This window comes from Myodes glareolus, chromosome 16 (assembly GCF_982192425.1).
Source record: "Myodes glareolus chromosome 16, mMyoGla1.1, whole genome shotgun sequence".
Lineage (NCBI taxonomy): Eukaryota > Metazoa > Chordata > Mammalia > Rodentia > Cricetidae > Myodes > Myodes glareolus.
In genome coordinates, this window is record NC_142041.1 from 44,590,393 (window position 1) to 44,878,750 (window position 288,358).

The following is a 288,358-nucleotide window of genomic DNA, read 5'->3' on the forward strand; positions in this document are numbered from 1 at the left end:
GCAAATGGATGGAAATAGAAAACACTATCCTGAGTGACATAACACAGACCCAAAAAAAATGAATACGGTATATACTCACTCATTTGTCAACTCAAAGTCATTAAGCCTAAAGTTCACAAGCCTAGAGAAGCCAAATAACAAGGTGAACCCAAAGAAAAAAACATATATTTCCTCATGGAAATTGGAAGCAAACAAGATTGCAGGGCAAAAGTTGTGAGCATGGGGGTGGGGACAGGGGTGGGTGTGAGGTTGGGGGAAGGGGAGAAGGGGAGAGGGAAATGAGAAGGGAAGGACTGGCAAGAGCTTGGGGTAGTGGGAGAGTAGAGATGGAGAAAGGGTGGTACAGGAGCAGGGAAGAAGATACCTACATTAAGGGATCCATTTTAGGGTTGGCAAGAGACTTGGCTCTAGAGGGGATCCCAGGTGTCCACGGGGATGTCCCCAGCTAGGTCCTTGGTCAGCAGAGGAGAGGGTGCTTAAATGTGTTTCTTAAATAAATTTATACAAATAAAAAATATCCATACAGTTCACTATTATTAATATTTATCAGAAACTATTAGGACTGCCAGAAGGAATATGGAGTGTGTAATGAGAAAAATTAATCAGTTTAATAAAAAACACATAATTGAAACTGACGTAAGAAGGCCAGACAAGCACTTTACAAAGCTAATACCACTGTAGTCCATGTGTTAAAGATAAAACAGACACAAAGACAGTTTTCAAAGTCAACCAAAATTCTAGTTGTGAAAATCTGTGAAATGAAAAATTCATTGAATGAGATTAATGGAAAATTAGGCATCACAGAAAAATATCAATGAACTGAACATACATAAATACGACTCACAAAAAGAAGCAGAGAGGAGTCAAATCAGATTTATTTTTTCTAAAGGACTGCAACAAAGGGTAAAGTGTGGGCATCGTTAAGCCTACTGCTACATGGGAGAATGTTGAAGATGGGGACAAAAATGCTTCAAGAAATAATAGTCACATTTTTTTCCGAATTTGATAGAAATAATAAGTGGCTCAAAAATACAGTCTCTCACTTGAAATGGTTTCATAATGACCATAATCAAATCACTTAAAATAAGTGATACAATAAAACTGAAAGAATCCAGTGGAGAAGAAATTACATGTCATGGAGTAACAAAGATTGTAGGGGTATTTCAATTGTATTTTAATAAATAAAGCCTGCCTGAAGATCAGAGAGTTAAACAGCCCTACTGGTCAGCCTTACAGACCAGGCAGTGTTAACACACACCTTTAATCCCAGTAGCCACACCAGTTGCAATAGAAACCGGGCAGTGCCTGCCTTTAATCACAGTGGTGCATGTATTTAATCCCTGCCCTAGAGAGGATTATAAAACGGGAGGAGACAGCTCTCAGTCCCAGTCTCATTCTGAGATTCCTGGAGGCAGGATGATTATTTCAGACTAAGGTCGAGGTAAGAGCCAGTGACTGACTGCTTTGCTTTTCAGGTCTTCAGGTTGAATCTCACTATCAGTCTCTGAGCTTTTATTAATCATACTTCAAAAGATGACTTAAAAAATGATGCAGGTGTGAAAAATGAATACCTAAAATAATATAAAGTAATATAAGAATACAGCCCTAAAGTAGCATAAGAAAAGGGGCTGCTAGCTTATAATTCAGTGTCCATTCTAACATTATGACAAAATTAAAGCATTGTCTGCCTTATAAAAGCTACAGGCTTCAGCCCTAATAAACCTAGAAGGTAAATGAAACCAGGGAAAATGTGATTCTTCATATGCAATGAAAACCATTTGATGATACTTAAATATATTTAAATGGAAACTTAGTCAAAAATAATACTATAGCACATCTAAAAATTGAGATAGGCAAGAACTTCCTAATTAGAGCATCAACAGCAAAGGAAGTAGCCTTAAATATCAGAAGATGGGAAAATACAAAGTTTCTGCACACTGCAGGAAGCTATCATTAGAGCACACAGATACCCCACAGAATGGGGTACACACACACACACACACACACACACACACACACACACCTAAACACGCATATAGTTATATATCTGTAAAGATATATATATATACATATATACATACATGCATATATGTTTATAGACATATTTTAGATAAGGAGCTGACAATCAGAATTTAGAAAGAATTGCAGAAATTAAATACATAGTAATGAAAATTGCCAATCAACAAAAGAGCTAGTAAAATGATAGTTTTCAAAAGGCAAATGCAAATGGTCAATAATCATTTTACAAAGTGTTCAATATCTCTAACCAGTAGGGAAATGAAAATTCAAATGGCTTTGATGCATCATCTCATCCCAGTCAGAATGGTTGTCTTCAGGAGCCCTGACAACAAATATTGGAGGCGACGTGGAGCAAGTGACTTAGTCACTGTTGCATTACTGTAAAAGACAACTCTTATTAAAGAAAGTATTTAAATGGAAGTTTGCTTAAAGTTTCAGAGGTTCAGTCTATTATCATTATGGTAGAGTGTGCTGCAGCATGGAACAGGTGGTGGAGCAGTAGCTGAGAGCTTTACATCTTGATAAACATGCACAGAAAGACGGGATCAGGTGTGGAATTTTGAAACTTCAAGGCCTACCCCTCCCCAAGTGAAATACTTTCGCCATACCTTCAAAATATTACAAACAGTTCTACTCTTTGGTGACCAAGTATTCAGATATATGAATGAGTCTCTTAGGGCCATTCGTATTCAAATTACCACAGAAATAAACTCTTAGTCACTGTGGGTAGGAGTGTAAATTAAAACAGTCATTACTGTAATCAGTTTAGAGATGCCTCAAAAATTAAAAAAATAATAGAACTTCTATGTGACCCAGGTATTTTACTCTTGAGGAACTCAATACCCTCTTCCAAAGATATTTACACCCCTATGCCTTTGCTGCTTTATTCACTACAGCAAGGAAATGGAAACAACCTAGTTGTCCATCAACAGGTGAATATATAATGAAAATTTGAAAAACAATTCTATCTTGATTACTAATATCTCTTAATATATAAGTATTATATTAATATATGATCACTATTCAGTTCTAAAGAAAAATCACACAGTTTCAAGGAAATAAGATGGATTTAGAATGTGATTTAATAAATGAGACCATAAAATCTCAGAAAGAAAAAAAAGCTGCCTATTCTTCCTTATATGCTAATTTTGCCTATCATACATAGGATACAGCCTATAACATACACATATATGTGAGCAGATAAATGTCCTTGTGGGTATAGCATAGTATGTAGAAAGAAGAGCAACAATGGGTAGGTATTAGGTGATGAGAAGGACCAAGTTCAGGTAATAGACACTTGAGAGAAGATACTAAGATAACTGCCATGGATTTATTTATCTTTGGTTATGGATAATACATGAAAATATACTTACTATTGAACGTGCAAAATCCAATGTGAAGGTCCGCAGCTTCAGAATCGTTATTCTATCTAGAAGTTCACTGAGCTGTGTAGACTTTGGGATTGGCTAATTTCACTGTGATGTTGTTCTACTTGTATATTCTCTATAATAAATTTTAATAAAAATATTTAAACATCTGCAGCAATAGCACAAAGCTAGAGGAAATCAGTGCAGCACCATGATAAAACTCTCATGTTGTGGTCAGGCAGAAATCGACAAGCTGACGTTAAAAGCCACTTAGAAGTGTAAATGATCAAGATTATCCAGATCAACTTCAAAATCAAGCAACAAAGTTGGAATATCAAGACGACCTGATTTTCTTTAGATATCATTGAAAAGAAGTTTGCAAAAGAAGCTGGCCCCCAAACTATGGCAGGTTATAGAAGTAACCAGTATAAAGTAAGGAAAACGACACAGGCTGTTCAGTGTTGGGCTAGTAGAAATAGATCCTAGTTAATTGATTTAGAAGAAAAATATTGGAAAAGTTCTTTCTTGTTTTGATTTCTATCAAATATGATAAAACAGTACACATTAAACACAGAGAAATGGTAATTTATTTGTGTATCCCTCATTCATAACATATGCTTTAAGACCCAAGTTGTGCTTTGTTTTTGACAGATTTATAACACTGTTTAAGGAATTCATATTTAAACTCCTAAATTAGGAGAGAAAAGAACATGGAAAAAATACAGTAACCTCTGTAGATACCAGCTGAACATATCATTTTTCTCCTTTCTTGGAAACCTGATGATTGTTAACTTTTCTTTACGTCTGAGACAGGGATTAGCAGCTCGGAGCACTGATTTCTCTTCCAAAGGACCCAGGTTTGATTCCCAGCACCTATACAGCAGCTCCCAATCATCTGTAACTCCAAACTTAGTGAGTCTGATGTCCTCTTTTGGTCTCTGCAGGCACTAGCTACACATGTGGTACACAGGCATGCAGGCAGGCAAAACTCCACTCCACTAAAAAATAAAAATTTTAAAAAGTAAGCACCTAATGTTTCTTTAGAAGTACATGTACATGTCTACGTTACATTAAAAAGTATGTGCACTATCTTTTCGTAGGTTCTTTCGAACATCTCCTCAATCTAAAAGAACATTGTAGATCATATTAAGTAAAGGAAAGACTGAACTTGTCACATTTGACTTGAAGATTTTCATACTTTCCTAATGTATCTGATGTAAAAAAGAATCACAAACAACAATGCTTTTACAGGGTTGTTCAGTTCGAATATAAGCCTTTTCATAAAAATAAGACTGTAAGTATTAAAAGTATCCATTTGAAATTCAAAGATGATTTTGTGTTCTCCAGAACTGGAGGCCATCGGTAGCAGACATAATGTTGAATGGATGGAAGGTATTATAGGGTGCTCTATGGTGAAAGTCTTGACAGGACCATTGAAGACACGTTTTTAGGCTGTGCCTCTCCTGTGCTACCAATTGGCCTCCTACATCTCCTGCTGTAAAGTGACAACAGGGAATCTAGTCATCACAAGCGGGAAGTTGGATTCTGCACTCCACTGGCAATAGTAAACCATGTGACCACTTTAATGGTATGCATATGATAACACTGAGACATGGCCAAAGATTGTCTCCATCTGGCATGGAAGCTTCTATTTGCACTCTCTTGGAAGCTGCGTGCCATGTAGGAAATGGTACTACTGATACATACCATGCTAGGAAATGCCTTCAAGGTTGGAAAGAACAAAGGCCAAGAAACTTTGGGCGAGCCAGATATGTGAGTGAGGAGGTCCTCTTGGCCTTCTAGAACTGTTGCTCCACAAAATCACACACAGATTGATAATAAACTTCCCACCCAAGCTTATTCCAAGTTCATCAAACACCAAGTTGTGAGAAAAGAGTCACTAAGCTCTCCAGCAATAAATTGCTAAAAGTAAAATTGTGTCTTCAAAGGAAGCGCTGCTAAAAAAAAAAAAAAGGCTGAAGCAGCATTTGCTTGCAGGAGGAAGGTAGACAGAAAAGAGGAGGGCCGTGAGAGGATTATTAATGAAAGAACATCGCTAAGAGCTAAGGAAGAGACACCATCTGTTGTGTAATGACGAAAGTTTGGCAACACTGTCTTCCATGATAATATGAGGGGAAAAAAAAAAACCTAACTACTGTGTTTGGCCAAGACCACAACATAGACTCATTTCTGGTTTGAATGAAGAAAGTATCTTTTTTTAAGTAGCAAATGAAAAACAGGGAGCGGCTTTTCACAGGGAACTGCAGAGGGCCAGACAGCTTTTACAGACACAGACTTTTTTTTTACGAGAAATAAACTGCCTTAGGATAAAGATTAAGGGTGCTAAATTCTAATAACTTTACTGAGAAGTCATATGTAAGGACACTTGCTTATCACACACACCTCAACCAAATAACCCACAGACTTCTAAGCATCTTACAGAAAATAAACCCTTCCCAGAACCTATTAGACAAAGGTGATGACCAGAAAGGTGTGTTCCAAAGAAACTGGACTAAGAGGGACTTGTATATGACTTTTCTAATACAGTGAGCTGCCTCTGATTTGCATGAAACTCATGAAACTGACAAAGGAGTTTAACATAATAATAGCTTAGAGTTTTAAAAAAAGGAGAACACTTCAAAAATGCAAATGATTTCAAATTTGAAAAAAAAATTCCCAGGGCAAGAAGCAAGCTGAGAAAAATGCAAAAGTAAAACTATTAAAAATGAACAGAAACACACACAGAAGGTAGAGTTGGAATCATAGCATAACTCCCAGGGAGAGAGTCAGGACCAGAGTCAAGGAAAAGGCAATGTAGGTCCGTCTCCCGGACCATTTATTGTACTTATTTTGACACCAGCATTTGTCAAAGTGTGGTCAAACAGATATCATGTCATTTGCTTGGTGGTCTGAGAGAAGCACACCTACGAATCCTTACTCTACCTAAACCTGATTTAGAGGAACACCTCAGCGATGGTCCAATGCCAAACACAGATGACGACACAGGATTCTTGAGAGATGCAGTGGAATTAAGCATCTTAAGAGTGAACTTACCGGTAAGTCATCTTGTTCCCTGAACACCTGCTGCATCTCCCATGAAGAGTTATACTCTAGGCAAGCAGTGACTTACCTGACTTGTTGTGGATCATAGTGGAAATGAAACTTGGGGATGTGGAAGTTAGATCATGATGTCTTCAGTTTTACTGCAGCTTTTGAGACACTTTGCCCTTGCGGCAGTACCTCTTTAAAGGCCGTGGTCATGCTGTTTATGTTAGTTACATTACTGTTGCTGCGATGAACACCACAACCAAAAGCAAACTGGGAAGGAAGGCATTTACGGGACTTACACTTCCATATCACAGTTCATCACTGAAAGCAGTCAAGACAGGAACTCAAACAGGACCGGAACCTAGAGGCCGGAGCTGACACTGAAGGTCTGGGGGAGTGTTGCTCACTGGCTTGCTTTTCATGGCTTTTTTTCAGTCTGCTTTCTTATACCACCGAGGACTGCCAGTCAGGCATGTCAGGACACACAGTGGTCTGGGTCGTCTTGCATCAATTACTAAGAAAAAGCCCTTCACCTTGCCTACAGTCTGACATTATGGAGGCATTTCCTCAAGTAAGTTTCCTTCTTTTCAGATGACTCTAGCTTAAGTCAAGTTGACATAAAGCTAGCCAGGATACTGTCTAAAGCTCAAGGACATACACAGAGCCCAACGGGCTCATTCTGGGTTTCTTAGCGAAGTGCTCCACCGAAAGCCAGGCTAATCCAAGTCAGGTGAGTGAGTTTCCCCATATGTGTGCCCCAGCTGAGGCTTCTGCTGACGGCCACCTCAGCCACCATCTGCTTCCCAAACTCCCAGCCAACACAGAAAGAAGCCTCTACAGGTTGGTATTATGTTTTGTACAACAGTAGAGGAGTCATAAACAAGTCTTGTCTTTTGTAGCAAAGAAAGCATTGTTATTGCAGAGATATGGCTGCTGAAGTGTGTCTGTGTCACAAGTACGAACAGATACTGGAGGTGCCTAGTAATTATCCTCTCATTTTGTTAAGCGCCATTACTAAGGAGCCTTTCATTCTTTGAAATTTGGAGATCAGCATTCTCAAATTACGAAAACAGTGAAGCACAGTGAGTTATTCAAGCAACCAGTGGTGCGCCTTATGCCAATATTTGCACATTCCAAAACTCCTAAAAACAACAGAATATACTTTAAGGTCACTGAATTAGTCAGGGTTCTCTAGAGGAGCAGAACAAATAAACATATATTACAAAGGGGACTTAATAGATTGGATTACAGAATGTGAGCTAGGTAGTCACAAAGTGGCAATCTGCATGTTGTAGAGACCAAAAAGCTGGACAAATTCTTCAATCCACAATGGTGGGCACTCGAGCAAACCCAATCTGGCAATGAAGGTCATGGAGAGCCACATATCCATAGTTCACACTGGGACCTGGAAAGCTGGACTCTGGCGGCAGCAGTATTGTCAGGGACAATGCAGCAAATGCATTGGTCAGCACAAAGTGCAGGTATGCAGGCAGAGCATCTCACTTTCCCCAACGGGCCACTTTACTATGGTGATGCTGCTGGAAAGTGCTACCCAGTGTGAGGGAGACTCACCCAGAGGGGAGCTTCTGAGTTGTTTCCAGGTCCAATATAGCTTGCAACCTTATTACTATCACAGTCACCTTGTTGACTTTTAGGTAGCATGAGATTCTCTTAGAGCCATAAGGAGAAATATTTGCTTGGATTCTAAGGAGCACCTTTAAACAGAAACCCTTTCGCCATCTCCTTTTGAAGCATGAAAGATTGAAGATTTTAGGGGTTGTACGTGGAGTTTCTGGTAAGGAAAGCAGATCTTTGAGAATAATTCCAAGCCAACCTGAGGTATCAGGTCAGGTCTTGGGGATTCTTTCTGTGCTACAGGCCCTGATCCCTCTGCGATGTTGCCTGTGCTCCTATATACTTGTGCTTCACTGTCTTTCCCTGAGTAAGCCTGGCTTGCCTATTAGCATTCACTTTTCTTGTATTTTGCCAAGTGAGGAAGGTTTGCTTCTGCATTGCATGCAGATGCTGGCCTATTGTGCACCCAGAACAGCTGCTGAGGGGGCTGCTGAATGACAAGGTATCTTTGAATACAAAGAGTGGAAAGCTGCATCGTTTGCATTGGCAGTGCTCAGGGTTCTCTACCTACCGGTGCTCTTCCCAGAGGAACAGTTCATATCAGCAAACATCATTCCTCTCAATGAAATCCCCAGCCAAAATATCACAAAAGGAGGTTATTGAAGCAGAATTGACTAGAAGGTGATTGTGTCACAGAAGATCTTTTGGTCATTCAGCTGAAAGTTAAAACTTACAGTAGAAATTCTGACAGGGTCTGGGAACTGAAGGTTCTGGAAGCAGAGAGCAGAATGTTAAGAAACAGGAAGGAGTGAGGGTAAGAAAGATCCACAAGCATGAGCCTGCAGGATCAAGCAGAACCACCCAAGACATAAGCAGGGGCTGGGAAGAACCAGCAGGAATATAAAGCAGAGGGTTTAAAGGAAATCACTTCACTCCCTGCATGGGCATAACTACACAGGAAACCCCATGTCTGTATGTGATTATAGTGGTTATGCAATTCAAATTAAATGGATATTCAAAAGACAAAAATCCGAACCAACAAAATCCCAGTCAGTGGTGAGAAATGTCACATGCATCTGCAGGAATGCCCCCTAACAGGTCTTGATTCAGTGTTTCATGTGAGTGATCCCAACCAAGCGAAAGGCACACCCGCAGCAATTCCTTTTTTCTCATTTATTCCTTTAGACACATACCTGTGAAAGCCACTGGTGAACTCAGTGCCAGAGTGCTGAGGCCATAACAAATGTGAGTCAGTTAGGTCTCAGTTCTTTCATTCTGAATGAAGCAGAGAGATATCACATTATATTCCACACAGATGGATTCTCTTTGTAAAATGAACCAAGAAAGCCCATCTGAGGAGGTACCTTGTTTTTCCATACTATATACTATGGCCTGTCCAAAGATGATTATCTAGGAGAGTCCCACTTGGTTGGACTGTATGGCTCATTGGTTGAGAGACCAGTACACTTGGGTTCAAGGCAATCAAAGTTGTTTGGTTGAGGACCTTCATTACTTAATATAGGAAATCACATGCCTCTCCTAAAATCACCAACAATACCATATACTGGCACAGGCTGAGATAGGTATCTCTTGTCAATGTACTTAGCAGAGCTCTCTCCATACTTGGATCCCAAACATGACTATATAGCAATGGTAAGTGATATGGAAAGAAAGAAAAGGGCAGGGTTGTTGTCCTCTAGAAGTAATTAATGTCCACCAATTAAGTGGGAGACTCTATGTGTGAATCTGGTATGCCCCTCAAATCTCCTTTAAGTTCTGTTTTGGTATCACCCAAACCAGATACTACCGTGATCCTCAGCATACTACCATGCAGGCAGAGGCTGCTTCTGGTAAAAAACTTCCCTTTTCGAAAAAAGAAATAAATAGAAGAGAAAGAAGGGAGAGATGGTGGAAGAAATGGAGAGACAGACGAAGGGAGGGAGAGAGAGAGGAAGAGAGGGAGGAAGGAGGAAAAGGGAAGAAGGGAGGAAGGAAATGGCTGTGTGCAATCATCTACTGCTATTTTTTATAGTCTCCGTTTACAAGATAGACTTACCTCCTGCATGTGCATTGTTTAAGAGTTGCTACTTGCTGTCACCTGAATATTAATGAGAAACCTATCTTTAGCATCACAACCTCAATAAAAAAGTTGTTGAAATATAGGTACAGTATTCGTCCAGTGCAAGGAATACGTAAACTCATGAGATAACAATGAAATTCACGCAAAACTATTTTCACACATCCCTCATAACTATGTCTATGTATAGACATAAAGTATTACTCTTTTCTTTCTTATTATTTGTATTTGTGAAAAACCATCCAGCAAACCAAATAATTTCTCATTTTGAGAAATAATTAAAGCTTGAAATTTGAAACGTGGAATCGAATGTAGAGTTGAATCTCATACCTGACATATGCCAACTTTGTGATTTGATCTCTTTGTAATTTTCAATGTTACCATACACAAAGGGAGAAAGCCATACTGCCATTCATAGTACAAAAATAATACAAGAAGAGAATGTATCACATATTGAACCTGCAACAAATAATTCTTACATTGCTGTGCTGAGAATGCCCGGTTTCCATTGTTAGGACAATACAAGCGACCCAGTAATGAGGTGGGGACACACGTATGGTATTTGACACGTGCAGCTTTCATAGCAGATTTGTCATTATACACCCTGCTGAAAACTTGAATTTTAAAGAACAAAATTTGAATTAATAGCAAAACAAAAATGTGACTCTGGAGATGAAAATGAAGGTAACACCATCTGAAAAGCGAGGGTTCTGCTGATGGTGGCACTGGCAGATGCAGGGTGCAAAGTCCTCACAGAGGGTTGCCTTCCCAACTTGTGCAGGTGTTTATGCTCCTTCACATCTCCTAATTACATGTCACAATTAATTCTTTTTGATTAGGCACCATGCAAGAACTATTAGAATTCCCAACTGTATATGCACAGGAATTCATAAATACAGCAAAAGCAAAAGAATTGCCTTGTGTTGTTTTATTAGAGACTTCCAACTAGTGCTAGTGGGAAACTGTGTTGTGAAGGTTTGGTGATACCTTTGAGGAGTGGATAAGAGGAACAGGGCAGTCTCCTGGCTGCATTTACTTTAAGCAGTGTTTTCAGCAGCGCAGGGTCAATCACATAGAGTTTTGACTTATTCAATACTTTAAATAAAATCAACATTGACCCACTAGCAAAGCTCTTAAAATATTTTCTGACATATGGGTGATTGTTGGAAAAAATAAAAAACACTGTCACGGAGAAGACTACAGCTCAGGGAGCAGATGTCAAATGTGAGTCCTACACAAGGCCAAGAAGATGCATTGTGGACCTGAGAGGAGGAAAAGCTCAGTGGGCTGCTTTCCAGACTCTGGGTGTCTAGGCAGCAAGCAGCACTGAGCAAGTCGAACCTCTTCTATGCAGTGGACCTTGTCAAAGAGCTGTCATGGCTTTAGAGTTCTCTTGGTTTTGTGTGCTACAACATCTGCAGAAGAACATCTCAACTTAAGAAATTTTCCTCTTGGATCCATTTCTCATTTTCCCCATGCCCCTCCTCATTCTTCCTCTCAGGTGTGTCCCCAAAGCACCACATTGTTGCGTTCATGACTGAAGTCTTCTTAGCTCATATTCTTCATTTTTTCCCTTCCACTGCCATTTTTAGCCCTAAGGAAACTCTTCAACTCCCCGTTCTCTCTCAGCACCTATTCACAGCGAACCCAAACGACACGAGACTCTCCAAAAGGAATTGTATGGTATTTATAAAATGTATAGTAATTGAATCAAACTAATGGCATGATCTTTATTTTTTTCATTGTTTCTGTTTTAAATCATTGCATTGTTTGATCAACATCTCTGTTCTTCTTACAGTCATCCGATTGGTAAGAGACATTCTACCTTCTGCTTCTGGGACTGCCTTCTTTTGTAAGATTCCACACGTACAAAGTAGTAATATAGGGTGCCTTTGCTTACTCTCAGGATCCAGCTTCCATGGTGTGCACATGTTCCAGATAGGGGGTGTATGGATTAGAAATATTAGATAGGACGAACGGATGTACGAAAGAAAAGGAATAGAGATGCAGAGTAGAATTCAACTAATATTGAATTCGCTCATATTTGATTTCCATATGCTTACATACCCCAATCCAAAAGGGAAGTAAGAAAGCAAAATACTGCTCTAACACGACACAAAGAACAAACAGAGCAGTTATCTACTTCAACCTGAAACATCAAACAACTCTATCCCGAGTTAAGTATTCTGTTGTTTAGGCAAGACGTGCAGCAACCACACCTGAGGTCAAGCATCCTGTAGGCAATCACTCCTGGGTCAAACCTTGAAGGAAGGTCAAACTTGTCATATCCTTGAAGGAGCAGGAATAAGCTTGATTTCTGTGACTTTTGGTCAAGGTGGAACAGATTCTTTTTTGTGGTCCATCTCAATTCCCCAAACACCAAGTAACCACACCCGAGGTCAAGATATCTTGTTTGTAGCCACACCTTAAGTCAGACCTCTTGTCTTTACCTTTAAAAAAGCAAGAGTAGGAGTCAACTCTGTGACCTTCAGTCCAAGTGGAGCAGACCCACTTCTGTGGGCCCTTAAAGCTTGCCTTTCATTTCAGTTGACATGGTGCCCTGCCAGTGGCAGAAGTGCCCCTTTTGGACACAGCTGACTTCCTTGCATATGTGCCATAGTTGTTTCATGTACTCGTTGTTTGACATGAATTATCCTAAGTCGTCTGATATGATGGAGGAGCTATGGACCGCATTTTCTCCTATAAACATGGTATATTGAAGTCCTGGCCCCTATTTTTATATAATAGCATAATAGTAACTATATTAAAGTCAAATTAATTAATTAATCAATTGCACAACCACTTATTTAGGAAAAGGCCCCATTGTCTGTCACTGTTGTTATTTTAAGCTGAGAAATTCTGGATACAAACACAGAAGAAAGGTCTTGTTGAACTGAAGAAGAAGATCAAAGTTTCCAGTCCTGCTAGCACCCTGATCTAGGACTTGTTGCCTCCACAAGTATGAAAACAAAAATATTTTCTATATAAGCCACCTGGTTTGTGATATTTATTGTGACAATAGAGAGTATACAGACTCATGCAGAATTAATCATGAATTGGTTTTCAATCTTCCTATTTCTATTCAATAACTTTTTGTTTCTATATTCTTCTTATAAGTTATAATATTACGATCAGATATAATAAATTATTATAATAATTTTATATTCACTTAGATTGTATGTTAAAAAAGAATGAAGTTACCAAGTAGTTTAGAGTTACAGGATATTTACATTTTGAATAATTTGTGCGAAAATTATAATCTATGTGTCACATTTACCAAGTAATTACTTTAAGTAAAGTAAACAAAAAAAAATCAGTGCTTAAATAAGTATGGGGAAAAAATGGATGTTTTACATATTTGTCATTGACATCTATCTGTACTGAAATTGAAACAATCAAGTCAGTTGTTAGAGCGCTAGAATACCCTAGAAAAAAGAAAAAATAGGCAATCTTCATTTGCCTGTCTGGTGATAAGCTGGACTGAGGTTGACTAACATATGTCACCCAAACTGATGAACAATGACTCAGCCTTAGCCATCCCTCAGTATGGGACATCTTGAATTCTGGTGAAACAGAATTATTACTAAAGGAAACTGATATCTTGAAACAAAGTAAAAAATTGAATTTTGCCCAATTTTCTCTGACAAACCAGTCAGGAGATCTGTAAAACAATGAAGCTCCAGTACTAGTCGATTCTGGCCAGAATTTAAGACACAAAAATATGCCTATCCTGCTAAATGACTTGCAATTCCTGGGTGGAAAGCAATTTGCTAGAGGCAGGGATGAGCCAAGTTAGCTCTAGTACTGAAGAAAAATAAACCAACTAAGGAATATTCATTACACACAAATATCCTTAGGACCCAGTCCAAAGTATTGGATGACATTTTGGCTCAGAGAATAAGAGGTTATTTGATGTTGTGAATCAAAAAGGAGACTGGAATTCCAAAGGACAACATTATTAATAATTTTACAGTATGCTATATATCTCAATCATCTCAATGTACTAAATGGTCCAGATGTTTTATTAGATGTTAAGAAGGAATTTATTAAATTAATTGCCATGTAAGTTATACATTTAGTAAATGTCTCATAGCAAGTAAATCTTTCCAAAAGAATAAGATATGAATTTCAATGGTGAAAGATTAACCTTCGTACTTGGTATTTCCAATTTCTTTCCATTCTCTCTTAAACCTACTTCCATAAAGTGATACCTCCTCATTCTGAAACAGAACAAACACCAACAAAGCAAAGCAAAATCAAAAATAAAAGCAAAATCCTGCTGCCCTTGATGACTGGGCCTCCTCTCATTTGACTCAGAAGTGATATTTGATAGTTTGTCACTCCTTCTACATGCCATACCTTTGCTCTTGCATTCAGGCATAACATTCTGCTATGATTTTCTTCTCATTTCAACAATTGCTCTTCTTCACTCCATCTTGGTGTCTTTTTTTCCACTCTGGATTCTGGAGCCTTTCTGATTTGTTGTTGGCCCATTTTATTTCTCTTGCCGTGTATATATACTGTTTTATTTCAAAGTAATTATGCACCCTCATATTTGTCTTTAACTACAGACATAATCCTATGTTTGTCTGCCACTTGGTTGGTTAATGTCTCCCAGAAGTTTTCACCTATAAATATAAACCCATTGCCCGATGAACACTGCATAGTGCAGTTAAGGCAAAGTGGCATTTAGTAAACACAGACTGAGACCTGAATTAAGGTTTCTATAAAGAGCATATATGTCAGGATTAAGAGCTACAGCAGGTTTTATTTGTTTGTTTGGTTTCTCAAGACACTGTTTTGCAGCATAGCCGTGGCTGTCCTGGCACTATCTCTATAAACCAAACTGTCCTCAAACTCATTGAGATCTGCCTGCTTCCGCCTTCTGAGCGCTAGCATTAAAGACATGGGCTGCCACCACCTGGCTGTAATATTTACCAATAGCAAAAGGACAGATAGACCTCCAGAGATCAAACCAATTGCAATGAATAGTTCCATAAGTGGATCTATAGACATGACTGACAATAGGACTGCAGAAATCTCATTTTTTTTTCTGCAATGAAAGAATGCTGGTCTTGACACCTAATGTGTGAAATATAAAAAAACATAGAACACTTAAGAGATCGACACCCAAATGATCCTGAAGGAGTGAATGTAAAAAGAGAGATATGACAAGGACATGCTGAAAGTACTGTGAATTATCTATGTGAAATGTGGTTGGAGGAATCAGGCTGTGCTATAGTTTTCCCAAGAAAACTCTTCAGTTGCTCCTCTTCTGGCCTTAAGATGTCTACACTGACCAGCTTGAGTAACTCAACTCTGTGTTCAGATGCAGATCATCTTTGTTCCAAAATGCTACTACATTGCCTTTCCATTCAAAACTCAAGTCATAGCTGCTGCAGTAGACCAGAAATCCCTACTTAAATTGTCCCTCCTGATATTTTTCAGAAAGACTCTTATCTACTCCTTACTATTTCTAAAATTTCTCTAGGTGCCCCACCTCAGAGCTATGATCTCCCTCTGCCTGGGACACTTCTGCACCAATATGCTTGTCCTTCACCTCAACAAGGGGATTGCTTAATTACTACCATTGTGCTGAGGTCTTCTCCATCCACCCTATTTTATAGTGACATCCATGCCCAGGTCCTTCAGTAAAACCTACAATACTCTATGCTTTTCTCCTGCATTATATTACAAACCTTTGTCAAAATATAACAAATGACAGGTTATACTGAATCGTTTTGATTGATCCCTCCATCATCCCAATAAAATATAAAATATGAAATCTAATGAAAGTTTTTCATTAATTTCTGCATTGCATCATAGAACTGCACCCTCTTGCAAGTCAGCTTCCAATCAATAGCTGTTATACAAATGCAGACATTTCCTAAGAATATGTGATGGTAATTGTTATTGCACTCAGTTCGGTTGTGGGGAAACATGAGTTATACCAAAAAAAATTTATAATTACATATAGAAGGGAGGAATGAGTAGTGATATATATTGATTATTAAACATGTTCTGAGCTTATTCTAAGTTTACTATAAAAATAACTTACATTATGCTTAAAATCATCGTACCTGAATGAGCAAATTCTTTGAACTATATAAGACATATATGAGCTAGAAATCCAAATAGCTTCATTATAGGCAGAGCTTAAAACACTGAGGAACTTTACCCTTCCGCTACTAAAGATTAAAAACTCATAAGGATTATTTTCATTTTCTAACAGAAAAAAACATTACACCATAATAAAAGTTACATGACATTTATAAACAAATCAAAGGAATTCACTGTCAAATTTAACAAGGAAGAAAGTTTCAACTTGAGCCAAGGACTTTAGATCTGTCCTCTCTTAACCTTGATCTCCTGTTTCTTTAGGATGTGTTTGCAAATCCTGTTTTTATCTGAGTAGACTTTATGCACACAAATCTGGAGAAGTTGAGAAAGACTTCAAAATGTTTGCATTTTCTGGTAACAACTCCAAGGAGGAAGAATATTCTACCCTTTATTTCAGTTTCAGTCCTGTGGTCAAGATTCCATGCTTAACTTAATAACAGTGAGAGGGCAATTGGCTTGCAAGTCAAGGGATGTACAAAAGAGTCCCGCAAATGGCTGACTGTGGTGACTTCTGGAAGTGGGTTCCAGAAGATCCTTGTCTGCACCTTCAAGTCAGAATATGGCCTACGGCCTATGGCCTCTTGCTCTCAGATTCTAGACTCCAGTACCAAGACATAAAAGATTTCTATGGTTTTATTGTTCTGGCATGTGGTAATTTGTTACAGCAGCCTGAGCCAAGTCACAGTCAGCACCAGCAGAAATAATTTATTTTGATCCTGTGTGACTTTTATATGATAGAACGAGGATGCCCTTTTGTCTCTACTGTCTTCATTTGCACTCAGTGATAGAAAGAGCAAGGCAAATTCCGGTAGCACACAGCACGGCATAACTGACCAGAACTGATAGTTACATGACACTATTGCGTCATGAAAACTGTGAAAGAATATGAGAAGCAATCACAGCATAGAGGAGCCAGGAAGACTCAACAGTTAATGGAATGTGGAATCACATTAGCCAGAGTGCACATCAAACACAGACTACATCTGCATTAAACCATCATCTGTAACTTCTGCTTCATTAATTACAACCACTGTCTGGCATGAAAATAAGTAGCAATGGTAGAAATTAAAAAGAAGGAATATGGAAACTCTTATCTGTAGTAGGAAGCCACTTGTTTGTTACCAGCTGCTCAGACCCGAAATAATCACACAGAAACTATATTATTTGCAATAATGTTTGGCCAATAGCTGAAGCATTTTTCTGGCTAAATCCTATATCCTAAACTAACCCATCTCTATTAATCTGTGTATCACTACATGGTTGTGGCTTATAGGCAAAGTTTCAGCATGTCTGTCTCTGGTGGTGGCTCCATGGCTTCCCCTTGACTCTGCCTTCCTTTTCCCAGCATTCAGTTTAGTTTTTCCTGCCTACCTCTATTCTGACCTCTACAGGTTCAAGGCAGTCCTTTATTAACCAGTGGTATTCACAGCATACAGAGGAGAATCCCTCATTACATTTCTTTGCATTTTCTATAATGCTGAAACTATTCAAAAGAAATGAAACTTTATTTGAAATATTTAAGGCATGTGTTGACTGACTTTGACATTATTTTATCCAGACATAGATCCTGTATACAGTCACATTTTTTTTTATCTGACCCACAAAACTAGTACTTAACCAAGTCGAGGTTAATATGTATAGGTACTTATGCTTACTTGTTCCTCTGATCCTTCCTTATTTCTGCTTCCTGGCTACAGAAAGTGGCCTCATAGGCCTTGTCACACCACAAAGCTTCTGTGCAACACTCCTGGCAACACCGACCTATTCCCGAGAGATAGTTGAGCACCAAAGACACTCCACTTGGAGCTTGTCTTCTTGACAAAACCGGCCTCTGGGCAAGGAACTGTACATACCTCAACGACTGACAATACATGGTATCCGGAAATGGATAAACAGAACTGTCAAATCTTGCCAAGACAGGGTAAGACAGTTTTGAAAAAATCTCTTGCCTGTTAAAATCCGGAAATGGGTAAAATCCAGAAATGGATAAACAGAACTGTTAAATCTTGCCAAGACAGGGTAAGATGGTTTTGAAAAATCTCTTGCCTGTTAAAAATAATCTATCCGTTATTCTAGGCCTTAGTCAAAGTTGGTTGCTTCAACGCTGTGAACAGGTCTTTGTTGATTGCCCAGGTAGCCAGTTGTCTCTGTGATTTGTTGCATGTTTTGGAAGTTCTTTGATTGCACTTCCTAATTACTCAGGTAACATTATTTCCCTTCTCGAATCTTCTATGGGGTTGAAGACTAGATAAAGGTAGCTACTTTCCTTTCATGACTTGGCCAAGTTATTTATTATACAAGACTTAAGCTAGTTAGAATAGGATATTTGTACTTACTGTATATAATTTTGTAGGTTTGTACTTACTATATATAATTTCGTAGTAGGCTTAGAACTCTCTTACTTAAACAAAAGGGGGAGGTGCTGCAGGAATACCTTCTGCTCCTTCAGCCAATAGCCATTGAAATACCAGCCCACTGGGGTGTGGTGATCCTAGAGAAGATAAATAAGAAGGTGAACCTGAAGAAAATCATGTAGTGATCCTCCTGGAGATTGGAAGTAGACAAGAGTGCCAGGCAACCTCGGGTGCATGGGGGGGTGGAGGGGTTGTTGAAAGGGGAGAGGGTTAGAGAGAAGGGAGTAGGGCAGGAATGGGGAAAGCTTGGGGGATTGGGATGGGGGGGAGGGAGGAAGGATGGATATGGGAGCAGGGAAGTATGTATCTCAACTAAGGGAGTCATTTTAGGGTTTACAAGAGACTTGATTATAAAGGAGATTCCAGGTCCAAGGAGAGATCCACAGATTGTTCTCTGGACAGAGGAGAGGGTGCCTGAACCGGCCTTGGCCCATAACCATACTGATGAATATTTTGTATATCACCGTAGAACCTTCATCTGGCGATGGATAGAGATAGAGACAGAGATCCACATTGGAACACTGGACTTAACTCCCTAGGTCCAAACGAGAAGCAGAAGGAAAGAGAACATGAACAAAGAACGCAAGACCAGAGGGAACCTTCACCCCTTGATGGATGGAGATTGAGACAGAGACCCACACTGGAGCACTGGACTGAGCCCCCAAGGTCTAAATGAGGAGCAGAAGAAGGGAGAACATGAACAAGAAAGACAGGACCATGAGGAGTGCGTGTACCCACTGATACAAGGGGACTGATCTAATGAGAGTTCACCAAGGCCAGCTGGACTGGGTCTGAACGAGCACGTGATCCAACCAGATTCTCTGAATGTGGCCGGATTCTCCGAATGTGGCTGGCACGGGGTCTTTCTGAAAAGCCATTGACAATGACTCTGGGACTTGTTTCCTCTGCATATACTGGATTTTTGGGATCCAGTCTGTTTGGAGGCTCACCTTCCTGGACCTGGAGGGAGGGGGTAGGAACTTGAACTTCCCACAGGGCAGGAGACCCTGACTGCTCTTAGGGATGGAGAGGGAGGAGGAGAGGGAGTGGGGAGAGTGGGAGGGAGTTGGGAGGAGGGGCGGAAATGGAAAGTTTTATAAATTAATAAACTTTTAAAAAAAAAAAAAGAGCAGCAAGTCTTGGTTTGGCCTCTTGGTTCCGGCGCTTGGTTCAGGCTCTTGCTCCAGCGACTAGGCTCCTTTCCTGATGGTTTGTGTGTATGTAAGTTTTACCCCCCAAAATAAATACACCCTTTAAAACCTAACTGGTGTGAGATTGATTCGCCATAAATGATTATCTTCACTCAGAGCCACAACAATGGGACCAAAGGACTTGGGCTAAGGCCTTGGAACCTAAGACAAAAAAAAAAAAAATCAGTAGCCCTCCTATACACAAAGGATAAAAAAGCAGAGAGAGAAATCAGAGAAACATCACCTTTCATGATAGCCACAAAGAGCATAAAGTATCTTGGGGTAACAACAACCAAATAAGTGAAAGAGCTATTTAACAAGAACTTTAAGGCTTTGAAGAAAAAAACTGAAGAGGATACCAGAAAATGGAAGGATCTCCCATGCTCTTGGATTGGCAGGATCAACATAGTAAAAATGGCAATTCTACCAAAGGCATCTATAGATTCAATACAATCCACATCAAAATCTCAACAAAATTTCTTCACAGACCTTGAGAGAACAATAAACAACTTTATATGAAAAAACAAAATCCCAGGATAGCCAAAACAATTCTATATAATAAAGGAACTTCCAGAGGCATTATCATCCCTTTCCCCCTTTGTCTGAATTCTGGGATGTTGCAAACTCTCTATGAAAAGCTGTTGAGAAGACCTTGCATGAGAAGTCTCTTTCATATTTACACCTATTATTTAAATTTTGTGCCTTCCAAAAAGGTCTTTGAAACACACATACTACAAGAAGTTTCAGAATAAAGACCTCTACCCTTTTAAATTAGATAAATGGATACTCACATCGGTATAGGTGACTTAGTTACTGTTCCTGTTGCAATGATAACTTTAACATGACAAAGGAACTTAAGGGAGAAAAAGTTTATTTTGACTAACTCACATTTTGAGGGTATAAATCCATCATTTCTGGGGAGCTCTGGTGGCAGGAGCTTGCAGTAGAGGTCACGTGGCATTCTCAAGAAGTAAAGTAGCCAGTGCAGAAACTCAGCTAATCCTGTCCAGGTTAAGTAGTCCAAGACTCAAGGTCATTCTTTCTTCTCACAGTTCTAATGAGGATACCACCTTGCAGTTCAGACAGAGGCTAGCCTAATGTAGATCACACTCTTACGGGGGTTTCCAGAGACTTGTAAGTTTGATCACCAATATCAGCCATTACATAGGGAAGAGGTAAATATTAAAACACAGGCTGTTTTCAGAGCATTGTAGAAACTGCAAGTAGCACATGCATTGTACTCACATACACACAGCTAGATTTTCCTTTTTATATACAGGTATTAACTTGCATGTAGAACAATGTCTTAAAAACCTCATGCAAACATTAGGAGAAATTTGTAGGGGATTTGAGTGAGAAAGTTTACTTACTGGATTCTCTGCCTTTTTTTTAGTTTAAGTACACTTTTTATTAGCATTTATAAAAAAAATCAATGAAGCAAAAGAGTGCTTCTCACATGTCACATACGGTAGGGGGCTTGATAGGAAAATATTGTGATAGGAAACTGGAGGAAAACTGTTATTGTGATGACGGCAGAGACCAGAACCATTGGACACTGGGAAGCTTACAACATTTTCTCCCTAACCCTACATTAGTGCCTGAAGTCATCAGGAGAAATCAGTTCTTACTTTTTTCATAACTCAACATACCACTAGTAATAAGAAGGAACTGCTAATTGCCTATAAGACAACATTTTTTTTTTGTTAAAGTAATGTCACGCATAAAGATAACCAACTGTTAGAATGAAGACGTCAGCCAGTACTTAGCAGCCAGAGCAGAATACTGAATTGTCAATCAAGGACAACATAAAAATCTTGTTACAGGAAGGTTTTCTTTCTCTCTGCCTTCCCCGGAGAGTATAACACTCACTATCCAGTTTTGCTTTGCTGGCATGGGCTGCCCAGAATTTGACCAGTGCCAGGTCTATTCTCTCAGGATAAACTCAGGATACCAGAAAAGAGTAATAAACACTTTCCATGATACAGGGCATCTCAAAATTGTTCCTCTGCTCTAGATACAGGAATCAAAAATACATTCTAATTCACACTGAAACTTTGTGTTCATTGAATAGAAAAATGGGGAAGTATAGGCAACATTTTCCTACTGATCTTCACATATAGAAAGTCTTATTTATGACTGCCAATAGAAAAAACTGATGAGAATATCTTGAGTCCCGTAGATATTGGGAAAGAATGACCCTTTTATGCATGTCTGCCCTTGGATTCTTCCTCTGGCTCTTTGCTGACAATTGTTAGCTAAGAATTGCAGGGAGAGCTAGTTGACAGGAGAGCACCCGAGATATCCTGCTACTATATAACCTTGTCCCAGCCTCATGACTGTTAAAGAGCTCTTGTTGAACTTGTCTCTTTGAAAGGAAAAAAAAAAGCATTGTAAAACTGATAAATACACCCAGAACTCCTATCAAAGCTGACACATCAGATACACATTCAAACTGCTGTGTGGGGCTATGATCATAATTATTCTGACGGTTGGTATCATTCTGTTCACACTATTACCCAGAAAAATTGCACCTTGAGATTGTTGTGATGATTCAGATCTGAATCTATTCATGTCTAGAGCAGACACAGATGCTAAAATGATTCTAAAATACTTCTCTATAAGATACAATATCAGGCTCATTTCTAACATGAGATTGATCTAAAGGATAATTTTGTGGTCCAAGAAAAGGACTTGATCTAAGTCTGAATTTTTTTCTTCATCAATAAGCTCTGGGGAGAAGTTGTTTAATTTTGACGTTTCTGTTTTGATTACTGTGAATAACAAAACAATAAACAAAACAATAGTAAAATCAGTAGGCAATAGACAGTAGGTTAGGCACTGGGTTTATTCTTCTGAAGAAAATTATCTGCCTATCTCTGGGTTTCTTTGTTCTCTAATGATAGAAGTAGATGTTTATTCTAATACTCATGCAGTAGAAAAACATAAAGATGTCCTTAGTGGTTATAATAGAGTAGGACACATTGGGCAGTTACTTTGAAATCTCTACTTATAAGATACCGAATGCTCGATACAGTTGTGAGCGTCTGTTTCATCCTAATCAGTGTTTCCCAGACAGTGGCCCCACACCAACTTAGAACATTCCTTGGGAGCTTGTCAGAGACAGGAATTCCTGTTCCCTGCCTCAAGTCTCCTAAAGCAGAGCTCTAGGGCTGGTGCCTGACTTCAGCAAACTCTTGGCTGTTTGAAAGCCTCAGATTGAATTCCAGTCTTCTCTAGAAGTATGCAGAAACTAACACACAGGTGAGTTCATTAGGTATATTTTTATATTTTCCAGACCAATGAGCCTCTTTGCCTATGCAATAATTCAAATCAGACCTAATGAAATCAATTTTTTTTTTTTAAAAAAAGGCCCAGGTGTAATGGATTCCAGTGTGCCCTGTTGGCCCTTCAGGACCCCCAGGGAGGAAGATCAGGAAACCACAAAGAGGAAAAAGAAGAACCAGAAAGATCACGTGTTCATTCTCTGGGAGGGGGCAGTTTAAATAGCCTGTGAGAGTATCTTAACCCTCCCTGGAAAGGGGGCCACCATTTGGTGGGCTTTCTTGGAGGTGGAGTCTGAACTGCGGCAATTCCCAGGGGAAGCACCTTTAAATGGAACTTTCCACCCAACATTCCAAAATGGATGCCAGGAGCTGGGGTAAAGCCCCCAAACATTCCAAACTTTTTTGGATAAAGATGTTAGGGAGCTGAGGTGACGATTCCAACCAAACAATCTCCTGAGCTGATATTAGAACCCCTATTTTCTTATTTTTTGGCTAGTACTGATTTTGTGGTTAGATACTTAACCGACTCTTTAAAACATGAACCTGGCAATAATTTTCCTTAAAAGCTAGAAAATGGAGTCTAAGTCTGCAAGATGACGTGATGGCAGAGTCGCCAGCTTTGGGACCCTGCAGGGCATCCAGCCTTTGCAGTAACTGTCAGGAGAAGGTATGGAGCCAGGTGTTATGACTTGAAAGCAATCAAAAAATTAACTGTGTATGTTGGTAATTCAGGACTGTAAAATTAATGTAGTTTTCTATTGTCAATGTTCATTGTAAATAATTCTCAATTTTCTCTGGGTTGGTGAAATTTGTGCTCTATATTAAACAGTATTTATTAAGTGGCAGTACTTGAAAACTATGTTTAGGAAAAAAATTAATATTTTTATTGTATTTATTTCTTATTTGTGTGTGGAGGAGAAGAAGATATGTGCATTCTGGTACACAAGAAGAGGTCAGTAAACAACTTGAAGAAATTATTTCTTTCCTTTCAGCCTTGATCTTGGGATCCAAATCAGGTCATCAGCCTTGGATACAGGCATCTTCGTCTACTGAGTTATCATTTTGGCCTGAAAACTTTATGATATATATAAAGAAAATAATTATTTTATTGATAATTTACATTTCAAAAATCTTCCCATGTGATTTAGTGGATTTTATCGAAGTATTCCTTTAGAATCTTTATTTACTTATCTATTTGTTTACTTTTTTTATTAAGATAGGTTCTTATATGACCCAAATTTTGCCTAGAACTTTCTATCTATCTATCTATCTTGAACTTACAACAAGAGAGAGAGAGAGAGGGCACGAAGTGTTAAGAGTAGAGAAATATTGCTTTCTACATGGCTTTTTAAAAATGTTTAGCTATTTTTCTTTTGTAGGAATGGAAATACACTAATATTACGAAATTGCTTTCTTAATTGGAAATAGTTTAAAAAGCAAAATTATCACAAACAACTCTGAACTAAGAGTCTGAATGAAATTGCCGTGTCACTTGCTGATTTTATTTTTTAACAAAAGGAGGTAGGACATTCACCCTTTACAGTTATGGAAAACATAAAACGTGAGGAAAAGATATCCTGATTTCTCTGCTGCTCAGAAAGATCGTGTAGAGTCAGGCATAAAGGCAAAAAGTAATCTTAGTGTGGAATGTCAGAGACCGTGTGACAATTTCGGAGTCAGTTGTAGCCACAAGGCTGTATGACCTTCAAAGTACCACTTAAGTTCTCTAGAACTTGACTTTCCTATCCCAGGGCTGAAGATGATAATATCTACCTCAAAGAATTATCATAATAAATAAAATGAAGCCATATATTTAGTGTAGCAATTAACCTCTGCTGCAAATGATTATGACGTAATGTCTCTACTTGTTCTCTGTTCGCTTACGTTTAGCTTTAATAGGTACATGTTCTTTCACTTTATCATTAAAGGGCTACCTGGTCAGTGTTGTGTACTCATAACAAGTATATGTGCTTCATTTTTCTCTATCATCTCCTTGCCCAGCATCGTTTCTGAGTTTCCTGCAGTTTTTATCCTTGTCATTCATGTCTGCTTATCTATACTCATGATTCAATTTTTCAAGCTCTATTGAGAATATAGTGTGGTTTTTGAAGGATAAATCTTGTTTGAATATATAGACAGTTGGCTTGTTAAAATTCCACCTAAGAAGAATGCTAATTTCTTTCTGCAATTGTAGAATGTTAATAAGCTTTGAAAGACCATGCTGATTTTGTAGTCATTGTCTTACTTAGATCACCAAAATGCATATCACTATGTGAAAGAAACTACTAGAAAAACTGTAGGATTATTGAAGAGTATGATTGTAGTACCTGAAAAGAGACAGATATGAGTTGATATATTTGATCTACTGTGATTCTCAGATAATAGCAAGGAATAATAGGCATGTGAAGATTAAAGTTCTCAACTTGGCCATAAATGCTACACATTTGGAAAGTGTAGGATCATATATTTTTCAAATTTTTTTATTAAATTTGTGTCCCTACGGTTAAGTGAAATGGAGTCTCTATTATTTGAAAACCATATTAATGTGTCCTGTTTAAAAGTTACGCTCTGTTTATTTCCAAGCGAACTTATGCACATGAGTGATACAAATTAAATCAAATCAATATGCATTAATGTTATGAAATGTCTGATAACATATCACACTGGATTCCAAACTTCAATGTCAGGGAACTTTTGTTATAGTATATCTGACACAGATTCTGAAAATAGTCTACTGTGACTAAGATCTTGGCTTTCATTCCCTATTCTCTGTGTAAGTTAGGCAAGCCATACAATCATTCTAACGGTATTTTTCCAACTTCAAACGTGGGTAACAAAAGTTGTCATTTTGCTGAGCTTTAGAAGACATTGTTACAATCCCTAATTTATTTTGGCATTTTCCTTGCAAAAATATTGTGATTTTGTTTGTATTATTATTAGTAGTATCTTTTACCATTAGATATTTAAATGTATCTCTAAAGGTTGTTAATTAAAACTCAGTAAAAGAGAAAAACATATCCACAATCGCTTACACCTAGTTGATTACATAGCTAAAGACAAGTTCTAATGTTTAAAAAGTTCAAATCTAAAACCAATTTTAGAACTGAGAAATAATTAAATCTTTAATCTATTTTTTAGGTCATGGAAAATGAATCTCAATATATTCATTTACCTCACAAATCTTCAATAGAAAACAATAATTCACAATCACTTTCCTTATTTACTCTTAAAAGATGTGGCAAAGCATTTAACAATGTATCTACAGTGACCATTTATTTTAAATCTCATTGAAGATCTATAACTAAATATATTTTCTGTGAACAGCCAATAACTATTAATGTTAAAGTGGTACATTTATATAGACTTCTTTGAAAATTTGGAAATAATACCACTTGAAATGTTTTCTTATTTTGGTCTTACTCTTTAGTATTCTACATAGTTATGGACTGATCCACTGGGAAATGCCGTGTCTTTTCATGAATTTTTACAAGCCTAAAGGATGTATTCAGATTACCCTGAGCAGTTTTGTGGCAATGATAAACATATCTCTGTTGATCCAGAGGGATGATCTCAACTTCCCATTTCTTGCTGAGCAGGATTAGCATAATCAAGATGAATATCCTTCCTAGAACATTCCCCCACTGTAGATATGTCTAAAGTTATATGAAAAATCACGAGATAGAAGAAACTCTTCTATTTTTCTAAGGTTTTGTGGGTGGAGATAGAAAGGAGATTTGCAAGAAATCATCATTTATGAACTGATTGAGGAAGAACTAGGAGAGTATTTGGGGAGTTTCCCGAAAGTCTGTAAATCTGTCATCTAAGTCAGTGTTCTTAGGTTTGACTGCTTTATAAAACTTCCCGAATTAAAAAATAAAATAAAATCCCACTGCTGTGCCTATTTCCCAGATCCAGGAAATCAATATGCCATGAAAAAAGGAAGGCATCACTATTTTTGTTTTAACAAATTCTTAGTTGATTCAAAGGTGTGCCAAATTTGGGGTTCATTATTTTAAGTATTAACTTGAGATCATAGCCATAGACTCCTTATAAATGGTATCAATTTGACAGCAGAAGATTTTTAACAACAGCATTGACATTTAGAAGACAAATGAGATTTGACTTTTTTCCAAAAAGTGCAGATTTTAGAGTAGCAATATGAAGCCAAGGAGGAAACTATAATAGTAAAATAAGATACTAGCATTGACAAGATTCCAGACTTTGTGAGGGGCCTTCATCATTTCTAGGATAAAGTCTACAGGTGGAATTGAGTCCATCAACTTTCTGCAGCCAATAGCAAAACTGTCGGCCCTGGAAAGGGAGGAGCTCATACATAGGGCAAGATACACAGGACTGGAGTATCCTCCTACAATTTGCAGAACTAAACAGGAAGCCCTGTATGTCTGAGGCAGTATCTGACCCTGAGAATAAGACTGAGGCGTAGACTTGGGCCCTAAATACCAGTTCCATAGAGCAAAATGACATCTTGACCCTACTCCAACTTCATCTTCTCCTGAACACTGTGAAAAGTTCTGCTGAAAGAAGAAAGAAAAATGAAAAAAGAGGAAGAAGGTGTGGCTTTAGAGAAAGTAGTAACAGGGTAAATGTTATATGAAGGGGGAATATGAAAAGGTTTGATTAGGGAAGTGGGAAGGAGGATAGTATAGAAGAAGGCAGAGGGAGAGGGGAATGATAACACAAGACTGTCAGAAAAAGATGTAAAAATATATCATTGTATATAGTATATATTTACCTACATTTAGTGCTGACATATAAACATGTATAATTATAGGTAGTATATAATATATGCATACACATACACATATGTGTACATATACATATATGTACATGCACATATGTTATGCCACTTGCCACTTGGGTAGAAAATCCTCCCCACAATAGCTATAAGAATAAAAAAAAACCCTCCAGGAGTATGTATGTATAATGAGTCTTCTATTGAGTTGTTAATCAAAGAAGTTCAAGAGACTACTCCAAATCAATATAAGTCGTAACTTATGCACCTGGTTGTATCCTAGAAGGTGATGGTAAGTCCCTACTACAGAACAGACCACATATTTAGAAGCTGAGAGCCTCCCTGAGGCCTAGCTTTCATAGAGATGAAAAACACTAGGAAAGCTGCCAATGGAGGAAGTAAAACACTAGTTATTCCCAACTGTGGAACCCATGGTACACAACAATGACAACACAACAAGATGCTACTTCTAAAGGTACATTAGAGGCACACGTTTCATGGTGGGAGCCAATAGCTGTCTATTTGATCTTAAGGCCCATTCAGTGAGAAGAAAATTATGCCTAGCCAACTACCTATGAACAGGATGGTTGGCGGTCTTGCCCATGGCATTCCCTATGCAGGTAGAAGCATTTCTCCCAGGGGAGGGAGCAAGGTTCAGACAGGCATTCAGTGCAGGGATGTACATATGTGTGTGTGTATGTGTGTGTGTAAATATATATGTGTGTACACACACACACACACACACACAAGCTACACTATCCCAAAACAGAGTTATGAAAAGCTATATGGAAGCCGAATACATCTCACATCTTAATTAAAAATAATGTTGACGGGAGAATATAATACATGTGATATGAAAGAATAGTGGCTGGTGGATACTAGGCATTGAATGATTAAGTGGGAATAAGATTGTGAGAAGATGGGAGAGATAACGGAGTGGTGGGATGGGTTATTTAAGACTAAGGATACATGAAAATTCTCCATTGAAATCTCCTAGTTAGTAAGTTATTTAAAAAATATAAAGCAAAAACATACAGCATTTGAACATAATTACTGTACATCGATAAACAGTGTTCCTAGGGTTACTTGATAAAAATCAGAGTGCAAGACATTAGAGCTATTAGTTAGAGGTGACCTCAGAAATCTCTAAAACAACAAAGACTATTGTCTTGCCCTTGGTTATGCACCATATCTAGACTGCAAAACCTTATTGCTGAAAATGCGCCTATTTTGGATAGGGGGCATTGAATAAAGTAAAACAAATAAGCGAGCAAAAGCAATTGAAAATCTAAACAGGAAACTTCACAAATGGATAGCTTTCTTAAAAAACAGAAGAGTTATGTAGGCTGCTGGGAAGAAAGTGTATTAATGGTCTTACTTGGAGTTAGACCCTGTATTCTGCCACAGTGACTTTCTGGGTAAGATGTGCCCACTGCTGCAGTAGTGGCATTACTCCTATAGGATAACAGCTTTCTGGTTATATTCATTTCCTGTTTTTCAGAAGGGAATATTATTCCCAAAATTGAGGTCCTGGTGGGAAAAAAGCCCATGAGTAGGGCGGTCATAAAGCCTACAGTAGAACCCGCTCTTCTTATTTAACTCAGGGTGCATGCTGTCAAATTACCTTTTCATATGCCCGTAGACCTCAGATCCTCTTATCCTTGGTTGAAGAAAGGTCTTTTTATAATGAGAAGCAGTCAATGCTGAGAAGCTTAACTGGTTAAAATGCTGAGGAAAGAAGACTGAATGCTAAGCCCTAAGTGGTAGAGTTCTCTAAACTCCTTTACTGGTGTGGGAGAATTGTCTGTATTCTGTCAATCATATTTTAGTAAAACGCTGATTGGCCAGGCAGGCAGTATAGGCGGGAAAGCCAGACAGGAAGTAGAGGTGGAGCAAAGAGACTGGGAGTATTCTCGAAAGCAAGAAGCTCCCTCCGCAGTTCTGCCCAGACCACCGGAGTGGAGAGATGTAAGCTGCCCCGCTTACATTAGTCATGTGCTAATGTACATAAGGATAATGGGGTAACATAAGTTATAAGAACTAATAAGTAGCCTGACTTAATGGGCCAATCAGTTTATTATCTTATGGAGTCCTGTGTGTAATTTCCTTTGGGGCTTGCGGGCTGTGGGGTACCAGGCGGGACAGAAGCCCCAACAAGCCAGCCCCTCAAACTACACTTTACCTGGGTCACCATTACAATCAAGGCTCAGGAAACATCACGAAAGACAAAGTAGACAGAATGTCGCAGTCTACAGATAGGGAACAATGCTATGGAATGCTAGGTTCTGGACATTAGCTGGCTATTGCACACATGAATTCACATTGGTTATGTTTTCATGCAAAAGAATTGCAGGCAATCACTCCAGACAAATTTTTGTCACAGGTAGGGGAGTTTCTCTTCAGACCCTATCTCTTTCCAAGGAGCTATTTACAACTGATTACAGCTTGGAAGGAGTTTTGTTTTTTTTTAAATAAGACCACAACCACAAGGTGACTTCTCATGATCTTGGGTATGACCCACATCCCGTATTAATTGAACTTAGTTATCAAAAACAAACAAGAACAACCAGAAGCAGGACACGAGGTTGGAAGGATGTAACATGTGGAGTGCATGGAAGGTGGATATGGAAGGTGGATATGATCATGTTTTGTTTCATATATGTATCAAATTCTCAAGAACAAAGTAAAATTAATATTAAAAACAAGATTTTGGATTTTGTGAGCAGCAGGAAAGTGTTTAATACAGGAGTCTTGGGCCCTAGTGCTTGATGGCTGACAAGAGAATTAGAAAGAGCATGTTTAGATTGTTTCTGAGAAAAGTAGACTTTGCATTGATAGTTATATAAAATATTTAATATAGCCTATTAAGCAAAGAGACTACAGCAGATTTCAAGGAGTTTCAAAGATGCCAGACAGGTAGAAATTGGGGAGCTAAGAGCGATGTAAAAATAGCCTGGGATGAGGTGGAGACCTGTAATTGACCCTGATGCAGAGTCAAACTACGGGATAAGAGCTGAGCCAACCCTGAGGGTCAAGCTTGGCTGCAAAAGCCTATGATAAACCGTAGAGACTATATTGGTAGAGGACAATTCAGCATCCACACAGACAAATGCATAGACCAAGAGACAATTCTAGCACTCCTTGTCGGAAGTAGGCACAGAGCTGAGGAGTAGTTCTCTGTTGGTCCCCTGATGCACACTCTGAGTGGACAGGTGAAGTGTCTCTGGGTCCCATCAGTGTTCATAATCCTCCTTCTTATGGGGTTCAGGTGAGGCTGCTGAGGATTTCCTCTGTATGCTCTCAGGCCTTGTTTTCCTGATATCTTTTTAATACACAAATATGCCCCTACTGTCTCAATGTTCTCTGACACATTGACAGGGTGGCAACCTTCACCTGCCTATGCCTTCTGGGTGGTGCTGACCAGATGATGTCTCTCACATACCCATCAAGGAATAGAGTCATCTTACTGCATTTCTGCTCACAATAGAGTCAAAAGCTGCTTGTGAAAGGAGTTTCTCAATGACAAGCCACATCCCAAGAAGCCATAGTCTGTACACTATGAAGAAAAAGAAAAGGGCACAGCCTTCTTTCAACAATGACAAAATTCTTTTCAAGTTCCTTATTAAAACAGGAGAAGGCCAGCTACTAAGAATAAAAGTCAGCTTTGAAATATTTTTTAATGATATTTCAAGTGTGGATTTTCCCCAGCACACATCAACTTGACAGGGATTTCGAGGCCGGTGACTGCAAGGTAGCCTATCAAAAGTCTCCGTGTTGCCATTTAAAAAGCATTTATGTAAGAATGAGGCTTATAGACTTTCTGTCCCCTCCCCACCTTCTCTCTCTCATGTTAAAGAGGAGCAAGAATGTGTTTTCTATAATTTCAATGATTTTTACCTATAGCTATTTATAATATAGGTAGACTTAATAAGCCAGTTCAGCTTTATAAAGACAGGTTGCTGGTACAGTTTCTTGAAAATTAATTGCTAGTAAGTCCTCATTGAAAAAAGAAAGTGAATCTGGACAAAAAATAAAATTAAATTATAAAAATAGGATTTTTGGCTTATATTTTCACTATTAAATATAAATTACACCGAGTTTTGAGAAAGGATTAAATTATTGCCTTCTTTTTTTCCTTTTTTTTTTATTAAATTATAAAAGTTTCCATTTCAGCCCCTCCTCCCAACACCCTCCCACTCCCACCACTCCCTCTCCTCCTCCCTCTCCATCCCCTAGAGCAGTCAGGGTTTCCTGCCCTGTGGGAAGTTCAAGTTCCTCCCCCCTCCCTCCAGGTCCAGGGAAGATGAGAGTCCAAACAGACTGGAGCGCCAAAATCCAGTATATGCAGAGGAAGCAAGTCCCAGTGTCATTGTCAATGGCTTTTCAAAAAGGCTCCGGGCCAGCCACATTCAGAGAATCTGGTTGGATCACGTCCTCGTTCAGTCCCAGTCCAACAGGCCTTGGTGAACTCTCATTAAATTATTGTCTTTTAAACACTATTTGCCTGCTGTTGGGTTATGGATGATTGCAAGGATAAGGCTTTCCTAATACTATTTCCTCAATTAGGTACTTGATTGAGTACATCGATATGTGTGTGTTATATGCAAATGTTTTGTTGTATGTGATATTGGCATTTGTTTGTGTGTTTGTGATGCGTATTCATTTAGTTGCCATGTGTATATGTAGAATATTTATAAATATATGATTGTATATGTTTTGTGTGAACACACTTGGCATGTCTAAGTTTATATACATGCACATGTTCATGTGTCTGTTTTTGATGTGTTGTGTTTGTAGTGTATGTGAATATCTGTAGTATGTAAGGATAAATATATGTGTGCATTTTTGTACATAAACATGTGTACATGTAGATATTAGTCCATATATGCATGTATGTAGTCTATATAAGTATTGTTGCATTAACTCTTAGCTCAATTCATTCTTCTATTAACTACGTCTCTGTTTAATGAGCCAAATGGCTTTTCATCTCTTTTACTTTTTTCTTTTTCTATTTTGATTCTGTACATTTGTGATGTCAGTTGGATTTTAGAACGTGCTTACTGTTGATTTCAGTGATTCTAAAGTTTTTGTTATATCTTCAAAACTGCTGACATCCTAATGATAACCTGTTATTCGCTGGGAAGGCAAAGCTGGGGAGTATGTAGAATGGAAATGTCACTCCCAGCTTCTTGGGAACAGATTAGCTGGCTTCTTGTGTGCTGTTGAGGTGCCGCTATTATGGCACCTGCATCTACGACCAGGATATATTTTTATTTTTATCATCGGTGACAGACCTTGATAGAACAAGAAAAGGACATTCTTTGCACTCTGTGCATCTTATCAAGACTTGGCTTCGATGAAAGGAAGTAAATGACTTGTTGTATTAGCAGACATGGTGCTGGGGTGGCTCTGGTTTTACGGTCACTCCCCCACACACACTTAAAATAGCACTTTCAGACAATACACTTAAACTATTTGCCAGATGATGAGTGAGGTCCAGAAAGTTTGAAGTTTTCCTCAAAGTGATATTTTGAAAATGACAGATTCTTTACCTGAGCCGAATGTATCTCTCTCTTGTATCTGTACAGCTAGATAATCTTGCTTACAGGTGGGCCCAAAGGCAATAGCAAAGGAGTTTACGGCTTTGTTCGGAAGCCACTCTTGACTCTGGAAGCCTCTCATTTGTAGCCAGTCTCAGCTCCTCTTTCAAAAGTTCTCTGAAACATTTTCTAACTCTGGACGTTGTGTCGCACACTTTCATACTCACAGAGTATTGCCACTGAGGCAAGATTTCACTTGGCATCTACTGGCAGTGAATCATTTGAGTGTTTGCAGTGGAACGCGAAACACATAATTTTTAATATTCCTGTTGTGCAATTCGCAATTCCTTTTTTTTGTTTTTTGTTTTTTTGGTTTTTTGAGACAGGGTTTCTTTGTAGGAGCCTGTCCTGGAACTAGCTCTTGTAGTAGACTGGGCTGGCCTCAAACTCACAGAGATCCACCTGCCTCTGCCTCCTGAGTGGTAGGATTAAAGGTGTGTGCCACCATCTGCCGGCTAGCAATTTCTAATTGAACTTAATAGGAATGTGGAGTCAGATATCAGGGAATGAAAGCTGAAAGATAAGAGAAACAGAGCAGCCCACCACTATTTCTTACTTCTACAAAATCCTCAGATCGAATGGGGTATCCTGTCTCCACAAGTCCTCAGACTGAATGCCCTGATGTAGACAGATGTTTCTACATGAGACTCTTAATCCCATAGTCATGGGTACATACCCCAAAAGTTGGTTTCCACCCGGGGTTCCTCTCTCCTTCTGCCTCATATTCCTCTCTCCACCTCCCTAGTGCTAGGATTAAAGGTGAAAGCTTTCTCTTTTAGACTGATTCAATCTCCTGTAGCCCAGGGTGACCTTGAACTCACAGAGATCCATCTGCCTCTGTCTCCTGAGTGCTAGAAATAAAGGTGTGTTCCTCTACTGTCTGACCTCTGTGGCTAACTAGTGTGGCCATCTTCCCACTCTGATCTTCAGGCAAGATGTATTTGTTAAAGCACGAACAAAATATAACCACATATTCCTTCCCTCTAAACGTGTGTGTCATAGGAGCTCAACAATTACTGTAGCAGTAGTCATACATTTTTCTAGTATAAACAAATGTCTATATATACAAGTTAGAAACAAATATTCATACATGTACATATGCACATATGTATTATATATTTAAATACACATATATTTGATCCTAACAGTAACCTTAGGAAGTACATTTCATTCATTCATTCATTCTCATTTGCAACATAATACCTGCGTGCTTTTGTGTCCAGTTCATGATTACAGTGCTAGCGTCCAGTAGCATCATAATACAAACAAATTAGATTTTTCTGATACTAATAAACATTGCTATCCCATACATAGAGTTCAAGTAATTATGCATACAAAACTTGTTCTTCTCAACTAGGATATAAGAGGCTTAAGTCTTCTGTCTTGGACTCCCTCAAGGGGGGAAAAAGGTTGCATATAAACTTTTGAAATGAGTGATTTGCCTCACTTTTTGCCATAGGATTTTGTGAAATAAAATTAAGAATAAAAAATGCTGTGTATATGATAAACCCAACTGAGAGCTTTGGGATCATAAGCAGAACCTGTTACACAAAGTAGCTTGCATTGTGTGAATCAAGACAAAAAGTCATATATAGAAACTGGCATGGATCTGTGCATGACAAGGGGTGTGAATTATAATCAAGAATGGAGAAACTATAAGTCAAAGAGTTTATTTCGATAAAACCTCAATGAATCCTTCTTTAATCCCCAAAGCATTTATAAATTTACTTATTTGTCCACCAGTAACTTTGTAGTGATTGGTTTTAAGGTATTGCTATTTGAACAAATGCATCTACATGTTCATTTAGTATTTAAAACCAATGCCATGGCAGTGCTGTGTACCTTTTGAAATGAATGTGCCATTTGGTTGTTCTAGAAACAACCATATTCTCAGTCAAAAGTACAAAAATGGCAAGTATCCTACATGATGATCTTCCAATAACTAATGAAACAGTGAGAAGAGAAAACTGGAGCCTGTCATGGTAGTATAAAGATATGAATGTCCAAATTCAAATTTTAAACCAGAAAACTTTACAAACCCTCAAAGCAATACTGGAAGCCTCAGCCATTCTGTTTCCATATGAGTGTTCTTCTCCAGACCTGTCGATGATATTTCAAGATGATTGTTCCTTTTCATACAGTGCCATCACACAAGTTTTTTCCCTTTTTCTATCTCATATAATACATCTCAACCACAGCAACTTGTCTCTCTATTCCTCTCAGATTCCCCCAGCACCTTTCCTCTCCTCCAGATCCACTCTTCTTTAGTTTGCCTTCAGAAAAGAGCCGGCCTTCCAGGCTTAACAATCAAGCAGAGCGGTAGGACTACATACAAAACCTCATATCAAGTCTAGATGAGGCAACCCAGTAGGAGAATGAGAGTCTCAAGAGCAGGCAAAAGAATCAGTGACCCCCCCCACACACTACCACTGTTACAAGTTCCACAAAATCCCAAGCTAAATAACCACAGCATGTGAGCAGAGGACCTAATGCAGACCCAGGCAGGCTCAGCAGTTGCTGTTTCAATCTCTGTGAACCCCTTTGTGCCCTCCGTAGTTGGTGTTGTGGACAATGTTCTTGTGGTGTCCTTGAATCCTCTCATTCCTACAATCCTTCCTCTTGTCTTCTGCTGGGTTCCCCAAGCTTCACCTAATGTTTGGCTATAGGTCTGTGCACCTGCTTCCATGAGATGGCAGAAGAAGTCTCTCTGATGGTGATTCGGCTAGAATATATTCTACCCGAATATATATAGAAGAATATCATTACAAATCATTTCATTGATCTTTTTTATAAAGTAGTGTTGGTTCTACTCTAGGTCTCTGGAACATCCGGCTTCCGATTCCTGACCATTCAGGCAGTGTTGGGCATAGACTTGCTTCCGTAGCTTGGTCCTCAAGTTAAAGCTCTCATCAGAAATGTTTTTAAACAAAATTGAAACAGAGAGACTTACATTTACCTGCTTTGGAGGAACCATAGAGCCTCCGTAATAAAGCAAGCATAATTTATTTGTAAAGAAGTTACATTTGTTAAAATCAGGAACATTCTTTTTAAACGAGTTAGATTATACTTCTTTGTCATAGGCTAGGGATCTGCACAGAGAATAATAAGATGGGAAAGCAACTGCAGATTGGGCTATGAAGCAGGTAAATGATCTGCCGGTTGGGAACTAGAAATTATGATGTAGAATTATGAGTTTAAGAGCCAGCAAAAGTCACCAGCTGCACGATCTCTGCAAGCTTCAGTAGCTAAGAAATAAAAACTGTGAATTTGAACCTGTGCTTAATTAGAAGCTATCAAAACAAAATCAAAGCAAAAGTTCTGGGGAGATCTTTGGACTTTTAGCATCCAAGTCATTATGCTTCAAAAGCCACAGTGAAGATGAAAATCCTTACAAAATGCCAAGAAGACATACTAGAGCCATTAACAGGTAATTTTTTATAGCTTCCTAATACTTTGTAATTTAGGAGGCTGAGCTGATGCCTATGAGATGCAATTTGAAAGCAGATAACACATTCTTTTTAAAGTGATAATCATCATGTTATTTTAAATTTGCTTTATAATATTTAAAGCTTATGCATCTTTTTAATTTCATGTATTTGTCATAAGGAAAAAGCAAAGTAGTTATCTCCAGTCTGATGAATAAGGAAATTATATTTAATGGAGTTAAATTGTTTGGTCAAATGTCAGGGAATCAGTGAATGTTGGAACCTGACCACTATTTGCAGAAGTAGCAGAAAGAGAGTTTGAAAATTTCTCTTTGCCTTTGATCCTTTTTGTTCTGTCAACATATGAAGTTTCCACCTTGATAGCAATTTATACAGATCTACACATGAGAATTTTAGTTCATTAATCAAAACTGGGATCCTACCATAAAGTGACTGACTATATTTGTTATATGTAAGATGCATTTGGTTAGCCACAAAGGCAACTATAAAATGCTCATTTGACTAAAATTATTGATAATGTATATGGATATGCAGACTGTGTTCAGCTCCTGCAGTGTTTGATGAATATATGTAACTGAACATGCATAAAAGTCATACCATGGTTATAAGATATGAAGATAATATTCGCATTACTATAATGGAAATATATATACTTCCATATATATGCATAAATACACATACACATATATTTTATTATAATTACACTTATGTACACATATATAGACTTACATATATACAGTATACACATATATACATATGTGTGTATGTATGTATGTATGTACACATGAAACATGGAGATAGAGTTAATACCGACTGTCAAAAGCATCATGAAATCCATGCTTTTAGAGGATGATTTGAGTTTTAACACTGGTACACTGAATATGTAAGACTCTTCTTACGTCTCTACTAGAAAGGCAGACAGCACGTTTGCTGCCTGTTGAAGAACACAGACCAGAGGTGCAGAATTATAGTGGCACATTTTTCTAAATCACTTTAATCTACAAAAATAAATAAAAAGAATCAATTTAAACATACATTTTAAGAGTGCTAAATAGAAGAATGAAGCTTTAATACCGTATGTGATGATGACTTAGGTTGAGCTACATGGATGTCTTGTGAAAGGAGAGAAGTAGTCACAAGATGGAGTCATGGTTAGTACAAATATTTGAAGAAGAGAAAAGAAGACATGTAAAGAGTAAGAATGAATTATGCATGTGCAGTTTTAATAATATGTGATATATCTTTATTTCATGTATTATATGAACTATGCTTTATACTATGAAATATGTTGTATATTATATGAACTATGATTCATATATAAGTATATATTGCATACATTCTATATGCATATATTATATATATTTTCTTATTTATTTATTTATTAAAAATTTCTACCTCCTCCCTGCCTCCCTTTTCCCTCCCCCTCCCCACATCCCCCTCCCTCTCTAGTGCTAAGAGCAGTCAGGGTTCCCTGTCCTTTGGGAAGTCCAAGGTCCTCCCCCCTCCATCCAGGTCTATAAAGGTGAGCATCCAAACAAACCAGGCTTCCACAAAGTCAGTCCATGCAGTAGAATCAAGACTCAGGGCCATTGTCCTTGGCTTCTCAGTCATCCTTCATTGCCAGCCACATTCAGAGTGTCCATTTTGATCACATGCTCCATCACTCCCAGTCCAGCTGGCCTTGGTGAGCTCCCATTAGATCAGTCCCACCGTCTCAGTGGGTGTACGCACCCCTCGTGATCCTGACTTCCTTGCTCATGTTCTCCCTTCTTCTGCTCCTCATTTGGACCTTGGGAGCTAAGTCCAGTGTTCCAATGTGGGTCTCTGTCTCTATCTCCATTCATTGCCAGATGAAGATTCTATGGTGATATGTAAGATATTCATCAGTGCATATATGCATATATTTTATATGCATATATTATATATATTCTCAACCTAAAAGTTTGTGGACAGTTGTTTGGATAAGACTACAATGTTTACACAGAAATTAACATGTCACTCTTGAATGCTTAGTTTATCTGGAGTGTGTATTCTTAGTAAATAGGTTAAGCATTGTGATATTATTGTCTAGAGTTTCAAGTCAATTGAAATGAGGAATCATTGAAAACAGGCACACTGTAGCTACTGGGAGAATTCTGTGACATGGAATCAACGTAGGCTTCAGGAGTATGAGTAGCTGAATCCACTGCAGAGAACAATCTATGCATAGTTAGCACATACTTCTGGAGTCGGAGTGCTTTGGACCTGGAGATTCACAAATCATACAACCTTCAGAAGTCTGCTAGGTGTCTGGCACTGTGTTAAGATTTCAAAACATAAAGATAATTAGGAAAACTGAATCTTATCTATGAGGGAACACAGTTGACTACTAGAGGAAGAAATAAAATTTGAGATATGATTGGCTAATGGGAAATAAGACTATTTCCTAGCTTCTTTGCAAGATTGATGTGTGATTTCCCCTCTGTATGCTGTGAAAACCATTGGTTCATAAAAATCAGTCTTGAGCCCATGATAGGGCAGAAAAGAACTAGGCAGGGAAAGCTAGCGTGAATGTTGGGAGAAGGAAGGCGGAGTCAGAGAGAAGACAGGGAGCTCCCACCAGATACAGATGTGCTGAAACTTTACTGGTTGGCTATGACTGCGTGGTGATGCACAGATTAATGGAGATGGGTTAAATTAAGTTGAAAGAGTTAGCAAATAAGAAACTAGAGTTAATGGGCCAAACAGTGATTTAAATAATATAGTTTCTGTGTGATTATTTTGGGTCTAAACTGCCCAGCGGCTGGGAAACAACAAGCAGCCTCTGACAACACAAGATCACAACATGCGGAGGGAAAATTGCCCTATTCCTTCTACAAAGGCAACAACAGACAAAAGTTAAAGCATGTGTTCATATGAATGAAAATGTAAATGAAACTTGTTTACCTATAAGTAAACAGCATATTATACTAAAGAAAATGGTATAATCTTAATAAAATGATGTGCTTGGTGTTAGCTCCCATTACCAGAGAGATACATCAGAAGAGAAAAAAGTGAGTAAGAATTTTGGTCTTTTCATTAAATTAAAATTTTCTTTTCAGTAGAAATTTATAAAAATTAATTGAAAAATCTTAAATATTATTGCATAAGAAGACACACCATACATATATAGCCTTTAATTTGTGGGATTCTAAGATACATTGTACGTTCTTATTCCCTAAAAAAGATTGTAGTTCAAAGTATATGAAACAGTTTTGAATGCTAAAATCGATGTGCTTAGTTAATCAATAGCATGGAGAAAGGAATAGAAAAGGTCCCAACTGTGGATGTCTTATTAAAAATTAAGTAAGTTTTATGCTCAGTGACTAGTATAACTTTTTTGTGCTGGGAAATGGTATGATCCCTTATGTGTGAGAGAAATTACTGAGGAAGTTGTATGTTAAAGCAAGTAGAAACAGGACTGGGCAGGTGATGTAAATAGAATTTAGGGAAATGGTTCTGAGAATGGCACTAGGCGTGAAACAGCAAAATGTTAAAGCCAATTGTATATACCAGGCAATTGTTTGAAAAACAAATGAGAAAATTCTTGCTTTTTTTTTGGTAATTATTTGACAAATGTGTTTAGTGGTACTGGGAAAAAAGGAGTAAAGATAAATAGGAGGTGGGGAGCAAGCATGATTTGAATCCTAAAACTCATTTCTGTGGAAATTGAGTGTTAAGGATGTGTTTGATACCATATTTCCTGGGCTAGCAAAATGCTTCAGCAGTTAAAACTGTTTTCTATCTTAGTTAAGGTTTCTATTACTGTGAAGAGACACTATGACCATGGCAACTCTTACAAAGGAAAACATTTACTTGGGTTTTCTACAGTTTCAGAGATTTATTTCATTATCTTCATGATAGGACATGGTGACATGCAGGCAGACATGGTGCTGGTGAAGGAGCTGAGAGTTCTGTATCTTACAGGCAACAGGATGTAAGCTGACTCACCAAGCATGGGTTAATCACATGTAAAAACCTCAAAGCCCACCTACACAGTGACACTCTTTCCCTAATAAGACCACACCTACCCCCTCCAAGGCCACACCTGTTAATAGTGCCAATCCCCTGGGACCCTATACCCTTAAACCACCACTTTTCATTTTTTGGTCTCCACAAGCTTGTAGCCATATCATAATGCAAATATGTATTTAATCCAACTTCAAAAGTCCCATAGACTTTAACAGTCTCAAAAATGGCTAAAAGCCCAATGTTCAAAGTGTCTTCTGGGATTCATGCATTCTTTTAACTGAAATACCCTATCAAACCAAAAAAAAAAAAAAAACCACATACTTCCAAGCAATATATATACATTATATATACATTATCATCCTAAAATGTAGGAAAGGGAGCATAGCAAGGAAATATTGGACTAAAGCAAGACCAAAAATAACCAGGGCAAACTCCCAACAATTCATTTCCATGTCTAATGTCAAAACACTCTTTAGATCTCCAACTCCTTTCAGCTTTGTTGACTACAACATCCTTCTCTTGGTCTGGTTCCACTCCCTGTAATCAGCTTTTTTTGGGCAAGTATCACAGGACTCTGGCATCTCCAACATATTGGGGTCTCCAAGGAAACCCAGGCTTCAACTTCACAGCTTCACACAATGGCCTCTGTAGGCCTCCATTCAAGAACACATCTGATAATTGTCTGGCGTTGGTGGTGGCTCTCCTTAATTTTGAAAACAAATTCCATAATACCTTTCTTCTTTCCTTAAATGTAAATTCAGAACCACATGGCTGAAGCTGCCAAGTTATGCCGCTTGCTGTGACTGGAACATGGCTCCCTTGTTCAATCACATATTCACAAGCTTTCTTTTTTTTAATGGTAACCTTCTCTGCCTAAACTGAACTATCCTTGAACTTTTTCGATAGACCAGGCTGAGAGTCACCAGCCTCTGCTTTCCCGATATTGGGATTAAAGGCGTGAACCAACATACCTGTCTATAAATTTTTCTTTAATTCCTTTTGACAACTTACCTGGGTCACCACTCACTTCATTCCATTTTTTAATCTGTTTATCCTTTGGAACACAGGGCTCCTCCATTCCACTAACTCCATTCCACTCACCTCCTTTCCAGGTACTCCTTTCCCCCTCAAATTGTTCTACATCTTGCATTTTTTCTTGCTCAGCTTGCTCCTTTACATTATAAATCTTCACTGGCGTTACCACTCATAACCACATGACAGAGTCTATCCTAGGCTGTTTTGAGATTTCCTCTGCCACTAGAATTAATATAAAACTGTTCAGTTTAGCCTCTGGAAGACTTTTTGGACTAGGGCAAAAAGCAACTGGTTTTGTCATGAAAATATCACAAGAATGATCTATCTGTAGGCATCCTAAAATTCTTCTTCTCTGAAACCTCTTGAGTCATCCACAACAGTTCAAATCATTATCAACATCATTGTCTTCTATGCTGCTATTCGTATGACCTATAAGGCACTGCTTAAAACATGCCACTGCTGTCTTAAACCAAAGTCCAAAGTCCAAATTCTTTGAACCAAAAACAAGGTCAGGTCTATCATAAAAATATCCAAGTCCCTGCTACCATCTTCTCTTTTAAGATTTCTATTGTTGTGAAGAGACACCAAGACCATGACAGCTCTTATAAAATAAAAACCTTTAATTGGATGGCTTATAGTTTTAGAGGTTTAGTCCATCATCATGATGAGACATGGTGGCATGTAGGCAGAAATGTGCTAGAGAAGCAACTGAGAGTTCTAGCTCACTGGGCATGACTTGAGCACACACGAGACCTCAACGTTGGTCTCCATAGTGACACACTTTCTCCAACAAGACCATACCTACTTTAACAAGGCCATGCCTTCTAATAATGCCACTCCGTTTGCAAGTCATTTTCCTTCATACCACCATAGCTGGCAAGAATGGCTACTTTAGTTTCTCCTTGGGATCTACATGGTAAGGAGAGAACCAACTTCTATATCTGTTTTTGGAACTCCATACTCATGCCCCCATGTATGCATACATGCTTGCATACATATAAATGCATAAACATGTACGTATGTACAAACAGATACAATTTTTAAAATGTAAAATATTGTTTCTCATTGTGCATGTGAGAATTAGATAACAACTTTATGGGGTTGTTTTTTTTCCATTTTTACTTGGGTTCAAGGGATCAAAATTGTCTCGTTTGACCACCTGTTGAGAACTTTCTGACTCGCTCTAACAACTTTTAAGATGGCTCCATTACCACTAATTTTATACTCATCACTCTCTCTCTTATATGTGCAAAGCAGGAATGATGCCACATGATCTGGGATTCATTCATTCCAGCTTCTGTAGTAGTTACCTATTGGCTATTGCATTCTTTTATGAAGTAAATGGAGAGTAGGCTTACAAGTATCCTACAGGACTGCACTGTTTTATATTATTTTTTACTTAACTATAAAATTACTTATATGTTTACTTTAAACATTGTATTAAAGCTATTTTTAAAGCTTAAGATAATAAAATATATTCCCTTGCCTCACCCTAAATTTTTAATAATGAAAAATCATACTTTATTAGTCCTTAAAATGAATCTTTGTTTTTGCTTTATCAAATGAGATATTAATAAATAATGAGAGGTTCATGGCTTCTCTCACCAAGTCCAATTTCCTCCTTCTGATTTTATCGCCTTTTAATCTTGCTCAGATGTTTACAACCAATGTTATCTCCTCTTTCTTCTCAACATCTTAAAAGACTGCTATTTAGAGCATCCTGGCCTGTTTGTTAATCAGCTTCTCCACCTTCCACATCTCTGTGCATCTCTTCTCAGTCCCTAAGGGCATGCCTACTGCTTCTGCCACTCACAAATCATCCATCCATGCTCTGAAATTAGTTTCCTCTCTCAACACCCATTGCTGTACCTTACTTTTCCTTCAGAGCACCTGATACGTTCTACCATATATGTATATATACATACACACACATATATAATTTGAACTAATTTGTTCTTCATAAATTTTGAAAGAGTTATAGAATATCTACCGAATGCAAGCAAAGTGATGATATTGAATTCCATTTGGCTTCTGCTTTCTAAGAGCACTTAGTCCATTTAATATAGGAGAGATACACCCAAATAATCTGGAGAACAGGGTTAGGTGTTTACAGTACTGGAAATGAGGCAGAACACAAAAAGGACATTAATAGCTGGTTATCGGTGAAAGCTTAGAGAAGATAATTGTATGAGAAGAGGAACACTACCATTTAATAGTGTGAGGAGGTTGAAGTTGGAGGCTTGTTATGAATTCCAGACCTACTTTCTGTACCTAGCAAAATTAAGAAAAAAAACTGTGAAGGACAGCAGAAGTTAGAAGCTTATAGAGCTTCTAAAAGTTGTTGCCTTGCACAGTTCCCTCACCCCCAAACCTATCTCAATAGTCCTTGGGAACACGAGTGGTAACCATTAGGTCATGTTCACTTCAGGTCCTGCTGAGATTGTTTATATGTAGCGTTCTGCTATTCCTGTCAACTGAGTTCTGGCTCATGCAGGGAGAGGTTGGCATGGACCGTAGAGGAGCTAAGTAAAATAATATCACATTAATGCTGGTCCAGCATATCACCAACATTCTATGAATGTCAGAGCTCAACCAAAGTGTTTCTTTTTCCTAAAAGGTCCATTAGACCCTCACATTCATGCGTTTTCATGTAAATACTGTCTACCTTCCACACGGAAGTCAAGGAAGTGAGATCAGCCTTGCCTTCATAATTTGTGCTGGAGTCTGTGGTTTCCACACGATGTATATGTAAGTTCACATCACATAGAAAAATTGTTTTTAAGCTGTTTGTCTCATTTCAGAAATTGTGAAACTATTTCACAGAGTAACACTTGAATGCCAGCTTTGCACATGTAATTAGTTTTCTTTTTGTTTTTTCCAGTTTGTTGTCTAGACAAGCATTTTATGCAGTTTGGGCTATGTGGTATAACAGGGAGACTTGAACATCTCTTCCCAGTCCTCAACTAGAATGAGCATCACTTCAGGCAAATATACCACTTTCTCCTTAGGAGCATCTTGAAATCAAAACAACTACAGTCACATCTGTTTATAACAACATGCTAAAGATACCTTATGCTTATTTTGGCTACATACAAAGTCTATGGAGATATCTAATTACAGGTGAGAAATTTTAAAAAGAAAGCAAAAATATTCTTCAGAAATCTAGGACATTTGAAGCAATCCAATCTAAGAGCAGATCATGCCCGAAGGAGCTGAGTTATCCATAGAGGCACAAAACAAATCACACTATATTATTTTGCCAAAGTATCAAATTTAGGAGTGCCTATAACTATTTAATACTTTAGGAATTCCTTTGATTGTTACTGACCTATGAAACACTAGACTAGTGTTTCTTATCCTTACCCACTAAACATCTCTGCAATAGGCTCAATTAAATTGAATCAATTAATTATATTTATTTTAACCTCAAGGTCAATCAAAAGAGATCTTTTATTGTTTAATTATAGATTTAATTACATTCAGTCATTGAACTTGAAACAAAAAACCCTACAGCACTTAACTCTAATGAGACTCGCAGAATTTATGCTGCAATGCTGCTAACCTGCCCATATTCCTAAACTGTACTGAGATGCAGACAGACAAGAGAGCACAGAGCAAGGCCTGTGGACAGGACATGGTCTCAGACACACTGCATCTCAACAGTTTTCAAATCCTAGGAGCCGTGTGTTGGTTTTTATCACTCTCCAATATATTTATATATATATATATATATATATATATATATATATATATATATATATATATGTACTTGTGATGCTTGTGTGTTTGTGTTTAGGAACCTGATCACTCTTTTTTTTTTTTTAAATTTTCATGTCTTCTTTCAGACTTTGTCCTCAGAACTGATACTGAGTTTTTATTCAAGTATGAAATACACAGCCAAGGGAAAGAGCAAAGAGAAATGCTCTACCAAAATATATTGATTAGTAGCATAAGTACTGAAATAACTTTTTGCTTCATAGTGGGCACATGATTTTAAGTTATATCTTAATGATTCTGGGGAAAGACATTGTGATGATACTATTATACCACAGATAAAAACAGAACTTTAAGAAATATTTGCTCATTTCTGAACTCAGCAGTCATTCATTATGTACAGTTAGCAATGGCTCTTTTCTCTCTTCATTACTGTCTTACTTCTTTGACCACTATATTATTCATTATCGTTTTGCAGGTATGGGCAGAGCAGACCTAAGTTTCAATATTCTCCTTGCATTTTGGTTCAGACCAGCATAAGTATCATCAGAGACATGATTCCCTTGCATCAGCACTGGGCACTTCAGCACAAGGACCATTTTCTTGGTATGTTTGCTATTCATTGCTCACCTTGAGCTGTTGGTGCCATAAGAGTGCTTGATTTTCTTAGTTTCATTTGCAAGTTAACCATTAAGCCAGGGTCTGTATCAGACAACCCAACCGATGGGGTCCTACTTTCTCTTTGAGCTGTTTCCTGTTTGTGTTACCCAGTAGTACAAATGCAAATTTCCCCAGTGTCATCTGCTGTGTCAGATGTTTAACAAGTCTGTCAAGGGTCAAAGACAAAGTATTTCCTTTCTTATGCAAATATTCTTGTTATTCTCATGTAGTAGCTTCAGGAACAAACAAAAACAGGTTTTAGTTCAACAATCTGGCCTTTTGTAAACTGTCTTGTTATTCCATAATCAATGATTAGAGTGAAATTAGATCAGTATACAAGGGGGAGGGGGAGGAATAAGCAGTTTTATTCATATTCTGATCAGCTCACTGAACTATTTCTACAAAACGTAATCTCTTCCCACGTTATTAGGTAAGAAAGGAAAACATAAGACATGTGAAGGAACCCGCCAATGACTGGAGACAGGATTTTCATTATATTGTCTAATAGACTCGTTTATTATTTTAAGCTGGTAAAAAGAGACTTATGATTCGTGTTGAAGAAAGAGTTATTTGTGCTTGATACATTGAAGACACTGTTCAAAAGCATTTTGTCCTTATAAAAGGATGACCCCTGTAGTAATTCTTAGGCAAGGAGGGACAAAATTCAACCAACAAAAAGCATATCTCGCCCACAGTTCCCCATGATTTCTCCACATATAGCAAAAAAATACACATCAGTAATTCATTGGAACATGCACAGAGACGAGCAGAACAGTTGTAGGCTGCTCAGGAAACAAAAGGGGGTGTAGGGGGAGGAATCAGCATTACCTAAAGAAAAGTCAGGTGACATACACCCTTTCAATTGCCTTAAAAACACCAATAAGAGGAGCAATTAAAATATAGTCCTAAATAGTACTAGCTAATGTAGATTACATAAGTATACAATATGATTCAACTAATAGTGCTCTGCCAAGCATGAGCCACCAGTTCTAGTAAACAAGACCCTGATCCATTGCTGAGAACATATTAGCTCCCACTGTAGCAAGTAACTTGTATGTCAATACTCAACGCAAACCAGGTCAAGTGGGCGGGTGGTATTCTATAAAAGGTGGCTGTATTAAAGCAAGGAGGCCGTTCCTGTTGTGTGTTTCATAATTTTGGAGTTCTCTGTTGGACATTTGCTTTCCCTACTTCTCCTCCCCTGAGCACTAGTTATCAAAAAAGATTTCAAGGTGCAAGTTGTACATTCTCATCGCAACAGCATCTCATCTCCTTCCCGAAGAGAGGGTTACAATCACGTTCACAATGCTAATTCCTTTTCTCTTCGGGTTTGTTTCACATACATGTACTTCAAAATCATAGTGTTGATTAGGAAAAGAAACCTACAAACGAGAGAGCACAATGCAATCATCCACTTCCTATTGTGCTGTGTGTCTTTCCCATCCCTTCTCCCCTTTCCCTGTAAAGAGCTGTAAAAAATTTAAGGCAGATGAGGTATATTGCTGAAGAAAAAAGTTATTTTTGGAAAAAAAAAACTCAAAAGAAAAACTTTTATTCTGCCCTTCTACTTAAGGAAGTCTACTCAACTATAAATCTATTACTAGAAAAAGCAGGAAAGTTTCTGTCTGCATGTACCATACTGTGTCTTCTATTTCTAGAATGGCTTTTTGTTAATTTAATCTTAATAGAAAAAATAAGCACCTTAAGCTATGAACAAGAAAAGAACTTCATTATAAGTGAGTCCAGAATCCAAACGGAATTAGAGAACACTCGCTCAAACTCTCACTCATTCGCACGAAGGCCAAAGCTACTGATTAGAATTGTAAAGTGCTGTACTGAGTATAAACACTTGTATACACTGCAGACACTGAAAAATAACCCTCAAGCACATTGTGTTATAGTTCCAAAAATATATTTACAGTCTATTACAAAGATTACAAATGGAAGTGTCTAGGTGACTGGATTATGCTAATTAAAACTATTTTTACAGATTATTTTTTTTCCTTAGGGACGAAAAACATTTTTGTGAAATTAAAATGAGTTTTCCTACTCAATCAAAAAAAATAACTTAAAATATCAAATAACACTGTACAGTGATTTAAAAAGAAAAACGGGTGGGGAGGGGTTTGGGAAGCAATCCATTTAAGATTTTCTATAGCCATCTTTGGTCCTAAATGTGGGAGAACACATTATGTAGCACTGAAAATACCTGTTTCTTTGTGAAGCTCTGCAAGTAAAATAGAAAAATATATAGTGCATTTTCAATGTACTCAGAGCCACTGCCGAGAAATGTGCATACAAAACAAGACGGTAGAAAGAAAATTTACAAGTTTTACAAAGGAACATTTACAGATTTTGCTTGTTACCTGTTTGTTTGTCTGTTTGTGGATGTCCACATTATCAAACAACACCAATTAGGACCGATCCCTGGGATCCTTCTCTACGAAAATCATTATAAACAGCCCAATTTTCTTTGGAAGTACAACAGTTCGGTTTGGGGTAGTTCATGATTCTTTGTAACTTTTGAAAACATTACTCAACTATGTATACATTCCTGAAATATCTATAAAGACACATTTAATTATTGCTTATGAAATTCTAACACAGTAACCAAAGAATATGGTTTAATAAATAAGTGGAAACGGAAAAGCCAGACCCTTTACTTCTTCCTTCTGTGGTAAAAGAGTTTTGATCTAAAAGAGTTTTGTGTGTTGTGTGTGTTTATGTGTCTGTGTGTTTGTGTGTTCATAGATAAAATACCTGTTTCGCTTTGCTTCTCACTGAAGTTTCTCTGGTAAATTTGTCTTTGAGTGGTGAGAAGTGAACTGTCCCTTTGATCTTGCTTCAGAGTAACAATAGACGATTGAATTCTTTACTTTTGTATTTGGACTGCATTCAACAAGAAAGAATACAAAATATAGGTCAACTCCTAAATTTCTTAATGTCACAAGTCTGAAAACTCTGGACGTGCTCGGACCGGGTTTTCACTAATGCTTGAGAACTCCGGCCTGCAGACCCGCCTTCACCAGCATCTTCAGATGAAGCCTCAGTCTTCTGTCTTATACACATAAACCTAGAATTTGACATTTTTATTAAATTCTTTCTAGTAAATCACTCTATAAACAATGTGTTAAAAGTGCCTTATAGTATTTATGGACAATTATTGCTTTTTTTCTTTCATTGAAAAGTTAGTATGTTTTCTGATTATTTAAAATAAAAATCCTGCTAAAAAATATCAGAGCTCTTGGCAACTTGCAATTTTGAACTACTTGCCAATCAGCAAACAATATCAAAACATCACTGGTTAAACAGAACAAAATGGCACAGCAAGGATACCAAAGCCATGAATGACAAAGTCATATCCTCCACTATGTGCATAATTTTGTTTTTAAGTTTGAGATTCTTTCAAAGGTACCCAGTGTAGTAACGTGTCATAAATTTAACACCAAAAAGGTCCAAAGCTACAAATAACTTTCTAAAACAAAGTCCTTATGCAGAATAAACACAGATGGTTCTGGAAAAGAAGAGCCTGAAATCACATATTTAAGGAAAATATTTCATTGTTTTTAACAATAAGATCATGATTTTTATTTGACAAATATATTCTTTCTTAAATTCTTTATGTACATTTTAAAAAGTCTATACGATAAAAAGGAGGTTCGAGAGCTCAAGGTGTTGGGATGTTTTTCAGGTAGTACTTTGTATATTGTCATTGCTGTGTTCCTGGCCACCAGTGGTGGATCCTAAATTCCCTTTTTTTTTTTTTTTTTGTATATTCTGGTGGCACTTAGGAGTTCAAGTCTGTAGGTGCTTCTAAAATCTTCTCTTTATTGTAGGAAGGACTCAGTATATCAACTGTCTTCTAGCAGCATTCTATGCATATACTGAAGGCCAGAGCAGTTCCCCTGCAGTCCTCAGCTCCACATGAGGAAGAACTGCGGGTCACACTTGGATGCCCGTTCCATGTAAATGCAGCATTTGTGCTCGCATAGTCTGGATGCTGCTCATGATCTTCTTCTGATGGCCAACCAATGTGATCCCTAAACTCATCACATCACTGGAAAAGACAAGTGCATGCTTATTAGACATATTACAAAGAACCGATAATGTCCTAAGGGTTCGTTCAATTATCAATAAAATTTTCTGTATACTTTAGGCTAACAGATACTAACAGTCTTCTTGAACACTACAGTTCTTCCCCAAGATCATACTTTGATCTCTTTGGACAGTCTCCTTTGAAAAATTGTATTAACAAGTCTGTCTTTTAATTTGCCATATTGGTGCTTTTTAACTAACCTGAAATTTTATATAAAAATTGTTTCAACCTTAAGATGCTGTTATCAATGTAAAAGGTAATTAAATGTTGCTGGGAATAGTGAAAGTTTTAAATGATTTTACTGGGAAAAATGGGGTATTCCGGTAATGGAAATATTTTCTGGAATCTCGTCTAAAGCTTAGAAATCAATGTTACACAATAATGTGCAGTGAATGGAACTCTGTAATTCTGAGCATGCATTCCTAGCTGCACAATCACTTCCCTTCAGTTCAACAGTAGGAGTAGAACTGTTATGTACACGTACAATGCTACAGTCACAGTTTAAATGTGCAGTAAGTTCAGCATAACTATGTTTATCCTTTTGTCTTTCGAAAGCACTGATTTAAAGAAATAAGGATTACTTTGGAAATGCAGGCCTAAACATGTCAGCTTTATCGGCATGGCTGTTAGAAAAAAAATGGAAGCAACAGTGTGGTATACTGAAGTTCACATGCATGCCATTTCTGTACTATACAGAAAGAGTATTTGGTTACTAGGCTGTGAGTTCTTCCGGAGAGTTCCGAAGACTGTTTATTCAGTGATAAGCTAGAAGGGAAAACTTAGTTCTTCCGACTTCCAAGTTCATAGCAATTTTAAAGCTGATTGTAGAACTACTCCTCAGTACATAGGGACATGGATGGTATAGTAAGTCCACTGCACAGGGCCCAGAACACTGGCAATGGAGACAGGTCACATGGCAACCTCCTGCTGAGTCACTACAAAGGATATTAAGATTTTCTGATCTTTAGCTCTATCATTTACAAAATTCACATATGACAACTGATTTCACGAAATGATTTAGTATGCCATTTAGAAAAGAATTTATGCTTAAAGCACTATAGAAATATGAGCATTACAATCAAGAGGATAACCTAGTCTATGAATTGGGGACTGCACCTAATCAATTCTTAAATGCAATCTAACAAGTTGAAACTTACTCAATAGTCATCCTGGCCACTGACTCCAGTGAGTTATAGCCGGCTGCAGTGAAGTTATCCTTATACCTTTCCATCTTAATAGCTTGCAGCCATTCTCCAACCGAGCAGAAGGCAGCGAAGTCTGGAGTGCTCTGATCCAGAAGGGGGCTTATGGGCCTAGGTGAGAACAGAACACAGAGGCAAACACTCTCAGAAATTACCAAAGAAACGAAATCCTTGTAATACAAAAACAAACAAATCAAAGTATGTGTGTGTGTGTGGGGGTGTGGGGGTTAGTAGAAAATGAAGCCAGATGGTTGAATTGATCTATATAATAACCCAAACCAAGTAAGTTATCCGGAAACGACAAATACCTGAATTTAAATTTTAATTAGATGCGTGCTCACTGGGCCATGTCTGCCACACGTTCATAAATGCTATCAGTGAAGATTCTTGGAAGGACCACATTTGTTCTCTGGCTTTTTTTTACAAGTGGCTGAGAGTAAAGGAAGTATATCTGGCGTATCCTAACTTAGCCAGGCCACCACGGTGCTATTCAGAGCATTAAAAATTCTCCATTTTGATGACATACTGGGAGTCCCATGGAGATAATAGGCCCCTGCGAACACAGCCCACAGCAGCAAGCTTACCTGAAAGGGAAGCTGGAAATGCCCCATGGTGCCCTGTGCTGTAAGGGAAGGGCTGTTCCTAATGGGCAGCTAGCATAGCATACGCTGAGTTACTTTTAATAATTTCTAATTCTACAGAAGCATTTTATCAAAAAAATGCACAATAATAAATAAGAATATAAGAATATGCCCAAGCAAGAGCAACATGGTAAAAGTTAGAAAACAATACTACAAACTTGAAATCATGCACCCCAGCCTGCTCACAAAACCTAGGAAGCACAGAAGATTTTCTGAGAAAGACAACTGGTGTTATCCTAAGTCCTAAGACAATGGAAATCCAGTAACAATGCATGGATTTCTTTAAATAGTAATTAAAATAAAACATATGAAAATAAAAGCCAATAAAGCTTTGTAACATAACATTTTACTCTGGATTTATGGTTGAACACGGATGTCAGTTTGTGTTGGAGCCAAGCTGAGGAAGCAAACGGTTTATGCAGATATTTTAATTTTATTCAGTTTCATCTCACTGGAGAGTTCTTACCTACTGCAAGTCCCCAGGGGTGTTTTCAGACTACTTGGGTTTCGAATCATTTTGTCTAGAATTCCGACTATCTGTTCAAACTTTGGCCTTTCCGCCCGTTCTTTCTGCCAACAATCCAGCATTAGCTGGTGAAGTCCAGCTGGGCAGTCCATGGGCGCTGGTAAACGATAACCTTCTTCTATTGCTTTTATGACCTGGTAGCCAAAAGGACATGAAAAAATATTACCAACTGAGCTTCAATTACAATGAAATGAACTGCTTGGAAGGCAAAATGATTTATCCAGGTAAGAGCGAGACATATTGCTTACAAAAAAAAAAGAAAAAATCTTTTTTTTTCTTTCCAAAACAGACATGAATATATTAAGCACCCTATTACGGGGTCCATGAGGTGCAGGATATGATGACATTTCCTAGTTAAGTCAGCAACAGGGAACGACAATTAAGTTCACACAGGGTGCAAGAGATGGAAATATTTTTAATGCCACCCCAGAGGTTTTCGAAGGGAACATGTTGTGGAACGCTCTTCGCTGAATATAGTTGGAAGAATACACATGTGCATAGAAGTAAAAGATAATGAAAATGGAAAAAGAAATGGAGTTATTGAGAGGAAACCAAAGAGTTTCCTTTTCTGATGGGAGCAGGTGACACTTTTAGAACAAGAGATCATACCATGTGAATGTGCTGTGTCAGAACATTCTATCAAACACACTAGTCTCTTAACAACGGTGCAGGTTACTCTCCTTAGTAATGAGAAGCAAGAGTTTGTTGGACACAATTTGCTCTGGTGCATACACTGTGGCTGGACTGCTTCCTACCTCCACATTCACCTACCTGGCAGGAGAAGCTGGAAAGTACCAAGCATAGAGAAAGTTTTAAAGCGGAAAACCGAGAAGAGTTTTTAGTCAAGGCTTAATGATTCACTGTGCTAGTTTAAAATTTTTTTACCATGGACAATTTATGTATAAAACATGCAGGGGAATTATTGCTTTAAGTTCGAATATTAATTAAAAACATAAAATAGGTTTGTATAAACATTTCTGTAAAGACAATGGAGAGCTTAAGTTTTGTATTACCAAGATTCTTAGTTATATTAAAAGAAAAACATTCTTAAAATCTAAAGTTATTACTAATTTGAATAACATGGGGAAGATAATAGGAAGGTAAGCAACACCAGTAAGGGCTTTAAAAATAATAATATTACTCAAGAAAAAATACAGATCCTTGACACTGGCTAATATGACAGCATTAAACAGTTAAGAAAAATCTGTGGATGTAAAGACACATGTCTATAGATTGTCTTTAGGGATTATGTTGATTTAGTAAATTAGTGGTTGCAGTTTCTCCTCCAATAACCATAACATATTTTTGCAACAGAGACCACTCTACAAAATTACAACAAATCAAAATGCAGAGTTCTACAGCCTAGTCCCAAAGGATACATCCACAAAACACTCCCATACCTAACACTCAGGGAACATTGTGGGAAAGGGGTAATAAAGCTGTAAAAGACAGATGACCAGGGAATTTTCTGTGAGACTCTCTCTCCTAGAAATGTAGTAGTCACACATATAAAGTTTTTCCAACATTACTTCCCAAGCATGAACTGAATAAGTATGACCCCAATGAACATGCCATCGTAGATGGGCAAAACCATATGAGTCCCCAGACCTACACAAAGAACTATAGGCAAGTGAAGGATGGTAAGAGTGGGAGAGGTGGCTTTCTTCAGGGAAGAGCGCATCAATTGTTTGTCCACTGCTAAAGTGTCAGCCCTGAAAACATTTATACAAGTATAGAGGAATATATGTGTATTTGTTATGAATATATGCATGTAATAACAACTGATGAAAAGAAGCCATATATTTTAAAGAGAGTGTGGGGATGTATACAGAAGGATTTGGAGGAAGAAAAAAAAAGGATAAATGCTGTAAATATATTACAATCCCAAGGTCACTGGAAAAGTGACCTTTAGTTTTTTTTTTTTTTGAAGAAAATAAAGGCAATATAATCAAACAAAGCACCGACTTTATAAATGCTAATGAACTTGACATGTTTAGGGACACTTGTCCACAAGATGTATGTAATCTTTAAGACATGGCACACTAATACAAATGGAAATTAGAAAGTAAAAACAATTGATGTAACTAGAAACAATGCATTTAGGAGAAAAACTTATTATAGACGTGAATTGTAATTGAATTGTAATTGAAGAGATATATGCATGAGTCAATTATAAAGTGAATAGATAAACTTTATAAGTCAATTTTTAAAAAGTGTTAACTAAAAATTTCTAGTGCCAAATCTTTTCAAATTGCAGAACTGTTTGTATTTCAACGGTTTACTACAAATATCTGCCCACAGTTTTCATGTGTATCACAATCTATTAGTTGAAAATCGAACAAGTCACGCCCCCTCAATCTTTTCCTGTCTCATCCAATTTTGAGTTGTCCCAGTCAGAAAGCTGAGCACGACGCTCTAATTTCTTTACTTTGCATAGACAATTAATTAACACATCTTCATGATTCTAAGTCCTGAAACAGCATATGTTAAGTACTAAGAAAATAACTGCTCACTTCCTGTAGTATACGATTATAGTATCAGGGTTAAGTCTTTACAAAGTCTTATTTGTTTCTAAGAGCACTGTTAGTTTCTGAACATCAGTGAGGGGAAAACGTTATGAACCAGTGATTGTGAGCACACAAAGGCTATATGAGAGTTGATGATCCCCATTCCTAAGTACATATCACTGAAAACATTCCTCAAAAGTACATCTCTATCATGCTATTTATCCCACAGGCAAGCACACAGAAATGGTATCTCTACACAGATTGCATCTATGTGTATATATAGCAAACATATGTACATATACACATAGAATCGTATTTTAAAGTTTTATTTCTTTTTTTATTTTAGGCATATGGGTGGTATGCCTGCATGTATGTATGAGTAGCATGTGTGTGCCTCATACCCACAAGGACCAAAAAGGGTGTTGCATCCCCAGAACTGATATACATGTTGTGAGAAATATGTACTTGGAATTGAACCCAGATCCTCTTTAAGAGCAGTAAGTGCAATTAGTGACCGGACTATAACAGAATATTATCTAACATTCAAGTAACAATGTTGTTCTTGGATTCGAGTGTTGTGTGGAAAAGACGAGAGAAAAGTAAACATACTTTTGGAAATCTTGGCTAAGTGATTTAAATAATGACAAAGCTTGTGAAATGTAAATAACTTCCAAAGTTTTATGCATTAAAATGATAATGTAATAAATACTTGGGAAGATATCTTTCCCACTGGAAAGAGTGACTTCCCATATGGCTGAGATTGCTTATACAGAACACATATAATATTTTTCTAATTTGAAAAAAATGTCACTTCAACATCTATAGCATGATGTCAATTCTCATCATTTCCTCTGCTTCCTAATTAGTGCCCCCATATGTACTTTTTTAGGTTGCCTCAGAAGAATACTGTAGAAAGAATTATCTATTTTCCTTATGCTCAAGATCATCTTTTAAAAGAAAATTCTCTTCATGATCCTTCTGGTACCCAACTGTTCAATAGGGCTTCCAACTTTCACGATGCCTTCTAGGATTCTTGAGCTTAGGATCCCATTTACGTTTAGAAGTTTGTGCCAAGGAAGCAAGTACCATTAAATTCCTTACAGGAAGGAAAGAGTTAATGAACTTTTGTATGTGTCCCATTGCATTCTAGAAACTTACAAATTCTACAGTGGCACTAGAGAAAACTAGTGACCTTGGTAGGAAACAGAATAGCTTTGAATGTTTAAAGACATAATGGGTCTTTATATCCAGAACAGTCTATAATGGCTATATATCCAGAACAGTCGTAGCAGAACACAAAATTTCAATATATCCTAGCTTGAGACCTCATTTGGGGCCCAGAAGTTCCCATTGACAATATTGACCACTACTATAGGAGTGCCAGAGGCTCTCTCGGGAATGCCTCTCTATTTAGGGCAGTTGGGCATGATTCAAGTTTTATCTTTTGGCAATGAGCTAGTCCACAAAATCACGCCTTGTTGATACTGATGTTCTGCATTCTGAAGTTTTTATTTCATTAACTTGCCAGTTAAAGACACAGCTAACAATTATAGTGACTATATATCAATTTCTACTGCATGATTTATATGGAATTTTTTATTGTTACAGAAACTATCTTAAGCAAATGCAATTATTGTACTAACTTTAGAAATAAAGAATTTGCAGAACAGAAAGTGTTCAAATCCCATCGTTGTTAGGGAAGACAGAATTGGATGTAGGTGATCTGATCAGAGTTCATGGAGCTACAAAATATTTTACATTTCCAGTGAGAAGACTAAGAGTATTTTTTTTACATGAACATATTCGTGGAAACAATGAAGCATACGGATTAAGTGGCCGATGAGTTCAGTGAATTTACTGAAAACATACTTCCTAAAATTCCCAGAAGCCTGTTGGGTTAGCGTCCACTCATCGGTCCTCACTCCTCAGAGACTCAAACATGAGTTTTCTTTGGAAGGCCATTAAGTAAACCTGCTAAATAACTACATACTTTCTGAAAAATGAAAGTGGGAAATGTCCTGGGAAAGCTTAAGGTTTTGGTTTCATTAACACATGTTAACCTGCTTCCATTGCATTGAAATTCCAGAAAACTACAGGTATCTGGAAATAAAAATTGGTTATTCAAATGTTTATGAAGTGATAAACGGCTCGACTATGTGTAGCCATGTATGGACCTATTTTCTTGTCCCCTATTTTTCCCTTCTCTGTCCAGAGTAAAGACAAGCATCAGACAGCTACCAGAACCACTGACTACTTTGCTGCCAGTCCTCTCTCTATTTCCTTATAGTGAGTTGTTCTTGGTGTTTGATCCCCAAAGCCAATGACATTTGAAGGTGATTTGAAATATGGGCGTGGCTTTCTCTGAGTACTTGACCTGATAAAACTGAGGAAAGCGCCACATGCTCCCTCTTGGGGCATATGTAACTCAATGATAGGGCACTTGAATATATGATAAAATCTGATAAGAACAACCATTTCTGGTAATGTAATATATTTCTGTACACAGAGAAGCCCCTCATGTAGTGGGGAACACACAGATCTATCCATTGACTAAAAACTTTGGCCAGATTCCAGAAGAGAACCTTTTCTGTCAAAAAAGAAATAAAATGGATTTTATTTTAATTTCAATATTGAAAATGAAGCATAATTGCTTAAGTAATATATCAATGTTTAACTGTAAAACAAAGAATGATGATCTAATAAGAATATTAACACTAATTTGTCTTTATAAATTCAGTATGTGGGTAATCTTTTGTACCATAAAAATCCATGCTCAAATTGAACTCAGACCTTCAAGATGAAAAAGATAAAATGCTGGTGCAAAACACTAAAGTCAACACTAAACTCATTCCAGTTATGATGCTATTAGATCAACAAAAATATTTTTTGTTATAACAATTCTTTAACTGTGACGTTTATTTTAAGGAAAAGCAAAAAAGTAAGGTAATTTCTAAACTTAAAATTGAATTTTTTTTCCCATCCAAACCCCTTCTGTTATTTTTGGAAGTTAAGTAAACTTTGAGTTTAAGTCATCTCATATTCCTGTCAATCCTTTTATGTTTGAAACTACTATGAAAGGAAACTGCCAAAAGAGATGAGACTCTATGCAGTGTCTGGGGATGTAAATATTCCCTTTCTCTGCCCCAAGGATTTGCTTGCCACATTTTGACAGTCCATGAAATCTTTGACACTGAAACCTGTCAAATAATAGCAACTCTGCCCCTGCCAAAAGGAAGTATCATTTAGATTTTATCTCTGAAACACTCCAAACAAAACAAAAACAGGAAAAAGCTTATTGCTCAATTCAAAGTGCCAAACACTATAAATGATTAAAAACCTCCATCTTCCCGGGCATACATCCTTCAGTTAATGCAGAGATCTGAAGTCCCACAAGCACCTCCGTGGACAGCCTGTGATTTTAAAAGCCCCAGGAACTTGTTACAGGTGACTCCAAGTTACTGATTAATGAAAACACCCGAATTTTGGCTGTTGCTGATTCTTCATCTTGCCTTTGTCTATATCACCTTAGTAAATAAATACAGGTCTACTTCATTTGCTGGTGACATTCTTTTTCTAAGTGGAAGCTAAGATATTCCTGCTCTGCTGCAGGGCTTTTACTCAACTCTCTAAGAACTTCTATTGGTACCATGATCACGAATAAGGAAGAAATATCATTTTTATATCCCATTGTTCCAATAGAATTACAATAAAAAAATGAGAAAGTAATTATTCTAAATAAAAATAACAAAATAAAACCAAGACAATCTCAAGTTCATAATAATTATTATCATCATTAACACTAATAATGGTGGGAAGCTAGGAGACTATTTCTAAAAATTTATAAACTATTTCTATCAATTTATTGAAATGTATCCCTAACGAGCCATCAACTATGTTTGCTAGAAGCGGATATGAACGTGTGAGTCTTATTTGTACAATGAGTAACCTACATCTTGATTCGACATGTCCCAATATGGTCGTTCTCCATAAGACATTACTTCCCACATGACAATTCCATAGCTCCACACATCACTGGCTGAGGTGAATTTCCGGTATTGAATGGCTTCGGGTGCAGTCCACCTTACCGGAATTTTTCCTCCCTGTTATAAAAAGAGGTTGACACTTTAAATATGCACGGTAGCACATATAGCCATTATGAGCACACCATCAGCTATGTTAAGTATTTCCACATGAGCTGACAGCCCAGCAGCATCGGGTCTGTGAACCTTGAACTTCTCTGTACTCCGAGTTACCAATCTTTCTATTAGGCTCTCATTATGTGCTCATTTCTAAGGCAACTGTACTTAATGGACCTTGCGTGGTGTCACGGCAAGGGTCTAATGAATAGATAATGATGAATTAGACTACGCTGCCAGTAAACTGGAGGGAAAAATGGGGTATTCAAGGAAATTTTCACATAAGCCTTCCTGTCTTATATCATAAAAGCTATGAGTTAGCATACTCATTCTTTTGGAACTTTTATTAAATATGATTATATCTGCTGTTGTGATAACAGGTTAGTAACTAGATATTGCTGGATTTAACTATATAATATTAATATAGTTTAAGTCAGGTGCTGTAAAAGAGCAGTGTGAGATGTGGTACTATCATTACTCTTTTCTGGGTTTAGTGTAGATTGGAATAATAATACCAAATCCCTCACATGAAAAACAATAAAAGCTGAGGTCAATTTGGATGTCCCCTGATATTTCGTTTTACATTAAGTCCTTCTTGCTTGCTTGGGATATCTTAGGTATTCGAAGTACAGTAATTGGTGTTTTCTTACAGTAGTTGTATAGACAGCTTCAGGATCATCCTCTATAACCCGGGACAGGCCAAAATCTGACACTTTACAGACAAGATTGCTGTTGACAAGAATGTTGCGAGCTGCAAGGTCCCTGTGAACATATCCCATATCAGCCAAATATCTCATTCCAGCCGCGATTCCTCTCAGCATTCCTACTAACTGAATGACTGTGAATTGCCCATCATGTTTCTGCAGGAAGACAAAATAAAAAGTCCTTTAAGGAGAACAAAATCACCAGAAAAAAAAGTATGCATGTTTGCAATTTACCATCATATAATAGGAGGTCTTAGTTAATTTACTGTGTAATATAAATAATTCGTGGAGAAAATAGCAGATGTTGGTTGAGATGATAGTCAATAATTTAATAGACTTATGGTGACACCTAGTTATTTCTATGCATTTGTTATTTTCATGATAACTGATTATAATTGGCTATAAGAAATATCCACTTGATTACTTGCAAAAATCTCAGCCAAGGCTAGGAGACAGAATGAACTCAAAAATAAAAACAAAAAATAAACCCTGATAGGTTAAGTGTTCCCTGCATGCGAAAACATGCAAATAAAAAATCTAAGAATGCACAAAGCAAAAGATGCATATGTATTGTGTATTCTCTAAGTAGAAAAAACAAAACAAAACAAAAAAGCTGGTCAAATGGTGAATTAAAATAATAAAAAATTAGGAAAGAAAATGATTAGTAGTGTCTGCTTTTACTTTCTTTCATCATTTTGGCTGTTGCTGGTAGGCACACAACTCTGAACAGCTACCCCACAACAGTGTACTAGCTTGCAGTGTCCAGAAACCTTCCCAGGCAAAGTGGCTACCATTCAATTCTAAACGGATACAGACTTACTACATGGAGGATGTGGGTTTGAAAATGTGGATTTCCCCAGTGATACTTCAGAAAACTGGATACTGTACATATCATGGTGACATGACAATTAGGATTCCTCTAATTCCTCTCCTCTGTGTGGTGTGTATGTATGTGTGTGTGTGTGTGTGTGTGTGTGTGTGTGTGTGTGTACATTCAAATAATACAGCTTTGGAATATCCTCTATACTTTAAGTAACAATATTAACAAGTAATTTTATTAAATATTTTAATTAAGCCCAGTCTAGAATTGTTACTTTTCCAAGATAATTTTCTGATTTCACACAATTTACACATTTACACATCATACTTCATGACAAAGTTCACCAACCTGCACCCCTCTCAAGCCCATCTCTAGGTGCATGGAAAAATGACGGGGTAACTCACCCTGAGAAATGCATCCAGGGCTCCATTTTCCATGAACTCGATCACAATCATGACAGGCTTCCCTAATAATAAAATAAAGAAATGGAGAAAATGGTATTTCACAACCTATGACCTACATTTAAGAATCTCTCATTCTTTCGAGCACGCCCCCAAAACAAAATAAAACAACAACAACAACAAAAACCCCAAAAGATAAAACAAACAAACAAATAAAAAAACCCCAAAACAAAAACAAACCACAAAACGTGGTCCTCTTCGAAGAAGCTGAGGGGGTCAGAAGGGAGTGTTTCTAGTCACAGGACTAAGCTCAGGCAGACATACAGCGTGGAATATGTTCACAATGCACTAAGCCACAGACACACGCTACCCTTTCATGTCTAACTTGTGAGCAACAAAATAAAACAAATAAATAAAAAATGTGAAATGGTATAAAATGTAGAGGAGCCACATCACTTTTTATGGCCTTTGAAGATAAATATAAGCATCAATCAGTCATCCTAGCCCTGAGATTCATTCTTCAAATCTATCCCGTGTATACTTTGATTATATTCTGCTGTAGCAGCAAAAATAATTGCTCTTTATTAATACACACCAATAAAAATCTGTTAGAAATGCAATGTGTTCACAATTTGATATTTAATCAAACGTGCAAGATCACTAATTTCCAGCGCATCTTATATAAAAAAATGAGTATATCACCGGTGTCTACCTCTTGTAACAACCCCTTCCAAGTGGACGACATTTGGGTGGTCAAACTGCCCCATGATGCTGGCTTCGCATAAAAAGTCCCTTCTTTGTTTCTCTGTGTAACCAGCTTTCAGGGTTTTTATGGCCACGGCAACATCTCTTTTCCCTGGAAGTTTCAAACGACCACTGCAAACTTCTCCAAATTCTCCTGGAGTAAAAAGAACAAGCAGACATGTTTTAATTGCGGAAATGGTTCATGCTTTCAAAGACAATGGATTAAAATAAGTTTTAATTAATATAGCATTTTTTAGTGCAAAGAAATGCATTCAAATAGATGGGGAATTTTTATTTTCCATATGCAGTGAAACAGTTTATGAAATGAAGGGAGAAACAAAATTAAAATTGGAGACACACTTTTGTTCAGTCACAGTAGTTAAGCTTCACTAAGTGTGTGTTCCATAGGCTGTCACTTCACAGGTGAACAAACTGCCTTTCAGAGTCAATTTTTAGGTCCTAAATATCGACTCACTAAAACATCAGGGCACGTTACCAAATTGCAACCACTGCTATTGCTTTTAAAGGCTAAGGAACAATACCTATTAGAGATTTTTAAAATGTGGAGTTTATACGCATTACACTTCCTAAATATAAGCACCTTGGGGTGAAAAAAATTAAACTTTATAGTGTTCCATTTAATGAATTTATGTACCATTTTCTACATACATGTAAAGGGTACAATGGTTAATGGCTACAAATAAAAGAGAAAAAAGGCAGTTTTAAAGATAGGAATGCATAATCCATCAAGATTCAAGAAAATTATGATGTTTAAAATTCTAAGCTATTCTTGTCAAACAGCAGGAGTGACTATGAAGTAGCTAATAGCACAGCATCTTAAGAACCCAGTTGAAATCACATATATTCAAACTCTACAACATGCTCCCTTTCCATTTCTGTTTTAAGATTTCATAAACAAGTATAGTCTCATTGCTTCCAATCGTTCAGGTAAATGTAAGAGTTCTACACTTGAAGTATAATTATTTGGCTGTCATTATGATATATGATTTTCGATCTTGGCTAAATAGAACAGCTGAATAAGGAAACCACAACAGCCTTACCTGCACCGATCACACGCTCAATTTTAATACAGGAGGCATCTAGCTCCTTGGCGAATTGATGGACAGCTCTATTTGGGTCCTCATAGGTTTCAGGGTCAATGTAGGTTTTGGTGCCTGGAAATTTAACTGTAATGATGTAAGAAAGCATGACTGTGATGTAGCAAAGCACTTATTGTGCAGTCAGCCCAGGACTGTCATTATGCAGAGTGCTCCTTGGAACAGTGACCTTGCTTCCACATCACCTCATTCACAGCAGTTTTAACAGACTACTCCCGTCTGCTGGCGTCTAGGTATTATCTGCAAGCTTCTATAGGGAGCATAGGATCCAACTCATAGGTTCCTAACTGAATTGCTTTTCCAGTAAATCAACCAAAGACATCCACCGAAATTTCTGACGTGCCTGTGCTTATCGGGTCAGAGATTTGATTAAACTCAGAGCCATCGTAGCCTATTTCAAGCCATGCCGAGGGTTGGAATGGGCTTGAAAACACATTGATTAACCTATCCATCAATCAATCCATCAGATTAATACACCAGGGAAATAAGACATTTTATGTACAGATAGACCACTACACTGACAGCAATATTAAAAAACATTTAGACATATTACTTATTCTTTGATTTATTTTTAAAGACCAACCACTGTTGACATATACATAAAATTAGTACAAGATATGAGGGACTGCTATCACAAAATCAAAGAGAAATATTCAAAAGACATAGTTTAATATTCACCTTGAGGGTAATAGAAGCTGGATATACAAAGTGCAGAGTAAATTAGAAAATTTACAGTATTCCTGGGATCTGTTACCAAGTATGACAGTGATTTGAAAGAGAAATGATTTATATGAACTTTTCATCATAAGGCTTTGGAAGATCTTAGCTAGTACGAAGAGGTAGCCAGTATGCCTCACAAAAGGTAGTCAAAATTCAAACAACATAGTATCATCTTAAAAGTTAAAATCTTTCAATGCACCTCGAAGCATGCAGGTAAAAGATAATGCTAAGTCAACTTTATATCAAATTCAATTACAATAAAGTATTCCAAATCTACTCATTTGGTTCAAGACAAAGATAGGTAGGCATATTTGGTTATATTAATGCAATGAAGAAAATTACACTATATCCTTAAAAAGTCTTTATTATTTTTTAACAAAGCCACCAAACAATCTTTCCATTGAATCTTTCTACTCTCAGAACAACGTCTTTATATATTACACTGCAGCCTAACTGTGCTTTTGTCATAACATTAGATCAAGATCAGATTCAAAAAATGAACATATAACAACGAAATAAGCGGAATGTAGAAAGGGAAATTGGGGTTTAAAAATCTTGATTTATTCTGCTGTAGTTGATTGTTTATCCAAAATTGATTGTCTTAAACAATTATTGTTGCAGTTTATAAAACTGACAGATGCTCATTTGTTACTAAAGCTGAACATGAAGAAAAAAAACACAAGAAGAAAAGAGAGAGAGGGGATAGAAAGAGAAAAAAGAGAAGTACAGGGAAGAGGGGAAAGAGAGAGAGAGAAGGGAAGAAAACAATAGGTTAACCTCCTAGGTTGTCAGGCAGGTGGAGAAAGAGCCATCTTCTCCCTTTTTATTCTCTCTCTCTTTCTTTCAGTTTTTGTTTGTTTTTGTTTTTGATAAGGAAACTAGATTGGAAGTAGCCTTCTGCATCTCAACCGGTCTCTGACGGTTCTTTATTCAAGCTGTCATAAAACATTTTGACAGGCCAAAGCTGTTTTGGCATAAGAACATGAAATACTACCCAGCTTGGATCCTAAGACATTGTAAGAAGAAACGGTAGGAGGAAACAAAATGTAAATGGGAACTGCCTCACTAGACTCCTCCATTGTATTTATATCTTAAAGTGTGAGGCGTGGAGCTCTGGGGAGCCAGGGCACCTGCTACAAATGAATATATTAGATATCCTGTTAAAATCAGGGACAGTTAGTGCTTGCTTCCAACTTCCTGTAAAAATCAAATCTGGTGTTCACTGCACCTGCGAAGACTGCCCATGTGTTAAAGGAGTAAAAGGACACCAGTGTGTAAACGGCTAAGTCTTTTAGATAAAGCCATAATGTGGGATACAGGGCCTGTCTCAAATGGAATGATAGGATACCAAACAAAAAAGAATGTCAAAACTACACACGGTTCACCAGGACAGAGCAGTTAAGCACACTTTACTTTTTCCTTATTCATTTTAAAGTGTATGGTCTAAATTATAGGAAAAATTTGCATAATTTCTGAATATTCCAGTCTATTGCTTGGTCTTGTCTGAGAGTATGGTTGTATGTGTGAATGTTTGTGTATGTGTTCTGATAAATCATTTACATTTCTCATTAACGTTAAATGTCTCAAGACCCCTACAGATATTTTGCCAGAAATGGCATCTGTTTATAGACACCAAGCTCATCTTGTCTACATAAACAATTAAGACACTCAATTCTGAATGCTTCTGATTAAAAACTGGATGCAAAATGTGAAAAAGGTGAATGGCTTCAAAATATTAAAAGAGAATGATGACAATCAAACATAAAGCTTTACAACAAGTTTTGGGTAAGTGGTGTTTCTGTTTAAAGTGGGCATCATGCTGTACGTTAAGAGCAAACAAACTAGCATATATCTGATACTCTGAGAACGTGTTAGATAAATCCAGTAGAAAAGTGAAAAGTGACATATTGGTAGTCAGATGATATTAAGTAACGGCACCAATAAGTTATGCACATGTGGGTATAACCAGAGATTCCAGTAATCTTTTCCAGGTCTTATATTTTCATTTTGTACATGTTTTACAATACAAATAAAATTTTAGAGACATGGATTTCAATGTTTCTTGAAACATGGTTTCTTCCTTGTTTTGGAAGTGTTATCTATTTGCCTATCACAAAGGAGGGGGGAAAACGTACTTTCCCTCTCTTCTACCTATAAACTGACTATGTGATTCTCATTAATGATGCCTTTATACAGGGAACCTACTGGCAAATTAGTCCAAGGACAAGAGTGAGGAAACAGAATCACATGGAGGCAGGTAGACTTAAGGTATGTAAGGTTTGAACTGTATATAGTCTGGGATGTCAACTTAAAGAGAATGCCTATACAATATATATCCAGAAAAAGGCCTGGGACAACCCAGAGCCTAGGAGGGGTTTGATAAAAGTGAGAGAACTTGAAGCTTAAGTCTCGAAATGAAGTCATCTCTCCTTTCATTTTAGTATTTGTGGAGAACATGCCTTCCTGGCTTCTGTGTTAGCATTTTACAGTTTCATATTCTATTTGGATCATTGATATGTAAAGTCACCTCTTTAAAAGAAGTTAAAGCCAAAGTGACTGTTGCTCCAACAAATGCAAAGGACAAATATTTAGTAAAGTGTAATTTCATTTTGAGCCACACAATTCAGATTGAGTATTGCTTTTCTCAAGATATGAGGACATTTAAAAATGATTAAAAATTCCTGAGTGCCATTTGAACACTCTTAAAACTTTACAATAGGTGCATCATAGTATCTTCTTAGACACTATAAGAAAAATGTGACCATTTATATAATAAGCAACTATTACATCATTGTCAGGAATTTTACGTATTGCAGATGTCATAAAAGGTTTATCAAATAAAAAAGGATAAAAATACTTGGTTTCTATGTCTCCAAGTCTTAAAACTAGAAATTATATGCTTAGTTAAGAGTGTTGTTAATTCTAGAATGGAAATAATATGATTCTTAGGCTTTTATTCACCTTTATATAGAACTAACATTCATTCTCAAAGCCCTTATTTCCATTTGCCATTCATTTTGCAACAAAAATAATGTTTTTCCCCTATTTTCCTTAGATTTATAGGCCTCCTTCAGAATTGATTTCTAACATGAGCTTTTAAGAACCAAGTAGTTCACATTCCTAGAAAAGTATCAGAGGATTAGAGCTGGCATTATACTATTTGTTTTCTAGGAAGTATATCTTAGTGATCATTAGTCTCCTGGGCTCTGTGATTCTTGGGAGCATAACTCACTGGATGGAATAAAGGGCCCATCTTACCTTAAAATGACACTCCCAACTAGAAAACATTTGTGCTGCACTTAATGGTTCACTACTGTAGTGATGACAACATCTGGGCAGGGTTTGCTAAAGGCAAAAACTGTGACGTGAAAGAGGCTCAATATTCTAAAAATCTGTGACATTTCTGAATAGGTTTACATTTTGAGCTCATTACGGAATTCTAAGCATGATGCATTAGGGATTCACTCATGCCCGTAGAAACAATCAGATTCCTGCTCAAACTGGGGGTATATTGAAAGAAAGAAAAGCCAAACACTTACAATGAAAGTAGAGTTCTTCATCCCCTTCTTGGTCAGCCTTGCTATAACCACAGTGCCTTGGGGGGAAAAGGAAATGTGTGGCAAGATTATTAGATGATCTTGCTTCATGGATTAGCATGCAGTATCAGGAGCAATGCTATGTAGCAATATGATTGCTAGAGGTATAAACAAACACAAATACACATTTTCTCACAGTGGTGAACCACTTGGTAATAATGTGTCAATCAATACACATGATCAAAATATGCACAGGAAATGGAGTCTTTGTGTAAGACCAGAAGACTTAAAGTTTTGTGGTGTTGAGATATATCAATTAGCATCTGCCTTTATAGTTTTACAGGAACATGTCAAAAATCTTAAATGTTTTTCACAAATGTTGAAAACACAACTAAAAGAAATAACTTCTCCTTAAGGTTCTTCTGCAATTATTATGAAAAGTACCTGAAGGTAACCAATACATATTCACCTAATATTAATTATAACACTCCTTAACCTTAAACTGAGGAAGAGATCAAATTTATAGTGTACTTTGATTTGGGGAGCACAAAAAATGCACAAACTAATATATCAGAAAAGAAGTATTGACATTTGCTAATAAGATTCTAATAGAATAAGTATAAAGGGTTGGTACTTTTGGGTAATCAACATATTTTATGTCAAATGCATGAAGAACATAAGTCAGGCAGTGGTGACAAAAGCCTTTAACACTGGCACTTGGGAGGCAGAGACAAGCATATCTCTGAGTTCAAGGCCAGCCTGGTCTACAGAATGAGTTACAGAACACCCAGGGCTATACAATGATACCTTGTCTTGAAAAAACCGAACAAAACCAAGCAAACAAACAAAACCTAGAATTCTACGCTCTACCTTCTTCCAATGATGAAGCCAAACACCATGAACACCAAGATGATGGTCCCTGCTACAGCCACCACTGCGATTATGATAACCGGATTCTGCTCGCTGGAGACTGCTGTTGCTGAAAGAGAGGATAGATGTTCAGAACCATGTACTGCTTGGAGGACCACGAGAGGCTGAAGATGAAACAATTCAGATCATTTACTGTACTTCTAATTTCAAATAAATTCATTTTAATTAACAGTGCAAATTTAAATTCAAACCAACAGTTATTTGTGCGTTTTAAGGAAGTGGCAGGATTAGAAGGAGATGCTATATTTATGAAAAATAAACTTTTTCAATTTTAAGAATGTCTTACAATTATTGAATTGTAGTCTTCCAGTTACATACTAACAACTCCTCTAAGATCATCAATGGAAGCTCAGTTGTACGTCTTTACAGTATCTACATGGATAAGCCCATGAGTCATATCTTCTATAGCAGTTTGCGATTTAAGAAACCCAAGCCTCAAAAAAGAAGAGCTTATGACTTCCTGTTCTATATCAGTTGGTGTATCTTCTCCACAGGATATTTTCATAATCAGCATAGATGGATAGATTCAATCAGTAAACATGATATACAATGAAAATGTATGCACAAAAATTACCCAGTTGTATGATATATAAAGTCAAACCTATATAGCTTAGCTACTTCTAGAACAATCAACAACTATAGTCTTTAATACCAGGCATGATGGAAAATATCTTTCTTGTTGGTGGCAAGGGACTGAGTCTCCAGAGCATAAAGTTTGACCTACGCAGTACTGCCTTTCCTCTGCCAGCAGTCCCCACCCCTAAATCAAACTGGACTTTGTCAAATTTACCCTTGTCTTTTCCCTTTGAGAACGTCCCCTTACCTTTGTAACCTATACTAAAGAGATGGCTCCTATACTAAACAGAAAAACTATAAAGATATCTATCTAGTCGGGTAGTTTCTGAATGCATGTATTACACACTCTTCCTAATTTGTCACCTGGCAATCGGTCTCTAGAGATAGCTGAATGCAGGAAACATCTTTTTTAAGGTAAATAACCTTTAAATGTTAAATCTGAGTTACAGCCTAATAGACATATGATTAAGAAAGCATGACTTTCATTTTCATTATTATTATTATTATTATTATTATTGTTATGTGTGTGTCTATCTGGCTTTTTACATATACAGAATAATTCTCATGAGAAAGGAAACAATTACACACTCAAGGGTAGAAATGCTTTGCACCGAGCAGTCCCAAGGGGTCAATTCTCTGCTTGTCTAAGACTCAGTTCTTCCCTTAGTTTCAGAGGCCAATGTTCCAGTGGAAACACTGAGCTCAATTGAAAGGTGAATCAACATTCCTGAATGTTTATTTGCATGTGGGTACTTAATGTTAAACTTTAAACTTTCAATAGTTGACTTCTATCAATAAAATTTTCACCTATGTCAAGGGAAGAACAATTGAGAAGTAACGATTGAGGCCATAACCTGAAGATCACCTTTTAAAAACTGCAAAGACAGTAGATGCTCTAAGCAGAAGGGGAGTTGGGGATGCTGGTGATATGGAAGAGTCTGATAATTTCTGTTTATAGTGCCTAAGGGCCCTCTTCTAGGGACAATCTTCCCTCCGGCCTTGCTTCTAAGCACAGTTACATTACCATTTCTTGCATGGTAATGCTGCATCTTGCATTCTTCCATAGTTAACTCTATGGCCAAAATTCAGGAACTTGACACACTTTTTCACTAAGCTTAGACTGAGGACACCTAGAATGCCTCACACATCTTTATGAGTACCTAGTTCTTAGAGCATCATGCGTGCTGAGTTGCAAATCTCAAGGGTGTAGTTTAGGCATCCCTAAGAGTCCTCAAGAACTTTCCAGGGAATCTGGAAGGCCAATATTATTTACTCATATTACAAGCATATTTTTATCTCTTTACACTTTCATTTGTTTAGAAATGCAGTATCAAGTTTTTCAGAAGCTCCAAGACCTAAGACATTACGCTAATGGCTAAAAGAGGTGAGACTATTAAGCTGTGTTTTATCATAAATACAACCTCTGATGTTTTTTTAATATTCTTAAGAGTAAAAATATGTTTCTGGGAGAAAATTGTTGAGTATAGTTTAGTTACATAATAGGACAATTAGAAACTTTTCAAACTATGCACTATCAATAATACTTAGTGTGTATGAGTTTAATTTGGGTACTACTATCCCAGCATTTAAAGAAAGAGGAGTGTACCCAGAATCACACACATGAATATCACAAGGTAAGACTTCTAACACTTGTATCTGATTTGTCCTGATAACCTAGATGGTGTTGGGATGATCTAATCATTTCGTATTCATTATCCTGATAACCTTGCTCAAGTTGCTGTGACCTAGTCATTTCTTATTCATTGAGTGATTTCTATGCACTAACCACTACAGTATGCATTGGCAAGTCAATGGTTGAAGAAATTTAAAAAATATGACTGATTCTTTCATTAATTTTACATCTAAATGGAAGAGGATATTCTAATAATAAAAATTACAATGTGGTTTCTAATACAAAATACCATTTCAACATTAATTTCATGTGATCGCTCAGCATCTGACACTTCACCTTAATTTTGAATTCTACTTCCTTTTGGAATAGTGAAAATATTTACAAAATTCGAACTCATTAAATAAAGAGTTTGTCCCAATTTTCAAAGTCAGAATGAAATAAAGATTCATTTTCAAAGTTTTCAAAACTAAAGACTATATAACGAACCATGAAGTGTTTCATTGCATTAAAAAGTATGAGGTGAAGTTAGGAAAATGTCGCCAGTTGGTAACTATGGAGATACACCTCAATACTAAACCACTCTTTTGATTCAGTGTTGATATATCTACTTCAATTCTTTTAGTAGCTTCTCGGGAGCTGTTAAACATAGATATCCTTATTTTTTGTCATATATATATATATATCACAATTAATGATGCTGATAAAACAAGGGCATTCATCCCATTATAGCACATTGTGGCAACATTTTTCAATTGATATTTTACATGTATAATTCTAGGCAAATGATGGAAACTTCAGATTGATTTTATATGTACTTTTGTTGTTCATTTAAAAAGATAACAATATTTTGAAAGAAGATTTTAGCTAACAAATTGACCAAGCTTTGGTTAATGCCAAGAATATTTGTCAATTTAGTCTAGCATTTAAAAGAACTATAATGCTTTTCTGCATGCAAAATAGTTCTAATAAAAGCTTCATTACTTTAAATATTTTGGAAAAGTGAAAAAAGAAAGTAATATAATGCATCTTTAATTACTTTTACTTAAAATTTTATGTGAACACTACTAGAATGTCAACAGAAGACAGGAAAAGAGCCACTGGGTAAATGTTGAGTCTCTGCAGTACCATCAGGAGGAATCAAAAGTTCTCAAATGTGGAAATATTCTGAGGTCTTAGGCCAGCTGAAGAGTGACCAGAAGCAGTATTTACTGTGCTCTGAGCACAGTCTGCGGGGAAAGAAATCTCATGATGTAACTGTACGTATGTTATATTCAACACAGTCATATATTTTAAATACAAATTTATTTTACATTGCGAAATATAAGCACTTGTTAAAGGGCTTAAAACATATTGATTATGTTCTATTTTCAGGCTGAGTCGTAAGTTCCAGGACATTCATTTATATTTCATATGTATTTAAGATTCTCTGACAAAACTGAACCAATTTAGAACAAAGCAGGGGGCAGAGGGAGAAAAGTCAAAATAAAAGAAACACAGTTGAGGGTTCTTTCAGAATCCTCAATGTTTGAGACCATTGTTAGAAGCACAAAGCTTTGGCTAACTCAAAATCATGAATTGCATAACTATTATCTACCCAATTACACTTTGGGGTCTTTCTGTAAAGAAATCTATTAGGTGCACATAATTTGAGTTAGAATACTCTGAGTTCTACAAAAAACTGTGTCAACACCAGAGAATGACCAACATGCATTTCTGATTTCACTTTTAATATATTAATACAGTACTCATTTAAAAGACTGATACCATAAATTTTAGATATAAAGAGAACATTTAATAATTATTTTCCTGAATGACATTTATATGGACCACTTATATTCATATGTGTCCATTTATAGATATAAAAATTATTTTTTATGTAAAATCACTACCCTCAATACAAAAAAAAGACAAAACAAAAACCAAAAAAGCCAAGTGACAGTTATAAAGTGAAGAATTTGAACTAAAGATGGTAATTACCTTCAAACATTTTACCTGTAGCTTCCTCTAGTGTGGCAACATCAAGTCTGGGGCTGTAATTTCCATAACCTGCAGCAGTGAAAGCCCGGATCTGAAAAACATACACTGTTCCCGGCTTCAGATTATTAATGGAGGCTGAGGTGGACTTGGTTTTCAGTGTTGAGTAGGTCCTTTCTCTTTGATCCTGCAATGATATTTAAGTTGATTTAATAGTTGATTCTGGTAATTAATTTTGATGTCCTGCATTGCTATTGTTTAATTGAGCCTACATTCTACCTTCCACAATACTGTAATACTAACTGTATCTAAGATAACATAAAATGCAATGAAAAACAAGCCTTTGGTGTATACATTTCAAAGAGAAATAACTTCTTTAAAATGAGCACAGTGTTTGGGCTTTTGCTGTGTTGGGACAGGAAACAAGTGTCTATAACTATTTAGTCACATTTCTCTATTGACCAAAATATAAGTACATCTGATCAATGTCTAATTTAGTAGAGACCTTCACATAGCTGTATGGTTCTTAGAACTACTTTCTGAGTAAAGAAAATTTATGTGCCAAAAATCAAGCACGCTATTAAATAAAAAAAAATCAGCTAAATATTGCAACCACACTCATACATAAGTTACTTTTAGTAGAAAAAGAAGAAAACTAATTTCTAATTACAACTTATAGTCTGAGAGTAAAATATGTGAGTTATGGTTGTGGTTTGACATTATTTTAAATTTAACTTTTCTTTCTTTTTAAATATAAATACTAAGGCTTGCAAAGTTCATTAAAACAATAGCTTATATTTTTTCCATTTTGTAAAATTTCACAAATGTTAGGCATATTATATATATATATAATATTATATATATATTACATATGTGGAATTTTACATATATTTGGGATAAGCTTAAAAATTAATTAAATATGAAACTTTAAGCACATAAAAACTTTTCATTGATGTGACTTTCTTAATCCATTTATGAAGTTGAAAATGTTATATTTGTTTAACTATAAATTTTGGGGTAGTGTTTGGTTTTCTTCTGCAAGTACCAGTGTCAAAATTATCTATTGAAATCTGAAAATAACCCCTTGATTTATTTACCTTTACACTGATTCCTTTAAAAGTGGAAATAAAGACTTGGACTCACTTTATGGAGTTGATTCGTGACAGCGATCAGCACAATCATTTATAAAAATGATCGTGGGTATTATAGGTGTAGTCATAGATAGCTGATGAATAGACTGAACAGAACTAGAAAGAATTCACAGTCACTGAGCAACAAACACAGATCTTGTGTCTTCACACTGCAAAGCCCACTGTTCCAGTACAACATTCCAATAACTGCCTATTTTACACATTACCGGCTGTAAATGCATTCTCTTTCTGTCATGCAAATAAAGCCCGGCAATTTGAATGCAGTTATTTCCCAGCAAAGAGTTGCAAAAGATGGTAAATTTCCTGTGAGAAACCCTGCCACCTTGTACTGTAAAATGTGCTTTATTGACTTTAAAATCTGCCAATTTCAAGAAGGCCCATAACAATTAGGGATTACAGCGAAACAGATACTCCAAAAGCAGCATTAAAAACAATGATCCCCTTTAAGCACATTTGATTGGAAAAGAAATGTATTTTTCCACACAAAGCTGAGGCATAAAAATGCAACTGAGGCCAAGAAGAAAGTAAATCTGAATGAAAATAGTAAGCCAAATTATTTCAAATGTGAACACTGACACTTATTTTAAGCTGTCTTTGTTTCTTCTTAGGATGGAGGGGCTTGCCAATGAATTATACTGATTTCAAGGAAGTCAACGCAATCCCAAATTTTGCCAAAATATTAGGACTTTATTTTCATAATCACGTCTAAATAGTGAAGTAGTTCTAAGTGCTGGAGCATTCACCTAACTCAGTTAAAGTGATAAAGTATCATTTATTACAATTTGAATTATAATACCTAATATTGGTATACTGGGTGTTTTAAATTTTGAGAGATTTGTGTGTGTGTGTGTGTGTGTGTGTGTGTGTGTGTGGTGGAACTCAGAGAACTGTTTGTGAATAGGCCTCTTATTTTATTTCCTCTCCAAATAAGCAACTGCTGTACATACTTATATAGACATATTTCTTATTAATAATACTTGGTCATTCTAAGGAGAGACCAGGATCAATACATGAGTTTTAGAGAGAACGTTCTATAGAAAAAGAGCCATGCGATGTAACCATCTTGTACGAATGCTATAACTTTCAGAGAGAATCTAAAAACTGAAATAGCATCTTCCTTATTTTAGTGCTGAAAGGCATTATAAACATGTTATACAAAATATCATTAGCTGTGATGACAGTATTTGAAGACATCGATCCTATCAAAACCTTAACTTAAAGTGTCATTACACCCACAAATACAGTGAAAGGAACAGTTTTCAAAATATATTGGATTGATTAGTTTCTGTGCCATTAGAGCATTCTATATCTAACTATCATATTAAAAAACTGAAAAAATATAATACCAGTATTCTCACTAGTATGACACAGAAAGCTAATAAGTAGAGATCTTGGTTGTAATCGTGAAGCAGAGGTGGTGGAGGTGGTTATTAAGAACAGCGAATGGTAAACAGGAAGTCTGGAATGGCCTCAAACAGTAGCGCAATGACCAGCACCAGCAGACAGTGCCGGGATGGCATCAGGCGCCATTCACACCGCAGTTCTCTCCCACTTACTTTCTCGTAATACTTGATCTCATATTCGGTGATGACTCCATTGGGATGCTCCGGCTCCTGCCAGGAAAGCTCCACACTCCGCTGCAGCACCCGCTCCTTCATTACTCCACTCACTTGCGAGGGAGCTGTTTGGACAAGAGGTGTCAATAAACAATGAGGAAATTCGCTGGGTGCCTCACATCCAGTGTCACAACTGATCAGTCCCATGCGGTGCCAGTTTCATTAAAGGTAAAAGAAAGCACCTTTTCATAGCTCACAATTCAAAAGCTAATGAATATTCAAAGAGGACCTTATTACTGCTCATAAACCTTAATAGAAATTTAAATTAAAGTGCAAACAGCAGAAGATAGCATTGTTCAAGTTAGTGAAAAATGGAAATGATGGGGCTGAGAATGACAATTAAGCAAATGAATGCTAATTAAGGCTAGAAAATATGATTTCTGATTAATCTCCAGTGATAAACTGAGTCCAAATATTTATTTTACACAAAACAGAAATACACTTTTCAAAAGAAATAAAATATCTAAATACTGTAGATAAAAGTTCATGAAATAGATGAACAATTTTCACTTGAAGGGTACACACTTTAAAATGCTGTTTTCACTTGTGTATGTGTTTGCATATATGTGACTGGCCCTGTGTATGCATTCTCAAAGAATGCCAATTAACTTTGGTGAAAAGTTTTACAATTCATTAGGAGATGATTCTAGAAAATGTTTGGGCTTCTCCTTTGCCAAGCTGGGCATGACGTATCCTCAGCTTTACAGTCTGGAATATGTAACGCATACATAGTAACACAGGCCCTAAAGAGCTTCAGTCGGGGCAGTTCAAAGCTAAAGTCTTGCTTTCTCTTTCTATGCTGATCATAGTATGCGTAGAGTTCCTTCATTATAATTAGTGGCATATCCTCTTTCTTGTAGCTGAGGCTTTGGAATTCAGTAAGCTAATTTGCTCTGTCCAATTTGCTTGGTGATGATTAACTAGTCGGCTACTCTGCCTAAGTGAGTAGCTGCACCGACTTGGCTGAGTTTCAGTGGGGTCATTATGTTTCATGTATCATGGTCTATCTCATTCCATAAAAATACTTTCAGGCTGTTAATTTAATTTTCAGATGTCCAAAATTGTTAATAATCCTGCTGACAGAAAAGCAATTATATGGGACCAAAGTCATTTAAACAAATTTCTGATGTTTATCCCTTTGGCTTTATTTTGTTTCTCCTACTTCTTAATACTTTCTTGCATCAAAGTCCAGAAAACTTATTTTTCACAGCTTCCTTGCTTTGCAGTTTTGAAGGAAGGGCAGGGAAGATTCATGATGCCATTGCCTCTCACACTACTAACAAAGAATAACCTAGAAATTCTTTTGAAGGGAATTTCAGGTGAAGTTCTCAGTGTACTGTGTTTACAGGTAAATGCATATCTGGTACATTAGGAATGAAGCAGATTTGCAGGAAGAAATCATTTTCAGCAACTTTTATGCCTTCACAGCAACTGTGCAAACTGATCTCTAGACTCATGAAGACCATGCTTAGCCCAGCTCATAGACAGATATGTTAGGGATCTCCATAGCTTTGGGAAGTGTCAACTCCAAGAAACGATAAGGTGACATTTACTATATTTAACAGTTTCTGTGAGTCTCATTTACTACAAAGTCTAGAGCACAGCCTGAATGTAAATACTGCAAAGGGCAGTACAGTGGCGTGGACACCCGGCTGCAGCTCTCCGCTTAAGGCATGCTATTTAGGTGTGCACTGTGAAAATGATTCAGAAGAAATAGGGAACATGAATGAACACATTTAAGTCTTCTGGCCACTTTCAAGTAACACACATTGTATACTGTAGTTTTGAGGAACTATTCAAGCTTTGCTCAGTTGCCTTCTTAAAATATGAAATAAATAGGAATCCTTGGATTCTCTGAACTATGGTGAAAATGTGGGCTATAAATACAGCTCACTTAGTTTCTGCTACATAGAGCAAACTCTAATGTAAAACAGGACTTGATATTTGAAAGTTACACTAAAATTACGCTCACTATTTGAAACTGTAAAAGAACTTTCACGGATATAATTATGGTAATTGAGGATTTGGGGGAAAAGGGTGCCAAAAGCCTTTGAAATCTGTAATATTTTGAAATTCATCCTGTAGTTCTAATGGTGCACTATGCCACAACATATTTCTCCTCTATGCACAAGAGAAGCTATGCCCATAAGGACACACTGCTCTTTTGGGGGCACTTACTTGACGCTTAAACTCTTGCTGATATTGTATCCAGCCACCCACTTTTAGAGGGCAAAGACAGAAAGTATTATCAACTGACCCTTGAGAATAGTGAGCTATAGAAGAGAAAGGACCTTCAAATACAAGGTTCTGACTTGTTTTTTTTTTTAAAAAAATGATGATATTTTTCCTGAGTTTTAATATTTTAGGCATAGAAGATATGCACCCCAAAAGATTATCATGTATAACACAGCGATCTCTAAACTTTACAGATTTCAAGAAGGTCAGTTTACAAAGAAAAGGAGCTAAGAGAGCGGCATAGGCTTATGCTAAGACACAATGCTCTCTTGGGTTACCTTGTCATAACCTCTCTTACTTTATAAAATCACAGTGTAGCAGTTTCACCAAGACTCCACTCACACCAAATGCTAGGTTAATTATAACCCATCGTTTGTTTCTAAAAATGAAATCTAGCAGCTAAATTATAGAACATTTAACAACCAATTACATGGTATGGCATTAATTTATAATGTCCATACTTATTAAAATGAAACCAATATATAATTCACTTGGAACTGATATGAAGCTAATAAGTAAGTAAGCAATAATATGAACTGGGAAACATTTGGGAAAATTATTAGACATCACGGAATCACTTAAAATAATCTTCTGTAGTATTTCTATTGAATGATTCACATACTTTTCTCACCTATATTTCTAGAAATATTCAAATATGGTGATTTCAACTTGATAAATAGACAAGAATTTCTTGGTTTTTGAAATTTCTTCCATGCCATGAGAGGTACATAAAATGCGCCATGTAAAACCAAGCCATATTATACATGGTTAGGTCGACTGTATTTGTAATGAGTACTAAGTGGTGGTACAATACTATCTTAGGAATGTAAGATATGCTTGCCATGGTTGAAAATGGTTAATGTCAACAGCATGATACCAAAGTTGGTAAGGTTTATGAAACCAGAAATTAAAAGTAAACAATGAGGCATAAAAGTAAATTTGAATAAATTTGGGGTTTTAGTTTGGTAAAATGAAGCTTTGGTCCAGCTGTGGGACGCAGGTCAGACTGCACATCTCATTTGCTGAGAGCTGCACAGCAGAGCTCTTACAGCCGTGATAGCTGAGAGCAGACATTGGATCATGGCAGCTGGATCAAAGGCGCAGAAATGTATAAGGTGGTGGTCGCAAGTAGGGCCATGGCCTGCCTGCCAACTGGTTAGGACGTCTGTACAGAATGAAAGCTTCATTTACTTCCTAGCCATTGCTAAATTGCAAAACAGAGGGTGCAGCTCTGTGTTGAATGCTTTCATAACATGAATAAAGCCCTGGGTTCCACCACCCCCCAACACACACACAAATGAAGCTTTTGGGCTTAAAATCTATAACCAGGATGAATTAAAGCTAAACTGAGGGATATTTTACATAGTTCAAGCATCTATACTGCTATACACAATCTTTTATATTGGTTTCTGATTCCACTTCCAAGTTATATTTAAATAACAGAACAGAATAAGGCCTCAAATTTTCCTTTCTAAAATGTAAAGTATGTCGTGTGTGTGTGCACACGCACACACACATGCACACACACTCACACACACAGGTATGGACATTTTCCTGCATGAAGTAGAAAGGGACTATTTGAAAACACAGTGTAGGAGATACAGTGACCCCACAGAGAATACTGCAGGTGAAAAAGAAACTATAGACTTTAACTTGGGAAGATGCCCCAGATAGGGTCGGAGATGTGCTTTGGAAGAGGGATCTGAATCATAAAGGAGAATCAGTACACTGTTAGTGAAGGATTCTATGGGAAACAGCAAAAGATATGGAGGCTGGCTTTAGGACTAAACACTGACCCTGGCTGACAGCAGAGAAATGAATACTTCAGTCCTTTATGAAGCACCAAAGAACTAAATGAGTCTGGAGGCGTTTCTTCCCTAAAACTCCTAAAATTACAAATACAAGAACATCAAATAAAATGAAAGGGAACTTGGAAGAAAAAAGAAAAGAATGCAGGCTAGCCTGGATCAGCTAACAGACTGATGTAACTTAGTGCCAAGGATTGAACCGAATGACAATGTACTGCCCAAAATTCTGATTCACAAAACTGTGGTTATAACTCAATGTTGTTTTAAGTTATTCTGTTTGAGGGTAATTTCTTATCACACCAAAAAGTTTATACACCTTCAATTTTTTTATTTCTATAATCAAGGTGAGTGATTGCATGTATCATGATGTTATCTGTGAGACCCAGTGTTAAAATGGCATATGGATAATTTTTATCTCAAATCCTAAACACAATACTGTATCAGGAAAAACACTTCTCAACATAAAGAAGAAACTTTGTATGTGTACAGTAGAATTTTAATGAAGCTCTTGAACTTTGTTTTGTTTTTGAATTTTTAAAAGTACTTTATTTATAGAAGTCATCATTTTATCTAAACAGATTTTCTAACTGCATGTCAGAGAACAAAGTGAATATTTATCAGTAATTGTAGCGGGGCAATGAGAAAAGATGGATCAATGAGTATGAAATGTCCTATGAGCATGCATACATATTTGTTAATTATGTTGGCATTTGTAAATTTCCAGAGATGACTGCAAAAGGTAGAAATGAAGATTCTTTAGAACACTATGCAATACATATTCTGCAATAACACAATTTTTCCATCACTAAACACTTCTGTCACTATTTATTATCAATACAGAACTTGTTTGTAAGCATCTTTTGAAGTAAAAGTCTCATGCATTATTAGTACCTTAATATTTCATTATGGTTAGCCTTCTTATTATTCCCAAACAATATTATTATTTCACAATTTAAAATAAGCAAAAATACATATAATTTATTTCAATTACAAGGTAATCATTGTAAGTATTGTTCCATTGTGTTTTTGTGAAATATAGCAATTTGATTGGGGGACAAGTAGAAACATGTATAAAATGTCAACACACAGTTTTATTAAGCTTTAACTTCCTATGAAAAAGAGTCAACAGTATATTATAAATAATAACTAAAATATTTTAGCACATAAAAAAGACTAAAGGAAGTGGAATTGGAAGCAATGAAGAGTGACCTATGTGTCCTTAAAAAAATCTAGTTGGAGAAAAGGGTGCCTTTTAGTTTTTTTGTTTTTTTTTTAAACTGTCATTTTAAACCAAGTAGTTGAACAAAAATAAGTATGAAATAAGTTTATATTTTTTACAGGAGCTGTCATTAAGACATGAAGTTCTATGAAAAAGTGGTCATGATGTTTACCTGACCAAGCATCCTGAGTAGAACCCTCCCCAAGTGCATGCGGAAGTTAAAAAGGCATCTTTTCAACCGTATAATAGACTAAAAAACAGAACTGGTAAAATCCCTGTTCCTTCATTTGAACAGAACTCCACTTCTTTAAAGCAACAATTACAGAAACAATCTGCCAATATATTAACTGGAATAATGTTCTCTTCTCTAGAATCACTAGACAATTGTAAACTACTGTTCAGATGTGAAATTAGAAAGTGTCCAAGCATTTTATCAAAATCTCTCAGTCAAATGTATCAGGGTCAGTGTTGTGTGTTGTTGCAATTCCTGTTGGTGGAGTTCCCAGACACATATAATTCTGCCCAGCTCTCCTGAAGGACTATCTAAACATCCATTCGTAAAAACTAACTTTTCCTTTCTGTCATGTTTAATCTTCAAAACATCCTCTGTATATATACTTCTGAAAATAGCAGGTATAAATCAGGCAACTTTCTTTAGTGAGACTTCTTCCTCACACAGCCCTGTTTACAGAGGAACTTGGAAACAGCTTCACAGAACGGTGGGGAAAGGTTAAGGAGTCCAATGAGAGGAGTCATGTAGCTTTTCAGTCAGCATTTGAGAGCCATTCTTTTCCAAAGGATGCTCAATCACACTACAAGGACATTTGTTCAACTATGTTCATAGTAGCATTATTTGTAATAGCCAGAACCTGGAAACAACCTTGAAGCCCCTCAACCGAAAGATGAGCATGGTATGGACTCACACCTAAGTGGGTACTAGCTGTGGTGCAAAGAATAACAAGCCTGTAGTTCATGACCCCAGAGGAGCGAAGTAACAAGGAGAACCATACCCCTAGGAAGAGGAAATAGACAAGATCTCCTGAGAAATCTGGGAGCATGGAAGTTGGTAGAGAAATGAGGGCAGAAGAGGAGGAGGGGAGAAGGGCAGGGGGGAGAAGAGCTTCAGGGAATGGGATGGTCAAGATGGGGAAGGCCAGAAACAGAGAGCAAGGAAAGAGATATATGGATTGAGGGAGTCATTATGAGGCTAGTTAGAAACCTGGAAATAGAGAAATTATCAGAAATTCACAAAGATGTCCTCAGCTAAGACTCTAAGCAATAGTGCCTGAACTGGCCTTGCCCTTGACTTGATGACCATGTTAAATGTCACCATAGAACCTTCATCTACCAACAGGTGAAAGGAGAGTCAGAGATCCACAGTTGAGTACTGGGTTGAGTTCCCAAAGTCCAGTCGAAGAGTGGGAGAAGTGAGAATACGAGCAAAGAGAGCAAGACCATGATGGGGATACCCACTGAAACAGTTACCTGAGCTAATTAATGGGAGCCTACCAACTGCAGTCTTACAGCAAGGGATCCAGCAAAGAACTAAATTAGGCCCTATGAATATGGCTGACAGTTGTTTGGCTGGGGCAGACTGTGGAGCCACTAGCAGTGAGACCAGGATTTAAGGCTACTCCTTGTACTGGTTTTTGGAATCCACTCTCTTTGAAGGGATACGTTGATCAGCCTAGATATACTGGGGAGGGCCTTAGTTCTGACTCAAAGCAATGTGCTAGACTTTGTTAATTTCCTATTGGAAGCCTTACTATCTCTGAGGAGTAGATTGGGGAGTGGGATGGTGGAGAAGGTGGAGGGAATGGAAGGAGGAGAGGGGGTGGGAACTGGACTTGGCATGTAAAATGAGAAAAGATAGATGTAAAAAAAAGTTAAAAGAAAAGGAACCATTCTTTGCTGGTCTAGCTGGTGTCACCCAGTATTTGTTTGGCACTTATCAGATGCAGAATAGACTTTTCTTCGATCCTTAGGAACTTGGAAAATTCTTTGCTGACATATTATACAATTCATAATTAGTCTTATGGTTTTCATCTTGAATTCTGTTTTCCATACAATAATACTACAAAGTTGATAGTGCTGTTTTTATTTTGTTGTGAAGAAGTAGAATCATATAGCATCATAAAGCATTTTATTAGAAAGAGGAGAAAATCTATGCTCTCAAGTCCCATTTCTTAGTTTTGATTCTACCTGACTAATAATTCCAGATATTTCATCTCCTGAAAGTAGACAGTAGAAACATAATTCAAGCCACTGTTTGTGGTTCAGTTCTGGGAGGTTGTGGAATTTCACAGGGTGAGGCATTTTTGGATGAGGGAGGGCACTGGGGACATTTTCTTCAAGGGTACACCTGGTTCTGGTCTTTTTCTGTTTGCTTCGTGTCCGGAATGGGTTCAGAAACCTCTGCCACATGCTCCAGCGACTTTAATTCTGTGACTCCCCACAGGGCCAGGTTCAGCAGAGATGATCATAATGGGACGGAACCCCAGAAACCATGAGCCAAAATATCCACCTTCTTTTTAAGTCATTAATATCAAAGGTTCTGCCTCAGTGAGGAGAGAGCTAAAGGGGGCTGTGGAAAGACGGTGGAAATCTGCCATACAGGGTATCCAACCTGTCAGCACCTTGAAGAGGTTAGACCAAGAGGAAATTTTTAAAATGGTAAGGAAACACACACACACACACACACACACACACACACACACACACACACACACACTACACAGCTTTAAAAGCACAAAAGGAAAAGTGGAACCCTCTCCCTGACACACTGTGTTTCAAAGACATTTCTCTGAAAGTGACCACTCTATAGTTTCTTTGATATACACCCTGAAACAGTCAAAGGAGGCCCAGATGTATATCCTTTTTGATCCTAACAATATTATTTAACAACTTTCTGGATCTTCATGTTTCTTTCCTGCAGCATGTCAGGAGTTGAGTCGGCTAACACCGGTAGACCTGCCATTCCCTTCTCAGCTGCTATGGCCCATACACGGAGGTGCTGTGTTTATTCGCCCAGGCCCTCACGGATATGCACAGATACTGTCTACCACTCTCTGTGATAGAATAAGATGAATGAACGGCCTGAGCTGTCAAAGTACACATTTTCTAAGGAGACTGAAACATTTTAGAGTGAGCTATTAACAGGAAGGACAATGTAGATACAACCCTACCATCTGGAGCAAAGATGAGCCAAAAGTTTAGAGTCATTTGGAATCACTGTTGTAGAAGAGCACAGAGACTAGCAAGTCATTGCTATTTAAAGCATTCTAGAGCAAGGGTACTATAAAGCAAATAGACTACTCAAGCGCAGTTTCCAGACAATGCTGGAAAGGGGCTTTATCTGTCAAATAGACACCAACCATATCAGAAATATCCTTTTGGTGTGTCGCTTAATTGACCCTTTTCTTAGCAAGATTTGGATGTGGGATGTCTTGCTGCACACTGCCAATATGTGTTGCTTTCATTGGTTGATAAAAAAAAAATAAAAGCTGCTTTGGCCTATGGCAAGGCAGGATAGAGCCAGGCAGGAAATCCAATCAGAGATACAGGAGAAGAAGGGAGGATTCTGGGAAATGTCATCTTGTCACCCAAGTAACAACATGCCAGCTGACTGGTAATGCCAATCATGTGACAAATAAATAAATGGGAATGGGTTAATTTAAATGAAAGCACTATCTAGCAATAAGCCTGAGCCATCACTCAAACAGACTCCGATTACAAGATTTCTTTTGAAAGAGACATTTATTTTCCTATACAACTTCCTTGAATGCTTTCTATCTGAGAAAAGCTACTTATATCTTCTATGCTGACATCCTGCATAGCAGCATCTTTTCAAAGAGCTAGAATACAGGTCAAGCACCCCTCACTATTACAGTAAAATGCCCAGAGAGCAGATCACCATAACATTCCCATTGATTTTTTTTATAAGAGCCTTGCTCATTCAAAACTTCAGCATATAATTTTTCCACAAGGGATTATAGTATAAATACAGAATTCTACAGACTACAGAGATGATGGTTAACAATGTATTACTCCCTGACGTCTAGAAAATAATGTTCTTTTCTTTATGTGTGTGACAGGGTCTGTTGTATCCTAGGTAGGTCTTAAACGTCCAAAGTAGTTAAGAATGACCTTGAACTCCACACTCCCTCAGTCCTGGAGTCACAGGTGCACAACACCCTGTCCAGGTTAAACGGTGCTAGGGAATGAATGCAGGGCTATAAACATGCTAGGCAAACACTCCATCAACTGAGCTATATCCATGCACTAAATTAAGAAACATTAACTTAATAAAAGAAAGAAAGTGGGTCAAAATGGGCAAGTACACACACACAGTTTGAATGTAAAAGTAAATACCCAATACAATGTAGGTCAATTGCTAGCAAATCTTTTAGAGAACAGTAGAGAGGCAAACAATAAAATATTTTAGTCTTAGCTTTATAAATTGTGATGTCATGTTTGACCAGTATAACCAGCATCTACATTAGCTATCATATGTATAATACCTAGAGACAAGTTTTAGTTAGATAATATCAACCCAGGTTAAAGATTGGACTCATAATTTTCTTGTCAGCAGCTTCAGTAACAACTACTTAATATATCATTTTTCTTATCCTCCAGCTAATGCATTATTTTTAAGTCTAGAAAGCACACATCATGTGAGTTTATATTTTATCTCCTCAGTACTTCTAATGTTTCATGAATGTGCAGAGTGCAGAAGGAGGAGCCTACGAAACAACCTGCTGACTTTGCCATGGGCTCCTCTGCTTCTTTGCTGTGTGAACTTGAGTAATAAAGCAAACTGCACTGTGCTTGGGATTCGGACATCCAAAGTGGGAGCAAACATAGTGTACAATTCACAGAAAAGATTGTAATAGGAATGTACATATGTATTAATAATAAATATTGAAAATTAGTTCTGGCATGTGGTTTAAAAAATATTATTTTTTTCCTGAATTAAAATAACTGATGTCTGGGACCCATTCCAGAATACTTCTGTCCTAACATCAGATACTCTAGACTCCAACTCTGGCCTTAGTCCCTTACACATGCGTAGATGAATGTACTGCTGAAGTGGTACATGGTTGGCTTGGAGAATAATTCCTAAGTTTGGTCAGGAACTTACATGGTCATTTTAAGGTGTGAGTCTATCACCTTTCATGATAAATGCTGACCAAGTTAGACATGAAAGTAGTACATTCATAGTTTTATTAAATAGATGACCAAAATATAGAATGTATATTATCTTTTATGAGCAATAGCAAGATAGAGAGCTAAATCCTAAATCTTAAGTCACTGGAAAGGGATACTGCAAAGTAAAAATAAAATTATACTACTAGAACGTGGAGAGGACCATCGAGACACACCCTTCTATAAAATGCCTTACAATTCATGGTGTGGACAAGAAAGACCCAGCAATTTCACTTTTCCATGCTGAAGAAACTTTTGAGCCATTTTCCAATCACTCTTTTTTTTTCTTGGTGTGCCAGGAAACCTGGTTCCATTTTTAACTTTCTGTGAGTCTGTAGCCATACGCTGCTTTATTTATAGGGCTAACCACACGTCTATGCCTTGCTTTAAACATAGAACATTTACAGAATGAATTTTATCAGTAAGTATTTAAAGCCATGCTCCCCCAAAAGGCCCTTTTTAATAACACAAATGGATCCTACACAATTATTTACCTACACTGATAATGATTACTTTACTGCCCAGAGTAACATTCTCAGTGTGGATATTTTCTTTGACTTGAAAGCAAGCTTGATACATGGTAGAGGATTATATATCAATAATAAAATATAACATCTCAATATTGTTCACTTCTGCTTACCAGTTTACTTGACTTCAAAATTCTCACAGAATCTATCTGACTTTAATTTCACATCCTAGTATAGCCAGTTTACTCAATCTGGAGATGATGCTGAGAAAGAAGAAGAAACAGGACTAAAAGGAAGAAGGGAGGAGAAGAATGTCAAGGGATTCAGGTGAGAAAAAGCCTCACCATCTCTATGTCAATTAAAAAGGCAAACTGCATCTCAACCCCTGCAGTGTTTTTTATATATATATAAACTTACCAAACTCATTCTGCTCAGTAGCAAGTTCTTAATAGGAGTCTAGATTTAAGAGTTTAGAATGAAAATTGACTGCAAAATAAACCCTTGGTTTCTGACAGTTTGGGAAATGTATTCTGCTTCTCTTCGGAGTTGGATTTGAAAGCTGTGGTGACGCTGAGAAAGTCAGGAGCGAAAGCTGCAGTAGACTTCCTCACCCACATGAAGCAAACGCTGTGATGTGGCATTAATTTTCTATATAATATTTTAGTTTCCGGAGAGATTAATACAGCTTCCCAGATTGTCCGTTTATATCATTTCTATACACCTGAGAATATACAACTAAAAGTAAATAGGATATAGGTGGGGAAAGTTATCAATTTTGAGTAGGGTTTGTTTCAAAAATTAATTCAGCATTAATTGTTTTTAGCTTGAACTGATCTTCCCTAAAGAAATAACAACTTGTACAGCACATTGCTTGACTAGCTGACAAACTAGTTGATCCTGTTAAATTATCATGCTTACATAAAATGAGCAAAACGATGCTGAAAACTCATGTCTTTATTTATTTATTGATTGATTGATTGATTGATTTTGAGACAGGGTATCTTTGTGTGGCCCTGGCTATCCTGGGACTGCTCTGTAGAGCTGGCCTTGAATTCAACCAAGATCCACCTGCACCTGCCTCTCAATTACTGTGATTAAAGACATGCACCACCACCACCTGGCCGACAACTATGTGTCTTAAAACTACTAATAGTTATGTCAAACAAACAAGAAGACACAATGAACAAAACCTAGTGACTATTAGTGGACACAGATGTACCAAAGAGGAATTTGGATCTCTATAGCTGCTCCTCAGTGGAGCTTCCTCATTGGCTCTTCCTCACTGGTTTCCCCTCAGTAAAGTCTCCTCCCTAACTCCTTCTCTCTGGCTCCGCCCCACAATTCCCTAGTCAGGAGATCCTCCCAACAGTCTTGTGTCTCCAGCCAGAAACCTAGGCAGATCAGCTTCTGCCATTGGCCTGATCTGCTCTATTCCTTCTATTCTATAAAGAGTGTTTTCTTTATTCAAAACTAGTTTCAACCAGCAAGAAGTAGCTAACACCTTAACATCTAGCAATAGATTTAGGGGGAAGTCTCACTGGTAAAAAATACTTGCTTTAGGACCTGAGTTCATATCCACAGAAGCTTGATTAAAAAGGCAGGTATGTTCACACATGCCTGTTCATCCAGGACTGTTAGGGGTGGAACGAGGAGATCACTGGGACTTGATGACCACCCATCTAGCTCTGGGTTCATGAAAGGCTATCTGCCAAAGCTGTAAAGTAGAGAGTGATAGAGTAGGACACCAGGCATCCTCCTCTGACCTCTGCAAGAACTAGCATACACACACAAGTCCATGTAGACACCATACATACATTGCACACACAAACACACAAAAGAAATGAAGGAGATAAACACAAAGATAACATCTCCAGTTCCACCTTCTATTAGGTAGGCAGGATCTGGCCCACGGGCCTACTGTCTATGTCCTTTGCACATCTGGCCTCTAATGCCGTTGTCTTAACACTCGGCGCTGAGGAGCCACAGAAGTCTGGCCTCCTTATTAACTGGATCTAGCATACTTATTAACTGGTTCTCTGTTTAAAACATGTGCCTTTTTATGTTGTAGAATTCATTTGCCTGTAGAAAACCCAAATAACCTGTAGCTGAAGGTTTGGGTTTTCTCATTCGAATATATTAGAATGTAAGGGTCGACATATTTGATAACAGAACAAGGCCATAAATAAAATTGTTATTACTTTTTCCTTGCAGTTGGAATATAGCTCCTAGTAGTAGCCATATCATACATGCTACTTCCACAGAGAAAAAGGCAATGTGGAGTACTTGGTACTCAAGACAGCAAAGCCAATGTTTCTAGCTGACTTTCAAAATCTGTTTATTGCTCATTTTTTTCCTGTCTTTTTTAAAAATTTATTTTAAATTTATCTCTCTCCCCATTCGCTCCTCATAGAGGATAGGGGTTCCCTTGGGGAGTCAACAAAGTCTAGCACATTGCTTTGAGGCAGATCAAGGCCCTCCCCACTATATCTAGGCTGTATTGTTGATTTTTTTTTCATCCAACAGGCTGTTCAAAATATTTTTAACACCATGCTGAATGTACTGCTCCCCAGTGCCAGGAGGGGTGTAAATGAGAAAAGACTAGCATGAAGGAAGCTAGCCTTGCCTGCCACCATTACAGAAAAGGGAAATAATGCACTTTACGTGACAACCTCCCTCCAGTACTCTTAATTTCAAATTTTGTTCCTATGGAAGCAACAGAATTGCCTGAGACTTCTTAGGTAGTTAAGAACCAGACTGGTTCTGTAAATCCAGGACTTGAGGGCAAATTTACAGTCTTCAGTCCCACTGGATGTTACTGTGGATAGAAACAAGTTCTTCTTTTCACTTTTTAGTGTTCATTTTAACCATCCTTTTTCAGAGATACTTTTCCTTAAACTGGTAGACTATTCAAAAGCTATGACCAAGCGTTGGCAGCATCTGTTTCCTGGATGTGAAGCTTTGTGAGTTCTTTGCATACGCACATATAAGACCTCACTCAGTTGGTGCCATTGCTGGCTGGGCTCCTCAAGATGAACAATGTCCTTGCATTTTAAAACTAAATGTTCAGCAGAAAATAACATGAGAGTTTAGGCAATTCATATCATAGATCTGATCTTTATTTCCTTATTACTGGAAAAAAACCATAAACCCACAATGGCACATCATAGCTACAGTCCTGAAAGATCCCGATAACTGATGTTGCAAATATCACTCTGCAGATGTGCACTTAATCTGCTCAGTTGCTGACCAACACATGCTCAATCGCTCTTTCTAATGAGTATATATTCCATTGTGTCCAGCCATAAATATTTTCCAGTGGTACCCCTCTCTGTGAAATCCTGTAATACTTATGAAAACATCTCTCATTTATGTTTTAACATGTCACAGAAGGCAAACAAAAGCAATAGTGTAACATACTTTATTTAGAAAACTGCTCATATCAATGAAAAATGAAAGTTATATTTTCTGTGGTTGGTACTTATTAAGAATTTATTTGGAATAGCATGTTTTTATACTATAATTTAAAGTAAGGACTTCTAAAATTAAGAGACTTCTAGTTCTCTCTCTCTCTCTCTCTCTCTCTCTCTCTCTCTCTATATATATATATATATATATATATATATATATATTGGATGCAAAGGAGAGTTAACATCAATCACATCACATAGGTAAAAATAAATATTTAACAAAAGTTGTAGCATATTATATAATTCAACTACACACACACAGAGACACACACACAAATGCATAAGGAGTACATTTTGGCGCTGGGTTACTGTTTTTAAGGAATAATCACCAAGGTGAATATTGATAATAAGGCACTGAACAGTTCAAAATGGTAAAAGGATTATGAATATGTTTTTTACTAAAAATGGCAACTGTTGAACACAGGAAATTAACAAAACCACACAATGCACAGATAACCTAAAATGTCATATAGTATCCCATATATATATATATATATATATGTGTGTGTGTGTGTGTGTGTGTGTGTGTGTGTGTGTGTATATATTAATGCATCAAATATTTTGTGAACAGCTAGAAATAATTGTTTCCCTTTATTACACTGGCCAGTTTGAAGTATTTTATGATGCACTGCTTCTCACATAGGAATTAATGGAGCAACCAGTGATCCACCACCTCCCACACACATGACTACATACACAAGAACAGCATATATGATTCTTAATTTTACAACACCCCAGAATGAAAAGATCACATTTTAAAGTCAGTGTAGTGTGGCAGAAGATGCTTCCTGCCCATTTCACAAGACCTGTCCAGACGTCATGAACAAAATGTTTAGGCATTGCATTCTCACTTACGAATTACGGCACCTTACCCAAATTACTAAACTTCTTTGAACCAAATATATTCATAGATCAGATGGAAATAAGTCATAAAAATATTGGTTTTTGAAAAATAAGCAAAGTTTAACAACAACCTGAATCATTAAAAGAGGCAGTGATTAATGTGCAAAACTGATTTTATGATATACAACAAAGATTCAAATTCAACCCATTTCTATTATTTCATCCTAATGCAAGCTGTAAGTTTGTAGTGATTCTGATTTCTCTTGAGTCTGTTAATATAGAACATGATTACAATTTTTATATTTATGTCATGCATGTGGTGTGTATGTGGGCATACCTGTGCCATGGCACATGCATGGAGGACAGAGGACAACTCAAAGAATCAGGTTTCTCCTTTCAATGTGTGGGTTCCTGGGATTTTGGAAGGTCATAATGGATTCCACGTACCATTACCTGTTGAGCCAACTCACTGTTCCTAGAACATGATTTTGTGGAAACTATGTAGAATTACAAATCACCCATAAAAACAAATCCCAGATATAACAAATATAATAATATTTACTATCTTATATATTGTATTGTGGATGCTGAATGTTTATTATATTCTGATATTTCCTAAATACAGTGAATTTTCTTTTTTAGAAACATACTTGCTATAAGTAATGAAAAATGTGATTCAAAAAATTTTTTATAATTTCCACAATCACTTTTCCGAAGTATGCCCCATGCTTCATTGCTTGGATGGTTTTCAGTGCTTTAACATTCAGGAATTGCAGTAAGAACCAAGAAAATTTGGAACACTTGGGAGGGAGAGTGATGAGGATCCAAAGTTCAAGAGAGGCTGAATCTTACAGCTGACTTCTGCATCATACTGTTAATATATATTGTTTTATCACTCTCCAAGAAAGTCCTGGGTGTCATTACAGCATCTATACATCAGCTATTTCACAACAACCCCATAGAGAAGCAGCTTAAGTTCTTAGCCCAAATCCTATAACATATCATAAATATAACCGTGCTTAGATTCAGCTAACAGTAGCTAGATCAACAAAGACTCCACTGAGCTACAAGTAATGGGGAAGGGAGTCCTGATGAGGGTGTAAAAAATCAGAAAATCTCCCTATGGTGCTCCATTCCTAACACTTGGCTCTTAGTCTGGAGGAGATGCAAATTTATATTCATGCTGATTGTTAGAAGCAAGAGCGTAAGGGAGATGTTAGACTTCAAGTTAGATATTTATAAATTATAAAAATGACAGTGATATTGAGATGTATTACTCATGGGAATTGAAAAAATTGTTTTCATACAAAATTGAACCTTTTAAAATAAAAAAAAAAGGTGCACTTAAAGACCTGAATTGTTGTGAAGTTGGGTATCGTGTAGAAGAGACTGTAAAATCATGTTGTGTAGCTAAGGATTTGAAACTATAATTAGGCTTGCTAATTTCACTTTCAAACTACTCATTCTGTTGTCATTTAAGCTTATGCACTTCTATTTTATTTTAAATGATTACCATTCTGGTGGTGACATAAAAATAATATTTTTCAGAATCATAAGGTGTTTTGTATCCAGATTATTAAAACTTTCTGAGATATTTTCAGTTTTTTAAAATAGAATGCTTCAAAATTTAAGATAAGCATCAGAAGAAGAGTGAAGTTAAATAAGTTATTTAGGCAAATGAAACCTAAAGGTTTTTCTGTCATGTTTCTGGGGTTTGATCTTGCTCTGAAGATCACCTTTATGAAACCCTGCTTCTTTGACGTTCGAAAGAACATATCATCGTTTTTATGTCTTTTAAAAAACAATCTGTCAACACTGGTATCAAACAACTTTGAGCTGATGCTGAATTGTGTAACAAGTGACAATATCAACTCCCCAGACATCCAAAATGCTTGCTTCACGTATGCATGCTGACAGGTCAAACAGCAACCCAGTGCTCAGGAATGTGCCGCGGCGCTTAGCATCTACAAGCCCCCTTTCCTTGGAAGCAGTGTTTAGATCCTCTGGAAACGGTGTGTGTTAATTGTCATTACCGCATCTTGTCTTCATTATGATTCAGCCCTGGGCTGCATTTGTGACGAGGAAAATGCTTGCCACCTGCTTATGGCTGCACTCTCTGGTCTCTGGGCACCGCTGTTTGTAAATGACTCCCACGGGCAGCAAGACATCGTTTTCCCAGGTGGGCTACTCATTTACTTTCTCTTTTCTTTCTCCCACCATTCATCTGTGTTGACAAGTGTCAATTATGGACAGCAGATTTATGGGATGGGAAAGATAAAGCCCAATTTACAAATCATTTTCCGTGCAAGCCGACAGGTGCAATGACAGAGCTGACTTGCCGTAATTGAATTTCTTGCTGGTATCTACTCAGTCACAAGATGATGTCAACTTCAAGGGTGTCAGCTGAGGAGAGTCTTAATACTCTAAGATTCTGAAAGTGGAGATGAAAATACATAGTCTGGGTTTTAACTCTGACCCTCAGATCATATATGTGTGTGTGTGTGCGTGTGTGTGTGTGTTACACACACATATAAAATATACACGTACTTATACACATAAAAGTTTTATTTGCCACATATATCTGGAAAACTAAAGTAGCTAAATTTTTGTCTATTTATGATTATGGTTAAGTATACATGTTCTGAAGTGATAAATATTAATTTTAATATATGTTCTAACACACTGAAGAATCTTTTTTCCATTATCTATACTTTAAAAACTAATATACATGTATTATATGTAGATAATCTAAACATTTTAACTAGTTTTCTTATGGATATCAGGCTGTTCTTTGGACTGATGCAATATTCTCAAGTATTACAGACATAGAGACAAATATCTAGCTAACCATTAATTTTTGATAGCAACTAAATTGATATTATTAAAGGGATTTCCCCAAAGTATACAGATTTTAACAAAGATACCATCGCAATGATATGAACTTGGTAGTAATATACTATTTCATTTAAAATATATAAAGTTTGTGTAATTGCGGTAAGCTATGATTACATTATTGATCCGTTTCCAGAATTAATTTGTACCTATAAATTATTTCTTTCTATAAGCTTCAATCTACAATATTTAATGTATATTTTAATATGCAATTATAATTCATGGCACAAATTGCTAAAAATCACATTTGATAGCTACAGAATATAAAATATATAGTATATTACTCTATAAGATGCTTTGCTTGCACAAACTTGAACTCATATGGAACAAGAGAACTTTATCTTAAACCAGATGAGATTGTTTACTGGTCATCTCGTAAAAGTTTAAAGGTTATGACCTCACTATTATTCTGTGGAATCTAAAAAAAAAATTACTTCATTCTATAGTGCTGATCACATTCTGAAATTGAGAAGAAGGGAAAGGAAGGAAAGAGGAAAACCCTGGAATGTACAAATGGCAGAGGGCGGAGGGGAGGAAGGAAGATAAGGAATGAGGATAACCTGAAACTCGCTGACTCGGCTAAACTGGGCAGTCACTGAGCTCTAGAAATCTCAGCGGTGGAACTACAAGCATGTGCTGTGATGAGATCCTTGGGCTTGTAGAGGGTTCTAGGGATTCAAACTCAATCCCTCATGTTTGTACAGAAAGTATTTTATTAGCTGGGCTCTCTCACCAGACCCCTAATATGTAATAGGGTCTTTCAACATTGGTTCTTATAAGCCATTCATTCTGCTGGTTCCGATTTTTTAAATTATATTATACCATTTTTATTTTGTGATTTTGTTGCTACTCCTTTAGAATATATAAGGATGCTTTGTAAATATATTTTACATATATTTGATATTTTCTCCAGCAAGTGCCCTTATATTAATATTTTTTTTATTTTTACAGTCACTTATGCCAAAAATTTCCACATAAACTGGGTTTCCTAAAAATTATTTATTGAATTATGTCAGGAAGGTACTGTGATTCTTTCACAATTGTTTCTATCAAATTTATTTTTATGTAGTATGTGTACACTCGTAAGTTCAATGAATACGTTTTCTCTAATGTTTGAAATTTTCCTCCCTTTATGCTCTTTGCCTTTCGCTTTCATCAGAATAAATTTCCTGAATTCTATAACCTTCACTTATATCACATTGTTCCCTTCAAAGTGGTTTTAGCTGTCCCTAGTCATTTTTCTTGTCCATTTTATTCATAAAATTGACAAATTAAGTCATAAACATACGCATCAGAGCAGACATAAACACAACATGCAAATGTATCCTATATATAAGTATTATATGTATGTGTGGATATGTGTGTGTGTGTGTGTGTGTGTGTGTGTGCGTGTGTAAAATACAAGGAAAATGCTGCATTATTACTCTAACTGGTAAAACAAACTAAAGAAAAAGTCAAATAATGTACAAGGAAAATTGACTACCAATCGAAAGGGACAGAGAAGACACGTAGGTCTGTGACAGTGAGGACAGAAAGGATGCAATAAGCCATGATATATAGTGTAGAACACGATGCTAAGAATTAAGAACTTTAGTGCATAGGGTACTTCTCATAAATAAAAAGATTTTATCTTCCTCTGCATAAAACAATGAAAGGAAACCATAAGAACAGGATGTATCAAATTGTTTCACACTATCAATGACTCTATTTTTATATCCCATAACACGTTTTATAAATTCAATACACAAAATTTATTTTAAGACTAAAAATTTATTCCAAAATATGTTCTTATGGATTACTATTTATTTCTCAGCTTCCCTATGCTGCACACTGAAAATGTCCTAAAAAATGTTCTCCTAATTGATGAATCCAGACAGTCTTTAGCAAAGGTGCTTTCACTATTTACTCCTAAGAGATGGGTTAAAATCATTTCTCTCAATGCATGGCATTAAATGCTGGCAGCTACAACACAGCTTCTGCATAGACTAGGCATACATGGTTTTTCGCTGAGACGAATGAACTAGCTTATTTCCAGTTCATTGTGCAGTGATCTTAAACACAGCATTTGAAACCTAACTTCTCTTTGTTCAATATTAGGCAGACAAACCCATGCCTCATTCATGAAAACGTCTCTGGAACTGAGACATACAGAGCCCAAGCCTCCCTTCACGGATATGTTTTGCTCCCTGACTTGGGTATTAGAAAATCCCATTCTCTGATGTCCCATTTGGTCCCTGGTTTAATAACCGGTTTAGGCCTACTCTCCCAGAAGTGATGGCAATTCTCTTCAGTGGTTTAGAACGAAAGAAGTATTTTGGGAAATGAAAGGGTTTTTTTTTATAAGTGCAAGTTGCCACTGGTTATTAAAATAAAAGCTTTCTCATATATAGCCTGTCAGCCATAGCACTTAGCATCCTACAGGGCAGCTATTTACTAAAAACAGGAGCTCAGTAGCTGAAGCTCATATATACTGCATCTCCAAGCCTGCGCCCAGCCACACTACAAAGGCTCAAGCTAATTGCTTTGTAAGCCAGTAAAGTTTCTGCTTCAGCATATATCTCTGTCAAAAATATTTGAGCCATTCCTGTTTCCATATTAATATGTGGAATGCAATTCCCCACTGATTCAGAGAACAGTTGTCGACAGTTTGGGAGGGAATGAACAAAATGACTCCTCAGCTGAACAAAGGTTAGCTTGAGACGTGAGGCACTGAAGACATTATATTCCAAAGAAACATGTGTTAGCTGACTATCCCGTTAGCCAGGTATACCTTCTGTGACTTTCTCTTCTTTGTTTTCAAGCCGTTGTCAGTTTTGTGTTAAGATAAGGATACTGTGATTCCAAGATGAAAAAAAATTCAGGATATAATGAGCAGAGATAAAAATGATCATTTTGAACAAGGTATTTTAGGCTACTATCTAGTTTTTTCTAATATTTGTGTGTGTGTGTGTATACAAATATTGTATATAAAAATACAAATATATACACACACAAATATGAGAAAACTATACACATATGAGCAGGAATACACATATACAGAACAAATACACACATCTGTAGAATATATCTAAAACTTTACACACACACAGACGATTTTTCAGTCATTAAAATAAAACAGTGAAAGAGTCTTTATGCAAGAGTATTTAAAAATCAACAACGAAAAGGTAGTTGGCTCTTGTCACACAGGAGAGGGCTGGGATACAGTTTTCAATGTGCAGGTTATCCACTTTGGTTTAGGAAATATGATGGAGTCACTTGGGACTGATTTCAGGGATGGCAGTACTTTCCATGCTTGTCACTCATGGCTGAGTTACCCCCACCTTTATTACTGAAGTCACAGGAAAGCCTAAGATCTGCTGAGTCTTTATCCAGTAAAGTTTAGTTCAGTTATGGATGGGCAAAGTAAGGAAGAAGCCTACATATGGACACTGGGTCTCCAGAAGGAAAGAGACTGTAAGATTATGTCTCTCCTAGAACCAATATGGGAGCTACGCACAACACCGTAATAGCATGGCTGCCCAAACAATACAATAATAGATAAACCAACGACGGAATGGAGAAATTCCATAGCACTTTGCCTCTAGACAAAAAAACCAAAGACAATTGCTAAGAATGAAGGTAACTAAGGAACGCTGAGAGAGGGAGAATTAGACTTCCCCAGGGATTAGCTCCTTTATTGGTTCTATAACACAAGTAATCACCCTGAAATCACATGTACACATAAAACACAAACTATATTTGGCAGCTTCTACTTATATATCTATGCTTTTATGTCTTTAGCTACAACTGTGCATATGTGTGTGTTTGTGTGTGTGTGTAACAATACTAATAAAAGAAAAAAGGCTGTGGATTTGAGGGAGAATAATGGAGAAGCGACGAGTGGGAAGGGTCGGGTCAGAAAGAGTATAGAGAAGGGGAAATGATATAATTAAATTTTAATTAAAATTAAAAGAATTAATTTTAAAATTAATTCTTTAATTAATTTAAAAAGGCAGATAGAAGTTATGTAAGGGTACCGCAGAACTTAGTTTCTTTTATTTGGGCCAGTGGGTTTTCTAGTGTGTCAAATCGTGATTCCTGCTTAGAATTAAGAAGGTTCTTTTTTGTTGTAGAGTTTAAAAGGCTAAATCACCAGTTAGCGTAGGAAACACTTGATGTGCTGTAAAGACACTCCTAGAGAAACAACTGGCTGGGCTACGCAAGCCTGCGTGACTGCTTATTTATGGCAAAATTTGTAAAGATATTTAAAATAAGACAAATATTTATAGTTTCTGTGAATAGAAAATTTAGCTTTCACATTATATACTTCAGTCTTTACAGCCTTAAAGTTACAAGCTATTTTATTTATCTTTAAACTCTTAATGTCTTAAAGAATATGACAGTAGTTTACTGGGCTAGAGAAACATATGACTAATTAAGCATAGTAATGTCCTGTGTTGTTTGGATGGGAAATTCAGTGTTGGACAGATATCAATTGTACCCAAATTAAGTCATAACTTCAATAAGATGATAAATAAACATAGTCCCTAGTATAAAAAAGTAAATCCTCAACACATAAAAAAGTGAAAATTCAGATGTTAAAAAAATGAACAGTTCATGAAAGTTTATTAAACTAAGATAAGTATAATTAGGTGACACAAATTATAAAATATAAACATCTAAATCTTTGATAAGTAAAACAATGTCATTTGGCAAACAAGACAAATAATGAAGAATTAAATAAGATCAGAAAGTCTAGAAATTGGCTTCATCTCTCTATAGCCTTGGGAAAAAATTAGCATTTCAAAAGACTGTGGGAAGGAGGCATTTTACAGTAAATAGCATCAAAGAGCCTGGAAAGATTAGTGGGAACAGAGTCAGAGACACTTCCACATTATACACATCTTGATAAGTTAAAATTTTAACATAAAACTTAAGCCATTTAAGAAATGAAGAACATATGAGTCAGGATTTCCTAACTTATTTAGGAATAAGGTTTTCCCAGCACATCATAACCATCAACCAGTAAGCCTGAAACAGATTTACACAAATTTAAAAATTGATCCCACCTGAACCTGGTATTCTAGTAGTACATTATGCAAACACGGCAAATTCAAGTAAGTACTGTAGTCAGAAAACATGAGAAAATTCTTAAATTGGGTAACACACCCACTCGGTTTTTCTGATTGTATGAGATGAGCATATTCCCTAGTCAGTGAGGTGGACCTCATAATTTAGACAGCAGGCCAGGAAATTTTAGTCTCAAATATTTTTTCTGACATGAAAATCTATTCTAAAAGAAAAAAAAATACACAGTATTCAAACAGTAAAATTTGTAAGTCAGTGTTTGTTGTTAACACACAATTTCATAATGTTGACTTGCTAAATCAGAGGGATATAAAATGTGTCACTCCAGTGAGGGGTTGGAAGCTCTGCACCTCCACACTGAAAGAAAGTCTGCTTATTTCTCAACGTGCACTGTCTTTAACAGGGCACAGATCCTGAAGGTAGGGTGATCTTGTTCTTTGGGCATCTCAGTCACAACGTCACCATCAGACTTATATTTTACATGCCAGCTACAATAGTCATGACAGTCATACTGAGGTCATGTGACTTGTATCCTAAGTCACATCTACAAACTCCAGTTGTCCTGTATGCCTGCCACAATACACATGGACATTAACGGACAGGAAGGTAACTCTTCAGGAATCATAATCCCTTGTTTTCCTGGTGCCTCGTTCTCTGTCGCTCACTTCTCTAAGTAACAGATGGAACAGCCGAGGGTTCCCCTGTACTTATAACCACAACTTCTGTCTCTTCTCTGATTTTACTTCCTACTATCCCATTCCACTCCCTCTAGTATTTAGACGGGAATGACATGTCATCTGCATTAACATGGAACTTTCTGAGTTAGATTGCTGCCCTTGAAAGCTTTTCTTGTAAACTGTGTAAATCTGGGTCCAAGTTCAAAAAGCTTGTAGTTGAAACATGAGGCTCTAATTCATAGGATCACTTAAAGGTATCAGAAAAGCTTATAAAATGAAGTTATGGTCTTTGCTTTTCTATCCTTACTCCAGTGGTTCTCAACCATACCAATGCTCTCATCTTTTACTACAGTTCCTCGGGTTGCAGAGACAACAAAATAATTTCCATTGCTACTTCATAACTGTAACATTGCTACTGCTATGAAATGTAAAGTAAACATCTGTGTTTTCTGATGGTAATGGTCTTTCTTATGTGACCCCTGTAAAAGGGTTGTTCAACCTTCATAATGGATTGGTGCCAACAGGTTGAGAATCGCAGTCTTAGATTGTAGGGGAAAAAGAAAAAAAAAAACTGGAAGGGAGTTGTAAGAAGAAATTATAGTAACAAAGAGAGACTTGAAGCCATGGAAGAGATGTGGCTGTAATGGAGAGCCCATCTAAAACAGGTAGCAATGGAGAGGTTCCCTGACTGATGCCGTCTCCTGCCAATTAACATCATTGCTATAAGCAGCCAGATGCCAGTGTACAGCCTGGAGAACACTCCCCGCCCAGCATGGCTCCAAGTCTCTCACAGAGCAAAGGAACCATGCAGAATGGAGCAGGGATAATAAGTTAGGAAGCTGCATACACACCAAAAATTTCTCTCAGACTTATCACATTCAAAGCGAACTGCAGATGCCTGAATTCGAGTCTGATTTGCTTCATCAATGCGATTACAGATGAAACCTTGTTTGCAGCGGCACTGATCAGAAATTGGGGGTTTTACTCAACACTGCTCTTTATTATATCTCAAGGAATCCAGTTTTCAGACTCAATCTTCCAAATGCAGGATGTTTATTTTTGTAGTTCTATATATATTCTGGATATGAACCCCGTGCTAGATGGATAGCAGGAAAAGGTTATTTCCTGTTCTGTGGGCTTCTTCTTCACCAGGTTGATCATGTCATTAGCTGTGTAATGTTTTTCAGTTTTATGAATTCCTATCTGTCAATTTTTGGGCTTAATTCTTGGAAAAGGAGAGAACTACTCAGAAAGTTGTTTCTGAATAATATGGATATATATTTGTATGTGATATATGATTATATGTGTATACATATGTAAGACCATCCTGATTACCTTCAAATGCTTACACACAGACGCAAACACATGCACACACACCCACACATGCACACACACACACACGCACACACATCTATACACACACACACACATATATATATACATATATATATATGAAAAAGTTCCAGGAGGGTTATATTGAAAGGTTTAGAGGGAGAAAAGAAAGGGCAAATTATGTAATTATATTATAATCTTAAATCAAAAGGAGACTTTCTTGTCATCTAAGAGGCAGCACAACACCCTTTTATTGCTTACTGTTGTATTGCTGTTAACCATCTCAGCCCAATCACTCTCTTCTCATGAATGCAGACAAGTTTATGAAGTCATAAAACTCAGAGAAGATAATACGAATAAGTAAAGGATTTGCCAATAGTGAGACATACTAATTAGAATAAATAAGGCTAGATAAAGAGATAGGAATTATTTACAATGTCTGCAATTTTAGATCTAGCATATAGATTACATTAAAGCATATAAAACTCACTACCCAATATTCTAAAATGACAGAAAAAATACACCAATGTGATCACATAAACTATTAATATAGATTTTTATCTATTCTGGATTTTTAAAATGAAATAGTGTAGGCTTTTCATAGCCCTTTTAATGTTTCAAGTTCATATATCTGTATACAGGTGATTTATACTTCTGTTGAATTTTTATACTATAACAAGTAAGGAAGAAACCACTCTTTATTCTGTAAATGTCCTCAGGAATGCCAACTGTAAGCCACTCTTTTCCATAAATCGTTCCCCTTGATTTTCTTTGATTGAATTGTCAAGCACTATCTCTGGAAACCTTACTTCTATTACCTGAATCCACTTAATATGCTTCTCACATGCTGCGAGACATAAACGTCTGAGAAGAGAATAGGAGAAAGATGGTTTGCATCTGTTGTTTAAGACAGCCTTCCCAGCATTCAAATGAAGAAGACAATAGGAATGTTCTGATAGAATCAGGGAATCCACTGAATGAGAACACCGAGGAAGCATTTTAATTGACTAGAACAGGCATGTTAGGAAGGAAGAGCTGGTAGTGTCTAAATCCTGAAAAATTGGATGCTTTCTCGATGTTCATATTTTGAAAGACAATAGAGGAAATCTGAAAATTTGAAATTTATTGTCGGTTCTAGATTGAAGAGAGAAGTCAGATTTACTAGATAGTTTGTATTTACTGGCAAACTAACAGATCTGGGTAGAAATATTTCAAGGTATGTCAGCACCGAAAGCAGGTTTATTTTCAATTCCCTGTGGCAAACCAATGATTCTTGACTAATATTGTTATGCAGCTTTCTTCATCCTAGATGCTATAAGAAACTGGGGAGATAGACTAGGATCAATTTTATCTCCTATCCTTGAATAAAAAAAGCCAATAGCCAAGTTACGAATGTTAAGAGACAGAGCCAGAGAACATGATTACAATTATCATAGTGTTTTTGCCCTAGAGTCAGATTATATCAAAGCTCTCTCAAACTCTCCAAAGGCTTTTCAAAGACCTAAGTGAAAAAGCTCAGGTTCCAACTGGAGCTACTAGGCTCCACTGTCTGTTCCTTTCCTCTTGGTTTTTTTCAGCAATGTCTAGTGAGTCAGTCTACTGACTGCTTAAAAAAAAACTCACAAAGCAGCATACAGTGCTCTGTAATTGAAATTCTTTCGGTTAACAGCACTGCCTGCTCTTCCAAACATCCTGAGTTCAATTCCCAGCAATCACATGATGGCTCACAACCATCTGTAATATGATATGGTGCCCTGTGAGGAAGAGACCTGGTCAGTCATCCTCATCAACTTAGACCACAAAACTCAATATGGACAGTTTCAACAGACCCACATTATATGGGCTGACCATTGCTAGGGCATTTAATTTTTTTCATGCATATCTGCCCCACTTCTGTTACTTAAAATTCTCAATGAATTGCTATGCTTCACTGCTTCATTCTGATCCTCATTCCTGTTCATCATTCTCTGAAGAAGAACACAACTTATTAACATATTTAAATGGTTAGATAACTGTGCAATCTTAACAGAATTATCAGTTCCAAGAGGAATGCAGCTTATTTCCCTGACAAACTTATGTCTATAAGTGTGTGGTCAGCGCACTGTAGAAAGATTTCATAGAAGAGAAGTTCTGAAAGAAAGGACAAGTGCAAGGCAAGAGAAGTAGAAGGTGATGGCATTAGAAGAAACCATGCCTAACTAAGCTCAGACGCATGCAATGACACACAGAAGCAACCCTGTGCAGGACATCGCACAGATTTCCAAGATGCCTATGACACAGATCATGCAAATCGTATTCGTAAAGCATCATTCATTCCATTTTTTGTTTTGTATAAACTTTAAGAGACATATGAGTAATTTGAACCTAAAAGTGCCCATGTGAGAAAGAACTTTCTGAACACACAAAAACACACGCCCTGACGAATTCAGTTTTCCTGAAAGCGGCTCTCCTTCCCTCTCTCTTATTTTCTAATAAATTTTAATGTTTTTTAGAGTTACCTGACATGTTTAGGCATTAAAAAAGCACTACGTATTGTATTTCAAAGTAAATGGAAATGTCAGTTAATTAATTTATTCCATTACCCATGAAAATAAAATTTGCTTTCTGTTTGTCCGTAGCGTTAAGTGCCATATTTGTAAACAATTTCAGCAGAAAAATGAAAGATGAAAAATATTTCCTCTTAAAATTATCCTGAATTTTCACACATACATTATAATATTTGATAGAGCTATTATTCTAACAAACTGACACATGTATGATCAATAATCTTATTGCTTTAAAATAGTTAGACATGTATGGTATCACATTAACATAGCAGAACACACTCGATTTTCATCTATCAAAATAGGATACATGTCAATATTTCTATATTAATAGCAAAAAACTTATGCAGTAATCACTATGTGAAAACTGAACCTATTTGAACTAAATGAGTTCAAATATGTCTCTAAAGGAAAAGAACAGAATATGGGGAGGAAGACATAAAACTATAAGTAGCTTCAAGAAAAGACATGAAAACTCACAAATTTAGAAGCATGTGTGTGTGTGTTTTACTTCTTTTGTAGTTGTTGTACAATAAAATCCCATTGATGCCCAAATATTACAGCCTATTACCACTGCCTTTAGTAACTCTGCAGAGCTTGATGGTAATTCCATATTGCTGAAGACACCAACCTACTTGAGTCACTGTACATGATGAAATAAACCTGATATTGACCTGACTAGCTTTTGGGTTATCGGAAGGTGCTATGCAGTCTATCCAAGCAGAAATGTAATCATCAGCTGTAGTCCCTGTGAACAATGTAATATACAACAAAGAAAGTACTGGCAAGACATGTCCACTGTCACAATGGTGGCATGAACACCATGAAAGTAACCAGTCCTGATCCACAGGATGGAAACCATACCTGGCACAATTATCAGACCAAGGACCTATTAGACTGTCTACTGGGCATGGTATTAAACTGACTCCTAATGACTTTTTATTATGACCATAGATAAACTCGTCTGGTGACACCTATCCTGACAACTGGCCATGATACAAAGAGTAAGAGACTATATAATGCTCAGCTCTAAAAGGAAAAGACATATAACACCTTCCTCTCCCAGGCTAAGGGATCATTGCACCTTGTGAAAGAGGAAGTGGATAAGGGACAAGAGCTAGAGAAGATTGATGACATCAAGAAAATAAGAAAACATCTTCTGATCATAACATAAACTCAGAGATTTTGACAGCATGCCCAAAACAAATGCAAACCAAACCAATCAAATTCCAGCATGGAGAGGGAAACTGGACAAATAACCTCATCCTTTAGCCATGGACTGGTGGATAAATGTTAGCAAGTGGAAAAGGAAAGGTCAGGCTTTTTGATTCTTTGTTTTTCTCTAAAATATACACACATCGAAATTATTTGGGTAGAAAAAAATTGGTCTTGAAAGACTTTAAAAAATAATAATAATAAAGAAGAAGAAGTTGAAAGGACAGGGAAAGGATTATTAAGGAAATTTTGGGGGTGAATGTGATTGAAATATGTTTTATAAAACTAAAAATTTATAAAGAACTAATACAAAGTATAAAAATGAAATAGTCAAAAGATGAATATGCTTTAGATGTTGGCTTTTGGAAGAAGCTTATAACTTTTTCTACTATAATAAATTCTCATGAGAATCCAGTCTGAACATTTTCTTTTGTTTATATATGAGATTTTATTGAAAAGTCCACATCTTATTTAATGGGACAAGAGAGCTGTAACATTGAGTGTGGACTTTCTTCCTTAAAAAATTTAAGATAAATACCATGAACAGGTCAAATCAAGCTGTTGAAGAATATGTAAATACATGTCATCTACAAATACTGCAACTCACTTTAGCCCATCTACCAACAGGAACATTTTCATTAGGGTAAATTTGAGTGGAAGTCTATGGCTGATGATAGAAATACTGGGTTTTTATTAGTCTGGTGAGAGAAACAAACTTTTTTCTAGAACTACCACAAAATTTTTTTTAAAATCTTTTGTGAACACACACTAAATAAATTATCAGAAGCATATTACTTTAACAGAAAAATTTCATAATGGATAGACAGATACAATTAGTTACATATTGATTTAATTTTAAAGAAAAAGCTTTTGAATAAATTAATATCATATCTGAATTTAGAACCTAAACATAACACATATTATATTTTTTATTTAACAAAAAATTTAATCAACAAAGTTGCACCTTATTATGATACAAAGTTAAATTATTGCAACATTGCATTGACAAATGTCAGATTTTCTGTTACGAAAACGACTAATCAGTGTAAGAATATATGTTATCGGAAATAACAAATTTCCCATCATGGTGAGCATTATTACAAAGTTCTCATTAATTATATGCTGCCCATTAAACTTAGCATAAATAAAAGATAACATTTAGAGAATGAATTTAAAAATTTTGAGTATGATAAACATAAAAATGTAGTTTTTCGGCTAAAATAACATATTGAATAAAATTTTACAATAATGCCCAGATGTTTCTGAACTAAGTTATCAAATATTTCTATGAAGAAAGTACTCCTCCTCTAGGAAGAGATATCATGAAGACAGCCCCCACTCATTTTTCTTCTCAAAAGAGGTTTCTGAGAGATGACTTCATTTGTTCAATAGTAACAGAATCACGATTCTAACTTTCATATTCTAAAGCACACAGTTCCGAACCACTTATTTGTAGTCAGCACAAGCTGGTTAATAAACGAAATGTCATGGCTTCAAGATCAAGCAGTATGCAGACAATGGCCACAGAAGTGAATGAGAGCATGGGCTATCCATCATTGCAGAGTTCTTGGATTTTGCGTCACCTGGTGACCCTGTGGACATGGTCTGTCCTTTTCACTTGGGGGAAGAGACTTGTCATATATGCTTTGAGTCTGCATGAAACAAGATTTAGCAGTAGCAAAGTCTTGTCTTCACTTAGCAACAGTGACAGCAGCAAACGACCTTTAGTTAGTTTTCAAATGGCAAGACTTTTTCCCAGTGAATTTGAATTGGTGCATTTTTGTTCAGATGCCATCCCCTCCAGAAAAAAGAGAATGGGATCCTGAATTGTCTCATTTAGTAGAGGGAGCGGGGTGGAAGACATGCTTGTCAGCAGAGTGAGTTAACCATATCAGAACAGCAGCATCTGTCAGCAACCTGATGAACCAAACTTAAGGCATAAAAACCTCTAACAGAAGATGTATTCAGAAAGGGAGTTTGAAGGCATGGATGATTACATTTAAGGCGTGAATTTTTAAAGTTTGCTTATTTTATAATTAATCCACAGTTCTTAAAATTCTTGATTGTTTTTTGCTGTATCAGTCATCTATCAAATACATTTTAACAGACTGAAACTAGAAGAAGTATGATTTTTTAACATCCATCAATAAATATGAATTATTTAATTAAATTTAATTTAGATGATGATGATAAATTTGAGAATAAACTGCATGTGTTTTGTCTCAAGTAAAGTTCACATAAATTCAGTTTATGGTCTGTTTCAATGGTGACAGTTGTAATAACTTCTAACTAAAACCAATTTTTCAACTTCATTGTGACAGTTTACAAAAATAATTGATGAGAAAAATCCTCCAAATGGATGGCATTTTTTTTGACAGTGTCTTGCTTTATACTCTCAACTTAAAACAAGAAACAAAAAGCCTTCCAGAAGGTTCTCCCACATACTGTTCACTATAATGGCAGAGAACCACTCTCATTATAAAGACATTTAACACTATGCACCAAGTCTCCAACTGAGCACCTAGCTTCTTAAAGCACCCTGAACAGAAACCAGGTTTATAAAAACTGTGCACTTAAAAGAATGAAGATGTTATCGTCAGTACAGAAAAGTGGAAATCAGCTTACAAAGCTGTTCCAATGCCATAAGAAAATAAGACTACCTAGTATTGAGAAAAACAATGAGTTCAATCAAATATGCAGCCTTGATGAAGCCTTGAGAGTAACTAGCAGATGGCAATTTTCTCTCATGTTTTAACACAGTACATAGTTGAATTTTCTATATTCTATACAAATTAATTTATCTGCACCTTCTAAAACCAGAAATTCTAACAAGAGAATCCCAAACATCCCTATTTTGCATAATCAGACAAGAAATTCAATATGTATAATTAAACAAGAAAATACATTCATCTTAGAAGCAATCACCAAATAAGACATGCTTTCACACTGTTATACTAGATTGAAGACATTTTTCATAGGACTTCTGATCTTAATGAAACAGACAAAAACAAATTGTAAGATCTAATAATCATTAAGGGTAAGTAGTCCTTAAAAAGATAGCACCAGTATATAAAGACAAAAAGACATAGTTAAGAAGCCCAGTGCAGGAAGGAGGTCTCAATTCTGGAAGGTAGGAAGAGAGGCTAGAGGATGCTGGCCTGACACCCACACCCAACCATCCCTACATGGCAGTGAAGGTGAGACTAGAGGATGCTGGCCTGGTACCCACACCCAGCCAGCCCGATGTGGCAGTGAAGGTGTTGAGTGAAGCACAGCATGAGTTCATCGGTTTTTAATTTCAGGTTGTTAACTCCTCACTTTGTTCACTCCTTGGAATATACTCGTTTTGTCTTTTTTCCCATTACAAATTTCTTACTCTTTACTTTATACATTTGATCTTGGCATATTTTTCTTTTACCTATGTATTGCCTAGACACGGAAATTAAAGTAAAACTATGTTACTTTCTTATAAACTGATTATCGAATATTTCAAAGAGACATGCCTACCTTTAGAATAAAAACTTATCATGACAGTATTCGGTGTGTTTTGTGATTTTTCCCAGTCTCAGGGGCCTAGTTCACGCAAATTGAAAACAAACTTAAAGAGAAAATACTAAATCTCTAACAACTCAAAATAGCACATAAAATTTCCTGTCTCCCTTTCACACAAAAGACTATTCTGATATCCTCTGAGTTCTTTGGTTGTTAAAACAAAGGGCAGCCATATTGTTTGTTTGTTTGTTTGTTTGAAAATGTAACTCTTGTTTTCCTCTCATGTACACAGTTGAAGTGACTCCTGCATTCTTTTCACAGTGCCCACCCTTGACCTCCAAATTAACGCATTGATGCCTTTTCCCTTTTCAAGTTCATAGCCTTGAAACATCACGTTTTGTGAGAAAGATTTCAGGATACAAAGATGTTGCACTTTTCCTTGTAATACAAAATGCTAATTCTTCCCTCTCTGTTCCTAGTGCTCTTTAGAGAACTTCACCTCTGGCCCCAAATACACCTGAAATGGTTAGAAAATGTTATAGGTGCTGTTGAAGAAATGAAAATGATTTAAGTGAAATAGATAATGTCAAGATTCTGAAAGTAATAAGGAGGTACAATGAGGACACACGAGTTAAAAGAAAGCAATTGATTTCACTATGCTAACAAGATAAGGCTGAGCAGCCTACAAGCAAGGAAACAATAACCTTTACAAGACACATTAAAGCAAGCAAACTTTACCAAAACTGGTAAGATACCAAAACTGAGGACTACATGTCCTGTCTTTTCCAGCAGGGACCATAGACTGACTGATCCTGCTAACTCCTATCTGACAGGCCTTCCCTCCAGCCTTTCCACTGCCAGTAGGAACCCTAAACTACCATTGCCAGCTCTAATTGCCCCTGCTTCCTCAGAAGTCTGGAGCACACACAGACCACAGAGGAGCACTATGAGAATTGCCCAACTCTACAGAAAGTGTGATTCTGGTCTTATAAATCTCACACAGCATGAGTTTAGCCTAGGCTATCACTACCACTGATGCCCTATTTAAACATCTATATTGAATTGCTGGAAGTTCAAACCCTAAGTGCTATTCAGGTGGTCTAAATCATGACAAGTTTGGGTATAGAAAACAGAGATTCAAAACCCCAGTCAACAGAGCATATATAAGATCTCATACCAAGAGAAACTACAAAACAACATAACTCCAGATGTTTAGGTTTCATCACAATAATAAAAAAATGCACAATATAATAATAGGTCTTTTTCAAGAAACAATATTCCCATAGTAATGTTCCCCAAAGAAATTTAGATGACATACAAGACAAAAATTTAAAATCATAATAAATATGATCAAAGAACTCAAAAGGAATGAATAAATACCAGAATGAAAAGCAGACACACGCATACTCACACAAACACACGTAAAACCAAACCAAAACAATGAAGTAGTTAAATGAAATAATAAAGCAATTCATAATTTGAAAAGAGAATGGAAGAAAGAAGACCTAGGAAGAAAATTCAAAATGAAAGAAAACATACTGAAGAATTCAAAGCCAACATTTGGAGTAAAGCTTAATCAATTGTTGGATAAAATGGAAGACTGATTACTAGGACTTCAAGACAAATTAAAGGAACTGAATTACTCAGTCAAATAGAATATTAACTCCAGAAGGAAAAACATATTAATAGAACATAGATGAACTCTGAGACACTCTGGAGGCTGGAGAGATGGCTCAGCAGTTAAGAGCACTTACTACTCTTCCAGAGGACTCAGGTTCAAATCCCAGAACCGACATGGCACCTCACAACTGTCTGTAACTCCAGGATCTAACACAGACATACATACACGCAAAAACAATAAAACAATAAAAAATAAATAAATTAATTAAATTTAAAAAATATCAAACTTCCAAATAATAGATAGAGAAGAAAGAGAAAAGTCACAGATCAAAGACACAAAAGATATTTTAACAAAATCATAGAAGAAAGCTTTCCCAATCTAAGGAAAGAGGTGCTTATCAAGGCCCAAGAAATAAAGAGGATAACACGTAAACAAAAGCAGAAAAGATGTTCCCAATCCATATTATAGTCAAAACACTGAGCATGCAGAATGAAGAAAGGATACTGAAAGCTTGAGACAGATTAAGTCACTGAAAATGGCAGTTCCATCACAATAATATGGGATTTTTCAATGAAGACCATAAAAGCCAGAAAGCCTGGGGCCAGAGTACTCTACGTTATAAAAGAGAACAGATGCTGTCTAGACTTTTATACCTAGAAAAAGTATCAACAGTACGTGAAGGAGAAAGGAAAATTTCCCATGATTAAAGAATGTAACAGTACTTGTATTAGTTAGGTATTACTTTCATATACTTTCTGGAGTCTCTATCATAATTTCAGGTTAAACAACTACACTTTAGTCTACAGTTTTAAATTCCTTTCCAATAATCTTTATATAAAATAAAAATGAATAAATAATGTGTACATAATATATAAATTGTATAATTATATACTAATAGGTGAAGTTAGATAAGTCAAGGCATATATTCTTACTGTGTAACATCATTTACTTGGCAGATTTGATATTTTCATTATCATCTGATGGTCAGCTGTCTAAACTGATACTATCCATTTGCAGAAGCTCCTGTGCATTTTATGTAGGTGTCCTCTTAGCGTGCAAGAGATATAACTATATACACAATCGCCAAGTGTGCTTAAAAGCTAAGAGAGAATAGTGATTGTTCTTGACCAATAGAACAGTAAGTCACAGTTCCAGGGGATACAGGAGCTTCATTGGATACATTTTTTTAAGCTGCTTCCTATGACCTCGTGGCCATTTTCCCGGGCTACTCTTAATATCCAACAACATGCTAGTCACTGAGGATTTCCCTTCCTTCTCCTCACCAACCATGTTCTAGTGTAAGGGCAGCAACTGCTTTAGATAAGTACATTTAAAGAATTTTTTGGTTAGATATGAGATAATTTTTAGAGAAACTCCCTATTTATTGTCTTGGGAATTTATAATATTTAAGGCAAGCATGTTCACAGCGTAAGTAGTGACAGTAACTAACCAGTCTAAGGGGAAAAAATTCGGTTCATGAAGTAACGGCGCTCATTTGGGGAACACCTTTTATAAGGGTCTAGTATTGTGATGGCCTTAGTCCTTTTTAATGGATGAATTAATTATCTGACAAATATTTCAGGCATTTCCCTTTACTATTAGCTAAGTGATTAATTCAGCCACAAACTTTCTCTTAATGAGGCTTTGCCACAGATTTAGTTTTAAATTCCTTTTAAACTTGGTCACAGGATTATCCATAATCACACATTTCAATATGAACTCCTTGCGTAGATCCATTTTAGCAGAATTAAAGAACAGCTAAATTGCATTCTCCTTCCAGATCAATTCAGCCACCTGGCCTCCTCTTCAAACTCCTCAGCTGTTGCTGGGCAAACATCTTTGACCTTGTCTACCACCTCCATAGCGTGAAGCTGGCTCCTGCTGCCATCACAGCTGCCTAAGGAATCCCTTGGTGAAACACAGGCTACAAAGGGGAAGCTGCTGATCTCAAGTCTCCATCCTTCTGTAAATCCCAGCTCCAGTTCTGACCTCCACGCCTTCTCCATCATCACATTGTATACTTGGAATATACCCTTCTCTTAAGATTGAAGGAGCAGACAGTATTAAGTCAGAACAATAAGGATGTCTGTTAACTTCTTAAAATTGGGCTCAAAAGACTTTCTGCACTTTTCCTGTGTGTTAACATATGACTCCTGCTAATGCAAAAATTTCTTGAAAAAAAAATATATACATGTGTATGAAAACAACTTAGTGCTTGGTTTATAATATGGCTCTTGAAAGTGTTAGTTTCCTTCTCTTGTTTTTATTTTGCCCACAAATTCTAGCACAGTTTCTACTGTGTGGCAGAATAAATTGGCCTGCATGTCTGCATAGCTTGCCATTATGCCGCCATCTGCTTGGGGAGAGACTGAAAGGTGTATACAGAAAGAGGCTCCTTGGAAGGAGGCATTGAGCTAAGAAGCACACTAACTCATAGCATTTCAGTTCGGGATTACACACAAGGATCATTTTTTTTGTTCCACAAGAAAACAGAAAGAGGACAGATGAGTCAGTGTATTAAAATCAGTGCATTCAAAGAAAGATGTATTTAACATAAGACATATCTTTAACTTTATAATTATAACTCCGGTCGTATAGTTTTAAATATGATTGTTTTCAAGAAACCGTGGCAAGTTCAGTCCCCTGTCACCTCTTTTTTTGTTTTGATTTATTGTAGACACCATTACTCTTACTATATGACAGTACACTGAGTTTGGGTCATAGAGTTTCGTGTATTTTTCAAGAAAACATTAATGGAGGTCTAGACACTCATTACATTTTCTGTTTTTTAAAATTTGATTTCTTATTTGTAAAACTATTTAAAATTGTAAAGTAAGAAAAATATGACCACAGATGTGGAAGAAAATATAGTGGTCCTTTGTTGTAAATATAACTAGAGTTTTCAGTCTCTCACTCTGCCATCACATAAATCAGATTTTAATTGCAGGTGCAACTCATATTCACTTAATACTTTTTCTTATTAGTAATGCCACAAATTAGAATTCAATTCAATACAGACTTACTGTGAGCTTCATATGTTCACAGCACCCTTGCAATGTTAAGAAGCATCTTTCCTAATGATGCTGATAAGTTCCCAAAGGAAGGACTGTGGGAAAACAGGCTAAGCGGGTCAAGGTTTACTTATTAAATGTGCATTAAGGAAGGGTGACAGGAGAGAGCTCCTTGAGAAATCAGAATCGGAACAATTACTTGAAGAGTATGACACAGCCAAGCGGACATCTAGTGGAAGACCAGAGCAATGTAGAAGGTAGAGCTGGATCCATGATTCAAAAGTGGTGCTTTGTTTCATGAGTTTAGGATCAACAAAGAAACCACGTTTGTTAGAATACTTGGGTGGGCAGGGGAAGTCAGGTGGTTGGTATAGATGGACAGAAAACTGGGCAACTCAGGTAGCAGACTTTCATCCTTTCTTAGAGTGAGCTGGGAAGCACAGCGGGTGGCTTCAAGATCTGAGAGTGCAACAGTCTGTTCTTAATAAATTGTTCAGAACTGGTAGTAAGGAGCTAAAGTCTAGAATGGAGATCTGCAGTAATCGAAGAAATTCTAACAGTGGATAGTCATGGGAAAAAAAAAGTAGTTGGGTTAACTCTATAAATATCCTCTACATCTGCCTATCTATATCACGAATAGGTTGAAGGTGGAGTTAGCAGAGCTTCACAAGTCAGTGTCCAGATTGACAATGAAGCCGTGTAGTAATTGTTACCGGCTGAGTAGATGGCTTGCTCTGTAAAGTGCTTGCATTGCAAGCAAGAAAATCTCAAGTTGATCCCCAGAATAGAAGTAAAAGAAGCTGGGAAGGATACACATTCTGGGCGGGTGACAGAGTCGCCTCCATTCTAAGGCTTGCTGGTGAGTCAGCCTTGACTAACTGGCAAGTGAGAGATTGTCCTTAAAAACCACAGAAAGCACAGGATGAACAACATCAGGGATTGTGTCTTGGCCTCCAATATGGACACATACATACACACCTGCATGCATGCAAACATACACAAGCAAAAACATGTACACATATGTAAAAATAGTAAACCATAACTGACAACTGTAAATCCACAGTAAAATAATGTCTGTTAATTAAAGTGTGTAATGTATATATATATATATATATATATTTCTGTGATAAACTGAAAAATCAATTTTATGACATATCCAACAACTTTATTGAACATATATAATGAGAAATGGGGATATATGCAGTTAGTTGGAGAGCTTGTATAGCATGCATGAAGCCCTGGGGTTGATTCCTAGCACTACCTAAATCATATATGGTGTGTGTGTGGGTAAACATATGAGATATTTAATATTAACTGGGATGCCTTCTTGTAATAAGAAAAGCACAGTAGATAATTAAAGATGGGTTCAGTGAAAAAATCAATAGAATGCATTTTATATTCTTAATGAGTTTTTCATTTAAAAGAGAAACCCTGGACCCATTTCTCTCTTTAGCTAATCTTCTTGCAAAAGTATAGGAACTATCACTGATAGTATATTTTTTTTTCACTCAGGCATGCTTTAACGAATGTCAACCTTTTAACCATAAGAAGTTTCAACATGCTGGAATATTATCCAGACTGAACAGAAACTTAGAAAAACATTCTGATATACACATAAAATTCGAATAAAGATTTAATGTAAGAAGGGGGCAGTGGTGCACGTCCGCAATCTCAGTGCTTGGGAAGCACGGACACAAGGATCGGTCATGAGTTCTACTTCAGTGTGGACCATGCCAGTTACTGTCTTAAGTTCAACCAAACTTCAGGATTGAATTCCCAAAAGAATTCTTCCATCAAAATAAAATACAATGATAGCCAAAGTGTTCAAAACCCATCCTCTCTGACTATTTTAAAGGAACATAGACAACAACACAAAACATTTTGTACTGCAATTGTACTTGACTTGGGGAAAAAAACAATTCACTTTCATGTTTAGCAGATAGACAAAAGAATGGAGATAAAAAAACAGGCCCAAAGAAGAACCATAATAATTATTCTTTTCATTAAAATGCTATGAGACACGTATCAGATGCACAATCAAAGAAGGAAAAGATAGATTTCATACTAAATAAATTGATTATGTTTTATAATAAATAAAATTTCATGAGATTCAATTAGAAAATATAATTTAGAGAAATATACTTATAGCTTAAACAGGTTTGCTATTATTTAATGTTTTGTAGACAAAGCAGTCTAACCCAATTAGCTACGTCCTGAAGTAGAATTAATGTGGAGAAATGTGGGGCTTTAGGAGCTTATCCAATTAGAAGTTTTAAAAATGATTTGGACTAATTAAGATAGAACTTTCCTTCAAATGTTCCATGATTTACAAAATAATCTGTGTACATTTTGTCCTCATGCAGTACCTCCTACATAAAATAGAGGCATTCTGTCTTACTAAGTGTTACCATGGGCATTGAGATATTTTTTTAAAGCTCTTCAGAACATACTGCCTGTTGTGAAGAAAATATAAATTTGTATCTTATGGGTCAGTAATTCAGCATGTCTTACATTGCCACTAACTATCTAATATTAGTTAATTAATTAATGAGTCCACACAGAGATATCACATACACAGATGTCAATACTCAGCTTACAATACTAAGCTTACTATGATATAAACTAAGCATACAGATTTCAATACCTCACAGATGCAAGAATTAAAAAATGCATATATATGCACACATATATAATGCAGACTGCATGTAATTCATATTACATATATTTAATTTAGACTATAAAATTTGTACTATATGAATGTATTTTAAAATAAGTGAAGTTTAAGATATTGAAGGCACAGAAATATGGTATTAATATTCTTTTTAAATAGAAGAGAAGGTAGTCCAATAAAAATTTACCTTGATTTCAGCAGCAGCTATCTTTTACAGTCTACTGATATATTCTATATTTTCCATACTCTATGAAATATTAGTCTTTCTAGGGACTTCCAAAATTTATTAGTTCTAGAGGGATACTTTTTAAAATATCTGTAGATTCAGATATATACTTTTGAGCATGCCTAACTCAGTCTGGCATGCTCCCTGATGAGCATGCTTCCCACAGCTCAAGACTTTCGTAAGGTGGTATTTCAGAGCACTTCTCAGAGTCCTTGTTAATAACAGTAACTTAACCAGAAACACCTTAATGACATATTGTTTTCATTGCACCTTAAATATTTAAAACCTGTCTTTGTGAGTCATTGGATAATATCAGTATTAAAAATTCTGCTTCCATTCAGCAATTCAAACAGACTCCTAAGACAAGATTCCTGCAAACATTCCACAAATACTTTTGTCCACTGCTGTAAGGAGTTCCAGACTTTGGTGGGGTGTGAATCTCCCACCGCAGTTATGTGGAAGACTCAAACAACGGCAGTAAATAAGAATGTAAGATACACACAACGGTAGAGCATTTACCTGCCTTGTATGCAGAACTGGGTGGCACCCCAGCACTAGCGAAAAATTAAAATCCAAGAGCAGTGAATCAAACTGGACCTCTCTAGTGGGTATAATTTAGGGGTTGAATAAAAATTTGTTAATATAAAAATGGAAACAAAGACATGAGCTGAATTCCTTTCACTAAACGCAATTATTTCAATCTTTGTCCAGAAGCTTTAAAGGTAAATAATTTTAACTTCATGTGTAATAATTTGAAATATACGGTCTATACATATATATGTGTACACACGCACAGACACACATATATGCTCTAAGACTCAGTAGTAAACACATTATTTTCTAATTAGCCAGATCTTCCATTCACTTAAGTACTCATTAAGCATCCTGTTGGTTAGAATATTTGTAAACATATTTAGGATGCTCATCTATCTTTTCTCACTACTTTATTGATTATCATCTACCACTTCTACATTTAAACCAGAAGTCAAAATAACGATGTTCAGTATACAGAATTCAAAGTCCTGGGAAATATACGTGTTTATTGTACACTTAGAGATATAGACTATTCATCAGATACTACATTCAAACAGAGGAAAGCATGCTTTCCTTGGCTTACAATGATCAAGACTTTGGAAAAGCAGCTGTTTGACAATTTTATTTACATTTTCTCAGATTTTATTTTTAAAGTTGAAAATTCCGTGTGTGTTAAAATGTATCCCTACAAGGTTAGGGAATCAAAAATGAAAGAGCTCTACCCCTGGCTGATCACACTGACTTCCACACAGCGCTGCTCTTTAGCATCTTTCAGTTTGATAGCATTTTTGGATGTAGCTAAATGCCAGATACCCTGACAAACATATATTCTACCAGCTGGATCTCCATCTGCTCCACTAAACATTTTCACACCAAATCTGTATAAAAAGCTATGTTTTCAAAGAGAGCTCCCTACAACTGAAATATTAAAATCTTAACTCCAGGAGTCCTTCCACTTACATCCATCACATGAATTTCATCAAGAAGCAAAACTACCTCCAAATACTCTTGGTGGTCTGTTTTTGGATGAAAACGTTATCTCAGATCATTCATGAAGGGTCAGGATGACTAGAACGAACACACACACACACACACACACACACACACACACACACACACACACACAGTTTTGAGAGATTTCACCAAAGCAAAACTATTACTAATATTTGTTGCTATGTTTGCTTAGAACAGTAAAATACAGAATTAATGTGATGATAGGAGAGTGAAAAACATCTATTTTTGTCGTTGTATAACTCCCTTTGCTGAAGATGTCTATGGTAACAGTTACAACATATTTATAAGTTAGTCCTTATAATCTTGATCAAGATCTTTATAATTAGGCCTCATCGATGCAAATGAACCAAGAAAGACTCAAAAACTGAAACAAACTTCTAGTTCAAAATCAAAGTAGTCAAAGTATTACCGAGGAATATTTCCTAACTCATTGGCTACTAGAATTTTTCACTTGGAGAAGAATTATTTTAAAAAGAATCACCTGTCTTCACCAGAACAGAGGAAAGTGAACTGCAATGGCTAGCGGGAGTGACAAGCATACAGGCTCCAGAACTCACACCAGTTCTGAGGAACTGGAACGTTATGCAAGAGGCTTAGGGAACTGGAGTCTATCAAAATGTCATGTACTGCCTCCAAAGAACATTGATTAACAGATTGCTTGATGTACATAAAAGAGCTGGTATTCTAGTTCTGGGCAGAGAACTCGCCTGCTATGAACAGCACCCTGGGTTCTGATCCCAGCACTGTAAAGGAATATTATGTACAATAATATTGGAGCAAGTACCATGTGGGTCGTATTCCAGACTGGGGAGGAAAGCTGGGAAGAGAAGGAATCAATAGTGATTTCAAATTACATACAAGGAAACATACATCCTTACTTCCTGTCTCCCAGACAAGCAGGCAAGGCAATTCCAAACCATGTTAGGCTCCCTAACCTATATGATAAGCTAAGCCAACCACAGAAAAGTGACATGAAATAACTACTTCCAGGAACAATTATATCAAATTTTCTATAATTACAAAATTACCCATAACAGTAGAAATCAGGATAATTCCAGAGTGTAATTCTTTCTTCTCACTCTCCATACTTAGCCTTTACCACACCATGTAACTACTTAGAGTACCCAGTTTAAAGCAAATAGGGAGGTAAATGAGGAGAATCTTTAAAGCATTCTAGCAAAATAATCCATCAGTTATCTGGATATTGAACGTGAGTATGTATTTAGTCAATATTGACAATGTTAATACAATCTTTAGTAATTAACTAGCTTACTTTGTATTTTTTACTCAAACATAGTTTAAACAATCTATATCTATCTATATATGAAGATACAGATATATGACTACACAAATAAGTGTGAGTCAAGACAATATCAATGAGAAAAATATGCCTAGTATAAGCATTTGCTAAGAAAATCAGCTATCAGCAAATACATGAAATCAAATAGTGATTGTTTCTTTGCTAGCTCAAGAGAGATGTAGTTCTAATGTCTATATTCACTAATGAAATGATGCAAGGACATGTCTTGTCATAAATAAGATATACCATTGACTCGGAAATAATATTTCTAGGTTTATAAATCACCGGATACTATCACCAAATATTAGCCATACAACACAATCTATTCACAAGCTGAGTTCATGGAATAGAAATCTCTCATGAAAAACATACATGTAGACATGTTAGTAGACATGAACAGGGGAGAAAGTGATATCTGTATCTTCCATCAGTTGGAGCACTACAGAACCCACATCTCCCTCAAAGACTACCTGTACACCATGAAAACACAATAAATATCTTTCAAATGAGTAAAACCAAAGTCCAAATCTGAATATGGCACTGCAAGTAATTGTGACCTTAAGTATGTATGTAGTGCCCACAGAGACCAGAAGAAGGAACTGTATCTCCCCAGACAATGGTTGTGAACAGCCATGTGTGCTGAGAATCTGATCCTATTCTTCTGAATGAGCAGGAAGAGCACTTAACTGGAGAGTCATTTCTCTGGACATCAGTGTTAGTTTTAAATGAATTTTCTATTGTTGTAAAATATATGGATAAAATTTCTTCTGTACCTTATCTGTATAATCAAACACAAATCTAAAGTTTGCTTAGATAAAATTTGACTAACATGGTGTAAATAATCCATATAGTGATTTCCAATTTACTAAAAATTACAAGTTGACAGCATATAAAACAATATCTACACTAATAAATTACTTTCTTCATCGAATGTTTAAAACTACACTCCCTCCTACCTGCCCAAGAATTGTTGAGGGGAAAAAACATAGATTATGTGGCACATAGACTATAGAGAAGCAAGAGTCAATCTGCAGTTAAATCTATTGTATAAGAGGAGAATAAAAATGTACAAAGAAGCAAACAAAGAAATAAAATGAACTAATTTCTTTCCTTTTACTTATAATGCATAATTTTTCTTAAGTGTCCCATGAAACTGTACGGCATGGCTGTACATGCATGTAGTACATGTTCCTTGGATGGTACTTCGTGATGAGGTGTGATTCCTGCTAGAACAAAAAAGATTGTGGGTCCATAATAACCACATCATAATTCATGATATAATAAAAAAAATCCTGTCTTCCTTGCATACTACTCTATTACCACTGCTATGGAGAGTGTTCAGCTCAACAAAATCACCCAGCAATCAATGAGCAAGGCAGATGAGAAAAACTAGCTGCATGCAAGAATCTTCTAAGACATAAGGTTGCAGAATTGTTAGAAGATCACTATTATTTCCTCCTCACTTTCTTCCAAGTAAGTCATTTTTAAACTGGTTTCAAATTAGATAACTGTCAATTGCTTCATATAGCACCTAACTCTAAAATCTCTTTGTTTATAATAGTTAACCTGCTGTGACTACAAATGTGCTCGAGTTCACAGCGGTGACTGTGATACTAATTATCAACTGCATTTATTTATTCTCTGGTTAGCACAGACTAAAGAGATGTGAGATATTCTGTTGATGATCACCTCCAGAAGTCTGTTCTCAGTCCTCCCATTACAAGTCTCCATCACTATCATGGACACATCACAGTCTTCTCCTTGCAATAGTAATGCTTGGCTTTGTGGCATCAAATTCTAAATTTCCTTCCCGCGTCACTCCTCACTGTTGCTCTATGCTTTTTTGAGTTTTGTCCAACATCCTGAGCATTCTCATTTGATCTGAAGTTTTCAATGTATTTATACTCTTAATTTGTCTTTGTCCCTTAGTTTTATGACTTAAACTACAAGACTATGCTACATCTCTACCTAGATTTCATATTTGCCCTGTAGACTGCTGCATCAATCAGGAGGCAACAATGTATTGTAGGTTTACCATACTCCCAATGGAGTCCTAAATTCCTTGGAACCTGTGCCTCTGTCAGACGTTCACAAGGAAGTGACTGGTAATTTTAGCTGTTCAGTTTCTCAGGCTTCAGTTCCTATCTGCAGATCCTAGCCTTGAACACCTGCCTTAAGGTGAAATGTGATCTGAGGGTTATAAGTTAAAAAAAAAAGAAACAAAACCTTTTCACACCAAGTAGGTTTGAATTGTGCTCTTTTATGAAAGCAGTAGAAGCACCAGCTAAGATACCCACTTAGCTGGAATGAGTACAGCAATACAGGTTTTGCTACATTAAACCTTCTACTGTGCTATGTTAAATGAAGATTTTTCTCTTCTACAGATCTGTTGTAAAGGAATAAATAACATATAATTAATGTAAACAACTGCCAAGTATGTTCCACAAGGTCTGGGAAGCACTTATCATACGTCTTTCAAACAGCAGTGATGAGCATTGTGACTGTCAATCTTCAGCAGTTTTTACTTTAAATAAGGTTTATGAGTTTTGTTGTTATTATCTAAGCTAGAGTATAAGCAACATGAATGAAAATACGGAAATAAGTATGTTCTATTTATGTAACCTAGTAGAGCCTCAGCAAATGGTCCAAAAGCCTTGTGAAAATTATACTCCATAACTAATACGCAAAGAGCTATAGCAAATATTAATACCAATATATTTCTTATTCAATAATTTTAAAAGTAGCTATTTGTTGTAAAGTTTTTAAACAAAAGATCTTTTAAATAATATGCTCTATTCACTAAAAAGGGTGAATGAATTTATATAAGCTTGGGAACATTATGGATTTTCTCAAATAATAGTCTTCATTTTAAACTTTTTCATAATATCTAAAATACTTTTCTATGTATAGCATCCTTCTTATAATAAAGACACAGCTGGAAAGTGAAACCTGATACGTTGTTAATATGTGCACAGCAGCTTAAATGACATTTAGAAAATATAAAGACATGTACCTGGCTCTGAAGATACTCAGCAATGATGCTAATGACACCGCTAGTAATGCAAACTCTCTTTAAATTATGAGCAGGTTCTCAGTTCTGCTACTTACAAGGAGAACTAATGGATGTAAGTATCATAGTGGAATGAAGTGGTATGACCATGGGTAAATAGAGTAATTATTATACATTAAGAACACCAAGTCAAATCTTTTGAAAACAATAAGAGAGGACATATATGTGAACTATCTCCATGAAGCAATAAGCTGTTCAAATACTAGAGTGCTAGATTAATACAATAAAAGGCCACGAGCTTATAACCCCTTGGATATAACTTTGGCAAATGATGTACAAATAAACACTATAAAAATGACATCACCACATCTTAGGAAAAGCAACGAGCAGAGACGGCCTAATAGATGGCCTCTAGTTTTACTTTCCACATGTCCAATCATACTTCAGAATAAAATTATATCTTCTGATATTCTTCTAAGAAATCTAAAGGATTCTCCTCAGTTGTCTTCATTCTTAATGCTTTTCAAAATTCTACTGCTTTAAACAACACACCTTCCCCATATACAGTTTATATAGCTAGAAGAAAAAGACATCTTGTTTTTATTAAACCTTAAATATTTAGAACCTCTATTCATGAGGTCATTGGACCTGTCACCCTTCATATCAAAAACAATCATGGCCCTTTTTAAAAAAAAATCTTACATGGAAAAAAAAAGATATCCTTTTCCAGAAGAAATGATGAGATTATTTCATATGCATAGATAATGTTTCCTTTCTTCTGAAAATGATTACGGGGAGTTAAGGAAATGAGGAGACTAACCAGGGACTAGAAGTACTTCAAATGAAACGTGTAATGAGGCAACATTCCATTCTCCTCCAAGACCTTCCACAGTGTAATCCTTAAGGGCCTAGAAAACAATTCTACACAGTCTACCCTGTTAATCGATAGCTATTTCTTCAAAGACGCTGTTTTCTGTTATTTGGTGGCTATCATACAGCATCATGTCGTTTTCTGCATCCTGAAACCAAGACTGAATGAGCAGGCTTTGATTATACAACTTTGCCTTAAGGTGAACCGAGACAACCGTGTGTGTTTCAGTTTTCACATATTTCAAGAGAAATCATTTGTCAATTCATTTTTGTAAAGAAATGCTCAACTGCTTTTCAAGTACATTGTTTGGAGCTTGACTCCAAGGGCATTATACTATGTGTACGTGTTTAAGTATAACTCATTTCAACATAAGGAAACCTCACTGCCTACCTCACCTTAGGTTAAGAACAACTGACCAGTGGACAAGTACTGAGCCCAGTGGGAGATGAGGAGAACTAAACCAAACAAGCCCAAATAAACAAAATGTTGAAAAAAATCCATGAATAAATAATATTAACAAAATCATATATGCATGATAATGGAGAATACAGGTCTTTTTGCTGTGGAGCTGGAGACTTGTGTGTGCGAGGAACTACACGGCCAGCTCACCTTAACTCTAGCAAATGCACGTCTACTGTCTGACTCTGTAAAGAGAACACATCATAAACAGACAAACTGAAAAATCCAGGTTTTGTAAATCTGAATCCTTAATCAGGTATGAACTTAGAGAACACTAGAAAATGCCATTCTTTCTTTGCCATGTGGCTTATGTTTTGAATTATTTGCAGTTTCTATACAGAGGCACAGTTGTCACTATAATAAAGCTTTATTCTGTGCTCTAATATGATACATTTGTCTATCGCAGAAATAAACAAGTTAATGTAAACACTACTATTGACTTTGTGTTCCTCCTGTCAATATAGCTTAAATTCTGAAGGCAAAAGTAAAATACATTTCACAAAACATAGTGTAATTGAATAAAATATTATTCAGAATATTTATAAACCCAGAATTAAAAATTACAAACTGGTATGATCAAAACTGTGTCACAGAAAATATTTAAGACAATTAAATTAAATGTAAAAATACTAATCAAATCAAATTTTGCGTTTCTATTTATAAAATTTAATTTTCATAAACAAAACAATTCAAAACAAGTACATTTAGTGACAGCCAAACTTAATGTACATCATCAAAAGCAGCCCACTAAGATGTCATTTCTGTTCTTCTGCACAGAAGGCTGTATCCTTGTGGCTTTTCTATGCACGAGAACAAGGATGTTCTGAATCAAATCACAAATACCAAGGTTAAAAGTGTGACGCAAATTCATTTCCTTCCCTGATAACAACGAATATATTTGCATGTTTCACCTTTACACTTAATACAACATAGAACCAGTATAGACTGTGATATGTGCCCTTATTCAAATGCTTTCCAGTATGACTAGCATCACATTTATCAGAATTGACTTTCTGCAGACTTAGGACAACCATGAAATACAAGGACAGGAAAAGGTAAATCACCTGGTAATTGTGAGCTGGGCCAGAGGTCCATGCCCCATCCAGTGTATTTTACCCAGCCACTTCATTCCTGACAATCTGCCCCCTCTACTGCATTCTGAATTAGATATTTGCTACAAGAAAAGAATGATGCAGATTTGACTGCTAGTGAGTCATTAAAGCGTTAACAGTAGGAAGGACTGACTCCCCCTTGAAATTTTTATGTAACTCCAGGCTTAATTTCTCTGCCTTCAAGAACATATGGGGATACTCAAGAAATACTGTAAAATTCCCTCCTTCTGGTTTTACTATTAGAAAAGCACGAGGTTCTCAGCTAATGCACAGCACAGTCATCCACACATGTGATGTATTATCTGTCTACAGTTGTAACATAAGCTTTCTGCCCTGATCAATCCTGAGACATGAATTTTATTTAAAATTTAACAGCTTCTTTGGTATTTACATTATAATTCCAAAGGATTTATTAAAGTTCAGGGCATCATGAAGGACATAAAGAACTCCATTTTAAAAATAAAGAGAAAAAGCAATGAGATAAATATATTTTTCAGAAGCATCTGTGATTTGTAAGAGATACGACCAGATTCATTCTGGGATAGCAAAGAAAAGAAAGGCATAAAAGGGAAGAGATTATTGAACTGGAAGTGAACCAGGTGACCAAATAACTGGTAATACAAGTATTGCCCAGAGTTACAGTTTTCTAAAACATATATAAAAGTTAAAAAAAATTAAAAGTTATATGCCTTTCTAAAATATGGACTGGGAAATACCATACTTTCTAATTTTTTGTATAATTATTTATTATCAAGAAATGAAGAACTATAAATAAATATATATTCCCTGCTATTTTTGAAATTTAAAAGTAATTGCATTTTTTTATTCAGTAGTGGAACTGAGATTATTTACATTCAAATCACAGATAGTAAAATTCCATCACTCCTCATTGATAGTCTAAAAGAAGGCTTATTGGAGATGTTCATAGTATAAGGAAGATATGCAATATATGTTTGTAACTATAATATAAAAAGAGATACAGATATTATCTTTACTAGCCAACAAAAACTGCAAGATCATTAACTGTAATATCTTTTAGGTGAGGCAAGACAGGAAAACATTTGTCTCATAAGACAAGGACCCAAGTTAATTCTCAGAACACACTTAACAAGGCAAAGTACCATGGTACACACAATCTTGTATTCCAAGACTAAGAAAAAAGAAACAGGTATATCCTTGGAGCTCATTGACCAGTCAGGGTAATAAACAGGACAAGCTCCAGGACAAAGAGACCTTGTGCTCAAAACAAAGTGATTATCTTCCAGGAATGACAACTAAGTGTTGTCCTCTGGCCCCTAAACTCACATACACACATGTACATGTGGATGCACACACACACACAAAGATATGCACAAAACTACTGAAAAAAATTTAAAGTCACCTAATAAAAAGAGAAAACCAGTTGAAGTTTTGACCAAAACCTTCAAATCTTTCACTTATTATAAAGCATTAGAATATAAGAGAAAATAGTGCACAACAATCACACGATGTTTGTACAACACAACAGTGGATTGCTAAGGATGACCAGAGAAATATTCCTTACATTTTTTTTTGTGATGAGGTTAGCATTTGTAACCTGAGCAAATGTAGACCATATATGAGCTTTCTGGATTCTCCTCATAAACCATATGCAATAGTGGTAGGCACATCAGGTGCCATCTCGCTGATAACCATAAGGGCAAATGAGTGGGAAGCTCCCATAAAACTCAGTCACCTCACAAAAACAGAATGGAATAGCTTCACCCCAATAACAGGCCACTGACGTGCTCAGGTTCACGAAAGAACCTCTTTCTATTTAACATTTTTAGCAGGTACTTGAAGGATGTTCAGAGCAATAAAAACATCATAAGAGCTGGGCGGTGGGGACACACACCTTTAATCCCAGCCCTCCGTAGGCAGAGGCAGGTAGATCTCTGTGAGTTCGAGGCCAGGCTGGTCTACAAGAGCTAATTCCAGGAAATGCCCGAAGCTACAGAGAAACCCTTTCTCAAAAAAAAAAAAAAAAGAATAGAAAAGAAAAAAAAAAACAACAACAAAAACAGCATAAGAAAGAAAGACAGACAGAAGATTTAAATCAGCTAACCTGTTCTTCTTCGGTTTGCTATTTATAGGAGGATGGGTTGGAAGTAGAAAAAAAAATATGAGTGAAGTACAGATAACAATTTAAAGGGACCCATGTTTACACTTACTGCATTTGGATGGAGTACACTCAATAGAGTGACAATATTCAAAGAAAGTGTCTTTAGAACAGGAATGTACAATCATCCTGTTTTCAAAAGCATATTCAAAGACTCACTTTTCTCCCATGACAAATACAGACACTAGAGGATGATCTTCACAGAGAAGGTTACTCATAAATGTCAAAGATTACCAGTGGTCAAAAGCAAGGTTCTAAGGACTGTACACCATTTTCCGAAGGTCAGAAACATAAGGTCATTCAGTAAGTGAATGTATTTACACATTGATATAACAAGGCAGAAACAAGAGAATGGTTCTATTCTTTGAAATATATATTAGAAATGAGACCTATTTTTCTGCAAGTTTTTGATTAAATCTATTCACAAAAAAATGGCTTTTCAACTTGAAAAGCAGTTTAGCTATTCTGGTGCATTTCACTTTTTAATATAAGTTGGAAGATAGGAAATCTGTTTCAAAGAGTCTCAAACAGTATTTTTTAAAAGTTTTCAGGATTATATAAATATGTTCAGGAGCTTAGAGATTTCTCTCATAATGACCTGGTAAAAGAAAATATTTTTTTTTTTGTATCAAATAATAAGAGTATCACAGACTGGCCTGCTGTTATTTTTAGCACTGATCTAAAAACTGAAGTTCTAAGTTGAAAGAAACTCAAAGAAAAATAAATGTCACGGGATGGATGTGAGGGCTGTAGGGGTGGGGTATAAACCAATAAATTCTGACCAGCAGGATGGCTCAGCAAGTAAGAGTACTTAGGACCCAAGTCTGGTAGACCAAGCTCAATATCTGGAACTCACAGTAAGTGGGAGGAGAGAACAGACTCACTGTTGTTTGTAATAATGATGATGATGATGATAATAATAATATATTAATTTTATATATAACAATAATAAATTTTAAAAATAAATTAAAAAACATAAATTGCCCAGTAACACTGGCCCTGTGTTTACCGTCCACAGGACTTTTGTCATACTAGAATATCAGTTGTGTTATAAATAAGCCTTTTCTGCTACAACTAGCTGCTCTCCACAAAACCACACAGCACAGAAGAAAGGAGAAAGGGAACACGGGGCAGAAGAAAGAAAGAGAATGAAGCAGAGACTGACTGAATGAGAGGAACTGATCAAATAACAAGAAAGCAGAGGAAGTGATCCAAGTGTGTGATCATGTGGAAAACCCTATCAACAAGATAAACCAGAGGAGTAAATAAGAAGACAGAGAAAGTAATTTTCTATGTAAGTGGGGAGGGGTCTGAACACTCTACCTTTGTTATGTCCTACAAAACCGAAGAACATATGGGATGTCTTTCCGAAATGATCCTCTTTCCTAGTATACTATATACTTTAGCTTCCTAATTCTTAATCAGCATTCTGAAAAGTGTAAGGAAGTATCATGTAGGTAAATGGGAAAAGTCAAAGGCACATTTTGATCAACAGATAAAGAGTTAATACAAGTAGAAACTAACTGCATATATTAAATGAAAGAGGAGTGTTTAGGTTCCTTGTAAATTCAAATAGAACTAGAAAAATGAATATTCTGTTTATGAGAATCTGAGTTAAATCATCAAAATCCAGCTCTCTCTCCAGACTAGCACTCTAGCAAATAATAGTTCTCTTAGTCTGGCCATGAGTGGTATTTAAATTCAAATATGCATGTTTACAAATACATAAAATTTTTCAAAAATGTTTACTGCCTGAATATTCAGTAGGAATAAAAACAAAAACAAATCAGTTTGGACTGTGTTACTGTTTGATGAAGAGGGACAAAGAATAATTCTTTACAAATCTAAACAAGGTCAGATTATTGACCTGCAGAAATTTTCACTTACATTCCAGTAAAATCATTATCACTAAATGTCATTTATCTATCATTCAAAATACAATACAAATTGAGTAGAAAGATATAAAAGTTGAGGACGCGAAGAGAGACTTACATAGATCTAATCTACATGGAAAGTAGAAAAAGACAAGATCTCCTGAGTAAATTGGGAGCATGGGGATCTTTGGAGAGGTTTGACGGGGAGAGGGGAGAAGCTGGGAGGGGAGCAGAGAAAAATGTACAGCTCAATAAAAATAAATAAAAACTAAAAAAAAAGTTCCTGTATTCCATTCGGAAACTATATATAGAACATGCTATGGTATGTACTATGAATTTCTAGAGAAAGAGATTAATTAACTTTATCTTAAATTACATAAATATTAAAATGAATACACATTCAGTATCATAAAGACATCTGTCATACACTTACTTGTCAAGATCACTGAAATAAAATGCAGACTTAGAAACTTTAAAAATTATTAGAAAAACTACTTTATTCAGAAATAAAACCATTTTTGATTATCAGTTATATTAATAAGCCTCTATTATTTCCTGGAATCAAATGGACTATGGAAGTTTTGTTCAGCTAGCAGGCAAATATTAATATTACTTTCCAAAAATAGTTAACAGTTCATAATTCTTTAATAGTCCAGTTTGCTGAAAGTGTTATGTATTAGATTAGCAAAGGCAACTTGAACCAAAAATAAAATTACAGAAGTATTTTACTAATTTTAACAAGATTCTGCTTTGGTACAGGTACAGTTGTACCATAGCTTTCCTGGCATATCAGTGCTTACATAACACAACTGCTTATATAACATGGTGAGATAGATTAAATCTAATTTGTCCAAGCTCAAAAATCAAATGATTAACCTGAAACACAAACTTGAGATTCTAAATCCAGTGACCAATTTATCTGCCATGCCTCTGTGTCCTACCTTTACTTGAATGCAGTACTACATCGAAACTGAATTTTCTGTAGGAATATAATATCAGCAGGGGATATTTATTACCTCAATTATTCAAGACATAGATGTTTTAGCAAGACAATCCATTGAAAAATATATGCCTAAAAGCTTATGTAATGGAAAAGAAGAAGAAAATTTCCTGGCTCTTGAAAATGTTCTTTTTTTAAAATTTATTAATTTTTTTTTAAATTTAACATACCAATCCCAGTTTCCACTCCCTCCTCCTGCTTCCTTCTCTTTCTCCCCTACCCTACTCCCTATCCATTCCTTACAGAGGGTAAGGTTTCCCATGGGGAGTCAACAATGACTAGCACATCAGTTTGAGGCAGGACAAGCCCCTCCCCATATCTAGGCTGAGCTAGGTATCACTCCATAGAGAATGGGCTCCAAAAAGTCAGTTCCAGCCCCTGGGCTAAATCCTTGTACCACTGCCATGGCCCCACTGACTGCCCAGTCATATGACTGCCACCCACATTCAGAGGGCAAGTTTGGTCCTAGGCAGGTTGCCCTGTGGCTAATCCTGAGTCAGTGAGTTCCCAATAGCTCGGATAGCTGTTTCAGCGGGTGTCCCCTTCATGGTCTTGACCTCCTTGCTGATATTATCGCTCCTCCCTCTCTTCGACTGGAGTTTGGAAGCTCAGGCCTGTGCAAGAATCTGTGGACTCACTATATAGAGTCTCTATTATTTAACTTTACCTCTGTTATCTCTAAATATCAATTAAAGGTCCATAATCTAATTCAATTGGTGTTCTGGGGAATAAAAACAGTTGCTTAAGTATACACTTTCATGATTTAAAGGTTCCAAAACAGATCACCATAAGGACACAAGTTAAAAATACAGAAACCTACAAAGACATTGTACATTTACATCTGACTATTAGGAGACATGTGCGGTAATAAAACACTTTAGGAAAATGATTTTCATTAAAATGTTTAATACAAGTTACTGTAGATGTATGTGTATTACTGAGAACATGTGACTGTACAGGCCTTCCTGAGAAATTCATAGTACTAAATCATCTAGAATAATTTATTCTGTCCAATTTCAACTGTAATTGATTCCATTATATAGCCTGCAAATGATTATTAAAGTCATATTTAGTAAAAACAAATAATCAATGTTTTTCCCCAGAAATATTTGGGATGGTAAGTATGCAATTAAAGTAAAGGAATGAAGAGATTTTTTTTCCCTAAATGTAAGAAGGGGAACAGTGCTTGAATTAAGAAGGAATAGGATTTTTATAAAGAGATATTAAATGTTTTCAGAATGTAAAATAATGTTAAAATGTATTCAATTGTTTGACTTAAAATAGTCAAATTAAAATTACATACATAGGAAAAGATTAGAATAAAATTATATGTCAATGATATTTGATCTTATAAATATAATCACACTTTCTGGTAACTATAACCAAGGAAGTGAAAGATCTATTTGAAAAGAACTTTAAGGCTTTGAAGAAAGAAATTGAAGAGGATACCAGAAAATGGAAGGATCTCCCTTGCTCTTGGATTAGGAGGATCAATATAGTAAAAATGGCAACTCTACCGAAGGCATCTATAGATTCAATGCAATCCCCATCAAATTCCCAACAAAATTCTTCACAGACCTTGAGAGAACAATAATAATCAACTTTATATGGAAAAACAAAAAACCCAGGATAGCCAAAACAATCCTATACAATAAAAGTACTTCTGGAGGCATTACCATCCCTGACTTCAAGCTCTATTACAGAGCTACAGTAATGAAAACTGCTTGGTATTGGCACAAAAACAGAGATGCTGACCAATGGAATCGAATTGAAAACCCAGATATTAATCCACAAACCTTGTGGAGATACCTAATCAGGACATTGTGAGAGAGGTTAGGGCTGGAGGCAGGAACACAGAGTCACTTAATGTCTACAAGTTGTAATTGTGCCCTACATATAAACTGAATATAATAGGCGATCAACACACAAAGTAAAGACAGCAATGTAATCTTCAATGTTTATATATGTTTACACTTGATTAAAGGTTTTCCATATGGAAAGTACACATTCTGTAGGTAACTGTGTAGGACCAGAAAGTACCTTTCTTTTCCCCACTACCACCAATCTGTGTCTCCCAAGGTATTTTCCTGAGTGACACATAACCTTGTCAGTGCGTGATGATCACACAGCCTTCTCTTCCACACAGCAGACAATCAGCCCTTTACAATCGGGTCATGCATCTAGAGCACTTTTACAGGCTCAATCCATTTTCCTCCATGCTTTGATTTATTCCCAAGGAGTCTCCATGTTTCGGGAGTCTGCTGAATAGAAGTAAAATACTGCATAATTCCCAAGGCTAAAACCCATCAAGGTCTAAACATTTTGGGGCAAAAAGGGCAATTAAGTATTTCCCAGTGTTTCTGCATATATACACATGCTGCCTAAAACGGTAAAAATATCTTGAGCATTATTCAGTGTGGGAATTTAGCAATTAAACTCCAAAGTTAGGCTGAAGGTCAAGTGCCTAAACATAGAATAGGAAAAATTGTAGAAGATGGAGTCAGATAGTATAAAGTAGAAAGATAATTTCAAGTTTTTTCTGATTTTGACTTACTTCAACCCAACTGTTCACATTAATTCAGGAAAATCTAATTCCCAAATAAAATACGCACTGACGTTTAGATGGCTATTACCTAACATCAGCAAAAGGACACAAGTGTCGGCTGTATTCAGTAACTTGGCACATCTCCTCCCTGATGAACTGACAAACAGTATGGGGACACCAGGGAGGGAGACTTTACCTAGTTTTAATCTTAATTTTAAGTATTATAATAATCTAGAAGTTGTGGATGCACATGTGTAATACAAAATATAATTTATTCCCAGTATCTATGAGAAAAAAAATCCAAGACATAGTTTTGGGATTTGGAGAGCCTCAGATCCCTTTCATGGGCTCCTTAAAGACCCAAGATCCATTCAAGCACACATAATTCAGAAGGTCTGCCTGCCAGTGTAATAAAGGCCGAAATTGGATACTTGGTGAGATTAATTACCTAGATAGTGGTTGATAATGCAAGTCAAATGGGAATGTAATTAAAGTGCACCTTCCATGAAAATTATTCATTGCTGATGGATCAAGTGACAGATAAATCAAAAGGCATTTTAAAAAAGCCTACAGGTTAACTTGAGGCAGGTCCTTCCTCTTTTTAAAGCGCTGTAATTGCAGGTGTGCAATTCACTCTTACTGTTCTGTCCCCATCAAGATACCGTAAGACAAAAGGGTAGATTGTAATGTAATCTATGAGAAACAGAAGCCAATGGGAAAACCATTAGGATCATGGTTACAAACAAAAGGTCAGCGAGACTGGAACCAGTTGGCTGGCAGCTTTCAGAAAGAGTGTCACTCTGTGCTCATACTATAATGGGACTTGCAAGCACAAAGAAAGGCAAGTGATGAATTAATAAGTTGACTACTCCCTAGGGTGCAATTCTTGCAGGTGAAAGGCATGCTGTGGCAATCAAACAGCTATAGATTAGATAAATCAAATGGCATAAAGACTGTTTTGCATCATTATTGTTGAATAACGTCTTTCTAGATGTGCTATTAATTCTTTACTTTCAATACATTTATTTACACCCTAAGAACAATAAAAAAACCAATGTTTTATAACAGAGGCAGGATAGTTTCAGCTACCCAGAGGAACATTAAATCTAATTTTAGTGCTAAATTCTGCTAGATATGTTTATTCTACACCTAAGAATAGATGTACAAAACAAAATGTCCAATTAAGCGATAGTTATTGGATAGTTTGTATGCTACTCATTTGCCTGCTTGAAATAATAAATACATCTTTCTGTTACTGATGTCTGTCAAGAATGCACATAACACTTTTCTTGTCTTCAAGAACAAACTTGATACTGCACAGGGAAGTAATTTGGTAGATGGCAAATTCATTAAAAAAACAGCTCTTAAAAATAAATATATTCAGTGTGGATACTACAAAAATGAAGAAATCCAATTACTATTGATTCGCTTTTATAAACATGCAATTCTGTGATTTTTCTAAAATTTTATAATTTAAATTTTAATTTAGAAAATCTGAAATCAAATACATTCGAAAACCCATCTGTACCAAACATAAAAATGTTTCAAATTTTTAAAAAATAATGCAATCAAAATAGATTTTTGCACTGATTTATCAGAAATTTAAAAAGTTAAATATAAATATTTAACTTAGTTCTAATGAAGACATATTCCAAGTTGTTTTACATAAAAATAATTTTTTTAGGGTTCTAGTTCCAGGAATAGGAACATTTAGAGGCAAATAGACAATAGAGTATTTCAAAGTGGACACGAGGGCAAAAAGCTTGTATCCCAGTCCTTAAGGCAAAAAAAAAAGGAAGAAAGGAAGAAAGAAAGAAAGAAAGAAAGAAAGAAAGAAAGAAAGAAAGAAAGAAAAGTCCTCAGAAACACCTGTCTAGAGCCTATAGCTCTCCAGCCCTAAAGGTTATGGATTAAAGTTGAAATAGACTCTGCAAACACCCAATACATTTTGTCAGAGGACAGTGGTTTTCATGTCCTCTAAGGGCCCTAATTAGTAACTTAATCCCCCAATACAAAGTCAACTGCTCCTGCTTCAGCAGATTAGCTGAAGTTTGCCTAGAAAACAGACAGAAGAGTCAGAAAGATAAAATAATTACAATCCTCTGACCCATTTCCACCTTAGGTTTAAAAAAAGAATGAAGCTTCAGAAGAGTCAGGCGGCAGTTTAAAGGAAGCTGGCATCTTTTCTGACATAACAGGATTTAGTACAGCAGGTGTACATTACAAATTATATTAATATCCTATGGTTGTTGAAATATGTTCATAGAGTTCTGTTTGTTTATAGAAATTTTAAAAATAAAAAAATGACTAAGTGAGAAAATGAAGTTTATTCAGTATTAACAAATGTTAAAAATAGTAGGAATAATTTTAAATTTCTGGGGTGTGTGTGTGTGTGTGTGTGTGTTTTCATGCATTTCAAGCACAGCAAGCATCAGTACATATTAGTACACAGATATGTCACCCATCCTATCACTATCACACAAACATGCATCCAGCCAGATCCTGCCACATTTAAAAACAGGTGAGCATCTTTTATGGGGCACAATCTATGATATAGGGAAAAGAAGAAAAACGTAAGGTAAAAACAGCCACACTACATAACAAGCTATATTAATGTCCATAGTGATATATGGATAGTTATAGACCAAGTCTCTCTATAAGATGTATATTAGTTTTATAGCATTCCACATGAAGAATGGTAACATATTACAAGACAGATAGTAATATATACATATATATATAATTAACATGTCTCCTTTTTATGACCTCTGTTTCTGATATTATGAGGTTCTCAACAATAAAATTTATGTGAGGCTAAATTTGGGTTGTTGGTGATGTCAGGCATGTAAGAAAACAGAATGAAATGTCAGAACGAGGAGAAAACAAGGTTATGATAATGCATTAGAAAAGAACAGCGGCAGCCATTTCTTTCCAAACACAACTCAGACTCATTTTCCGTCTCAGTCCTTAGCAGTTTGATAAATGTTGTATGAAATCAGCATAAAAAGCAATCTATTACAATTCAGTTCAGCCACCACCAAAGATGTCCGCCGCCTGTGCCACAGTGCATTTGTTTCTGACCATGGAAATAGGATTATGATGTTTTCGACCTCAAGTTTCCCAGCAGAACTGCTTTTCATAGCTCCGAATCTGTTCAAATTCAATGGATTTCCTTCTGTCTTCATTCAGATGACTGCCTAAGACATTCGGATCTCTCAGTACCTAGCTGAAAAGTATCCCTTTTGCCATTGCTGTGATAACCTTGCTGTGGGACTCAGATGCCACTCCATCTACATTGTCATCATGTGGTGATATTATTCTAGCAGCTCCTAACACTGGCAGTTCTAAAAGCAGTTTTGTGTCATGTATATATTGCTGTTGCTGTTTATAGTCATGTTTCTGCAATAAATTATATGTGGTATAGTCTGACACATCTAGAATTAATAGCTGTGACTAAAAATATTAAAAAACACTTTACAATATACTGGTGGTAAAGACAAAACCACTGTTTGCTTTTTTATCACATATAATTGTTTTTATGGATGCTATACTATGCTCAATGTTCTGGATCCTTCTATATGTTGAACACAATGACCCGATATTATCAAAACTTGAGCTGCTAATTATCTGATGTCAAAATACAATGGATAATTAAGAACTGCATGTTTAAACCTATGGTAATTGCTTTTCACACACCTCTTTCTACGGTCCTTCTCTGCAGCAGGACAAGTATGCACAGGTCTATATGTGCATCTCTGTCCCATATTTTGCCACAGAGCATTCATCATCTGTCCTGTGTGTCCCGGATTAATTTTGTTGGCATAGAGCAATTATCTCTCCCCTTCTGATTGACCTCTTTGTAAATGAAGTACAAGGAAGTTGGATAATATTTCATGGATCTTTCACCTCTTAATTGATTCTGCCCATTGCCTTCTAAAAGAACAAAGTCATGAAAAACAGATTTAAACAAGTAAAGAGCAGCCTATTGCAGTTATAATTGACAGATCTGAGAAGCAAGATCTTGATAGTGTTCTCTCCTTCACCCTATTACTTGGATCAGTTGGTTAGAACTGTTAATGATCCTCCTGAATCAATGTCTTCTCTAGGTAGCTCTCATTTACTGCATTGGTGGATAAGTACAGATGTTTTCTGGATAGCTCTGCATCATTCCACCAGATTGCTTGTCTGAATTGAATTTGCTTCAATTCATCACCGACAAAGCAAGGAATAAAATAATCAACACTTACTCTCTCTTTCAGGAGACTGGTATTGAAATGGAACAACGAAATGCTTCTCAAAGATGGTAAAGACCATCTCCTACCGCACTCAAGGTGATGCCACTATGTAGGGTCAGGAACTCAAGTGACTTGCATGACTGAGATGGGCAGTATGCAGGAACTGGAGTTTGGGAGAACTATGTGCTACTAATACAGGGGCCAACGTGTTTATTATCGTCATCATTGCATGTTCACATGCAGACACACACACACACACATTCATATACAAACAACTTATGAAGCCCTATTTTCTGGCCTTTAGGGTCTGAAATTACATCAGCCTCTATAACGCTGTTATTTTAGTCACAAAAATGGCTTGACAATTGACTCCACTAGAACAGATTAATGACTCGACACCAAAGCAGTCCGTACACTGGATAGTAATCACTGAGATAACTGGTTAAGATTAACCAAAAGTACATTCCAAATAAATTCATATTAGAAATCTTTTGTGCAGTTGAATTACTAACATATTAATAAATATATTATTTTTATTACTTTTACCTGTTTAGTGTCTCCAGAAACAGATAACAAATTCAACAGATACCTACTAAAGATTATATATTGCTCACTTGTTTTTGCACATTAGCTTAGGTCCCTAAGTGAACATGGGGTTTGTACTTTTTCTACTTAAAAGAAAAGAACAAGTGGACACATTTTAGTGCAACCTACTTTCTAGTTCACAATTATATGCATTCTTTAAAATTTAAAAGTGCAATAATTATTCCTTTGTAAATATTGTTTAAGAGGAAGCATTTACAGTTGGCTAAGGCCTGGACTCAATAAAATTACAGCAGCAAAATGAAAGACCTTCTATTAAGGGTAGTACATCATCTATGAATTACTTTACATCTACTACCATTATGGACTGCTCAAAAGTAATAATCCAGTATTTACTTAATAGAAAGGGTTTAAATTTAGTAAGTTACATATTTAATTCTCTACAATATGGTTATAAAAATTGTTTCACAAGAATATTATATACAGCACTAACTCTTAATCATGTGAAAATTGCTAGATTAAAATTGCCAATAATATGACAAACTTTTTCGAGCTTGAAAACTGGAACAAAAATTGATAACTAATTTCTACGGCGTTTCCTGCCACCATCACATCGCAGGCTCCATATCTCCTTGGAACGGAACTTGTCTTGTGTATGGAAAACTAAGCATGACTGCAGGTCATTTTGGCATTTCCTCGGGCTCCTCACTAAACAGGTTCAGACATTTTCGAGAAGGAAAATCACAAATAGTATAAATATCTGCACCCCTCAGTTTGCTCAGGACACAAAGGGCCTCATTTAGACTCACGTTCACAGAAAGCAAATATTCTCTTTTCCCTCTATGTGGTGAAGAGCATTATTTCAAAGAAAAATTGCATTCGTCAGCATGGTCAGCTAGAACATACCATAGCCTTACCTAAAGTCATTTTCCTACAGTTCTGGAGACTGCAGTCCCTGACACAAAGTCCAACAGGGTTCAGCTTTGTTGAGGCTTCACTTCCTGGCTTAGAGATCACCGCTTTCCATAGATGTGCTCATTCACACACATTTTAATAAAATTAACACTTCCTCTACATGATGTTTTATATTTTAGTTGTACTGGTAGCTTTTTATATCTAGTGGTGAACTAATGTTATCTTAGGGAGACTGCTGAATGTAATCTTACTTTACATAATCAGTAAATGTTCTAGAACAGGAAGATATTAATTCTTATAGCATATTCCTTCAACTATAAACCAAGGTTATAGATTTCCAAGAAATATAAAAATACACCAACTTAAATGACATGCAATTTGACATGTAATTTGATTTGTATCCACTTTAAGTATTGGAAAAAGAAGATTAAAAATATTATAGTTGAATCACATTCATTCATGTGAATACAGCTATTTCTGAAAATTGAAAAAAATAACTTTTGCTAGTATCTTTTTAGTATAGTTTTGCTTATGCATTATGCTAGATCATATGACTTCAATGTATTTTATTTGTGACATAAATGCCACAAATCAAACTAAAGGGACACTGAAATAAAGCTTACACTGGGAAATCAATTCTGGGCATTGAAAATATAAAATGAATTACACTAAATTATGGAATTATATTTTTCCTTAAAGAAAGGAAATGAAATGGCAATCATAGATATCACTATATTTATGAAAGTTATCTCTCAAAGTTATTCTGTCAGGACATTATTAGATCCCCTTTCTCTCAATAGTTCTTACTTTATTTAACCTGAGAATGCCCATGTATTTGATTACGCAACTAAGTGATGTAAGAAAAATCTTTGATATAATAACATGCACACTTGTGAAAAGTCTGAGGTAGTCAATAAAGTTACTTGCAATAATTTGGGTCAAACAATTTACTAGTACTCCTTTAAAAGCTATATTCTTAAGTTCAATGTTTTACTTATAAGAATTCACAAATTTATTCAAACCTTTAATGATATGATAAGGAGTGCTATAAAACCCATTCATCCTTGAGAAATAAAACTTAGAATAAAGGAGAGAAAAGAGACTAAGCTATCAGTGATAATATATGTACCACACTGATTGATGTCAGGTACACTCTCGTGGCTTCAGAAAGCATCTGCTTCAATCTTAGAGAGTTGTTAAAGGCAATCTAACTGGAATCACTAAAGAGTGGTGGAGACAGAGCCCGACCTAGACATCTCGTCTCCACAAATGAAGCGTCCAGTCCTTGGATTAGGTCACACAGACTAGAGTTGTTAGCCAAAAAGGTCCCATTGGAGTACTCAAAAAAACCTAGGCTGTTGTCAAGACTACAGGCTGTTCTCCACAATCTGACAGCAAGATTACATTTCTGAAAACAACACCTATACAACTCCTAAACCATGGAGAAGTCGAACTGGTTCCCTGTGTGCAAACTGGAGGCTCTCTGAAAACGCTCTCCATTGGGCTCTTTTACATCTCTTTGCTAGTTTTGTTCAATTCTAACATGATAGATTTTTAGAAATTATTTTATCTTAGTATATTTTATTTCATTATTATCTCTTAGAAGCCTAATTTGGATAGGAGGGGAAGCAGAGAGAAACTTGGAGAAGTGGATGGAAGAGAACCTGTAATTAGGATATAGGATGTGATGGAAGAAATCTATTTTCAATAAAAGGGGGAGCAGAAGAAACTACAATTAGTAGGCAAGATGTGTTGTGGAGGGCGCACAAAATTAACAATTAACAACTTGCGTACTCCCCAAACCCAGCTATCCTCACTGCATCAGGTCTTGTTTTCAACAGTGAGGCTCTCACTAGCCCTTCAGGGAAATCTTCACTGAACTAGCCCAGAACATTGTCTTTCTCTAAACACTGCCTGAACTTTGCCCCCTCATTTTTTTTAATATGACTTAATTTTATGTAATGGATGGTGTGATGTGGTGGTCACAGTCCCCTTGGTGAAGGACAAAAGAAATTATTTTACCAGCTGCTGAGACAGTTGCCAAGAAACAGAACTCACTTCCCTCCTCCATCAGATTTTTTTTTTTTTTGTCTGCAAAATGATACCATATTCCTTCCAGGTGAAACTTACAGTCACTATCTGGGAAACACCGGAGTGTAAAATCATTTCAACAAAGGGTAACACGGAAGTTCATTAAGTGGAGACTGCTCCCTGGAGACTGAATAAGATTCCAACAAGAAGACAACATCACAGCTCAATTTTCCCTTCACCCACTTTTGTTTGCTTCGCTCTTCCCTGGTTGCCTAATCTCAACTCCACCCCAAATCAAGTTCTGCACACCAAACCCCATTTTGCTGATTGCTTCTTAGTGAGACCAGGTAGAGAAACAACAAATTTCCTCTTCAAGGAGTTTTAGTTTTTATCTTAATTCCTTCGCAGTGCTTCCCAGAACACAACAGCAGTCCACTGCTGATATTTTAAACACCCATACACACACACACACACACACACACACACACACACACACACACACACATACAATGTATATACAAATATTCCTCAGCACAAAACCATATGCAGTTGTCATTATGCAGATATAACTTAAACAGACAACACGGTGTTAAAATTAACAGAGAAAGGAAGGCTAGACCAGGCTCTTAAGTTAGAATTGTGATTGGTTTCAGACAGTCAGCCAAAGACCACAAGGACTTTCCTATAAGCCTATTGCAATGCTCACAAAACTCCATCATCTACTGCAGCCCACTTTTAGGACTGGTGATAACCTAGCCCTTGGCTACATCTACTGAATATCGACTGCACAACATCTTTCAACAGCCTCTGCTGAGAAAAGCTCCAATTTCTGAAACTTTTTCCAGTAATAAGATTTTTCTGGTGGTTTCAGAAATGTCTGGCTTTTCAAGCCGACTTCATTACACACATTTTTCAGAACATATTAACTGCAATGAAAACTAAGGAAGGCATTTCAAATATCAGTAAAAAAATAATGAAAGCTAATATGAGACTAAGCTACAAGTTCACAAATATCTTTTCTTTTGAAATACTCATTAAATTTGTTAAGCATGTGGTACAAAATCATGAAGAGTCACAGGATCCCACCCACATACAGTGATAATATTTAAATACCCTAATGCAAATAAAAAAGGGAAGTTTTCAGATAATACAAGAATCATACGATGGCACAACAACATCATTCATTATTTTTAACCGTCATGTAGATTATGATCCTAAGCATAAACCACATTGAAAAAGGACACATACTATTCACTATTTTGGCCAGTAATTTCTTGTTCCCCTTTTAGAACTTCCAACAAAACAGTTCAAAGTACAGCACTTTAATCTGACTTAAAATGCTTCTGCCTTTATGTCCTTTGCCAGAACTATGGAGATATTAAAAAGAATAAATGTCACTTAACAGGTAATAGGAGAAATAAGTAAAAGTTAAATCAATAAGCTGGCAAAATGAATTTCCGTGTAGTGCTGTTAACAACCACTCAAGCAGAATCACTAACTAATGCAGCCCCACACTATGAACTCAGTAAAGACACGCGGCACCTACCTGCTTGACCAGTGGTGACGCTAACAGCCGCAAAGAGCCGCTGCGATCGGCTTAAGTCAGAAACTCCATTCACAGCTTCAACTTCGAAAGTGTAATTTGCATGGGCAAGCAGGTCCATGACAGTGACATAGTTATCCTCCAACCCCGTCTGCTGGGGCATGTATCCAATGTTACTTCCACATGGAACACATTCGCCTTGCTCCCAACTGCACCGCTTACACAATATTCTGTAGGTGACATCGTTTCTTCCCCCGTTGTCTGCTGGAGGACTCCACTCCAGACTTACAGTGGTTTGATTGATGTTGAAAATAAGGTTCTGGGGTGCAGAGGGAGGCCCTTTGGAAGCCAAAAATAAATAAATAAGCAGGCAAACGGAGAGGAAAAATGCATACAAACAAAACGAACAATAGCATGTATATAGGATTATTAGAATAAAATGGGAAAGCCAGAAGAATGGCTACCATGATGTCTTTCACACAAACAAGGCACTGTCTTCACTAGAGAAGCTATAACACTTGGCAAGAGGCTTTGTTTATTTTCCAGTCAATGTTGAACAAGAACAGAATACCAACTGCCTATCTACTTTTACTCCAGTCATTAACAATGCTTCTCCTAGGCAATTAAAACAGCATGCCCATGGTAAAGAGTTGTGTGATTGTTTAGCTTTCCTTTGAACCACGTAAGAATAAACACACCTATTTCATTCACAATATGCTGGAGAAAGACTGAGAGCAATGAGTGAGGCTGCCTTCTACTTGGGCCTCTCAAACACTCATTAATCAAAGCAACAATATGTAAGATTGGCTCTTGTTATCACTAGGATTGTAGTTCAGAAAACACTATTGCTTAGTCACATTTCATATACTCTACAGCCAATAATTTGTAATATTTTCTAAAAAATACCATATATAAAAGAGTCATTATTAAATGACTCTTTGTTTCAAGAGGTGAAATTACATTAATGAAATTACATTACTTCTTAACTGAAACTGCTTATAGAAAAGCTTACAAATATGAAAAACTAGAAGTTTCAAACTTAAAGTCTGCCTTGGTTATTGATCCGCCACTGGGTGTTACAGACGAACGGAAAGGAAGTAAAAGCCGTTTTTTCTGGACTAGTACTTACTCGTGCATGCGACGTAGGGCGGGTCGGAAGGAGCTCTGTAGTACCCATCTTCACATTCGCATCTCGAGGAGCCTTCCCGGTCAGAGAAACTGTGGGTTGGACAACGGGAACACTGAAGATCTTGGGAGGAAGATTTGTAGAACCTGCGGCCACAGGCTGGATGGGAAGCAAGTGATGGGAGAAAGTGAGGAGAGCTGGGCCATTACTGTTACATCTCAGAACAGTCTTCAGAAAGAAAACCAAGGTATTGCGAAACCTTCCATGAGCAAATACGTGCTTTAACGTATTCCAGCAGTTCAATCTCACACTGGATTTTAACACAAAATGATACAAACAAACAACACAGAAGAGTTGCACCTGCAGCTGGGCTCAGAGCCGGGTTAGCACACTGAAGAGCAGGGTGACTAATTCAAGCAAAACCAAAGGACGTTTCCATCAGCACTGGACCGGAAGAGGAGCAATAGCGACAGAGAAACTCTCCTTTGCATATGGAGGAAATGTCCTGCCCCAACTTTCCAGGGATTACAAGCTTTATGTTGAAAACATGCAATTATACAGCAGGCTCGCTGTATAATTATGATACAAACGGTTTTGGTACAAGAAATACTAAAATTCTAACAGTGCAGGAGGACTGATCATCAGGGAGAAGGGCAATGTGACCTGGAGCGCATGGTGGTCCTGTTTCTCCTCTGCTACCATGGGTTCATCCCCAAGAAGCCAGCAACTGTGCCTGGCAAAGAGCAGAGAACCACAGAAGCTAGGACGTGTGCAGCACTTAATAATCTGGAGTGTTTCATATGTTCATGTCTATCTACAATTAAAATTTTACACGTTGACATTTTTATTATTTCTGCAATGTTGTTACTGAGTGTATTCTACATTAAGTATATTAAACAGACTCAATTCATATTCTTTGTATTTATTAAAATAATACCTAAGTACTTTATGCTTTATTGAAAAAGAAAAGCTATATCTATAAAGGAGAGTTAGTGGATGTTTTAAATAAACATATTTTTTTAATTTTTAATCCTTTTGTTTTGGGAATTTTAAAACAGGGTCTCTCTGTGTAGTTTTTACTATTCTATACTGCCCGATAATTCACTATGTAGATCAGGCAGGCCTTGAGTTCACAGGTAACAGTCTATCTCCCAAATGCTGGGATGAAAGGTGTGTGCCACCAAACCCAGATCTTAAATTTATCTCTTATTTAAAGGTTTAGCTTATTCTCCTTGTGTGCAAATCAGAAAATTAAATAAAGTTCACTTTCTGGGTAGCAGAAAGTGAGAACCATTATACTGGAGTGTCATAACCTTCAGATATGTTGGCATCCTGGATATTTTTCTGGGCAGTTTTGAAATTTTTAAAAACATATTATTTGGATTTTAAGAAATCAACACTGTTTACAAGATAGGTATATATTATAACATGAATTAAATTTATAAATACACTATATTTCGACAGAGAGATAACCAGTAACAGCACAATCTCATTGCAAATTAAGATCCCCCACAATCTGTTCCACTAAATTGTTTTTTTCCAGTACAGAAGTAGAAAACAGGAACAGCTACATTAGACGAAGACAGACAATGTATCCTTACACATTCTCAGTAGCAATTACTACACACTCGAGGTACACAGAAAACCAATCTCTCCAATACAAAATTACAGCAAAATTAACAACTCATACAGATTTGATCATGCCCTGTTGAAGGATGTTAACTGGTAAGAATCTAGAATAACCTTCACACACACACTCAAGCACATGCACACACACACACACACACACACACACACAGACACACACACACAAACTGTTCCTTTATAAATGACCACTGTATCTTGCTTCACGTTCTATCTGTATACCAAGATCAAAGATGACGTGGAAGAAAACAGAGCAGGCACTGCTTCAGTCTGCACCTTGAAACGCTGCCGTTTAGAAATGTCAGAGAGTTCCTCTTGACAATGAACTGTCACTTATTTATTTTTAACGGAGAGTAGTGGGAAGAGAAAGGACTAATGGAGTCTATGGTGACACTATGATTTGACATTTAGCAGATGCAGGCTTTCAGGTAGCAAACTAAGGCTAACTAGTGGAAGCTCTACGAATTTTTCGCCCATTTTTTTCTAATAAAGGGAAACCCCCAACAACCCCAAATTAGACAGTGAATTTCTTCATGAACATTCACGATGTTGAGGATGTATCTATAATAATCTAACGTTAAGAAATTTAAAAGTCTTATTGCTCATCTCTCAAATTTCATTACATTCTATTTCCCTTTTAACAGATGGGAAAACAGATTTGAGGAAAAAGTAACCTGAATTCTTCAAATAATTCCTCTTCCCTAAGTTAAAACTGGATTTAGAACACAGGTCTGCACACAAAAAACCGTATGTTGCTCACCACAAGCGTCTCATTTTAGTGCTGCCTCTCAAGGCTTTTAGTTATTCTAAGTAATTTTCAATCGATCTTTGCTATCTTGTTTTAAATATACCATTACCAAATTACTGCCATTGTTTTTGTTTGGAAGTCTATGTGCCAATACTCCAAAACACTTTTATGAGAATATTAAAATGATGATCACAACTTTACTATGAATTCTGGCACTACACAATTATGAAATGCATACATGGCTATAATTAAATAAGGGCAATACTGGAAAAGTGTTCATAATTGTTTTCCTTGAAAGTAATGTTTGGTTCTGTGCAGGTAATACTGGAAATAATAAGTTGTAATAAGTGAGTTCATTTAACCTCAAAGGAAACTATCAATTTAGAGTTATCTAAAATAAGTTCAAAATTTTTCGAAGGGTATTAAAAATAAAAGCAAGAGCATGGGAGGGCAGGACCTGAATCTATCGGGAAAACAGAGAGCAAGTAGGTGGGAAAACCTTGGGAAGGAAGCAACAGACAGTCTTAAAATTAGAAACTCAGATAAGGTATCTATGTAAAAGAGCTAAAGTCAAATACCAATGAGATAAACTTATAAAATAGCCTATTCTAGAATACACATCAAAGAGAATTCAGTCTCCTGACTACAGAACACATCTGCACAGGAACTCCAGCCTCTTTCTCTGTACAGCTGCATGCGGTTTTCTAAAAGGCACTAGAAAGACTTGAGGGATACAGATTGCAAGTACACATAGTCTTATAGAAGAAAACATCCTAAGGACTGGGAACCAACGATTTAAACACTTTTCCTCCCTTGCTCGACTGCTCAAGTCGCTCACGGAACTAGAACTCAAGCACACAGGAATGAATAGGGTGTGCATTATTGTAACTTGTTACGCCATATTTGCTTTCTATCTCTGAGAGGCTTGCTCTTTTCTGAAGAAATAGAAGAAAGAGGAGGAGTGGATCTGGGGAGAGGGAGGTGATGAGGAAAGATGGGAAGAGGGGAGAGAGGGGAAACTGCAGTTGGGAAACAACCCATGAGAGAAGAACAAATTTAAAAAAAAATGAACATACTAATTTAATGTTCTGCCTTTTTAAGCCTTTGCTTTTTATATTTGACCATGGATTTAAAAGTAGAATAGTGAGGCACTCATGAAGAATGAGGTTATGTATAAATTATTGTTTCAAATATTTAATTGTCTTTCTAAGAATAAACTCTCACCTAGTTTAATGGTAGTTTTCTGTGTTACACAAAGTCCTGAATTTGATTCTTTTGACTGAATTTTTTAATCTTTGGGCCTTTAATGAATAAATAAGTTTACTATCTTAACTCAATTTTTGTATGCTAAAGTAAGTTTTGCTTATTTTGTCTGTTTCTTAACCAGAAAATCAGACCCAAGAAAGAGTCTAGGAAAGTTCCATATACTAGACTATAAACATTTCCCATTACAATATATCTACAAAATTTTATGGTAGCATACAATAAGATCTTTTGTTTGCTGCCATGAAAAACTAGATTTTATTATTCATTTATGTTTAATGACAATATACCCTTCTATATAATAAACTTTATACAGATAATTTTTCAATCTAAATTCCTTAACAAAGTAAAAAGGCAATCCAATTTCCCATTTATAAAATAATTACATAAGAAAAATAATAATGCACTTAACTTCCAAACACACACAAAAAAATTTTAAGTTAATTCCAAATCTTTGTATTCAGTTGCGAGTCTACATTCCTACTAATCACATTTCCACAGTTGCCTTCTCTGGATTCCAGGTGTTAGAGCAATGAGGGCCCTGGCCTCTGAGTTGATTTCTGTCTAATGCAGTCAGCAGAACAATCGTAGCTCTGTTTTAAAGAATGTGTGCTCTAAATGAACATTCCTTAAGTCCACAAAAAAAAAAGAAAGAAAAAGAAAAAAAGAAAACAGCAAGCATTGTTCACTCCGCTCCAGGCTAAGTAATAAGGTAAAATGGCTCTCTCCCGTCCACACTAGTGTTCAAATATAAGGATGGGCTTGGTTCTTTTAGTTTGTGACCTATGGAGGTAAACCTAAGGCACGTTTACCTAATTATTTAGCAAGTAAACAAGACTGGAACAATGACAATACCAATGGACATGTTAAAGAGGAAGGGGAACATTCCATGGTGCCCATCCATAGACAAAAGAACCCCCAGGAGCTAAGGACTACTGGAGTAGGAAAGTCGGTGTTTTCTAGGGATGAGACCTTTACTGGCTATCCAATGCAGAGTGGTCAGTCTTGAAACACACCACCACCAAACCAGACTCAGCAGGAAGTATTTAGCTCTCTCTCTCTCTCTCTCTCTCTCTCTCTCTCTCTTTCTCTCTCTCTCTCTCTGTGTGTGTGTGTGTGTGTGTGTGTGTGTGTGTGTGTGTGTGTGTTGGTCTGTGTGTTAATAAAAATTAAAGAAAAGGAAGCTATCAACTTGAGGAAGTATGAGAGGGGACTGAGGAAAGATAAATGGGAGAAAGGAAAGGGAGGGGCAAAGTGATGCAATTCTATTTCAAATTAAAAAATATTCTAACAATAAATACCCTCTTTATACAATCTTGTCCTAGGAAATCCACAGAACTCAAGAATCCTCTACAGCCAGGAATGACTTCCTGCTTGGGAGTGGGCTCATTTACTTTTTATCTCAGGCACACTTGACATAACTCTTGACATTTAAACTAAAATCTATATCTTGTTTGGGGATTCACCCTGACTGTACATTAGGAAAGCTGTGGAAAAAAAAAACTGCCTTGACTAAGTCACAGTTACAGAATCATGACTGGAACCTAGATATTTTTATGTCCAAAATTATTAATATCTATTCACTCCATGAAATGATGGATGTAGGCCTGAGCTTCATTCGTAAAATGCCCATAAACAGCCAGGCTCAATGGTACCCACCTATCATCCCAGTGTCAGAAGGTGGAGAGAGGAGGCCAACGACCTCAGGCAAACTGATAAACTCTGTGTTCAGTGAAAGATTGTCTCAAAGAAATAAGAACACCCACCTGCTGAAAATGTGGAAAGCAATCCAGCTAATTATTGCTAATTATTGACTTCTGGCCTTTGCATACACAGGTATCCATGCACACATGTGTATACCACAGAAGCAAAAATTTAAAACCGTGACAGGTTTCATTTATGGTAGTTTCGTGTACATTTATCACAAACTTTGCTCATAGTTGGACATTTCCATTTTTTAAAGTCAATCAACTGTTCAGTATCAGCATTGTGAAGGTCCTAAATTGTCCCTAAAATTATGGACGTTCAAGTAAAATGCATGACAAAAATGAAAAAAAAAAACCTTATCTTTAATTACAAGATTATGATTTAAAATAAAATACTGCAAAAAGCATAAAGAGACTTTTAAGAAATAGTACAAAATTAAAACACATATAAGCCAATCGAAGAAGATAATAAATGAATACAGGGAAACTAAAGCACATATACAATCACAAATAATAAGTGTTTCTTCATAGGAGATATATAAATGGCAAACAGGCACACACACAAAAAAAGATTTACAACAGCATTAGCCACTGTAGTAAAGAAAGTCAAAGGCATTATTGAGAGCCAACTACACCAAAGAGAAAGGCTAAAATTGAAAATGCTATTTTTTAAAAAGCTGGAAATTGGTATGAAGTTTGGGAGAAGTTCATGGGAGAGGCAACAGGAGGAGCAGAAGGGGATCTGGGGTAGATAGTATCTAAATACACTGTGTTTAGGTGTAATAAAATATTTAAAAACCACCAGGAGAAAATTAGCTACAAAAGAATACCAAGTTTTAGAGAATAAATGGGAAACAGAGTCAGTGGTTCTTTTGTGCCAGTGAGTATTTAATTCCTCAAATGGGTAAAAGTAGTTACCATGAAATGTAATGGAATATTATATATTCATCAAAAGACTAAATTCTGACACACAAAAAAGCAAAAGTAACCCGATACATGCAACAATAAAGTTACAGAACATTACACATGAAAATCCATTTATTTGAAACACCCAGCAGGTAAGTATCAGCTTTTGAAAGGATTTAAGGTCATTGGGAGGAGCAAGTGCTTTTATTGGGAACTGCTTCTTGTTGATGGTCATGCCAAGGACATAAAAGTAATTTGCAGCACCTTCTGGCACACCAAAAACTTAAATTCTGAACTTCAGTGGCTGTGCTTTATGGTATATTAACTGTATTACATTATAGCAGTAATAATACAGCTTCAAGTCAAAATGTCCCAGCAAACAAACTTTAGAAAAAAAATACTGTTTTAACTTTTCTCATGAATTCTTTTTCAACAAATATATTCCACATGCAAACATTTTATAATATATTTACAGACATATACGAAATAACTAATGAATTTCTAAAAGCTTACACTATTAATGTCCTTCCCCATATGTTCACTTGGTGGACAGTTTACAGTTACAGAGTTTAAGCCTTATCTGAGTAGACACTTGTCATGTAATAGAAATAGTGAACAGTTCAAATTTACAATTATGGATTTATAATATATGTTTAATTTAATTTCTACTTCTTTGCTTTGAGATAGGGTCTATGTAGGTCAAGCTAGCCTCAAACTCACTGAGTAGCCAAGGCTGGAGTAGCCTCTAACTTCAGGTCCTCTGCGTCTACCACTGCACTTCAACCATGAAGCCCCATGCCAGGCTGCATGAGAGTCTTTAGATACATCTATATAGTTGGTTATGAGTGAGCAAGTGACTGCATCATTCACCTTCTCACGGTTACCCTTTGAGAGGGAAAGGCTGTTTGCTTCCACTGCATCACCCATACTCCAACTTCCTCTGAGCTAATTGAATAAAACTTGATTCTTCTTCCTCAGGTCTTACTTCATTTCTAGACCTGTGATTTTAAGCACAATTGAACATTTTCTAAAAGAATGGTGTGTGTCTGTGAGTTAAGTATGAGGCTTTGCAGATGTTTCCGGCCACAGTAACACAGCTGCAAAGAGTTTATTAATTATGAACTAAAGGATTGTTCTGTAATTGAAACTTTCTGGGTTTTAATATTATTTTAGAATCTATGGACATACATAGCCGGCACTCTAATGAATGCCATCATTTTATTTATTGCAGATGGATATTTTGCCTAATTCAGGACAAGCGGGTTTGTTTCCTTAGGAGCTTTCAAATATTTTGTGTCACGTTAATATCCCTGCTTCCATAAGGCAGAGGGGAAGCAGAGCTTGCAGAAACAGGCCTCCCCCTGCTCAAAGTGCTGACCTCATCTGGGAGAGACAGATCCAGAATCTGTATTTTAATCCTATTGACAGGCCCGCAGTGGGAATAATTACAAAAGTCGGCCTGGAATCCAGACCTCCTGTCACTGATAGGCTATGGTTTTTCACATTGAGAATGAACAGCGGGCAGGGAGGATAAAAACAACATGATGTAATGAACATATTACTGTCTGTGAAGCACCATCCGCATTACCCTATAACTAACTCACAAAAAATGTAGAAAAGAGACCATGAAGGGTATTCTGGTCGGGAAAGCAGGTACTCCAGTGTCTGGAAACAATTTCAGATTTTTAAGACTGAAAAGAGTAAGTCACTGCAGGGGATTTAGTAGCTGCATGATGTCTGTTACTTATTTTGTGTATTTAATTGAATATTTATTGTATTTATGTTAAAAGGTGGGAATGAAAAACAAGCTTTATAATGTAAATTTGTAAGATTTGTAATGTAAAAACAAATAAATATTGTATGCAAAGCATTTTTAATTAAATGAATAGGGTAAGATAGATGTGATAAGTTGCTATGTTTAAGCATTCTTTTACCAGAATACCATCATAATTAGGGCGTCATGATCAAAGTGGTAAGAAAAATAGAATAAAGATGTCAGGTTAAAATATTCTAGTTCCTTTTTGTCTTCTCTATTTTCCGTATAAATGCTGGCCCATGACAAGGAGGCAATGTGAGGCAGAGAAAGTGGATTCGATTTTAAACACCTGTGTTCAGATCTTCCTTGACCACATGAGAGCATGTGCTTGAGGGGAAATCATTTAACAGTAGGTTTCAATTTCCTCTGTTGCTTTGTTATGAACTCTAAAAGACTAGGCACTAAATAGTTTGGGGTTGAGTTGTCTTGTTTGGATTTCTTTTTATGACTTTACATATCTTCTTGGAAACAGTTAAGAATAGCACAGCAATCATTTACCTGGCTACAAGCGACTCAGCAACAGAGTTAATTGAAACGCGGTCTTTAACACCATGCATGGTTCTATTATATCTCCCACACACATCACAAAAAGTGGTTTGCAAAGGCAGGGCATTCACTCGGTCTTTCAGGGAGAGTGTGGAAGAGAAGGGCTGTCTTGAATGTACACACCAGTTTCCCTTACCGTCCCTGGCTGCCTATCAGCTCTTCTGTTCTGTCACATTTAGCTATCCTGAGGCACTATTTAAAACCCTTATCCAAATTCTGTATGATCTTATCAGCTCATGTAGATAAAGGTGCAGAAATGTCTCGTTAAAAATCATATAGAGTATTAAAAGGAAAAAAAAAACAGGTCTTACACGAAGAAAGATTAAAAATAGTCCGTCCTACCATTCTGAGTCCCACGCAATACCATCCGTATGTCATAGTCTAGGACTGCACATTCTCAATCTCTCCGTCCCTCTATCCCTGCCTCCTTCTCTCCCTCCATTCCCCCAACCCCTCTATGTGGAAGCTCCAGAGTGCTTAAAATTAGTTAACCAGAAACACTCAGGATTCGGGAACTGTGCTGAATCACTGTATTACTATGGTTTTCTTATGGGCTAAAAACCTTTAAATGAGGGAAGCTCGTTTATCAAACTCAAATATTCATCTGTAGTAACTGAGCGGATGGCTTATTGGATACACAACATTATTCCATTCACTGAATGATTTTCTTTACATGTGAGTGAACAAAAGGCTGCAAAAAGGAGATTTCATTATAGTAGGCATTCTAGTTGAGGATAATTTACGGTACTATAGCATTTATGACACTGTCAAGGTTACGTCCAAATATTTCTCTTATATTCATTCTAATACCGACCACATATTTTTCAAATTCTCTTGTATTATTTATTCATTTTGTTACAAAATAGTGAGAATGGTAAGGTGATGTCGACTACACAGCAAAAGATCTAACTTTTATGAGTGAGAATTCCCTGTTTAAAAGAACAGAACGCATTACCTAATAGTTTTCATTAGAAAAATAAAAACATGTCTCAAAGGCTAATATTTGTATTTTAGGACTGGTGAAATGGTTCAGCAGATAATGAAAGGCACTTGCTGCCGAGCTGGAAGACCTGAGTTCGAGCACCCATCATTTGAGAGAATCAGCTCCTACAAGTTGTTCTCTCACCTCTACACATGTGTCACAACATGTACATATACATATAACGAATAAATAATGAATTTTTTAAAAAAGTTTTAAATGACCGACCTTTTAAATTCTACAGCCATCATTGTTTTCATCTGTTTTAATCCAGACGTCAATTGGACTGAGGGTTTGACTCCTGGTTGAGTGCTTGCCAGGCATAGGTCAGGCCAGAGGCTAAGTACTCAGCGTGTACAACCTCCACAACATGAGTTTGGTTTCTGTTGCATTTATTATCCATGTGAGCTTTACAAATTTGCTTAAGTTCTTGGGGTCCAATTTTCTAATCTACAGTATGAATACAGTCAGCTTTGAAAAGTCCACCGTGAATTAATAGAGATAGTGATATGACAGCAAGGCGCAGTGCTTGACATGAAACAAGCACACAATAAATAGATAACAACTATTATTTTGTTATATCAATTTCTACTCCAGTATTTGAGCTCATTCAAATTTCCATGTGATAAGTGTGAGGCATGTCTTCTACCAGATGTGCATTTTGCGCAGCAAGAAATTCAAAGAGTTAACCAAATACAGCCAACTGGTTTGTTCCCTGATTGGATAATTAGTGTGTGCCACCTGTATGCCCACTTCTGTGCTAGACGATGGAGATGAAAGCTACCTTTAGAGAGTAAATATGATGACCTCTAAAAATAACCCATCACCACACTGTCTCGCTTCATATGTCACAATCAGATAATGGGCTTATGTGCACGGAATTTCCAAGAATCAGAAGAAATGGCTTCTATAAATTATGTATACTCTACCTTACCGTGCATATTTTGCAGCTGCCCAATTATCTCTGATTTCGGTGGTGAACAGAAACAGTAAAGTTGCCTTTGTTGCCAAAGCCATAGTGTTTTATCAACGTGAAGTGAGAAAGAGTGCAAAGAGCTAAGCTGGAAGCACATGAAAGACTACTATTGACCACTTATATTTAAACCAGAAGGCTATTTCTGACAGCTATTAGCTTGGTTTTCAAAGAGGCTCTTGGTGGGAATGGGAATGGCAAAAGAGTCAATAAGGGCAGATTACCTCACTTTTATATTTCAGTACAACGAGAAATATAAACATAAACATCTATAATTTGCTTAAGTTTAAGAAAACCATTAACTCAGCAGAAAGAAATAAAATTAAACTATTTTGTGAGTATTCACCAAAGCTAGTTTGTCTCCACATGATGTATTTAGATTATACATATTTACAGAACCAGTCTGCAGAATACAAAGCAAAAACGGGAGTCATTCCTTGCAAGCAAAGTTTGACACAAGCAGTATAACATGAGATTTCATAATCAGTTTTGCGAGAATAATTTCAAAAAATGAGTAAAATAAGCATAAGTGAAAGCTATCTTTACAGCTATTTTGTGGGGTCTATGTTTGCCTTATTTAGTCGGTTATAAAATGTGAATCAATGCTAAGTCTTGTGAAGCAAATACCCCTAAAGCAGTTGGAGGCCGTTTGAACATGTGGAGAGATAAATAATCATTTCTGTTGTGTCAGGGGAAAATTTTCTGAAGATCATAAAGAAATCCGTTTACCCTGAAGCAGGACATTTTAAAAAAGATGCATCAGGATGGTGAAGAGGTTCACTCATCCTTAATTCCTGGAAATAAAAGGCAGAATAAATCTTTACAAAAAATGATGTTGCTTGGCACAATGCTTCCTTCTTTTCTTCAAAAAATATGAACTAGCTAGAAAAAAACTTAAAAAAATAAAAAAGAAAGAAAAAAGAGAACAGCAACCAACCCATACATTTGTAGATCTGTGAGAAAAACAAAATGAAGTGCAAACAGCAAGGATACTATGTCTGGGCCCCACTCTTAGGAGCTTGTAAAAGCAAACTAGGTAATTAATCCAAACTAGGTAATTAATCGCTGGGTTTTATCTCCACACCTAGAAAATACCTGATCCTTTTCTTTTCGGTTCCTGTGGACTCCAATCAACAACAACTTACAAACAGAAAATACAGGAATGAGTAGGGCATCATTTCAACTCACTGTATAAAAAGGACTTATGTTAGATACATGAAGTGGCACTCCCTACAGCGTTATTCTTTTTTAAATTAATAGCAATCAAGGCTGTGAGAATCGCCTATCACTTAAAAGCATCATCTCTGCCTTCCTGAGACTTCACTGTGTAACTTACCAAGCTCACAGAATTTACTGTGCTATAACTAGTACTGTACGTGCGTTTCTGCTACTTCACTAGGAGTCCTGATGGTGGGATTATGACATATATAACCCTGCATTTCTGAAGCACACACTGGTTAACCTCAACTCAGTGACAAATCTGCACTCTTACCACAAACCTCCATGCCAAGTACCTTCAAGACTAATTCAAGGACACCTTTTACCAAATACTTAGTAAAAATCCAATCAATGGGACTGGTAGGTGACATTCTGACTGGTGGCAACAAGACCTCAGTTACCTCAGGCAGGGACCAGGGTCTGCTTCTAATGACACTCCTTGTTACACTGTCAAGGACAGCCACAGCGCAGCCACAACAGAGCAGGCATCTTAACATGACTCCATAAGCACATTTAACAGAGTGACATAAATAAATGAAGGAATGGTGAGGAAAACATTTTATGAAAGTAACTGGGACATCTCCCTTAAACATGGAAGAAAGGAATCAAGAGTCGTGAGTTATACGTGAGAAGATTATCCCTGGCTCAGGGCTCTATTTCAAAGCAAAATGGCAAAAGAGTAACAATTTCCATGGGCTCTGGGTTCTGAAAAAAGACTCTTTTCCCACAAATACAATACATCCAAATGTGAGGAGAAAAATTACTTAGCATTGTCACACAGGAAGAATATAAAACTTTCATTTATGAATAGAAATTTGGAACTAGACAGGCCACTATTAAAATAAATTCATATAATTAAGATTTCTATTAGAAACTACAAAATATCACTAAGGCCCTTTGTTAAAGAAACCCTTTCAATTTATTTCTTACTAGCGCTCTTTAAAACAATTATTGTAGTGAACAAAGGCCAATTTAAATACAATGGGGCATTACATCTTTTGTTACCATTTATTATAGGCACAAACACACATCTACATCAATTTGTCCTTTGATATAGTTGCATTTTTACCATTATACTTCTGAGGCTAAAGAATTAATTTGATCTCTGACCTAAAGTACGGGTATAACAAAATGTGGCCTAAAATTTATTCACAGGTCCACATGCTATTTTATCTTTTCCAGGCTTATACTGGAGCAAGTATAGTATAAAATCATAAAATTACTATTAAAATATAAGCCATAAAATTACTAGTGACTCCAGAGATGGCAATGAGGAGCTCTGCAAAGCAAATGTGATCAACACCAATACAGCGATGCAGATCGACCTGAGTTCCTGACAAGTTTTCTCATGGGAAAGAACAATAATGTGTACTGCATAGCCAAATGAAAAATGTATCTATCATTCTTATAATTAATAGGAGAAATGAACAGAAGGACGTGTTTTAACTCTGTACTAGTGGTGCTAGAAAATAGTGTTCTGGACAGAGAGCTGAGAGTGTATTAAATTATCTTCATATCTTAATATGAAAGCAATCTGAATGGTGACTACAAATGTGAAATTGTCCATCTGTACTAAGTAGAAGAGAGATGATAGGTTTTAAAGCAGCTAACACAGTGCATTCTGATGAAGGGATAAGATAAAAAGTCAATGATAGAGTTTAAGTACAAAACTGTCCCAGGTGGATACTGGGTGGAATGGGCTTGGCAAATTCTTAGGCTAGATTTTATATAAGCTGAATTTTATTTTTGAGTCAATGTTGGAGCAAATAGAGAAAACAGAAATTAATAAATATGTCTAAACATATAAAGACCAAGGGATGAATGATTTGGTACTATATAATTTGGGGGAAAAAAAAGAAGCATTGTGTAATTTCTGAAGTAAATACTTGGTGGCTGAAGGTACATTACAGGGGAGACCAGAAAGCTAACAATAGCCATTTTGTACTCTGCATCGCTCTCACTAGAGTGACCATAACACCAGTGGCAAAGACGAAGGGTGAATCAGCTTGAAGCAGGAAGAAAAGGAGTCCGGAAGTTTGGAAAATACAGACATACCCTGTGCATTTTTCAACATGATTATTTTGTAATTTAAATTAGTAGATTTTAAATAAAGTTCTTAAGAAATAGCTTAGAGGGTGAATCCTTTCAAGCTATAGACGTTAAAGGACTATGTCTAGACATGATGTCAATAAAGGTTGCAAAGTTCTTTGATTTCCCCAGGCTTAAATTCTACTTTTTATACAAACAGTGTGGAGTGATATAAAATATTTCACAAAATTAGAGTTCAGAGGAAATAATTTCCTTCAAATAAAATGTACTGTTTTTGCTAGCTGCATGAAACATGGACCTGATAGGAAGGCCATCTTAGCTACACACTCAGCCGTATGAAGTTTCCCACTTTTAAACAGTTTTCTGTCCACTTATGAAATAATTAACGCACCTAACTCTCCTTGCAGCTCTAATAGCCTAAGAGTATGTACAGTTACCTGAGCTTTTTTCCACATAGAAATTCAATAATCAGCTATGTATATATAGTAGCCTCATTCTGAAACCTATAACACAAATTTATTAAATCTAGAACCCATTTAAATAAAGTTGTATGCTTATGACAACTGTAAATCCTTGAAATATATTGGTCTCTTCTGAATTATCATATACATCTCACTCATGTAATGTATGTATTAAAACAACAACCCAAAGACCTGAGGAGGCAATATAATTATACCTTCTATTTAAATATCTATGATACACAAGCACATATAGGTAGATAAGTCTTTGACATATATTCTATAGTATATTTTATAGCTAATTTTATTATTATAATAAAAATTATTACACTTTACTTTGATATCAAAAGGCAAAAAAATCAAAGTTACCAGAAATGATTGCTTTAGGAGTAATCATTTTCAACCTTTTCTTTAAATCAGAACTTTTGATACAAGAAATTTATTGAAAGCCTGAATAATCAGGCTTAGTGGCACACAGCGCTCAAGCTCAACACTAACGAGACAGACAAGTGGATTTCTGTCGGGCCCTATTTTAAGAAGAAAGAAAAGAAGGAAGGGAGGGATGGAGGGAGAGAGAGAAGAAAGGAAAGTAAGAAAAGGCAAATAGGTCAAATGAAAAACAAACTGTCAGGTGTGGAACAGAACATCTGACTTCTTCAACCAACACCGTGAAAGAACAGGAAACCTTGCTTTATTTACTAAACCCCATTTAATCATATTTCTATTATTCAGCATTAATTTGGAAACAATGTAGAGCAGGCTCTCAGTTTCACCACAATCTCACATTACCATGCTCCAGAATTTGATATTGATGTTTTACAAGCTGCCCACCACTTAGAACTCTCACACAGCAGCATGTGAGAGAATAGGATATTTTAAGGATAACGGGAAATTTATGTTGCTGTCTTATGAATCATAAGTATCTCTGAAGGGTTTTTAATAAATTATGACAATAAAAGCTAACGCTATAGTTACCAGTTCCATTGTATTTGGGCCCCTTTCCTGGAGCACCTAAAGCGTGATATCCACACTCGACACACTAATGGGGTAACAATCTGTTGCAAGGTTTAAAATATGTTTTTGAAAAGTTCAAAGGCACACTTTACTATGAGACTAATATGTGTAGGAGCAAACCTTTCAGAATGTAACTCAGCGTCTCATAGGCACCTCTACCAATTTCACAGAAAATGGCAGGAGAATAAAGAATTTATGAAATACCAGGAGTACTATGGAAGTAATAAATACTGAATTGCTAGCCAGCAGAGAATATCAAAATACATTGGCAGGCAATAGGTGTTTAACTAAACTTTTTAATTATATATGTGTATATTCATATTCTTACAAACATTCTGCATAATTTGTTTGCTATATAAACTATTTGGAAGAAGTGAAACATGCCCCCTGGCAATGCGGAAGCATGCATGGGCAGTCCGTTTATATTGAGTTTCATAGTCTGAGTTGATAGGATGACTGACCAGGTCTCTTCCTCAAGGAACAGGTTTCACCAAGATACGACTTCAGATCACTGATTCAGAGTCCAGAGCATTAACCACTACACCACGGGAGCTGGTGTCATACAACCAAATACCTAATTAAATGTAGAACTTAAAATCCTCTAATTGTTTCAACATATATTGACTGGATCTATTCAATAACTGCAAATTAATTTTAAAAAGCACTTGAAAATTCACACGCTATCCTTCCTGTTTTCATTAATTTTTATTTGCTCTGGCCAAAATTAGTTGTCCTGATACACTGCTATATTGACAGTGTAACAATTCTACCTGTTATTTCATAATGGATAAAATATGTTAAAGACATGTTTAAATGTATGTATTTTGCCACACATTGCTAAAACAATTAACAAAGTTTGAACAAAATCTCAGGGACTTAAAACTCTTATGATACTCTAACATCTTGTAGACAACTAGTTAAAGGAAGGCACTCGGTGAATTTTAGCGAGAACACAACTTCTCTCTCAATCACCACAGAAAAACAATTTGAATCATTCTAGTTTTCCATACAACTTTGGAAATTGTGATATTTTTTCCTCTAAAATACACTAAAGAAAATGAAAAGTCCCATTATTTTCTTTTAAAGATATAAGAGGTAAATAATTTAAAAAATATTTTAGGGTTTTGGCCACTGTTGTTTGTCTTCATTAGTATGCTCAGAGACATTTCAGTAGAAATGATTTATTATAAATAGATATAGTGGAGAATAGACAAAAATAGGAGGAATATGTCATCCTGTTATGAATAGTGAAATTAAGACAAGACACAGAGAGAGACCATACTCAAGAGAATATCCGCACCAACGCCAGCAGGAAACAGGGGCATGTTCTCTTTTCAGTCTCAATTTTAGATCCTAATTTTGCACTGGTTTCTTGCAACCAAACAACTACCATGAATCAGTCAGAATGACACGTTATCAAGATAATTCTTAAGAACATAGAGCAGAAGATCCTTCCTACACCTACAGTAATTTTCTAAACAGCTGTATAATTTTATTTTAAAAAGGACACTTAAGCCCATAGGTTTGAAAAAATTAAATCAAAGCATTATATAAAGGTACCTCTGCAAGGAGAATTCCTCATTTTCGGAGACAAAGAAGGCTGCTTAGTGCTTCAAGCCAGATGCCCCCACCACAAATCAAATATTCAGGCATATGTCTACATTTCTTCCTTCCACCTTTGAAGTAAACTTTAAAACAGTGGTTCTCAACCTGTGGGTTACAACTCCTTTGGCAAATCTCTACTTCCAAAAACACTTACATTACGATTCATAACAGCAGCAAAACTACAGTTACGAAGTAACAGTTATGAAGTGGCATTTTTGGAGAGGAAGTTGGAGGTTGGGGCTAGGTGAGAGTCACTGGCTTGAATCCTATCAATTGCCAATTAGTGTAGGCTTTCTGAGCATGGATCACCAGGCATCCACCTGTCTCTGCCTCCTCAGCACTGGGATTACAAGCACTGACAACCATACCTGGCTTTTTCTACATGGGTTCTTGCAGTTGAATTCAGGCCCTTATGTTTTCTAGGCAGGTATTATGACGATTTAGCCATCTTTCAGCCAAGGGATATTTCTGCCACCATCTCTTTTACCTTACAGATCTACCTGATGTGGGATTTCCCTCTGTATGCTGTGATTACTATTAAAGAATACAGAAAACTGGCTTGGCCTGACAGAGTAGAACAGAGCTAGGTGTGGAAAACTAAACTGAATGCTGGGAGATAGAAGAGTGGAGTCGGAGAGAAGCCATGTAGCCCCGCCAGAGATAGACGCAGATACATTTCCTGGTAAGCCACAGTCTCATGGCGATACACAGATTAATGGAAATTGGTTAAATTAATATGTGAGAATTAGCCAATAAGAAGCTAGAGCTAATGGCCCAAGCAGTGATTTAATTAATATAGTTTTCTGTGTGGTTATTTCGAGGCTAAGTGGCAGGGAATTAACTATTGACCTTCTTCCAACATCTACCTTCTATTTTAAATTCCAAAAGGTAAAAAAACACTTTGAATTTATTATTTCTTCAATAGCAGACAATGTATTCTCTACTTTACTCCATCTCCCATATCAAGTTAAATAATTTCCATTATTCCTTTGAAACTCACATTATATCACCTTTATCTAGTATCACGACAACTCAATTCAATTCAATTATATTCCTAATTGTTTCAATAATTAGCTAATCATTCAACAAATATTATAAATCTTCTCCCGAAGTCGTGAGGCTAAGAACAAGGCACACTGGGAAGACAGACACAGTCCCCGCTGTTAGAAACCTCCATGTGCAGACATGTTGCAATCAAACAAGCAGTTCTAATAAGGCATTACGTGCCAAGGAAGGGGATCACTCCAGGAACGTGGTAGCTGGCTTCCTTCTGGTGTAAATGAAACCACAAAATAAGTAAAAAAATATTCAAGAGAGGAAAGACACAAAAGTTAGCAGAGGAAAAAAACACACACACACACATAGAGGAAAAATCTAGCACACGCAAGGCCATAATGTCATGGCTGGGATGAGTAAAAGTATAGGAAGAGCAAGAAAGCAGAATAAAAGGCGGAGGGGAAGAGTCAGGGAGTTCGTTTTATTCTAGTAGAGGTAGAAATCAATTGGTGCCTTTTAAGACATTGCCAGAAGGATGAAGAATATGGGAAAGGGGAAAACCACCGAAAAAAATCCACACAGGCAGATGATTGCAAAGAAAAGGACACGGTTGCCATTCCAAGGGCAGAAAACACGTGGAGGGCTCGGAAAGAGAGCACCACCATCCTGACTACATACATCTGAGCCCTTAGCATATAAACTCTCCAAGTACACATCACACAGCAGCGGATTCACATTTAAGCTACTGCAGCCAAGACTCTTGCTTGACTTACAACAGTAAACCGGATCCCGCAGCATCATATGAGGTGTATGGTGAGAGTGGGGACTCAGAGGAACAAAGGAATTTACATAATTTTGAGACACTGATAGGTAGGGAAAATGGTTTACAAACCAGGCATCTACTGCTATATCTACTTGTTATTCTAGTAAAGTCTTTCGCTTCGGGTTGTAGAATACCAGATTCTGGATTCTGCTTCTGAACAGGAGCCAAAATCCTATGTTGCTTTGTGTTTATTTTACAATCTAGTATCTACCGACTGAGATGAAGTTTTCCAGCAGCTGCACAAATGCATTTGCTTAGGAGTGACAGGTCATCCCACATGGAAATGCTGATCCAGCACAAACACACAGCATATATAACTAATATGAAATCATACTCAAATATTTAATCACTCCAAATAACACAAGAAGAGACAGGGATATGACTTAGAGGCAGAGTGCTGGCCTAGCATGGGAAAGGCGGGAGATTAAATCTCTAGTATCATAAAATAATAATATGACAGATAGAGGAAAGCGTTATGTCTAAGTGTTGTCAGTTTAAAACTACCTGGTAGTGTATTGCAAACATAAAGACATACTATGTAAGCTCAGTATTTGTCAGTATAGATGCTCTCTAAATGTGAATCAATTGAAGAGGGCTAAAAGATACATGAAAGAACTGAGCTGCATTTCCTCTATAACCTATTTCCTTGTTTCTTTTTTTCCATTCAGTTGCAAGTTGCCAAGCAACTTTACAGTCTCTACACTCCCATCTCTAAATTTAAACAAAGCATTACAATTACTCTTTTTTTTTTTCCTATGAGAAGTATGAACACTGAACGACATTTTAAGAACTTAACTTGGGTTGTGATAATTAACTTGTTACGAGGCACAATTACCCATTCCAGATTTGTAAATTGAATTTTGGATAAGAGAGGTAGACGAAACATTTTTATTTTTAAAAAAGTACTCCCAAATCTACTTTTAAGTAATTATTTTAGAAACAATCATTGTGAAAAGACAAAGGTTTGGAGAGAAGTCAGTATCTGTATGGAAGGTAATCCTATCAATGATCACACCTTTCAAGAGTGAAGGAAAAACTAGCTATTAATAACTGCACTCAAGTGTCACGACAGGAGCTACAGCGAGATAAGGGTAAGGGTCTTAAAATTACCAAACAAGGCTCTCAGTAATCTCGCTTTAGTTTATGTACCCATGTTCTGAATTGGGAGGTCCTGCTAAATCTTAGCAGCCTGTAAATCCTGTACTGGTGGATTTGGAATTAGAATCAGCACATTCCACAGCAGCATTTCTTGTGAAACCACGCTGAGAGCCGTGTACTTTTGTTTTGTCAGTTTGCACGTTTCCTCAGACTAACTAAAGCCATCATTTAGGGCTAAGGTTTTGCATCCCGTGCCCTAGTTATTTAAAAGTTTCAGCTTCCAGCAACATTGACAAATATCAATTCCACTTAATTGCTCCTTAACTTTAACTTAGGGAAGTTAAGAGTGAAGGCAAAATAAATCCAATCCAATTAAATACCCCCATGATTTCTGCACATCACTTCCAAACTGTGGCAAGGTAAAGTCAATATTTTGATAGACAAGGAAGACAGTGTTAAATTAGTTAAGAAAAATGAGTTGTGAACAACAGCTACTAACAATACAAGAGCAGCATACTCCTGTATAAGCCATCCTGCAAGATAGCAGACACCCTATTTCGGTAAAGAGAGAAAAGCACTAAAGGGTTGAAACGCTATAACTGAATTCTTTAAGATGCCCGCGGAAAGAAATCTCCATTAGTAAGTGGCATTCTCCCTGGGATTGCATTTCTTGAATATTCTCCATCAAGTAGATGCGAATATCAATTCTTACATTTTAGTCCAAGAAAGTGATAGGCTGAAATGAGAGCTGCTAAGAATATGCAGGCACTGTGAAATTTAAGGAAATGTGCATCAAGAAGCTAAGGGAACAAAACACGGATAAAATTCTCTTCATCCTTACAAAATTGACACATTATTCGAAGTGAGGTAACAGGCAGAACCCCACAGCAGATTAAAAGGAATTTGAAGACAAGTGTTTCATTCAGTGGGCCTTTCTATATACCAGATAACTTTCACCCAGTAAAGAAGTGCCTTGTCTTCCAATTCCATTTGAAGGTTTGTGTTACTATATAAACCCCCCCCCCGCCTCGCTTGTGCGCTCTCTCTCTCTCTCTCTCTCTCTCTCTCTCTCTCTCTCTCTCTCTCTCCTTAATTTATTCATGAGTGTACTGGCAAGCACTTTGGTATCACTCATACTTACAAAATTCAAAATGACAGGTGATCCTTAATTTTTCCCTGAAACTATTAAACGTTCAGCAGAAGGTGACTGCATTTCTCCACCTCCCTTGTGCTTCTTTTAGCTGTTGCCAGGCAAGGGCCCCTAAATTTTTTGAAAGTCTCTGGAAGAACAATGCCGCCCTGTTTGGAAACAATATCTGGCAAGGGTTTCTAAGATTTTCGTGCAGGTATGTATTCATTTCAATGGGTCACAACTCTTGGTTTGAGTGTTCCATACACACCTGCCTTTGGCAGCATGTTCCTAAGCATAGAAAATGGCAGTGTTATCAATCTTTAAATGAAAAAAAAAATACAAAAATATTTGCTGTAAATTATTAGGTATTCCAGGAATACCTTAAGCTAAAGCTGAGAAGGAAGGGTGGGCAACTTGCAAGACCAAACACAATGCCTTTAAAAGAGCACATTTTAGAACACTACTTTCAGTGATATTCTGTATCACCGCTTTCTGTGATAGTTTGTATTACGACTTTCTCTGAAAATAATGATTTCAGAAAATTGTTATCATTTCAAAATATCTCCTGAAAGCCTTTTTCTACAAAATGAAAACCTACTTCTCTCAGTACTGTTATTGTTAATACAGGTATTTTGGGAAAATGAACTAGAGAGTTACCAAAATCAGCAAGTTAATTGCAAATTAAATTAATCAAAATTTGTTACAAGTGAAGTGCTGAGAAACTTCCTGCATTTATATCATTATGGAAAATTGAATCCACTGACCTAATATAGGAGAGGAGAAAAGAAACTTTTGACAAAATGCTTTGATTTGTTTGTTTTGGTGGCTATTGCTGTTGCTTTAATGCCTGTGATCCCGAAAAGCAAGTACCTGTACAGTGCGTTTCCTAGATAAATGACAGCCTGCCCTTCTGTCAACACACACAACATATTTCATCAAACACCGTGACTCAGAATTTTCTTTTCCCCATCAAAAATTGAAATCTCCCATTTGATTTCAGTTTGGAAGCATGTTTTTTCTTCCCACTTAAATATTGTTTTTTACACTTTTCTCCTTTGAGAGTACTAAGATTCCCCCAAAGGTGTTCAGAAACACTTTTACAAATTCCTAGTAACAGTTTAGAAATACATATTTAACTCATTATCAGTGAAATGCATGGAAAACTAGAATGATTACTTAAAACTGGTCTTTCTCAAACCTTTGTCTCATATTTCAAACGCCATGAAAGAAGAACAAAGTATTTCATGGGTCACACAAATAACGAAACTTCACTGTGTGGAGAGCTTCTTTGTCTTCACCACAAACACAAACTCTCTCTTTCCAGCACGCCCCCTTATGACTCAACCCTGACTTCCTGTAAATCTCCTCCTGCCTTCAACATTTTATACATGATGTGATAAGGCTCTCTTTATCATGCGGGTCTGGAAAACTGCACTGGGATTTAATTTTAACTGTCTTCCTAGTTCTTTTCCTCCACCAATAGTATTTTCAAAAACACATCTGGAAATTCTCAATACACCTGAGTCACATCTAAGGATATTGCCAGTACTGTACATGGTCACCATCTCTAGCTGAACCCTTTCTAAGTAAGAAAATGAGATATTCAGTCATCAACACAGAGATGTGGCAGAAAATGGATACTTGAATGTAGTCCTTTCTTCTTCTCTATACCACGCAATGAGACGTCAAAATCCTACACTAGAAGTCTAACATAAAGAATCATAAAGATTTTGGTTTGAATGGATCAACCGACAGGAGTTTCACCCTTCACAATTTCTGTTCATCTTAAAAACAGCCTGATATTTAGATTATCATTTACTCATTTTGTTCAGGAATATTCATTAGTTATATATTTGTGTCACTTAGTTTAATAATAATATTGTGTATCTATCATGATGACCTAATTTAAAACAAAGAACTGAAGTTATGGGAGGTCTTAAATTTGAACTCTTAATCTGAGAACTGCACAACTTGCATTAAAATATTAAAATTATATATTCTGTGAGATATTGATGCCAACAATGGCAACACGAGCTTTCAAAAGAACACAAAATCAAAGCATTCATTATACTAGGGAAAGTCCGAATTAGTATCATCATTGACAGCAGCAGTTTGGCTGAACCAACAAGTTTGAAAAGAACAGTAAGAGAAAAATTCCAAATCCTTGGGTAATGTGAAACCCTTACTACTCTACTATTTTCCTAAGCACTAGGTCTGTCCCTGGAACAGAAGACTAATGCATCCTTTTCTCCTATTTTCATCAAGACCCCTCTGAGTCTTTGTTTAGTTTTTCCATGGGTTGGCTGTACTAGCTCTCGCCAGAACTGCTAATCATGTATTCCATTCTTCTTAAAGTCTGCATCTCAAAGCAAGTGCCATCCTGAGTAATTCTTAATGAGCCTTCCAATGCAAACCCATTAGAACTTAAGCTAGCATATTGCTTTTCTTTTAATATTTATTTTTAACAAAAAATATAAGATAAAACAAAAATCATCCCCTTGAAGGTGAACAAGACAAGCCAACAGAAAAATAAAAGAGACACAGAGAAGACACAAAAATCCAAGAACCACTCAATCACATATTAAGGAGTTCCATAAAAGTACTGTACCCAGGAGGAGACCCTATGATTGTTGTTTTAGTCTCTGTGAGTTCCTATAAGACTTGCTCAGCTGATTCAGAGCAACTTGCTCTCCTGCTATCCTCTATCCAGTCGGCTCTTAAACACTTTCTGCCTGCTCCTCTATGGTTTCCCTAAGTTCTGAGGAGAGGGATTTGATAGAGACATCCCATTTAGGCTCTGTGTTCTATGGTCTCTCTCTCTCTCTCTCTCTCTCTCTCTCTCTCTCTCTTTCTCTCTCTCTCTCCATAATGTTTAGTTATGGGGCTCTACATTTATTCCCATCTGTTGCAGGAAAAAGCCTGTCTGATGAGAGTTGTATAAAACATCAGTTTTTTTAGTTTTAGCAGTACAACTTTTCTCACTCAAATCCCACCTATCTGGCACACCATCCATTTCATTCTTAATATGTACTGTGCCTGAAAGTGTCTATGTAGGCTCTGTCTGTTGAAACATACTATAACATGGTCTGAAGGCCTCTATTTTTCACTGGCTGAAATTTAGTTCCCTATAAAAATGAAAATTCATGACTAGCTTATAATTTTCTGACATATCTTGCATTTTGTGACTGCCACACATATGTTCCGATGAAAACAGAAATTCTAACAGAGGTGTGCGGAATACACGCACACTGTATCTTCAGATGTGGTTGATTTTTCATTTAATGGATAAGGAGATACATTTGCAAAGATTATCAACGGAAGCCAAAGTTTTCCTGATGGAAGTTTCATGTTGGGCAACAGCTGTGGTGATGGGAAAACACAAGCTGGGGGCTTACTTCTCAATATCCTCTGCTAATCACAAGATGGTTGTGCTGCAAAAAGCTGCTAGCACTCGGACCCCGAAACAATTTCTATGTCATGAATATTTGCATAGAAACTGCTGATTGAACAAAAAAGCACATAGAGCTAAACAGGGCGAAAGGCCGCAGTTATTATGTTCTTTAAAATGCTGTAACGTATTAGATTCTAATGTATAATTCAAAGGTGATGCTTTGTAAAATGTTTTCAGTAGTCTAATCAGAAAGCTCATTAATTTTTCAGAGGAATACTGGAGTTAAAAACCTGTACTTTTGAGAAACAAAGAATGACAGAGATTATAATGTACACTATCTGGCAGACATAAATTAGTTGAGCCACAGATAGGACCAGATATGTAATACACCAAATATGACAGCATGTAGTCAGCGTTTCAACATTGCAGTTACTTCCACTTACAGCTATGTCATACAATTTACTAAGATTTCTCTTCAGAAGTCACATGCAGTCACATCCCAATTTTTTCTTTAAGGAAAAACACCTCTGAGGAATTATTATATAAAAGCTATTAAAATGTCTGTAACTCATTTGTGGCTCACTCTATAAATGATATTCACTGCCAAAAAACAGTGTAACTGATATCAAATTTGTAATGGCATGCTACTGACAGCTACAGCTGAAAGATCACTAATACAGAAAAGTTACTTATATTTATATACATAAACTTTTTATTTTTAATTTTTATTGTTTTTATTGAGCTATATATTTTTCTATGCTCCCCTCCCTTTTCCTTCCCTTTCTACCCTCTCCCGTAATCCCCACACTCCCAATTTACTCAGGGATCTTGAATAGACAAACTTTTAAATATCTGATATAACAGTTTTATTTTTTTTCCAAGACAGGGTTTCTCTGTAGCTTTGGAGCATGTCCTGGAGCTAACTCTTGCAGACCATGCTGGTTTTGAACTCACAGTGATCTGCCTGCTTCTGCCTCCTGAGTGATGGGATTAAAGGCGTGTACCATTACTGCCCGGCCATATAGAAAAGTTTTTAAATAATACACCTTTCTCTATGCACTCTAGTAGCTAAAAATGTATTATGAACGATTAAATGTTTCATATGTCTAGCCCAATAACATAATTACTAAATTGCTTGCGACTCCATTTTTTAAGAATACTGACATATTTCTGGAAAGAAAGACCATTGAATTTATTAACAGGAATAGTGCCCCACATTTACTCAATACTGGGGAAAAGGTGCACATAAGCTTTATGCTAACAGCCATGTAAAACAAGGGAAGGATGTGGTGAGTGGTTTCACCCTTTATTTTCATGAAACTATTTTTGAGTTAAAGTAATAAGTAGGAGGCATTCTGAAAGGACAGAGATGTACATGACATATGTTTTTATGCACTGTCCACAAAGAAAACAAGAGGAATATATGGTAATTCATATGGCCCACTAGCTATCCATGAGCCACACTAACACGCTTTGTATGTGTTCAACTTTCCCTTAAAATAACACAGAATTCTGTAAATTCTTTTTAAAACTACTTTAGTATTTTTATCACTTTCTTCTATAAATAAATATAATTTAATGACATGATCTGAAAGTCTTAAATCCCTCATGGAGATTCATAATCGTCTCAGACCCCCATTCTTAAACATCTAATTGAAAGTCTTCTTTAAAGTCAATGGGCTCTTAAAAATTATCTTCTGAATTACCTAGTATCATCAAGATTTCCTGTAGGCACTGCATTTGTGAAAAGAAAATATAACCTCACTTTACTTCCTTAGCTAAATAATTTCACTTAGGTGTTTAATTATTTCACTTCCTAATAAGGAAGACAGGAAGAATATTGAGTGCAAAGGTTCTAGAGAAATAACATTTTTTTCTCTAGCAATCTATAATTTAACGACGATAACTGTGAGTCTCCCTGACTGACACAACTGTGTCTTGTTGGAAAGAAACCAGAGAACAACACAATGAGACAGAAAAATCTCATGAGTAATCACACAGTCTGCGAGAAAACTCCAGCATGTGAATGTCACTAGGAGGAGAGAAAGCACTGAGGATTCTGGGTGTCAGTGAATGGCAGGCAAAATATAAGCAGGCAAGGTTAAAGAGGATTGTCAATTAGATATTAAGACATATCTTTGAAATGACATAGGAAATGGCACGTTTAGAGTAAGTGACTGTTTATCGTAATTAAGATGTCTGAGTAGGGAACTGACCAGAAGGGTCAGTATGCAGAAGCACTGGCCTCCAAGCCTAATTGATTGAGTTTCATCCCTGTGGGTGAAACTGACTCTTGTGAATGGCACACACACCCACACAACACAACATGCAACAAACACACTAGTAAATTAATAAATATAAAATAAAATAGGAGTAGAGAAGTCACTGGTGAGAATCAAGGCGCACGGAGACCAATAGCTAGGAGATCATTGATATCACTGATCTAGGTCAGAGACCGGAACTAAATAATGGCAGCAGGAGGAAAGATTAACTGATCAGCTAGACTGGGGGTGTATTGTTGGGGAAAATCAATGAGATTTATGAATCATTTTCAGACAAGTTTGCTAAAATATAAATACAATGAAACTCTCAGAATAACAACAATTTTAGCTTGCATTTATCAATTGTTATTCTGGGCTTAAGAATCCTTTAAATGTTGTACAAACATAACCTCATTCTCACACATATTTATTGCACACTCGCCATAGGCTACTGTTGTCACATGTATAATAGGTCATTCAGTCTGCATTCAACTTCTAGAAAGGAATACTATAAATGTACAAAATGAAAGCAGTTAGCGACTATGTAACTTATTCATCTACATGGTTAATTAGGCACAGAATTCTAGACTGGTTACACTACTTACAGTTTAGGGGGGGAAATGTTACTTTCCTAAGATAAGAATGCAAATCTGAAAACCATCTCAAAAGCTTTCAAAGAAATGAAATACTTACTACAATGCTTTCATAAAAAATCAAGTTGATCTCTTCAGAGGAGGGAAAAGAAACAAAGGGTTGGAATCAGGTACAGTTTAGCCCTATTAGGAAGCAATAACGAACTGTAACAATAACAAATTATGAAATAGCAAAATAAGTCAATAAAGCTAATACTCAAATTCACTCTTTTCCAAATGGAAATTTTCATTGTTTGAAATTTGTGTCTAAGTATAGCTCTTACCCCTCATCACGAAGTTTCTTTTTGCAGCAGAGGCTATTGCACCAATCTAAAACTGCTCAACACAGGAAGAACAAGTGACCCTGCGTGCCCAATCCCGGCTGGCACATTTACAATGAAACTCCTACACTCACGGCTCAGGGATACTCACAGAAATAGCCTGAGGACCTGTTTGCCTGCTGAAAGATAGTGTCCTCTAGACTTGACAGAGGTGCTGCCCCCAAGCAATATTAATCCAGTTGCCTAAGCAAGACCAAGAGAATGATACACCAGTTGACATGTCAAATGTGGAGAGAAGAGAATTCGCAAGACCCCACCCCTCCATGAAAACCTACTGGAAATCAAGGGCTGAAGAGAATGAGGGTCTACTTTCTTCAGGGACCAGATCCTGACAGGTTATTCAAATTTTCCGCTCTAAGTATGTGTACACTTGAGTGGCATTTATTTGACTTCAACTACACAATAAGTATAGAAAAGGTCACGAGTTCAAATGGCAGTATTGGGAGGAGGAGTTGGCATGGAAAGAGTTGGTAGCAGGAAAAGTGGGGTGGTTGGATAGGTGCGAGTTATCTCTGCCAAAAACTGTCCTTTATAATGAAAGGCTCAGGAAAGACAGACAGACAAATGTAGAATGTGGAATAGCCTAAGATGTAGTTTTTACAGGCTTGTTGCTGCTGCCTGTTGTGCTATCCCTGTTTTGAGGGGGGCAGGGGGCTGAGAAGACATGGAGGTAAAGACACTGACTCCTCGGAAAGATTCCAATGCAGAAGTTCTCTATTGTAAAAAGGTGTGTTGGTGGGCGGGCGGGGGGTGGGGTTATGGTGTTAGGGAAATTAAGCTGCTACAGGACCGTTTCTGGTTGGTCCTTTTGAAACTGGCAGTCATTGCTGGTGTGTTGTGATTGGCTAGGAGCGTGTCATTTGTTTACAGTGCTGTTGGTCCTCTGACTGGTTGTATCAGCACATTTTGTTTATTCATTCTGAGTTTGCACGTGCTTAATTGTACTTGCACTATCGCCCTGCCTCACTAAGAGACAACTTTTCTTTATAAAAAAAACAAAAACAGAAACACATAAACAAACACAAAACACAGGTTTTAAAATGTGTGGCCAAAATACATGTTCCCTAGCTGAATTGGATTTAAGACACAAGAGGAGTTGAAGTGAGCTGGATAGTCAGCTAAGGCTAAAAAAGTGTGTTGAGCTGGTTCTGTTTAAAATACAGCTTTGTGTTTGTACAGGAGATGTATTTAGAAATTAATTCTCATTGTGTTTATAACGTTCTGTCCTAAAGTTCAGTCACACATACTCACAGATGATGGGCAGTTTTAATTACAATGAGGCAACATTTAAGAATTAGGAGGTTTGAAATTTTAGCAGTGAGAAGTATATTATTGACATTTGATCCTGTAAGGGAAATTTTTCAGACACTGTTAAAAGTCTACAGTGTTAACATTAAATTTAAGAAGACATACCCAAGTTTATCTACCTTCAGTACATTTGTTACAATGTTCTATAGACAAAGGCTCTGAAGAAATGTTTCGTGAAATAAACAAAATTGTTTTAAATTCCAAACATCTTTCCCCAACAGCCTTTTTAATCTAATGTTTGCTAATATCCTTGGGCTTGATACCTCAAGAAGGAATCTCTAATAGTAAAAACCCATCAGATTCTGAAAATAATTTAAATTATCAGCAACTATTTAAATCCAACCAAATCATCCCGGCAAACATGCTGTATCTACCGAGAGCAATCTCTCCAGAATTTCCCACCAGGCTCTATCTCCCCGGAGTTTCAAACAGATTATGAAAATGATCTCTACCTTAAGAGAAAGAAAGGTCACTATAATTACAAAAGTGTGAGGGGAAGCGAACCTCATCTTCGGGAAAAGTTTCTATGGCATCGTTGCTGTGTAAAAACAAGAAAACCCAGATACAGAGACACCCGAAAGAGGCTTCATGACAGCCATAAGATGAGACGAAAAATGACTTTCCTCAGAACAAACCACACCATGTGGGTTGTTCTCACTCCAGCCCTGTGCTTCCAGGAGGGAGAAGGGAAGAGGCTTAAGGCAGGCAGCTTGGACAGGCAGAACGCAAGGGATAATTTCCTCAGTCAAAAGGGAAAGTGACACAGATCAAAAGGCACGACTGCAGCACCAACAGATCTCAGAAATGCTCTGCATATTTATGAACCTGCCGATATGCATGCGAGCTACCTGCTTCCATTTATAAGCTTAAATGACAGAAAGGAAAAAGAAAGGATGTGAGACAGGAGTAGAGGGGAAGAGAGTTATTTAGTCAAGTAGCCAGAAATTAAGAGCACAGAATAAAATTAGTGGCTCTTTTAAAACATATTACTTGCCAATTTATCTTCTAGCTACTTAAAAATTAAAATTAAAATCCTTGTGGTTCCAGAGATAGAACAGACAGCAGAAAATGTCTACAATGTGAAGTATGGTTGATTTTTCATTCATCCTATGCTGGTACTTTGAAATATAAGAGACAGCTTTAACACCGACTTCTTTAAATATAAAATGGCATGCGTTAAATTTAAATATATATATAGTACAATATAGTGCACACACAGAAACACACATATCACGGTCTCCTGCTCTTTCTATAGCAGACAAACTTTACACTTAATTCTTTCCATCACAGAATTTTTTAAAATGTCAAAGAAAGCCAGAGCACTGCTGACAACGCAATCTAGAGTAAACTTCGTCCCTGCATCACCTTGGAGATCTGTAGGTAGGGAGAACGAAGGCATTCCCATTTCCTTACATCCAACACTGCTTAAACGTCTCCAGAAATCCGTGACCCCTATAGCACGGTGAGAATCAGAAGGAGAATTGACTCTGCCCTAAAGGAGTGGGCACCTTTCAGGCAGCATGTGCACTTTTGCCTGGGTGTCTAAACAGGAAAAGGGGGAAATATCCCTGTAGATATATGGGGATGGCTGCTTGTTTTCCCTCCCAACTGTCACAGAAGAAGAAACAGCTACTCCTGAGGCTCTAGGACAGGGACTTCACTATATGCTTCACTATTATTCTCCAGTTGACTATGCTACCAAAGGCTATTTCACATTTTCTCTATGTTTTAAACAGGAAATGCAAACATACGTAAGGCAGAACGCTATCCATTTGCCTTGATTTTCCATAAATATCCTCGAAGATACAAAGTAATACTTAATATACATTAACAGAGGAAATTTCCAACAAAGAACACATTCATTATTTTTTTCCTTTTTACGTAAATGCAAAATAACTGTTTTCACATTTAATATTCCTAATAAGCCAAACCTATCTACTATACAGTATGGCATTGTTTACTATTGTAAAAAACAATAAACACAAGGGTGATCTCCCTCCCTCCATTCATGAATTCCCCTCTCTCTCTCTCTCTCTCTCTCTCTCTCTCTCTCTCTCTCTCCACATGCCCTCCACCATATCTCTAGTTCTAGGTATTGATCTATGGTAGCACGAATCAAGATCCCTACCACAATCTATATCCCCAGCCCTATGCCTAGGAGACATAAAATTTTTTGATGACATAAATTTCCTAGGTGAAAATTTAAAAATAAAACCTAAAAAGATAAATTAAAGGTTAACTTACTTCAATTACTGGACAAAAATATAGAAAATTATTTCAAAGAAACATGAAGACAAGCTATTGGAAATATTTTAATATTTATATACATTAACTTTCTAAATAAATTTTAATAATCTTACTAGTTAGAATAAAATGTTATTTCTTAATAGATCATAATTACAATGAATTCCGACAAAGGTGCTTTGTTTCTACTCTGACCGAATTTAAGGATCCATGAAACACTAGGACCTGCCTAGGAAGTCAGAGCTCATACAGAAGTTACAGAATTTGAAAGGCATTTTTATAACCTTGTATTGGCCCTTTTCAAAAATCCTAACCATCAGCTACTAAGGCAGCATGGTCGAATCCTAAAAGGCTGAGAAGTGCTTGGCGAGCATGGTGCCTTAGCAATTGTGAGTATTGTAGCAAAACGACTGTGACCGTAAGATGTGAATTACACTTGGACTCAGATTTCTTTTTCCAAACAACACATGTAAGAACAAACTAAGAAGCCCCTGGAGACGACAACACGAATTCAACAAAAATGATTTTGGAAATCTATCAGAAATCTTTATGACACCACTATATATCGATTTGCACTTTAAAAAACCCAAACAAACCAACCAAAACACTCTTATGGATGGGTAGCAGAGCTGGAATGGACTAAAGGCAGTACAAGCTGAGGGCACAGAGCTGCATCGCACTTCAGCACAGCATGAAAAGACGCTGATTTTAACCCTTAGTTACTTTCTCATCTAAGAGAACATATCGTAAAGAACTGGTCCTTTACTTCTGTGAAATACCTGGCTAAATCCTTTCACTAGTGACTGCATGAACACTAAGTCTTGGCCAACATTTCTCTTTTCCCCGATTATGGAAGTCTCTTCTATGATACTTCCGAAGAAATTGAGAAAATCAATGTGAAATAAAAGTTGATATAAAAATGTATAAACAGACATGAGCAAACACACTTAAAATGGCTTAAGCTGGACGATAATATCTGTCACTCAAACAAAGGAGAGGCGAAGGTGCCTATCATTTCTGTACTGCTGTATTTATATATCTGAGACTCTATACAAACTTAAAGTCATCCAGAATTTTCGAAAATCAGTCATAGTTATCAAATAATAATCATTGCTGCCATTAACAAAAACACTTGTTACTTCTTGTCTGGTTATGACTTCAAAACAGCATTTGTCGACTGAATTTACTCAATGTGCAGACAGCAATAAATAGAGTGAGTTGTATTTAGAAGTCTACAAATATAATATGTATGTGTGTATGTGTATATATATATATATATATATATATATATATATATCAATGAAAAAAGAGCAAATTGGGGTGTGGGGGAGGGGATCTGGAAGGAGAGTAGTGCTGGGATTAAATCATAATTTCAGAAATAAAAGAAGTGCTGAAGGAAGAGAACTACTAGTCAAAGTAAAAAAAAAGAAGGCTGTAAAAAAGTCTAGTACTGCTGCACAAATGTAGGTCTCTACACAGACACAAAAACACAATTGGTAAACACTTTACAGCACAAGCAACTAATGAGAAAGAAATATCAGAACCCAGTGAAATTACATTTTACTTTGAAGGGTGCTTCAACTGAGATGAATGTTCAGGGCTAAATAAAAAAAATTAACTTAAGAAGTCAGTAACCACATGTTTAGTGTCTTTCCATGAGTAGGTTCAGGGGCACGAGGCGAGGAGGGCTGCCAGGAGCAAGCCGCATGATTGCATCTGATTATAGTTACTTGTCGAGAAAAAGCTGAGGGAAAAATAGCTGACTGATCAGATGCTGCCTTTTCAAGTCGGTAAAACAAAAAAACATGTTCTCTCCTTTAATAAGTGCAAATAAACACAACTGATGAGGGGAACCAAGAACCAGTCCACAGATTCCAAAATTTTACAAGTGTTTATTTGCCGTCCAAGCATGGTAGGTGTCAATGAGATGCAGTCCTGGAAATTCTTCTCACATAATCCACCGTGGAAGAAAATCATCTTCCCTGAATCAGAAACCCTGGTTGATAATTTAACATAAGTATTTATGTTAATTTAACATATTTTGCCTGAAAATTTCAAACTCCACTCATTCTTAGAAATCATTGTTTGATTTTTTTTTAATAAAGCCATCTTCTCACTTCTGCTGGTAGTGATGTTACCTAAAAAATAGAGTATCTATTCTACATTGTTCATACAAAAGGTATTTATAGTTGCTGCTGTATCTTAACAGTCATTTTTATGAGAACTTTTTAAATTATTAATGGAAATTCCTTCAGGATAAGAACATGAAAAATATATTATTAAAATAGAATTTTCAAAAAGAAAAATATGAAAAATTTTGACTCAGTCACAAAAGAAGTCTATTAGAGAGTATGAGGCAATATTAACTAGAAAATAAAGTATGTACCTAATGCCTTAAAATCAATCAACAAAATACAGCCTTCTCATGTTCTCTCAGAGAAATACCCTGCTTTTTACCGATGAATGCTGCTTCGCTCTGTTTTGAATGTAAGCTAGTAAAGCATAGTCATCTTCAAAGTGTTATTAGTTGAGCCTGAATCCTGTCTCAGTGGCTAGGTATTGCATGTGCAGACAGAGGGAAACCAAGTAAGGCCTTATCCTGCAGCATGGTTAGGTTCTGTATGAAATGTCATGATAAGAACATAAAAATACAGAAGCTGTAAAGTTGTGTAAAAAAAAAAAATCAACGAAAGATATGGAGTAGCCAAAGGCTACATCATCACGATCTGATCAATGCAATCAGTCAGTCACTCTTTCTCACCCCCTTTACCTCCCCGTTTTTCTCCTTCTGCATACCCCTCACGTATTGACGTGCTCCATAGCACTGTATCTCAAATGACACACGGGCTTAGGGTCAATGACTGCTAGCTCCACTTACACTTGGCTGACAATTGGTCGGTATCAAAAGTAGAATCTTAGTTCCTCCACTAGACAGAGCAAGATTCTGACAGAAAGCTGCCAGGAAAGATGACGGATGATCTCTCTGGCTGACCTCCTCCCCAAGTGCCACAGTTTGCCTCTCTCTCTATCTCCAAAGCAAAATACCCTCCTGAGCTTTCCAGTGGCCTTCAGCTTTGCTGGTGCTAACAAGCCCAGACCTATCCATCAATGGGGTTATTTACCTTTTAGACACAGATCTTGACATTTTGGGCCAGCTAACCCTGGGCACAGATGTCTTTTTTTTTTTTAATTGCATCTCTACTGTCTTTAGAAAGGATGTAATCAGACAGGCAATGATCAGGTCAAGCAAAAAATGCTGAATTGTGTATCTCAGTTTTCTAATGTCATTGTAATAAAATCAATGCCATTTATCTGTTGAAAGCAACCCTTGGATGACCTGAGAACACCTTCCTAAATGGATAATCAAATTTTGAGTCACTTGGTGAGCTACCAATGTGAAAACTTTAAGGAAGAATCATTTGGGATATGGAGAAAAAACTTCAGTCATTTCATAGGAGTAGCAATCAACATTTCTATTTTAAAATGCATTTATTTGAGAAATATTTGACAAAACTTATAGAATTCATTTTTGCTTCCTCCTACTTGATGAGCCTGTCACATATAACCTTCCCAAACTCTCAAAGAAATATCAACAATTTACAAAAATGATCTAATTCTTAGTGAAGACATATGACAGGGCCAGAAGCTGCACTGAGATTCTGGCCATCAGCAATTTTAATATTGTGAGATTCACTTCTGAAGGGTGAACACTGTGAAGAGAATTACGTAACCACATGGTCCAAAGTTCAAAAATTCAACTGCAAAGATTATGAAGAATTTTTACAGATATATTTTATGTGGTACAATTTAAGGAAATGATTATTTTAAATCATACATGTAGTTATAACTCCAATGTTCCAGATAATTAGTTTAATTATCAGGGCTTAACATGGGATATTTGCTAGTTAGCAAGTATATTCATATATAAATATGCTGATACTCAATATAAAAATGACATAGGCTAATAAAAGTGGATTTTGCTAAAAATGATGAATGTACTAATACTAAGCCATGTTAAACCTTTTGTTAGGTTGTAGAAAAAAATAAGACAACCACTTTCTATTACTTGAAACAAAAATATGAAACTTAGATTAAAAGCTTCTAAAATTTCATGAATTTTATTTATGCTCAGAAATTTAGCAAATTATTAATGAAAATTACCAATTAAAATTTTTAGAAACCATATTCTATATCCACTATAATTACAAACTAAATTCTAAGTATGCTCACTGGACTGAAGCTATCCATCCGAAATAGAGACAGTTATTCAAAGAGCATTGCAAGAAAATAATTCCTCTTGGTGCCACAGAGTGTGTAAAGACTCTCCATTTTTATTCTCTTGATTAAATAGTATTTCCTCAAGAAAATAAAGCTTTTTGTATGCATATGCATGTACATACTGCAACTGCAAATTTTCATTTAGAGTGGCCTTTCAATAAAATACAGTGAACAAATCAAATTTCTTCCTTAAAATGTGGGTCAAACACCAGAAACCTGTGCACATGCACAAAAAAAATTAAATAGTGATTTCTCTAATTTGTGACTATGGTGCTAAAAAAAATCTAAAAATCTTGTGGATCAAGTGAGATATTGATAGTACAAAATATTTAAAGAAAGGACAATGAGATGATTAAATTCTCATCTTCAAATTTGGAACAGGGTGGTTGATTCTTTCCAAGTGACCAATGCACTCTGCCAATACGTATTCTTGCGAATATGTCCATCATTCAATGACAAGCGTCTATCAGATTCCACTTTGACTGGCAAGTGACAGTCAGTTATCTATTGGCATTAATGAATAATAAATAAAGGTGTCCTGTAGATTTATATGAATAGATGTGCATTATATCCAGTACAGATTACCCACGTGCAAACACTGACCTGACTTTTTTCTTACACTTACTTCTTAGGAAATAAACAATAAGGACAAGAAGATGAAGAGGGGAAGAATGAGAACAAGGAAGGGAAGAAAAATTAAAACAGTGACAATAAAGATCACGTGAAATGTGAATGCTGGTTTACACCCATATTTCATTTTTCAACAAGTGACTGAGTCCCAGCTTATATGAATTTAAACAAGCTATATTTACAGGCTCTTGAATATTTATGCTCCATTAAAGGAATAACACTGTTTGCTGTCTATGCAAATGTATATGATGGCAGGAACGCCTCAGAAATGAAAGATCAAAAGGAGCTGTGTTAGTGTTCCCACCTTGGCCCTTCTCATGCACTCACTCTCATTTTGCCTTTTTGGCAGGGGAAAGAAAAACCCTCCCAATTCCTCACTAAAGTCTTTTTATTGTTAGCATCTATTTCTTTCTCAGATTTGAACACATGGTGGTTTGAAAACAGAAGGCTTCCGTGCGCCGCTGCTCAGGCACTCACCCGCACATCCTGGCGGGTACCTGACTGAAGATGTGGGCACTGAGCTCACACAGAACAGCAGAACATCCCTGCTGTTACATAAGGGCCTACCGAGGAGAGAACAGTGCTGTTCATTTCGTATCCTTATAAAACGGGCTAGAAGTCATGTAAAAGGAGGCTTTCTTCATGCTGATATAATGGGTAATTTTTATTTGCCTTTATACCATTTTTCTAAGGTTAATATCATAAGGTCTTGTAAATAAAGAACGGCAGTGATTTAAAGAGGTCATGGATTTTATGAGAAATCTGAAGAAGTAAGCTACTTTTCACAGCAGAAAGACACAGTGCCTTGCATGACAGTACAAGACCATAATGTCAGAATTCAGGGAGCAGAGCCACTGCTATTTTGAAGTCAGCCTCAGTGGTATGAAAAGACTCTATCTCAAAACAAAGATAGATACTTATCCTGAGCCTGACTGGGGTTGCATGTGGCTCTTTAATAGAGCATAGAGCTCTGAGTTCAGTCTCTAGCACATTAAAGAAAACATAAAAACAACTTGAGAGACATATCACCACTAGATAAAATTTTGTAAAGTTCATAAGCAATATGGATTAACCAAGTTCAGTTACTTTATTTAAATACTAGTATGTCTAGCATTAGTTTATAATAAGCAAAATTATTGGCATAAAAGGAAAGCAAAAACTAAAATTCTGCCATATTTATAGAATACTTACATTCTACTAAATAAGAACAAAACGAGGAAGGAAGATGTATTTTTACAATTCATATCCATTTAATAGATAGGAAAAACCAGACCTGGTCTTATACAGTTACAATCCAAGGTCTTAGAAGGCTGAGGCAGGAGAATCTCAAGTATAAAGCAAAGCTGACCTACATGGCAATCCCAGGCTAACCTCACCTATACAATGAGACCCTATCTCACAAAAACAAGAAACTATCTTTCTCTATATATCTATAGATAGACATACATATGCACTCCCATACACACTTATAATGGCAAAATGTTTTTAGACATTTTAAATCATATAAGACTGCAAGAATATTAAAAGCAATTGCTAACGTCTTTAAAGTACTGTAAAAGAACAGTCATGAACAAAACAAAACTCAGAGCAGGGAGAGATATCAACGAGTTTTCACTTTTTCTTAATAAAGAGTGAGGTATACTACAAATATGCATGAATGAATATGACGTTATGATCTTACATACTGAATTCTCAAGGGCAATGTTATCTTATTGTGGTAAAATGCTAATTGAAAAAGCAGAAACTTGAAAAACACAGATGCCTGCACTTAACTTTACACTAAATAAATGTTACAATCTAAAAACTTCAGGGAAGGAGTGGGCAGGGTATGCATATAGGTTAAATTTTGTTTGCAAACCAAAACTGCCTGTCCGTGTGGACAATTTTGAGAAATAGAGGCTGTCAGAGTTAGGAAAGAGATCTTTCAAACGCCAAATTGCCTTTCTGCTCGGAAAGAGCTGAAAGGGGTAAGGTCTGAAGGCTTTGCAGAGGCTGTCCATGTAGTATGAAACCCATGATGAATGGCAATGACTACTGCCCAACGCCTAGGTAACTGATCCTATAAGCTATACCCGCTGATTTTACTTCAGAATGCATGTCCATCCAACAGACGTGATAATAAAAATGTGCTAATCGTCATTATTGCTCTCTCCTAATCAAACTCTGAGGAAACTGGAAGGTTATATAAGCCCGAATTCACTTTCCCTTTTATTCAAGACCTAGGCAGCTCTGATCTGTTACATATAGCCTATGAAATCTTAAGTATCTGCTAGAAAATGAAGAAAACATTTATTTTATAAACTTTCAGCTCGGCACTTTATATTACTGAGGTAGTTTTATTTTGATTTGCTTTTAAAACATCTAATACTTCAAACATAGGCCATAGGAATATTTTCTTCTATTTCTTTGTGGTTGGTAATTATGATTTCCACAGAGGGAGAAAATACGTAACTCTTTGGTACTTGTAAATTAACGAATCAGTGCATAGTAATTTAGACATCTAGAAATGAGCCAAGAAGAAAAGCCTTTTCCTCTAGTCCCATTATGTTTAGCAATGCTTTTATTTTTCTCTTAGTGTGGTGCAAGTGAGCTATGTAGCTCTGTGTATGTATGTATGGCTATGCGGGGTGTGTGAGAGAGTGTGTGCACACGCAGGCATGTGCACTTATGGCAGTACACATTTATGAATTGTGTATCCCTAAAATAAGTTTAAACAGAAAAAGAAATTCGACTTTACCTTTGGAACACCTTTCAACAAAATGCTAACTCTACGCATGAGGACTTCACTTGTCCTGTTTGCTAATATATTCTTTTAATATATTACTGCTGATCTTCAGGGCAGACGGTCCAATAATTTATTATTCTAATTGTCTTGTAAAATACTATGCCACCAGAATACGAAATATCCATTAAAATGCATTTTATTTGAGAGAGTAAAGGGTATATATCTTCTCTCATAATTCGTTTCAAGGAGGCAGACGACCTTCACAAAATGGCATCTGACTGAGACAAGCGAGGAAATGTTCGCTATTTCATCTTGTTAAAAGTAGAAGACACAAAGAAATATTTAAAGAATCCATTAGGTTTATTTGTTTAACCCAGCTATTAGTTTAAATTAATGTCATTAACATCATTAGGTGTAATTGTCTACATGGGAAGTGGTTCAGTTAATAACAGTAAACTGCTATTTAAATAAACAGAGAAGAGTTAAAGCACTAGGAATTTACTGAGCTTGCCTAATATTTCATCTATTTTCTCAGAACAAACATTTATTTTATCCCCTAACTGACAGGAATATATTCTTTCAAGACATTATACCTTTCAACAAGTGGCCACTTCTACACTATTTTCTCTCCTATTCTCTGTTTACAAAGAAATATCTTACAAGGTAGAATAAGCTACAATAATAGATTTTTATTACTCAACTTCAATAATAAATGAAGATATGTAGCTAAATATTATATCTAATCAACTCTTGTACTTCAGGGTCAAAATATTGTAGGTTACTTTCCTCAGATTTAGATATTTTACAAAACTAAGGGAAACAAAAACACCATGAAATTTATTGTTTATGGCTCCAGAACAGTGCTGGACTGAGGGTCAAATCCCTACGGGTAAGGGATGAAACTAAGAGCTAATTAGATGATACATTAAGCATAATATAGCACACTATGGGTCCCTTCATAGCTGCTATAATTTTTCAGACATTAGCACTGATAAGTAATATCATCATCAATAGTAAATTGTTTAAATCCCCAAACAAAATTGTTTCCTAGAAAATGCTGATATTTGAAATTATGTCTATAATATACCTATGCATATTTAATAAGTTTTAACAATTTTTATCAAAGAATAGAAATAAAAATGTCTATAGATCATTAATTTGAACTAAATTCAAGGTTGAATTGTTTTTACTATTAGTTCAGTAGTTCTCAACCTTCTTAAATCTTCAACCCTTTAATACAGTTCCTCATATTGTGGTGACCCCCAACCATAAAATTATTCTTGCTGTTATTTCATAACTGCAATTTTGCTACTATTGCTAGTGTAATTCAGTTATCTGATATTCAGGATATCTGATATGTGACCCCTGTGTAAGGGTTATTTGATAATAAAGGGGTTGCAAACCACAGGTTGAGAAACACTTCACTAGACTTAAAAAATAATATCTATAGGCATGAAGCTGAAGAAATAGCTCAATAGGTGAAGAGTCTTCCAGAGGACTCACGTTCCGTTCCCAAATAAGTCAAGAGGTTCACATCCTTTTGTATCTCCTACTTCTATAGATATGAAGCCCCCGACCACCCAGGCTACCACATTCATATTCATATACCCACATATGGAAACACGCACGAATGTACCACAGACAGACAGACACATATACACACATTTAAAATTAAAATATTAATTTTAAAAAATTAAAATATTAATTTTAAAAAATTAAAATATTTTATTTTAATTTATATGTGTAAAAATATCTGCTTTTCCCATATTAACTTACAAGACTATCATAGGACAGATGTCCAGCCTGTAAGTTTAATTTTGTAAGATATTTTGCAGTTGATGTACTAATTTAAATATATTTGTTCTGAAATTTTCCTCTCTGATTAATGCATTATGACCATAAAAAACTAAAGATTATATGGTTGTTTAAAATTTATCATAAAAATATTATTGACATAGAATAGCTGTCAGAAAGAAATCATGAGCAAGAAATTATTTTATAGGAGAGTTATAATTATCTTCCAGATAAAGGCTTGGACTTGTATAGAAAACAGATGATCACTGATTTATTTTATGACACGGCCTGTCAGAAATTCATGCCGATTTAAACTGCTACTAGAAATATAAAATGATATTACATATTTGTTAGGACTAGTTTAATGTAAAATGTTTAAAATTATACGATAAATGCACAAATCTAAAACTTGAGACAGAGATATTAACTTCATATTCCCATCTTCCTTTCATTACATTCCATTTTATTTATTTCTATTCTACTCCTTATTGAAAAATTAAATTTCAAGGTACTATGAATACAAACAGAGATGACTAACGATAAGTAAGAACCTGAATAGTTTTAAATAACACCTACATTATTCTAGCTTGATATTGTGACATGAGTCTAATTTTATGTATTGTAATATTTATCCGTGTCTCTGGATAAACACAGACAACAACTGCTTTTAACAAGAAAGTAGCCAGATACCACAAATATAGATAGTTATTCTATATCTGTGTTTTGTTTATTTTTAAATGTACTAGAAAAGTATCATAAGTTTCTGAACGTAAATAATTTAAAATGTAAAAAAGTATGAGGTGATATGAGTATAAAATCGAGCAATATTATGACATAATAGGGGTTAAAGATATCTTCCCCTTTCCAGGGATCACCAAATTCATTCTAGATTTTATTCCTTTTTGTTGCTTTTTATTCATGCTAATATTTTAAAGCTATAAATTGAAAGCAAAGATTCTAGCTTTAGAACATAGCTCAGTCTCAGCATACAGTAACTACAAACACGCTTCAGAAAAAGTCACGCATGCTGGGAGAGACCCTTCCTTCTCAGCGGGTTGGTAACAGAGAAGAGGAGGCCAAGCCTCTATTTCATGAGAAGGAAGAAATGAGGAGGCTGAGAGGAAAGACATAGAGAGATTGAGAGAGAGTGGGAAAATGAAAGGAATACTGAGCAGCTGTTTTCATAGGAACAACTTCCTTAGGTATGGCGTATATTACCTTCTGGGTTCCTCATCTCTCCCCTGACAGGAGAGAAAGGACAGCACATGGTAACAAGCGGGGTCCAGTGTGGGGCTGGGTGCAAACTACTGTCAGAAGTCAAACAGGAGGACCTCAGAAGGAGCCCCAGAGCTTTACCAAAGATGAACGGGACTTCAGCGCTGGTCAGTCAGGTCACAGAAGCAGCAATGAGAACTACATTTGTTTTTAAGCTCAGATGCTAGTAAATAATGGGGCAGTGCAGGGAAAAAAAAATGGACCAATGTTTAAAGCTGTGTAAACCAGTATCAGGCAAAGGGAGAGAGGCAGGACTTCAACAATAATAAATATGCACTGAAATTTCATTTAAAAAAAAAACTGCCATGGTTAAGATGAAAGGATTTAAGTGCCAGTCTGAAAAATAGGGATTTTCTGTAGGCAAATAGGAGCATGAAGCATCTAAACAGTAAAGCAGTAAAGGATACTATTTATCAGTACTTCACATACCAACCCTCAGACTGCCATTTAAAGAACTGGAATAAAGAGAGAGAGAGAGACAGAGAGACAGAGACAGAGAGAGAGAGAGAGAGAGAGAGAGAGAGAGAGAGAGAGAGAGAGAGAGAGATAGGAGGGGGGGGAATAATTGAACTGTGCAGTGTGCTTAGGAAAATAGAAACAAATACTTTGAAATTGTCATAATGTGAGAAAATGTTCAGGTTTCTATCACCTCTCCCAATATTCTGAAAGTCAATTAACATGATCCTGCAACTGATCAAACTGATATGGCCCTCCATAATTACTCAGGTACTCTGGGGATCCTGAAGACTGAGCAACCTGATTAAAGAGCGGCCTTCCACACTCTGTGACAGTGGGTACTTATCCCAGGCTCGTCACGATCCGGCTGCTTTACATCATAGATGTTTGCCAGCGAGCAGGACAGGTAAGGACACTGGGCACCAAGCCTGCTGGTCTCAGGTCCATCTCCTAAGCTACACCATGGAAGGAGAAGTCTGACTTCTAGACAATGTCCTCTGACCCCACATGGACAGTGAGTGGTACAGACATGAACACACACCCAGGGGTGTGCAAAACAAAAAAGTAAAACAAGTAACCACATCATGGCTATGCATGAGGTACAACATATATTATTATAGCAACTTGTTACTATTTCAGTTATACTTTTTTGCTCTTCACATTAGGTAATAGTATCTACTGGGATGAATGATTCAGCGACATTTCTCAACATTATTAAATTAGTTCATGCAAATTGCTGACTAAAAATTAAGGAAACAAAATCTATGAGCTGTTTTACCAAAAGCCCCAAATCTCTGTCCTTTTGCACCTTTTAAAATATACTTGTCATTTACCAGTGTGTATCATTTATGCAGAACCTAACGGCAATTTGAGACCACATAGTGAAGACACAATTTAAGTTAGTCTTGTGATTACCTATATATCATAATTATTTATAGTATAATTAAGTATACTAATTATAATATATGAAAGTTAATATTCTAGATATCTTTAATGCAGAGAGAATAAAAGATCACCTAAATTCCTACACTGAATCAAAATCACAGTTATAGTTTCATCTATTTCTCCCTAAATATGTATATAAAAATTATGACTTGGGTTTTCATTCAAAATTCTTAAAAAAGGCAGTTCAAACATTTTATACAGAATCACTAATATTATAATAACTAAGTTCAATTGCAGTGTTAACTCTTAACTTTGGCCACTCAAGTTACTACTAATATTTCAGATATGTTTTTGTATGAGTTATTTTAGTTCAATGTTCTCTTGTGTGTTACATGAGTTAGAAAGCTAGGTAAAAGGATAATTCTCTGGCTGTGGCTTGCACAATATATTTTCACTCATTTATTTCCATGGATTTTTTTTTACCTAGAATACATCATACTGCATTATTAATAAGATAATAGTACATATTCATTGATTATTTTTTATGTCCCAGATACTATTCTTAGGGTTTAACGAGCATTATTTCATTCAATTCTAATAAGACCCCTATGAGGGAAGTACTATTTTTATTAGCCCCATTTAAATTTAAGGAAATTAAGGTTTAGAATGCCCTACTTTAAGTACCTGGTAAGGTGTGTATCCAGAATTTCAGAATTCTACAGTTTCTGCATGACAGCAATTTATGTTGTAATACAGAGTATATTTCTCTTAATATCTCTTTAACAATACAATACATTTCAAAGACTAATTGGCTATCATGGAATTTGATGTTACAAATCATATGTTCCTTGTCTGCGAAAGTAAAGCATGGTTTCATAACTGTAAGCAAGAAGAAAATTTTAAGCAGTTAATGCTTTTAAGTCAAATGGATGTTTTAAGTATCAGGATGGTATATGTTAAAAGTTTATAAATCATATTTCACTAAAATGGTATCTCTATTAACTTGTCAAATGAAAATAATAGGATACAGATGGGAAGAAAACCATTTTAATAAAAACTATAAATCTATCATTTGAATTTGTATTTTAAATAATCATGAGGAAATTCCTAATTTTTTTCTTTTCAGAAAATGCAATTAAGCAATAGAAATATAGCAAGCAAATCACATTTCTTTAATATCATCATGTTTTTTTACAGTTTTGATGATATCAACTGTATGCTTCAAGCCAGAAAGAACATTTTGAAAGCAAAAAAGATAGGACTTTGGGGCCAGATAATTATTCAGATATCTTCAATAAAATAAAATGTGATTAGTGGTATGGCAGCTAAAAACTATACACTGAAGTCCAGAACAGACTTTAGGGAAACATGTTGTATAGTTGAGGAAAGACAAAAGAAAAATAAAGATGCATACAAAGTAAAGACACAAGCTCATCTAACCTTAGTACTCCTTAATACTGCCTTGGTAACCTTAATACTGCCTTAGTATCTCTGAGATTCAGAGTCTCATGAAAGTTCAAATAGCTAAATGAGAAAATGAAGGACCAAGATTGTCCAACATCTACTGCAAGTTACTCACAGCAATCTATGATGAAACTCAGCCACATGTGTGCAAAACCATACAAGAATTTGAAAATGCAAAAATATTTCAGGATGCAGTTTTACCAACCTTCTCACATATTTTGTAAAATATAATAACCTGTAAGATTTTAAAAGTCTCTCTTCCTGACACTGAAAAACAATATATTTGCTAGTTTTCATTCAAGCTGAAATTTAAAGACAAATTTTCAAAATGTAAAATTGACAAGAAAGATTTATAAATTAGAATTACATATTTTAAAGTAGCTGCAAAATTCTACTTTAAAACACTATGTTGCTTAATTATTAGAATTTCTTCATGTACTCACAGAGAATTATTAGAAATTTTTCATGTATTCATAGATTGAAGAAACGTGTGGCTATAGAAAAAGAATTAGTTTCTTCAAGGTCATGAAAAGGGGTCTTAAAGCAATTAATAAAGACCGTGATCAGTTTGCACACTTACTCACTTTTCACATTGTCCTGCAATAACCATCGCAACGATACACTAGACAGCGCCCAGATAAACTAGGCTTTAAGTGGCTAATCAGTCACATTTGGCTAGGGACAGGCCAGCCTCTCCTCTCAAGACATCAGTGTTCCTCAATACGGGACTGGATGTGTTTTCCCGTTCTTAACAGGATCGTTGAGAGGGAACAGGAGGAATATTATAAAGGCAGGCCTGGATCAAGTCCAGAGCCAGGCACCCTCACAGCCATGCGTTGGAACTTTGCCAAAGAGCAGAGTGTTTCCACAAATGAGCATAGTTTCTTCCTCAAGTATATCACCAATTCATAAAATCTAAGAAAGTCTTGTCCTGAACGATGTCCCTGGTTTATAATGAGGCAAATATAAGGATACGTATAAGTATCATAACTTCTTTGGGCTTTTAGAAATGAATGAATGCCTACTGCCAATAAGCAACTCCACCCATAAAATGGCAGGACTTTGAACAGATGAAGGTGGAGGGATTTTACTTTTGTTTAGGTATCATGGTGTAGTTCACAGATGACAGTAATTTTGGTTTCCAATTTTAGTACTAATTCCTTAAAACCAAATAATTATTTATAATAGCACCATGTTTAGCAGAATGATTCTGCTCATTTGAAACAAACTGCAGCCTTTACTTATAGCAAATATATCTGTAAATTATGGTTAAAGATACTTGTATTAGCATCTCTATATCAATGTGTACAACTCAAACATTTCCTGTTAAATTACAGAAAATTAAACAAAAATTGTAACTGTGATTTTCAAATAAAAAAAAAAAACTTTACTTCCTAGTCTTTTATCAAATTTAATTGTGATCTTTTACATATGCATTCCCGCTTTGCTTCTTCTTCCCCTTTTATAATAGTGCAAAATTGAAATTCCTCTCTCACATCAATTAAGTTATTATCATTAGCTTTTGTTTTACAGAAAGAAATATACTGTTGCTGTCAAAACATTTAAAGAACTGGTACAGTTGGACTCAACATTGTTTCAAGAACTACTGCTAACTTCTACTGGATAAGAACATTGCCTTTCATCTGATTACTTCATTAGGGAAATATTATATTTATCCAGAAAGATTCCACTGTACCATGGAAGGAGGGCAAATGTTGTATCACTTTTCTTGTTCACATGTGTGGAATCCTAAAGATTTTCTGACTGCTCTCATGAGAAATGAAGGAGGAACGCGGATGGTAGGGCCATCAGAGGACTCGGTGTTTGCTAATGGGGCCTTCCTCGTCTATACAAGTTCTTTTTGTTTGTTCAGAGTTTACAGTGTTATCTACAGTGCAGATAATAATTGAGTGCTGGTAATAAAATTGAGTACTTTATATCCGTCCTGGTAATCCACATCATGGATTCAGCTCTTCAAACAAAGCTCAGCAACATCATCGCTCAGCTTTATCAGCCAAAACGTGTGTCTAATAAGAAGAGTACAATGTGCATCATAAATGTAAGTTTAGTATATCACCTAGCTGGGTCAAAAGGAGAGAAACAGATATTTAAAGTTATTATTATTGTTATTATTATTTGCTTTAAAGTCAAAGGCCTCATTGTGTCTCATTGTACAGTCTAGAGTGCTGATGTAGTCAAACTGGCCTCAGGTTTGCCAACTTCCTGCTTTGCTCCAAGTGCATGAATCACAGGCAGGCACACCTACACCTTGCTTAACATTTGTATGGGTTTCATGCAATACTAAATTTAATCCAATGCACCTAAATTTAAATTATTATTTCAGATTATATTAAATATTGATAATTTCCAATTGTACATGTCTTCTTTTATTCCGTTGAAATGCAGCATGCAATTTCTACTTAGAGCAGGTCTCAATTAGGATGGCCATTATTTTAAAGCCAAAGGATCATAATGTAACTAAATAAATTATCAGAAATATAAATTTTGATGTTTTCTTGTCTGTCTAACTGTTTGTTTTAAGAAAATGTTTTATCAGGGAGCTGACTGACCAAGAATGCATTATGTAGCCCAGGCTGTTCTTGAACTTGAATATTCATCTGCCTCTGCCTCCAGAGCACTGGGATTAAAGGTGTATTTTGCACTCTTTATTTCATTATCTAAATATTTTTAAATTATTATTTATTCTTTAAATATTCTTATAAAATGGGGGTGATATAATTCAGATATGGCATGGGCAACTTGCTACTATGTGGAAAACATTTAAGATCAACAATGAAAATTAGTACTTGTTAGGATTCTTCTTGCTTTGTGGAGAAAATTACAATAGTAATGCTGTTAAAAATGTAGGCCCAAAAATCAAAATATGCTAAGTCTGATTCTAGACTAACAGAGGTATTATTAATGCAATGGCAAGTGATCTATTTGCTTTTCAGATTCCAATTTCCATTGTGTAAAATAGACAGGACCGTAAACCTATCTGAAAAAAAAAAACAAGCTAATGCATAGAAAACACAAGGATGAGTACGTCGAATAGCTAGAAGAAAACATAAATAGTTACAACCATCATCACCTGCAGCTATCTTTAACCTAAATAGTCTTTGTAAGCATTTAAACTATGCTGCTAACTTAGCAGTTTAAGGAAAATATGAAAGTCATTTTATAGACTATATTAATGCTTTGTAAGTTAATACTGACATAAGTAATATAACTTTGCATATTTTTTCAGGACCTAAATTGGAAAAGATTATACACATATTGTTGTTTCAATTTTTTTTTAAAAAAAATCTAATATTTAATCATGTTAATTAAGAGAAAATTGATTTTAAAATTATAAGAAAAGGATTCTTGAAAATATACACTATTGTCCAAAAACAAACATGAACAACTTAATTGCTGTATTGTGCCAACTCAAACTTTACTTCAGACCTTTTGTACAAAAATATGATCCACTGTGGCCTGACTTATCAGAAGAGCACCCCTTGTATTCTTTACTCCAGAAAAGAATGACATCATTGGCAAAAGGAACTACAGAGATGGATAACACGAAATGGTGCTATCACATCAAAGTTCCTTTATTTATGAATGGTAATTTTAAATATCTGTGCTCTATTTGTTCATACTTGACCACTAATAGGGCTCTTCTTTGTAAGCTACTGTTCCTTATACTTTGTGCTAACCGAAGGCTCAGAAGATCAGGGCTCAGAAGCGCTGGAAGAATCGTATTGTTAAGGCACTATGGGCTTGCCCTCAGTCTTCACTGGCTGAAGTTCACTTCACTGATTGCTTCTTTTAAACCTTACAGCCCAGTGTGCAACTACTTCCTTCCATACTACCAAACGTGTTTAACAAGGCCAACAAAATTCACTAACAATTGTTATCATCACCAACATTTATTGTATATCAACAGAGAAGATACTACTATACATAGTTGTAGTATTTAATAGTGACTTTTAAGATAAAATGAACTGGATAGCTGGCATAAAAGATTTACTTTTTCGAGTATTCGTTACTAAATAAAATATCTGATAACTAAAAACTTCAAATTAAGATAACAAATATTACTTACGTTCACACGTGTCCCCTTTTTGCTGATAGCCTGCTTTGCAGATACATTTTCCAATGGGTACTAACCACTCTCCTTCTGCACTGCAATGCATCCTGGGTGAATTTTCTGCCTCTTCCTCGGCACTGCTGACACATGTCCCACGAACCTCAACTAAGGAGGAAAATTCTGAACCAGTCACTGTATCTGGAAAGACAGCTAAGTTCTCAATAATGGACCAGCACTTCTTGTAGTATACTTTGACAGAAACCAATGCTATGCAAGCCCCTACATCCTGAAAGGCAAGATAGAATCCCTTTTTGGACAAAGGTCCAATCTCTCTCACCTCAGTGTTCAGCTTCATCTTTCTTTCCCCAAGGTCACCTTGTGTAAAACTTTCATCTGCAGCAATGGTGTCTATTTTTACGTAAAGGTTTTCTCTGATATTCCTGCCGGTGTCGTAGTCTGTTTCATAATAGTACAAATTAAAGGTCTCCTTGCAAGTTCCCAGTACTCCTGGAAGACTATTACAATCCCTCAAGGTGAATTTCAATTCTACAAAAATCCTTTGTGCGTTGCCTTTAGAAATCCAGTTAGTCCGCAGCCAGTTGTTCTGGTTGGGCTCCATGACCTGGCACACCTGGTAGGTTCTTATCGGAGTGTAGTTCTCATCCAAACCACTAATTTCTTCCCACTGTAAATTTTTTAAAAAGACGGAAGGGGGTTTGTTAGTCTTTCAGCAAAAATAAAAATTAAAAAAATGATATCATAGTTTCGAAATAAAATGAAGAACAATCACAGTACCACACGTATGGGTCCCTGAAGTCAGAGATGGTAGGATTTCCATTCTGCAGTGTTTTAGTTAACAGAGCATCGTTTGTGTTTTGACCAACAATGAAAATTTAATTCTTTTACATCTGCTGTGAGCGTTCTAGTATCTCTTTTTATGTTTAGGTGTTTAGTCTCCTGTGAGGCCGCAATTTTAACAGGATAAAGCTCATAGTTATGAACATTACTTCTCAAAGTGTATGGATGCCGGTCAGAATTCCTGATAACTCAGTTGACAATTTAAATATTTGCTTTATTCTTCAATTCAAAGATGCCTGCAAACATTTCTAACAAGATTTCAAAAATACTGGAATGTGAAACCATTATACAATGTACTGCAAAGTATAATGTAAAATAGTTTGTAATCTTTGGAGAAATAAACATTCTGAAAAGCTGCTTATTTTTCCAGCATCATATTTAAAATTGTACATAAAACCATATATAATTATCAAGTCGTTTTAAAAGTAAAATTCACCCTTGTAAGCAATTTGTTTTCAGTGGACAACCAAATATGTTTGTTAAATTAGCAAGCTATGCATGAATTGTTTTAAAAGGTCCATTTATCTTCTGATACCATATATACTACAAGTGAGTTCATTTATATTACTTCACAAAAAAGGGGGAGACAGATAGTTCAACAAGAAATTCAAAGATGATTGGATTATGTATATTACTTCCTGCTCATAGCAAATAAGTTCAGTATATCTAACAGCTTTGAAGGTTTCAGTAAAGGCTATTTATGGTCTCTCTTACTATTATCGTAATTGTTCCTAACTCACACTATGATATAGTAACAATGAAACTGTCATCTTCCCCAATTATAAATACCAGATACAAAATATTGTCTATTTTAGGTCTTAAATCCTCCAACAACTAACATTTAAACTATAACTCAAAAAACGTAGACAGGAAAACATGATAATATACATCTGTTAATGATTTTCACTTGTAAAACCTGATCAAAGTATCAATTTATTTAAAACCACTGCATAATGTTGGCATGTATTTTTAAAATCATTCTTATAAAATTAAAAGGACTGCTGAATTGCAGAATACTGCAACACAGAAATGTTTCATGAAAGAATTAGTTATGCTATATTTACTAATTTTTTATTATAACAGCCTAATATTGCCAAAGGTCCTCAAGCAGCAAAGAGCTGAGCTTCATGTCCTGTGTTTGGCACACACTTTCACTGTGTAACACTGTGTATATATTCCATTTGCTTCTTGAGTAAGCTGTTTATATGCTATTTTATGTAACCAAGGCAAATATCTCAAATTCCTCCACTGGTGGTTAGATTTTTGCCTCCTAAACGGAGTGGAGTTATGAAAAGAAGGATAAACAGTTATAGTGTCAAACAAAAAGCAAGAGCTCCAAAGCAAAATGTGCCCTTCTGAGCAACTGCAGCTTGGGGAAATCAAGACTGACTATTCTAAAAGACTAATCTGAAGATTTCCCACATCTAATCTTAAGAGTAATTATGTCATGTCAGACATGATAAATAAATTTTGTTATCCATGAACTAGATCTTTTTCACGAAAGCAAATACTCTCACTATTTGATATTTATGTCATTGTTGTATTAGACACTTTTTCAGACCGAAAGCATTTCACAGATGACACACACTATTGGTCCAGATGTCTCAATTCAGACAGTGAATTTTATAAATATTATAAGGTAACTTTTATAAGGTGATAAAAGAATAGTTTCTCATAACTTGGCAACAATATTGTTCTTCTAAAGCACATGTGAACAAATCTGTGTCATATAAAGAAAACGCAGTGGATCATATTTGTCACACAAACCATTGATTCTCACACATATATATAGTTAAACTTTAACGCAAGATTCTCTGGACTGATGAAATGCCCATCTGAGTCCAAGATAACTTTGACAGTCATAATTTATCATGTTGTGGATTACATGGATGAGGTGCTGCAACCATTTATCAGTCTACTTCTCGGAGATAAAACCATCTTCTGAATCTATTTATTTTAATTGATAGATGGTAGAAAATGGGTTGCATCTGTCACTGGCCAGGCTGGTTTTTTGTTAACCATGAATGTCTTCATACAATGTATACTTTCTAAGGAAAACAATTTCACATAAAAGGAAGTACCTTTTAAGAAGTGGACAAATTCATGAATTTGGGACTTTCCCATAATTTCCTACAGCCAATAAGGATAACCACAATATGAGCTCAGAGAAACTTTCCAAATTTTAATTTAACGAAAACCCTGAAAACTTGAAGCATGCTTAAAATTTCTCATTTTACTATTAAATGAGAAGTTCTCCAAGTGAATTTTCTGTACATGATATGTTGATTCTATGATTTTGTTCTTGTGCTTTCGTTCTCATTGTAAAAATCAGTTGAAAGTGTGCATATTGTCATTGATATATCATGCCCCTTTATTCCCAGATTTCCTCATGCACTAAAGATAAACTTAAGCTTCAATGGAGGATTTTTTTTTTCTTTTTCAGAGTCCACTTACTCTATCAGATGAAAAGTTTGTCCTATCTCACCATCAGAAATGATATATAAAGATATCATCAAACTAAATTTGAGTAATGTAACTTTTTCAATATATGAAAAATGATTTTAAAAATTTAAGGTTCTACTCAGACTTGAACAGGCTGATTTAATATTCAGTCCCATTTACTGAAGCTGAATTTTGCTGTAACATGGACATATTTCTGTCACCACTTTTGATTAATAACAGCAGATAGCACAACACAAACGTTAAGAATCTAACACTGTGCAGCAAATCTTACATCTTGATATTGTCTTACAGTTTTAGTTACCCTCTGGTAACTCTCCTTTGGGCAATGTTAGAACTACTTTTAAAGGATGAAAGCAGGTTTCATACTGTTTTAAAGAATTACAGACTCTACCTAGTGATTATTACACAGAAGCATAAGGCAACTGCAGAGGCTTAAGTGAGTTTGTGAAAAGAATGTTCTCTGCAATTAGTTAGCATTTATAACCTGAGCGCACAGGCATGACTGATGCCCCTCACAATAAGAACTCAAAGACTGGGGTTTGGGTTATTTTTTTTTCCATTTCTCAAAGTTCTAAGAATACTTCCCATATTCTGAGAATCCAATATCTGAAGAGAAGACAAAACACTGAACAATATATTGAAGCTTTAAATGTTTTTAAATGTATGAATGTGAACAGTTTCCCTAAAGGGAAGCTCTTGCTTCTTACTCTAAAGAGATATGATATTGTATATTGTAGGAGAGATGTACCTACCCCACTGGGTGGAGAGGAAATCCATTCCAATTCTGTCTGTTGTGCTTTAGAGTCCAGTAAGAGTACTGAAAAAGAAAGTTTAATTCCCGAATGTTACAAGAAAATTTTAAACACATCTCTAAACATTTTAAGATGAATCTAACTTTTATTAAATTACTACTTTATGACTTGTGACATTGATATAAATGAATGGTGCAATGAACATCCATATTATGTAAGCATATTATACTTTTTGGAGGGGAGCATATTAAAGTATCCATGCACTTGATATCCTTCAATTAAAATATGAAGTAAATTTTCAGCGAAATACTAACATGAAAGCGTGTGTAAAAAGTTAAAATCAGATAATGTGACTGTATAGTAAGAACAAAAAAGAGCTTTGGAAGTCAGTGCGTTCCCACATTTCACAAGATATACCAACATGAACATAATAAAATAGAATCCCTACAGCACTTTTCAGCCAGGCTCTCCTTTTAATACTGTGCTAGCAATATTTCCTATCATCTCTTGACAACTGGAGTTTAACGTTTAAAGAAGAAACGGCTGCCATTACTTTGCCTTCTACAAAAGTGAATATAAAGAAACTTAATCCACGTGAAACAATGTTACCACAAGAAACAAGTCCCTTGTCACCTGCAGCTTGTCTTTTATGCTAGTCAAACACCAGCTTTCAAACATGGCTTTGACAACTGTCAATATTTCGACACACTAGCTATTTTCTGACGGCTTTAACTCTGAACTGGCTTCTACAAACAACTGGATTCCATCTCTAAATCATCAAAAAGCATAATCAATATTTATGGAAAGTGTGATTAAAATATTAGTGTTAATGTAGAAATTCATTAGAATGGTATCTGTTTGGACACATTATCCTTTCAGTTGGAGATGTTGTTGCTGTAAGATAATTATGCCTATAAAATGCTTACTGATAAAACTGGTTTTAGAGTTACACAGCTTTGGTTCTTTAAAATAATATGCCTGACCTTAAAGCATTTGACAAATGATCTACTGGCACAAAAATCACTGTGAGTATTCTTTACATATAATTAATATGTAAACGTTCATAATTACAGGAAAATGTTCACATTTTGACATGAGAATATGTGAGTACATAAACGTCTTAATATCTTTTCCAGACTCTAGTTTTAATAGGTGTGTGTTTTAAAAGGTAAAGAAAACAGCATCCTGTTAGGAGAGCATGGAACAATTGACTCTTCGCTCAATTCCTTTACAGGACTCGGTGATCCCCAGTAAGTAGAAACAGATAAGTACAAAGACATTAGCCTGCACTGCTTGGTTTTAGTGCTTTACGTTTAGGACTGTCAAGGGTAAAAATCGACTCCCTTTCAATTAAAAACAAGCGTAACTCATAAAATTTCAATTTATGTTTTAACTTGGAATACCAGTAAGTCTTTGGCTTAGTGTATTTACAAGAAAAGTAATTGTTTAAGGGTTTTCTTTTTCTTTTTTTTTCTTTTTTTTTTTTTTTAACTTGTGAGGAAGAGATGAAGCCCAAGGAAACAAATTGAAGCCACAGAACTCTTTTGGAATTTATTGCGGGGGAGGGAGCTTCTGGATTGACAACAACCAGTGGGTTTTAATTTTAAGTGCCACTTTGGGCTTGATGTTAAAAATGAAATAAACACAGCGATTACCCTTTTCTGCTGCGCCTTTACCCCTGGGCTACTTGGTGGCCAGCAAGTTATCAGCGAAATTAGCAAATCAAGAGGACGTGGACGGTGGACACGAGCTGGTGATGCTTTCGGCGGCTCTGGAGTGTTGAATGCAATCGCCCCCGCGCGCTTCTTCCCTCTGGGCTCGCGACACCGAGTCTGCCTCGCCGCGTGCCGGGAGAAGGCACTGGGCAGCTGGCCGCTCCGAGGGGTCCGGACTGAGGCTCGGTGGCCAGCAGCTCCACTCCAGTGCCGCCGGAGCATCGGGGCGGGGCGGGACGGGGCGGGGCAGCCAGACGGCCGCGCCCGCCAACCTAGCGTCCATTACACTTCCAGACCGGGGACTCCAGGGAGCCGGTGGCGCCCAGCTCCGGCAGGAGTCCTGAGGAACAGACGGGCTTTCGGGAAGCGCCTCCTCTGAGGGCGCGGCGGCGGTTGCACTGTCGAGAGGAGAAGCAGCAGCCGCAATTAGCTTTCTGCTCCCCCAGCCACTCCTGCTGGCTCTAGGAAAGCGGGGAAGGGGACCGGGGCTGTCGGCTCCCACCCCAGCTGCCCTACAAGCCGCGCACCTGCTCGCCGCGCAGCTGGCCGTGCGCCTTGGGTGCGGCGATGCCGTGGGCCACCTCCGGGTAGCTGCGCTCCGGGAACGCCAGAGCCTGATTGCGCCTGAGCGCCCCGAGCGTCGCCACCGAGAAGACCGCGCGTTCCCCTCCACCTGCCTCTTAAACATCTTGTCTGCATCTAAAGAACTCTGGCTGCGAGCATCAGAACCCTCTCCACGTAGCACCGGAGGAGGAGAGCGAGCGAGGCCTGCTGGCTGCAGGCACCTCTCCCCCTAGTGCTGCAGTTATTTATAGCTCAAACTCCTGCTGGAGTCTGCCAGAGCTCGCGCGCGCCGCTTCGCTGTGCGGGGCAAACTTTTCCTCAGATCCCGCTTTTCCGGAGGAATAGGGACAAGATGGCAGGGTGACTGTTTCTGATCGCCAAAGTCAAGAAGCTGGAAATGTGCGGTTGGTGGGTGGGTGGCTGTCTCTGGCAGACGCACCTGCAGACATAACCATTAGCTCAGAGACACGTTTTTCTCTGAATGGATTCAGCGTCCACACACATTGCAGATGTGCAAAGTGGGGTCAGAAGGTCAGGCGGTTCCAAAGTGGGATACTGCACCGGGTTGGGATGTTGAATGGATGAAGAAGGGTAGGCGAAGAGAATAAAGAAACGCTCCGTGAAATCCTAAGTTTTAGGAATAGAAGAAGCGAGGACCAATACGCTCCCTCCCCTTAGTACTACCGTGACCTAAATCTAACAGATCTCGCTCCCTTTACAGCTCTGAACAGGCTCCTAAAGTATCTGAAAATCAACATTAAATACGCAGGTTGTCAGATCGGGTACGGGTATTGTGACACCGCTTAGCAGCAAAACATTTCCTCAGACAGGATTTATTTTTCCCCAGCTCCAACTACAGGCACCGAAAGGTATTTTACCTTTTGCCAGTGGTTCAAAGGAGACGCAGGGGAAGAAAAAAAAAACATACCCACGTACAGGCGTATCCTGTGGTCAAAAGAAACCTCCCCTCCTGTACCAGAACTGGTCCCCGGAGGCCAGGGCTTTCGCCAAGACTGGCCATTCGGACTCCCGGAGTACCGGACCTGGGCCAAGTGACTGGAGACTTCTCACTCGGTGGCCTCTCCTGGCAGGCTGCCGGCTGTGGCCAGCCCTCCCGGCGGCAGGTCGAGCCCGGGCCCCGCGCGTGCTGCCTCCCCTCGCGGCCGCATTGTTTCGCGCGGCAGCCGAGCGCCCACCACAGGCCCGCCGCCGCCGCCGCCGCAGTGAGCGAGTCGGCAGGAGCCCCGAGCGCTCGCAGCCTCGGAAGTCTCGGTCCCTCCGGGAAAACTGGGGGCGACGCGGGGCTGCACTCCCCATCTTTCGAACCAACTCTGACCGAGGCGCCCGAGACAGGCCGATCGCGAAAGAATGGCCAGACGAAGAGGCTGAAACGGAAGACACGAGCCGCCGGATGCAAGAGCTCGCCCGCCAGCCTCGCCAATCCGACCCCCCGGGCTGCCCCGGCTGCAGAGCGCGCGCCGGTCCCCGGCCACCCCGGGTGCTCAGGGCCCGACTAGTGCCGACTGCTCGCCGCTGGTCGCTCCGAGCCGCCGGCGGGGAGGGGACGGGGGTCGGGGGAGGGTCGCCTGGCGCCGGAGGCGCGGCCGGCAGCGCCGCGGACCCGTCGGCTCGGGCAGGTAGACAGCGAAATAAATAAGTCAGAACAAACTTTGCTTTCCTCTGGCCTTACCTTCCTTCGCAGCCTGCGCCTCCCCCGTGTGTGCAAAGCCGAGCAGCCAGATGTAGCACAAAATAATCCACGAAGGGTACCGAGTTTGAAAAACCATGGTGCATGAGCAGGTTTGATTTTAGGCTGCAGTTGGGTCGCAGCTCTTTAGATGCTGTTTGCTCCGAAGTGGGTTATTATTGTTGTTATTATTGCTCTCCTCGCATCGATCCCCTTCTGGGTCCCAGGCCGGCTGCTCCACGCTTAGCTGTTTGATTTCTCTCCCCCCTCCGGTACATTCGTACCGTGTTTGCTGCCTGCAAGTCTCCGACTGCAGACCGGCCGCTTGCTCCACACTCCAATAATATCAATTAGGGGGGAGGGGGCGGGGCTCCGAGCCTAGAGCCTCCGCCACTCCGACTGAGTGGCAGACGCAGCCCGCCTGCCAGGCGGCGATTCCCAGGGCCGGGGGGCGTGTCCCGATGAAGTGACCGCCTCTGCCTCGGAGGCGGGGTCGTGAGCGGAAGCCAATCAGCGCCGAGCGGAGTCGTGTTGCGAGTCCAGGATTCCCTCCCAGTTCGGTTGCTGGGAAAACGGGGACGGGCAGCTTTAGGCCAGCGGCGTGCAGCTTAGACCATTTGGCTTTTAGCTACTGCAGCTTCACTGAGCTGGATAAACCCGAGAATAACTCTCCCGACTTACACTCCTGTATATAGCATTGCCGCTCACGTCTTCTAGAAGGCAGAAGCGAAACGAACCTTTCCTCACCTACCAATCACCGATCCCGACCGGGACAGTGAAATTGAGCTATGCTTTTAGAGTGGCTTTTACTTTTTTGTTAGCAATCTCTGCGGGTCGGATAACATTGGTTTAGTCTTTTGCCTTTTCCTTTTTTTTTCTTTCTTTCTTTCTTTCTTTTCTTTCTTTCTTTCTTTCTGTCTCTCTCTCTTTTTTTTTTTTTTGAAAAGTTTCAACTACTGTTCTATAACTCAGGAGATATTTTTGGCTACTACTTACCTCAATATCTGGAAGAAGAAAATTGAGCATTAACCAAAAGTATTTTCTTTTTTCCAAACAAATTTTGCCCGCGTTCGCAGCAACCTATGGCTAAAGAAACACTGAAGGGCGGGGGGGCGGGGGGGGCGGGTGGGGGGGATCGGGGGAAGAAAGGAAGTCTTTTGTTTTATGCTTGCCTCTTCCCTAGTCCTATCTTCAGTTACTTTCCCGGGCAAATGAGACCTCAGAAAACGTTCCCTGTCGTTTTTCTTATATACTTCTCATTTTCTGGGGTCTTTCATAGATGGCCCTGCTCCAGTCGCTTTCCGTTTCACTGTGTAAATAACATTCACTTTTAAAGAAAGCCGCCAGGTACTAAATTCACCTAGCCATTCCTTCTACTTGGACAAACATTTACTATTTTCTGTAGTTAGTCCATAATTATTCCGTAATTATCCTTCTAAAGGAAGCTAAGACTAAAAATGTAACAAACATTTCCACTTGAATTCATCCAACCCGAGCTGCAAGGGTGAGTGCGTGGAGAAATCTGTTTTCCATTAGGCAGTTTGGAAGATTTTGCCAGCAAGACGTGGTTGACATTGTAAAATGAAGAACTTAAAAATATAGTGGCCAAATCATCCATTTCAAAGGTCACGTTTAGTTAGATAGGTCACATATTTAAGATGAGCATTTTTCTTATTATTCAATATTTCTTTCTTAAGGAAAAAAAGAAGCTTCTGGATGATCAGTCTTTACTCCTGATGGACAGTAAGTTCGACCTCAGACTGCAGACTTCCTAGTTGACATCTCTGGAAATGTGCACTAGGTCACCTCTCCAGTGTACAGCAGAGACTTCTAAGAGATAACAACTCCCAGATACTTTTCTTTTTTTTTTTTTTTATGGCTTTCTTCTGCTGTTTTACTTGCCTAATATAATTATACCGAAAAAAGAAATGAGCTTTTCTTTTTTTTCCCAACCACTTTTCTTCTGTAGTTTATTTATTAAATGTTACATATTGCTGGCCATTAGATCTATTAAATATTTTAGAAATTATGCTTAAAAGCATCTTAAGTGCCCTTTAAAGATGCATAGAAAATGTAAAATGCTTAATAGATTAATCTTGGAGGGAGACAAAACAATCTAGGCAAAGCACACTGGTTACAGAGAAGATGAAGCCTTATTTACCCAGACAGACGCAATTAGGGTAAAAGTTGGAAGCCCAAATTCAGAATTAAAAATATAAATCTCAATACTTAAGTGTTAAAACTCACAGAATCACAAGCTCACAAGCATTGAACAATTTCTAATAGTCAAAATAAGATTTCCAAGATTTCAAGAATTTCCCTGAACTCTCATCTTCCTATAGTATCCCAAGATAGCCTTGACAGTTTAAAATATCCCTTTCATTTATTGAATGACTCCTACTCAGTGATAGGAATACAAACACTTCCCAATTAAACCAGGAAGCTGAAGAAGGAACATGTTGTTTCCCCTGGGAAGCATAAGTAGTGTGGAGCCTCGTGTTAGTGTTCCCCTCTTCCCATCAGACACAGGATGGTTAAAGTCACACATGAGTGTTTCAGGCAAACTGCCCTTGTGCTGGGCTGGCGACATTCTCCCTGCAGATCAACACAAAGGTGTTTATTTCTAGGGTCACCAACCTAGTGGCATATAGGTGTACTGATAAGGAAATCAGGACCAGGACACTGAAATGGAAACGCATGACAATCAAAAAGAGAATGTTCAATGTATAATGTTTTATAACATGCCTTAATGCTTAAATTCATATGAGTGTCTTTGTAAGTAGCAGAGCATTTATAAGCCTACGTTCATGTAAAGCTGCTGAAATTAAACAGTAACAGAAGATTTCATATATTAAAATAATATAATAATAAATTTCCTCACATCTATTTAGAAATAATTTTAATCAGATATGTATACTTTATGCATATTATTTCTTGAAAAAAGTTAGGAAATAATGTTGTACTTATAGAAAGTGAATTAGAAATTAGATCATTTTCTTTAGGAATACCAAATGATATAAAAATCAACAAAACCCAGGAATTTTTAAAAGTGCTGTTGTTTTATTTGCTCACTATGCATTGCTGTTGATAAAATAACCCATTTCAAGTTAAAAAACTTAAATCCATAGTAATAAATACTAAACTTGTATTTTTTCATATCTTCCATTTTATAAACCTCTATTCTAAAGGCAGAATAGAAAGATAAAAACTGCCTGGCTGCAGATACAAAGACAGAGCAAAGTTTTATTCACTTTGTATCATTTCTCTAACAATTTACTGCTAATCACACAAAATCATACATGCGTGAAAATTAATGTCAATTTAATTTCTATATTCTAAGAGAGAGAGGCAGCTGCTGTTTTCTTTTAACTTTCCACAATACTCATATTTACTTAGCTTTTACCTCTGTGAAACAGCTTTGAGTTTTAAGAAGAGTAATACTTAGGAGTAATTCATAGTAACTTCAGAGAATAAGGTGTATGCATTTTCTAATCGCAAAAGTGACTCCATGTGTTCACATGTGCACATCTAGGAACTATATCTGTAGAGGTGCAAGAACACCCCGAGAGCTCAGCACGTTACCTTGCCATGGTTGTCAAACTGAATACTGACTGCCAACAATGAGTCACTCACTGACCTGCCTCTGGACCCACGTCTTCCCCACTCCCTGCCCAAATGTAAGTTCATCAAGGAAGGGGGACTATTTCAAGAGAACCAGAAAAGGTGCTCTGTAGAGAAACAGACAAACAAACAACAGAAAACAGGTACTAAAAACCAAGTTTTCAATTTCTGATTTCAATCAGAATGTGAACATTTTCCCACTGCACAGGAAAATTATTTACATGGCATGATTTATCTATTGTATGCAAAACATTTCTTTGCAGTATAATGTAAACATAAAACACAGAAAATAATTTCATCTTGTCTTCTCAGCAACAGACTTAGCAAGCAAAAACTCAAGAATAAGCTTTGCATCTTTGGGAAATGGCATCCGCTTGGCGGTATGAGATAAATGGCAAACTTCAAAAGATTACAGTCGTAGTGTTTCACCTGCAATCCCTGAGTTAATTTAATGTAGATTAGCTGGTAAGAAATAACCAGAGTATTGCTAAGGTGTCACAGAAATACTCTGATCCCTCAAAGCTATCCAGTGTTCTAAGAAGTATCATTGTTTGAGGAATATTAATAGAACTGGTTATTGGGAGAAAAATGTGTCACACATTATTCAAAGTCACTTGGCATGTGCTTAGCATTCTAAGAGTATGTTTTCTTCAAACGTAACTTTGCATGAGGAGATTCTTCCTATCCAGTATTCACACTCATTTCTCCGTAAATCACCAGGGTGGATATGAAGACATAACTGAAATCATGTGAGATACTTCTCCACGCTTTCATGGTTTCCCATCTTAAAATCTGTTATCTCTTTATCCAGATGATAGTTTGCTGCCAAGGAAAGCAGTGATAATTCAGTAACCACCAGGGGGCATCAGGTCCTCTGGGTGTCCTGGCCAATCAAGTTCACACTAAGAATTAACTAATTATGAAATATATCTGTGTATATATGTATAATGTGAATATAACCCTAGTGCTGCTTTTAGGTTTGCTCTCTATGTTTACATTCATCTACCAAAATCCTTCACAAAAAAACATTGTGATGTTACCATCTTCATTTTACAAAGGCCACGTAAACTGAACAGGTTGAAAGGAAACGTAAAAGGTAAAATATGTTTCAGAAAAAGTCTCTCAGTGATTTTTAAAAGTAAACATCTGAGGATGTCAAGTCTCTGCTAGAAGTCGTGATAGTTTCTCCTTAATTTTTACCCAAATGTCTGAAAATCTTTTGCTCAAGGAATAGAGCCCCCTTTTCCCCTGGAGTGTTCTGGGCCTGGACCCTTCAACAGATCCTCGGCTTTTAAGGATTCCAAACTCTCTAACTTGAAGAATATATCAGAGACTCCCTCTTATCCTAGCCATATACTGCGTTTAGTACTACAACTGGAATTTTCAGGAATGTTTTGCTAATTTTAGAGGATTCTGTGACGAGGTCTAAATAGTAAGGAAATTCCATATGGCATCATAGTTTGGACGAGTTTCTGTTACAAAGAATGAAGTGCATGCATGGTGCCCCCTAGTTGCAAAATTAAAAATTCATTGGCATGATCTCCTCTGAACAATTCTACTTTGTGTAGAAGGTTGTACCTCATAGTTTGCAGTGACTTGGTGAGTGTGTGTGTCCTTAGGGAAGAAAATGATCACATTTGTATAAGACAAAAAAAAGAAAAAAGAAAAGAAAAAAAAAAACCTTCCTGGAAAGAAAGGACTCTGACCCAAATTCGTCTGAATTGTAAAGTGATCCGGAAGATCAGAATTGTCTGGCTCAGACTGAAATGATTCCAAATACCTGAGAAATGTATTCATGGCAAAGGAAACAAAAGGACTAAGCTAGAAATTTGTTGGCTAACGGCCTGAATCTTGACTCAAGGCCTCAGAACCTAGCAACTTGTCTGCTTCCCTTTTCTTCATTTAGAGGTATCCTTTGTTGCCAGTTACCAGGGGCGAAAGAAATGTTATTCCTCACGTTTTGGAGCTGCATTCTGTAGCTACTATAATATAACAAACTTGTCTGTTCTTGGAATTACTAATCCTTTATGATTTTATTTTTTAACTAATCCATTATACTTTCTTTTATTATTTTTTTCAAGCTTTTGTCTTTTAGTCTTCATTTCCTTCATTTATTTGGGAAACAAACCATGACAGGCAAACACTTCAGAAGTCTTTACACAATAAAACTGGCAATCATATACATTTTAATCATGAATATTCTGATATACTAACAATAAGCTCATGAATACAACAATGATGAACTTATACAGAATACAGTTCATACAGAAATGAGTGAAAGGGTAAAAATTGTCAATGCATTTTAATATGGCTGTTAATTGCATTTAGCAGTTTAATAATAACTATGGGCATGTGAAATACTGTATGATACTTCCCAGGCCTTTTGACCAAATGCACCAAGAAATGACATTGGATCATTGCTGCATTCACAGGTGCCTAAAGAACAGAGATCTTGAACATGAAGATGTTCAACAAAAACGTATTCTTTACTGAAGAAGTTTCAACATTTTCATCTAAATTCAGAATGTTTGCACACCAGGACAATATTGTGTTCTGCAAGACAATCCATTGGATAAATTAAAACATCTAAGTCATCACACAGTTCATTTTACCATTATTAAAAATGATGTAACAATGGAAGCCCTAGCACTGTGAATTGTCAAAGACGGTGCTGCCAATTTTAGTCAGGGAGGAGCACGTGAAAGAAAATTCACCTCACATAAAGGAATATTATAATGGAAAACTGTATGGACAGACACAGTCTAGGGAGATGGCCCTTTCCATGACCACTAAGCTTTGAAGTCTTGCACTGTGGTGAGTAGCTGCTTTATTCTTTCCGTCTCTCTTAAGACGAGGCTCACGTCAGAGAATATGTTCATATTCTTGTCTTTCTGATGAATCTTCCCCACCTAGTTTACTCATACACAATAATCTCTTCTGTAAACACCCACAGACATACACATACAAAAACAACGCCTTTCCAGTTTCTAAGTACTTCTTCTATTTACCATGATGCAAGCACTGTGCACACATTGAAAACACAACAATTGCTTCTAGAGATTCCCTCTGTACCTCTTCTGGAGCCATTTGCTGGTTTCTTTCAGCGGGAATTATAGTTTGTGGGATTTCAGGTTTCAGGATTTCAACATCTGGAGTTTTAATCTTTTGGGATTGTGAGTTTGGGGATTTTAAGCCTTAGAGAATTTGAACTTGAGGTATTTTGATCTTTCAGGATTTTGCTGTTGGGAGTGTGGTGTTTGCCACTGTCTTTTGAGATTATGATTGGCGCCTTTGTCCTTTGCTTTTTCACATCTATCGGTTGCCTCTGCTTGCTCAGGTTTGCCCTGGGCTCCTCTACTGCTTTTGTTCTTTACCAGCTTTCATACCTTTCCATGCACTGTTTTTGCGTCTCCAATCTGAAGATCTGACATACAAAGATAGGAATTTTAATGCCAGTTTTGTAGTACCTACATCACCGCCTGAATATACACCAACTACTAAGTTGTTGAATAAATTAATAAATAATTTTCAATTAGTTCCTCCACATAATTTATCATGATCACTGAAAGGTTACTTCTACCAAAATGTTTGGCAGAGATATTTCCTCCCATTTAGATTATCTAGAGGCAAGATTTTTAGCAGTGCCATTAGTAATAACAATTCAAATCTATAGATTACTAAAGTCTCTAATAAGTAATGTTCAAAGAGGGAAAATATATTCGAGGATGTATATTCATTTTTAAAGAGAGCTATAAATATTAAAAGAGGGAAGATAATTATTAGGGAAATGGGAGAATTAAACAGGATAAGTTCTCATTATAAATGCTTAGTGCATTAATTAAAAAGAAAATCATCTCTGGCAGTATGAAGCTAGGCGTCTCATCTAAGCTCAAGCTGGTCTACTTGGAAGTGAAGGCTGCTAACAAAGGCAAAGGGTGATAACAAAGATCTTAGCTCATAAGAACTATCTTCTATCACCCAATTCTCTTAAATTAAATCTCACAAAAGCTCTAGGGCAGGGCTCTTCAGGAACCTCTAATATGGGTTTGTTCTGGTGCATTTCCAAGGCCCAACCTTCAGAAACAACGTGATTGAAAGCATTGGAATCTACCCTTAGGTCCATGATTGTCATAGGGGCTGCACATCAAAATCCCCCAGGGAGCTTTTTAGGGCTTCATCAACAGCTGTTTGATTTATTTATTCATTTAATCATTATAATGTGTACTCAGAGCTGAGAAAAATTGATATTGAGCATCACTGTCCAATACACATAACAATGTGAACTTTACACATAATTAAAGTTTTGTAACAACCACTTTAAAATAGAAATTAGTAGCTATATTTATTTTAATAATTACTCTTGTCTCATTTAATATATTAAAATTGTAAATTCAATGTATGTAAATAACCACATTTCTATTACATACAGCTAATGATTTTTCTAATGGACAATACACTTCACTGTATCCCAAAATTCTTCTTACAACACATTTTGTATTAGGAGCAGTGCATGAAAGTTTGAATAACTAAGCTTTTTCAAAATAATACAAAGTCACATTTAGGGAGCTAATTTTGGGGAGCACGATTTCTCATTTGTGGGTGTTCAACCCAAAGACACAACAAGCTTTCCCATGAGGCTAAGAAGATTCCACACTGGCTTCTTATGAATTCACGTGAGATGAGGCCTGGGCTTGTGTTTTTAAAATGTATAAAAGTCATACTCTGGTTTCTCTTCAGATTGCATAAATCTTTTGCCTTTCACAGAAATTACAGCATACATTAAGTGAATTTTATGTATACATAAATATGCAGGGAGAGGCTGTACAACAACCATCTAATTTCCTTCATTGTTGTCATCTCACCCATTATTCTACAATGTTGAAATCATGAAACTGATATTGGTACAGTACTTCCAGAATATTCAGGCATCATTAGTTTCACATACACTGGTATATGTCCGCATGTGTGAAATTTTTCCCCATATTTAGACTATTATAGCCATTACTACCATCAATATGCAGATATGTCAAAGATTCCACATGCTATATTTTCATTACATTTGCCTCTTCAAAGTCCCATGCCCCTGACAATCCCTAATATCTTTACTTTCTTTTAAACTTGACAACTATACTATTAAGGAAATGAAATGCTAGAGTATGCAGCATTAAGATTAGCTGGTTTTATTCTACAAATATTCTTCAGGTTCCTACCAGTCATTACAGTTGGAGAATGTCATTGTATTTTAAAGATGGACCACAGCCAATTAACCAACTTATACAATGAAAAACACTCTTCTACCCACTTACTCATTAGAGACATTTAAGTGATTTTTTACATTTTATTTGTTTATTCATTGCTGCTATTTTGGTTTTGAGAATTTGCTCAAGGTCTCACCTATTCTACGCAGCTTTTCTTCCTCTGACTTGCACCCCAGCATGCCATGCTTCAACTATTACTAACAATGCTGCTGTAATGTTCATACATGCATGCTTTGGTAGGATGATATATTTTCTTTTCTCTAGATTTCTAGTTTCCTATCAATTGCTGGGATTAAAACACTCTGACAAGAGGAAATGTAAGGAAAGAAAGGGTTTCTTTGCCTTATACTTCCGGATTGTAGTAATGAGGAGCAATGGGGAGCTTCTCGCCGCCCAGCTTCCGGCTAGTTTACACCAGAAATAATTACACGGAAACTGTATTCATTTAAACACTGCCTGGCCCATTAGTTCTAACCTCTTATTGGCTAACTCTTAGAAATTCTTTTAACCCATTTCTAATAATCTGTATCACCACTTGACTGTGGCTTACCGGCATGAGTCTAACTAGCATCTGTCTCATAGAGAAGAGCCATGGTGTCTGCCTGACTCTGCTTTCTTTCTCCCAGCATTCTGTTTGGTCTACTCCACCCACCCAAGGGCTGGCCTATCAAAAGGCCATGGCAGTTTCTTTATTTAACCAATGAAAGTAACACATAGACAAAAGACTCCCCTACACCACCGGGTCACAGTCCATCCGTGACTGAAGCCAGGGCAGGTTCTGAAGAAGGAACTTGAGCTTGATATTGAAACCATTGAGGAGTTGCACACAGTCTCACTCACCAACCCAGGCTTGGCATTTTTCATGTTTTTTTTTTGGGGGGGGGGTTGAAGACAGGGTTTATCTCTGTAGACCTGGATGTTCTGAACTCATTCTGTAGACCATGCTGGCCACCAACTCATGGAGATATGCCTGACTCTGTCTTCAGAGTGTTGGAATTAAAGGTGTGAGCCACCACTGCCCAGAAGTTTGTTTTCTTATACCAGCCGAGGATTATATGCCAGGAAATGGAGCTACCCACAGTGGTCTGAGCCCTCCTGCATCAATTAGCCATCAAAACAATTCTCTACAGATATGTCCACAGGCCACTCTAGGTTGGGCAATCGCTCAACCAAGACTTCTTTCACAAGTGTGTCTAAGCATGGTAGAACTGATACTTAAAGCTAACTACAGCAGCACTCAATAGCATAATTGGTGTGTCAGAGAGTAAAAAGGTGACAATATCACCAAAGAACATTCATGTCAGCATGTTAAATTCTTTGTATCTTTGTTGACATGTGCTGTCAATGCTGTTTACTTTTTACCACTCCTTGTAGGTACCCAATGATTTCTAACAGTGATTTTAATTTTCATATCCCTAGTGCACAATGATGGTGATAACTATTAGTTTTATATCTTGCCATTTGTATATACTTTTTGATGAGCTGTGTCTGTGTTTTTTGCCCCATTTTCCTATTGGATATCTTGAATATTGAGTTTTGAGGCTGCTGAACGTATTATAGCGAAGTCTTGTTAACAGAGATATCTCAGTTTCTAGTTTTTCATTCTTTCTTGAATCTTGCATGCTGGAGTTAAGAGTCCTGTATCTTGATTGGCATGCAACAGGAAGTAGCCTGAGATACTGGGCAATATCTTGAACATACATAAAATCTCAAGCCCACCTTGACAGTGACACACTTTCTCCAACAAGACCACACCTACTCCAGCAAGGCCACACCCCCTAATTGTGCCACTACCTTGGATGGAATTTTTTTCTAAACAACCACGTTGTACTCCCTGGCCCCCAAAGGCTTGAAATTATATCATAATGCAAAAATGCATCAATTCCATTTCAAAAGGCTCCATTATTTTAACAGTCTTTGTTGGGGTCCGACATAAATAATTCTTTGAACCGGAGTGGAAGTATGGGAATGAAATACATAACTCACTGGACTTCAATGGAAAAAAAAATGACTTAGGTCACATCCCCAACTATGGCTGCTCTGTCACATAGACTAAATAACCCCTCTTCCCTAGGCAACCTCCTAAATTCCAATTTTAAAAAAAAACAACAGAGCAATGATAGCATATCCTGACCACTTACTTTAAATGCCATCAAGCTATTTCACTACCACTGTTAAAGGCTAAGAAACCACCTTTTGTGTAAAAGGTACAAATTGTACCTTTCCAGGTCACTCAAAATTCTGACTGCCCTACAATTAAAAATATTGGACTGTATAATCCTGCTCCTATAGGTCTCAAATTTATTTTAGTGTCTAAATTCCAAAGTCTCTTTTGAGAGTCACAAAATCTTTTAACTCTAATCACCTGTAAAATCAAGATCAAAAAACAGATCACATCATTCAGAAATATAGTGGCACAGGATATACATTACCATTCCAAAACACAGGGAAGGGAGCATAGTGAGAAAATACAGGCACAAAGCAAGAGTGAAACCACATGGGCAAACTCCAAACTACATCTCTATGTCTGATATCCAAATGCTTTTCAAATTTCCAAATCCTTTCAGCCTTTTTTTTTTTTTACTTCAACATACTTCTTTGTCTTGGGCTAGTTGCACTCCCTGTTAGCAGCCCTCCTAGTCATGTATCCCATTACTCTAGCATCTCCAATATCTTGGGATCTCCAAGAGAGTCTAGGCTTCAACATCACAGCTTCACACAATGTAATCTGTAGGCATGCATTCAGAGACACCACTGACACATGCCTGGCCTTATTAGATTTTTTTTAAGCAGAGAAGGAGATTCCAGAATTCCTTTCTTCTATCTTTGACTCTAAAGCCAGAATCATATGCCAGAAGCTGCCAGTATCTGCTGCTTACTGGGTCTGGAACATGACCCCAAGTTCAATTATATCTTTGACAACTTTCAGTGCTCAATGGTATCCTTCATTTTCTAAGCTTGACTACCCTGAAACTGGGTCTGTAGACCAGGCTGGTCTCAAACTCAGAAATCTTTCCATTATGTTTTCACCAGCTTTCTGTTTTTGATAGTTTATTCATTGCCTAAACTTGGCTGTTCTGGAACTCGCTCTATAGACCAAGCTGGCTTCAGACTCTTCCTCTGGGGTGCTGGGATTAAAAGCATGCAGAATCACATTGAGCTCCAAGCTTTTCTTTAACTCCTTTTCATGAATTGGATAGTTAACGGGCAGGATATTGTACTGAGGGCATCACCTCCTGCATTTCATTTCTTAATCTGCTTGCCTCCTTGAACACAGGGCTTAACTCTGTTTCACTTCTCTCCATTCCTCATTCTAATTTTCTCCTCAAATTGATCTACATCTTGGAATTTTTTCTGCTCAGCTTGTTCCTTTTATTGTACATCTTCATTAGGGTTAACACTAAAACCACACAACAGACTGTTTTGAAATTTTCTTTGCACATGGAATTAATCCAAAACTCTTCACTTTAGATTTTTCACACAAGAACAAAAAGCAGCCATATTCTTCACCAAATTACCACAAGTTTTGTCTCTAGTTCACATATTAACATTCTTCTACTCTGAAACCTCTTGAACTAGACATCCAAATTCAAATTAAACTCAGCACCACTATCTTCCATATTTCTACTTGGATGGCCCATTAAGCTACACTTAAAGCACTCAATTGTTTTCTAATCCAGAGTTCCAAGGTTCACAATTCTTCAAACAAAAGCATGGTCAGGCCTATCATAGCAATAACCCAGTCCTGGTCCCAATATTTCTATTAGTTAGAGTTTCTATTGCTGTAAAGAGATACTATGAATGTGGCAACTCTCATAAAGGAAAAGCATTTAATTGGGGTGGCTTACATTTTCAGAAGTTTAGTCTGTTATCATCATGGTGCAAAATGGTGACATGTAAGCAGACATGGTGTTAGAGCTGAGAGTTCTACATCTTGATAGGCAGGCAACAGGAAGTAGTCTAAGACAGTGGGGGTAGCTTGTGCATGTATGAGCTCTCAAAGCCCACCTCTATAGTAGCGCACTTCCTCCAACAAGACCACACCTACTCCAATAAGGCTGCAACTCGTAATCATGAGTTCCCTTTGGGGACTATTTTCTTTCAAACCACCACACTACCCTTGTTGCTTCTTTCCCTTTTTGGTGTATTCAACAATTTTCAAAACATGTTTCAAGTTCCTTGGGATTCAGATTTGCTAACTCCTCTGGAGGTCAACTGAGTTGAGGTTTAGGCATAAAGATACATTTCCACTTTCTTCTCCACCTTTCAATGTTATCTTATATATACTTATATTTCATTCTTTCCCCCTTTCTTCTCACAACACTTATAGATTTTAGAAGAATGGCAATGAGTGAATAAAATTGGTCTTCATGGACCTTAGATTCTGTATACAGGGTCAAACTTTGAAAAAAGAGGTATAATGAAAGTTCAGAGAATCATGCTTCAAAACAATAAATGTTGTTATTAAGATAAAATTGATTGAAAAACTCTTTTAAATTGAAGTACAAGAAAAATTCTTTTAGAAAATCATATTCCCTGTTAAATTCTGAATAAAGAAGTGCAATTAGTAACTAGGCTAAAATGTGGAGAAAGTTGTCCAAGGTCAACATTACTATTCATATCTAGGCCTTACATTGCTACTGAAGTTGATAGTTTTTAAAGAACACATTGAAAATCACTGCAACTAAAGTTAAAGAGGAGAGTTTAATACTAATTGGGGGTTAATTGAGAGAGGCCAGGTTAGCTGAATCTTGTAGGCCCAGAAAGAAGTTTTTTATTAAATGGGAAGGCTTCTTAATTTGAAACTCTAAATAAGGAAGCAACGTGACTCTCATTTTAAGTTGTGACACTGGATAATGGAGAAAACAACATGTAGAAAGCAGGTAATGGGTTTTTTAAAACATCTCAATGACTGATAATGGAAACACGGACCAGGATAATAGCAGTGGAAATAAGGGGAACTGCTTGTACTTCAACCAAAATTTTGCAGTAGAATCAACATGATTTGTAAAATTTATGGAGAGACTGGGCTGTAAAAAAGATAAAGATAAATTATTTTATTTGAGAAATTTGTTGCATTTACTAAAAATGGCAAAATTATTGCAAAATAGGTTAGGCAAGGTGGTGAATAGCCAATATATTTTAGATTTATTCTTTGAGAGGGTTACCTTGCATCTTACCAAGTATATCTTAGGTGTAAATCTTAGAGTAAAAAAGAAGTTACATACAAAACCAAAAAGCAAACAACAACAAAACACCAAAATAGGATAATAGTTAGATGCATTGAACTAAACATGGAGAAACAACACAGACACTATTCAGAATTTGTCAAGAAACAGCAGAAGGAAACATAAAATGAGAAAGCATGGTGTCCCAGAATAGAATAAAACATCTTCCAAGAAAAAAAGTGCTTAGCTCTGACAAAAGTTCATTAGAGGTCAGACATGAGAATTTGAAGCAGGCAGATAAGGGAAGAGTCTTACACTAAAACATTAGGAAAGGCAGCATGTATAATTATCCGTGTGTTGCTTATTAGAAAACTAAAAACAAACATGAAAGCTACTTTCTTGAACTATATTTCCTCCCAACCCCTTTGTTTTGTGCTAGAAATCCAATCCAGATCCTTGCATACACTAGTCATATAATCTACAATTGGCTCTATTTTAGGATCTAGTGTTTAAATGAGGAATAGAAACAGAAGATAAATAATGTAATTACTTGATAAGATTCATTGTAGAGAGCTGCGTGGAGCCGCGCCTTTAAGACGGTGCTGGCTGCCGGCTGCCACCCTCCGGGAGCCGGAAAGTGAGCGCTCTCTGTGATAAACAACTCCTTTTATGGTGATGGCCCGTGACTTGCTATGATCGTGTGTCGCTTGCGTGCATATGCTTGAGCCTATGGGCGATGTCCACATGGCACTCTGGGATAGGCGACCATAGCCTATATAAGGGCTGGGAGAGGTCTGCCCAGACAGAGAAACGAGAGAGAAAACGGGAGAGAAGCGAGAGAGAAGCAACTGTTCAAGGTCCTGAATAAACTGCACGCAAGAAGAGCTCTATTGTCCTGTCATCATTGCTGGTTCTAGGTGGTCGCGTCAATTCATGATATTTTGAAATACTCAAGATTGGGAAGCAACAACGATATATTTTAAACTAGTTGAAAACACATTTACTTATATATTTAAAGACCAGGACTGCCTCACAGAAAAACTGGAACTAGGGAATAAATCACTGGGAGGTTCTTGAAACTGATCCTAAGATGTCAATTACCCAGTTTCTAAATTCTGTTAATTTTTTTTTGGGGGGGACAAAGTTTCAGAACCATAGGACTTTATGTAAAACTATTTGAAGAAGTAGAGGAACCAAAAGAGGACCCAAAAATTCCCCATTTTTAAAAGAAGTTGAAGAATGAAAACATCAGCATAGACAAAGTGGTTAGGGCTACAGTCAACAGATAATGGACATGTCAGGATTATTATGAAGTTCCATCTTTATCAGGTTTATTTCAAGAAGTCATTATCGTGACCAGTTAGCTCTATTTCTACTTCCTTCAAGTCACTTAAATTCATTTGTTACTGGTCTATCAAGACACTTGATGTAAGCTCTTTCTTTGTAGGAAAACTGACAATAAGGTCTATCTGTTACAAAGAATAACACTCTGTTAGTATCCAGGTAAGTTAAAAGGTGAGCAATTGTAAGATTATTTGTGTTTTTGACAGAGGTTTCTGTCCTACCTAGTCCCAAGCCATTCAGTTTCAAAGAAACACACAGAGGTTTACATTAATTATAAACTTTTTGGCCTATTAGCTAAGGCTTTTCTTTATTAACGCTTACATCCTACATTAACCTATAATTCTTGTCTGTGTTAGCCAACCTTTTGTCAGCAAGGCATTCTCATCTTGTTTCCCCTATGACTGGGTGATGACTACAGACTGAGACTTTCATCTTCCCAGAATTCTCCTATTCTGGTTGCTCCACCTCTACTTCCTGCCTGGCTACTGACCAGTCAGCATATTATTAAAACAATATGACTGACAGGGTGCAAGGCCATTGCCCCACAGTACCCTGTAATCAAGTAATATAATCTGTCCATATTTTTCTACCCCTATGTTGTTTGGTAGTGTTTTTATCCAGGATTAATATAATGTTTGCATGTTACAGAATCCATCTGTGAAAAGGCAGATGCGTGATAGATGTAATATAGAATTAGATGCAGATAAAATCAGGGTGTTTTGGGCCACTATTTATTTTGATTATTTCTCCCTTCTACCCATCAAAAAGGCTGTTGGCAGTAGGAGCTGCCCGTATCCCTTTATGTACATATAATGTTCCTACATATGTACACATGTTATGTATATCACAAGCTATCATTTTAAATATAAAGTTACTATGGGAACATTTTCAAGGCCAGAATAAAAGGTCTGTTTGAGGGAGACGCTTTCTTACTCATGTAAATCTGGCTTTATCTTTCAGTGCTTAAAGTGGTCTCAGTAATAAACTTATGTATGAGTTCCTTGCTCACTATTCTCAACATGTAATAGAAAAAGTTAAGAAAGAAACAAAAATACAATAAATTGAAAACATTCTTACTTAAAATTGCTTTAAACTCAATTCCTGGACCCTTGCCTATGCCCTTCTCTACTTATGGTCAAATAACATTGGCAAACACTTTCATAACTATCAGAAATAGTTTGAGATTCCTTGTAAAGTAAACATCTTAAAAGATAATGATAAATTGATGTTCCCATTAGAACAACATGCCCATACTTGATAGAGCAACTTCTTTTTTGTTTATCACCAAGACATGACCTCAGAAGAGATCATTTACATTCCATGCACATATACGTATGTGTACATAGCTATAAGCAAGTGTATAAGTGTGTACATAAACACATATGAGCACACACACATGCACACAGATACACAAACATACACACACTTAATGTATCTGTAGTTGACTAGGGAATTATTTTCAACATACTTAAAATAGGTTGTGGGTTATTCTTAAGATGCTAACCAATAAATAAATTCTCTTTACATATTGCTTATCAGTTAGTTTATGAGTGATTCCAATGTTCTTGTTTACACACAAGAGGTCTATTGGAATATAGTCATAATACTTTAAGCACCCTATAGTTCTTTTTAAAAGCAAAGATAATGAGAGACTTTTTTAACTTTTGGGGGAAAAATTATGAATTCTCTGTGATCTGTCATGTACACTATGTAGACAGTGTGGAGAAACACTATTTATTTTGGTGTCATCTCCTCCAACAGAGATTATTGAATTTGATATAAATTTTGCCTTTGTATGTATGAAATTGTTCTCCAGACAGTAGATATTTCCATTATCAGGTTCCTTTGCTGTCTCCTCAGGTATAAGTTTCATTCCTAAAACACTGTTGCATTAAATTCTATTTTCTTTGTTCGCCATCAATATGGAGTTTCTAGTACATTCTCTCTACAATCTCCACATTTGCTTTGATCTACTTTTCTTAGAGATTTCAGTTGCCATATCTTCAATACCTAAGGTCTGACTAAGTTCTAACATTTTGTTGTTAAAAAAACAATGTATGAAATGGACAGAATTCATGTTGCCTATTCATTAAATGGATGTGACTTTTTTGCATGAAGTTAAGCTCTTAAATTAGGCATAAATCTTGGGAAAATATTGTCAAAGTTTTTGCCATTGCTTTGGGTCAACAAGAGCTAGACAATAAGACGGCATTGTTGAAAACACCACATATTTTCTCTATAAGGCACAGAAATATCAGGCTGTAATTAATCTAGAGAAATTCTCTCAAATGGCTAGTTTTCATAGTGACAGGAGGTTCTATTGAGTATAATTCTAACCCTGCTAGAGTGACAAGACATAGTTGTTCTCCATGGAATACTCAAAGCCCATACCATATAGGAGGCTCTTACACATTGTTGGCCAAGTCCTGCTGTGGGTGACCAATGTTCATCTGTTGCCTCTCTTTGGGCCACAAATTTTGAGTGCTGATGATGAGGAAATACTTCTCAGAAGATTTCACTTCAATGATGCCAACATTTAATTAATTATGGTTGGCTTTTCTGCGCAAACCAAGCAGCATTCATTATTCCAGTAAAGCAAATGTTTCCATTAAGTGATGCTGAATTCTGTTAATCATAACTGATTCTTAAGTTCCAGCTATGAGGAATCTCAATTCAACTTATCATATGAACAAAGAGAGTCTTTGAGGAACTTTCAAACTTCCTTCTGAAACTTCACAAGCCAGGCTTCCATCAACTGCATTAGGATTTCTCCTAAGTTTATCTTTGAAGTACCTACCTAGAGAACAGTTCATTAAGCTCATGGCACTCAAAGACTCCTTTAGGTACAAATGCTTTTGCAATCTTCCCCAAAATGGTATAGTCAGACCCCATTGGAACAATTACTTACTGGCACCAACTTCTGTTCTAGTTTGTGTTTTACTTCTGTGAAATACACAGTTATCAAAACCTACATGGAAGGGAGGTTTTGTTTAATTTACAAAACACAGTCCATCATCAAAGGAAGTCAGGTCTGAATCTGGAGGCAGGAATTGAGGCAGAGACCAAGAAAGAATGTTGACTTACTAGCTTGCTCCTTCTAGCTTTCTCAGGTACCTTTCTTATATGAATAAGACTCATCTTCCCAGGGACGGTACATTCTTCCGTTGGCTGTGCCATCGCACATCAACTAGAAATCAAGAAAATGACCAACTGGCATGCCCACAGGCCAACTGACAGAAGGAAATCTTCAGGAATCCATCTTTTTAAATATGTCTAGTTTTGTGGCAGGTTGACAAAAACTTCACTAAGACAATAATCAAATCAGTAATCTTTGAGCAAACTACCTTTAATTGTATTTAATGGCTTGCTCTTATAAATGACTCCTTTGCCTAGTTCAATAAGGACACCAAAATCTAAATGAGATCATTCTGCAGCTTAGTATCCTGCTTCATCCAATAATTCCTTCTCAGTGCTTTTTTGTTGTCAAAGTTTCTTATAAAATTGAAGAGCTTCAACTCTTATAACAGTTTTTTCTTATGACATTTTACACTTTCTTCTGTTTTGTTTCTAAGCCACAAAGTTGATTTTTTTAAAAAGAATGTTAGCTTCTTTTGTTGTAATTTACTTCAAATAATATGCAACCCAATGTATACTGATTACAAGTGAGTAATCTAAATAATGCAAACATTTTAAAAAACATTCTGCTCCCTTTTATGAGACAGGGACTAACTACGTTATATTGTAGACTCTCCTCAAACTTACCACAATCTTCTTGCCATACACCTAGTACTGGGATTATAGGAAGATGCCACTACACCTCGTTTTCCTAGATTTGCAATTTTTTAAATAATCACCTTAACATTTTCCTGCTTATTGATGTAATAGTTCTTTTCTCAAATATGGATTATTTGTGTAAAATGTGTCCCAAGTTTTACTTATATTTATGATTCCAACATTTGCACCACTTAAAAATATATGTTCCATATGGTGATTAATCCGACTTCATCTTTATATTTTACTTGGGTATGTATTTGGCTATGGAAACAGCTATACACCACTGTGAGCATTTCTATTTATCTACTTTTAAATTTTCTGTTCTGTTTCACTAACTTATTTTACTTTTGTGATATCAAAACTATATTTTTTAATTAGAAATGTTATCTTGCTAAGCAAGTTTTGAAGAGAATCTACTAAGTATTATGAAATTTGCTTTGTTGATTCATTAGTCATTATCTTAATTTTGTTATTTATATACTACATAAATATATAAATTTTGTCACATCAAAAGTTGTACTGGAGGAGGGGGAAACCGTACACTACATAAAGTGCTTGAAGTGCAAGCATGAGGACCTAACTGCAGATCCAGAGCTCACATGTGTCTAAAGAGTGACCCATGCCTGCTATCCCACCAGTACAGAGGGAAGCAGAAATAGGATGACCTCACAGGTGTCATGAGGCCCAACATGTCTAGCTGAGAAAAGTGAGCTCTAGGTTTGGAAAGAAACACAAATGAAGGTGGAGAACCATGGAGAGAAAAGCACACAACATCAACCTCTGGGCTTTGCCTATGCACAAATGAATATATCCACCTACACACCACATACACACACATAACCCCCCACAGAGAGAGAGAGACAGAGACAGAGACAGAGAAACTGCTCAGATATTGATTGACCTTGTATTAACTTCATAAAAAATTGTCATCTATTTCTGTAATTCATTGTTCAGGTCTTTTTCTCACAGACAAGATTGATGTGGATAGTCCTTCTGTGTGTGTGTTGCTTTTACTGGTTAATGAATATAGAAGCAGTCTGCCCCTGTGATAGGTAGAGCAGACCTAAGAGAGGGAGAAATGCTGGGAGAAAGAAGCGGAGTCAGTGAGATGCCATGGAGCCACCAGAAGAGAACGATGAGAGCTGCCAGCTGGAATCTTGCCAGTAGGTCATGAGCCTCATGGTAAAATATAAAATAATAGAAATGGATTAATTCTAGATGGAAGAGCTAGTTAGCAATATGCTTAAGTAATTTGGCCAGGCAGTGATTTAAATAATATATTTTCTGAGTGGCTACTTCGAGTCTGGGAAGCTGGGAGCAAACAAGCGGCCTCCTACAACACAAGATCCTCTATATCTACCAGCTATGTACCTTTGGGTTCACCCAGCTACACACTGAAAAAGTCAAAAATATTCTTATCTATACCAAACATGTACACATATTTGTTTTCTTGTCATTGTTCTAAATAATACAATGCAACAGCTATTTACAGAGCATGTATACTTTTTAGGAAATATGACAAACCTAGAGATGAAAAACGTGAATGTATTATGTAAGTTAATGCAAATAGAGTGGACGCTACCTAAAAGATGCAAACTTTCAAGAATGTTGCTACCCACTATGGAACCAATCTCTGCAGACCCTGAGGGATGACAGAGATTTGTCCCAAGTGGGACACAGGTGATCCTTGTGTATACTTTTCATGACCTTTGACTAGGTAGTATACTTTAAAAAATCTTGTAGTTTATAATTTTTAGAAGAACATATATGCATAATGTTTTATTATGCATATGTGTGTAACTAAGTGTATATGCATGTTTCTATGTGTAGTTATATGCATGTACATGCAGATGTTTGTAGAGACCAGAAAAAGGGTGTTGGATCCTCTGCAGCTGAAGACAGAGATGGTTGTGAGACACTTGGTAGGAGTGCTGAGCACCAAACTCGGGTTTTTTTCAAGAACTGTATGCGTTTGTTCTAATTTGCTTTCTGCTGCTGTGCTAAATTCCATGACCAAAACCAAGTTGGGGGTGGGGGCTGGAGAGATGGCTCAGAGGTTAAGAGCGCTGCTTGCTCTTCCAAAGGTCCTGAATTCAATTCCCAGCAACCACATGGTGGATCACAACCATATATAATGAGATCTGGTGCCCTCTTCTGGTCTGCAGACATACATGCAGAATAATACTGTATACATAATAAATAAATCTAAAAAAAAAAAACAAGTTGGGGAGAAAGGATTTATTTGGCTTCTACAGTAATTATTGGTTACAGTAATTTATTGAGAGAAGTCAGGGTCAAAAATATTCATAAAACTAAGCAGAAACTATATAGGAATGACAGTTATTGGTTCACTCTTATCTACTCTCTCCTCCCTTCTGCTAGCTTACTTTTATGGGCCAGGCCCATCTGCTCATGTTTGGAGCCACACATAATGTGCTGGACCTCCCAAATTAATCATCAATCAATAGACAACTTCTCACAGATATGACCACAGGCCAATCTGGTCTGGGCAATTTCTTAATTGAGCATTCCTCTTCCCATGTGACTCTATGTTGTGGCACATTGTCAATAAAAATGATGAACACCAACCAGCACAGTACTCTGCTGTGCTGCCCCTTCTTTCAAGCCTCAAGTTTGTAGTCTTTAATTTGAGAATGTTTTAGCCATGTTTCAGTTCTGCTCTCTAACTTCTTTATATCAAAGAAACGTGGAATGTGTATCAAATATTTATCAATGTATTAAATTATATTATATTTTATTTTTTCATTAGAATTAGCATTTTTATTATGTTGCTTTTTATCATAATTTATTACTGATTTTTTTAAAGTTTTGTTTTTTCATACATACACAAGTGTGTGCGTGTTTGTGTGTGTGTGTGTGTGTGTGTGTGTGTGTGTGCACATGCATGTGTGATTATGTATGTGAAGGCTCAAAGTTGCTATAAGGAATCTCCCTTAACTTTTTTTCACCTTATTCACTGATGCAGGGTCTCACACTGAAACCCAAATCTTTTTTTTAAATTTATTTATTCATTTATTAAAAATTTCCACCTCCTCCCCGCCTCCCTTTTCCCTCCCCCTCCCCACCTCTCCCTCCCTCTCTAGTTCTAAGAGCAGTCAGGTTTCCATGCCCCATGGGAAATCCAAGGTCTTCCCCTCCTCCATCCAGGTCTATAAAGGTAAGCATCTAAACAAACCAGGTTCCCACAAAGTCAGTCCATGCAGTAGAATCGAAACCCAGTGCCATTGTCCTTGGCTTCTCAGTCAGCCTTCATTGCCAGACACATTCAGAGTGTCCATTTTGATCACATGCTCCATCACTCCCAGTTCAGCTGGCCTTGGTGAGCTCCCATTAGATCAGTCCCACCGTCTCAGTGGTGGACACATCCCTCGTGGTTCTGACTTCCTTGCTCACGTTCTCCCTCCTCGTGCTCCTCATTTGGACCTTGGGAGCTAAGTCCAGTGCTCCAATGTGGGACTCTGTCTCTATCTCCATCCATCGCCAGATGAAGGTTCTATGGTGATATGCAAGATATTCATCAGTGTGGGTATGGGACAAGGCCAGTTCAGTCACCCTCTCCTCTGCTGCCCAAGGAACAATCTGGAGACCTCTCCTTGGACCTGGGAACCCCTCTAGAATCAAGTCTCTTGCAAACCCTAAAATGGCTCCCTTAATTAAGATATTTACTTTCCTGCTCCCATATCCACTCTTCCTCCATCCCACCCATCCCAATCCCCCAAGCTTTCCCCAATCCTCCCCTTCTCCCCTCTCTCTACCCATCTCCCCTTACATCCACCCCCACCACCCCCACCCCCGTCACCCAAGTTTTGCCTGGAAATTTTGTCTACTTCCAATATTCAGAAGGATAACTATATGATTTTCTTCAGGTTCACCTTCTTATTTAGCTTCTCTAGAATCACAAATTATAGGCTCTAAGTCCTTTAATTATGGCTAGAATCCACTTATGAGTGAATACATACCATATTCCTCTTTTTGGGTCTGGCTTACCTCACTCAGTAAAGCGTTTTCTATGTCCATCCATTTGCATGCAAAATTCAAGATGTCATTGTTTTTTACCGCTGAGTAAAACTCTAATGTATATATATTCCACACCTTCTTTAACCATTCTTCTATTGAGGGACACCTAGGTTGTTTCCAGGTTCTGGCTATTAGTGCTGCTATGAACATAGTTGAACAAATACTTTTGTAGTATGATAGGGCATCTCTTAGGTATATTCCCAAGAGTGGAATTGCTGGTTCCTGAGGTAGGTTGACTCCCAGTTTCCTGTGAAACCGCCACACAGATTTCCAAAGTGGCTGCACAAGTTTGCATTCCCACCAACAATGGATGAGTGTTCCCCTTACTACACATCCTCTCCAGCAAAGGCTATCATTTATATTTTAACTTCATATCTTAGTTTTCTTTAGATTATCTGAATAATTAGTTGTTTATTGTATAAGTGGAGAAATTTTAAAAAGTGAATATATAAAAATATATTAAAATAAATTTCTAGTTTTTTCTGTCTTATTCATTAAACTCTCCAAAATGATATTCAATCACAAAATAGGTCTGAGTCATGTATTTTGTAATATAACCACAGTATTTGCTGTATATTTAAAAATGAATTTTTAATAACTGTACTATGAGAGTTTTTGGATAAGTTTTTCTACCTTATTTACAGTATTTATAGATAAATACTTCTGTTAAAATTTATTTGCATTGTAAGGAATTGCTATGTCTTCACTATCATGCATTCTCAAAATGCATGACTTTAACGCTTGACCCAATGACACAGAATGGAAGGATTGACTCTGGGTTGGCCCTCATCAGTGTCTTTGTACCTATATAATGACAAATCAGGGTAGTTTCACCTATAACCCTGTGGCTTTGATGGGGTCTTCATTTTAGGCTTCCCAGACTCCAGGAAAGAAAACAGAAATATATGCTCTTTATAATTTATGCAGTTCCTGGCATTTTGCTATAGCAACACATACAGGACTAAGAGAGTCAGTCTGTGACCTATTCACCAAGCAGATGACCTCATTGGTCCACTTTTTCTGAAAATCAATAAATTTGGCTATCGTTTGTAATATTTCTGTCTTTTTCTTTCATGTTTTTATTTATACTGAGGATAAATTCAAATAATATAAAATCATGAATTTTATGTAAAGAACTCAATTTGGAAGAAAATGGCAGGTTTCACTCATATCCTATCAACTGGGACACAGTTGATCTTTGTGTACATTTTTCATGACTTACTGCCTATAAGAAAACCTTAAATTATCATTTAAGACTCCAAATGCATAAGTCCTTGTGAACTATTTAGTCTTTCCTATACCTACCAATTTTTATATAGTAGCCTTATACGTGGAGAAGCCAGGCAGGAAGTAGAGGTGGGGCGATGAGAACAGGAGAATCCTGGGAAGAGCAAAGAGTTAGTCTCCAGTCATCATCCAGTGACAGAGGAAGCCAGATGCAGAGGACACAGATGAGAATGCCTCGCTGATGATGTAAGGTACCAAGCCACATGGCTAACACAAACAAGAATTATGGGTTAATATGTAAGGATTAATCAATAAGAAGCCTGAGCTAATAGGCCAACCAGTTTATGTAATGCAGAGCTCTGTGTGTTTCTTTGGGGCTCAACAGTTGCTGGACCAGGCGGGACAGAAACCTCAGTCAATAAATGGTGCCAATATGGACAGCTAAATCCACTTAAAATCTGAGAGAGTTTGGGAAATAATTCTAGACAAAAAAAACCAAAAAACAAAAAACAAAAAACAAAAACCAGCATTAAGCATGGCTTCTTAGTAGCAGCAATTTCTCAGGTTTGCTCTCTTTGCTAGAGGCAAGCACATCTCATTAAAGAGAGGCTTCCTGACTCAGCTTTAGCTGCAAAACTTTGAAGCTCTTTTAAGAGGCCCTGTCACCAAACACTTAAAGGGTGTTTATGAATTGCTTATAGCATGCTTCTTGGTGGTGTCAGGAACCCTGAAACTCTATTGAGTTGTGGCAAAAAACATGGCTCCAGTCAGTAGTCAGTACCCCTGACATCAAGCTAGGCTCTCAGAAAGCTAAGGAATGGGTTGAATCCAGCCGTCAAAGCAATGGCTTTAATCCTAGCTATATTGTTTAGGAAATTAAAGACACAGATGGTCAGAAAAAGAGAGATATACAATAAAGATAGATTCAGGTGAAGAAAACTTCTAAATGTTTAACAGTGTGTTTAAAAATATATGTAGGCTTGTGAGAGAAAAGAAAAAAGATAAAGTACTTAAAATAAAAAAAGAAAGAAATAGAGTAGTTGGGAGTAATGGCATATTTAATCCCAGGGAGGTGGAGGCAAGCTGATCTCTATGAGTTCAAGGACAACCTGGTCTACAGAAGGAGTTCTAGGACAGCCAAAGATACACAGAGAAACCGTGTCTCAAAAATCCAAAAATTAAAAATAAAAAAAATAGAGTTTAGAATAAATCCACATAAAGATGAAAAATACACAAAGAGTCTGTATACTGTATGTTATTGTGTTGTCTGTAAATTGTATGAATTCTGAGGAAGGAGCAAGAGCTGCTAAAAGACATTTGATTATAAATGCTGCTGTATTAATTCAACATATGTGTTTTGAAAATGCCTTGACTTCAAAATTCAAATCAAAAGGTATACTACTTTGGAGAAGAGGTTTTGCTTTTGTTTCCACATAAAATGAGAAGCTGTGGATTCATTCTGGGTTAAGAAAAATCTGGTTCATCAAGGAAAACCACCTGATAAATGTCCGGTAGGAACAGATGGCCCAGATGTCAGAGTTCTACATCTAGGACAATTTCAAGAGTGCTGGCTGAGATGATCAAGCCTCACAGGATACTCCAATCAGGACGTGATCATAATTCTAAATTTTCTTTAGGTCCCCATAAGATTATCAGTGCCCCTAATCAGCAGGAAGTAGCCTGGAAAACTATGCCCACATTCCCAAAATATTGATTCTGGATATTTATCTTTGTTTAGAGTGTTGGTTACAAGATATTATGTATAATAGTTTTTTAAAAAAGCTAAACAAAGAATATTAGATTAAGAGTTCTTGATTTTTTTTAAAAAAATAGGGGGGAGTGCTGTGGGACTGGTTTCTTATCCTGTCACTTGTATTATTTTAATAAAATGCTGATTGATCAGTAGCTAGGCCAAAGGTATAAGTGGGGTGACCAGACAGGAAGTAGAGGTGGGGTGATGAGAACAGGAGAATTCTGGGAAGAGCAAAGACTTAGTCTCCAGTCATCATTCAGTGACAGAAGAAGCCAGATGTAGAGGGCACAGATGAGAATGCCTCGCTGATAAAAGGGTACCAAGCCACGTGGCTAACACAGACAAGAATTAGCCTGAACTAATATGCCAACCAGTTTATGATTAATGTAGACTTCTGTGTTTTTCTTTGGGGCTCAATGGCTGTGGGACCAGGCAGGAGATAAACCTTGATCAATATGGCCTAGATAATTTTAATAGAGTCAATATTTCAGAGATAGAACCCAGAAGAATCTAATGTATACATCATTTACTGCATTATTTTTCAGCAGAATCTATAACTTACCAAGTTATATTTTCCATTTCTATACACTATAAAGAATTTTCAAGGAAAAAAAAATACAGCTCCACTTTATATCCTGCCTTGAGGTTCTCATCTTGAGATTCTGCTCTGACTTTCTTTAAAGATGGACTAAAACCTGCAACCTAGAATAAACTCTTTTCCCCAAATTGTTTTTGACTGTGGTCTTTTATAACAACAGTAGTAAAGCAAAGAGGACATTCCTGTGCTTTCTGGTTACAAGCTGCTGATGTGGCTGTGGCATGGGTGAAAACATAAGACAGTCGAAAATGCTCAAATTCATCGGGTGACCCAGGTCTGGAATCCCAGGTACTCAAGAGGCTAAGGCAGGAGTTTAAGTGCTAACTAGGTATGACCATAGACGTTAACCTAACCCAGCACCAAGCAAGACAGAAAAAGGAAGCAAAATATGCTCCAGTAAGAAAATAAATGCATTATCCATCAGTCAGTTGTCTAAAGCCTACTTACTGGGTAACTTAATGAAGTCATATGTCAAAGATACAGAATGAAAAAAGAAAGTGTGGGGTATATCCCAGCAAGAAAGCACTTTCCTAGGCTGCATGAGATCTTAGGTTCAATCAACACTCATGAAGCTCCCTCCACTTACACAACACCAAAGACGGTTTCAATGGAGCAAAATGTAAGAATTCCAAGTGCAAATATTTGGACATCTCAGAATGGGAAATCACAAGAATTGACATGGTGTCCTTCAGAGTGCCATGGAGGTACCAGAAGAACCTTAAGATTTTCATTTTTGTTGCTGTTAACTTAAAAAAGAAAAAAAATTTCACAAGTAGAACATTTTTTAAAAAAAATATAGTTCGAATCAATAACATTCCAAGATGAAAATGCGTCACTTTCTCTCCTCAAACACATCTGTATTTCGGGACAATTTTGTCACTAAATTCCTTCATAAGCTATTTCTCTCATCTTAAAGACACCCTCATTTTCATCTCTATAAGTTATAGAAGAAAAGCACTAATTTACTTCCTGATCATATGCAAGTAGTTCCTCTGTTTCGTGCTCCATTTATGTGGAAGAAACACCTTTCTTCTACAGCCAGCTAGACCAGGAGAGGAGCCAGAGAACTAACTCCATATGGAGACAGAGAGCAAGCTTTGTAACTCCAGGGGTCATTGGAAAAATTCTATAATGTACATTGCTTCATCAAAAGAGAATAATTTTCTTGCTCAGTACATTTCCACTTGAGCGAGAAATTACTCTAAGTTTCATTTGCTGCAGTTCTTACCTGCGGATGTCTAGCTGGCACTTTGTTCTGATATCTGAAGAAGTTTATGACAATTTTTTCCAGAATCTAAATCTTATAATACAACTAAACAAAATGAGTATGGATTTTAAATATCCAACAAATCACATACTCAAAAAGCTTGTGATGACACAGACTTCTATTTTCTTTAAGAGCAAGATTTCATTGCTAATTTAAAAATTCAGTTTTAAATCATAGCCTACCCTCTAATTCCAAATTAAAATAACAAAAAGAGTGTTTATTATCATGTCTATGCACACTATAGAGTAAAAATTAGGATTTAAACATCTTTAAAGTTTAGTTATATTTTAAATACAACCTTAAATACTTAAACATAATTCTAAAAATAAAGTTATATTTAAAAATATTTGTTAAGCATACTTTAAACATTATGAATTAAAACTTATATTTATATCTATGGTGAATAATTGTCCTTTATTTCAGTTTTTAAGTTTTTTTAATACTTTAGACAATTTGATTCAATGTGCAATTTCATCTATGTGTGAGAAGATCACTGTGAATACTACAGTAGCTAACAAAGCTGGACTTAGGGCTGCTTTCAATGTATGAGATTCGATTCGTTGAAATCATATTTATGCTACATTTACTGTTAGATAAAATTAATATATAACAATGAAAGTTGGATCAATGTAAACGCAAAAATAATAGAAGAGACTGAGCCTCAAATGAACTATTCAGCACAGTCCACAAAGGCAGATCCCAACTCATTATCAAACGTGCAGAGGAAGAAATGAGGGAAAACTGAATGATTAAACGCTTTCATCTGGAAATTTGATTTCAACATTCAGAAACCCTGCAATTCTCCTACTTCATCATGCTCTTTGTTTATTACCAATAAATTAATGTGCTGATGGAAGGATTCATTACCCTTCCTGCACACTTCACTAGTTGCAGGTCATTTATTAATCTGTGTTATCTGGTGGGACTAAAACAGCTGTAATTACAATGTTAAACATTGATTAATAAGCAACCCTCATAACTAATAAAAGAAACATGTAAAATGTGTATTCTTTAAAGTATTTAGTTTAAAGTTTTGTTCTCCTCGTGGGAATGAAGAATTTCAGAACGCTATTAATATTCTTTCTGAACGGACTCCAGTTGCTTTTGCAGCTGCTTTTAGTCACACCTATGAAACCCGATTACCAAAAAGAATTCAATTACATCAGGGAAACTCATCTTGCTCACGAGACAATATTAAGTCCCCCAAATTAACATCTAAAATTGAGACATATTTTTATGATTCTCAGTTATTTTCCTTTAATTTAATGTTAAAAGCCAATGCAGTCAAAGCTGTGTTTTTATTTCCTCTATTTTGATTATACAATTGAATACACATCCATTTGCGGTCTGGAATTCAAATAGTTTACAGATTGGCAGCACTTCAACAGCCAGAAGCATATTAAAAAATGCCGTCGTTACCCTTTATTAGATTTCCAGTATAATCAGTTTGATTTAAGTGTTACCAGAACATTATTAAACGTCAGCTATTTTGATTATCATTAACAGTAAACAAGCAAACTACCTCACATGATACATGAACAAATTATACAATTTCCTTTGTATCGATACCATAAAAAAAAATAAAATGGCAATTTAAAAGGGGAGAGTTCTAGTCGATGTTTCAAGCATAATCCAATCAGACTCATGGCTTCTTACTAAAGCAACTCTGGGGTTGTTAAAACCTTACCCTGCTGAAGTTTGAAGTGTTGTGTGGTTTCTTGTACCTTTGTTACTGAACTGACTGCTGCCACTAATTTCTCATATTCCTATCTGAGTGTCAAGATCTGTAAGGAGGTAGCTGTCAGCTTCAGATTCTGTGGTGCGGCAGGAGCTGAGGGAGAGAGGTAGATGTTCAGTCCCACCTTGTCACTGAATACCCACAATTTAGAAAAGTAGCTGAACTCTCTTGATGTACAAAAAAAAAAAAAAAAAAAAGGAGAGAATGTCCTAAAAAACACAGAGCTGCCAACTTACTGCTGGCACGTGCAAAATGTATTTCCCCGCATATCCTTGCATGAAGATTAGTGAGCAGAGCAGTCAGACAACCGACTGCTAAGACTTTTAGGCCAGAGTATCCTTATTTTCTAAATAGCTCAGATAATACCTGGCTCCCCGAAGATGGATTTGTCTTTTTATCAAGCGTCTATCCAATAAATAAATTTATTACAATACTCCCCTAAGTGAAATAGAGGTGTTAAAAATGCTACTAATAAATAAAAAAGAAAGAGAAGCAGAAACATCGGAAAGGTCAGATGACGGAGACAAAGGAAGGGACGGTTGTAAGGGGTGTAACAGACGAAGATGCATCCAGTTTATCAGTGTCATAGCAAGACTTCACATGTTTAGTGTCACCCAAGCTTAATCCTGTAAACAGTCCCCGCATGTAAGATTCCCTAGGATACAAAAAACAGAGGGTAGGAAGAACATTCTGTTTGGGGACTTGCAGTGCTTCTATAAGTGCAGGAAACCTGAATAGCTCGTTTGGAGGAAAATACTTGACTAAGTACTCTCAAGCATTAAAAGTAGTAAATTATTACTAGCCTTATCTGGCCAGGCTACTATAAAAATGTGTGTATGGGGAGGGCATTTACTGGAATAAATTGAGCTCTATACTTAATTTTGTTTGCATTCTCCATATTAAGAGTGTTGGAAAGGACAGTCATTCATTTCATTTAACTGGTTAGTTATCAATTAATCCTTGAAATAGGGATGCATGTGCCCCGGCTGGCTTGGAACTTATTGTCTAGCCAAAAATGACCGCGAACTTCTGTTCCTCTTGCCTCCACCTGCCTAGTGCATGGATTAAGTGTTACTACAATGTCTAGTTTACTGGCTTCCTAAAATCAAACACAGAACGCCATGAATGCTATGCCAGCATATTGTCAACTGAGCTACATGTGCATACCCACATGAGTTCTTTAAAATCTGGAGAATTGATATATGGGGCAGGTAGTAGAAAAAAAGATTGTTTCTCTTCCTTGTGTAGTCAGAGAAAGGAAGGCACCTTCCCTTACTTGTGACCATGAAGAGGGTAGAGCCTCTGATCTTAAAATGTTAAAAACTGACAAAACAGACAAATACAGTACAGCAAACTTCTACAAGCATACAGATATCATGACAGTCTTTCAAACAGTAAGAAAGAAAATGAGACAACAGCCATCTGGGTGGGGGATTTATAGCCACTCTATTTTAGTTGAAGAACACTCTTTAAAGTAGGCCTTGGACAACTGACTGATGGATAATGCATTTATTTTCTTACTGGAGCGTATTTTTCTTCCCTTTTTTGTCTTGCTTGGTGCTGGGTCAGGCTAACTGCTATGGTCACAATATTTGGTGCCCTTTTCTTTTCTAGGGTTGTGGGGCTCAGAAAATGTGAGGAAAAGTTTAGAAGACATCAGGAGGCAGTGGGTCTGAGGTATCTGTCTCTGTGGCTCCCAGGTTGGGTGCAGCTAGCATGTCATAAAGAGCACACCCCTACCCTCCTTTTTCTCCCACTTACCTACGTGTTAGGCCAGAGTCTGGCCTTCCGGCTATCACGATCCCTTGAACATGTTGTCACTGTAGAGTGCTTCCTTTTAACCTACTTTTGCAAAATACCTCCCAGTAAATCCTTCTGAACCACATATTCCCTTTAAATAAGACATTTTTTTTTTTTGCTCTAACTGGGATGAACTGTGAGTACTATTGGCAAGGCCTCTGGATAGGAAGGAAGGTTGGTCTTTGCTCGTTTTTTTTTTATTCTCTCATATAATACATCCCAATTATAGCTTCTTCTCCCTCCCTCCCCCAAATCCCCACCACATCCCCTCTACTCCAGATCCACTCCCTTCTCCTTAGAAAAGAGAAAGCCTATCAGTGATGTCAGCCAACCTCAGCATCCCAAGATGCAACATGACTAACGAGAAGCCTTGAAATGAGAAAGGTGTTTTCAGTTAGAAAATCCATTTTGTAACCCTTGGGTATGATATAGGCTTTCAATATTTTTTAACTCTCAAAAAATAATGAGAAGTCTGTATCAGAGATAGGTTAAAAATTTCTATACCCTTATCAGGAAGTCAGGACCCTCAAGTTTTCATCTGTCCTTTTCTTCAAATAATGCTTCCAAACTTCCAAACTTCCAAAATTAACTTCCTCATTTTTATCTTGGTCCAAATTTTCCTCATTATGATATATGCACAAATAAAATAAGATTTATTTAAAGTCAAATTTAGAAGCCAGTGTGGTTGCACACACCTGAAGCCCAGCACTTGGGAAGTTGAGGCAAGAAGTCAATTAAAGTCACTGTGGCCTACAACTGGAGGTCCAGGCCAGGGGGAGCTACAGGGCAAGAACCTTTTAAAAATACCTAAACAAGTTTAAGGAAAAATGTATTTTTGAAGACATAGACTTCTCGTGTTTTTCAAAATTTTAATCTTAAAATATTAGAAAAGTATGTCTTGGAATTCTCTGTGCATTGTAACTAAAAATCCGAAATAAAAAACAAAGTCGCACTGAAATATTTGTATTGCATTACTTATTACACTATTTTATTACATTATTTGTTACATTATCACTTTATCCCTTTCCAATTTCCTAACTATGTTGCCCTCTTTCGCAGACATAGTGATCTCCCCCTTCCAAGCTCCTTTGAATAGATCCTTGACTTAAAAGGACTGCTTACTTCCCAGTAGCAAATTTTCCTCCTCTTGGCTTTGTCCCAGCACCACTCACCTGGACCTCTGTGGTCCTCCTCACAATTCTTTCCTCACACTTTCTTTTCCTAACATACAAATTCTTAAATATTTCTTGGGGAAGGTACGCTTCGCAGCATCCCTGCTGTCCCATCTTCCTTTATTTCCTTCTACTCTCTGGATTTGCTTCTTGTCTCATTTTGTCCCCCAGTGGATTGTGTTCTTGAAGGGATTTTACAATTTTGAAAACAGTGAGTTCCATGAAAACAGAGGCCTTGAATTTAAATATCGCTAAGTGCCCACAGGTGAACAAATGCCTTCTAGCAGGAGCAGTGGAGTAAAGAAGACTTCGCAGAGCTGCCATAGGGGGTCGTTCCTTGCAGTGTTGCTTAGTTTATAGAACACAATGTATTTTAGAAAAGTTCATGTCAGTCTCCAGATGTTTAGATGTTAGTAACATGCTGAAGCCCACAAAAGATCACTAGGCAGACCAATTTAAGAGTAACAAATTTTGCCTCTTTAAGCCTTTCTTTTGGAACCGGAGACTCAATGTTAGTCCTGCAGAAGCTGAGCTTTCAGTGTAACTTTCTTTTAACCTGTACTCAATATGCTCCAAACTGTAGGCACTCTTTCTAAACTCTACTCTTTCCCAAAACATATCCCCACCAATTGCCCGAGTTAGCAACACTGAAAGCACTATTCCTTCCTTTTCCCTCCATCTTTCCCAGAGTGTCAAGACATCAGATATTACTCTTCAAGAACCAGGTTTATGATTTTACATTTAACACTATCACTGTTCCTATTTTGAAGCCAATATTGTAATGTGATCTCATGTAGCCTTCCTAGTATCAAACTATTCCTTCCTGGAAAGTTTCATTTATTGTATTTATTTGCATTTTTAAACTTCAGTTGGTCGTCTTCTGCCTTTTATAGAACTTAACAAATGTGCTTTTCTAACCCTCTGGGAAGGAAGGCTTAGATTATTCAAAGAGTTTTTAGAAGCTTTTAACTGGGTATGGTCAAGTTTTCCTTGGTATCTCTTTTACTCATTTCTACAGAGATCAAAACATCTCTTCACAGTATTACCTAGAAAGGTATAGAATATAAATTCCTCATTAGCTTTAAAATGAAGTATAATAGTTCACCCTTTTCTCTTGGTTTGGAGCAGAATTCTAAGGTAGGTGTTGCTGCTAGACCCATAGGGTCAGAACTCACTTTAGTTTCTGCATTAGTATCTTGGCAAAAGTTCTGAAGAATTACCTTCATGACAAAGCTTCCATCCCTCTCGTGGTACAGAGGCTTTGCTCTTTGAACTCGCTGCATCTTTGCTGGCACATCTGTGTCTTTGTCTCTCCCTTACAGAACTCTGAGTCTTTTGTGGTTTCCTAAACATATCAAACCCTCTCCTGGCTTTTGCAAAAGTTCTTATTCCTTCCCAGAGCAAAGCTTTCTTCCAGCCCCAGGTCAGAAGTTGGCTTTTTGTAAAGGTTTTCCAGTTTTGAGGTCTTTAACTACTTTTCACTTTCATTGTATTCTAATTACTTGCTAAATTTGTCTCCTTCATCACACTCTGACTTTCCCTCGATTTAAATCCCTAGTGACTAGCAGAGTGCATGTAAATGATTGAAAGAATGAATGATGAAACTAGCTGTTGAATATACTAATTTTTAGTGTGTGTGTGTGTGTGTGTGTGTGTGTGTGTGCGTGTAATTATCTTTTGTGATTATGATTTAGCGATGAGATAGATTTCTGTTAAACCAAATCATGGACTCTATTAACTGTGATAGTGAAACAGAAAGAATTCAATCAAAGCAATTATTGGCTACAATTAGTTACATGGTTGAATGTTTTTGACGATGTAAACACCTTACACACTACTTCAGGAGAAACGTCTTGGCCATGTCCCTTGGGTTCACTCCTTCACACACTCTGCTTGCCCTTCTCCACTCTGCTGTCTGTCTGAAGAAAGGAGCAAGTGGCAGTGCCACAAGCAGACACCTGTGCTTAGCCCAGGAGGACCTCAAGGAAGGAAGGCAGTGGGCTGGAGGGAATTCGCTTCCAGCTCTCTCCCGCAGTGCTCCCTCCATTCCCTTAGTACAGGCTCCACTCTGCAGTCATACACCACTCTTAGATCATAGCTGCTGCATTGGGCTTTGAGGCTTTCCTCTGTCCTGAGTCTGTAACCAGCCCGTGCTTGAATCGTTTGAACTCTCTGATTTGACCACACCATCTGTTTCTTGTTGAGAATCTGACTCAGAGTTTTCTTCTATCTTCATGATTTCCTATTCTGTAGAAGAAATTTAAAGTCATGATGGCTTTTTCGGTTTTACTTTTTTTTCGACACAGCAGAAGTATAGATTCTTTGAGGCAAGCGTGTGTGCAAAACTGAGTTAAAAGTAAAATGGGCGCTTTTATAAAATATAAGCTTATTCCTGAATGATAGCTTATAGTTATGTAGATTCAGGTTTTAGGAAAATTTCCTGCTAAGTGAGACTATTTATTCAAGAGTAGAAAATAATTAAAATGCATTAGAATGTTTCCCAGGGTCACTGAGTTTACTGAGGTGGGCTGCAATGCTGCACACTGGTAAAGCCAGCACCATGCAGACTGCAGGCAGTCTGGACTACACCGAGGGGCCCTGCCACAAAACACCAAACAGATTTCTGCAAAAGTTTTCATGAGAATGTTGTGCCTAAAGCGCATAAAGTATAGATTTAAAACTTCCTACAGATAATGTTGATGCCAACAATGAGAAGAATATGAATAATCTATATTTTTGAGCACTTTATATAGACTCCAATAAAAGTTAAAAACATAAGATATGACAACGAATACATATAAAGTGTTAATCTGTAAGAAAATGAATTGTAAAATAAGAAAGCTATCATGAGTTCTTACATAATGCAAAATAAAAACACACATTAAATTTTTCTATACTCAGAGTATATGATGTGATATGATACAGGTGTAAAAACAAAATTGCAGTTTCCCTAAATAATTCTTCTCAGAATGATGCTCTGATAGACGTCCGTCTGCCACATCCTTAAGGGGGACTTCACTGTGAAAATTTCACACGTATTCCTTTCATAGCAAAGTTAGCTTGAAAAATTAATGTTAAGAACACACACTTTTCTTCCTTTCTTTCTTTTTTGGAGGGCAGGGGAGGTTCTCTGACTCTTTTGCCTGCTTTTGGCACCTTTTTCCTCCTGAAGGACTACCTTGCCCAGCCCTGATTTGAGGGCTTGTACCTAGTCTTATTGTAACTTGTGATTTCATGCTCAATTGATATTCCTGGAAGGCCTGCTCTTTTCTGAAGTGAAGCAGGGAGTGTATCTGGGCAAGAAGGGAGATGGGGTGGTGGGAGGTGAGGAGAAAGGGGAAAACGTGGTCGGGATGATAGCAGAGAAGATCCATTAAGGTACAATTGCGTCAAAGTTTAGCACACACATGGCTGTACAATGTGAAAAATAAAAAGGAAGCAGCCCTTCAACCTCTCTATTTTATAGATTTTTCTGCAGTTTTTGAGCCTCAGTCTTTCCACTTTCCACATGGCAGATACTATCTATAGATTGTCTGCTTGTTAACCATCCCAAATGACTGACAATATTCCACTGTCTCAAGATAATCAACTTGAGCTTGTCAGAATTCGATTCACCAGGGTTTGCAGGTAAAGTTTCTTGAGTTCTTCAAAGGCAAGTATTTTTAGTTGTCTAGTTTTGTTTTTGTTGGTGTGTGTGACCTTCATATGTAACATTGATTTTATTTTAATTTAATTTAATATTCATGCTTTTCCCTCATACATGTTTGAGCACCAAGCACATGTCTGGTGCCTATAGAGGTCAGAAGAGGGTATCAGATCACCTGGAACTGGAGTTACAGATGGTTGTGAGCCACCATCTAGGAGTTAGGAACCAGTCCCAGGTCCTATGCAAGCAGAGCAAGTGCTCTTAACTACTGAGCCATTTCTCCAGCCCCACAACAGCGGCTTTGACAGCAGTGGTACTTGTATGGGTTTGGAAATGTGTCTATTAATCATAGCACAAGCCTTTGAAAGTGATGTGACAGATATTCTGATGAATGTGGTAGAGAAGTCCATGTGGACGAAATATAAAGCATCTATAAATCATTTGGCCCCACTTTGGTAGAGATACAGACAACGAACACTGAGCATCAATCATCACTAGAAAATCTCCCTGATTGGTGGTCCTGAATTCTAACTGTGTTCTAGACCTAATAATGCTGTCCCAGCTTTATGTACTACACTCTTCAAAGAACCTACTTGTTTTTTTTTTTATGCTAGTGTTGGAGCTTGTATGCCTTCTCTGTGTGGTCACCTTCTCTGTGTGGTCACCCCACTTTTGAGACCACTATACAACTACGCAAGAGCTACTGAACAGCTCACGATCTTCGTCTAAAGACTTTAGTCTTCGCTACCCATGTACCCAGAAGTGCTGGAATAGAAACCTCAGTTTCAAACTCACTGTTATCTCTGCCATTCCAGTTTCCAGAGGAACTAAATAATAATTCAGTTCCTTTTAGCTGAGTACAAATGTGTTATTTTTGAATATCCACCTACTAACTGAATCGCTTCCCCCCCCCCCCCCCCCCCCCCCCCGCCTACAGACCTGTTTCTGAATAGTGACCTTATTTTTTTTTTCTTTCTTCCTAAATTTCCTGGGCCATTAACCAGATTATAGGCATGCCCACCCTTCCTGCTGGGATCTAACACCTGCTCTTAAAAACTCCCTTTTGACGTTTGTCTGAATGCAAATAGAGGGTCTCACATCCTTTTGTCCACTGTTCAAGGCTCGTCCCACACCCTTCTCCTTTCTTTTGACCCTTTGGACTTAGTCTCACAATAAATTTAACTATTGCGTTTAAGCATATTCTCCACACCTGTTCTTTCCTGGTGAGTTCAGGTTAAGGGCCAAGTGGCTTCATTCTCTCCACGGTTTTGTTTTCTTGCCTGGAAGTTACCACAGCCCGGCTCAAATGTGCCAACAAGTCTCAACAAACCATTTTGATTCTCTCAGATCACTCCACAGCATACTCTGATTTCTGCCTATGCTGCATGGTGCTTCTATGCAGACTACTGCAACTGCTAAAAAGAACCCAGCAAAGCAAAATCATAACATTGCGAAAGCACTCAGCATTTGAATCCTTACTTCTCACATGGTAGGCTTGGAGAGTGATTTCTCTATCCTTTAGAAGCTATTCCACTTTCATTTCCATTTAGTTTCTAACAGCAATTCCTCTGCATTTGGACCTACTCTCTTGGTGTTCTACCATTTCACACTGTGACTTTCTCAAAAACTACGGAGTATACCTTTTATTTTTCTAAGAGGACCATGATCTTGAAATGCAAGTGTAATATTTTCCACAAATAACTTTAGCTAACTGTGTATGTGTATAAAGTTATACATATAACTATAGATGTAAAATTATCAAAATTAATTCTTAGATGTATGTACATACAAATATACAATCTCTGTTTGAATGTATATATTTGGAACTTTAAGAAAAAGAAATGCCTGTCCCAACCGTGGAGTACTGCCCTGACCAAGGCTGTTCCCAACCCTCCTCTCTTACCCTGTATAAATCTGCTAACTTGACCTGGACCTTTTCAAGAGGCTATATTTAAAAACATAATGCTATGGAACCCTTCTTGGTTGAGAAGAAATGGAAAGATTGTGTACTGGGGAGAACATGACCCTCTAGGAGGAAATAGAAGAAATGTAGATGAAGCTGTTATTCTGACACTGGCAGGAAGCTTAACGCTGACTTTCCCCATACTTTCCCAGACCCGTTTCTCTTCTTTCTTTATAGGCTTGTCCCTCCTCTCTTCTCTGCTTCCCTGGATTTGTTGGCCAACTACAAGATTTCTACATAACTCCTACCCCCTTTGCCCTTCTAAGGTAGGAGTTGCCCTGACTTTGTGCCTTTGTGCCTTTGGCCTGGGGTGCATCTCCACTCTGTCTTCCACGTCTTCCTTCGCCTCTGCTGTCTCATTTCTCAAGATTTTGTGATTTAGATTTTGTTATTTTCTTAACCACTGTTGACCCTCAGTAGCGAAAGGAAAGGCTCGGTGATCTAAGGAACCTCAAATCCCCACTGTGGATTGTTGTAGCCTCTGATTTAGACACAGCAGGTTTCCGCTCAACAGTGTACAATTGGAATAGGAGAATAACCCATCCTGATAAGTCTCAAAGTGAGGCTGTTAGGATGGAGTGCCATGATTCTTACTCCTTAGTTGTCTCCAGTTCCTATCATCACTGAAAGGCTGTAGGGAATCAAGGGTTTCTCTCCAGTTCCTTTGCCTCTATTATACCCTTTCCAATTATAGGGACTCTTAGAGCTTGGGCTAGAGAATCAGCTACTATGTGGAATTTTAAAAAAATATTTCCCCTTTATTTGCATTCGTTCCTTAATCTAAAATCTCTATAAAAAGCAACTGGAATTCTTTAACCCTTTTGTCTTGTTCCTTATTATATTGAGGTCATGGGGTAAGAGACAAGTGCACAATCCACCATACCCCCTTTCCTATGCATTATACTTCCTTTTTTAACCTTTTGTCCACTCCCATATCTTACTACCCCACCCACCCTTTCTGGCAAACAGAACCTCTCTCTCTTCCCATGACCCTCAGAGGACACTGCATAGGTAGCCTTTACCACCCAGACCTGGCTCTATTCTTGGTTTCTCTTGTCCTCTACTCTTTCTGGTTCTCTTTCTTTCAGTGTGGCACAGGCAATAGAATAGCCATGGGCTTTGAGGACCTTTAACTGCTGTTTGCTTGTTTGTTTGGTTTGCTTTTTTCCTCCTAAATTTAGAAAAACACTAAACATTCAACTTCAGCAAGCCAAAAATCCTGCCTTCCCACCAAACTTTATTAAGGAACATATCTTTTACTCTCTTTCTTTCTTTCTTTCTTCTTTCTTTCTTTCTTTCTTTCTTTCTTTCTTCCCTTGTTTTGTTCTCTCTCTCTCGTTAATGCTTTTAAAAACAAATACATGTTTTTTTTATATAAATAAAGTTTTCAAAGTGTGGGGAAAAGGGAAATATTTGTGAATTTCTAAGAACATTATTATTCTGCAGTGTTTCTAATTGCATTTATTAATATAGTTGCCATCCTTTTACTTTCTATCAGTTTCATCCCAATCAAATGATAAAGTGTTTCCTTCTTGATATTCTGTATCTATTGAAATCTTTTGTTTTTAACCTTTTACCGCCAAGAGGAAATAGATTTTTCACACTATTTCCTCTTAGTTTTTATAAAAAAGAATATTATTAATTCTCTGAGTTAGACAATGATATTTACTTTTCTTCGCTAACACCTTGTGGATTCACCCAGACTTCTCTACTTACTTAGCATCATTTTCTCTTTTTTTTTTTTTAAGCCGCAATCACTTAAATGTCCATTACCCAACTGCTCCTGCGTGTGGGGTAGGGATGCTGCCCTGAGATGTGGTCAACCTACCAAGGTCATACCTTTAAGGAAAAGTGGCTGTCTTTCTTCCATCAGCTACCAAAAGCAAACAGCTTTTCAACTAAAGGTGGAACCGGGTGCCCACTCCTACCTGCATGCTTTGTCTAGCTTGAGTTCACAGAGGTCTTGTGCATGATATCCCCACTGGTATGAGTTGTCATATTTATCATTTCCATTGAGTCCAGAAAAAAAAAACAACCTATTTTCTTAAAGTCGTCTACTAACTCTAACACTGGCTGTTACAAGTTTTCTGCCCCCTCTTCTTTAAAGATTCCTAATGTGTGAAGAGAGGAGTATTATAAAGATGTTCACGGATGGCAGTGGTTCTTAACCTTCCTAATGCTGAAATCCTTTAATCCAGTTCTTCATGTTCTGGTGACCCCCGAACCATGAAATTATTTTTGTTGCTGCTTCATAACAATAATTTTGCGACTATTATGAATCGTAAGATAATTAATTATCTGTGTTTTCTAATGGTCATACGTGACCCCTGTGAAAGGGATTTTTGACTCCAAATTGTTTGTGATTCATGACTTAAGAACCACTGATTTAGGGTTTCTTATATAAATAGTTTATTTCCTTAGATAGACATATTTCAAGATAGGTTTTTAGTTTTCAGGCTATTGTGAATATTACTGTTTCCCTAGTTCCTTCACAGTGTGTTTGATATCTCTATAGAGGAAGGCTGCTGATTTTTGTATGGTGTTTATTTGATAACCTACTACTTGATGAGTGTATGTATCAGCTGCAAAGTTTTCTGGCGGCATCTTTATGGTCTTTTATGTAGAGAATATTATTGCAGCTAATACTTCAAATACTACATAGAACTGGAGAGAGTAGAATGGACATCCCTTTCCTGTTACAGATTTTAGTGAATTGAGTTTCTCTCTGAGTTTAGTATCATACTGATTGTGGGTTTGTATTACATTGCTGTAATTCTATTGAGATATGTCCACAATATTGCTAAAGTCTCAAGGAGTTTTATCACGAAGAGTTGTTGGATTTTGCCTAAGGCTTTTTCCATATCTAATTCAACGTCCCTGTGGCTTTTGTACTTTAGTCTGCTTGTGCGTTCTATTAAACTTAATGATTTATATATATTGAACCATCCCTGCATCTCTAGGATAAAGCTGATTTGATCATGTTAGATAATATTTTTGAAGTATTCTCAAATTTTGTTTGCAAGGTTTTTTTTATTTTGTTTTCAGAATTGCTGTGTCTATCAGAAAAATCACCTTATAAATTGCTTTTTTTGTGTGTCTTTCTTTGTGGTTTTTTTTTTAGTATTTGGGTAATATAGATTCATAAAAAGAATTTGGAAGTATTCTTTCTTTTTATTTATTACTGAATAATTTTAGGGGTATTGATGTTATTTCTTATTTAAAGGTCTGTTAGAATTCTACACTGTATTTAATTCTACTTCTGTCTCATTGGTTACACTTATTTAAATTTTTTTCATCTTGATTTAATTTTGTTAGATAAAAGGTATCTGTAACTCCACCCATTTATTTTAGAATTTCTAGTTTGGTTGTGTGAGGGTTCATTTTTCCTCAACTTGATAATGACCTAGTGTTGTGGGATATTTGAACACTGTGAAGATATATTGCCGTGTTTGGTTTAATAAAGAGCTAAATGGCCAATAGCTAGGCAGGAGGTATGAGCAGAACTTTCAGACAGAGAGAAGTAGAAGGAGATAATATAGGTGTGCTAGAGATGCCAGAGACACAGAAGAAGCAGGGTGGGAGTATGTGACAAAACATGAATTAGCAGAAATGAATTAAAAGTTATAGAGCGAGTTAAAAAACAAGTCTAAGCTAAGGCCAAGTTTTCATAATTAATAATGTTTTCTTATTTGGGAATCAGCTGATGGGATAAAGAAAGAATTGTTACAACCTGTACATATTGGTGAAATGCACTCTCAGTTGCAGAAATTGCTTCCACTAGATTTCTCTGCAGATAATCTGAGCTGCTCCTGGGTAGATGATCCAAGTGACACAAACATAGCCAGCTGTGTAAGCCATGATGAGCAAAACAATAAGCAACACTCCCCATGAGCATGCTTCAGTTCCTGCCTCCAAACTCCTGCTCTGAGTCCTGACCTAACATCTCAGCATATAGTGAAATAAAAATATTGCTTCTTCCTCCCCAAGTTCCATTTGGTAATCCTATTTATCATAACACTAGAAGAAAGCAAACCCAGACATGTGGTACATACAGTTTTAAAGTGTACCTTGTAAGTCTCGGAAGTTCCCCATATCGTTTGTAACGTTTTCCTACTATTTCTGATTTTATTAATATGTGTACTCTTCTTTTGATTAATATAGACAAATGTTTGTCAATTTTATGAATCTTTCTATTTAAAAAACAGCTCTGTTTAGTTGATTCATTGTATTACTCTTTCCATTTATATCACATTAATTTCTCATTTGTTTTTGTTATTCCAAGGTCTTTAGGTTCATCATTAAATTATTATAAGAGATATTTCCAGTTGCTGTGGTTGCTCTTGTCTATAGGCACTCAGTGTAATACACTTGCCTTTTAGAACCACCTTCACTGTGTCCAATAGATTTTAGTATGTTGTACTTTTATGTTTTTTCAATTCTAGGAATTTAATAATTTCTGTATTGATTTTCCTCTTGACCCAGGTTTAATTGAATAGTGTATTGTTTTGTTTCCATGAGTTTCTATATTTTTGCCATTTTTATTCCTATTGATTATGACTTCATTCCTTTATATCAAATTACCATGCAAAATATTATCTTAATTCTCCTAAATTTGATGAGACTTGCTTTTAGTCTTAGTTTGTGGTCAGTTTTAGAGAAAGCTCCAGGAGCTGCAAAGAAGAAGAAGAAGGAGGAGGAGATATGTTGTTTAGTATTTGTATAGAATGTCCCCAAAATGTCTATTAGATCCATTAGGTTTGTGATGTTATTTAACTCCAGATTTTCTATATTTCATTTTTTGTCTTTACAGCCAGTCTATTGGTGAGAATGAGGTGTTGAAGTCATTCACTAGCATTATTTTGAGGTTAGTTTGTGTGTTTAGATCTAGTAGTATTTCTTTTGTAAAATTGGATGTTCTTGTGCTTGATATGCAAATGTTTAGAAACATTGATGTATTTTTTCTTTAATGAGTATGAAATGTCTTTTCCTATCCTTAACCTGTGCGGTTTTTGTTTGAAGTCTTTTTTTTTCATTCAGATATTATGATAGGCTTTCTTTCTTGTTTCTTAATTCCTCTTGCTTGGAATTCTACTTACTATCATTTCCCCCAAAGGTTGTATTTATTGTTGATACTGAGATGTATTTCATTTTTAAAAATTTATTTTCCCCTTTAATTAAAAATAGGTTTCTTTCCCATACAATTATCCTGACTGATTACAATTTCTCCTTCTACTTCAAGTTCCTTCCCACCTCCCCTCCAGCTCCATTCCATTTCTGTCTTTCACTAGAAAAAGAATGGACTTCTAAGAGATAACAGGCAAACATAACAAAATAAAATACAATAAGATAGAAGAAAAACCATGACATTGCAGTTAGACTAGGCAAACCTCCAGAAAGAAAAGAACTCCAAGAGAAGGCCCAAGAATCAGAGACCCAATTGTTAACACACTCAGGAGTCTCATAAGAATACTAAACTGAAAGCTATAATAAACACACAAAGGACCTAGAGCAGATGGGTTCAGACCATGTGCACGCTGCTTCAGTCTCTGTGTTTGTGTGAGTTTTGTTCGGTTGACTCAGAGGCCCTTGTTGTCCTGATGTCTCCCATACTCTCTCCCTGTTACCCAGCTTCTGCCTCTCTTCCACAGGAGTCCCTGATGTCTGGCTGTGGACCTCGGTATCTGTTCCCATGGGCTGCAGGAGGAAGTTTCTCTGGTGGTGGCTGAATAAGACAGGGATCATATCCATATTTCTTGAAGGCTGTGAAAGAATGGATCCTCGAGCTCTTAGTGTTCCTTAGTTGTCGACAGCTCTCTACCTCAGCTAAAGAAGTGATTCCTCCAGATGGGTGATGGATTTTTATGGCGTGGCTATGTCTCCATCTATGGCTGTAATCAGAATCTTTTCACATCCCTCTTAGAGAATGGGGACTGAGGTTGCCTATGACTCCAGCTATGCCCAAGCCTATGAGAAAGGATACTAGACAGCTGGGAAAACCTCACATTTGGCCCACCCTAATGGCTTTAACTGACGGAGAATATCTTGCTCAGAAATACACTGTTCTAAGGACCAGCTGTACCAAGACACAGAAACCCTGAGTATCATTTAAATCTTTGACATGTACGGAGGAGGTTAAAGCTGTGGTTCAGGTCCACCAGGCATTATCCGCGGAAATTAAATGTCCTGTTCCCGGTGGACTCTGAGTTTTGTTGCAGAGGTCAACATAGGTGGGATTGCCCCACGCAGAGGCTATTTCCTGTTATGGATTGTAGGGTTAGTTTCCCTTCGTCTGAGTGTTGCCATCTGCATGACTACATGCCAAGGGATCAGGTGTAACTTCCCTTTTTTGGAATCCCCTTGTAATAGGGTGGTTTTGTGTCCAGAGAATGCCAACAAGTCTTGGTGAGACTTGGCTTTGAGTAATTTAGAACCAGATAGGTAGCATTAGTAAATTAAAGAGGCCTGGATTGGAGAGTAGATTTGTGGAGGTAGGCTTGGTTGTCAGAGACAAGGTTCCAGTTTTTTTAGGCCTAACATTTTTATACTTTGTTTTTCTTATCTTTTCTTTCTTCCTCCCTCCCTCCCTCCCTCCCTCCCTCCCTCCCTCCCTCCCTTCCTCCCTCCCTTCCTTCCTTCCTTTCTTTCTTTCTTTCTTTTCTTCTTTCTTATTTTGTGACTTTTGAGTGCTCATTACCTTACTGGGGCCCAGGGACTTTTGTAACTTTAGGGGCTGAACATCAAACAGGAAGGTGAACAATGCTCCTTAGTCTTTTTCTATTGATTCTCCCCAACTGTACAGCCTTAAACCCTAGCGGTTTTTTTTTATCTTGTTTTGTTTTAGATTTTTGTTGTCAAATTAGACGTCTTTTTATCCACATCCGTGAATTGAATTATTGCATTGCATGTCCCCTTTCCTGCAAACTTAGTCCACCAAGCATCCGGACATATCGATTGGTCTGCCTTCTTTACCTTCAGACTTTTCATTTGGGGCCTTTTACCAGATATGACCCGTAAAGACACAGCTGCATGAAGCACAAAATATTCACCGATTCTCCCACAGGCCTCTACCAGGACCTTATCTTTATTATACCCAGGACAAACTTAAAAATGACTGACTTCTTGTAATATAGCATCACACACCTCAGTCTAAGCATAAAGCATCCCCAAGTCGAAGTATAGATGGGAAAACCAGGTCCCTATAGGAGCTGCTTGAGAAGTTTGGTTCAGGATCTTTCCCATGCCAGCATTAATGAATTCCCAGGTGAGATTAAAGGGTAGGTGGGGTTGTGGTCCCCAAGGATGCCTTGACTGGAAAGTCCCAGGAGATGCAAGCTAAGTAAGCATAGAAATAAACCCATCACTTAGCTGGTTTGGTGAGTTTTTGGATTTTCAGTTTTAAAGGGTCTCATGGATGTACAATGGCTCTCCAAAGTTCAGGGTTGACTTCCTCTGGATGATAGTCCTCAGGATCAGTGCGTGGATCAATTTGTTTCAGGTGGGAATGGTAAATGGTGAGTTGAAGTGGGAATTCCATCCACTTTGACAGCTGTGGGCCTTGTCAGCATGACACTATAAGGTTCCTTCTAGTCAGGCTTCAGAGTCTCTTTTTTGTGTTCTTCGTTGATCACCAGATCTCCTAGCCAGAACCTGTAGGGAGCAGGAGGCAGTGCCTTTACATAGACTGTGCACAGCTGAGGCCAGAGTTGTTTCTGCACCTGAGATCAAGCCTGTAAGGAAGAGAGAAATGTTTGGTCTTTAAATTTAGTCAGCAATTCTGCTCTATGATTAGACAGAATGAGTGGTAACCTGACATGCAAGATCTCAAGGGATGTCAGGCCTTGAGTATAACAAGAATTGCAAACCTGATAGAGAGTAAATAGGGAGGAGAGACACCCAGTCACTACCTGTCTCAAGGATTAATTTGGTTAAGGTCTCCTTCAGGGTCTGGTTTATCCTTTCCCCTGGTCTGAACTTTGGGGACAATAGTCGCAATGAAGTTTCCAATTGTTCCCCATAGTCTTAGTTAGTTTTTGTGTTAACTGAGAGATGAATGCAGGCCTGTTTTTTGAGCCTGAAAGCACAGGAAGTTGATACTTTGGGATAGTTTCATCCAGTATCTTTTTGACCACCATGGCTCCCATCTTATGCTTAGTTGGGGAGGCCTCAGTCCATCCTGAAATGGTATCTATAAAAACTAGCAAATACTTACAGCCATACAGGCCTGCATTTACCTCTGCGAAGTAAATCTTCCATGTGGCGCCAGGCCGAGTCCCTTTCCCCTGGTGTCCAGTTCTCATGACTCCCCTTTTCATATCCAGGAGGCATCATGTGGGACATTGGCTTACAACTTCCACTATATTGGCCTTAAGTTCAAAGACTTTAAGATGCGCTTTTTTTTCAAAGAGGTCCTGCATTTTTCTTCTTCCAAGTGAGTACTGTGGTCTATTTGTTGAGCAAGTTGGGTGGTAAAGTCTGATGGGAGGATGATCTATTCATCGGTGTCCTGAACCTTCCTTTCTCTTTGTAAATGTTTGTGCATAAGTGGATTCTTGAGAGCTCTTGCTCAGTGTAAGCTGGAAATTTTGGCAGCCTGGGTGTTACTATCTTTGGTGGTGTGGTCAGCTGGATGGCTGCTGTCTGAAGGGCAGCCTCCTTTGCTGCTGTGTCTGTTCGGCTGTTTTCCTCAAGATTGGGTCCTTTCCTTTCTGGTGCTCAGGGCATTGTATGACAGCTATCTCTTAGGGCAGCCTATATGGCCTATAAGAAATCTAAAATATCCTGTTTGCTTTTAGCAAATATCTGCAGTCAACAATCCCCTCTCCTGGTATATGGCACCATGGTTACCCACCTTGGCAAATGTATATTGGCTATCAGTATAGATATTAAGTCTTTTTTTTTCCTTTTTCAACTGCAGTGCCTTTGTTAGAGCTATCAGCTTGACCCTCTGGGCTGATGTTTCAGAAGGTAGGGCCTCTATCCATATGACTTTTTCTTGAGTTGTAACTGCTACCCTCGCATACCTGATACCATCTTTGATGAAGCTACCATGTTACCTCAGCCCTTGACAAAGGGACATCCTTAGGGTCTGCTCTGATCTTGTGGAGATGACTCAGGATGTCCAGAAATTCATGGAGAGTCTGATCAAGGTCTGGGTCTGGGGGTACCTGGAACAGGGTGGCAGGATTCAAGGCACTGCTGTAGATGTACTGGATCCTGGGTGGGTTTAAGAACAAAGCCTGATTATGAGTCAGTTGAGTATTAGTAACTCATTTGTCAGGAGGGTGTTTAAGAACCCCATTGATAACAGGGTGAATGGTCACTCTAAGAGTTTATTCCAATGTTTGTTTGACTGAGTTTTTAACTAATAATGCTGTTGCTGCTATCAATACAGAGGCAAGGAGGTGACCAGTAACCACTGAATCCAACTTTTTGGACAAGTAGGTTACTGACTTTTGCCATGGACCCAGGGTTTGCCTCAGTATCCCTTTGGCCACGCCCTTCTTCTCATCTACATATAAGTGGAAGGGTCTGGTGACTTCTGGTAGTATCAAAACATTTAGTAGAGTTATCTTAATTTCATTTGAAGGCCTTTTTTATCTGTGTGGTCGAATTGAGGGGAGTCTTTCCTCCTCTTGTGCCCTCATACAGAAGCCAAGATAATTCAGGTAACCCAGGGATCCAGAGCCTACAGAACCCAGTGGGCCCTGGGAATTCTCTGGCCTCTCAGCAGTTGCTAGGTTTGGAGACCCTCAGGGTGGTCTCTATTTTTGCTTTTGACTGCCATCTCCCCCCCCCCCCCACCACCCCTTGAATATGTACCTCAAGTAAGTTACCTCAATCTGGCAGAGTTGAGCCTTCTTTGCTGACATACCCCAAGTCTCCCCAAATTTTAAGTAGCTCTTTAGTGGCAGCTTTGAAGGTTTCCAAGGTTTCAGCTGCTATCAGCAGGTCATCCACATACTGTAATAAGCTGGCACTGGAGTCCTCATGGAGTACCACATCAAATATGTTAGGAGAGTTTTTGAACTCTTGGGGGTAGTCATGTTCAGGTCAGCTGTCTATTGAATTCATCCTCTGCATTTGTCCATTCAAAATAAAACTTAGCCTGACTCACTGAAGCTAGTGTCAGGCTCAAGAAAGCATTCTTAATTCCTAACACAGTGTTGATGGCCCATTCTGGAGGCAAGACACTTGGAAGAGTGTAGGCATTGGGAGCTGTTGGATGAATGAAGTTTTTATTTTTTTAAATTTGCCTCACAGAGGTCTTGCACTGGCCTATAGTCATTGCAATTGGGCTTTTGAACTGGCAACAGGGGTGTATTTCAGGACAGCTGGCAAAGGACTAAAATACCCAAGTCTCTGAGTGATGTGGGATTTCCGTCTGAATGCTATGATTACCTTTAGTGAATAAAGAAACTGTTTTGGACCTATAGCAATGCAGATCTTAGCTAGGCAGGGAAAACCATGCTGAATGCTGGAACAAAGCCCTTATAATTCTGTTCAAAAGGTAGAGTTATATGCTATTCTCATGGTACTAATGGATTTTAATGAACCTCTTAATATTGTTACTGATTCTCAATATGCAGAAAGTGTTGTCTTCCACAGGAAAAATGCTTATTTCATACCAAATGATACAAAATTGATTTCATTATTCATTCAGGTTCAAGACATAATCAGGAATAGGCTTGGTCTCACATACAAAATACAGATTCAATCCCATATGTGTCTCCCGGGTCCTCTAACTCAAAGTAATGCAGAAATTGTCTGATTATTGATTGTAAGTGTGCTGAAGGCCTAGAGTTTCATAAGGAACATCATGTGAAGAGCACAGATTTAAAGAAAGAGTTTTCTGTCACTTGGCAATAAGCTAAGTAGATTATTAAAAGATGTTCTACTTCTTCTTCCATAACCAAATACCATTACCTGCAGGAAGTAACCCAAAGGGTTCTCAAAGGAATGAAATCTGGCAGATGGATGTATTCTACTTTACAGAATTAGGAAAATAAAAATATGTACACCACATGATTGACACTTATTCAGGTTTTCTATGGGCAACTGCCTTGAGCTCAGAAAACACTGATTCAGTTATCACACATAACCATCAAAATTAATAAAGATTCACTTTGGAAAGGAGAAACCATTTGAGAAAGAGAAATGACAGCTCATCCACAGAGGTGACAATCACATAGGTGATTGGAAAACCTCTAAGGGTTGCAGCAGGTTCTGTTCTTGTCTTTGCAGGAAAATACTCATTTTCAAAGAGTAAGAGTCTTTTACATCTAGATGCCTAAAGATGAAATTATAGTTATCCAGAAGGAATCAACAAACAAAGCAAAATCTGTCTTATAATGTTGTATTGTCTGCATGATAATGTATAAATCTGGTCATGTATAAATCTCAATTAAAGAAAGACCTGGCTTTTGAGTTGGACAATTGCTATCTTTCTCTAAATCCAACCATGTCATTAAAAGAAAAATTCAGAATTTCCACCTCATGTCAGAAGCCATCTGGTATGGGACAGAAAGAAGATATATTTTAAGAAAATATTTTACTTTCTCCCATGCCCATTTTGTCTATATCATATTTTTTGTTGAATATATGTCTATATAAATAATGTTTAAATTTTCAAAGATGAACAGTAGATTTTCCTGCAGTAATATTTGAAGCTTTCAGGAACAAGATGGGGCCCCACAACAATGACTCCACCTGCTTGATAGGACTTCATGATGCTGATAGCTCTATTATGAGACCAGTTTTTGGGTACTAACCATGGATATGGTGCACCTTTTTACAATGTTCTGGTTAGAACTCTAAATAAGAACTTTAAAAAAACAAAACAAAACAGAAACAAAGAACCCTAATGACAGCTGCAAATAATTCTAGAAGACAATGTTCCCTCTACCAACAAAATCTATTGTCATGATTAGGGACAACATTTAAGGGTTGATTATTACTCATTATAGGATTGGGGGTTGGGGTAGAAATTTTGTAGGTCCAGAGATCTAAAAGAAATAATAAATAAACAGAGAAAATTGAATTGGATAATAGGTAGATTCGTGTTAACTTACTCACACTAATAATAATAATAGTGAGTAATAGAGTGAATACTTGCAAGTTATTATTTATGGACAATTTACATTGATATAGATTTTTGTATACTGATACAAGTTCAAATTATATTTGTTATATTGAATATTTTCCAATTTCTGTTTATAATATTTGTACATCTATGTAAAGTTATTTTGTCAGATTTTATGCATACATGTTTCTACCTCTGCTTAAGATATTTTGAATATTGATACAAGTTTAAGATATATTTATCCTATTGCATTATACATTTCTACCGCTGATAAAGATACATATACAGTTTGAAGTCACTATCTTTATCTGTAGAACAGTTGTTTAAAGATTGTTTAATATTCTAATATGAAGTCTTGGTCTTTAAGCTATATATGTATTAATAATTATAGGTAAATTGTCATCCATGTTTGTCACTTATAGTTAGACTAATCAGGTTCTTTAAATACATAGATATTGTATTTCACATAGATGGGTAATCTTCAATCACTTTAAAGATCTATAGAAGATGATATTTATATTCTGTTATATCCTGATGATATTTAGGATTCTGTTGACATGAGACGCGATTGTTCCTGGCAGCACCGGTCTATTCCTGAGAGAGTGTTGAGTACCAAAGACACTCCACTTGGAGTTTGTTTTCTTCTTGGCATAACTGACCTTTGGACAATGAACTGCCCATGCATTGACCCCTGAAAAAATGCATAATGTCTGGACAGGACAAGCAGGGTATAAGAAAAAAGACTGCCAAACTTTTCCAAGACAGGGTAAGATGTTTCTAAAATTTTTCCTGTTTCTAAAAATGGTCTGTCAGTTACTCTCGGCCTTAGCCAAAGTTGGTTGCCTCAACTCTGCAAATGAGACTCTGTTTGATTGCTCAGGCAGCCAGCTGTCTCTGTCATCTACTGTACATTTTGGAAGCAGCTTGATTGCACCTCCTACCTACTCAAGCAATATTATCTCCCTTCTCAGGCCTTTGATGAAGATGAAGATTAAATAGTCATAGTTACTGTCCTCTTATTATCTAGTCAGCCATTTCCAATACAAGATTTAGATTCCTTAGGGTAGAATATTTATTAAAATATTAAGCATATTTTCCTTGCTTAATATTGTTTATGCAGGTTTTAATTCTAATCTTTATTAGAATTGATATTTGTTCCTAGTGTATATAGTTTTGTATTGGGTTTGGAACTCTCTTATTTAAAGAAAAGGGGAGGTGCTGTGGGAACTCTTTCAGCTAATAGCTTTTAAGATACCAGTCCACTTGTGTATGGTCTCTTATACTTTAAATGCAGCTGTAAAGCCTGCACTCACTCTCTTGCTTCCAGCTACCACTTCTGGCTGCTAGATTTGGTTCCTGTTTCCCACTCGTGCGGAGGACTGTGATCTGTGAGTCTACCCCTAAATAAATAACCCTTTCTTATATGTAATTATGTGGAATTATTTTGTAACATTCACCATAATGCAGGGAAGTAAAACTAGAGCTTCATTCATGATAGGATCATATATCTATCCTATCCTTTGCTGGGCATCTAGCTCTCCCTTTCCCTTTAGTTTTAGAGTGTCATCAAGTTGTTTAGGTTACCTTTGAATTTGGACTCTTCCCACCTTAACTTCCCAAGTACCCGGATTGTTAGCTTCTGTCACTAAGCTTTTCTCCTTTCTCATGGGGTCTCAGTCTCTCTGTCTCTGTCAGCTCTTCTCTTAAATCACTAATATACTGCCAGCATTGAGTATACTGTAATACTTGTTTCAGCCTTTTTTCTCTGTAGTAGGCTCTCCTAAATGCTTTCCATGCCCTTGAACCAAAAGATTTTATCACATTTACTTTCTGTCATTCCTTTAGATTATGTGATACTTTTATATTACATTTTATTATGAACTTTATTTAATCAATACCCAGAACTCAATAGGTATTCTATAAACATTACCTGAATGAGTTAGGAAAAGAGAAAAATGGAAGCGGGGCATCTTTATCGTTTCAGACTTCTTGTGATATTTTGTTTTTATTGATACTGTGGTGCTGGTACCTGACCCCTACATGTGCCACCTGCTAGACAAGTACTCTTCTGTTGAGCTGTCCCAGTTCCTATATTTTCATATTAAGACATTTTAGTAGCTGAATCTATTTTAGGGAGAGATTTTCATCATAAGCATTGGAAAAGAAAAAAATGTTGTAGTTAAATTTCTCATAAGTAATCTCAGTTCTGTCACCAGTTGATGGCCACCCTGAGCCATTTGCTTAACCTCTTGGTTCTCTGTTTCTTAATCTATAAAATGAAATTGAAGTAAAATGATCTCCAAGGCCCTTTCCAGCTCTGAAGTTCTGATTGTCATCGATGATTGCATAAATAAAAAATTCAATTAACATGAACATCTTAATCCCTAAGCATTATCACTAAATTGAGGTTTTCCATTTTGTGAAAACCAATTATTTTATATACACAGTAGGAAAAGAAAGTATTCCGATGTCTTTGCTCTTATCTACAATTCAACTTTGTTATAAAAATCATTTTTATATATAATGTGAATGCTTTATATCTCAGAAAAATTTTCCTTGATTATAAGACCATCATGCCTGTTTTCATTGATCATTAGAGTCATTACACAGCTTGTTATTGTTTTGTTTAAACAAAATAAGAAGTGGAAGATTCTCTACAAATCTAACAAAGCATTCCAGACTTTACTGGGTGGATTGCTTGGCTTCTACCTTCCACAGGAGAGTTCATTTTGTTTTCATTGATGAAGTATGGTTTTCATGTCCATATCGATTTCCCTTGGTCTTTGTTCTAATTTCAATTATGATCATATTCTGATCATTTTAAGTGTAGCTTCTACAGAAAGACTTTTTGTTATCCTCTCAGCTTTGGTGGCCCAGGTAGAACCTGCCTTCCCCGAGTGGTTTCCACCAGGAAATTTACTTACCAGGGATGTTATTGACAAAAGTAAGAATCTGGGCACAAAGATGATCCAAATCAAGAAAAATAATTTCAAAGCATATGGACACTATAAGTTTAAGTGGTTTCATTTTGGTATACAAGATTGTGATGTTTCCTTTCAATCTTCTGTTTGCTGAGATGTAGAGTCACCCGTGACCCAAGACTCTGGCCGTGCAAGTGGGAGACCATGTTGACTAGGTTAACTGAGCTGTAAAGAACTTCCTTCTGTGAATGACACCATTCTCTGAGATGGAATGCTGGACTGCAGGAAAAGGAGACAGCATGCTGAACACAAATGTAAGTCCATCTTTCCCTGCTTCCTGACTGGGTGCAGTATGACCAGGTGCCTCAAGGGCCTGCACCAAGCTTCCCCTGCCACAATGAAATACATCCTGGAGTTGAAAGTCAAAATAAACCCTTTATCATGCAAATTTAAATAAAAAAACCTCTGGTTGAATCAGAGTATTTTGTAAAAGTAGCAAGAAACTAGAAATTCTAAGATAACACTATACAATAAACGTTAACTGTGTACAATGTACATAATGTGTTTTGATATATGCACGCACATGTAAATCCATCAACAGAATGAACATAATGAAGATATCTCTCATCCCCTAATCTAGTCACATGACCCTTTGAAATCTTATTTTCCTGCCTTGCGCATTCTTCTCATGCTCATTTTATCCCACACATTTCCCATCTGTTTTCCAAATCTGTAAATGATCTTGCATTTTAAAGAATCTCGCAATAATTGAATCATAAAATGTGCTTTGTTTAAATCTCAGAGTATTTTGACAGTCACCTACACTGCTGCCTGTGTTTGTAAATAGTTCTTTTTTGTCTTTTACTGAGTGGTATATGACTTGCATAAAATTAACACAATTGGCTTATGCGTTCATCTCCTGGAGGCCATTTGGGTTGCTTTTGAGATTTTTCTATGAAATGTAATACTTGTAAGAATTAGTGTTCGAGCCTTTGTACACATATAGTTTTATTCATCTGCGTAGAAACTGAAAAATGTGGCTGAGAAATGTTGTAACTACTTCAAGAAACTGTCCAACTATTTCTTAAAGTAGCTGTACTATTTTACCAACAACAGCTTGTAATGATGTTGAATCTTCTGTATTTTCTAATGCTAGATATTTTCATTCATCTTAATGATAGACATTTTGATATATGTGTGGTAGAACTTAACTATGTGCCTATTTTTCAGATTATATAAAGAGCATTAAAACTGGTAATAAGAAACTAACCCAGAAAAATGAGGAAAACATTAAATATGCACTTCAATAAAAAATCAATACAGATGAAAATATTTATTAAAATGATACATGCAAAAATACATACAAAATGAGAGCACACAAAATTGAGATCAATGCAAATTGTTCTATATGTATTTTGATTTATATAAGATTCAGTTAATATAGGCGCTATTTATAAAACCACCAACTCTTTTCCTGTCAAGTTGTTTACACTTAATATGACATTATATATACAATGTAATTCTTGTTTTGTTCCTTACTAAAATTTAGGATATAAGTATTTGTGTCTTCAATCATGACCTTTCGTGAATAATCATGAATGAAGCATGAATAGCAATATGTAGTAATTTTAAATTACTTCCCATTTCTCATATTATGTTCACAATTTCAATAAATGAGACTTTGTATTAACATTAAATTTGCAAATCTACCTGTTTGACACTTGATTTTAATTTTAAAAAAGATACCTTATAATTATTGGTAGTCATCTTTTCTATACAAGTGCTACACAAAATACTTTTTTTATGAATTTGCTCTCATGTTATCTATGTATTTATTATCTCAAATTTTACTTGAATACTTGAATTATATCTATATAGAAAAGTCTTAGCTATTTGTAAGGTTATTATAACTTTAGCTTATCTTTTTGTTTATAATACTTGACTGTTGCAGGCTGTCTTTGGTCTGCCATCCAGCTCAGAAATCATGACACAGAGACCTATTATTAGCTATGAGGGCTCAGTCTTATCTTATATTTGTTTCACTAGATCTTATAGCTTAATTTATCCTGTTTTTCCTTATTTATATTTTGTTCTGAGCTTCTTTACCATTTTTTTTATTTTGTATGTCCCACTTTTCCTGCTTCTTCCATGTCTGTCTGGCATGGAAGAATTCTTATATAATTCTTATATAATGTATATAAGTCTTCTATACATATTCTACTAATTGTTTCAGTTTCATAAGCCTTTATTGATAAATATTAATTAATTATTCGTGGTTGTAATGAAGATGCAGTTACAATAAGCACTGTACCATGAAGGATTTTATCTTCTAAGAGGCTTATCCAAAAATAAAGTTTAATTCTAGTGCAGTTATTTGTTAAGGTGTTGATTATAAACGTGTACAGCAACCACATAGCATAGCTCAGCAATCTGAGGGTTGTCAACTTCCAGATTATTATCACCTCTAATCCTAGAGACAATAGAGGAATTTTGGGGCCCTGAAATGACATAATCATATAATCTTGCCCTTGGGTGAAATCAATGACCATAGGTAGAAGATGAAAACTCCCTAAGGTGTAGAGAATATATATTATTCTTTTTATATATATACTGTTTTGGATAATATAATGTATGTTTGCTGGTTAGTTTGACTTAATCTGAGTTTGAGAGTGATAACTCTAAAAGGGCCTATGCTCTAAAGGAATTTCATATAAATATGTCTAAAATCAAAAACACCAATGATAGCCTTTGCTGGAGAGGATGTGGAGTAAGGGAAACACTCATCCATTGCTGGTGGGAATGCAATCTTGTGCAACAAGTTTGGAAATCAGTGTGGTGGTTTCTCAGGAAATTCGGAATCAACCTACCTCAAGATCCAGCAAAACCACTCTTGGGAATATACCCAAGAGATGCCCAATCATACTATAAAAGCATTTGTTCAACTATGTTCATAGCAACATTATTTGTAATAGCAAGAACCTGGAAGCAACCTAGATGCCCCTCAATGGAAGAATGGTTAAAGAAAGTATGGAATATATACACTTTAGAGTACTACTCAGCGATAAAAAAACAATGACATCTTGAATTTTGCATGCAAATGGATGAAAATAGAAAACACTATCCTGAGTGAGATAACCCAGACCCAAAAAGATGAATTTGGTATGTACTCACTCATTTGTGGACTCTAGCCATAAACCAAGGTCATTAAGCCCATAGTTCACAAACCCAGAGAAGTCAAATAACAAGGTGAACCCAAAGAAAATCATATATAGATCCTCCTGGAAATTGGAAGCAAACAAGCTGTGAGCATGGAGGTGGGGGCAGGGGTGGGGGTGAGTTGGGGTAAGGGGAGATGGGAGAGGGAAGGGAGAAGGGAAGGACTGGCAAGAGCTTGGGGGGAGTGGGAGGCTGGAGATGGATGAAGGGAGGATATATGAGCAGGGAAGAAAATACCCACAGTAAGGGATCCATTTTAGGGTTGGCAAGAGACTTGTCTCTAGAGGGGATCCCAGGTGTCCAAGGGATGTCTCCAGCTAGATCTTTGGACAGTAGAGGAGAGAGTGCCTGAACTGTCCTTTCCCCACTATCACGCTGATGATTATCTCAAATATCACCTTAGAATCTTCGTCTGGCGACGAATGGAGATAGAGACAGAGACCCTCATCAGAGCAACGGGCTGAGCTCCCAAGATTCAGCTGAGAGGCAGAAGGAGGGAAAAGATGAGCAAGGAAATCAGTACCCGTGAGGGGTTGGTCCACCAACTGAGGCAGTGTGCCTGTTCTAATGGGCAAATTCAGCTGGACCGGGTCCGAATGAGCATGTGATCAAAACTGGACTTTGTGACTGACAATGGGGGCTGACTGAGAAGCCATTGATAAAGGCACTGGGACTTGTTTTTACGGCATGTTCTGGCTTTTTGGGACCCTAGTCGATATGGATGCACAGCTTCCTAGCCCTGGATATGGGGGGGGGGGTCTTGGACTCCCCACTGGGCAGAATTCCTGGCCCTCGCTCAAGCAGGGCAGGAAAGGGAGGAGGGGGTGTAAGGGAGCCTGAGGGGATTGGGCGGAGGGAAGGAAGTATAAATAATTGAATGGAAAAATAAATAAATAAATAAAAGAATGAATAAATAAATACATTCAGAGAAAGGTATTTTGTATCACAACTTAAGCTTTCTGTTTTATTTCCCCTTATTAAATAAGTTCATAAATGACACGAAGATTGCTTATAGTTTGTTGTACAGGATAGTCAAGTCCTCTCTGAGAATCCCAAGTCTTCAAAAGCTGATGTCGACTGCCCACATGATGCCACAAGTAAACAATCCCAAACCTGCTCATGTGACAGGTTGAAATAAAGAGAAAATGAAACTGTCATCAGTGTATGTGTTTAAAGTTTATATGAAGCAAGTTTTGTGTTTAGACTCCAGTCACATCCCTGACATACCTTATTATTTATATGCAAATATTCCAATAGTTAAGACAGTTCACCACATGCTTACTCTGTTGTGGACCCTAAGTCTGTATAATCAAGGTAACATACAATATGACCAGACAACGTTATTATGACACTTTCTCACTGTAGGCATCCACAAAATGTTTGCACAGTGTGTTCTCATCTTCCTGATTTACATCGTTCTTGCCCAAATCTGCCTGAACAAGCTACAGTCTACTTCACACAAAGCCTTGTTCTTTCTCACTGTTTTTCTCTCCTCCTTAAATGTGACCTTAATAGAGAATCTCCATCAATTGCTTTCTCCAGAAAGTTGTACTTCATGTCAATATGTTCTGGAAAATGCTGTTTGGGAGGAGACTCCAGCTGCTCTTTGCTCTTTTATTCTGAGTGCTGTGTCTACTGGCAGCTGCTTTCTCCCACAGAATTAGCATTTTCTTTTTTTATTTTGATGAGGAAAGAGTGGTTTGCATTATCCCCAGGGAAGAGTCACTTCCTGCTTTGGATGTGAGTATTGGCTCTCTGTTTCAGGGAACCATGGATACCATGATGCTTCCTTGGGTATCAGTCACTCAAGGCACTGCGTTTTCATTATTTCGTGTTACACCTGGAAGGTCATCAGCAGAAGTGGGTGGTATCATGACATGAGTGTTGGGATAGAAGCTTGAACGTCACATTAAGTCTGTGTGTCTATTTTCAGGTTGTGCAACTGTGAAGTTACACGTCTATAATGTCTAGCTTTAATCTCATCCACAGAAACGAAACAGTACCTGGACTGCTTTGTTTCACTCTCGTGATTATTATGAAGCTCAAGGGAGACAACATATGTGATGTGACTTACAAAGTGTAAAGTGCAAGGGATTATTGTTTTCCACAAAAATGCACATTCCTGAGTCTCCGGAGTGGTGCAGCAGTCTGTGCTCATTAGTGCTGACCTGTATTCATAGTTTCCTACCTATGAGCCAAATGAAGAAGACAATTACTTCTCATGAAATTCCAAAGGATTCTGACTGATCTTTTTGAGTGTATTTAACATAATTCTAAGAATTAAAAGGTAACATTTAGTATATCCTTAAATACAAGACTGTATAAATAAAACCATAATCATGCTTATTTTACACTGATACCGCTAACTTGAACAGTTTCAAGTGTCCCTGTAGCTTTTTCTTGAGCCATAATACCCCAGATATTATAATATTGACTCAAAGAAAGTTGCATAAACCTCATTAAAGGCAGTGTCTATTATTAATATATTAATGCTAGAATTTCTCTGCACTGCTCAAAAATGAATCAGCCTACAGAATGGCTATTAGGATCTTTAAATGTTTATGTGAGTTAAAATTTTATTAGAGACCGTTATTTTCCTTATATTTATTTTATAAATTGATTCATAATGAGTACATTACTATTGCTTAATATTAAGTCTTTATTATTAGTAATTAGATTTTGTGGTATTTTTCAGTATGCAGCAACATGGGTATTAAAAAAGAAAATAAAGGCTTTAAATTAGTACTTCAAAATACTAAGATTTTTTTGCCACATTTTCAGTTTAAAATAACCATTTCATCATATTTATTATCTTTTTCAATCAAGAACTTAAATATTTCCAGCAACATCTGAGAATCTTTCTGTGGTTTTCATATTTCTATAATCTTATTGTCATATTCTATTTTGGACTGTATAAGGAAATTTATGAGTATTTACTAGGTGTCTGATGGTCAATACCAGATGTTGTGGGAGGGAAGAAATAATAAAAGATTTTTTCTCATTGACATCACTTTACAACAAAGGAAAAAAAGAGCTAAACAACATATTCAAATAATCAAGACACTTTCATATGGCAGCAAATTCTGCTTCTGCAACACAAACGTAAAGGATCAGAAGTACCTAAAGTATGTCTAGCAAGCTACATCATCTAGTAAAGGCAATTGTAACCAAGACAGACAAATTGGTTTCAATATTCTGTCCCTATTCTGTGGAAGAAGAGAACTTCCTGCCACAAGTTTTTCTCTGACCTCCGTATGTGTGCCATGACATCTGTGTAAACATGTATACCTACACTAACAATAAATTAATAAATGTGATACAGTTGAAAAAAAAAAAAAGAAGTGACTGAAATGAAAAGAAGAGCTGCGGTAAGTAATCTGAGAAATGAAGGTCTCTGGTGGAACATGGTATACACTGGACCCAGAATTACAACAAAGGGTCATGAGTTTGAAGCACCAAAGCAAGGTATGGGGATGGTCCTGGGGGGAGTTTCAGAAGTCCCTGATGAAAACATGACTGGATGAAGATGGGCTATTTGGCTAGAGTATGCAAATGATCGCATAGATCTCAGAAACCAAGTAAGGCAGCATGATTGCTAAGATCATCACTTTTGATTTCATGCTAATCAAAATGAGAAGCCATGGGACATATTTCATCAGAGGAACAATGTCCATTCCACAGTTTATGTTGAAAATAAGCCCCGTGAAACTGCTGACGGAGGCTGGGAAACAAGTTAGAAGGTTGCCTCAGTATAGCAGAGAGAAGGGTGCTTATGACCAAAGAGGGTTTAATTGTGTCAATTAAACCTTAGAAAGAAACAACTTTAGCAATTGCTAGGTGCTAAGATTTTAGGTGTTAGGGAGGGCAGAAGGGGAAGATGAGGAGAGAACAGGAGCAGGGAGGAGAACTTGAGGGAGCAGGATAATTGAGATGAAAGAAGGACAGATATAAGAGCAAGGAAAGAGATATTTTGACTAAGGGAGTCATTGTGAATCTAATGGGAAACCTGTACCCGGAAAATTTCCAGGAGTCCACAAGGTTGACCCCAGATAAGACCCTAAGCAATAGAGGAGAGGGTTTCCGAACTGGCTTTGCCCTGTAGTCAGACTTAAGAATATCTTAAATATCACCATAGAACTTCCATCGAGCAACTGATGGAAACAGAGGCAGAGACATGCATCAGAGCGCTGGACTGAGCTCCCAGAGTCCAGTTAAAGAGTGGGAGGAATGAGAATATGAGCAGAGGGGTCCAGACCATGATGGAGACACCCACGGAAACAGTTTACCTGAGCTAATGGGAGCTCATCAACTGTAGCCGGACAGGGAAGGAAACAACATAGGTCCAAGCTAGTCCCTCTGAATGTGGATGACAGTTGTGTGGACGGAGGAGGCTGGAGTGGATTGAGGAGCCACTGGCAGTGGCACCAGGATTTACCCCTATTGCTTGTACTGTTTTTTTGGGAACCTATTCTTTTTGGATGGATACCTTGCTCAGCCTGGATATAGTAGGGAGGGCCTTGGACCTTTCCCAAAGCAATGTGCCTCACCCTCTCTGAAGAGTTGTTGAGGGGTGGGACAGGGAGTGTAGGTGGAGAGGATGGGAGGAGGGGAGGAAGTGGGAGCTGGGATTGGTGTGCAAAATGAAAAAAAAGATATTGTAATACCCTTAGAACATTCATTGACATCCTTAGTATTTCTTTTCTGTAATATTCAAAAATTATTTTTAGATTCTTTAATCTTGTTTTATAGGTATCATCGTTTCGCCTGTATATATGTGTATGCATCATATGCATACCTGGTATTCTCAAAGGTTAGATGAAGGCATCGATCAGTTTCCCTGGAGTTGCAAATCGTTGTGAACCATTGTGTTAGTTCCGGGAGGGGAACCTGGGTCCTATGCAAGAGTAATAAATGCTCTTAATGACTGATCCATATCTCCAGCCCCATATTCTGTTCTGTGCTAGTCTCAAGCAAATAAATAGGGACTAGGAAGTAAAGTTCCAACGTAGATTATTTGCCACGCATGTGTGATATGCTGGGTTTTATTCTCAGTAAGAACCAAACAAAACAAAATCAATAGCAAGAAGTAAACCTTAGGTATTAGGCATGAAATGAGAATCTGTAGATGAGACATGAGTAAATTAGAGTATACATTTCTGTGATATTTTCAACATTTGAGATCTTTAACTTAATTATTAGATAGATAAGTTTATTAGAATGATTTTTTTGACAGCTCGGTTCGAAACCCTGATAAATTAATGATGTGTTTGATATTTTTTTCATCACTAATTTAGAAGCTTCATGTGTGAAGACTGGCACACTCCTGTTTTGTTTTGACTTGTGTGCGTTCCTAGCATTTCCTTTCCTACTTACATTCTTGGCAAACTGTAGATTCTCAGCAAGAACTTGCCGAAATGATAAAGAGATGAGGGCTGTGGGTTTTTTTTTCTTTTTTCTTCTCTTCGCATTATCTCACACACAGTTTTCTTTGAGTACTCTCTGAATGCCTATACACAACTGTGTTGGGTGGAGCAACATTTCCTTTATACTCTACAATCTGAATTGTACATGTGAATATTACTTGGTTTGAAAAATGCCCTTTGTAATCCAAAAATAAAGATAAGAATCAAGTCTTCATGATAGTCTCACATAGGAAAATATCATGAGGTTTAAAATAAAGCTCTTGTATATCAGAGTGGAAGGCTGGAATTATTACAAGTCACAAAATTCATGGAAGACACTAGAAGCTAGAGAAGCAATGAAGAGGCCTTGTGTCGGACCATCTGCGGGTATCCAAAGCCTTGTCCTTGAGTGTCTATTTTCTAGGTCTCCAAGTGTTTGTGTCTTTATACATTCATATTGCAATAGTTGTTACAACGGTTTCAGAAAATGAGAGAACACAGACCAAACAAGAAGTTTCAAGTTGGAAGACGTGATGGCTTCAGGTTTACGGGATATAGAACAAACTTGGAGAAAAATATGTTGGCATGTCTGTGGTGGTGTTTGTAGGAATGGTTAATGGGGTGAAATGACCCACTTTAAACAAAGAAAGCATCATCCCATGGGCTAGGGAACTGGTCTGGCTAAATTGAGAAAGGGAGCTAAGCATAGTATTCACCTGTCTTCTGACTACAAATGGGATGTGAGAAGCTAGCTTTCTCATAGTGCTTCAACCATGGCTTATGCTCACTGTTGGACTGTATATTCAGACTGTGGGCAAAAAGAAGACTTTCTTGCCTTCCTTATGCTGTTTCTGTCAGGCATTTTGTTTTGGTAATGAGAAAAGCAAACTAATATAAACTACTCTTTCCCTTTGTTTGACTACATAGAATAAACACAATAGTTCAGTAACTATCAATGTCCTTGTCCATAGCTAGAGATAATACGTGTCTCCTGCCACTCCCAAGTTCCAATGAAATTTTTTATACAAAGAATTTTTTAAAAAGCCATGCAAATGGAAATTTTATACAAAATAAGCTACTGCCATCTCCTTTCAAAACTAAATAGTTTAACATTTTCATGTCTTGTCACATGCCTTTGAGTTCTTGATCAAAATCGTCTCTTAGTGATAGATGTTTGTGCTCAGTGTAGGTCTTAAACATCAGAACATATGTGATGAATGAGTTTGATAAAGGATAATCAGAAGTTATATTCTGATCCTTAGCATAGAGATAGCTAATATACATACATACACACACATATATAATTAATAAGAATTATAAATATGATGTTGAATTTATATAAAATATGTAGATCAAAACCATGAGGTAGAGCCTGGAGAGAGTAACCAATCAGATGCCTAGGGTTTTTGAAACAGGGTTTCTCTGAAGTTTTGGAGCCTGTACTGAAACTAGCTCTTGTAGACCAGGCTGGCCCTGAACTTACTCAGAGATTTGTGTGCTTCTGCCTCTGCTGGGATTAAAGGTGTGTGCCACCACCACCTGGCTACATTTTCAAAATAATTCAGAGGCAACCTAAAACTGGTCTTAAATTTCATATATATATATATATATATATATATATGGCTAACAATGCTGGGAGTCTACCTAAATTTAGTTCAGCTTTGTTGCAACTGTCCCCATGGATGGGATAAAGCACACACTTTTTTAGTGGTGATTCACCATGTGTCTGTTAGCTCACATTTTTCTTCTGAAGTAATACATACCTGTTAGGAGTCATAAAGTTAGAAGGGCTGTGAAAGGTTAAAACCCTCTCTTCTTGCAATGGGTTTATCTGAAATGCAATGGACAATTGCGTGCTGATAATTATTTTTGGAATGTGAAGTTCCGAAATCATAAAGCAGATCGAAAGTGCGTTCAGTATGTTAATGATGAAAGAAAGAATAAATTACATATTAAACCCCTTGAAATTAGAAAATATGACACTACTTACTTTTTTGTTAATTTTATGTAACGATGGTGTTGAAAGGATTTGCATGTACATCAATACATTGTTCATTGATTTACTTCGCTTTCCCACTATATTTCTTTATGATTTTGAGAAATTTCACCAGAGAAACTTATTGGCATTTGGTGAGCAAGATGGCTAATTGGCATGGTTAATGGACGTTTTCCTAGTATTTGTTTTCTTTCCAAGTCTGAGTCTTTTAATTTTGACAAAATGCTCTTGAATCCATTGTTAGGGGTCTTTTACCTTAAAGAAACCTTACATAGCACCAATTTACACACACACACACACACACACACACACACACACACACACATACACACACAGCGGTAGATTCTCTAGCCCAGCAGATATGTTTGATGAGAGAGTCCTGGCAATTTATGAAAGAGCAGACTGCGGGGACCCTCGTTAATCTTCTAATTGTTTTGTCATCCCTCTCTAAAGTTGCTGCCTTGTAAACTGTGGTGAAGTGAGAACACTTTTGCTTTCAACCAAGCAAGGCCATGAAGCCAGATCTCAACAAAAGCCGCTGATCCCTTTCAAACAGTTTCAGCCTCAGCTGCGCCATTGGCGGAGCTCCTGGGCCTGTGAAAGCAGGACGCTGTTTGTTTAACTGTGCTTCCCAATGCAAACAAGCTGAGAAAATACTGCTCTTTGGGCCTTTTTTGTATGTCTCCTGGTAGTAATATGCTTCTGCCATTAGTGGCTAGAAAAATACGTTGCAAACAGATGTTCAGCTTCCTTTTTTTAAAAAACGTTTGTTAAGTATTTCTTTAAATATTGTACTTAGATAACATACCTTAGTTTAGAATTAGAAGAATAAAGAGAAAGACTTACAGGCTACATAAAAAAATAACTTTTCAGTAGTTTAGTGGCTTCAATATTAGGCAATAAGTTTCAGTGACTAAAAATTAAAATTTAATAATGTAAAAAAATAATATTTGATTATCTTTCAATGTTTGTTATATTTGCAGTTATAGTTAACAATGTTCTTTCATATGGTTGTTGTGTTTACATTGTAATCTTCACTGCAATGAGAAGACATGTCTAAGCATTGTCAAAAATTACTCTCAACACTCGAAAGAATTCTGCTGAATAAGATTTTGCTTAAGATATTAGTAGAATGGTGACTGATAAAAGAGACACTAGCGGGGCTCATCTGGAATAGCACTTTACTTGGTGCAGCCTGTACATTGGTACAAAGCATCTGATTATGTTTGCTAATATCTCCTTAGAGAGAAGATCAGGTTATAGCACAGCCATTTTCCAGACTAGAAAATAATTCAATTCCTTTGACATAAAACACTCCTTGAAATTGGTAGGAATATATGAAGGGAAATTTACATATGTATATCTCTCCACAAAATTTGCATTTCAAAGTTTTTAATTTAAAATTTAAGAATCTATGAAAGAAGTATTCATAAGGCAATCATTCTATGGAAAATGGTCTGCGCATTGTACATGCAAATGGTGGTATATAGATATGTGTATGTATATATGTAAGTACTATCAGTAATCTCTAAGAAAAAATTATAAAATTAAAAATAATAGAAAAAGTTCAAATTGTTGAATTTTGTTTAAAATCATTTCTATAGCACACACAGTATTGCGAGTTTCCAACATTGTCTCCATAATATCAGTATATTTGCATCCCTTGGGAATTTCTCAAAGCTGCAAATTTGGGTCCCATTTGAACATTACTAATAGAAATTCTGGGTTGTGGACTTTCTGCTGAGCTGTTTAAGCCTCATGTATCAGGTGCACACTAATCTTTGCAAGCCATTGCTCTGTACAACATGCAAGGTGAGATCTGCTCTTGACTCTAAACCAGTGTCTGTTCCAAAGTTTTAAATTAAGAGGGAGCTTGATTTATAGGCTGATCCTTATTTACTTGATAAAGTGAAGATAAAGGTTTTTCTTCCGAAGCAAAGTAATGTTGTTGGCGTTATATGTTGGGGATATTTATGCTTCAAATACAAAATGATATTTTAGGATGTCTGTATAACAAGATGTGACCTTATAACATTGACATACAGTCCTTGATGATCACATTCGCTAGGCTTTTAGGGAATTCAGTGAAGAATCACATTCAGATCACTGATTCTTACACCTCTTCCCAGATGATCTGACCACAGTCTATAGTGCTCAGAGCAAGGCATCACAGCAAATGTCCATCTGCCTCCTCATGCTTTTGTACTCTGCTTTCTGGAAAAATACCTACGACAGAAGTACACAATTAAATCTCAATGTCATGTTCGGCTGACTGTGGTGGGAGAATGGTGAATGAGTGATATTTTTGAATAGATTTGATCATCACCATAAACTTTGTTTCTGGCAGAGTATATTATAGTCTAGCCATAAATACATTAGAAAAACAGCTATCAATTTTTCTGGGTAGATGTACACTTAAATGCCTCCTTTTATACTGAGAATCAAATGTTAATACTGATTGCTATTGAACAGTATGTTATTCAATTTCTTTAGAAGCTTAGCAGAATATATTTAGGCTTGCTTTATTCTCCTACTTATGCATTGATGATGTGTATTCCTAAAATGCTACTTCTTGAAATAAGGTATATTTACCAAAAATACATTTAAAAATATAAAATAATTAAGTTGGTACACAACTATTCATGTAATATTAACTGGGCTATAGAATTTTAACTTCACTGTTTCAAATTCTTTTAGAAATATATCATTCTGGGTTATATAAGACCTCCTCCACTAAAGTATGTAAATGTACTTTGAGCATATTCTGTTCCATATTTTACAGCCATCCATTTAATGCCACAATCCCCTTTCACATGTTCCCTTTGGTCTCCACCATAGTTTTACTTCAGCGTTATTCTCGTCTGTACAGATAAGATTTTATGTATTTATAGGGCTCACAATTGGAAGGAAACATCATTATTGGTTTTTCTAAATGACTTATTTGCCTCATATGATGTTCCACATCTGCATCATTTTGCTACAAAGTTCATGCTTTATTCATGGCTTTAAAATGTCATTATGTATATCAATCCCCTTTCCTTTATCTGTTCCTCTATTTGACACTTGGGTCCGTTCTATAGCCTAACTATGATGAAAAGTGTTGCAGTTAAACATGACTGTCACATTTATACTCAGCAAAGGCTTGCTTTCCTGTCTTTGTTCCATAGCAAACCTTTGTCCCATAGCCTAATTTCATGAGGTCCCACTTGCAATTTCTCTTGTTCCCTGAGCAGATGGAATTTTATTCAGAAAGTGATGATCTATGCTAACATCTTAGAATATTCCTATTTCTTTCTCTCTCTCTCTCTCCATTTTAGAGTTTCTGGTCTTAAATTAAGGTTTGTGATCCATTTAAAGTTGCTGTTTCTACTACATAAGAGATGAGGACCTAGTTTCAGTCTTTCTACATGTAGATACCATATTTTACCAACATTATTTACTGATACGGCTGTCTTTTCTCTCATGTATATTTTTGGTATCTTCATCAAAATCAGGTGGTTCTAACAGTGTAGGTTTATATAAGATCATCTATTTTCTTCTATTCTTCTATTAATCCCTGTGTTTCTTTCCGTGTCAGAACCATATTGTTTTTTGTTACTGTGTCTCTGTAATATAACTGAAATTCAATATTTTTTACTTTTTATTTTGCTAATGGCTGTCTTATCCATCATGAGCTTTTTAGGCTTTTATATAAGTTTTAATATATATATGCATATACATACATACATATATATCTGTATGTGGCACACACACATATATACATATATATGTATATATATGAATGACATATTAGAGGAACTGGGGATTAGACTCAATTAGACCCTGTGTTTGGTCCTCAGCTTTTAAGAAAAGGAAACATCTGGTTAAATGTCACAATGGATCAAATACTTGGACTGTCATTTATAGAACACTTCATTCAAACCTGCAGAATACACATTCTTCTCAGAAGTTTTAGGACATTTTCCTAACATAGTTATATAAAAGGACACAAAGTAAATCTTAACAGATATAGAAACATTAACTTAGTTTCCGATATTCTTTGTTAAAACATTGACTAAAACTCAAAATCCAAGAAGAATAGAGAACATTCAGATCCTCCTGAAGCCAGAGAAACTAACTGCTGAATGACTAATAGGTAATTAATGAGATGAATACATTTTATATTGTATTAAAATATTAGCAAAACTTTGAGATACTGTGACAGCTTTACTCAGTGATACCAGCTCCTCCATTGAACAAAACAGAGAAATCCTAAGTTATTCGATTATTGTGAACCTCAGTCACTGAAAAGAAAGGAACAAATCAACCCTAAATAAGTAGATAGAAAAATATGTAAGATTTGGGCAGGCAATACTGAAATGAAATATAAAAATTTAAAGAATCAATGAAAAATGGGTAATTTGACTTGCTTTTCTTTCTGTATCTCATTTATCTTCTTCACTTGTCCTTTTGTTTTAACTAAAACTTCAAGTGTTATATTGAAAAGGACAGAGAAGAGTGAACATCGTTACTGCTGCTTCACTTAAATAAACACAGTTGTTGTCGTGACAGCATGAGAAGTGTAAGCTCAAGCCAGAATAAATCCCTGCATGGAGAAGGGAGGAGGGTATAAAGGTCCACCCCTAGCTGAGGAACTACAGACAGTTGCTAACTGCTGGATAAAAGAAGGCCACTTTCTTTAAGAATATTGTCCCGGTATATTCCAAGAACTAGTGGAAATCCACACCTCTCCCAAAAATTAATGAATGAAAAGGAACAAAAACCATAGTACACAAAGGTTGATAGAGAAAGTGGTATGGAGAGGGTAATATGATCAAAATATGTCATATGATACACTCAAAGAACTCATATAAATAAAGTTAATAAATATCATTAAAGAAGTGAAAAAGAGAAAAGAAGATGGTTATTTGAAATGACTACTAATAACTGGGGTTCTACTGCAACATACCTCCAGGAGTCCCTCTTTTTACCTAAACTTTTTTCCTGGGGACTATGCTTCTTGGTGTGAACCCAAGATAATTCTTTTCCAACTACTTTTCTAAGTCATCTCCATTTCTGTCTCAGCTACCAATCAGCAGAAATACTTTTCATTGGGGACCCCAGTAGGCATATTAGTTGGGACTTTCATGGGTGATCTTAAATATTGTTCCTCCAATTGTTCTTTTCATACTTACTTCTATACAAACTTGCACAGAGAAACTGCTTCTCCACCTCCACCTCCATTCTCCAGGGACTCCAGAAGCTGCAACAACTGGTCCTGCAGATCAGGATCCTTCTAGTTCTTATCCATGGCTTCTGTCAGGCTTTCCTGTGTATATATAGTCTCTCTCTCTCTCTCTCTCTCTCTCTCTCTCTCTCACACACACACACACACACACACACACACACACACACACACACCAGTTAACAAAGTAAGAGAGGCTAAAAAATTTGAAAGATAGCAAAGAGGAATGTGTAGGAGGGTTTGAAGGAAAGAAAGGGTAAGAAGAAATATATTGCATTATATTATATTACGTTCCCAATTCCTGAGGAAAACAACAATATACACACCGGAGAAAAGACAAAATCTTCAATCCAGGTGCTAGTCAAACTGATTTGCTACATATGAAAGAATGTAAATATATCAATATTTATCACCCTGCACAAAACTCAGCTTCACATGGATAAAGAATCTCAACATGAGGCCAGTAACCCTGAATCTGAGAAACAAAGAAATGTGTAATAGACTTGATCTCATTGTTACAGGAAAAGTGCGCTTAAATGAGACACGGTTAGCACAGACATTAGCATCAATAATTAATAAGTGAGACTTCATGAAGTCGAAAAGCTTCTTTACGGCAAAGAATACCACCATTCAGGCAAAGGAACAGCATACAGAGTGTGAATAGATCTTTGCAAATTATATGTCAGATAGAGGGTTAGTATACAGAATATATAAAGAACTAAAAAAAATGTATATCAAAAAACGAACAACCAAACTAAAAACTGAGTAATACATACACAGAGAGTTCTTAAAAGATGAAATAAAGATGACTGATAAGTACTTAAAGAAATGTTAAACATCAGTCATTAGTAAAATGCAAATTAAAACTACCCTGACATTTCTTCTTACACCAGTCAGAATGGCCAAGACCAATAAAACAAATGATAGCACATGAGGACAGCCCAGTATGAGAGGAAAGGGGAACACTTATTCATGGCTGGCGTGGCGTTCAGACAGATACAGCCACTATTGAGTCAACATGACTTTACATGAACTGACAAATGGATAACGAAAATGTGGAACATTATACAGATGTTAAGAAAAAAATTAAATTATGAAATTTTCAGGTAAAAGGATAGAGGTAACACAGACCTTAAAGGATAAATGTCTGTTTTCTCTTCCATGTGGCTATTAGCTTATAAACCTTCAAAATATGTGCTATAACCCAAATAACCGCAGAGGTTAGGGGCTAGAGAAGAGGAGAGGATCTTCAAGGAAGGGGATATAGAACATATTGCTATGAAGAGAGCAATGGTAAACTAGAATAGGAGTATTGAATAGGGAGAAGGATGGAAGAAAACAAAAAGGAGGAAGTCTGCAGGAAGAAAACTAACACTAAAGGCCATTTGAAAATCCATATGGAGGTCTACTACTCTAAAAGCTTTACTATATATACTATATATACATCCATATATATATAGTATATGTATGTATGTATATATGGATGTATATATACATACACACACACATATATAAATAGTGTGTGTGTGTGTGTGTGTGTGTGTGTGTATACAAAGTCTGGAATAGACACCTTATACTACCAAGTAAGATACCTAGTGCCAAAAATGGGGTAGAGTTTGGTGGGTCACTGGCCTAAGAGGCCCTTTGGAAACTGCAAACATCATAGGCTATTTAGAAGGCTATTGGTTGCTCTCCACAACCTTCTGGTAAGGCCCTATTGCTAAAAGCAATACTTAAAATTTATGATTGAACATAGAGAAGTTGATCTGGTGCCAATTAGGAGCTTGAAAACTACTAGTCATTAAACTGGAAGGTACAAACCTTGTTATCTACAACAGTGATCTGCCTGTAAAATAGCTGATGTAATAGTAACACAGATATTATGGGAATAAATAGCTACTTACAGATAGGACATAAAACCCATTCAATGAGATGGAACACATGCCTGGCATTGCCAGAGTGGCCAAGAAAGCTACTACTATTATTCTGCTAAAGAAACATCAATAAAATGATCTCTAATCAACTTTCTTCCTGGAATCTCACTGTGAATATTAGCCACACTTCAGAGTACTTCCATGCCCAGGAGTGGGAAGCAAACACAAAAAAACTCAATGGTATTTTTTGTAGACATTTTCTCCCATTTTGATTTGTTTGGCTTTGTTGTCTTATTGGTCTTTTGTTTATTTATTCTCACTTTTGTTTTTGTGGGTTTTTTATTTTGCTTTTCTTGTGTTTTCTATTTGTTTATTTGCTTCAGAGAAGAAGAAGATGAACATTGATTTGGGTGACTAGGAAGGTTGAGAGGATCTGGGAATAATTGGTGGAGCAGAAGAATATGATCAAAATGTATCGTATGAATATTTTTCAATTAAAGAGTGATTGTTACAAACACATAAAAAATAAAATATGGAGAACACCTGATCATGAAGTGCCTAGTCCCAATACATTTATCTATAAGACAAATCCAGCACATAAAACTCAGGCGAAATTGTTCAAGAGTGGAAGAAAGAATGCAAGTGACGGAGGATCAGGAAGCCTTGTGTGAGAGTGTGTCTCCTAAAAATGACAAGGAGTCTTTACCCGTAATTCCTCAGCAATATAGCAGCTTAAACCAGACCTTTTCAAAGCCTACAATAGTAGATATACTAACATGAAAGTATGAAATCTCATGGAACCCCACCAATAGACTAAGAACTACTTCAGTCAACCAAGAAATGTTGAGAGAGAGAGACCACTGAATGGACTCAACAGATTGTATTTCTGTATTTATGCATATTTCTATCTATATCTCCACATATGAATATATGTGCATGAAAACATGTGCATGCAAGTACATGCATGCATACATGTGTGATGGAGGAGGGTTATCTGTCTATTGTGTTATTTTCATTGGTCAATAAAGAGACTGCCTTGGCCCTTTGATAGGACAGAAAATTAGATAGGCGGAGTTAACAGAATAGAATGCTGGGAAGAGGGCAAAGAGGCAGACGCCATGGAGCCAGCCACCAGGTCAGACATGCTGAATCTTTCCCGGTAAGCCACACCTCGTGGTGTGATACAGATTATTAGAAATGGGTTAATCAAGATGTGAGAGTTAGCCAGTAACTAACTCTCTAGAGATAATGGGCCAGGCAGTGGTTAAATGAATACAATTTGTGTGTTGTTATTTCTGGGACTAAGCTAGCCGTGCAGGAGCTGGGCAGGATGAAAAGCAGGCCTGCCCGCAACCCCTCACTACACATGTGCATGTGTGTACAGCAATAACAAAGAAAAAAATCTGTGTATTTGAGAGTTAGTTGTGGGCCTTGGTAGGGCTTGCAAGTTGAAAAAGGAAGGGAGAAAACAATATAGTTATATTTTATTAAAAAATGTAAAATAGAAAAGTTTAATAAGATTGACAAACCCTTATCCAAACTAATCAATACAAAGAGAATAATCCTAATTAAATAATTAGAAATGACAATGGAGACATTTCAATGGGTACAAATGAAGTTTTATATTTTTGTGACATACTTTAAAAGCTTATATTCTACTAAATTGGAAAACCTAAAAGAAACGGATAAGTTTCTAAACTCAAGTGATCTATCAAAATTCAATGCCCAGTTGAGATAAACAGGTTATACAAATCATTAAAAACCAGGGAGACTGAAGCCATGATTAAAAAGTATTCCAACTTAAAATTCCTAGGCTCAGATGGACTAAATGCAGAATTCTATCAGTCCATCAAAGGTTCTTCACTGATTCTCAAACTATTAAATAGCAAAGGCCACAAATACCACAGATTTTATTTTCTGAAGTCAGTATTACTGTGCTCCTAATCAAATTATTTTTAAGCCACAAATCTTAAAAATGTCTTATTATTATGAGGTGTTATATATTATTAAATTTTTTTTAAAAATATGAGATTCTTTAAAAGGTATTAGAGACTTTAGTTTTTAAAAAACTCCATATTGATCATCATCAGCTGCTAAGACTTGCCGTGCTTGTGATTTACCTTACTGGTATGAACTCGCTGTATTTTCTATTTAAGGATTTCCTGCTGCACACTACAAAGAGTAAAGAATGTTACAGTTACTGGACGGCTGCACAAGGTTGCCATTTCTCCAGAGATGCTGCCCACACACCTACTGGGTCCTTTGGAATGTGTCTTCAGTCATTCTGTGAAAGCACTATAATAAAGTGCCCATCAGGAATGGCAATGGGTTCATTCTCGCCATCTGTTCCTAGTTTCTTTGAACTGAGACTCTGCATTATTAAACCACTGTGTAAAATGTAAGAATGAGATTAGAAATCTGAGTTAAATCCAAAATCGTTCAAAGAACTTGAGGTCATTTTTAAAGATATTGACAGCTACATCAAAATGTGAGGAAAATAGAGCCATGCCTTTTTTCTCAGGCAACCTTGAACTTCATTTTCCAAAATTCTCACAAATTTAAAGTTCCTTTATATGTGTTTTTTTTTTCAAGTTGAACATGAATTTCTTTTTTATATAGGGATACACAATTCTGAACCATTTCCTTTATCCTAATTTCATCATAAAAATTTTTAATATGTTCTCTAGCTTAATATTTACAAAATTTAAAGCTCATGTGATCCCATAACAGAATTTTAGTGACAATTTCAATATATCACAATAACATGATGTTTGCTCCACAAAACTAAAGTGACTTGATTTGTTTTCACTACAAAGTTTATATTTCATTTTGGTTGTTGTTGTTTGTTTTATTTTTATTTTGTTTGTTTGTGATTTTGTACTTTTTTTTAACACCCGTGGCAACTTCTACAATCGTCTATAAAAATAAAAATGTTGCCCGTGTTAAGATCTGGTCATATGCACACAAAAGTATCAATAGGGTTTAAAAAGATGCACTAAAAAATACTGTTTGACTTCCAAAGATCTCCTATGCCTAGTCTTGCCAATGTACTATGTACTACAAATTCCATCGATCATCACTCACTTTGAATTAAAATTTAAAACATTATTGCTGGATTAAAATTAAAGTATAGTGACATTTTTCCTTTGCTTTCGAATAGTCAATGCTTATCAGTATTAATACTAAGTCATAATTATTATAAAGTAAAGGTAAATGTTCTACCCCGTGGAGCTTTAACAAAATGCTTCAAGCAGGTTTTAAGTATGTGATGGAAATCTAACAGCCCCTTAATCAATCAACATAAAATATCATAGAAGTATTTTCCTATGATGGGTATGAAAAAATCCCTCTGTAGGAGGAGACTGCAATTCATTGTTCCTCCAATCAGTTTTCTTTTCATGAAGTTACGTAGCATTGGTTAATAAAGAATATTATTGGGTTTGGCCTGTTTTGACTGAAATTATGTTTTTTACTGTTTTTTGACATATTATTTCTTATGAACTGAATCCTGAGCTTATTCATAATGTTCATCAAATTATTATGTCTAGACATGACCTAAACCTCTTAGGATAGAGTGCCTGTCTTTGTCTTGTTAGAGAGATGACTTTGCTCCACATTCTTAAGGAAGAACAATTTTCATATATACTTTTGTTTTCCCAAATCTTAGGTTTTTGGCTTAGAAGTGGCTTCATTATTGATGTCCATTTCTGGATCATTCTCTATGAGACTTCTGCAGCAGTTCAAATTTGGCCCCATCTTGTTTTTGTGTGTTTTGTTTCATTTGACTTCTGCCATAGCACAGTCCCTCTTTTTCCTTCTATCATAACAGCAAGCATAACTTTGACTCATATAAGGAATCAAAATCTATGTAAGACACAAAACAATATCAGTGGCATTTTAGAGGTTCTATGTTTCATAATACTTTGCCAGTACTTTTTTCTGTTTTTTAATTTAATTTAGTTGTTTATGATAGAAGTCCTTTGTGTATATATTATGGTTTCTGGTTTTATGGTTTTATGGAATTTCTGTGTGTTTGAACATGTGTGTCTCTGTAAGTTTTCTTTTCTATGCTTTTCCTTGGCACTTTTTTGTTTTTATTTTATCTTATTATTTTATTATTATTTTAGATGCCTATTTGCATTCTCTGATGCTTGCTTGTTTGATTATTACAATTCTTTTCTTTTATTGAAAATAACCTTGTCTCCTACAATATATTCAGACTATTATTTCTTCTCCCTCAAATCTTCCCAGTTCTGCCTCATCTTTCCTGCCATCTGAACCCAGCCCCTTTCTGTCTCTCATTATAAAACAAACAGACACCTTTGTCTTATAATGAGAAAGAAAAAGAAAGGATGTGCCTTTTGGTAGATAGGGAAGTGGATAAGGTGTGCAAAAGAAAAATGAACAAATTGAGTTTTTGAGATTGACACAATCATTTCTTTTTGTATCACTACACAGGAGAATGTAACTAATTTCTAGTTGGAAGCAATTACTATTATTGAACGTGCATTTTATGTGTTCCTTATAAATGTGAATCAGTTACCGATATGAGCTAAGTGAGCTGTGGTTCTTCTAGTAATAATAATTTCAACTTAGTTTGAATGATTTGTGTAAGGCCATATTTACTGTGATAAGCTAGAATATGCTTGCTAGGCTCCATACAAGCTTGTGCTGACTGTTGCCAATCCGGAAGCTTTCCACATTGTCATCACAGCCCTCCCTTTGAATAACATATTTTTTTGACAGTATATTTGAAGTTGCTCAGACCCGATGTAACATTAAACATGCTAGCAGTAATTACAAAGCCATCACCACCTCTGTATAACAATGTCTCACAGTGTCCATAAAAGACCTGCTGTTCTCTCACACAGGCCACCGATGGAATGAGACTGTTTACTGTCCATCTAAACAGGCTGTTACATCCCAGCAGAGAGAGCACTCAGAAGTCTAAGCTTTCTCTCATTACCCAAGTAACATTAAACTCGAATTAATTCTTTCACAGACTATTTTCTGCTCAGCTCTGAACCAAGAAAAATATTTTTATTTACACATTCGTTCAATACTCACTGTTGACATCAGGTAGTCTGGGTTTCAATAAACATTTAAAAGATACACTAATCAAAATATAATAGTGTATTAAAGTCCCCAACATTTTCTTCATATGACAGATACTGAGCAAGGACAAACACAGACAGTTGTAGAAAAATCCTAAACACTCAAGCTGGGTAATTACTTGTGGGCAGGAAAAGTAGAAGTACACTAGAAAAGACAACAGACATTGTTGATAAAAGCAGCAGCTAGACCAGAGCATGAGGAGATAATGCACATAAACACACACACACACACACACACACACACACACACACACACACACACTTGCTGGAACAGTTGACTAAGTTATGATGAGTGGAGGAAAACTCTAGTTAGGGAGTAGGAGAGACTGAAAAGGAGAAATAGGAAGATTTTTAAATGCACTGACAAGTTAATGAGATGTCTCAGCATGATGAACACAGTTCAATCTCTGAAAAACATGGTGGAAGCAAAAGCTGGACACTAACAAGACATCCTCTGATCACTACATATGCCTTTGATGTGCATATACCCTCATGACGTGGCATTCCCCTCTGTATAATGTGAATATGTTTTATTATCATTGGTTAATAAAGAAGCTTCCTTGACCTATGGCAGGGCAGCATATAGCTAGGCAGGAAAGCTAAACTGAATGCTGGAAGAAAGAAGGCAGTGTCAGAGCAATGCCAAGTAGCTGCTGAAGGAGACAAATACCATGGAATATTACCAGTAAACCACACACCTCTTGATAAAGTACAAAATAATAGCAATGGTTCAATTTAAGATATAAGAGTTAGTTAATAAGAAGTCTGAGCTAATAAGTCAAGTAGCATTTTAATTAATACAGTTTCTGTGTGATTATTTCAGATCTGGGCAAGATGGAAACAAACAAGCAGCCTCTGACTACATCCACACACATCGTGCATGTACGGGTATACAATGAATAAATATAACTATAATGAAATTGTGATTTCCCTTTTAAACAATCACTTTGGGAGAAGGGGATCCTATAAATAGCAACCCTGAGAGAATACATGTAAACAGTGGTCTTTTTAAATAGTCTTTCTGGCCATCCTGAATATGAAAACCTTGAGTATAACATAAGGCTCCAATGTTGACAGCCTTGGCTTAGGAAAGTCCTTTAAAATTATTCTGAAAATGGAATGAAGAGAGGTACCCACAACATTTTGTGAGTGGCAAACTTGTTTTTAAAAAAAATCAGTAAAATTGGTCAGTTCTTATATTTATGATTTCTTCCACCTAGATCGCTGAAGCCCTACATTCTTCAAGAATCCTTCTTTTATCTCTTTTCTACAGTATTTGAAGGGTTTACTAACTCCAGTGCTCCTCGTTACAGTCCTGGAATACATGAAATATTAGAAAACAGCTAAACAGAAAGAAATATAAATACTACCTTTATTACTGAGAAAGGCTAGGCTGAAGAACATTGCTGGTATTTGCAAGTAGGCATCCTGTTATTATCAACGTTCAAGTTGTACACAGTTCTTCCCTTGGAAAAAAAATCTCTTTATTCCTTAAGGTAAAGCTTAATCTCTGGAGAGTCCCATTCCAGACAGGGAAGGAGGAAATATGGAGAAGCATTCTTATTTCTTAGGGAAGAGAAAGAACCAGAATGAGAACAGGAGGGTCCAACCAATGTTTCTACTGATTTACAAAGAAAAAAAGCTAGAAACAGAGAGGAACGCTTTAATTTAACATTTTTAACTTTAAAAGTTCCTTCTGTACTCATAATTTAGCATATACTGTCAACATAGTTACTAAACACTGGGTTTATATAATTGTGTGCTGATTTCGATCCTAATTTTTACACGTCTGATGTGATGATGACAAAAATATTCATATGGGTAACTTATAATGCAAAAGAGTATTTTTGTGTTTTAATTGGGTTTAGTTTATAGTTCTAGAAGTTCTCAAGGACATGGCACTGACAATATCATAGCTTTGGTAACTGATTGATGACATCCCAGAGGTAGAAACATTCCAACGGTGAAAAGACTCACTTTGTGAGAGAGTAGCTAAAGAGAAGCAACTAGTTGGGTTCTTATTTTATCTATCCTAACACTTTCTGAGGGCATGCCCCAATGATCTAACCTAAAAACTTTCTGTATGCCCTTCCTATTAAGGATCTGGCTATAGTCTCGTAGTGTCACTTGAGGACTCCAACATCTAACCAAGTACCTTTTCAGCATAAAGTAACTTATATTCAGATCACATCAACATGTTAACTTTTTCCAAATACTGTAGAGACTGGCTCATTCACTCTCTGCTTTGTATCACTGCTAGATTAATAGGATCACAAAGCAGATCACAGGGGCAAAGACCTATAACACCACCTATGTAGGAGACTGTGGCGAGTAGACTGCAAGTTCAAATCCTGCCTGTAGAACAAAGCAAGTTCAGACCCAGCTTGGAAAATTTAGTGACACCTTGTTTCAAAAAATTTTTGAAGTGCTGGGATTATAGGTTAGTGGTAAACTGCTTGCCTAACCTGCACAAGGGCATATACTTAATCCACAGGACTAGGTGGGGAGCATAGACTCAGAACCTAACATGCTAACAATGCCCAAGGCATAGTGAAAATTCATTGCTGCAGATAATTCACCTATCTTTTGTTCCCACAAGGGATCCATATGCTTAGCATAAGTTGAATGATTCGTTCTCAACTTTCTTGAAAAAATATTAGAAGTAAAATTGCAGCTATGAAATATAATTTCCTACTACAAAGGTAAGAAAACATGAAGTCTTGGTCAAGAAAAATAAATAAGGGTTTTAGAAGACCTAGTACCTACTCACTAAAGAATATTCTTCATCTTACACATAAGAAAATTTTTATAAAAACAAGAATAAGACAATTTATGACAACTTTTTAATATATACGTTTGAGAAATTCTTTCATTTTATAATTTTTAGAAGAAACAAATAATATTGATATTATAAACAGTATAATATGGTTTGATCAGAAAACATATTCATGAATGAGTGATTATTTCACAAAAAATATCTAATTTATGGAATGTTTCAATCAATATCTATTAGTAAAAATACTGACATATTAACTTTAAAAAGGCTTAGTTTCAGAAGATTCTAGTGTATGATGAAAATTCCCTGTTGCTTTAGCTTTATGAACATACATCATAGCAGGACAGTACTATGGCGAATTTAACCCTCTCCTCTCATGGTGAAGAAGTGAAAGACAGGAAGAGAAGGTGACGACATCTCATAACCCCTTAAAATTTCCTGTCATTTATAGCTTATCAACATTACAGACACCATTTCTTGAAGAGTGCTTAAATCCCCCTCGGGTGGTTGAATGTATGATGTGGGATTCCCCTCTGAATGCTGTGATTACCATTAATGAATAAAGAAAATGGCTTGGCCAATAGCAAGGTAGAACTTAGGCTGGGAAAGCTAGCATTTCTCCCGAATGCTGGGAGAAAGAGGACAGAGTCAGAGAGAAGCCATGTAGTCCTACTAGAGACAGAAGCAGGAACTTTACCTGGTTGGCCACAGCCTTGTGGCAAACAAAGATTTATAGAAATGGGTTAAACTAATATATGAGTTAGGCAATAAGAAGCTACAGCTAATGGGCCAAGCAGTGACTTAATTAATACAGCTTCTGCGTGATTATTTCAGGGCTGAGCATCCGGAAACCAACAAGTGGCCTCCTACAACAAATGTGAGTGGTCCACATAAGCTCATATAATTGAATGCCTTGCTCACCATGGGAGCTGTTTAGGAAAGATTAAGAGGTATGACCTTGTTAGAGTGGGTGTGGCCTTACTAGAGGAAGTGTGGCCTGTTTTGAGGAAGTGTGTCACTGGGAGTGACCAGGCTGAGTCCAGTTCTTATTCTTTCTGCCTGCAACATCTGGATGAGATATGAGATCTCAGCTTGTGCTCCAGTGATATGCCTGCCTGCCTGCCCCCATACATCCTGCCATGGATTATCAATGACTAACCCCACAAAAATGGAAGAAAGCTAAACACTTGCTTTTGCAAGTTGCCCTGTTATTGGTGTTTTTTTCCCAGAGGTAGACAATTGCTAACATCCTAAGACACTATGGGTAGTAAGGCTTTAGCACACAAAGCCTTGAAAGATGATTAGCAGGTGTTGCTATTGTTTACAGTTCCTAGCAGTGAGTAGCCAAGAGAATGTGAATAACAAAAATAACTTTTATGAATCATATCACTGACTAAACCACAAATATAGTAGTAAGTAGTGTAAAAAAAAGTGACTTCATATTTCCACCCACGAACACTGAATAGTTAATATTTAAGTAACTTTGAAAGATTGACTATTTCACTTCCAGCTGCAGATCTAAAGTGGGAATACAAACAATATTAAAACGAAGATAACACTGGGGCTGAAGAGATGGTTCAACAGTTAAGTATAGGTACTGTTCTGGCGGAGAACAAGCATCCATATCTGGTGGCTCAAAACTTTTTGTAAATTCAGCTCCAAGGATCTGACACCTTTTCTCAACACAGGTACAGGTATTCAGGAGTCACATATCACCCTGGCACAAAGCATACTTGTAACTAGAACTAAAATAAATATTTTAAAAATAATTCTATTGGCCCCTCTTTTTCCACCATTACCTTGGGTATGTCTGTGTTCTTAATGATCACAGCTGTTCCTGTAGGCCGTGTACTTGTGTTCTTTACAATGGCAATTGCTCAGCTTTTCTTGGTTTGATATAGTAATAGGTTAATTATAAAACTTAAAATGATCCAACAAAATAAACACATCTCTTATAAAACAGGATTTCTCCAGATCAAAAAGTCCTGCAAACCTTTAAACTGAGTCTTTAATGTACATTTCCAGTAAAGTGGGATATTTCATATCTACTTACAAGTCTTATTTAATCAAAATAAATAATGTACCCCATGTATCACGAGGCAAGGGAAACCTATCACCCACCATGAAAATTTTTGATATACTTCAAGATCTTATAAAAAAGTTCAGAGTTAAAACTTCTCTATATTAAATTTTTCACAGAGGGAAAAGAGCAGGCTTTTACTCTCTAGGGCTAGAGAATAGTCTAAAGTTAAAAATTGGAGAGAAGATACACTGGGAATTTGTTTTGAAACAAAAGCATTTTGGCTTCCCAAAAATATATTTTGTTAAGTTTTATGTTCTTATCAGAATTCTTTGATAACTCAAGGAAGTAGAGAACTACTCTATAGTGTGAGAGCCTCTAGAAAATAGTAACACAGATGCAGTTTTATATACACATGTGTGCAAATATAATCTTTTATATAAATTCACATATATGTATGTGTATATAGCTCATTTACACATATATTTGAATTGTACCTAAAGTAAGAACATCTAGCCATGAAAAACAGACATGGGAACAACAAGTATTGGAATTAAAAATGGCAGGCTACCAAAATAATTTGTGTGGGAATGATCAGAAACTTTTTCCATCTGCTTTTATGGGATTTGGGGTATTGGTTTATATTACTTTTATATTTAAAAACTATGTAAACATTTTTATTATCCGAGATAGAAAAGAATGCTAAGCCAGGCTATTTCCTCACACAAGAGCTGAGTGCTCTGGCAGACTTCATAGCTGGGCTGTCAGAACCGCCTCTGACATTAAGGACAAAGATTAACCAGTGTTTGTGCTTGTGATCTCTATTCTGTGGTCATGACAAATGTACATCATTCCAGCCTTGGGGAAAATTCTTAGGCAGCGTTTTGCCTTGGTTCTGTTACTCAACTACACGGTGGACATATAACATCAAATTTGGACTGTGTCTTTATAGAATTATGGAAGTAGACTAGATCATGTCAGATACATTCTGGTGTCAGATTTTTGTAATGATATTCTTGGCAATGATTACTGTGGATTTCCAAATGTTAATCTTCAGTTTGGACATTTTTCTGGTGAAGGAAATCTTGGACTACATTCATAATATTTATTGACTCCTTAAATTCTCATAACATTATTAATAAAAAGTTATAATGTTTAAAAGGCACCTCCTTACGCTGAGCTCCCAAAATATGAACACACACATATTGCCCACAATGGTCATTGTTTTCCCTGAAGCAAATGTTAAAAATTGTTTTTTCTAACTCTTAATTATTTCAAAATATTCAAAAGCAAATTTATACATTTTTATGTCTAAAACTCTTACCTGAGATATGAATTTTCATCTTATTGAACACGGAGAAGTCAAGCTGGTGCCTAACTAGAGCCTTCACTCCCACAGTTTGCTAAAGGAACATAACAATCAAATGGCTGCTAATGACATTTGGTTATACTCACAGATTTTTGCCTCACTTGACCATCATCAGAGAAGCTTCCTCTTTTAATAGACCAGGACTACCATAAAGATCCACAAATGCACAATATGAAAAGAGTGAGAGACTTTGGAACGCTCAATCCTAAATTGTATGCCTTCATCAAACCCCTCCACTCAGATCAGTATGCTATGTAGGAAGAATGTAAGAGGCAGAGGGCAAAAACCAAGAAAACAGAGGCGTCTAAGTACACCAGGGCTAATAAACGTGTGAACTCAGAAACTGTGGCAGCAGGCATAGGATCTGCACAGGTACTAGCCAGATAATGTTAGAGCACTGAGAGAGGAAAGAGGGCGTGAGCTTTCCCCTACCCAAGAAGCCATCTCCAATTGGCATCTGTTTTCAATGGAAAATTTAGTTTACTCCAAAGGAGTCTCACTGGGAATATGAACAACATGTAAGTTAGGCCCCATGTCCAGTAGTAGATGGCCGGCAAATAAACTCAGTGGTGATCTTGCTTACTTTTGTCTCCTAATGCTTTTGGGAGGGAATGTTTTTTTGTCTTATTTGTCTTTAGCTTGTGTATAATAGTTTCAGATTTTGTGTTTTTATGGGTTGTGTGTGTGTGTGTGTGTGTTTCTTGTGTTATTTCTTTCTGTTTCTTTGTAATTCTTTTTCCTCTGTTAGTTTCTAAACATGAGAGAAAAAACATGTAATTTGGTGAGTAGAGTGGTGGAGAGGACCTTGGAAGAGTTTGAAGAGGGAAAAATCCTGATCAAAATATATTGTATGAGACAGACAATGGTGATGCATAACTTTAATTCCAGCACTCCGGAGGCAGAGGCAAGAGGATCTCTGAGTTCAAAGCCATCCTGGTCTACAGGGTGAGTTCCAGGATAGACAGGGCTACACAAAGAAACACTGTCTCAAAAAAGCCAAATATATATTTGTACATATATATATGTGTGTGTGTGTGTGTGTGTGTGTGTGTACACACACATACATAGACATACATACAAATAGACATACATATACATCTTTATTTATATGTGTGTGTGTGTGTACATACATATCTATACATAAATATGTGATATAATAAAATGTTTTAACAAAACCACTAAGACATACAACATTAAATATATATTATTAAAAATATTTAAATAAATTTTAAAGAGTTGTAATTCAATGCATCACTCCTTTTTTGGTATTATTGGCTAGGTACTCTGTGCTTGATTTACACCCTACTAGGAAGAATAGATGAAAACTGAGAATTTCTAGCCTTACTGCAGGATGGCAGTGGATACTGAGAGTGAGGGCCTGCCTTGGACACCAAGTGAAGATTCTCTAGCCTCAAGCTTATGGTTCTACTTCCAGTCATTCGCATAGCCAATGAAAACTGACTCAAATATTCATCCAGAACCCCTATGAGGATTCAAAACCACTGAAATTATCCAGGATCATTTGAATAGCAAAATCACAGAACAAAGTTCCCAGTTTTATATTACTGCTCCTGAAAGACTCTTGGGTCAGAGCAACTTGCTTTTCTTTCTTGATTCTGCTTCTACATTCCATCTTCATATTTTTCTCCTCATTTTTATTTGACTGAAGACCAGAAGTCTAGGTATATACCAACACAGGTGAGAAGATGATAATAACAGAAATATCCAAGTAGAATGCGAATTAATAACCCAGATGCCATGAAGAAAAAGACAGAAAAGTAGGGAAAGTTGTGCTGATTCTGGCAGGTAAGAAACCATCACTGAACTGAAAATAAAGAGGTTTTTTGTTGTTGTTTTAATAAAAAAGAAGTTTGAAGTTAATAAAAAAGAAACAGTGTAATATTAGAGTAAGAAGCTTAACAATCCAAAATATTCACCATAGATTCTCTATTTTCAAAGTGTTAGATATATGGACACACACCTTGTTGGAGAACATCAGTGAGGGGCAGCATTGTGAAGTTCCCAATGAATGGCCAATTTTAAAAAGCTAAATTTACTGTCTGGACAATAAACATTCCATGAGAAAGGGAAGTAAATGAGATTAAGAAGGGAAGGAGTAAGGAGTCTGGTCAACTCTTCTGAGGGGCTATAGGATATAGACATGGAGGTTATCAATAAGATCATATTAGTACCTTTAATAGGATTCATGCCTTGGGTATGTTTGGATGATTAAAGGCAAAAGGAAAAAGGAGGGACTTGTTGTTCAAAAAAAAATTAGAATTTGAGGTAAACAGCAAAAGATATGAGAAACATGGGTCTTTCTAATATAGGTCTGTCCACAAGCACAGGGTGCCAGCTAGGAATCCCTGTCGGACACTGTGATTCTGACAGCTGTGTCATCGGTAAGTAGAACAGATCATGGTCAGGGAACTATAATTCATAGGATCAGACTATTACTGAATTATTAAACATTATATACTGCCCAACACAGGTCTCAATTTTTGGCAGTGATTCTCTTTTTATATTCTTCTTAGGATAAAATACAGTTCTGGTATGAAATAATAACTTAAAATTTTAATTTGTGAATATGGATTAAGGTCCTGTTAAATATCCGTGCCTGCATTTCCCACCATTTACTTTGAAGACAGAACAAGAAAATGAAACCAAGATATACAGAAGAATAGTTTTGAGGTAACTTGAAAACAGAGGATCCTAAAGGAAAACTGGTTCCCAGTACTGAATTCCCTTTTAGTATAACGAAGGGAACTCATTTCTAACTTGAACCCATTTGGAAGAGTACCTGAAAAGTTTGGGAAACTTGAGAAGGGAAGAATATAAAAAGGAAAAACTGAAAATGCTATGGGCAAAGTCAAAAGGCAACAAGCAAACTCCAGTATTTCCAGAGTGTACCCAAAACAATAAGACACAGTCTTAATGGTCAGGAGTTTCAAAAGAACTCAGAGTTAAAAGACAAATACCTTGACAAGGAACAGAAAATGCCATGAACAGTTATTACTAGACACTTAATGAAAAATTATCCTTTAATATATATGTCTTATTTGTAAGGAAATAAAAACGAAATGAACAACAAGAGAACATTTGCTTTGTGATACAACTGGTAAAAGTATAAAAACCTGACAATATATTTTGTTGAAACTTGAAGAGTTATATCTTTATCCTAGGATCATGCCATCTGAAATAGTATTTTAGTTAAAATTTTTGTTTTAAAATTTTCTCTTACAGATATGAAGCACTGAATATTGAAATCAAAGTGTTAACAGAAGCACATTCCACAAGATTCTGGGATGAAACAGTTCGTCTCCTCCATAGTTAACATCAACATTCCACGAAAGACGACATCCAGCCTCTGGTACTGTGAGCTGCATGAGCCCTTTTCTCGGTTAGCACTTCATCTGGAGCTTCCTCTACACCTCTTTCTAAGGAAGTTTGTTATTGGAGTCTGTGTGTTAATCCTTAATTATAATTATACTAGACACATTTTTGAAAGTAACATTCACAGGTTCTGATTATCAAACATGGGTATATTTTCACAGAACTTCCAAATGGGAAAGAGAGTTTTCTTAAATTGCCAGATTTCAGTTTAAACTTTGTGTTCTACTCCATGATTAATAATACAGCCCCTCGATTACAAGAATGCTAGTTTTATGAAAAGTTTTGTTCATTACAACCACAAGTTACAGTCAATCAGCTTAATGGATTCTCTACAATTTGATCCCTTAAACCCTATTCCTGTTATAACCCCTTATACTGTTCTGAACTAACCAAGGATTCACACATACAGAAAATAGTCTACTATTCTAGCATGGCTCATATTCTTTCATACATAAAAGCCATACAAAATCTGCCATGAACAGACAAGAGTATATGTGAAAAATGGGGAGGGCAACTAATGTCATAGACAACAAAGAGGAGGACTCACTTCAGTAGAATGGAAGCAGTGGGAAGACACCAAGGAAGAAAAAGGAAGGGGAGAAACACAGTGTGTTCAGATGGGAATCTTAAAAAAAGAGGTGAAAGCAGAGAAAAATTACTCCAAGTCCTTTTTCCAAAAACAAAAACCAATAACAGGAGAGGAATATGGAAAGGAAAAGGGATCATCGGGACTCAGTTTATTTGGGGAAACAGAGAAGGAATTCTCTTGCAAAAATGTGTAAGTGAAACAATTGAATATTTATTTGCCCTAAAAAGAAATAAGCAATATATACATATCTTTTGAAATCAGCTATGACACTAGTGTGAGATGGTTAATGGATGCTGTGACCAAGAGTTTTGGTGTCTGCAAGGACATACAGAGTGCTGGGCGTGTCTACAGGGTCATATGGAGTGCTAGGGGTTGGGTGTCTGCAGTGTTGTGGAGGAATGGAGAAAGACAGAAGCTTTTGAAGAAGCGCAAGAATAAAAGGCACAACTACAAGTAAGACCTGCACATTCCCCACGAGCTTCCTTTCCCCTGGTCTTTCCAGGCAGCAGTAGGAAATCTCATTCTTGACTTTAAAGTGGAAATGTCACTGAAAAGAAGTTGAAAACCCAGTGGTGAGAATGGAGTGAAGATACATGTAACCAGTGTGGTTCCAGAGCAAATTGCTACAACTTCAACTTGAAAACTGGGCTGTCATCAGAGATTCCTGAAATTTCACAAATAAACAAACCAGAAGCAGGTCTGAAATGACATTTGCATAATCACAGGACTACCTAAGCATGAATGAATATATATTTACATAATAGTAAAATTAATTAAAAATTGCTAATATGTTGGAAGTAAACAAAATGAGAATGGACAGACCTTGCAAACAAAAGAATGGGAAAACTAGAAATAGCCACATTTAAACAAGAATATTAAAAATGACTCATAAGGTAAAATAAATATAGAAAACAATGAAACCAGATTGACTATGTTTACCAGAAAAGTAATTTAGTATAACTGGTTGGTAATTCCCTAAGCTTTAATTTTCTCGTGGGATTAAGGGCATATCTATTTCATAACACTGATGTAAAGACTAAAGGAGGAAATGTATTTAACACCCTAAAAATGAAAAGTGTCTGAGCATGTCAACATATGACTTACTAACAAGTGGTGAAACACTAAAAGCTAAACTTTGGCAATTGATATTTCTTTCTTCATTATTTGTAATTTAAGTCCAAAAATATATTTATGCTCATTAAACTTTGAAATACATATTGCCTAATTGGTAGCATTACAATAGCTTACTGTAAAAATTAGGCCTGTCAAGAAAATGTAGATCATTAACAATAGTGAAAAGTTGTCTATTCACCTGTTTAATGTGTAGTTTGTTCAGTAGGAAATATAGTCTAAGGCTTTGCTAAATACAGCATGACTGAGCAGAACACACAAAGACAGTAGTTGATTTTCTCAGAGAAAACTTACAATTATTTTTGAAAAGTTCAAAATTTATTATTTGGGGGATAATTGACATCTCATATTTAGTGATAGTTTTTGGAAAATGTGCTTTTATAACGTTTCATCTTTCAACTCAAAATTCAATGCCTCTCTCATTTTATTTATATTTTAACATATTGTTCTGTCTCAGCAGTGTTTTGACATTCTTTATAAACATATATTACCCTAATCATTCCTATTTATTTTAAACTTTGTTTGTTATAGGTACTAACATTTTGCATGCTGTTGCATACCCCAAAAAATCTTCTGTTGCCCTATATTTGTATTTCACAGCTAACATATAGAATTATTCTATTTTAAATTATAATTACACTTGTGTTTATTTGTGCATTTTAAAGACAGGCAAAGGTATATTCTAGGAACCTTACTTTAAAATGACTTCTATGAAGTATATAATCACATTTTCTTCCTGAGCATACTTTATTAGCTTACAAAATATGACTCTTTTGAAAATCCGAGGAAAGAATAGCTGGACCTAAGTTTGCATTCATGTCTTGTGTTACTTCGTTAGGTCTGAATTTGAAAGAAAAGTTTATAATTCTGGGCACACCATGTTTTGGAGGAATATGTCCACGAAGCGCACTACACACTGAAGCAAGGTCATTGCTGAAAAACTCTCAGAGGCTCGCTGGTGTGCATTAGGAAAAGCTGCAACATTAGCACACCAGACATTGTCAACTTATTACTACTTTTCGCTAATGAAGCAGTGCCTTGTATTTGGATGCATAAGTAGAGTATATCTATTGACATAAAATGCTTAATCAACTTCTTAGTCATCATCATAACTTATTTTTGATTAAAGAAATTCTCTAGCGGTCTTCTTGTAGGAACTTGTGAAGGCAAATTCCTGACTATGAGAATGCAGTTTTTCCCCATTTGGTATTAAAAGTCTCTCTAGAGATGCAATCCTCAATCATTATATTATTGATTAAAAACAATCTAATTTGAATCTCTTAGTTCATATCCAATAATCTCTTGGGTTTTTTTTCTTTTGAATAAGAAGTTTTGAAGTGAGTATTTAGATTTGCATTTGTTTTCAATTTAGCCTTTACATGTCTTGTGTTTTCTTAATCTAAGAAGTTCTTCTTAGTAATTTCTAGTTCCTTTCATAATATCCTTCAACATTTTCTTGACATATGTCTTATGAAATAATTCTGATTTTTTAAATAAACACAAGTTAATAAGTAGGATTAGTGGATAATGGTACTTGTTCCCAAACCTGATGACCTAAGTTTGATACCAGAACCTGTAACAGGAATGGACATATTGGGCACCAAAATGTTACAGGGAGCATGGGCCCTTGGTTCTGTCCCACCTGGCTAGCTTAACCCCTGAAATAATCACACAGAAATTGTATATATTAAACCACTGCCTGACCCATTAGCTCTAGCTCTTAGTGGCAAACTCTCACATCTTGATTAACCCATTTCTATTAAATCTGTGTATCACCACATGACTGTGGCTTACTGGCAAGATTCTAACCTACATCCATCTCAGGCAGGAGATTTATGGAATCTGTCTGTTTGTCCTTCTTCCTAGCATTCAGTTCTGTCTACTCTGCCTTCCTAATTTCTGCCCTATCAAAAGGCCAAGGCAGTTTCTTTATTCAACCAATGAAAACAATACATAGACGGAAGGACATCCTACACCAAGAACCCACATGGTAGGATAAAATAAACTGGCTGTTGCAACTTATCATCTGACCACACAACACACAGACACAGGCACACACACACACACACACACACAATTTAAGTGGAATTACCCTATAATGAAACACAATAATGCCCCCAACAAGGCCACAGGTTGACAAATAAAAATCCCAGTATCAGAAATGTGTTAGGAGTTGTTGGTTAGTGAAGTTCTGTAGACTACCTACCCACAACAGAGTAGGCAATTGACAAAATCATTGGTGATTCTCTAGAACTTGACAGTAAGACCTTATTGCTCAAGAGATGTCAAATGAAATTAAAAATAATTTTTAATTTTTGCAGTAATACACATATTTACACAATATATCTTGATTGTATTCATCAACTACTACATCCTCTAACAGCCTTTAGTGTACCTTACCTGATATCCATCCCAACTTCATGTTTTTTATTGTAATTGTTTTTTTTGTTCTTTTTTTATCTTAATATTACTTCCCTTTTATTTATTTTTTAATTAATTAATTTATTTGTTTATAAAAATCTCCACTTCCTCCCCTCCTCCCTATATCCTCCCCC

General features: G+C 36.7%; 1 protein-coding gene across 6 annotated transcripts; it reads right to left on the bottom strand.

The window, feature by feature from the left end:
• Positions 1-46,636: 46,636 nt before the first annotated feature.
• Positions 46,637-198,699, bottom strand: Epha7 (EPH receptor A7). Of its 6 annotated transcripts, none has more exons than XM_048420221.3 (17): positions 198,336-198,699; positions 194,367-194,431; positions 190,309-190,978; positions 141,567-141,722; positions 140,441-140,776; positions 75,264-75,388; positions 72,575-72,743; positions 68,314-68,422; positions 67,447-67,502; positions 63,131-63,244; positions 62,038-62,223; positions 61,329-61,390; positions 60,051-60,260; positions 59,215-59,364; positions 52,698-52,891; positions 51,546-51,701; positions 46,637-50,349 (listed from the first exon to the last, which is right to left on the bottom strand). In XM_048420221.3, exons 1-17 carry the CDS (start codon positions 198,430-198,432, stop codon positions 50,235-50,237), a joined length of 2,970 nt encoding a protein of 989 aa, XP_048276178.1. In that variant the 5' UTR covers positions 198,433-198,699; the 3' UTR covers positions 46,637-50,234. The 6 variants fall into 6 exon arrangements, with proteins under 6 accessions (XP_048276178.1, XP_048276177.1, XP_048276176.1 ...); XM_048420220.3 differs by having other exon boundaries at positions 63,131-63,256; XM_048420219.3 differs by having other exon boundaries at positions 72,560-72,743; positions 198,336-198,698.
• Between the last annotated feature and the right edge of the window lie 89,659 nt (positions 198,700-288,358).

Coding starts and splice junctions, on each gene's coding strand:
- Epha7 (XM_048420218.3), bottom strand. CDS start 198,432: ATGGTTTTTCAAACTCGGTACCCTTCGTGGATTATTTTGTGCTACATC. Junction 141,723..190,308: donor AAAAGGGGACACGTGTGAAC/GTAAGTAATATT, acceptor CTTCCCATCCAG/CCTGTGGCCGCAGGTTCTAC. Junction 60,261..61,328: donor CCCTGGATGCATTTCTCAGG/GTGAGTTACCCC, acceptor GTCTTCCTGCAG/AAACATGATGGGCAATTCAC.